At 40.7% G+C, this 271,368-nt stretch overlaps 1 protein-coding gene across 1 annotated transcript; it reads left to right on the forward strand.

Moving 5' to 3' along the window:
- The first annotated feature begins 55,768 nt into the window (after positions 1–55,768).
- ctnnbl1 (catenin, beta like 1) lies at positions 55,769–239,130 on the forward strand. Its single transcript, XM_072556958.1, has 16 exons — positions 55,769–55,876; positions 75,207–75,383; positions 101,089–101,195; positions 103,481–103,620; positions 104,554–104,651; positions 108,862–108,955; positions 115,711–115,802; positions 120,008–120,080; positions 130,465–130,523; positions 160,042–160,190; positions 163,533–163,714; positions 178,956–179,053; positions 195,735–195,815; positions 199,675–199,812; positions 201,937–202,009; positions 237,779–239,130. Exons 1-16 carry the CDS (start codon positions 55,847–55,849, stop codon positions 237,865–237,867), a joined length of 1,680 nt encoding a protein of 559 aa, XP_072413059.1. The 5' UTR covers positions 55,769–55,846; the 3' UTR covers positions 237,868–239,130.
- Positions 239,131–271,368: the final 32,238 nt, after the last annotated feature.

The following is a 271,368-nucleotide window of genomic DNA, read 5'->3' on the forward strand; positions in this document are numbered from 1 at the left end:
CAAATGGCCACACCCAGTGTACACATGGTCCACAGACTCCACAGCACCACAGAACATGCAGTTGGGCTGGGAGTCCATGAACCATCACAATCTGCGGTTGCAGGGGACTGCTGCGTGCAGCACCCTCCACCCCAGATCTGAGAGAAAAGGGGAGGACTCCCGCGTATAGAGACCTCCACTGGGGATCCCCACCGCCGGGTGGCAACTGAGCATGCCAGAGCATGTCCGGGCATTGGACAAGAGAAAAGAAGTGGATGGTATGTGGCAGCAGTCTGTACAGGGAACAGCACTAAAATTCTGGAGGTGGCTCAGGTTGTGGGACACAGGCTCCCGTAGGAAGTACGGAACCTTGGGGCCAATGTGAAATTCCGTCCGGGCTGGGGTAAGCGCGAATGGGATCCCACCGCACACTGAGCATCCTCCAACTGGTGCACTGTCGGGTCTGAGCACTGCCATTTTAAGGCATCGAATGGCAGTGGCCACGAACCACTGACCTATATCCTGCGGCAGCGTCCAGCCCAGACCCCTGCCATCCCAGCACAACCCCGACCCTGGTCACCCTTGCCACCACAGCTCTCCCCTCCGACAGCCGCTCTAACCCGATGAGTACGGAAGTGTGGGTTCCTGAGCAACAACTCCCTGACGACAGTCGCTATTCCTGTCAGAGGGTAGGCAAAGCACAATTCCACAACGTTCCAGACAGTGATCAGGTCCTGGTAAAAGACAGGCAGCCCCCTGAGAGCGACCTCCAAACTGTCACAGTCGATGAACAGGAGCTGCATGTCGTAACTGAAGTTACGCGCCTGGTGGAAATATACATCACCAGGGCACACCACCTAGGAGGAGGTTCAATGTAAAAGTATCGCTGCCAGGTCCAAAGGTGGAGAGTTGCCACCTAGGTGCGGACGCACACCAATGACTGACCGCCCTCCTCAATGGGGACACTCAGGTCCTCCTACAGAACTCTGCGAGCACCCTCACTGGACGGATCTGGAGAGAACAGAGCTGTGTGATAGGAACGGATTTGGGGTCTGACACCTTTGCGATCCAAGATGAAGGACCCATCATTGGCCAGCAGATCAAAGAGCTGGTGATGGGTGCCACACCTTTTTTCCAGCAAGTAGAAGGGGATGCTGCGGTCCAGGTCCTGAAGGAGCTGGATTCGCGACCTCACATACAGGCCCTGGGACCCGACAAGCTGCAGGTCTCTGAGCACAGCCTTCACTACATACACCCCCCGCAGAGCCGGGTCCACACCGGGCTGACCGAAACGTGACTACAGATTGAACATCTCCTTCCCCAACTCCTTGATCCTGGATTTTCGCTTCTTTGTCAATCCCCTCCCGTACTCCTGACAGAAAACCACGGACATGAGCTTTGTTAAAGTGCTAGCATGTGGACGTGAGCCGAGTGCCGAATGGAAGGAGTTCTGCCCACACCAGGTGATGGTCCGTGCATGACACCTGCTGCATGGAGGCCATCGGAAAACAGGAGGCGTACGCCCGCAAAACATACAGGCAGTCAATTCTGGACGCTCCAACTCCAGGCCTCGCAAAGATTAAGGCGATGGAGTCAGGATAGAGATTCTGCCAGATGCCCACCAGTTTCAAGGACTTGACCAAGTCCCCCAATTCCTCCCAGATGCCAAACCAGACCGGGGCACCACCATGGTCTCTGTAATCAAGGATGCAGTTAGAATCTCCCAAGGACAACACATTGGCCTCCTTTGATGAAGGTGAGATGAGTGGTCACTTCTCTGCAGAAGCGCGTTTGCCTCAGGCCGACTGTGGGAGTATAGAAGTTCAGAGTGAATCATGCCCCCCACCCAAACCATCAGGTGAAGCAAACAGCCTGGCAGAGGCTCCTGACGCCCAAGATCTCTGGCTGAAAATGCGGGGCCAATAAGATATCACCCTGCCAGATCTGCGGGTGAAGTGACTCAGGTAGGTGACAAAGGGTGAAGTGACCACCCTTTGCCACTCCAGGAGCCAGGTGACTTTGTCTCCTGGGGTGGTGTGGGTTTCTTGCAGGAAGCACATAACATAGTTCCAATCTTGAAGGACAAAGAGGGTCTGGAATCTGCGCTGTGACTCCCTGCTGCCGCTGATGTTAAGGCTGGCTATAGTTGTCTTCATGTCAGTAGTATTTTGCAATCACCACCAGTACAATTAAAACTATACACATTTACTGGAATGACAAGGAAGGGACACATAGGTCCCTCGCTCTCAACAGGAGTGCACATAAGAAGTTTAATGTGCTTTTGCTCGCTGGTGTCCAGCCCAGGTGCTCGGCGTGTAGTCTGGGCTGACCAGAAAACCAGCTGAAAAGGCACTCCAGCGGTCAAGTGCCATTTGGGCTCTATCCCTGCAACTTAGAGTTTCCTCGAGAAATTCCCGGAATTCTCTGAGGGGAAGCTTGGCAGGGGGGCAGCCAGGAATCAAAAACTTCGCTGGAGATAGACTCAGCATCATCCCCAACGTCCACCACCAAGCCTTCACCCTCTGTCGCCAGTCCCTCCCCCACAAAGTTGGGGCTGGTCTGGCAGCAAACCCCCAGTGACCCTACACTCTGGGTTGCAGGCAGTAACCACCTCAGTGCATCCCGTTCTGGAATGCACCAAGGTCAGGTTATTGGGCGGCGGAGGCTCAGGTCACACACTGGGATGCCCGGCTCCTCTGGGAGAAGGTCCTTCCCAGGGCCAAGATGCCCAGAAAAACAGAGTCTTGGGGGTAGGAGTGAGGATAACACTGTCCTCCCCTCCACCGCTCAATGACCCAGCAGTATTTAAGATACTACGGCCCATGCCCTGCCCACAGTGGTTTCTAGGTCATTCCCGGGGGCTGGTGGAAAAGCAGCTGCAGGCAACAACGGTCCAAATTCCAGGAGGGGCCCAAGGCAAGTTCCAGGCAGCAACAGTAGCTGTCCCCGGTGTAGGTGGGGCCCAGGCTGCAGTATTTGAGGTAGGCCCCAGGCCCCAGCAACACAGTGTTTAGTTGTGGGCAAGGCCCAGGCTGCTGCAGTGGGAGCAGGCCCAGGCTGCATTAGCAGCAGTGGTGGTAGCTGCTTGTGCAGTGGAACACAGTTCAAATTGAAAGGTTAAAATAAACAAACCAAACAAACACAAAACCAAAAAGAACAAGTATCCTCTCTGGAAAAGTTGGTTTGGGGGGGATGGGGGTGTTGGGGGGGGGAGATGGGGGTGGGTAGATAGAGATGGGGGGGGGGGGTGGGGGGAGAAGAGATGGGGGGGGGGGTGGGGGGAGAAGAGATGGGGGGGGGGGGGAGAAGAGATGGGGGGGGGGGGGGAGAAGAGATGGGGGGGGGGGGGGAGAAGAGATGGGGTGGGGGGGGGGGGGAGAAGAGATGGGGGGGGGGGGGGAGAAGAGATGGGGGGGGGGGGGAGGGAAAAGAGATGGGGGGGGGGGAGGGAAGAGGTTGGGGGGGGGAGAATGGGGGGGGGAGGGAGAATGGGGGGGGGAGGGAGAATGGGGGGGGGAGGGAGAATGGGGGGGGGGGGGGGAGAATGGGGGGGGGGGGGGGAGAATGGGGGGGGGGGGGAGAATGGGGGGGGGGGAGAATGGGGGGGGGGAGAATGGGGGGGGGGGAGGGAGAATGGGGGGGGGGGGGGGAGAATGGGGGGGGGGGGGAGAATGGGGGGGGGGGGAAAGGGGGGGGAGAAAGGGGGGGGGGAGAAGGGGGGGGGGAGAAGGGGGGGGGGAGAAGAGGGGGGGGAGAAAGGGGGGGGGAAATGGGGGGGGGAAATGGGGGGGGGAAATGGGGGGGGGAAATGGGGGGGGGAAATGGGGGGGGGGGAAATGGGGGGGGGGGGAGGAAATGGGGGGGGGGGGAGGAAATGGGGGGGGAAATGGGGGGGGAAATGGGGGGGGGGGTGGTGGAGGAGAATGGGCGGGGGGGGGGGGGCGGGGGGGGGGTGGGAGGGGTGGAGATGGTGGGGGAAAGGAGAGTGTAAGAAAGAAACTCTCCTCCTCCAGAACAGAGACCAGCACCACACTGACAGTGGCCCATCCAGCACAGAGGTCAGTCCCCTAGGCTGAGGTGATTCTAAATCGCCTGTTTTTTTTTTACTTTATTAAAGGAGGAGCACCAAAGTCAAGCCCCAAACCCTAATGTTCAACCAGTTTTCAGGAGAATAAACCTTAAATCCCATTTTCAATTACCATAAAACAGTAACAAATACATGAAACAGTCCAATTACACAAAAGACAGTGCACAGAATATAGACCCCCTGCCCCCACCTCCCCCAGCAACCCAACAAGCCACCATTCCCTTCCACCTTCCAGCACTTAAAGGCAGCAGGTCCCTAAGCCCCTTCCATCTCTTGATCCACCCCATGCCCCTTTCAGTTCACGGTCCACACTGACACACCTTCAAACCACCTCTTGGACAGCCAGTCCCAATTACCCCTTCTTGTAATGAAAGCACCCAGAATGACCTACCCACGTTCCGGTTCTCGGGGCAACCAGCATCAGGATGGCCTACACACACTCCGGCTTTCGGGACAGCCTACCAACCTTCAGGTTCACAGGATGGCCTACCCACCCTCTGGACCATAGGAGGACAGCTTTCAGGATGACCGATGAGCTCCCAGCTCATAGTGAGGCCTGCCAGACCCAGATAGTGCAAGTGATAGCCCCAACAGGCAACAAGACAGTCAATTACCAACAAGCAGAGTCCTTTCTGGTACACAGAGTCCATGACAGTAAACAGTTCTTTTCAAAATGCAGAGTCCATTTCCAGGAACACAGTCCACTCCAGTATACAAAGTGCATTGGCAGATTTGGAGTATATTCCAAACTGCAGAGTCCATTGCTAAAAACAGAGTCCACAACCAAGGACAGTGTCCACTCCTGAAGGCAGCAAATGCACACCCCACAGCACACAGGTGTTCAGTCTCCATAGCATCCTGACCCATCCATAGAGAACCAGACCCACTCACAGGAACACAGTACGTTGTAAAGGTGCAGTTAACTCACAGGGGTTTGGTCTGCTCTTGAAGGCAGGGTCCACTTCCGAACTCCAGGATGAGGCAAGTGCTCACCTCTCAGCGCACACACAGGTGTACAGTCTTTACAGAGGCCCAATCCCAGGGCCAGGCCTTCCCAAAAGAAACAGGTCATCTGATAAGATATATTTTCTCAGACACCAAATAGCAATGAAGACACATACAAAAACAAAGAAAACGAGCGCAAGGGCTAAGCCCTACCATAAAATCAATAAAGTTATTTTCTCAAAGAGAAAGAGAAAAGAGTAACATACAGCTGTAAGCAGCCAGTAAAACAACAAACCCCAAATGAGAACTGAGTTACACCTGAAACACATTGACTGTGTGGATCAGGCAGTTTAGAAATCAGTCCTTACTAAAAAAGGAATGCGAGTCCACAAACTGCCTATATAATTCAGCGAGTTCAGCTGTCAGGTTTCCCCCCCAAAAAAAGCAGAAACCAACAACAGCAGTAACACACTGACTGTTGGCCCAGCCAGCAGAGAGTCAGTCCACTAGACTGAGAGGATTCTAAATCTCCTGGTTAATCTCCTAGTCATATTTTATTAAACAGTACAAAATACAGTTGATAATAAACAGAAAGCAGTTCGCAAAAAACCCACTACATACAGGAGAAAAGGCAGCAAAGCCATACCGCAAATCCCACCATTCAACCAGTTTTCAGGGAGATGTGGGCAAACCTCAAATCCCACTTCCAGTCAAAGATAACAGTAACAAACACAGACAAGACAGTGCAATCAAGTGAGAAACAGTGCATAGAGCACAGGCCCAATATAGGTATAAAAGACACCTGACAACCATCCACACAACATACTGATCTGACCGTCCTTGGTTAGCCTTCCAGCAGGGCAGTCATCAGAGTTCTGGCCTCTGGCCACCCTGCGTACTGACTGACCCTCCCCAGGCCTGCTTTCCTTCAGACTGGCTGTCAACCACCCAGCTCCCAGTTGCCCCATATACTGACTGGGCTACACTGGGCAACTTTCCTACTAGCTGATTGTGTACTCTCCAGCCCACTTCCCTCTGAGACAGACATCAGCCACCAGCTCCTGGTCATTCCACATACTAAACAAACCACCCACGACCTGCTTTCCTACAGTCAGGCTGTTGGCCTTCCAGCACTCGCTGCCCTACATACTGATTGACACTTTCCTCCTGGCCAGTGTTCCTACGGACCAGCCACTGACTGTCCGACTCCCAGCCTCCCTACGTATGGACTGGTCCTCCATGGTCAGCCATCCTATGGGCTGCCATTGGCCGCCTGGCTCAGCCTCTCATGTACTGACCAACCGGCCCAATACCGGCTTTCCTACAAGGATGCTATCAGTTGCTTGGCCCTGCCTACTCCATGTACAGACAGGCTCCTCCAGGTCAGTCATCAACCCTCCAGCCCACAGCCAGGACATGTACTGGCTGCCCCTCCCTTGACCAGCTTTCCAACAGGCAAGTTGTCAGCTGCTAGCCCCCAGCCACCCTGCATACTAACAGTCCCACTCCAAGCCTGCTTCCCCCCAGGCTGATCATTAACCCTCCCGCTCCCAGCCACCCCAAGTACTGACTGGCCCACACAAACAATTAACCCACATAGACTAACTGAATTCACAAAATCCTCTATACAGTTTCCAGTACAAAGACAGAGTCTACACCCAAACTTCAGGAGATAGCATATGCTAACCTTCCAGCACACACACAGGTGTTCAATCTCAATAGAGGCCTGCCCCTTCCAGGGACAACTAGGCCCACTCTCAGGAACACAGAACATTGTGAAGCTGCAGTTAACTCACAGGGGTTTGTTCCAGTCCCAAAGGCAGAGTCCACACAACACATACAGGTGTTCAGTCTTCCTGAAGAAGGGTTTATGCCCAAAACATCGATTCTCCTGCTCCTTAAATGCTGCCTGACCTGCTGTGCTTTTCTAGCAACACATTTTTCAGCTTCAGTCTTCAGAGGCCTGGTCCACTCATAAGAACACAGTACATTGTAAAGATGCAGTTAACTCACAAGGGTTTGTTCCACTTCATGATGCAGAGTCCTTTTCAGAATGTCGTAAGTGCTCACCTGTCAGCACACACACAGGTGTTTCGTCTTTACAGAGGCCTAGTCCTCAGGTCAGGCCTACCCACAGTAACAGCTCATCTGGAAAGTTGTATTTTCTCTCAGTCCAAACACCAAAAAACAGTGAAGACACACAAAAAAACAAAAAAATAGAGTGCAAGGGCTAAGCCCTGCCACAAAATCATTATCCTTTTCTCAAAGAGAAAGGATAAAGTACAGGCTGTAACCAGCCAGTGAAACAGCAATCCCATAATGAAAATGGAGTTACACCTGAAACACATTGACTGTGTGGATCAAGCAGTTCATAAATCAGTCCTCACTAAAACAGGAATGCGAGTTAACAAAGTGGCTATATAATTCAGCTATCAGGTTTCCCCCAAAAAAGCAGAAACCAACAACAGCAGTAACACACTAACTGTGGGCCAGCCAGCACAGAGTCAGTCCTCTAGAATGAGAACATTCTAAATCTCCTGGTTATTTTTTTAAACTGAGGGGATTCTAAGTTCCCTGGTTAATCTCCAGGTCATATTTTCTATTTTATTAAACATACACAGTTTACAAAACAATTAACATTAACAGCTGTATACAGAGAAATAGCAATTTTACAAGGGAGAGGAATGGCAATGCCAGGCCCCAAACCCTACTATTCAGCCAGTTTTCAGGGTAATGAGGACAAACCTCAAATGCCAGTTTCAATCATTACAAAACAGTAAGTACATATTAGAGAGTCTAATTACATAAAAAAATGCATAAAATACAGACCCCAGCAAGCCCCCTCCCACCATCCAGCCAGTCTAAGGCAGCCTGCCCCTACGCCCCTTCCAGCTTTCGGTCCACCCCATGCCCCTTCCAGTTCTCAGTCTGCCTGGCACATCTTCCGACCACCTCTTGGACAGCCCATCCTGATTCCCCAACTTCCCCAGGACGACAGCGGTCAGGAAGGCCTACCCACGTTTCAACTTCCCTAACCAGCCTTCACACCTTCCGGCCACCTCTAGGACAGCCCGTCCCAATACCTGCCCGGGGTGACAGTGCTGAGGATGGCCTACCCCCCTCCCAGTTCTCAGTCTGGCCCAACGAACCATCGGGCTCTCACCCACCCTGATGCGCCATCCAGCCTGCGCACTGCCCTGACACACCTTCCAACCACCTCTAGGACAGCCGGTCCCCTTCCCTGGGATGACATTGTGCAGGGCAGCCCACAAGCCTTCTGGCTTTCAGCTGCTCTGACACACCTTCCGAATGGGACAGCCCATCCCATTCACCCCTTCTCAGGATGACAGCACTCAGAACGGTCTACCCATCTTACGGCTTTTGGGACAGCCTACCAACCTTCAGGTTCACAGGATGGCCTACCCACCCTCCAGCTCTCAGGGTGACAGTTTTCAGGATGACCTATAAGCCTCCCCCTCACAGTAAGGCCTGCTAGACTCAGGGACGCAAGACAGTGCAGGTGATAACCCAACAAGCATCAAGACAGTCAATTACCAACAAACAGAGTCCTTTCTGGTACACCGAGTCCATTACCATAAACAGTTCTCTTCAAAATGTAGAGTCCATTCCCAGGAATAGAGTCCACTCCAGTATACAAAGTGCACTGTCAGAAATAGAGTCCACTCTAAACTGCAGAGTCCGTTGGTAAAAACAGTGTTCACAACCAAGGGCAGAGTCCACTCCTGAAGACAGCAAACACACACCCAACAGCACACAGGTGTTCAGTCTCCATCGCGTCCTGGCTAATCCTTGGAGAACCAGGCCCACTCACAGGAACACAGTACATTATAAAGGTGCAGTTAACTCACTGGGTTTGGCCCACTCCCAAAGGCAGGGTCAACTTCCAAACTCCAGGATGCAGCAAGTACTCACCTCCCAGCACACACACAGATGTTCAGTCTTTGCAGAGGCTGAGTCCTAGGGTCAGGGCTACCCACAGGAACAGCTCATCTGGTAAGATGTATTTTCTCACGAGGGTACAGTACAAACACCAAAAAGACAATGAAGACACATACAAAAAAACAAAGAAAACCAGAGTGCAAGGGCTAAGCCCTGCCACAAGATCAGCATTGTCTTTTTCTCAAAGTAAAAGAGAAAAGAGTAACAAACTGGCCAAATCATGCAGCCAGTTCAGGAATCAGGTTTCCCCCAAAAAAGAAGCAGAAACCAATAGCAGCAGTAATGCACTGATTGTAGCACCAACCAGCAAAGAGTCAGTCCTCTGGACTGAGAGGATTCTAAATCTCCTGGTTTTTTTTTAATCTAAATCTCCTGGCTATATTTTCTTTTGTTTACTGAGGGGATTCTAAGTCCCCTGGTTAATTTCCTGGTCATACTGGTCAGCCAAGACGTTCCTGATTGTCCCACGTTAGCAACCCCAATCAAGAACCTCGTAATCAACAAGGTCCACCAGGTTCCAATCACTACATCACTCCACTGGCATTTTTCAGGGAATTATCCTCCTGCTTGCATCCGAACATGCCTCAGCAATTACAAGTTACAATTCTATCAGTCGACCTCAATCCTGTACATATCACCTCATTTAGATTTTTGACTATGTCCAAAATTCAGTCATATGCAGTATAACAATCCGATTGACAAGGTACAATCTCTGCACTGAATAAAAAGCTAATTTGTCACATCGAGTACAACACTCAGATGATAGTCATGAATAAAGTACAGTTATTTGGTAAATTATACCACGACTGCTAAAGATTTTGGAAAGACTGATTGCAAGTCTTTGGCATGTAAAAGCAATGTTACATTTACAGAAGAAGTTAATTAAACAGAGCAAGAAAAAATTATGGCTGACTTTTACCTATAGTTTTAAATGCTCTTTCAGCTTCTATTTTTCTTCAATTCTATAGCTAGTTTTTATTAAAATCTTTGTCCCTTGATTCATTCAGATGCAAATGACTAGAGAATTTAATTAAGAACATTAAGGTTATTTTTCACACACATTGAGATCATAATAGAAAAAGGACAACTCTTCTTGTTAATAAGGTCAAAACTTTGCTATATTTATTGAATAAAAAACTGAAATAATTAATCCCTACTTCTAAGTTATTTAATTTTTTAAAATCTCATTAGATCCACTGCTTAATGCAGTATTTCCTTCATGAAGTGTTCACTCAGCTCCACTTTCCATGATATGTTCATGATGTGCATCCATTCAGGGAGTGAGCTCAAAGATTCAGGAGCCTGCCGCACACCATTTTCTAACTTTATTTTTGAATGGTTTGAAAATTGTACACAGTGCATAGAAACTTTTTCCTGGTAGGTGCCTCAGCTGGGAAAAATATCTGCCCAGAACGAAATGCCAGGCAACTACCCATCCACTTTCCTTGCAGATTTTATATCTTCTGATGTTTGTTGTGCATTCTGAAGGGCTTTCCACCAAACTCACTTCTGAGTTAAGCCCTCTTTTAAATCAAGTCCCTTTGCCTGTCCCCATCAGCTACTTGCTAGTGTTATCCATTCAGAGTGTCTCGTTTGGTGATCCCGTCAGACTTCACCCTTTACATTATATGCATTTAGCAGCAACAAGCAAGACGCCATATGACTAAGATACCTCATCAACTGGTTGACTGGGTCAGGCTTCATCCTTTGCACTGTAAGTGCTTATTCAAAGAAACAGATTGGCTATGAAGAAGCTAATTCACGGAGGAGGTTTGGATATTAAACCACTGGAGGTAGGACAAAGTCTACCCCGCCAAGTGGACATTTGATATAAATACTGGATTAGTGGTGCTGGAAGAGCACAGCAGTTCAGGCAGCATCCAATGAGCAGCGAAATCGACGTTTCGGGCAAAAACCCTTCATCAGGAATAAAGGCAGTGAGCCTGAAGCGTGGAGAGATAAGCTAGAGGAGGGTGGGGGTGGGGAGAAAGTAGCATAGAGTACAATGGGTGAGTGGGGGAGGAGATGAAGGTGACAGGTCAAGGAGGAGAGGGTGGAGTGGATAGGTGGAAAAGAAGATAGGCAGGTCGGACAAGTCCGGACAAGTCAAGGAGATAGTTACTGAGCTGGAAGTTTGAAACTAGGATGAGGTGGGGGAAGGGGAAATGAGGAAGCTGTTGAAGTCCACATTGATGCTCTGGGGTTGAAGTGTTCCGAGGCGGAAGATGAGGCGTTCTTCCTCCAGGCGTCTGGTGGTGAGGGAGCGGCGGTGAAGGAGGCCCAGGACCTCCATGTCCTCGGCAGAGTGGGAGGGGGAGTTGAAATGTTGGGCCACGGGGCGGTTTGGTTGATTGGTGCGGGTGTCTCGGAGATGTTCCCTAAAGCACTCTGCTAGGAGGCGCCCAGTCTCCCCAATGTAGAGGAGACCACATCAGGAGCAATGGATACAATAAATGATATTAGTGGATGTGCAGGTGAAACTTTGATGGATGTGGAAGGCTCCTTTAGGGCCTTGGATAGAGGTGAGGGAGGAGGTGTGGGCACAGGTTTTACAGTTCCTGCGGTGGCAGGGGAAAGTGCCAGAATGGGAGGGTGGGTCGTAGGGGGGTGTGGACCTGACCAGGTAGTCACGGAGGGAACGGTCTTTGCGGAAGGCGGAAAGGGGTGGGGAGGGAAATATATCCCTGGTGGTGGGGTCTTTTTGGAGGTGGCGGAAATGTCGGCGGATGATTTGGTTGATGCGAAGGTTTGTAGGGTGGAAGGTGAGCACCAGGGGCGTTCTGTCCTTGTTACGGGTCGAGCTTATGAGCACATATTTCCCATCTTTGTCGAACAATATTGTATCCCTGAATATAATTCCAGCAGATGAGCTATTAAAGAGTATTCAGAGCATGCTAATGAAAGCAAACAGGTTTTAATATTCAGGAAAGCCAACCTGTCCGAAAGTTCTGACATCATAACAGTTAAAACTTTAACCTGCCATTGGGAAATAGAAATTTTTGCCTTCCACCAAATAAGTCCATTGCTGGAATGTTTCAATAATTTATTCTCACTTGTGGTTAGAATGTCAGAGAGCGGCGGGAGCTGGGCAGAGGTGAAGTCAGAGCGCAGAGCCTTTTGGGAAGGTAAGTGATTGTTATTTATTTATTTACCTCAACGCCAACGGTCTTTTTGCAGCAGAGAGCGGCGAGGACCTTAGGCTCATCCGAGAGAACGAGATCTTTCTGGACAGGACCTTCAGCGAGGTTATTACACCGACCATGCCAGAAGAGAGCAGAAGAGAGAAGATGATGAGGAAGGCAAAGAGGAGACAGGTGCAAGAGACCATGGGGGAAGTACCTGTCAGGAACAAATTTAATCTTTTGGAAACAGTAGAGACAGATGACACTGCCAGTCCGCGAGGCGGTCAGGTCTGTCAATCAAAAGTGGCGTGGAGGCAGAGCCGAGGAGTCAGACATTGCACAGAGTCGTGGTGATAGGGGACTCCATAGTGAGAGGAACTGAATGGGGTTTCTGCGGCAACAGGCGAGAGTTAAGGATGGTGTGTTGCCTTCCTGGTGCCAGGATTAAGGACATCGCAGACAGAATGCAGAAAATCCTCAAGGGCGAAGGTGAAGAGCCAGAGGTGGTGGCACATGTCGGCACAAATGATGTCGTGAAGAAGAGGAGGAACATATTACAGCGGGACTTCGGAGAACTAGGAAGAAAACTGAAAAGCAGGACGTCCAAGGTGGTTATCTCCGGTTTGCTTCCAGTTCCTCGGGCTGGTGTGGCCAGAAACAGGGAGATCATGGACTTGAACGTGTGGCTGGGGAACTGGTGCAGGAAGAAAGGATTGAAATTCTTGTATCATTGGGTATGTTGTGTGGTAAGCATAAATTATACAAAAGAGATGGTTTGCACCTTAATAGGTTGGGGACCAGCATTCTGGCAGGCAGGTTTGCTACTGCAACACAGCTACGTTTAAACTAAGTAGCGGGGGGGAGGACAAACTGGATGTTTAAGAAGGAAATTGAAGGGAAAGTTAGAACAAGGGAAGTCAAGAAAGACAATGGTTTCAATGAAGCAGAAAACTCAAAAAGGGATCATGCTGTAAGGTTGAGTGAAATAGGGGTTGATAGGAAGGGTGAGAGCAGTAACAAATTAAAAATACTATAAATGAATACAAGAAGTATTAGAAATAAGATGGATGAGCTTGAGGCTCTTTTGGAAATTGGCAGATATGATATTGTGGGGATAACTGAGACGTGCCTTCAAGTGGACAGGGCCTGGGAAATGAATATTCAAGGATACACGTGCTATCGTAAGGACAGACTGACGGGCAGAGGGGGTGTGGTGGCCTTGTTGGTAAGGAATGATATTCAGTTCCTTGCGTGGGGCGACCTAGAATCAGGGGATGAAGACTCAGTATGGATAGAGCTGAGAAATTCTAAGGGTAAAAAGACCCTATTGGGAGTTATCTACAGGCCCCCAAACAGTAGTCTGGATGTCGGATGTAAGTTGAATCAGGAGCTGAAATTGGCCTGTTGCAAAGATGTTACTACAGTTGTTATGGGGGATTTTAACATGCAGGTAGACTTGGAGAGTCAGGATGGTATTGGACCTCAAGAAAGAGACTTTGTGGAGTGCTTCCGAGATGGATTCTCAGAACAGCTGGTGCTGGAGCCTTCCAGGGAGAAGGCAATTCTGGATCTGGTATTGTGCAACGAACCAGAATTGATCAGGGACCTCGAAGTGAAGGAGCCATTAGGAAGTAGTGACCATAATACAATAAGCTTCAATCTGCAATTTGAGAGGGAGAGGGTGCAATCAATAGTGACAATATTTCTGTTGAATAAAGGGAACTATGGATCTATGAGGGAGGAGCTGGCCAAAGCTCAATGGTGCAATACCTTAGCAGGGATGACAGTGGAGGAACAATGCCAGATATTTCTGGGTATAATGCAGAAGATGCAGGATCAGTTCATTCCAAAAAGGAAGAAAGATCCTATGAGGAGGCATGGGTGGCCGTGGCTGACGAGGGAAGTTAAGAAATATATAAAATCAAAACAGAAAAAGTATAACATAGCAAAGATAAGTGGGACAACTGAGGACTGGGAAGCTTTTAAAGAACAACAGAGGATTACTAAGAAGGAAATACGCAAAGAAAAAGTGAGGTATGAAGGTAAACTGGCCAAAAATATAAAGGAGGATCGTAAAAGCTTTTTTAGGTATGTGAAAGGGAAAAAAATGGTTAAGACTAAGATTGGGCCCTTGAAGACAGAAACAGGGGAATATATTACAGGGAACAAAGAAATGGCAGAAGAGTTGAACTGGTACTTCAGATCTGTGTTCACTGGGGAAGACACAAGCAATCTCCCTGAGATAAAAGTGGCTGAAGGACCTGAACTGAAGGGAATTTATATTTGCCAGGAATTGCTGTTGGAGAGTCTGTTTGGTCTGAATGTTGATAAGTCCCTGGGGCCTGATGGTCTACATCCCAGGGTACTGAAGGAGGTGGCTCGAGAAATCGTGGATGCGTTGATGATTATTTTCCAGAGTTTGATAGATTCAGGATCAGTTCCTGTGGATTGGAGGGTGGCTAATGTTGTACCACTTTTTAAGAAAGGTTGGAGAGAGAAAGCAGGAAATTATAGACCTGTTGGTCTGACCTCAGTGGTGGGAAAGATGCTGGAGTCAATTATAAAGGATGAAATTACAACACATCTGGATAGCAGTAACAGCATAGGTCAGAGTCAGCATGGATTTATGAAGGGGAAATCATGCTTTACTAATCTTCTGGAATTTTTTTGAGGATGTAACTCTGAAGATGGACAAGGGAGATCCAGTGGATGTAGTGTACCTGGACTTTCAGAAAGCCTTTGATAAAGTCCCACATAGCAGGTTAGTGAGCAAAATTAGGGCACATGGTATTGGGGGCAAAGTACTGACTTGGATTGAAAATTGGTTGGCTGACAGGAAACAAAGAGTAGTGATAAATGGCTCCCTTTCAGAATGGCAGGTGGTGACCAGTGGGGTACCGCAGGGATCAGTGCTGGGACCGCAGCTTTTCACAATATATAAATGATATAGAAGATGGTATTAATAGTAACATTAGCAAATTTGCTGATGATACAAAGCTGGGTGGCAGGGTGAAATGTGAGGAGGATGTTAGGAGATTACAGGGTGACCTGGACAGGTTAGGTGAAGAAGGGCTTATGCCCGAAACATCCATTATCCTGCTCCTTTGATGCTGCCTGACCTGCTGCGCTTTTCTAGCAACACATTTTTCAGCTCTGATCTCCAGCATCTGCAGTCCTCACTTTCTCCAGGATAGGTGAGTGGTCAGATGCATGGCAGATGCAGTTTAATGTGGATAACTGTATGGTTATCCACTTTGGTGGCAAGAACAGGAAGGCAGATTACTACCTAAATGGAGTCAAGTTAGATAAAGGGGCAGTACAGAGAGATCTGGGTGTTATTGTACACCAGTCAATGAAGGTAAGCATGCAGGTACAGCAGGTAGTGAAGAAGGCTAATAGCATGCTGGCCCTCATAACAAGAGGGATTGAGTATAGAAGCAAAGAGGTTCTTCTGCAGCTATACAGGGCCCTGGTGAGACCGCACTAGGAATATTGTGTGTAGTTCTGGTCTCCAAATTTGAGGAAAGACATTCTGGCTATTGAGGGAGTGCAGCATAGGTTCACGAGGTCAATTCCTGGAATGACGGGACTATCTTATGTTGAAAGATTGGAGCGACTGGGCTTGTATACCCTTGAGTTTAGAAGACTGAGAGGGGATCTGATTGAGACATATAAGATTATTAAAGGATTGGACACTCTGGAGGCAGGAAACATGGTTCCGCTGATGGGTGAGGCCCGAACCAGAGGACACAGCTTAAAAATACACGGTAGGCCATTTAGGACAGAGATAAGGAGAAACGTCTTCACCCAGAGAGTGGTGGCTGTGTGGAATGCTCTGCCCCAGAAGGCAGTGGAGGCCCAGTCTCTGGATTTGTTTAAGAAAGAGTTGGATAGAGCTCTCGAGGATAGTGGAATCAAGGGTTATGGAGATAAGGCAGGAACAGGATACTGATTGAGGATGATCAGCCATGATCATATTGAATGGTGGTGCAGGCTCAAAGGGCAGAATAGCCTAATCCTGCACCTATTGTCTATTGTCTAAATGATGCCACAGTGCCCTTTGGCTATGTTGTCCATGACCGAGGTGAGTTTGATGCTGATAATAATGTGAAAACATATTCATTTCTCCTCACCAACTCCCCTATTTTTATAGGTTGTGGCCTTTCTTTGTTGCAATTATATCACATAGTCATAGAGATGTACAGCTCAGAAACAGACCCTTCAGTCCAACTCATCCACACCGACCAGATATCCCAACCTAATCTAGTCCCATTTGGCAGCACTTGACCCATATCCCTCTAAACCCTTCCTATTCATATACCCATCCAGATGCCTTTTAAATGTTGCAATTGTACTATCTCCACCACTTCCTTTGGCAGCTCATTCCATAAACGGACTACCCTCTGTGTGAAAAAGTTGACCCTTAGGTCCCTTTTATATGTTTTTCCTCTCATCCAAAACCTATGACCTCTAGTTCTGGACACCCCCATCCCAGGGAAAAGACTTTGTCTATTTATCGTATCCTTGCCCCTCAGGATTTTATAAACCTCTATAAGGTCACCCCTCAGCCTCCGAAGATTCAGGGAAAACAGCCCCAGCCTTTTCAGCCTCTCCCTATAGCTCAAATCCTCCAACCCTGGCAACATCCTTGTACATCTTTTCTGAACCCTTTCAAGTTTCACAACATTCTTCCGATAGGAAGGAAACCAGAATTGCACGCAATATTCCAAAAGTGGTTAACCAAAGTCTTGCACAGCTGCAACAAGATCTCGCAGCTCCTACACTAAGTGCTTTGATCAATAAAAGAAAGCATACCAAACACTTGCCTCACTATCCTATCAATCTGCAGCTCTACTTTCAAGGAGCAATGAACCTGCACTCCGAAGTCTCTTTTTTCAACAACACTCCCCAGGATCTCGTTACTATCATCTGAAATAAAGACACTTAGCAGCTATAAATTCTAGAGGTTAACCAGTAGTTTCTTTTCTTTTGAGTAAGATACAAGTTTATATTGATGTCATCTGTAAATATTCATTGCATTAGTTAAAATTTAGTTGATTACATCCTTCTGTTTTGAATCAATTAACTATTGCTACTATGAAGTCAGGCACCATATTGTGATTAATATTATCTTCTTAAACTGTTCAAACAGAAAGCTTGAGTTCAATTTTAAAACATCTTTAATAATTCAATACTTCTTTAATATGTAAAAGTACTTAATAATAAGCCATCTTATTAATTAAGGACAATATCATACCAGTGTTTACTTGTAACATATGTTGGCTAAGACAGATTATTGCCTTAGAGCACAAGGTACAAGCAACAGTTTATCTGGAACTTGAGTGAGTGTTTTTGGATAATTGAAGAACCAGGATGCTGCTGAGCATCACTAGGCCCATCCACCTGCTAGAAAGACAACACCAAACACACCTCCACTGGTTATTCAGATCCCTGACCCAAGTTTACATCCAGCAACCAATTAGCTGTGTGTGGTTGAGACTCTCATCCCTTTAGTTGATCTTGCTTGCAAGAGCTGTTAGGAAATTGGAGGGCTGGCAGTTCTTCAGTCCATACAGGTTCACTGACAGTGGTGACCACTGCTGGTTCTGCAACAAGACATCAGCGGTTTCAATGGACGAGGACCCAGAACATAGGTAAAGCTTGCCAGGGCCAATTAGTCGGATTACGGTGAGGCAAACGCAGGGTTGTTCGAGAAGTTAGGGGTGGTGCTACTGAGGTGACATTCTCAACATTTGGGGGCCTCTCTGGGCCACAGAGTACCCAATCTGGAGGGGCAAGCCACTGAGGCCAAAGTCCACAACAAGGTTGTTAGGTAACCCTGGTAGGACTCCAGGTGTGGCAATGTGGTCAAATACTCCAGGATACAAAATGACACATTAAAAAGCCTTCAGCTGGCCACTTAAAACCTCAGTTGGTCTAAAGGTGGATTGGTCATCTATACACTTGAACGCTAAAATCTTTCACTTCATCTACCCATTTCATTTATTGTGTATTCATTTTTAGTGTTTGACCTCCCGAAATGGATGTCCCCATACTTATCAGAGTTGAACTCCATCTGACACTTTCTTGCCCACTCCACCAACCCATTTATATCATTTAGACTAACAGTTACCTTCTGTGCTATCCATCACATGGCCAACTTTTACATCATCTGCAATTTTTCTAATTGTGTCCCTCACATTCAAGTCCAAACTGTTAACAAATAAAATAAATATCAGGGCTCCCAACACTGAGTCCTATGGAACACCATTTGAAACAGCCTTCCATTCACAAGGACAGCCATTGACTATTACCCTTTGTTTCCTGTTACGAAGCCAACTTTGAATCCAATTTAATAAATTACCCTGCCTCACATGGGCGATTACTTTGTTGACCATTCTGCCATGTGGGACCTTGTCAGGTTCCTTGCTAACATTTATTTCGACAATATTCACTGCACTATCCTCATCGATCCTCCTTGCCACTTCTTCAAAGAATTCAATCAAATTTGTAAGGCATTACCTTCCATTAAGAAAGCTATACTGACTATACCTGACTAGTCCATACCTTTCTAAGTGATAGTTTATCTAATTTCTTGGGATTGATTCTAATAATTTGCAAAACACAGAGTAAGACTATCTGTCCTTTTAGTTACCTGGCATTCCTTTGTACTTTTTCGACAGAATAGAATCACATACATTCTTTTGCATTCCTCCAGCACCTCATCTTCTCTGGTGAAGATTGGAAAATAAGCCCCAGAGCATCTATTATTTCCTCCCTTCAACATCCAAGCAACAATCCATTTAGCCCTGGCGATACATCCACTTTCAAAGATTCTAACTCCTCTAACACTTCCTCTCTCATAGAGTCATAGAGATGTACAGCATGGAAACAGACCCTTCGGTCCAACCCATGTCAACCAGATATCCCAATCCAATCTAGTTCCACCTGCCAGCACCCGGCCCATATCCATCCAAACCCTTCTTATTCATATATCCATCCAAATGCCTCTTAAATGTTGTACTTGTACCAGCCTCCACCACATCCTTTGGCAGCTCATTCCATACACGTACCACCCTCTGCATGAAAAAGTTGCCCCTTAGGTCTCTTTTATATCTTTCCCCTCTCACCCTAAACCTATTTCCTCTAGTTCTGGACTCACGCATCGCAGGGAAAAGACTTTGTCTATTTATCCTATCCATGCCCCTCATAATTTTGTAAACCTCTAAAAGGTCACCCCTCAGCCTCCAACGCTCCAGGGAAAACAGCCCCAGCCTGTTCAGCCTCTCCCTGTAGCTCAAATCCGCCAACCCTGGCAACATCCTTGTAAATCTTTTCTGAACCCTTTCAAGTTTCACAACATCTGTCCGATAGGAAGGAGACCAGAATTGCACGCAATATTCCAACAGTGGCCTAACCAATGTCCTGTACAGCCGCAACATGACCTCCCAACTCCTGTGCTCAATACTCTGACCAATATAGGAAAGCATACCGAACGCCTTCTTCACTATCCTATCTACCTGCAATTCCACTTTCAAGGAGCTATGAACTTGCACTCCAAGGTCTCTTTGTTCAGCAACACTCCCTAGGCCTTACCATTAAGTGCATAAGTCTCGCTCAGATTTGCTTTCCCAAAATGCAGCACCTCACACTTATTTGAATTAAACTCCATCTGCCACTTCTCAGCCATTGGCCCATCTGGTTAACATCCTGTTTAATCTGAGGTAACCCTCTTCTTCGCTGTCCACTACACCTCCAATTTTGGTGTCATCTGCAAACATACTAACTGTACCTCTTATGCTCGCATCCAAATCATTTATGTAAATGACAAAAAGTAGAGGGCCCAGCACCAATCCTTGTGGCACTCCACTGGTCACAGACCTCCAGTCTGAAAAACAACCCTCCACCACCACCCTCTGTCTTCTACTTTTGAGCCAGTTCTGTATCCAAATGGCTAGTTCTCCCTGTATTCCATGAGATCTAACCTTGCTAATTAGTCTCCCATGGGGAACCTTGTCGAACGCCTTACTGAAATCCATATCGATCACATCTACTGCTCTGCCCTCATCAATCTTCTTTGTTACTTCTTCAAAAAGCTCAAACAAGTTTGTGAGACATGATTTCCCATGCACAAAGCCATGTTGACTATCCCTAATCAGTCCTTGCCTTTCCAATACATGTACATCCTGTCCCTCAGGATTCCCTACAACAACATGCCCACAGCCGAGGTCAGGCTCACCAGTCTATAGTTCCCTGGCTTGTCTTTTCTGCCCTTCTTAAACAGTGGCACCACGTTTGCCAACCTCCAGTCTTCCGGCACCTCACCTGTGATTATCGATGATACAAATATCTCAGCAAGAGGCCAAGCAATCACTTCTCTAGCTTCCCACAGAGTTCTCGGGTATACCTGATCAGGTCCTGGGGATTTATCCACCTTTAACCATTTCAAGACATCCAGCACTTCCTCCTCTGTAATCTGGACATTTTGCAAGATGTCACCATCTATTTCCCTACAGTCTATATCTACCATATCCTTTTCCACAGTGAATAGTGATGCAAAATATTCATTCAGTATCTCCCCCATATTCTGAGGCTCCACACAAAGGCCACCTTGCTGATCTTTGAGGGGCCCTATTCTCTCCCTAGTTACCCTTTTGTCCTTAATATATTTGTAAAAACCCTTTGGATTCTCCTTAATTCTATTTGCCAAAGCTATCTCATGTCCCTGTTTTTCCCTCCTGATTTCCCTCTTAAGTATACTCCTACTTTCTTTATACTCTTCTAAGGATTCACTCGATCTCTCCTGTCTATACCTGACATATGCTTCCTTCTTTTTCTGAACCAAACCCTCAATTTCTTTAGTCATCCAGCATTCTCTATACCTACCAGACTTCCCTTTCACCCTGACAGGAATATACTTTCTCTGGATTCTTGTTATCTCATTTCTGAAGACTTCCCATTTTCCAGCCGTCCCTTTACCTGCGAACATCTGCCTCCAATCAGCTTTCGAAAGTTCTTGCCTAATACCGTCAAAATTGGCCTTTGTCCAATTTAGAATTTCAACTTTTAGATCTGGTCTATCCTTTTCCATCACAATTTTAAAATGAATAGATTTATGGTTACTGGCCCCAAAGTGCTCCTCCACTGACACATCAGTCACCTGTCCTGCTTTATTTCCCAAGAGTAGGTCAAGTTTTGCATCTTCTCTAGTCGGTACATCCACATACTGAATCAGAAAATTATCTTGTACACACTTAATAAATTCCTCTCCATCTAAACCTTTAACACTATGGCAGTCCCAGTCAATGTCTGGAAAGTTAAAATCCCCTACCATAACTACCCTATTATTTTTACAGATAGCCGAGATCTCCTGACAAGTTTGTTTCTCAATTTCCCTTTGACTATTGATAATTTTGTCCAGTGTTTCACATTTCTCCTTTTGGATTACTATATCCACATCATCCATTTCTTTGTGAGTATGGAGGCAAAAATTTCATTTAAAATTCTTCTCATCTCCTCATCATTTTCACATAACTTCCCTTCTCTGGTACGTCCAATGTTTTCCTTAACTATCCCTTTTCCCTTTATTTGCTGGTAAAGCATCTTTGGTTTTTCCTTTTTCATGCTTAATAATACTTTTCATGCCTTTTTTTTGTTTTTGTTTCCCTTGTTTTTGTTTTACTTGATCCCTGTAATTTGTTTGCTAGTAAAACATCTTTAGTTTTTCCTTTTGCATGCTTGACAATACTTTTCATGCTCATTCTTTTTTTTTTGTTTTTTTTTATTGTTTTACTTAATCACTGTAATTTCTACACTCATCCAAGCTATCTGCAGTTTGGAGTTTTTTGTGCCTATCATAAGCTTTCTTTTGTTGTTTAATTTTCTCCTGTATTTTTCTAGACAATCATGGGACTCCAGATTTGTCAGTACCATTCTTATGTTTAGAGGGACATGTCTGCTTTGTGTCCCAAGAATTTAACTTTTTAGGGCTTCTGTGACCACTGATTTATCCTTTAGCAGTCCTATCTTAGCCAAAGCACATCTCATTTTTGTAAAATTTGTCTTGACCCAGTTTAAAAATTGCACGCTTGATTTATCTTTATCCTTTTCCATAATAAAACTGAATCTAACTGAATTGTGGCTACTATCCCCGATATGGTCGCCCATTGTCAGCTTACCCATTTGCCCAGCTTCATTTCCCAAAACTATTTGCAGAATTGCATCTCCTTTCATTAGGCTTGTCATGTATTGTCCTTATTTCTCCAGGAAGAAATTTGTCTGCATAAAAGGTGATTTACTTTGGTCAGAGTAAGCGGAATGCAAAGTACTGGGCTAATGCTAAGGTTCTTGGTCGTGTAGATGAGCAGAGAAATCTCGATGTCCATGTACACAGATCCTTGAAAGTTGCTACCCAGGTTGACAGGGTTGTTAAGGAGGCATACAGTGTTTTAGCTTTTATTAATAGAGGAATCGAGTTCCAGAACCATGAGGTTACGCTGCAGCTGTACAAAACTCTGGTGCGGCCGCACTTGGAGTATTGTGTACAATTCTGGTCACCGCATTATAAGAAGGATGTGGAAGCTTTGGAAAGGGTGCAGAGGAGACTTACTAGGATGTTGCATGGTATGGAGGGAAGGTCTTACGAGGAAAGGCTGAGGGACTTGAGGCTGTTTTCGTTAGAGAGAAGAAGGTTGAAAGGTGACTTCATAGAGACATATACGATAATCAGAGGGTTAAATAGGGTGGACAGGGAGAGTCTTTTTCCAAGTATGGTGGACGGCGAGCTCGAGGGGGCATAGCTTTAAATTGAGGGGTGATAGATATAGGACTGATGTCAGACGTAGTTTCTTTACTCAGAGAGTAAGGGTATGGAATGCTTTGCCTGCAATGGTAGTAGATTTGCCATCTTTGAGTACATTTAAGTCATCATTGGACAAGCATATGGACGTACGTGGAATAGTGTAGGCTAGATGGGCTTCAGATTGGTATGAAAGATCGGCGCAACATCGAGGGCCGAAGGGCCTGTACTGTGCTGTAATGTTCTATATTCTAGATGTTCTTCTGTCTCCCTCCCACCACTTGGGGGTCTATTGTATACTCCAAGTACTGTCCCTTTTTTATTCCTAAGGTCAACCCATAAAGTTTCTTTTGTTAACCCACTTAGTATATCATCCCTTCTCACAACTGTAATTGAATCGCCAACCAATATCCCACCCCACATTTTTTTATCACTTACTCTATTCTGCTTGAAAACATATATTCTGCAATTTGAGCTGTCAATTCTGCCCCTCCTTTAGGTTTCTTGCCTTGTTTATAATACTCATTGCATTGAAGTATAAACATCTCAACCCCATCAATTTCCTTTGCTAGACACTTTTTAATCCTTAATTCTTTTGTCTTTCCAAGTCACTGACTGCATCATGAACTAATGTTCAACCTCCTGTTTCCTGATCTGAAGCTGACCCAGCTAAGCCTACACTTTGGTTCCCACCTCTCCATTATACTACTTTAAAACGTCACTAACATAACTAGCAAAAGCCTCCATGAAGAGATTGTCCCATTTTTACCCGGGTGCAACCCGTCAGTCTTGTACAGATCCCACCTTCCCCAGAAAGAATCCAAATAACTCAAGAATCTAAATCCCTCCCTAGTACACCATTTCTCCAGCCACTCGTTCACCTGATCTATCTTTTTATTCCTGCTCTGGTAGTAATACTGCGATTACTAACTTTAACGTCATGAATTTTAATATATCATCTAACTTCCTATATTCAGCTTTCAGGTCCTTATCCCTTTGTTTGCCTGTGTAATTGGTACTATGTGTAATATAAGTACTAGCTGTTCACCATCCACTCCAGAATGTCTTGCAGCCACTCTGTGACATCCCTGACCCCGACACCACACTTTGGATTCATAACAGAGAAGCGCCATCGGTACCCCTTACTATTGAATCCTGTGTCATTACAGCTCACTGCTTGTTTATCTCCCCTTCTGAGCAGTAGAGCCACCCATGGTACTATGAACTTGGCTTATGCTGCTTTCCCCTGAGAGGTTACCACTCACTAACAATATCCAAAGTGGTACATCTATTTGAGAGAGGGATGACCTTAGGGAATTCCTGCAATTCCTTCCTGAGCCTTTTATTTTGTCTGTCGGTCACTCACTCCCTTTCTGCCTGTGTAATCCTCACCTGTGGTGTCACCACCTTTTGCTAACCTTGCTGCACTGTGAGTTCCGCTTGACAAAACAAGAGTGCTTTAAAGTTGGGTGAAAACAGGAAGTTAGGTGAGACAGGGAGTAGGTGAAGTTAAAAGACTGAGCTCGGTGCTCAGTCTTAGTCCGGACAGTTCAGAAAGTGTCACTGCCCCACCGGAAAAAGCTAATCGGTGATACCTGCAGAGTTTTTTCATACAGTTTTAAAGCATAAAATATTAGCTTAATTAAAGGTTGGGAATTTTTTTGAAGTTTTTGAAACAAAGGAAGGTCCTGAGCTTAATTAACTTCTCTTATAGGAGTAAGTAGCTTAATCTAAGAGAAGTCATGACAGGAGACCTCAGACCTGTGGTGTGCTCTTCTTGTGCAGTGTGGGAAATAGGGTCGCTCCTAGTGTCCCTGAGGATTACATGTCCAAGAAGTGTGTCCAATTGCAGCTACTGGTTAACTGCCTTTCAGAGCTGGAGCTGTGGGTGGATTCACTGTGGAGCATCTGTGATACTGAGAATGTCATGGATCACACGTTTAGTATGCAGTTAGCTTTGTGAAAGTTTTCTTATCTACAGTTCTGCAATTATAATTAGAATTGTCATTGGATTGTAAAATAAAATACTTTATACTTTAATGAGCAAGTTAGTTATTTCTTTGGCATTCAATGCCTTTTTTCCTTCCTGGAAATGATAAAAATTCATTAATTCAGAATTAAGAGACCAATGTCAGGGCTAAATCTTTAAGGTAGAAACGTTAATTAAAAATCAACAATTTGCTTCAACATGGATTCAGACATAGTGGCAAATAGTCCTTCAGGTACAGTAGATTTAGCAAAGTTCCCTACCCAGCTCTAACTACAACCCAACTAGTTACAAGTACATCCAGGTGGATGAGAAGCACTTCCTCCTACTGTCAGAGCAGCAACTGAGAATCACCAAAGCTGATGTCTTACACAAATCCCGGTGTATGGTATTAACACAATAGGCTCTGGACTAGCTGGGTCACAGGTCAGAAAGGCGTCCCTCTCGGGGTTGTCTGCTGTCACTCCGCTGAGTCGTTCTGCGCATCGGGCAGAACCTTACCATATTTTGACTAAGTGTTAATTTTGTCAGATTTCACAGATGGTTTTTTCTGTGAGGCCTAGCATGATTTCTCACCTTATCATCGCAGACTCACCTCATTAACTATCTACCACACACCCATGGTGTTCCTCTCACCCTGATACTTGCCTATTTTAATCATCTCAGCAGCAACTCAACAGGTCAGCTCAAGATGAGTGAGTGCTAGGACAACAAGTCAGCAGCCCTGAAATGGAGTCTGGTCTGTGAGCTGAGTGTCTTCTCCTGCAAACAAAACATCCTGGCAGCAGCCTTTCAATATTAGGTGCCTGTGCACCCCAAAGTGGGTCTCGAAAGTACATAAGTGTCCTGCACGTGGATCAGTGAGGTGACATGAGGGTTCTGAGAAGCTGGCAGTTGTCAGATCCAGTGTCTGTGGATCAGAGGTCAGTGTGGCAGGGGCCCAGAAACAGGTCCTGAGATGTTGTTGGCAGGTATCCAAGATGGTGACCCAGAGAATCAAGTGGCAAGCTGCAGCCACCAGATACCCACTGAAACTTACATATTGGGAATCGTTGATGTCTAGTTTCCTCATGGCAGGTTATAGAATAAGAAGCTACACATCAATGAAGTGAAATTTGCAGTTAATGAGGCAGTTAAAAACCAAGATTCCTCAGTAATAGGTTTCTCGCCCCTGCCTAGAATGGCCTCCCCTAACCTCTCACACAATTCTCCCCATTTCCTGCCAAAGTCCACATCATTCAGGCCTCTGTAAAATTCCATCCGTGGGGTCCAGACATGTGCAGGATGAATTGATTGAGTTTTCCAGTTTCCCCCTTACAAACACAAACACAGATGGACTGATAAAACCTAGGAAGAAATCAATTTGTTGAGACATAGCAAACGTTTCCTACTTACTTAAACTAGTCAGTATTGCTGTGAAGGGTTGGTTAATAGCCTCTGGTCCTCAAGTGCCCATGTCTCTCTGTGGCCTGCTGTTAAAATCTACAGGAAACATATAAATACCAGCAATTTATAAGAGAGATCTTAAATCAGATTTTCTGTGTCTTTTACATTCACTGAGACAATCAATTAAACAGATACATTTTCTATATATCAGAATTCTTACTTGTCTTAAATAATGAAATAAAATAAAAGCACACTAAATTCTCCAGATTTCAAATAATTTCAGCCAGCGGCAAATGACATTATCATGAGATGGGAACAAAAGCTCCTAACGACCTCTCTCCACAGCAATCAATGGCTGTTCTGACCAACCAATTTGAAACTTGTTTCTACTGTGTAGATGGAGCGATAAAAATTAATCAGTGATCCTATTAGATACTGGAAGAGGTTTATGGTTTAACTAAAAATTGTGCAGTGCTCAGAATATCTCTTTAACTTATTTCAGGGCTCGGTTAGCTCAGTTAGCTCAATGATTGGAGTATGATGCAGAATAAATCCAACAGCACTGATTCAATTCCTATACTGACTATGATACTTTATGAAGACCTTACCTCCTCACTTTATCCGAGAGTTGTGGAGCGATTATACTCAGGTTATACAGAACCACTTAGATCACTAATAGGGAGACATGCCTACCGTCTTTTGTTGACTATACTTCTTACAATCCCTTATTTCTTCCTGATTTACCGTTTGACATGCCAAACATCACACCATTACATCACATGTCAAAAGTTAGAGCTGCATGCTCTCCATTAAAACTGAGTTGAGGCCAAACACTCAATGCATCCTCTCCGATAGAGGACCAAAAAATATTGGAACAGAGTTAGGCCATTTGGCCCATCATGTTTTCTCTGTCATTTGATGATGGCTGATTTGTTTATCAAACTCATTCTTCTGCCTTCTCCCTTTAAACTTTGATCCCTTTATTAATCAAGAACCTATCCATCTCTATCTTAAATACACTCAATGATTTGGCCCCCACAGCCATCTGTGACAGTGAATTCCACAGATTCACCACCCTCTGGCTGAAGAATTTTCGCCGTATCTCAGTTTTAAAGTGTCGTTCCTTCACTCTGAGGCTGTATCCTCAGGTTCTAGTCTCTCCTACTAGTGGAAACATCATCTCTACTCTATCCAGGCCTCTATGTCTGCTCTAATTTTCAATCAAATCCCTCTTCATCCTTCGAAACTCCATGAGTTTGGACCTCGAACCTTCAACTGCTCCACATGTGACAAGCCTTTCATCCCTGGGATCATTCTTGTAAACCTCCTCTGAACGTCTTCCAATATCTTTCTTAAATGCAGAGCCCAAAACTGCTTACAATATTCCAAATGCAGTCTGACCAGAGCCTCTGCTCTTCTTGAAATGAATGCTAGCATTACGTTTGCCTTCCAACAGAACCTGCATGTTAACCTTATGAGAATCCTGAATTAAAACTCCTCAGTCCCTTTGTGCTTCAGATTCTGAAGCCTTTACTCCGACTTAGAAAACAGTCTATACCTTTATTCCCCCGAGCAAAGTGCGTAATCTCACACTTTCCCACATTGTGTTCCATCTGCCACTTTTTTGCCCATGCGCGTAGCCTATCCACGTCCTTCTACAGACTCCTCGCTTCCTCAACTCTATCCATCCCTCCATCTATCTTTGTAACATCTACAAACAGCAACAATGCCCTCAGTTCCTTTGTCCAGATTGTTAATGTATAACGTAAATAGTTGTGGTCCCAACACTGACCCCTGCGGAACTTCACTATTTGCCAGCTGCCATCCTGAAAACATCCCTTTGTCTTCAGTCTCTGCTTTCTGCCAGTCAGCCAATCCTCTGTCCATGACAGTATCTTGCTCCCAGCACCATAGGCTCTTACCTCATTTAGCAGCCTCCTATATGGCACCTTCTGGAAATCGAAATACATCACAGCCATTGGCTCTCTTTTATTTACCTTGCTTGTTACCTCTTCAAAGAATTCTAACAGATCTGATAGGCCTCTTCTCCCCGTGACATTGCTATGCTAACTCAGTCTTATTTTACAATGTACCAGCCAAGTACTCTGCAATCTCATCCTTAATAATGGACTCTAAAATCTTACCAATGACCAAGGTTAGACTAAATGGCCTATAATTTCATGTCTTCTGCCTCCCTCCATCTTGAAACAGTGGTGTTACATTAGCCATTTTCCAGTCCTCTGGGACCCTCCCTGACTCCAGTGATTTCTGAAAGATCACCACTATAACTTCTACAATCTCCTCAGCTCTCTCCTTCAGAATCCTGGTATGTAGTCCATCTGGCCCAGGTTATTTATCCATCTTCAGAATTCAATTGTCTTGCAAAACAAATATGGGTGAGTAAATAAATTCATGCTTCAATAAAATCCTTTTCCCTTGTATACCTTTGTTTCTTCCCTCTTGCTCACCCTTCCTTGGTGTCCTTCGTTTCCCATCTTGTCTATTTCTTACTTGTTTATGATTTTGTTACATCTATCAACAAAAAAAGTTCCTTTTTTGTTATTACTATCAGAGAATGGTGTATGCACAGGACTGCAGATGCTGGAGAGTCAGAGTCAAAAAGTGTTGTGCTGGAAAAGCACAGGAGGTCAGGCAGCATGTGAGGAGAAGGAGAGCCCTTAGGGACTTATGCCAGAAACATCGACTTTCCTGCTCCTCGGATGCTGCCTGACCTGCTGTGTTTTTCCAGCATCACACTTTTCGACACTATTTTTATGCAAAGTCATCTTTGTTGAACCACCCTGCTTACTTTTTTCATGAACTCATGACATCTCAGAGCACAGACGGATTTATGAAGTGTAACCATCGCTTCCTGGAAGGAAATGCATCAAATACTTTATGAACAGTAAGATCCCAGAAACAATACTGAGGTAAATGATTAAGTGATATGTATTAGATACACAGATTGTGTGATAAATGTTGACCATAAAGATTTTTGACTTTTCAGAGAATTAAAGAATCTTCTAGCATAGAAGATAATTATTTAGCCACTCATGCAGAGGCCAATTCTTTTAAAGGGCTATTCAATCAGTCCCAACCGCTTGCAATTTTCTTGTCAGATATTTATCCAATTCCCTTTCAACAAGCACTATTGAATCTGCTTTCACCATCCTTTCAGGCAGTGTATTTATACCATAAGTACTCATTGGCTAAAATAATTTACTCTCATATTCCCTTAATGTCCTCTGCCGTGAGAAGAACAAACTCATCTTCTCTTGTCTCTTCATGCAACTGATTCTTCATCCTTGTACCGCCACAATCAAATTTCCTCTAAACTCTTTGATATTTCTCCTGAAGAGCAATGCCTTCAACCAGGAAACAAATTTCTTGCCTATTAACAATATTCGCTATGTCCTCCATGCGTCTGTACTTCATTCCTTTATTTATATATTCAAGAATACCATTTAATTTTCTTTCATTACTTTCTCAATTTGTCCTGCCTCCTTCTAAGTTTTCTGATTCTAAAGCCATAGGTTCTTACATTCTTGAACACCTTTAAAATTATACTATTTATATTGCCTTCATCATTCTTCCTTTCACATGTCATTTCTCTTCAGTAAGCTTCCTCTTTTGAATTGATTTGATTTATTACTGTCGTGTGTACTGAGGTACAGTGAAAAATGTTGTCTTATGTGCTTTACTGATAGATTATACTGCACGAGTACATCAGGGTAATAGAACAGAGTGGAGGATACAGCGTTACAGCTGGTGAGGTGTGGAGATCAACATTAACATTTAAGAGAACCAGTCAAATGTCTGATAACAGTGGTGAAGAAGCTGTTCTTGAATCTGTTCGTATGTGTATTCAAACTTTTATATCTTCAACTAATGGAAGAGGTTTGGAGAGAGACTAACCAAGGTGGGAAGGGTCTTTAATTATGTGCTTTGCTTTCCCAATGTTGCAGGAAGTATTGATGGAATCAATGGATGAGAGGCTGGTTTGCATGATGGACTGTAGTGAATAAAGCATTTGGTACCCTTGCCTTTATCGGTCAAGAATAATGAGTATAAGAGGTGGGATGTCAAGTTGTGGCTGTACAGAACATTAGTTAGGACACTTTTAGAATACTGTGTTCAATTCTGATCTCCCTGCTACAGAAAAGATGTTGTTAAACTTGATAGGGTTCAAAGAAGATTTGGAAAGTTTGAGCTGTATGGAAAAGCAGAATAGGCTGGCACTATTTTCCTGGATCATCAAAGGCTGAGGGATGACCTTATAGAAGTTTATAAAATCATGAAGAGCATAGATAGGGTGAATAGCCAAAGTTTTTTTTCCAGGGTAGCAGAGTCCAGACTAGAGAAGATTGGTTTAAGGTCAGAGGGGAAAGATTTAAAAGGCACCTAAGGGGTAACTTTTTCAAGTAAAGGATGGTGCATGTATGGAATGAGCTACCATAGGAAGTGGTGGAGGCTAGTACAATTGCAATATTTGAAAGGCATCTTGATAAGTACATGAACAGGAAGGGTTTCGAGGGATATGGACTCAATGCTCACAAATCGGACTAGATTCATTTAGGATATCTGGCAAGCATGGATGAGTTGTCCAACTGTGTACAACTCTATGACTGAGCTACGTTTACGATTCTCTGTAGTTTCTTGTAGTCTTGGAAAGAGTATTTGACCTATCATGCTGTGATGCACCCAGATCAATACTTTTAATGGTGCAACTATAAAAAATTGTTTGAGTTTTTATGGACATACTGAATTTCCTTAGCCTCCTAAAGAAGTAGAGGTCTTCTTGTGCTTTCTTGACCAATTGTAAACGTGGCTGGTGCAGGACAGATGGTTGGTGATCATCACACCGAGGAACTTGACGCTCTCGACCATCTCCATCTCAGCACCATTGATGCAGATAGGGGCGTGAAGTCAATGACTAGCTCTTTCGTTTTGCTAACGTTGATGGAGAGATTTTTGTCATTACACCATGCTGCCATGCACTCTATCTCCTTTCTGTAATCCATGTTATCATTGTTTGAGATCCAACCTACAATGGTGGTGTTGGCAGCAAACTTGTAAATGGAGTTGGGCAAAATTTGGCGACACGATCAGGAGTATAGTAGGGGCCTAAGTATGCAGTCTTGTGGAGCATCAATGTTGAGGATTATCGTAGAGGAGGTGTTGTTGTCTGTCCTTACTGACTGCAGTCTGTTGGTCAGGAAGTTGAAAATCCAGTTACAGAGGAAGGAGCAGCGATCTAGGTCCTGGAGTTTGGAGGTCAGTTTGTTTGCAAACTCTGCCACACCCTTATTAGTCTATGTCCTCTGAAAATCTGCTGGTTTTTCTGGGATTTATCATCTGCAAACCTTGTCATTATGTACCAAAATCCAGATCATTCGTATGTATCAAAAAAAGCAATGCCTTTGTAACTAAACATGAAGGCACCACTGTAAATGTCCCTGCATCTGAAAATGAATAGTTCTCCAATACTCTCTGTATATTGTCCTTTCTTAATTTAGTATCCAGGCTGCCACTGCCTATTTAATCCCATAAGTTTTTAACGAACAAACCTATTATGTTGTACTTTACTAATGATTAATCATAACATCAATTGTATTACCTTCAATTTATTACTTCACAAAGAACCTAAGTGAAAGGAAATAGGAAAGGAAAGAAAGGCACCACACAAATACAATCCTTCTGATATTCTAATATACACTGTGCCAAATTTAGTGAATTGGATGTCTGGTAGTGTAAAATGTTTCATAGAGTATGTCAACTTGTTGGCATCTCCATGAACTCAATTTTCTATCATCAATACCAATATCATCAATATTCATCAATTGTATTCCACCTAGTTGAAACTAGTATTCTGAAAATCACCTCTCTGTGACCTGCTGTGCTCTGATGTCTTTAAGGTCTCAATTAATCATCCAGTTCATGAGATTGCCGCATGAGATCTCAGCTCTTCCATTACTCTCCTGGTCCTCACCATGTAAAATGATTAGTATTCTTACCAATCTGATTCAAGGATTTTGGCGATTACTCAAACATTTAGATTTTTACATTGTCTGAAACAGTTCAACAATGTACATTATTGAATACTTCCTCAAAATTGATGAAGGCATTCTTCTTCCCCTTTCAATTGCATGTGCCGACAATGGGTGAGCCAATCTCCCCTGATTAGTTATTAGATCTAACTGAGAAACTAGACAGGAACCTCGCAACTCTTGCTTCCTACATTAAAAGCCACTACCCTTACAGGGTGATTCTGAAACACTTAAATAAAGGTGGCACGGTGGCTCAGTGTTTAGCACTACTGCCTGACCACACCAGGAACCTGGGTTCAATTCCAGCCTCGGGTGACTGTGTAGAGTTTGCACACTTTCCCTGTGTCTGTGTGGGTTTCCTCTGGGTGCTCTGGTTTCCTCCCAGAGCCCAAAGGTGTGCAGTTTAGATGGATTGGCCATGCTAAATTGCCCATAGTGTCCAGCAATGTGCAGGCTAATTGAATTAGCCATGGGAAATGCAGGGTTGCAGGGGGGGTTGGGTTTGGGTGGGATGCTCCTTAGAAGGTTAGCATGGGCTGAATGGCTTACTTCCACACTGTAGGGATTCTATGATTCTCGTAGACTTATGATGTAAGTCTGCCAGGCTGAGGGTAGATTTTCAAAGACCAAGAACAAGAACCTAAACTCATTTTTGTCCCTCAGTAGAATAGCATGCTGTATCATTTTAGGATTATGTACCTTAGAACAAGGATCTTATATTTTTATTTGAATTGTAATATCATTATGATATTAGATCTAGCCTATAAAGGGTTAACTTCCAGATTTATGCAAACCATTTAGAATGTTGATGAGGACGGTTCCCATGTGGTTGTGCCAGATTGCTATCATAGTCTGTTTACTTTCGCATATTGCATTTGCTTTGAGATAATAAGCTTCATTATGGTTCCCTCTTCAGTATTTCTTGCCTTTCTGAGCTTTATGCATTATAGCTGACAGGCGATTTGATTGAACAAGGCATCATGGAGGAACGACACCCCCTCACCGCAACCCCCCACTGGTAGATCAGTGTCGGGAATATTTTATTTAAGCATTAACTTTGCTCAGCAGACCAATTCTCGAAAGAGTTGAGGGAGAACTCAAGAGACCATCACTGTTCTTTCTCCAGAGTACCAGTGTGAGAGGAAGAAACTAGAATGAGGTATGTGTAGCCGTTTAACAAAGGAAGTCATGAGCAACCAAAGCTATTTTGAAAATCAATTTTGCCCGGCATAATAGGAAAAATGTGCCAGTGGTGCTTGCAGAAGACAAGAGACAGAGTGAGTTGTAAAACAGCAGGAGAAGTTTGGGCATGGTAAGAATACATTCACAGTGGCAGTAAAGGGAGAGCAGCACAGCATTTGACAATGATTCTTACTTGGTAGCTGGGACATGAGATCTTTGGCATGACCACTTGTGTGGTCATGTTCTCCATCAGTAATGCAAGGATTCTGTCTTCATAGAGAGTGAAGACATGGATGTCACCTACCCTTTCACCCTCACTGTGGAATGGTTTCTCCTGGGAAAAGGCAAAGAAAAGGATTCATTCAATGAGATGAAAGTGGCTGGACTCGTTGTCAGTGCAGGTAAGGAAAGGGTGGTGAGGTGTTCCAAGTGAGTGAATGGACAGTGCAGAAAGCCTGTATGTTTAGTAGTCTGGGATTTTGGAATGGGTGATAATGAGTGAGAGAAGATGCTGTGTGTAGTAGTGAGAATGGTAGATCAGGAGCCCTGCTGGGAGATCGATGCAGTAGCGGAGATAGAATGAGAGTGAGGTAGCACTTCCTCCTGTGGAGGACAGAAGATCAGTAACCTTCTTCCTGCACTGCTGGGCATTCCTTTGGACCATGACCCACTAGCAGTTTTGAACCTGTCTGGCAGGGCTTGGTGTCATGGTCTTCCTGACAGTTCTGAGGTAAGAGCCCTTCTCTCTATATTGTCCACTAGGACCCTCTCAGCAAATTGAGACACCAATTTATCTCTGGCAGCCAGCTTTCGGATAATTTTTCCAACACTGCAATTGTGATGGCCAACCCTGGTCTGACAGTGATTGACCTGAGGCATAGCTGTGCTTTAAATATTGCACTGGTGATGGAAGTCCCAGGAAGTCCTGAATCGTTCTGCTGCTGCTGAGTGTATGACAGCATAAGCATGACATCGTGGAGAAACAGAGGATATATAATGAGGTGAACAGTGTAAAATTGTGCGAGAAAACTCAAAAGAGTCACACAGAAACTTTCCATGAAACTGAAACTTAGCTGATTTTTTTGTACAATTTCTGACTCTGAGTTAAATGTGCAGATTTTATGCATCCACATGGTGCATCTTGATATTTACCCAGGAAATATTAAGCAGTTTAAAACACCGTCTGACAGCTGGATAACTGTAAAAGCAGATCTTGCCCATTCAGTTCCCTCAGCCCTTCCCCAATTATACAACAATCTACTGACCAAACCTAGCCACCCATGTAATCCTCAACTACTATTCAACTACTCTTCCAATCCAGCGACATCGCCAACTGAACCTGACTGGCCTCCCAACAAAAGCCAACTACCACCCCTTGTACAAGATCCAAATAACTCACTCATTACCCACCTGACCCATACACTCACTTCCTTCACATACCACCTAAGCATCTACAAACTGACCCATCCACATCACCAACTATTAATTCATCCATTGAAATATTCATTCAACAACACAGTCATTCATTCACACACTCATTCACTAATACACTGTAAAACTTTGGGACTTTATTTTATTCATTTCTAGGGTGTTGGCATCACTGGCTGGTCAGCATTTATTGTCAATCTCTACTTGCCCTTGAGAAAGTAATGGTGAGCTGCCTTCTTGAACCGCTGCAGTCAATAGACAATAGGTGCAGGAGTAGGCCATTCTGCCCTTCGAGCCTGCACCAACATTCAATATGATTTTGGCTGATCATCCTTAATCAGTATCCTGTTCCTGCCTCATCTCCATAACCTTTGATTCCACTATCCTTGAGAGCTCTATCCAACTCTTTCTTAAATAAATCCAGAGACTGGGCCTCCACTGCTCTCCGGGGCAGAGCATTCCACACAGTCACCACTGTCTGGGTGAAGAAGTTTCTCCTCATCTCTGTCCTAAATGGTCTACCCCGTATTTTTAAGCTGTGTCTTCTGGTTCGGCATTAACCTTCAGTGGAAACATGTTTCCTGCCTCCAGAGTGTCCAATCATTTAATAATCTAATATGTCTCAATCAGATCCCCTCTCAGTCTTCTAAACTCAAGGGTATACAAGCCCAGTCACTCCAGTCTTTCAGCATAAGGTAGTCCCGCCATACCAGGAATTGACCTCGTGAACCTTCGCTGCACTCTCTCAATAGCCAGAATGTCTTTCCTCAAGTTTGGAGACCAGAACTGCACACAATACTCCAGGTGTGGTCTCACCAGGGCCCTGTACAGCTGCAGAAGAACCTCTTTGCTTCTATACTCAATCCCTCTTGTTTTGAGGGCCAGCATGCCATTAGCTTTCTTCACCACCTGCTGCACCTGCATGCTTACCTTCATTGACTGGTGTACAAGAACACCCAGATCTCTGCCCCTTTGTACTGCCCCTTTACCTAAATTGATTCCATTTAGGTAGTAATTTGCCTTCCTGTTCTTGCCACCAAATTGGATAACCATACATTTATCCACATTAAACTGCATCTGCCATGCATCTGACCACTCACCTAACCTGTCCAGGTCACCCTGTAATCTCCTAATATCCTCCTCACATTTCACCCTGCCACCCAGCTTCGTATCATCAGCGAATTTGCTAATGTTATTACTAATACCATCTTCTATATCATTAATATATATTGTAAAAAGTTGTGGTCCCAGCACTGATCCCTGCGGTACCCCACTGGTCACTGCCTGCCATTCCAAAATGGAGCCGTTTATCACTACTTTTTGTTTCCCATCAGCCAACCAATTTTCAATCCAATACCTTGCATCGTAATTTTGCTCACTAACCTCCTATGTGGGACTTTACCAAAAGCTTTCTGAAAGTCCAGGTACACTACAACTACTGGATCTCCCTCATCCATCTTCAGAGCTACATCCTCAAAAAATTCCAGAAGATTAGTCAAGCATGGTTTCCCCTTCATAAATCCATGCTGACTCTGACCTATGCTGTTACTACTATCCAGATGTGTCGTAATTTCATCCTTTATAATTGACTCCAGCATCTTTCCCACCACTGAGGTCAGACCAACTGGTCTATAATTTCCTGCTTTCTCTCTCGCTCCTTTCTTAAAAAGTGGTACAACATTAGCCACCCTCCAATCCGCAGGAACTGATCCCGAATCTATCGAACTCTGGAAAATAATCACCAACGCATCCACGATTTCTCGAGCCACCTCCTTCAGTACCCTGGGATGTAGACCATCAGGCCCCAGGGACTTATCAACCTTCAGACCTAACAGTCTCTCCAACTCCAATTCCTGGCAAATATAAATTCCCTTCATTTCAGGTCCTTCAGCCACTGTTACCTCAGGGAGATTGCTTGTGTCTTCCCCAGTGAACACAGATCTGAAGTACCAAATCAATTCTTCTGCCATTTCTTTGTTCCCCATAATATATTCCCCTGTTTCTGTCTTCATGGGCCCAATTTTAGTCTTAACCATTTTTTTCCCTTTCACATACCTAAAAAAGCTTTTACTATCCTCCTTTATATTTTTGGCCAGTTTACCTTCGTACCTCATTTTTTTCTCTGCGTATTTCCTTCTTAGTAATCCTCTGTTGTTCTTTAAAAGCTTCCCAATCCTCCACTTTCCCACTTAACTTTGCTGTGTTATACTTTTTCTCTTTTAACTTTATGTGTTTCTTAACTTCCCTCGTCAGCCACGGCCACCCATGCCTCTTCATAGGATCTTTCTTCTCTTTTGGAATGAACTGATCCTGCATCTTCTGCATTATATCCAGAAATATTTGCCATTGTTCCTCCACTATCATCCCTGCTAAGGTATTGCACCATTGAACATTGGCCAGCTCCTCCCTCATAGCTCCATAGTTCCCTTTATTCAACAGAAATATTGTCACTTCCGATTGTACCCTCTCCCTCTCAAATTGCAGATTGAAGCTTATTGTATTATGGTCACTACTTCCTAATGGCTCCTTCACTTCGAGGTCCCTGATCAATTCTGTTCGTTGTACAATACCAGATCCAGAATTGCCTTCTCCCTGGTAGGCTCCAGCACCAGTTGTTCTGAGAATCCATCTCGGAAGCACTCCACAAAGTCTCTTTCTTAAGGTCCAATACCTTCCTGACTCTCCAAGTTCACCTGCATGTTGAAATCCCCCATAACAACTGTAGTAACATCTTTGCAACAGGCCAATTTCAGCTCCTGATTCAACTTACATCCGACATCCAGACTACTGTTTGGGGGCCTGTAGATAACTCCCAATAGGGTCTTTTTACCCTTAGAATTTCTCAGCTCTATCCATACTGAGTCTTCATCCCCTGATTCTAGGTCGCCCCACGCAAGGAACTGAATATCATCCCTTACCAACATGGCCACCCCACCCCCTCTCTGCCCGTCAGTCTGTCCTTACGATAGCACGTGTAGCCTTGAATATTCATTTCCCAGGCCCTGTCCACTTGAAGGCACGTCTCAGTTGTCCCCACAATATCGTATCTGCCAATTTCCAAAAGAGCCTCAAGCTCACCCATCTTATTTCTAATGCTTCGTGCATTCATATATAGTATTTTTAATTTGTTAGTGCCCTCACCCTTCCCATCATCTCCTATTTCACTCAACCTTCCAGCATGATCCTTTTTTGAGTTTTCTGCTTCATTGATACAGTTGTCTTTCTTGACTTCCCTTGTTCTAACTTTCCCTTCAATTTCCTTCTTAAACATCCAGTTTGTCCCCTCCCACCTGCTGTGGGTTGAAACACAATGCCATTAGGGGTTGAATTTCAGGATTTTGACCCAGCAACAGTGACAGGACAGTTATATATTTCGAAGTCAGGATGGTGAGTGATTTGGAGGGGAACTTGAAAATGATGGTCTTCCCATGCATCTGCTGTCCTTGTCCTTCTAGTTGAAAGCAGTCGTGAGTTTGGAAGTGCTATCTAAGGGTCTTTGGTGAATTTCTGCAGTGTATCCTGTTGACAATACACTGTGCTGCTACTGAGCATCAGTATTGGAGGGAGTAGATGCTTGTGGATGCGTATGGATATGGTGCCAATCAAGTAGCTTTGTCCTGGATGGTGCCAAGCTTCTTGAGCGTTGTTGGTGCTGCACTCATCCACCCGAAAATGCTTAAGTGAATAAATATGTGTTTAAATATGTAAAAATGAACTGTGTTCTGTACTGACTCTCTTGATTTGTTTCTCCATGGAGGGATTTATTTTTCATTATGGTACATCATAAATTTAGCCACAGATAAAAAATTCAGCAAAGTGAATGGTTTTTTTGTTTGAATCAGCACCAACAATGTAGTTTCCGATGCTATCAAGAGATTTGAGCCAATTTGATTTTATGATACCTGACAGGTCTGCTGCTGGAATAGGACCTTTTGAAATCTAAAGAGAAAAGTTGAGAAAAACAATCCATGCACCGATTTGGGAAAGACAATTAAGTAATGTGGGACAGGAAGGAACAGAGAATTTAAAAGTAATAGTTCATCTCTGAATAAGGTCCATGCAAAAAGAAGTGTTTTTAAAAAAAAGTTGAAGTCTCTTTACCTGAATGCAAAAAGCATTTGAAACAACATGGATGAAATTAGTGGCACAAATCAAGACAAATGAGTTTGATCAAATTGCAATTGGACAGACACGATTGTAAGATGATGAAGGCTGGATAATAATAATCCAGAGTTCTTAACATTTTAAAAAGACAGGTGGATGAAAAAGAAAAAGGTGAGTTTCTTGATAAAAATATAACATTATGAGAGTAAATAAGAAAGTCTCTTTGGTTCAGAGGATCAGAGGTATAATTTGTATGGCAAAGATAAGAATAACAAGTGTCAGTAAACACCATGGGAGTAGTTTATAAGTCCCTTAACAGTAGTTATGTATTGTCCTTTGTAGTCAAAGATGATTATGATATCACAGCAAGAATTCTTCAAATAAAGTTGTTGGGGCATTTGTTCAAAGGTGATGAAGTGGTCTAATTTTGCACAAAACTGCAAATCAGCTGCATATTGGATACAGCGTTTTGTTGGTTTGGAAGAGATCCTTGTGGCTGTAAACGTTTGAAGCTCACTTTGGTCCTGGAATGAGTCATCCTATAAGAAGAGGCTGAATAAAATAGGTCTAAATCTTCTGCAGAGTAGAAAAATGAGAGGTAATCTTATTGAAACATACATTAGCGCAGGCAATAGAAGGTTGTTTCCCCCAACTGGGGAATCAAGACCACAGTGTAAAGGGATCGATAATTTCCAACCACAATGACAATAAATGGAGAATTATAAGTTTTCAAAGTTGTCTACCACAGAGAATGTTTGAGCTCCCTTATTGGGTGTATGCAAGAATGAAGTAATTTTGTGTCCTCCTAGAGAAATAACAGGTATAGGAAGAGGGCAGAGACAAAAGGCCAGTTATTATTCAATTAAATGGTAGAGTAGCCTTGAGTGGATGCATTCTGTCCTTTCCTATGTCATAGAGTTATATAGTCAGCATGGAAACAGACCCTTTGGTCCAACCAATCCTTGCTGACAATGTTCCCAAAACTAGCCCCAGTTGCCTACACTTGGCAACTACCTTATCAGGTCCATGCCCCCCAACAACCCACCCTCCCCTCCCAGCACCTTCCCCTGCCACCACAGAAATTGCAAAACCTGCGCCCACACCTCCCCCCTCACCTCCATCCAAGGCCCCAAAGGAGCCTTCCACATCCATCAAAGTTTCACCTGCACTTCCACACATGTCATTTACTGCATCCGTTGCATTCGATGCAGTCTCCTTTAAATTGGGGAGAGAGGATGCCTACTCGCAGACTGCATCAGAGAACATCTCTGGGACACCAGCACCAACCAACTCCACTGCCCCGTGGTCGAACACTTCAACTCTCTCTTCCACTCTGCTGAGGACATGTAGGTCCTGGGTCTCCTCCATCATCACTTCCTTATCACCCAACACCTGGAGGAAGAACGCCTCATCTTCCACACTGGGACCCTCCAACCCCAGGGCATCAATGTGGATTTCACCAGTTTCCAAATTTCCCCTCCTCCCACCTTATCCCAGTTCCAAACTTCCAGCTCAGCACCGCCCACATGACCTGTCCCTCCTGTCCATCTTCTTTCCCACCTATCCCCTCCATCCTCCCCTCTGATCTATCACCTTTACCCCCACCTCCATCCACCTATTGCACTCTCAGCTACCTTGCCCCTAGCCCCACCCCACCTCCCATTTAACTCTCCACCCCTGAGGCTCCCAGCCTCATTCCTGATAAAGGACTTTTGCTCGAAATGCCGATTTTCCTGCTTCTCGGATGCTGCCTGATCGACAGCACCACACTTTCGACTCTAATCTCCAGCATCTGCAGTCCTGACTTTCACCCATTTTTTTCCAAACTTTTCCTATCATGAACATTTCCAAATGTCTTTTAAACATTGTCTTATTTTTTGGAATTATTTGACGACAAGAGTTCCAAATTGATTCAAAATAAAAATCTTATGATTCTGAAATGTGAAAACCATAAAAATCTATACAAGAAAGCATGCAACTCAGAGGCAGCTGCAATATCCATGCTATGCTAAGTCATGTCTTATTTTCTTACGTGTTTCTCCAAAGATTACCTCTGGGTTGTTCATCCAACACCATAATGATTGCAATACAACCGTGCAAGTACTTGAAAATACTTTATTAGAAAATCCTTCATAGTATTATTCATGGTAAAATTGAAAACATATTGATATAATGTGAAAATAGTTTGTATATATAGTAGGGAGTCACATTGTCCCCGATTCTTTACAGCTACAGGCTATTCTTTTTATGGGTCTGGATGCTGAACCACACGGTAGCTATGTATTGGCTGTTTGTCAGGTCATGTAACCTTGCTGGCTTTGTATTGGCTGTTTGTCAGGTCATGTAACCTTGCTGGCTTTGGGATTGCAGAGTCATTTTGGCTGGAGTGTGTTGCTAGTAATTTGGGTATTCCAGTTCAGAATGGTTTTGGTCTGGAAGAGAACTCTCAGTATATTTAAATTTTTTGGTCATATTAAAATGTTTGATGTCAGAGGAGTAACGTATCACTGAACTGGGCTTTCATATGTTCAGCATGGTTTTGGTTTATAACATTTTTGTGTAGACAGAAGGATTTCACAGCATGCACACTAAACAGGTTTCCTTGTGGCCCACAGGATCCACAGCAGCTACTTCATCCTACGACATGACAGGTCACATCATCATACTTACAACGTCTGGTAACTTTCAGCACCACTAATCAAATCTGCAGAGATGGGAAAGCACCTGGGCAAAGATGGACAACATGGTATCGCGACTGAAATTGGTTATGTCAGCGAAGGAGGCTCTGGTGGAGTTACAGGCTTCGAAAGATAAAGTTGGCTATTAAATTTGAAAACAAGGAAAGGGCTCCCAATGTGTCCTCTCTTAACTCAGCAGAAAGAAAAAAAAACTAAGATAAAACATTCTATCTACCGATGGGATGGAAGTTGGGGAGATTTGGAGGAAGACTGGAGATGCCAAGAGATTCTTCAGCTGCAAGTGAGATCGGGAATGCACAGATATTCATTGCATCCTTCAGGTGCCTCAATAAAACAGGAGGTGGCAATCTTGATGGAGCATCCACTTGGAAAGGCCCATATCATGGAGAGATATTAGACCAACAAGTACGTCTCATAAAGGGGAATCCCAAAATTCTCTGTGGACATATAAATAGTAAAAGAATTGTTAAAGGAGTAATAAGGCCAATTGAAGACTAAGTAGGGATTTACATGCAGAGGCAGAGGGCATGGCAGAGATGTTAAATGAATACTTTGCCATCTCCCTTTACAAAAGAGGATGAAGCTGTCCAGGCCGTGGTAACTGAGAAGGAAACTTTGTCATGGAAAGGTTCAAAATGACATTAAAAAAAGCCTTGGATAACCTGTTGGTACTTATTTGATAAGGCACAGGACCGGATGAGATGCATCCAAGGATTTTGAAGGAAGTGAAGGCAGATATTGGAAGCACTGACCATAATCTTTCAGTCTTCCCTGGACTTGGAGAGGTGCCAGGAGAATGCAAACCCTCCAGCTTTCTTTAAAAAAGGTTGTAAGGATAATCCCAGCATTTTTAGACCAGTCAGTTTAATTTTGGTGGTGGAGAAGTTCCTAGAAACAATTATTTGGGATGGCATTTGTAATCAAATGAAGAAAGATTCAGAAGAATCAGCATGGCTTTATAAAGGGGAAATTTATTTAACTAACTTGTTCAACTAACTAAGGATTGATGAGGGTAATGCTGTTGGTGTTGTATACATAGATTTCCAGAAATTGCTTTATCCAGTATCACGCAATAAATTTGTGAGGAAGATTATAGTTCATGTATAAAAGGGATAGTAACAATGTGAAGACAAAATAGGCAGAGTGATAACAAATGGAGATTAGTAAATAGATATCTTTTGGGCTGGAGGCACGCTGGTAATGAAGTTCCTCAGAGGTCAGTATTGGGACTCTTGTTTTATCCTGATATCATCGAATCGCTAGAGTGCAGATAGAAGCCATTTGGCCTATCGGGTTTGCACCAACCCTCTGAACAGCATCCTACCCAGACCCATCTCCATGACCTCTAATAGCTCAATCAGTTGCCCTGCACGCTACAGATCAACTTTAGCATGGCCAATCCAGCTAACTTGCAAATCTTTGGATTGTGGGAGGAAACCGGAGCTCCACCAAAGATCCACACAGACACAGCAGAATGTGCAAACTCCACACAGACATTCACCCAAGACTGAAATTGATCTTGGGTCTCTGCCACTGTGAGGAAGCAGTGCTAACCACTGTGTCACCAAGCCTGATGTGTTAATGATCTGGATCTTGGTATGCAGGGGATAATTTCAAAGTTTACAGATGATACAAAACTTGAAAGAATTGTTAACATTGAGCAGGATAGTCTGGAACTCCAACAGGCCTTTGACAAGTTGGTGGAGTGGGTAAATAGGTGGTAGATGTGGTTCAATACAGAGAAGTATGAGGTGATGTACTTTCTTAGGAAGATTATTGAAAGACAATGTAAAATTGGGGTACAATTCTAGAAAGGGTACAGGAGTAGAGGGACATCTGTGTATATGAATACAAATCATTGAAATGATAGGACAATTGGAGAGAGCAGTAATAAACCATGCAATGCATTCAGCTTTATTAATGAAGGCATAGAGCATAAGAGCAAAGAGTTGATGTTGAACTTGTACAAGACACTTATTTTACATCAGCAGAAGTATTGTGTACAGGTGTAAATGTCACATTATGGGAAACATGTGAATGCATTGGAAAATATTCAGAAACAATTCACAAGGATGACTCCAGGAGTGAGGAATTTCAGTTATGAGGGTAGACTGAACAAGTTGAGACTATTTTCTTTGAAGAGAAGAAGGCTGAGAGGAAATTTAATAAAGGTTTTCAGCAGTATGACCAGACATAGAATCATAGAATCATACAGATGTACAGCATGGAAACCAACCTGTTCACGCCAACCAGATATCTTAAATCAATCTAGTCCCACTTGCCATCACTTGACCCATTTCCCACTTCAAACCCTTCCTATTCATATACCCATCCAGATATCTTTTAAATGCTGTAATTGTACCAGCCTCCACCACTTCCTCTGGGAGCTCATTCCATACATGCACCACCCTCTGCATGAAAAAGTTGCCCATTAGGTCCCTTTTAAATCTATCCTCTCTCACCCTAAACCTACACCTCTAGTTCCGGACTCAGCGAAGCTGTACCTGTTCGTAAATGGAACAAGAACAAGACAGCATAGACTTAAAGTGATGTGCAAAAGAAGTAAGGGTGATGTGAGGAAAAAAACACTTTTGCACTCAGCAGGTAGTTAGGACATGGAACAAAACAGAAATTGTGGGAAAAATTCAGCAGGTGTGGCAGTATTTGTGAAGAGAGATCAGAATTAGCGTTTCAGGTCCAGTGACCCTTCCTCAGAATGTTAACTCTGATTCGTCTTCATAGATGCTGCCAGACCTGCTGAGCTTTTGCAGCAATTTCTGCTTTTGTTTCTGATTTACAGCATTCATGGTTCTTTCGGTTTTTAGTTCGGATATAACAAAGAGCAAAGAACAAAGAAAATTTACAGCCCAGGAACAGGCCCTTCGGCCTTCCAAGCCTGAGCCGATCCAAATGTACTGTCTAAACCTGTCGGTCAATTCGTAAGCATTTGTATCCCTCTGCACCTCATCTACTCATGCATCTGCCCAGACGCATCTTAAATGAATCTACCGTGCCTGCCTCTACCACCTCTGCTGGCAACGCGTTCCAGACACCCACCACCCTCTGTGTGAAGTACTTGCCACATGTATCCCCCTTAAACTTTCCACCTCTCACCTTGAAAGCATGACCTCTCGTTATTGAATCCTTCACCCTGGGAAAAAGCTTGTCTCTATCCACTCTGTCTATACCCTTCATGATTTTGTAAACCTCAATCAGGTCCCCCTCAATCTCCTTTTCTCTAGTGAAAATAAATTTAACCTATTCAACCTCCATTCATAGCTAACACCTTCCATACCAGGCAACATCCTCGTAAACCTTCTCTGCACCCTCTCCAAAGCTTCCACATCCTTTTGGAAATCTGGTGACCAGAACTGTACACAGTATTCTAAGTGTAGCTGAACCAATGTCTTGTACAATTTTAACATGACTTGCCAGCTCTTATATTCAATACCCCATCCAATGACGGCAAGCATACTATATGCCTTCTTGACCACTCCAAGCCTGTGTGCAGCAACCTTCAGGGTACAATGGACCTGCACTCCCAGATCTCTCTGCCCATCAACTTTTCCCAAAGCTCTTCCGTTCATTGTATAATTTGCTCTCGAATTAGACTTGCCTAAATGCATCACTTCACATTTGTCTGGATTGAAAGCCATCTACCACTTTTCCGCCCAACTCTCCAGTCTATCTATATCCTCCTGTATTCTCTGACAGTCCCTTATGCTTTCTGCTACTCCACCAATCTTTGTGTCATCTGCAAACTTGCTGACCATACCAACAGTGTCCTCTTCTAGATAATTTATGTATATTACAAACAACAGTAGCCCCAACACTGACTCCTGTGGAACACTACTGGTCACCTTTCTCCATTTCAAGGAACTCACTTCAACTACTACTCTCTGTCTCCTGTTGCTCAACTAGTTCTTTATCCACCTAGCTAGAACACCCTGCACACCATGTGACTTCACTTTCTCCATTAGTCTACAATGGGGAACCTTATCAAATGCCTTACTAAAGTCCATGTATATGACATCAACAGTCCTTCCTTCATCTAACAACTTAGTCACTTCCTCGAAGAATTCTATCAAGTTGGTAAGGCACGATCTCCCCTGCACAAAACCATGTTGCCTATCACTGATAAGCTCATTCGTTTCTAAATATAAATAGACCTTATCTCACAGTACACTCTCCAGCAACTTCCCCACCATTGACGTCAGGGTCACTGGTCTGTACTTACCCAGAATATCCCTACTACCCTTCTTGTACAGGGGGACAACATGAGCAACCTTCCAGTCCTCCGGCACTTCACCTGTGTTTAAGGATGCCACAAAGATATCTGTCAGAGCCCCAGCTATTTCCTCTCTCACCTCCCTTAGCAACCTGGGATAGATCCCATCCGATCCTGGGGATTTGTCCACCTTAATAACCTCTAGCATACCCTACACATCTTCCCTACTTATGCCAATGTGATCCAGACTAATCAAGCTTCTATTTCTAATCTCAAGATTCATCATGTTCCTCTCCTCAGTGAATACTGATGCAAAGTAATCATTCAGAATCTCACCCATTCTCTCAGGTTTGGTACACAGCCTTCCTTCATTATCTTTTAGTGGACCAATCCTTTCTCTAGTTACCCTCTTGCTTCTTAGATAAGAATAAAATGCTTTGGGATTTTCCTTAATTCTGCTTGCTAAAGCTATTTCATGACCCCTTTTAGCCCGCTTGATTCCTTGTTTAAGACTTGTCCTACTCTTCCGATATTCCTCCAGGGTCCGTTCTGTTCTTAGCTGCCTAGACCCTAAGTACACTTCCCTTTTCCTCTTTATTAGTCGTACAATTTCTCCTCTCATCCACAGTTCACGAATCTTGCCCTTCCCGTCCTTTGTCTTCACCGGGACATGCCTATCCTGCACCATCGTTAACCTATCTTTGAAAGCCTCCCACATCTCAAATGTGGGCTTCCCTTCAAGTAGCTGTGTCCAATCCACATTTCCCAGCTCCTGCCTAATTTTGATATAATTGGCCTGGGCCCAGTTTATACTCTTCCCTTGGGACCACTCTCTTCTTTATTTACAAGTATTCTAAAACTTACAAAATTGTGGTCACTGTTCCCGAAGAAATTCCCAACTGCAACTTCTAACACCTGGCCTGGCTCGTTCCCCAGGACCAGGTCCAGTACGGCCCCTTCCCTTGTCGGACTATTGACATACTGCTCTAGAAAACTCTCCTGGACGCTTCGTACAAATTCTACTCCATCCAGACCTCTGATGCTAAGTGTATCCCAGTCAATGCTGGGAAAATTAAAATATCCCATTGCCACTACCCTATTGCCTCTACATCTATTCAATATAGAATGCAATGCCTGGAAATGCGGTGGAGGCAAATTCACTTGAGGCATTCAAGAGGGATTGGATGTTTATTTGGATAAAAATGGTGTGCAGGGATATGGGTAAAAGGCAAGATATTGGCATGAGGTAATGATGTTCATTTGAAGAGCCAGTGTAGGCATAATGAGCCAAATGGCCACCTTCTGCAACCGTAGCAATTCTGTGATTCTATATTAATATCAAAAAGAGCCTACAACTGCATCAGCAGATATTTTACAGATAAGACTATCTGAAGGAGAAGTTATGGTCTCGGTGTCCCTGGAGATTGTACATTTGTTTGACCGAATCGTCCTCCCTCCTTCAAACCAATCGTGACACTCAGTTGAAAAATCGTTTAACTGAAGCAGTCAGGAGTGAAGTGTCCAGATGGAGCTGAGAAGGCTTATCAGTGACAAATCCCAGCTGTCCTTCTTTGGGGCACGTGACCACATTATCAAGATCATGGGAAAAGACAGGATTACATCGAAATGAGAGAGGCTACTAGCGTACAAATATGAATTAGTGCTTTTGAAAATGAAAGTACCATGTTGAAGAAACAAGTGCAACAGATGCAATGTTTGATGTCCTACTTCCCAAAGCAGGCCTTAAGGCTGATCATACCCAAGAGATATATCAAAGTGGTGCTGAAATTGCAATAATAATCAGTCAATTTCAGTGAGATTGCCCTCAGCAACCACACATTTTACAGACTCTATAAGTGTGGCTCTGGAAAACCATAGCAGGTCAGGCAGCATATGAGGTGCAGGAGAGTTGACATTTTGGGCGTAAGCCCTCATCAGGAATGTTATGCCTGAAACTTTAACTCTCCTGCTTCTGATGACCAGCATGTGCAGTCCTCACTTTCTCCACATCCTACAGACGTCAAGCACAACTGCATTCCCCCTTCCCTGACCAGGTAAGGTACGGATCTGATCAAGGTGACCAATACGTTGATGCCCTGAACTGCAATTCTATCCAATGAAAGGAAGCCTATCTCTTTCAAGTGACAGAGGATTATGACTGATGACATCAATTGTAAAAAAATGTATAAAATTTATCTTACTATCATTTGGCAATAGGGATTTTATATAGAGGCAGATTTTGGTGCAGCTCTATGAAGATAGTCGTTTTAGGACGTCAGAAAGTTATTAGAATATGCAAAATTTCCAAGTAAGCTTATAATTCAGTTAAGTGCGCAGCAGGATATATCTGTAGTGTTAATTAATAAAATAGTCACACAGCCAAGTTTACAACCAAGAGAGAAAACAGACCAAGCAACATTAGTTTAGTTTGACTTCAGTTCAAAATGATCAGAAGTTTAGTTCGGATGACTAAGAAAGGTGAAAATGTGGAAGTTACAGGGCTGAATGGACCAATATAGATGCAGATAAAGAGAGGTTTAACATTCATGAGAGGGAAAATTAAATAGAGAACTATTCAGGGAAGTAAACAGCCAAGTGATATTATTGCTGGACTGTAATCCAGAGACCCAGATAATGTTCTGGGAACTTGTTTTCAAATTCTGTCACAGCAGCTAATGGAATTTGAAATTGATTCATAAACATCTAAACTAAGAGTCGAGTGATGACCATGAATCCATTGTTGAAGAAAAACCCATCTGGTTCACTAATGTCCTTTAGGGAAGGCGATTGCAATCCTTACCTGTCCTGGTGACTCCAGACCCACAGCAATATGGTTGACTCTTAACTGCCTCCTGGGCAATTAGGGATGATAATAAATGCTGGGCTTAGCCAGTCATGCCCTTATCCTCTGAATGAATTAAAGAAAAACTATAGAGAGCAATTTGGGGAAGCGATGGCCTAGTAGTATTATTGCAAGACTGTTGGTCCAGAGACCTGGGTTTGAATCCCATCATGACAGATGGTAGAATTTGAATTCAATAAAAAGCTGGAATTAAGAGTCTAACAATCACCGTGAATCCATTATTGATGTGAGGAAAAATGTATCTGGTTCACTAGGGAAGGGAAGGAATATGCAATCCTTATCTGGTCTGGTCTACATGTGACTCCAGACCCACAGCAATATGGTTGACTTTTAACTGCCTTTTGGGCAATTAGGGATGGGTAATGCATGCTCATCTAGCCACCTACGACCTCATCCTGTGAATGAATAAACAAAATCATAGATTTATATGATGGATGATGCAAAGGGTTTGAAGTGGAGTTTAATTGAAGGCTTCCTTCTGTGCCATATACATAATTCATCACATGTGTCTGTTTATGTCTTACTGCCATTCTTTTGCAACCTTTTGTTCCTTCCTCTCACAAAAGAGCTGGAAAATGTTTTGGAAAGGAGTCAATACTTGGATCAACAACAAGATATAAAATATATTGCTGCAGGAAAGTGGCAGCACTGAACAAAGCAGACAAACTATGAATGAGGATGGCTGTCAGATGAAAGAAATGGGCAGCATACCGTGGAGCATTTCATTATAATGAGCAGGTCATCTTACAAGAATAAGGTGCATACTTTATAGAAAGCGGTGGTCCTCAAATCCTGAAACTCTTCTGCACGTGAGGAAACAATTTCCCAACTTATTACGATAGCCAAGGTTAACCCTCTCCCCGCCCGTCTGTAGTGGGGAAGATGCTTGGGTGTATTATCAAGGAAAGAATAGCAAGGCATCTTGATAGAAATTGTCTCATTGGGCAAATGCAGCATGGGTTCATGAAGGACAGGCCATGCTTAACAAATCTTGGAATTCTATGAAGACATTACAAGCAAGATGGACAATGGGGGCCCACTAGATTTCCAAAAGGCCTTCAACAAGGTGCCGCAAAAGAGGCTGCTGCACAAGATAACGATGCATGGCGTTATGGGTAAAGTATTACCATGGATAGAGGATTAGTTGACTAGCAGGAAGCAAAGAGTGGGGATAAATGAGTACAATTCTGGCTGAATCAGAGAGTAGTGGCGTGCCTCAGGGATTGCAGTGTTAGGACCACAATTATTCACAATTTATGTCGATGATTTGGAGTTGGGGACCACGTGTAGTGTGCCAAAGTTTGCGGATGACACTAAGATGAATGGCAGAGCAAAGTGTACAGAGGACTGTGAAACTTTGCAGAGGAACATAGATACTTTGTATGAGCGGGCAAATATCTGGCAGATGGAATACAATGTTAATAAATGTGAAGTCATCCATTTTGGTAGGAGTAACACGACATGGTGGCTCAGTGGTTAGCACTGCTGCCTCACAGTGCCAGAGACCCAGGTTCAATTCCCACCTCAGGGGTCTGTGTGGAGTTTGCACATTCTCCCCGTGTCTGCGTGGGTTTCCTCCGGGTGCTCCGGTTTCCTCCCACAATCCAAAATTGTGCAGGTTAGGTGAATTGGCCATGCTAAATTGCCCGTAGTGTTAGGTGTAGGGGAATGGGTCTGGGTGGGTTGCGCTTCAACAGGTTGGTATGAACTTGTTGGGCTGAAGGGTCTGTTTCCACACTGTAAGTAATCTAATCTAATCTAAAAAGTATTGCTATTTGAATGGTAAAAAGTTGCAGCATGTTGCTATGCAAAGGGACCTGGGGGCCTTGTAAATGAATCACAGAAGGTTCGTCTGCAGGTACAACAAGTAATTAGGAAGGCAAATGGAATTTTGTCCTTTATTACAAATGGGATTGAGTTTAAAAGAAGGAGGGTTATGCTACAGCTGTATAGGGCGCTGGTGAGGCCATATCTGGAGTACTGTGTACAGTTTTGGTCTCTTCACTTGAGAAGGGGTATACTAGCACTGGAGGGGCTGCAGAGGAGGTTCACTAGGTTGATTCTGAAGTTGAGGTTGGCTTATGAGGAGAGGCTGAGTAGACTGGGATTATGGTTATTGGAATTCAGAAGAGTGAGGGAGGATCTTATAGAAACATATAAAATTATCAAGGGAATAGATAAGATAGAAGTAGAGAGGATGTTTCCACTGGTGGGTGAAACAAAGACAAGAAGGCATAGCCTTAAAATTAGCGGGAGCAGATTCAAAACTGAATTGAGAAGGAACTTCTTCACCCAGAGGGTTGTTAATCTATCGAATTCCCTGCTCAGTGAAGTGGTAGAGGCTTCCTCAGTAAATGTTTTTACAGCTAAGGAAGAAAATTTCATAATATATTTATTAATTGTAACATGAAATTTAAATACATGAAAGGCCCAAATATAATGAAAGGGGTAGTGGAAACAGGTAAATACATGAAGGGAAGTTAAGGTCAAACAAGGAAGTGTTTACAATATTTATATCAAATGAAGTCTGTGATTTAATTTGGGTTGAGAATTCCTTTGCTGTCAGTTCCTTATTGCCATCTGGATATGACCCAGAAACAAGCATCCCTCTTATAATTTGATTCCACATGCAAGTTAAAATAAAACAAAATAAATATTAAAAATAAAATATTGAGAAGTCTAAAATGCTCAGGAGGTTGAACTGCATTAATAGAAAGAAAAACAAAGTTATCATTTTAGATCAATGAATTTCATCAGAACTGAATTGTCCAGGAACTAATGTCCTTTAAGGGAAGGAAACTGCAATCCTTATCTGATCTGGCCAACATGTGATTCCAGACCCACAGCAATGTCATGGACTCTCAACTGCCTTCTGGACAATTAGGGATGGGCACTAAATGTTATCCTAGCCAGTGATGCTCGCATCCTGTGAATGAATAAAAGTTGAGAGAGTTAGTATTTATTAAGTAAGCTCAAAGATAACCTTCTTCCAAAGACGACTTTATTCCAGCTGCTGCTGCTCCAGCTGTCCTCTGCCACCATTGTCACTTGATGGTGGAGGTCCCAACACACTTTTCAAGCTCACTTGTTTGACGTCTTCACTCACCATTGTCACCTGCTGCCAGAGGTTGAATTACATAATAGTAATAATATTTTTATATGACTGCCCCAAATTATTAAGTAGCAAGCAATTAATACAGTCTGTTTCTCCTACAGAGTCAAACTGATTAAAGGTGCTTGATTTTGGAATATTGCAACAAACAGAGTTCCAAATGTGCCAAAAGTGTTCTAATTTTTTGAGGGAACGACTATATTCCAAATGTAGTTCAGTAACTCTGCATTGCACCCACACATTGCACTAGGAATAACACTGTCCTTTCATCACAACACTGTTTGCAGTAGAAAGAGTTGGTTACTCTTTAGTAAGAGAATTAAACAGCTGTATTAAAATAATGCTGTGCTGATCCAAAGTCATCAACCTGAAGCATTAACTCTATTTTTCTCTCTATCAATGTTGCTTGACCTGAGTGTTTCTTGAAATTTCTGCGTTTAAGTACTAACAGAGACCCAAGAAAAGTTTTAGTACAATTAATATTTTTATTGAAACAGTACTCACTTAAATACTCAACCTAGTCATTCCATCCTCAGAATATAGACAGTACGGCATTAGAACAGGCCCTTCAATCTACCGCATCCATGCTACCCATGATGCCATTCTAAACTAATTTCGTCTGCCTACATGTAGTCTATTCCACACGTGTTCATGTGCCTGTCTAAATGCCTCTTAAGTGTTGCTATCGTATCTGCTCCACCACCACCTCTGGCAGCACATTCCAGGCACCTACCATCCTTTGTGTAAAGAACTTGTCTCGCATATTTCCTTTAAACTTTCAACCCTTTCACCTTCAACCTAGGTCCCCTAGTATTTGACATTCCTACCTTGGGATAAAAGACTTTGAATTTCCACCCTGTCCATGCCTTTTATAATTTTATGTACTTTTATCAGGTCGCCCCTCAACCTCTGACATTTTAGCAAGAACAATCCAAGTTTTGCCAGCATCTCCTTGTAGCTAATACACTTCAAATCCAGGCAACAACCTAGTAAACCTCTTTGGCACTCTCCAAGGCTTCCACACTCTTCCTCCAGTGTGGTGAATAGAATTGCATATAATACTCCAAAAATAGCCGAACTGAAGTTATATATAGCTGCAACATGGCATGCCAACTTCTATACACAAATGTTTCCATTCAATAAGTGGAGCTGCAGGACATAAATTTAAAATTCAATCCAACAGTCATGAACAAGATGATGACTGATACTTTTTTTTCAGAAAAATCAGTTTCCTAATGCAATCTACAATAGGTGTCAAAGTTGGGAAGCTAGACCATCCAATCGAGTGAAACATGACAAAGTTTACAATGCACCTTTTACACCAGTGAAGGGAAGCATGCCATATGCCTTCTTTACCACCTTATCCATTTGTACTGCCACTTTCCAGGAGCTATTGACTTGTAACCGACTAACCTTTTGGTGGCACGGTGTCACAGTGGTTAGCACTGTTGTCTCACAGTGCCAGAGACCCTAGTTCAATTCCCATCTCGGGCAACTGTCTGTGTGGAGTTTGCACATCCTCTACGTGGGTTTCCTCTGGGTGCTCTGGTTTCCTCCCACAGTCCAAAAATGTGCAGGTTAGGTGAATTGGCCATGTTAAATTGCCCATAGTGTTAGGTGTAGGGGGATGGGTTGCTCTTCAGAGGGTTGGTGTGGACTTGTTGGGCCGAAGGGCCTATTTCCACACTGTAAGTAATCTGATCTATCAAAGATGAACATTTTGAATATCAATGCTCTCATGGATCCTGTCTTTGAGGCAGCATGGTGGTTTGGTGGTTAGCACCATTGCCTCATTGTGCCAGGGACCTGGGTTTGATCCCAGCCTTGGGTGACTCTGTGTGTGGAGTTTCACATTCTCCCTGTGTCTGTGTGGGTTTCTTTCAAGTGTTCTGGTTTCCTTCCCTAATCCATAGATGTGCAGGTTAGGTGAATTGGCCATGCTAAATTGCCCTTAGTGTTCAGGGGTGTGTAGACCAGGTTCATTAGTTAGGGGAAATATAGACTAATAGGTGTAGGAGAATGAGTCTAGGTGGGATACCCTTCAGAGAGTTGGTATGGACTTGTTAGGCCAAACGGCCTTTTTCCACACTGTAGGAATTCTCATTTAACTTTCCTCCTGCATTTGACCTTCCAAAATACATCAGCTCACACCTATGAATCCCTTTCCAGTAATTCCTATTATTCCTCTCATATCATCCCCAACACATTCCTGATCTTACTTCTACTTCCTAAGCCATATTTAAGCCCTAATCCATACATTCCCGATACCTCATCTCATGCTGTCCCCACTTTTTGTCCCACACACTCTCTCGTGCTGTCCTCTACTTTCCACCAAATGCTGTCCCTCATTCCTGGCTGAGTGCTTTTGTTCAGTGAGGTTTGTCTGCATAACTCAGTTGCTTTATGACTGTGGAAAGACAGTTGGAAAATTAGATATTTTAAAATTTTATTGTGATATTTAGGTACCTAGGCATTACCTAAGCAATAAATGCACCAACAGATGCAAGTTTTAAACTGATCAATAAATACAGTCTGGACAGATAAAGACTTATTAATATAGATTCTAACTTTGATAAGAGGTTATAATATTATGGTCCATCTTAGCTTCACCTCCAATCCATTAGTGCTCACTTTCAATGATGATTCTTTACTATTTCTACCACTCATATTGTTAATAGCACACCTTATTCCCTTCCTTTCCCTTTTCACTATTCTGAAGGAACTGTCTTCTCCTAGAACTACTGGTCCATCATTTCACATAGAAAAGTAGAAGCTGCAACACCAGCTCTCTTAATTCCTCAAGATCGAGGACCCAAAACACAACCTTACATTGAAGCAGTACTTGTACTTCTCTCAATTCCTAATATATGTTTGTTGTTTGTGAATATAGTATAATGCATATACAGCACATTGTCATTTGGCTGAACACATCTGCTCCCACTCTGCTTCTATTTCTCTGTCATGGACTCTTGCTTTTTTTGCACTAAGTTCACTGGAAATTTGAGGAACACCTCATCTTTTTCTTAGTCAATTACATCCTTTCAAACATTTGGGGCATATGGCAATATGTCTGTTCCTCTCCCTGTTTTAAGGTAATGTGGGTGCTACGGTGGCTCAGTGGTTAGCACTGCTGCCTCACAGAACCAGGGTCCTGGGATTCCAGCCTCAGGTGAACGTCTGTGTGGAGTTTGCACGTCCTCCCCGTGTTTGCGTGGGTTTCCTCCCACAATCCAAAACCGTGCAGGTTGGGTGAATTGGCCTGGCTAAATTGCCCATAGTGTTAGTTGCAGTAGTTGAGGTAAATATGGGGAATGGGTCTGGGTGGTTATTCTTCGGAGGGTTGGTGTAGACTTGTTGGGCCTAAGGGCCTGTTTCCATGATACGGAATCTAATCTAATGTGGCTGGGCCCTGAACAGTTCTGGTTTCTGATTAATAACTGTTTTATCATGTATTTCGATGCCACACTATGAGTTTTGATTCTCTAACCCTCACCTTTCCTTTTGTTTTTAACCTTCTTCCCTCAAATCTAACAAAAGTAATAACCTTTCCAGGTGTGATGAAAATCATCAGCTTGAAACATTAAATTTGTTTCACTCCAAAATAAAAGCTGCCCTGATTAGTTCAAAAATATTCTGCTTTTAAATCTATTTCCGGTTTTTATTTGTTGGAAGAGGTCACTAAAACCAATCCTAACTTTCCCTTCAGAAGTTTAATTACCTACCATGGTTTCAACTCAAAAATTTTAAAGTTCATTCCAGACCTGAATGTGGTGCCTTTACGACAACTGTCAGTCATTTACGACCGGTTGGTACATACGGCAGTGTGTCAGTTGCTGTTTTACGGCAGTGTGGCAGAGCCCTGAGCTGTGTGTGTGTGGGCTGGAGGCGGCTGCCAGCTTCTCCTGGTGACAGTGCTGTGATGGACGTGGGCGAGTTGCTCAACTACCAGGTGAGGCAGGACCTTTTCCTTCCCTCGGGCTTCCTGTCTATCCTCAGTCAGTCTGAGCCGCTTCATTCACCTAACCCCCCAACCGGCTCTGGGACAAGCGAGGCCGCAGGGCCTGGACCTCGAGTTGTGGCTGCATTTGCCAGTATAGTGACAGGGAAGCCTCTTTCTCTGACACTTTGGAGTTCACGTGGGGCCTCAGCGGTGATCATCTTTAAGTCCCACCGGCTCCAGAGGTGTGTAATGACATCTCTGAGCAGGTTGATTCGGAAATATCAATAGACCAGCTTCCCACAGCCACATTATTACCATCAGATCCAGCTTAGGAGTTTCATCTTTTATTTGAATCGCTTTAAACTCCTTTGTACAGAGAGGTGCGTTATAATATTATACATTATTGCCTAACAACAGATCACTCTGATTGACAGAATGATGAGAAATAATTTCATAATGTTAACTTTCAATACTAATCTAATATAGAAATATTAAATATAAAATAAAACATACACCACACTTATGCTATCTCCTGTGCCTTGATGTCCTTTTCATAAGATGGAAAACAGAATTGCTCCAGTACTGAAATATAACTTTAGTGGGAGAAAAGTTTCATATGATGGGAAATTTAGAAAGTTGATAAGAAAGGATGAAACAGTAATGTAGGATTGCAATATTAATAATGAGGATGAGAGTGTGTCAGGTGGAACAGAACACAAGCATAAGAATATACTAGCAAGTAATTCTTGAGATGCTTTTATCACTAAACTGCAGACAGATGCAAAGTACTTGTTCAAGGTTTATGTAATTCCCTTATTCCCAATTAATCCCACGTCTTGCCAAAAACACCAATGTACATTTTAGTTACTTTTCTATTTTCTATGCTTTTAGATATAGAGATGAATAGTGAAAAGGCAGACTGAAAATTCTTTCTCTGAATGTGCACAGCATACATAGCAGGATGGACAAGTTAATAATACGAATACAAATAAGTGTGTTATATGATTGCCATTGTAGAAATGTGGTTGCAAAAATGACCATGGCTGGGAACTAAATATTCAAGGATGTTCAGCATTTTGTAAAGACAAGAAGGAAGGAGAGGAAATTGAGGAACTCTTTTATTAAATTATGAAATCAGTCCAGTAATGAGCATTCAGATGATCAAGATGTAGAATCTGTTTCGATAGAGATAAGAAATGGTGAAGGGAAGAAGTCATCATTGGGAGTATAGTAGTACCCCTGCCCCTGCAGAGGATACGATCAAAGAGCCACCACAGAAGCCTGAAACCGCAGATAGGTATGAACCCATTCATTTAAATGGGAAATATATCTTCCCAGCAGCCTCCTGGGCCCTGGTTCTCTAACATTCCCTATAAAATGTCCAAGATGCAGTAAACTGCTGGTAATTGAATTTATTGTCACATGCACCGAGGCACAGTGAAAAGCTTTGTCTTGCAACCAATACAGGCAGATCAAATAGTTAAGTAGCATAGATAGCAAATAATAGGTAAACAGTGGAAAAAACAAAAATGCAGGTACAGGCCAATGTTAAAAGTTTGAGAGTCCATTCAGTATTCTAACAGGGTAGAAAATGTTACAAAACCAGTATTCCTGATGAAGGGCTTTTGCTTGAAATGTCAAGTTTCCTGCTGCTCGGATGCTGCCTGACCTGCTGTGCTTTTCCAACACCACTCTAATCTAAACTCTGCTGTGTGTGTTCAGGCATCTCTACTTTCTCCCGATGATAGAAGTTGTAGCAAAACATTGCCAGGGTGGGATGGATCTTTAAGAATGCTGGCGGCCTTACCTTGACAGCAGCCTGGTAGATGGATTCTGTAGTTGGGAGGTTGGCCTTTGTGATTGTCTGGGCTGAGTTCACCACTCTCTGTAGCCGTCTCTGATCTTGAATGGTACAGTTGCCACACCAGGTAGTGAAAACATAGAATCAGATTTGTCAATCCGGGGGTTGCTCTGTATATGTAGGCCAGTAGGTTTACTGTAGGGCACGATATAAATCAAGAAAAAATGGGGTTTATAACAAAGTTACTGCAAAACAAATGGGAGCCATGATTTGGAGGAACCAGTGTTGGACTGGGGTGGACAAAGTTAAAAATCACGCAACACCAGATTATAGTCCAACAGGTTTATTTGGAAGCACTAACTTTCGGAGCACTGCTCCTTCATCAGGTGGTCGTGAAGCACAGCCATAAGACACAGAATTTATGGCAAAAGATTACATTTTCATGCAGCTGAAACAATATATTGAACAAACTTAGATAGTTAAGTCTTTCATCTTTTAGAATAGGTTTGCTAGTTTTGCTTCTTTAATATGTAAATCCCAGAACTTCTTTTAAGTCACATTCTCGAGATAACTTAAGGTTTTATAACAAAAGGTGACATCTCAGCTCAGACATTCCCTTAAAGGTGTAAGGTTAGAGTCTGTATCCCAGTCTTGAATCAGATTGGTTCTATTGCTAAAGTGGAATTTACAAAATATGCCATGGATTGACTGCTTGCAAGTTCTGCATTTTTTGAGCAAAATAGAATGTATCTGCAAATATAATTCTGCAAATACAAATTCATCCTATAAACTTTTATGTGTGTGCGCGTGTGCAGGAGAGAGAGACAGAATGTGTGTGTGCATGACTACACATGAGTGTGTGTTTGCATGTGTGCAAGCTTAGTAAAGTGTGTGTCTGTGTGTGTGTGATTGGGTATAAGCTTGTGAAAGGGGGTGTGTCTGTGTGTGTGTGTGTGTGTGTGTGTGTGTGTGTGTGTGTGTGTGTGTGTGTGTGTGTGTGTGTGTGTGAGTGAGTGAGAGAAAAAAAGTGTATAGTGCAGTGAGGTCACCTGTAGTGTGACATGAACCCAAGGTCCCGGTTGAGGTCATCCTTATGGGTACCAAACTTGGCTATCAGCCTCTGCTCGGCCACTTTGCATTGTTGCCTTGGAGGATGGTCACCTGAAGTCCGAGGCCGAATGTCCGTGACTGTTGAATGTTCCTCCGACTGGGAGGGAATACCCCTGCCTGGTGATTGTTATGTAGTGTTGCAAAGGTGTAAGGGGTACTACACCTTTAAGGGAGTTGAAAGCTGGCTAGGACTTAGAGAGAGGCACACAGAGCACTGGAAAATTTACAATGTAACATTTGGTCCAGCAGCTAGCAGTACCTGGATGGCTTTGAGACAAGAAAACAAATTCAAATTCAGCCTATCAGTTTAAATTATGTCCCAAAATATTAAACTCCAATCAAGTCTGAATTTGGTATTTTGACAATATTAAAATCAATGAAACAATCCGATGCTTTGGGGTATAAATATTAAACAAATTGAACAGTTGGAGGAGAACTGCCAAGCCACCAACACATGCAGACTGCGTGGAGAATAGCTCTCTTAAAGGTACATTTATCTATCAATGACCTGTGAAACAGAAATCCCTAAGAAGAAAAGCAGACAGGAAGACAGAGAGAAGATTCAACAGCTGGCTGGTTTTTGAAATTTGAACTGTTTGATAAATCTCAATCGGGGTTTTATCGGACCAGTTTTGTAGAAGGGAAAGTGAAAGGTAGGTTAGAGAAAGGAGTTGTAAATAGTTGTTAGTTAATATTCTATGTTAGACCGAAAGAATAAAGTTCTTAAATTTTTTGTACTTTAAATAGTGACTTTTGGGATAGTTCTTGGCATCTCGAATTTAAACAGTTTACAGAACTGGGGGTTAAATCATTGCTGTGTTGCGGGTTTAAATTAGCAGGAGAGGTTCACCCCATGTCATAACAGCATGTCCATTCATCTGTTGTCATAGCGTATGCTTGGTCTCGCCAATGTACCATGCCTTGGGGCATCCTTGCCTGCAGCATTTGAGATAGACAACATAAGCCAAATCACACAAGTACCTGCTGCGTACATGGTCCCCATGTGTAATATGGGGACCATGTACGTGTCGACACTTTGACGCGTTTTGCAGTGGTTGCCATGACAGGGTCGTATGGTGTTGTGGTCAATGTTGTCCTGAAGACTGGGCAGTTTGCTGCAAACAATGATATGTTTAAGGTTTGGCGGTTGTTTAAAGGCGAGAAGTGGAGGCGTAGGGAAGATCTTGGTGAAGTGCTTAACCTCATCGATAAGAATGAGGATGAGCATCTTGTTAATGTACATTCTATTTTGCTCAAAAAATGCAGAACCTACCGGCAGTCAATCCATGTCATATTTTGTAAATTCCACTTTGGAATTAGAACCAATCTGATTCAAGATTGGGATACAGACAGATTCTAACCTCACACCTTTAAGTCATTGTCTGAGGTAAGATGTCATCTTTTGTTATAAAAGTTTGTTATCTTGAGAATGTGACTTGAAAGAAGTTCTGGAGTTTACATATTAAAGAACCAAAACCAGCAAAGCCATTCTAAAAGATGAAAGACTTAACAGTCTAGGTTTGTTCAATATATCATTTCAGCTGCATAACACTGTAATCGTTTGCTATAAATTCAATGTCTTATGGTCTTGCTTCACCCTCACTTGATGAAGAAACAGCGCTTCAGAAGCCAGTGACTCCAAATAAACCTGTTGGACTAAAATCTGCTGTTGTGTGACTTTTAGACAAAAATGGGGAGATTTTACTCTTCACATTGATTGAAAGCAATGGACAAAATTTGCATGGGGGATGAATTTGTACATTGTATTTTGAACAGTTTGTTAAAATTCCTTTTGGAACTAAACAGGGAACAGACTGAGGGCACAATAACTCTCGGTAATAGGCTATTTGAGACCTGGTATTGGGATCTGTAGGCTTACAAAACAAATGATTAGCAGCATTACAGTGCAGATGTTTGGATAATGATATCCAACAGGAAGGGGAAGTGTACAAACATAGAAAAATGTCAGCAAATAGGGTCAAAGAAGGGAAAAATGATTAGCAAAATGAATGACTGTTTACTTGAATGCATATAGTATTTTGAACAAAATAATGAGTTAATGGCACAAATAGAATTTAATGGTTACGATTTTGCAGCCGTCATGGAGATATGGTTACAAAGAAGTCAGTGTGGAGAACTGTGTATTGAGGAGTAAGTGACTTTTCAAATATATAGGCAGGAAGGAAGGGGTGATGGGGTAGCAGTGTTGGTACAGGATGGAATAGAAACGATAGCAAGAAATGATCTTCGATTAGACGATGCAGAATCCAAATGAGGGTGGAGGTCAAAAATATCAGTGGAGAGAAGACATCAACAGGAGTAATCTTTTTGGCCCCTTAACAGTAGCTATATCTGTGTGGAGTTTGCGCATCCTCTCTATGTCTGCATGGGTTTCCATGGGTGATCTGGTTTCCTAGGAGAAAGTGAGGACTGCAGATGCTGGAGACCAGAGTTGAAAAATGTGGTGCTGGAAAAACACAGCAGGCCAGGCAGCATCCGAGGAGCAGGAGAATCAACGTTTTTGGGCATAAGCCCTTCAGGAATGATCTGGTTTCCTCCCACAATCCAAAGATGTGCAGGTTAGGTGAATTGGCAATGCAAAATTGCCCATAGTGTTCAGAGGTGTAGAGGTTAGGTGCATTAGTCAGGAAGAGTAATAGAGTAGGGGAATAGGTCTGGGTGGGTTACTCTTCGGAGGGTTGGTGTGAATGGCCTGTTGCTTGTTGGGCTGAATGGTCTGTTTCCACCCTGTAGAGATTCTGGGATTCTATGATATGCTAGGATAGACAATAAATCAGAAGCTCATGATGCTATGTAACTAAGACAGTACGTTAATCACAGAATCCCTATTGTGCAGAAAGAGGCCGTGTGGCCCGTCAAGTCTGCACCAATCCTCTATACAGTATCCTACAAATCCCTACCATATGTCCAAAATTCTGCAATTACCATGACTAATCCATTTAGCCTCCATATTCCTGAACACCAAGATAATTTATAACCAATTAACCTCACCTGCATATATTTGGACTATGGGAGGAAACCAGACCACCCGATGGAAACGTACGCAGACACGGGGTGGGGGGAGTGTGGAGTTTGCAGTCACCTGAGGCTGGAATTAAACCTGGGTTCCTGGTGCTGTGAAGCAGCAGCACTGATCATCACTGAGCCACCGTGCCACTCTGGGTGTCTTTAATCTTCATGTCAGTTGTGTTGTTAGATTTGTAAGGTAACCACAAGGAAGAATGCGTAGTGTATTTGGACAGTTTCCCTGAACAATATGCTGTGGGTCCAACTATGGATCAGACTTGTCTGGATTTGGTAATGTATAATGACAGGTTGATTAAATGATCTCGAGGAGTTTCCATACATGGTAGAATTTAGCATTTAATTTGAAAAGGAGAACTTGGGTCAGAAACAGCTGTGGTAAACGTAAGGGTAATTGCAAATAAATAAGGGCAGAACTAGTTGTTATGGACTAGGAAAAGAATTTCGTAGTGAATACACTCGAGCAACAATAGTTTACTTTTAAGAATATAGTTCATCTCTTGAAAAACACACGTATTGCAGTGATGAAGAAGGATTCTAGGAAGGGAATAAGCCAACCACGGTTAATCAGGAATTTAAAGATTAACACCAAACTGAAAGAAGAAGTAGAACGTGGCAAAGATTGCTGGTAAGCCAGAGAACTGGGAAAGTTTAGAAAACAACAAAAAGTGACCAAAATAAAAATGAGGGATTAAATAAACCTGAAAGGTAAACTAGCAAGAAATATTGAGCTTGACATCAAGTGCTTTTTTAAATATACTAAAAGGAAGCGAAAGGCCAAAGTGAACATAGGTCTCTAAGGGCCAGTGTTGTTAATACTAATGCTGAACTGGGAAATAGTAAAGGAGTTGAACAAATACTTTGCACCAGTCTTCACAGTAGGAGACATTGATAATGTTCCAAAAGTACAAAATGATTGAGGAGAAAAAGGGGAAATAAAATGAACACAATAACTATCACGAAAGAAAATGTACTAACGAAGCTAATGGGGCTAAAGGCCAATAAGTCCTTGAGGCTTGATGGGAAGCACCAAGAGAGGGTCGTGTCTTTTTGTGGCTAGCTGGTGTTCGTGTATCCTGGTGGCTAACTTTCTTCCTATTTGTCCTAAATAGTGTTTGTGGCAGTCCTTGCATGGAATTTTGTAGATGACATTGGTTTTGTCCATGGGTTATACTGGGTCTTTTAAGTTTGTTAGTTTTTGTTTGAGAGTGTTGGTGGGTTTGTGTGCTACTAGGATTCTGAGGGGTCTTAGTAGTCTGGCTGTCACTTCTGAAACTTTGATGGTGGTAAGGTGGTTAGGGTTTCTGGCTATGTTTTGTCTGCTTGTCATGGTTTGTTCTTGAGGAATCTGCGGACTGTATATTTTGAGTATCCGTTCTTCTTGAATACGTTGTATAGGTGGTTCCATGCAAGGACTGTCACAAACACTACGTAGGACCAACAGGAAGAAAGTTAGCCACCAGGATACACGAACACCAGCTATCCACAAAAAGACACGACCCTCTCTCCCTCGTAGCCCTACACACGGATGAAAAAAAACACCATTTCGACTGGGACAACACATCTATTCTGGGACAGGCTAAGCAAAGACATGCCAGAGAATTCCTAGAGGCCTGGCACTTCAATTACAACGCCATAAACAAACACATAGATCTAGATACCATCTATCAACCCCTCAGAAAACGAACAGGAAATGACATCACCACAAACCCCGGGAACCCCATTCAGGAGAAAGATATAAATAGAAAGCAGGAGACAACAGCTTCGCTTCAATTGGAGGTCGCCACTGATGATGTTACTTAGCCAGGTAATGAAACATCTGGATATCAAACCTACAGCTCAGCGAGCAAACCAACACCCTAAAGATTACTAATGTGGAAAGGGAAAATAGATTAAAAGGAAAGTTGGTAGTAAAGCAGTTGAGAGATATTATTTAATGATTGTAAACAGTGATCGTTCATAGAGAAAAGAAGATTGTGTCAAGAGCGATGCATCATCGTGTTAAGATAGTATTGAATAAAAAAAGAAGTGCAATGCTGCAACGATTAGTGCTATGCCATAAGATTTTAGAAACCAGCAAAATATGATTTAAAAAGTAATAATGGAGAAATTGGTAGGTGGGAGAAAGCTAGCAAGAGATATAAAAACGATTAGACATTTTATAAGTGTATAGAAAAGAGTAGCAACAGGCATATTGGTTTTGGTAGTTGAGACTAATGGCATAGATCTCGGACAAGTAGTTTGTGTCTGACTTGGCATGGGAGGAAAGCATCCTGAGAACTGTTTAAAAAGTCGAGAAGCAAAAGGGAGGGATGAACTTAAAACAATCACATTGCTAGGGAAAAAGGTTCTAATAAAATTAATGGGTCTAAAGGCTGACAAGTCCTTTGGACTAATTGGCCAGCATCCTAGGGTCTTAAAATAAGTGGCTACAGAGATGCTAGGTTCATTTGTTGTAATCTTCCAAAATTCCATAGGTGCTGAACAGCTCCAAGTGAGTTAGAAAACTGCACATTCAAGAAAGGGAGATAGAAAGTAGGAAACTCTAGGTCAGTTTGCTTAGCGGTCATCATTGGGAAAATGTTAGGAGCGGGGCATCTAGGAAATCAGCTGGATGGCTGGTTTGCAATGCAGATTGATGCCAGCACTGTGAGTTGAATTCCCCCACCACCTGAGGTTACCATGAAGGGCTGTCCTTCTCAACCTCTTCCCCTCACCTAAGGCATGGTGACCGATGGGTTAACCCACCACCATAGCTGCCCTGTGATCTCATAGGATAAGGGTGACTTTCCTTTATTTAGACCTAATATGTGCAGATAATTTTATGAGGAAAGGCTCGACAGGCTGAGCTTGTTCCAGCTGATGAAGACAGAGTTGGCTAATGTCGGGTGGGAAAATAGGTTGAAAGCAAAGTTGGAAGCAAAGCAGTAGAAGAGTGAGGGAGTGACTTGATTGAAATTTATAAGATCCTGAATAACCTTGACAATGTGCACATGGAAAAGATGATTATTCTTGCACAAGAACTAGGGTGCACTGTTTATAAAGTTGGTGGTTGCCCTTTTCGGATAGAGTTGAAAATAATTGTCTTTATTGAGAGAGTTGTGTGCCTTTGGAATTTGAGTTCAGAAGGTGGTAGAGGTGGGATAATTTAAAAAGGTTTTAAGGCACAGATAGAAGAATCAAAGTATATCAGGGTTGTTGGGAAAGTGCAATCTAATTCCTACGTTCATATACACAGTGGGAAGAACAGAATTTAATTTGAGAGACTGCAGAATGCTGTGGTACAGAGTTATATGAATGTCCTTCTGCATGAATCTCAAAATGTTTCTGTATCAGCAAGTAATTAGGAAAACCAAATGAATTGTTGGCCTTTTGTTGCAAGGTGTGTAAAAATAAGGAAGTCTTCCTTCAATTGTATAGGACAATGGTGAGGCTGCACCAAGAGTACTTAGTCTTCTTACTTGAGAAACGATATACAATTCACACAAAGTTCATTTGGTTGATTCAAGGCCTGAAAGAGTTACATGGAAAAGTTGGGCCTGTACTCAAGTTTGGAAGACTGAGAGTTGATCCTTTTGGAAGATCAAAGACTGAGGGAACTTGATAGGATAGATGCTAAGAGAATGTTTCCTCTTCTGGAGAAATCTAATTCTAGGGTCACAGTTACACAGAAGTGGTATCCTCCTTTAGGATAGAGAAAAGGAGAAATTTCTCTGTTGTTAATCTTTGGAATTCTCTACTGAGAGGACTGAATAGAGAAATAAAGGCTGGGTCATTGAATATGTTCAGGTCTCTGATGGATAATTCTTTAATCCACAAGGGAATTTAGGTTATTGTGGTGGGTGTTTGGAGCAAGTAAAACGTGGAGTTGATTCTACATTCGGACCACCCATGATCTTATTGAATGGCATATTCCTGCTCTTGTTTCTTATGATCTTAAATCGTCATTACACAAAGAAGTTTTCCCCCTCGTTCTTTTACCAATCTCAATGTACATTTTTCTGTCTGGATACTAGCCTCCAACCTGACACTTCTCCAGGAGGTGCCACACTACATTAATTGTATGTTAAGTCCCATATATGCGTTTGGAGTATACTTCATGAACTGTGTAGGGAAAATGCTAATAACTGAATATTACTTGAACTGTCAGCTTAGATACTGTTTCGATGTGTGTAACAGTTATGTTTCAGCATGACTGCAGCAAAAGTAAGAGGTTTGATTTATTACAGTTCTGTGCAGTGAGAATGAGTTGACAATAACTTGATACACCAATTCATACGATGATTGAATAGATGTGTTCAGCTGCACTTCAAATTCAATGCATTTTTGGATTTTTTGATATTATCCATTTAAATTTGGGTTGAGCATTTTCAGACAGTTTTATGATATGAGGTTAACATTTTGATTCATTTAAAAATTGAGATACAATATTAGGGAGGCCAGCCATCTTATTATGTCTATGCTTTTTGCTGTTCATGCTTGTTCAATATGGAGACAAGCAAAGATATATGCAAGATCACAAATAGTTGAAACTCTCTAATATAACCTGAAAAGTGGAACTGAAAAATATGGAAGAAGAAAATTGGAAAAGATCCAGAAACGTAACAGGAGGGGTATAAGATGAGAGAGATTATCATTTTACATGTAGAGCCGAGAAGATTGTGTGGATAAGCCAGATTTTGTAAATATTAAAATCTTTAAGATTCTCTTGGAACACAAGTCATGCACGATTTTATAAATATATAGATAAATATTATTGATTTTATTTCTATGTGCTTCAGTTGATCATTGTCCTTATTTTAAATTATGTTTAGACATCACAATGTGATTATTATATAACAGTTTGTTATACTTATTGTGGTAATAGTTTTGTTTTGGTACTAAGAAATGGAAAGGAATGACAATGGCAATGGATCAGATACCAAAGAATATCGTGAATAGGGGAAAGTTTATGATGGAATTATGGACCATGCATTTACTTACTAGTATTATGTTTTTGAGTACATGTAAGGATATGAAATTACATTTTAAACAACACGCTAACATGTGAGTGGAAATTATTTACTTATAAATTATTGTGTTGTAATGTAGAAGTTCACAAAATTATGAGAGGTATGGATAGTGGGAACCTTTATCCCAGTGTAGAAATGTCAAATACAAAGGGATGTTGGTTTATGGTAAAAGGGGGCAAGTTTAAAGGAGATACGAGAGGCAGGTTTTTTACAGAGCGGGCGACAAGTGCCCTGGATTGTGCTGCCAGAGGAGGTGGCAGAAGAAAACATGTTGTCAATAATTGAGGCATTTTGACAGATACATAAATCAGCAGGAACAAACAATATGAATCTCATAGAAGCAAAATGTTTTTAGTTTAGAAAGGAGCCATGTGTCACTGCAGGGTTGGTGGACCAAAGGGCCTGTTCTTCTGCTGTTCGGCTAGTTGTTCTTTTTAGTTTATCAGGGAGATGGGTAAGTGAAATGTTGGAACTAATTACAAATAGAATCAAAACAGGAGAGTAACAAAGATAGTATCTTGAAATAGGGTTTAGAAATGCGGCAGAAGAGTGTCAAGAAACCAAGTATTTGAAACATTGGAGCAGATGATTTTACTCTTCAAATTTGTGCGAGTGACTTTATCCACATGCATCAAATAATTTAATTTTGGTCTTTTTGCTCACCATTCTCTTTCATGTTCCTTTGCAAACTAATGTAAAGTTGTCTATTTAAACAATAAGCAAATTCTGCTCCAGTATTCTATTAATGCAATTCCAAGTTGTGATCTAGGTTGACGTTACTAGTGAACAAGTCACATTGAGATTGGTACATCATATTTTTCTAATTTACTGTGGTAGTGTTTCACTGAAGCATAATGCAATGCTGCAAATCTGGTTTTAAGAAGAAAATTGAATTTATTACCCCAAAGAAGTGAAGCTAAATAGGACAAACTGAGCTAGTTACATGTAACATAATTTGAAAGATTTCTAAACATGAAACGGCATCATTTTAAAAAGAATGATACAGCACAGGAACAGGCCCTTTGACCGATCAAGCCTGTGCTGATTCCTCGTTCTTATTTAGCCCCACTTCTCATTTTCTCTACGTGGTTTCAGTCCCTCTGTTTGCCTCCCATTTATGTCTCTATCAAGATATGTCATAAACATTGCTAACCTGCGTGCTTCCACCACCGCCCCTGGCAGTGTGTTCCAGGCATCCACCACCTTCTGTGTGAAATATTTTCCCTTCACTTCTCCCCTAAACTTTACCTGTCTGACCTTGAACCATCCTAGGAAAAAGCCTCTGACTACCCACCCTATCTTTCTTCTCATAAGTTAGGAGACCTCTATCAGGTCGCTTCTCAGCCTCAGTCTTTCCAGTGAATATAATTCAGTTTATCTAGTCTCTCGTATCTAAAACCCTCCAGAACAAGGTAACATCCTAGTAAACCTTCTCTGCAGCCTCTCAAAAGCATCTGTGTTCTCCTGGTAGCGTGGTGACCAGAACTACACACAGTATTCCAAGTGTGGCTTAACTAAAGTTTTTTACAGCTGTAACGTAACTTGCCAACTTTTTATGTTTAGTGCCCTAGCTGATGAAGGCAAATTTGCTGTATGCCTTCTTGACCAACCTGTCCATCTGTTTTGCCACTTTGAGGGATCTGTGGACCTGTATGCCCAGATCCTTCTGTATGGCAGCTCTTAAGGCTTCTGCCACTTATTGTATAAATCGCACTTGCATTTGATCCTCCAAAATGCATCACCTTGTATTTGCTTGGATCAAACTCCATCTGTCAATATTCTGTCCAAATCTGCAATCTATGTATATCCCACTGTCTCCTTTGACAATCTTCCTCACTATCTGTAACTCCGCAAATTTATTAATCAAACCACTTATATTTTCCTCCAGGACATTTATTTATATATACAAACAACAAAAGTCCCAGCACTGATCCCCGTGGAATGCCACTAGTTACTGATTTCCATTTCACAAAGCATCCTTCCACTGCTACTCTTTCTTCTCTGACAAAGCCAATTCTGTATCCAAATAGCCAGCACACCCTGGGTCCCATGAGACTCTTATCTTTTGTACCAGTCTGCCATGTGCTTTATCAAATACCTTATTATAGTCCATTTGGGACCCTGTATTGTCCTTCCCTTGTCAATCATTTTTGTCACCTCAAAAAACTCGATCAAGTTGATGAGACCATGACCTTCCCCGTACAAACCCATGCTATCTATCATTAACTAATACATTCATTTCTAAATGTGGATAAATCCTGTCTCTCAGTATTCTCCCCAACACTTTCCCACTTTCAAACAGCCAATCCATTTTTTCCAGTTCTTGCCTAATGTAGTTATTGTTGGCCTTTCCCCAATTTAACACATTTATCTCAGATCCACTCTTGTCCTTATCCAAAAGTATCTGAAAACCTATTGTCAGTATTCCCAAAGTGATCCTCTAATGAATGTTTGATCACCTGGCCAGCTTCAGTTCCCTTTGCTAGGTCCAGTATGACCCCCTCCCTCATTGGTCTATCCACATATTGTTTAAAAAAAACCCTCCTGGATAAACCTAACAAACTGGTCACCAGCCAAGCCCCTGGCACTAAAGTCCCAGTCTGTATGGGGTAAGTTAAAATCATCCACCATAACAATCCTGTTATTTTCACATCTTTCCAGAATCTGACTATGTATCTCTCCCTCTATCTCTGGCTAGTAGCTGGGAAGCCTATCGTACAATCGCAGCATTGTAACTGCACCTTTTCTATTCCTGAGCTCTACCCATAATGCCTTGCTACAAGATCCCTCCAGGGTGTCCTCCCTCAACACACCTCTTTTGCTTCGTTCTGTCTCTCTCTCACATCTAACATGTCAATATTCCAGAAAGTTAAGTCCCTCTTTCTAATATATCTCTGTGATAGCAACAAAATGATTGCATGCACTAATTCAGTCTTTAAGTTCATTCGTCTTACCTATTATGCTTCTTGCGTTGAAGCAAGTACGACTAAGCCTCCAGTTCTGCTGAGCTCAGCAACTGCTCTTCCTCTTAGCTGTATTTGTCTTAGTCTCAAGCTCTTCCCCAGTTTTTATATTTACTGACCTGTTGCTCCAGTTCCCATCCTCCACTAGTTTAACCCTTCTGAGTTACACATTCAAACCTCCCTACCAGGATATTGGTGCCCCTCCAGCTTAGGTGCAACCCATCCTCCTTAGTATAGGTCCCACCTTCCCTGGAAAATATCCCAATGATCCACGTCTTTGAAGCCCTCCCCCCAGGTACTTATTCTACATATAAATGTTTTGAGGTAATTTCTCCAGAAGAAACTATTTTTCCATCTGACCCAGGTTAAATCCAGCATGTCTTTTACAAACTTCTGAAAGCAGTTTTTGGTTATTTTAAACCAAAAACAAGCTAATGCCTCTCAATAATTACACCCTGATAGTAAAGCATTGCAAATGCAAACAAGTTCCCATTATCACTCCAGAAGGGCTATCAACTGCTCTTTGCCATAAAATCATGCCTTCAGTAAGACCAACAAGTTAATTATTAAACCGCTTCATATATTGACCAAAATCTACATGCCATTAACTTAAAATCCAAAATAGTTTAAAACAAATGATGTTAAAATATGTAAATCATGTACCTTACTTCATAACATTCTGCCCATCCTCTTTGTAACATCACTTTTCTAACCTTGAGATTTTGTTTGTGACTTTTGTCACCTGCTTATCTCAGCATCTCTATCCCAGAATGTAATTTTTTTTTCTGGCTGGACTCCCTTCCTCACCCCTCAGTAAACTGCATCACATAAATGTCGTGTTTCACTAAATTCTATTTACTTGACATTATTGTTATCATTGTGTATGGGTGTCTCATTCAATTCGAATTAGTAACAGATTCAATTCGAAATCATCTTCTAGTCTATGAATACTTACTCCCATAACATTTTCCTGTTCTGTAAGTACAGGTGCTTGCAATGTTCTTTCCCCTCCCAGAGGTTCCCTTTCCTGACACATCTTTTTTGAATTCCTTCTTATGCACAACCAAAGGTACTAAAGCCTTCAACTGCCTCAGCTCTTCTGAAATCTCTTATTTTTTTTGTTCTTGCACGGGATGTATTAATTGCTGGCAAGAGGTAGATTTATTGCTATTCCCTTGAACTGAGTGGCTTGCTAGGCCATTTCTGAGGGCAGTAAAGAGTCAGTTACATTGTGGATCAGACAGGTCAGGACGGCAGATTTTCTTCCCTAAAGGATATTTGTAAACCAGATGGGCTTTTACCACAATCAACAATGGCTACAAGGTCACCATAAATCTCATTGCTTTAAAAGCTCTTCCTTAAAACTCATCCTATTAACCTTCCTGTAGGCTGCTACACTTAATTTTCCTCCTCTTGGCTTACTATCCTATTTTCTTATGCTTTTTTTTTGATGCATAGATGACAGATAAATGTGTATTGTTACATAAAGTTGTGGACCACAATGCAATTGTGAATCATCTGTGTATTTGCAAATTATAAATTGTCTACTGTAAAAATTATATGTTGAATAAATAGCATGCAATTAAACTAATTAGATAAACATAAATCTGTCACTCGGCATATTTTCTATATTGGCAATGCTGAGATAATGGAAAATAGTATTTGAGCTAAATATATCCTTCAGTTTTGCTCTCTGCTTTACTATTATCAATATATTAGAAGAGAAACACATCTTGAACCAATGTGTTTAATTGTTCTATAGAATACAGTGCTTATTTAATGTTCTTTAATTCATCATATCAAACTCCACACTGTTCTATCCACCACCCTGTATTATGCTGATAGTCATAACCACAAAAAAGCTTCTGGAAATTGTTCACTGATCAAGCCACATACTATGAATATTTCAAACCCACAATTATTCTTTGTAGGAATCAAACTGACAGTAATGTACAATGACTTGAGTAATACTTTTAATCTGTCGCTTCACATTGCTCCTTCCTCCACCTCCTGTTGGGGACTACCAACCTCAGCCTCTTTTTAAACTGTTTCTACTGAAAAAGACAAAATGTAGTTCAGTTTGCATATGGTTCAAAGCTGTTCCATTTTGCTGAAATGTTAATGGTAGTGGTGATCAGACAGTATTTTGAAAACAAATCACGAGTGGAACCATACTAGATTTAAACAGTTGCCATTTTTGCCATCAGAAATTAGGGAAGTAAGATGTAGTAAAAAAAAACTTGCATTTTGCTGTCAAATCTGTATAAATTTCAGTGTGCGACCATTAACGGTGTGAAAATTGATCAGTCAGTGATGTGCATGACCTTTTAAGTGCAATGTTTTGTGATAAGATCAGTGGGTAGCATCTGGTTTTGAACATGCAGTCCCTTTACCTCTAATTTATTTGGAATGATTTGTTTATTCTTGTGGTTCTGTTCGCTGAGCTGGGAATTTGTGTTGCAGACGTTTCGTCCCCTGTCTAGGTGACATCCTCAGTGTTTGGGAGCCTCCTGTGAAGCACTTCTGTGATGTTTCCTCCAGCATTTATAGTGATTTGTATCTGCCGCTTCCAGTTGTCAGTTCCAACTGTCCACTGCAGTGGCCGGTATATTGAGTCCAGGTCGATGTGCTTATTGATTGAATCTGTGGATGAGTGCCATGCCTCTAGGAATTCCCTGGCTGTTCTCTGTTTGGCTTGTCCTATAATAGTACTGTTGTCCCAATCGAACTCATGTTGCTTGTCATCTGAGTGTGTGGCTACTAAGGATAGCTAGTCATGTCGTTTTGTGGCTAGTTGGTGTTCATGAATGCGGATCGTTAGCTGTCTTCCTGTTTGTCCTATGTAGTGTTTTGTGCAGTCCTTGCATGGGATTTTGTACACTACATTGGTTTTGCTCATGTAGTGCAAACATAGGACAAACAGGAAGACAGCTAACGATCCGCATCCCTGTTTGACTTGTTTGAAAAGAGATGGAATAATTTAATGTGAAAATAGTGTTTGATGTTTCCCACAACTCATTGCTGCTGGTTTGCTTAAAATAAGTATTGGGAGTATTGCATGATTTAGTGTATCATTTTGAATTAATGTCTTTTGATGATCAAACAAAATATTGCACTATTTGACAGCTTGAATGTTGAATTCTTGAATGAGAAAATATAGCACAGTCCATTTAAAATCTGAAATTCTAATATATTGTTGGATGTACACAGCTAATGCAGCATTGTTTTGAAATAGTAGCATCATTGGCTTTCAAATGTTGAAAGCTACATTCTGTAAAGCATATTGAAGTTAAGCGGAGTTTTGTTTTATTATAAGTAACAAGGGATTATACATCAGGATGTAATGTATGTATCATTGCAGATAAAGGATTCCTTGATTAAAATGCATCAAATATCATCCTGAGTGAGCTTGAATGTTGTTGAATAAACATTGTATTTATATTTTAAAATATCCATCATCTATTCTACTAAAATTGTCTTGGAAATACTTAACTGAGCCAGTTTTACTTGGAAATACTTAACTGAGCCAATTTTACTCAGAAATACTTAACTGAGCCTGTTTTACTATGTGAAAGGCACATCATGCTACTATTTCAAAACAATGCTGCATTAGCTGTGTACATCCAGCAATATATTAGAATTTCAGATTTTAAATAGACTGTGCTATATTTTCTCATTCAAGAATTCGACGTTCAAGCTATTAGAACAGTGCAATATTTTGTTTTGAACATAGTATTCATCAGGTTTTTTTTCTGTCAATTTTCTGGTTCTATTCAGTTTAATGTGATAAGCTAATGAAAGATATGATACATCTCTCTAAACACTATTAATGCTAAGGTGGAAGAATTCTGCACAGGATGAGTTCACAATCTGGATTGTGGCACTCAGATTGGCAAAGGAGATTTTGAAAGAATAGATCAATAAATTGTTTTACAGGAAGTTGAGGATATAAATAAACTCAGTAATTGTAATACGTGGAGATTTATTTTAATCATTCAAAGAAAGTGGGCACCCCTGGAAAGTCAATATTTATTGTCCAGTCCTTAAAAAATGGCAAACCAGTTCCTTGAATTTCTGCAGTCCAGGTTCTCCCAGAATTATTGTTGGACAGAAAGTGCCAAGACATTAACACAGTGAGGATTTAGGTTAGATTACATTTCCTGTATGGAGATAATGACAAGAATTTACAGAGGCAGGAGATAAGAATATTCGGCCTCTGATCAATCTTAGTGTTTATGACTGGTGCAGCTAGATTTTTCGTGAATGCTGATATACAGAATTAAAAATTACACAACGCCAGGTTATAGTCCAGCAGGTTTATTTTGAAATAATAGTGGGATTTTAACCATGGAAATGTCTTTTGAATATTAAAGAATTGTTTTGTTGGAGACTTGATGGATGTGTCTTTGTCAGACTGGAGCTTTTACATGCACTTGACTGAGACATTTCAGAGGGCCGTTAACGTTGGTTTAGAGTCATGTAGTTACCAAAACGATAACTTGAACTTCAAAAGATTCAGCTGGTCAGTGCATATGTTATTCAGCTAGTAATCCAGAGGCGTTGTCTAATAATTTGGAGAACACAGTTGAAGTCGCTCCAATTTGAATTCAGTTGATAACCATAGATGTGAAAACCTGGTATCAGTAAAAGTGACTGTGTAGGTGTTTATTGTAAGAACATAACAATAGAACCTTGAGGAAGGAAACATGCCACTCCTTCATATCTGACTCCTAACTGCTGTCTACGATGGCCTGATGGATTATTCAGTTGAGTCAAATTGCGCAGCAAGAATATCTGTCTGAACAGTTGCAGGAGAAGACATACCATCACTTTCTCAGGTCACCTAGACCTGGGTAATGATATAGATAGTAACATCTACATCCCAAAAAATAATTAATTACAGCAGGGCACATTTCAGTATGATTTTTGAATTAAGAGATACAATTGAGCCTTGCAGATTGTAGAGATGTAGCAATGTTGTCATCAGGTATTTCATGAATCCAGAAACCTTGATATCTGAGTTAAACTGCACAGATGTCTGAAAACTTAAGAGTGACTGCATCTTTTTGAATATCTTTGATAAGTAGACTTTGTCCTTTGATTAAGTTTTCTTCCCTATAGCTTTGTTTTTTAATCATTAGGGATAAGCTCTCTTAACACATATAGTCCTGACAAATCTTGAGTTATTGCTTGATTGGATGGATGGAACTTTTATACATGAGATATCATTTGTGTTTCTTCTGTAATTGCAGTGTTGTCTGTTGTGGGAATACTAAGTCTTTGGCAGACTGATCTTGTGTGACATTTTAAAAGATCAAGTATTCAAAAATCATAAATAAAAGCAAAACATCTAGCCATTTTGGCATAGCTTACAAAGGTCTCTTGGTAATTATTCATATATTTTAAAGCCTGACAGGGGTGCAAAACGTCCCCGTGGTGTTGATGATGATGAAGAAGAGTTAAAAGTGTCGCATAAATATGGATCAGCCAGAAGAAGCTATTATGAAGAGAGTGGAACTGTGGCCAATGAAGATGAGGAAGAAGCAGGCAAGAAGAAAATTCTTGAGTTAATGGAAAATGATGAGGTAATATTTCTGAAGTCTCTTTTACATCTTTCATTCTAAAGTAATAATTTCTGTTTTGTTATAATATTGTTCAGTAAACTTTGCAAATTCTGATCATTCTTATTTGTCACTCGTATATTATGTAAAAATTACTGGTTTTTGATCATGTTTAATGTGTTTTTTGACTATAGGCAGTTATTTAAGATCTGTTCTTTTGTATTCTTAAATAAAAAGTTTGACTTGTTCTCTTTAGGTAATACCAAAGAAAATCCAGAATGTGTATTGCTGGAGCTGTTCCTTCTTTTAATGTAAAAATATTGCCAACTCAAATTGTGAACAGTTGAGTTGCTTCTTTGTGGCATCTGCTGTTGCATTTTCATAGTTCTCTAACTTATTCATTCATGGCCCATCTACTAGTTTTACGCTGGTCATGATTGCTTGCTAGGATGAAAAAAATCAGAATTAATGGGAACTTATTGAAACTTTTAATGCTTTGTTGATTTTTTTTTATCAACTACAATGAATGTATACGCTTTAATCTTTTTTTCATAATTACCATTTGCTAATTAATGGCAGAACAAAGGCATAGACATTCACATTTATAAGTGAATGCTACAGTACATAATAGGAGAACTTGTTTATTTGAAATCCTATGAAGTGTTGTGCAATCATCATCTGACAAACTAATTCCATCTTGACTTGCATATTAAATTGTATTGTTGTGCTAATGATGACTTAGACCGTGCACATGGAGTAAGTTTGGTTGTGTGACCTCTAACAAGGCATTTGCTGTAATGCTGTGCATCATTAACTTGCATTTTTGACAAACACAGACAATAGACAATAGGTGCAGGAGTAGGCCATTCTGCCCTTCGAGCCTGCACCACCATTCAATATGATCATGGCTGGTCATCCTTAATCAGTATCCTGTTCCTGCCTTATCTCCATAACCTTTGATTCCCCCACAATCCTCGAGAGCTCTATCCAACTCTTTCTTAAATGAATCCAGAGACTGGGCCTCCACTGCCCTTCGGGGCAGAGCATTCCACACAGCCACCACTCTCTGGGTGAAGACGTTTCTCCTCAACTCTGTCCTAAATGGTCTACCCCATATTTTTAAGCTGTGTCCTCTGGTTCGGCACTCACCCATCAGCGGAAACATGTTTCCTGCCTCCAGAGTGTCCAATCCTTTAGTAATCTTATACGTCTCAATCAGATCCCCTCTCAGTCTTCTAAACTCAAGGGTATACAAGCCCAGTTGTTCCAATCTTTCAGCGTAAGGTAGTCCCGCCATTCCAGGAATTGACCTCGTGAACCTACGCTGCACTCCCTCAATAGCCAGAATGTCTTTCCTCAAATTTGGAGACCAGAACAGCACACAATACTGCAGGTGTGGTCTCACCAGGGCCCTGTACAGCTGCAGAAGAACCTCTTTGCTTCTATACTCAATCCCTCTTGTTATGAGGGCCAGAATGCTATTAACCTTCTTCACTACCTGCTGTACCTGCATGCTTGCCTTCATTGTCTGGTGTACAAGAACACCCAGATCTCTCTGTACTGCCCCTTTACCTAAATTGATTCCATTTAGGTAGTAATCTGCCTTCCTGTTCTTGCCACCAAAGTGGATAACCATACAGTTATCCATATTAAACCTCATCTGCCATGCATCTGACCACTCACCTAACTTGTCCAGGTCACCCTGTAATCTCCTAACATCCTCATCACATTTCAGCCTGCCACCCAGCTTAGTATCATCAACAAATTTGCTAATGTTATTACTAATACCATCTTCTATATCATTAATATATATTGTAAAAAGCTGCGGTCCCAGTACTGATCCCTGCGGTACCCCACTGGTCACTGCCTGCCATTCCGAAATGGAGCCATTTATCACTACTCTTTGTTTCCTGTCAGCCAACCAACTTTCAACCCAAGTCAGTACTTTGCCCCCAATACCATGCGCCCTAACTTTACTCACTAACCTCCTATGTGGGACTTTACCAAAAGCTTTCTGAAAGTCCAGGTACACTACATCCGCTGGATCTCCCTTATCCATCTTCAGAGTTACATCCTCAAGAAATTCCAGAAGATTAGTCGAGCATGATTTCCCCTTCATAAATCCATGCTGACTCTGACCTATCTTGTTACTACTTTCCAGATGTGTCGTAATTTCATCCTTTATAATAGACTCCAGCATCTTTCCCACCACTGAGGTCAGACTAACTGGTCTATAATTTCCTGCTCTCTCTCTGCCACCTTTCTTAAAAAGTGGTAAGACATTAGCCACCCTCCAATCCACAGGAACTATCGAACTCTGGAAAATAATCACCAACGCATCCACGACTTCTCGAGCCATCTCCTTCAGTACCCTGGGATGTAGACCATCAGGCCCCGGAGACTTATCAACCTTCAGACTTAACAGTCTCTCCAACACCAATTCCTGGCAAATATAAATTCCCTTAAGTTGTGGTCCTTCAACCACTGTTACCTCTGGGAGATTGCTTGTGTATTCCCCAGTGAACACAGATCTGAAGTACCCATTCAATTCTTCTGCCATTTCTTTGTTCCCCGTAATATATTCCCCTGTTTCTGTCTTCAAGGGCCCAATTTTAGTCCTAACCATTTTTTTGCCTTTCACATACCTAAAAAACATTTACTATCCTCCTTTTATATTATTGGCCAGTTTACCTTCGTACCTCATTTTTTTCTCTGTGTATTTCCTTCTTAGTAATCCTCTGTTGTTCTTTAAAAGCTTCCCAGTCCTCTGTTTTCCCACCTATCTTTACTATGTTATACTTTTTCTCTTTTATTTTTATATGTTTCTTAACTTGCCTCATCAGCCACGGCCACCCATGCCTCCTCCTAGGACCTTTCTTCCTTTTTGGAATGAACTGATCCTGCTTCTTCATTATACACAGAAATATCTGCCATTGTTCCTCCACTGTCATCCCTGCTAAGGTATTGCACCATTGAACTTTGGCCAGCTCCTCCCTCATAGCTCCATAGTTCCCTTTATTCAACAGAAATATTGTCACTTCCGATTGTACCCTCTCCCTCTCAAATTGCAGACCTTTGAAAAAGAAAGAATACATATATATAGCAACTCCAAGATATCCTCAAGCATCATACAACTAATTATATACTTTTCAAAGTGTAGTCACTGCTGTGAAGTCAGCCAACTTGAGCATCGTGGTTACTGACCACAATATCTGTTTTATGTGATGTTTATATAGGAGGGTTGATTGTGAATTTAAATATTGATCACAATGTTGGACATGACTCATTTCCAATCTAAAGAGGACGATGAATCTTTGTCCCATTGAGAGTTTATTTGAATCTCACTTTAACATTTCGTCCAAAAAATCAGAAATGCGAAACCTATAACTTGAAGGTATATTTCTCACATCTTTCCTGTGTTTGACCCTGATGCAGTAGAACCCCAGTTATTGCCAAATATGTTTCTCATCTAAGTTTCTCTCTGTCAGTAAGAAGTTTTAGAGCAGAGTTTTTAAATTCATTCACAGTGTGGGCATTAGTTGCTAGGCCAGCATTTAGTGCCATTCATAATTGCCCTTCAATGGTTGGTGGTGAGCTGCCTTCTTGAATGCTGCAATCTGAATGGTACAAATGCACCCACAATGCTATTAGCAAGGAAGTTCCAGGACTTTACGCTAGTGACAATGAAGGAATGGTGATAAAACACCAAGTCAGGATACCTGTGGCTTGAAGGGAAACTTGCAGTTTGAAGATTTGAAACGTTAACTCTGCTTTCTTCTCACAGATGCTATCAGACCTATTGATCTTTTTCCAGCAATTTTTGTTTTTCTTTCAGATCTTCATCCATAATTCTTTTATTTCATTTATCTACTTGTACTGCTGCCTTAAGGGAATATGGACATATACACCAAGGTCCCTCTGATTCTTTATACTATAATTTTGTTGGTCCTTCCATAATTGCATAACTTCTCACTTTTCAGGATTAAATTGCATTTGTCCCTGTTAAACCCATCTGCCCACCCCATCTTTATTGTCTTGGAATCTTTGGCGTTCTTCCTAATAACATCCCATATCACCCATTTTCATGTCGTCTGCGAACATACGTTCAATATTCATTCCCATTTTTTTATTTCCTGTATCAAATTCAGTACATTCCTTGACATCCAGGATTCACCTTTACCACCGTTCACTTTTTACAGAAATAGTTTGCCCCTGTAATCTCAGTATTTACTTTCTATCTGGCTCCCACTATTTTGATGTGGATTTTTCAGCAAGTAGCTGTTCCCAGTCCACTTGGGCCAAATCCTGTCATCTTAAAATCATTCAGAATCTTTATTTTCCGTTCATCTTTGTCGTTATTCATAATTACCTTAATCTTATTGTGTTTGTTTTCATCCAGTTGGTTCTAACAACCTTAATTTGGAAAGGAACCCTTTGCTTGTGGATGCCTTTGTCACAGACCAAATAGATTTATGTTTTAAAGGGCTCTGATTGAATCAGACTTCCTTGAGTAATGTAAAGAGTGAGTTTATTAATTACAAACGCTGAAAAGAAACAATAGTGAAACACACACAGAGCTTAGAAATAAGAGGTGACTCTGAAAAAAGATAAAAGCTAATAAACATGCTGATCACTGAGTTCTGCGAAGACTAGACACTGGATATTGCGATTTTTAAACTGAGGATTATTGGGGTGGGATGGCGAACCATTGATTTCAAGATGTTTCATTTTGCAAATTAGCTGAAATGTCTTTGCTTTAGAGTCATAGAGATGTACAACGTGGAAACAGACCCTTCGGTCCAACCCGTCCATGCCGACCAGATATCCCAACCCAATCTAGTCCCACCTGCCAGCACCCGGCCCATATCCCTCCAGGCCCTTCCTATTCATATACCCAAGTGCATCTTAAATGTTGCAATTGCACCAGCCTCCATCACTTCCTCTGGCAGCTCATTCATACATGTACCACCCTCTGCATGAAAAAGTTGCCCTTCAGGTCTCTTTTATTTGTGACCAGATGGGCCAATGGGCTGAGAAGCGGCAGATGGAGTTCAGTTCAGATAAATGCGAGGTGCTACATTTTGGGAAAGGAAATCTTAGCAGGACTCATACACTTAATGTTAAGGTCCAAGGGTGTGTTGCTGAACAAAGAGACCTTGGAGTGCAGGTTCATAGCTCCTTGAAAGTGGAGTCGCAGGTTGATAGGATAGTGAAGAAGACATTTGGTATGCTTTCCTTTATTGGTCAGAGTATTGAGCACAGGAGTTGGGAGGTCATGTTGCAGCTGTACAGGGCATTGGTTAGGCCACTGTTGGAATATTGCATGCAGTTCTAGTCTCCTTCCTATCGGAAAGATGTTGTGAAGCTTGAAAGGGTCCAGAAAGAATTTACAAGGAAGTTGCCAGGGTTGGAGGATTTGAGCTATAGGGAGAGGTTGAATAGGCTGGGGCTGTTTTTCCTGGAGCATCGGAGGCTGAAAGGTGACCTTATAGAGGTTTACAAAATTATGAGGGGCATGGACAGGATAAAGAAACAAAGTCTTTTCCCTGGGAATGGGGGGTCCAGAATTAGACTGCATAGGTTTAGAGTGAGAGGGGAAAGATATATAAGTGACCTAAGGGGTAACTTTTTCATGCGGAGGGAGGTACGTGTATGGAATGAGCTGCCAGAGCAAGTGGTGGAGGCTGGTACAATTGCTGCATTTTAAAGGCATCTGGATAGACATATGAATAGGAAGGGTTTGGAGTAATATGGACCAAGTGCCAGCAAATGGGACTAGCTTAGTTTAAAATATCTTAGGTTAAGGCATCGACAGGTTAGACTGAATGGTCTGTTTCCATGCTGTACATGTCTATGACTCTGTGATACCAATCTAGTCATTAGCTGTGATGTCAGCCTGCATTAACTCCCTTTAATTGAAGGCAAGAATATTCATACTGAAAATGGCTCCTGCCAAATATGTTCACTCATGGTAATTTATAGTGCAGAAGTTCCCCAGAACGCTTCAATCTTCTTTCCCACCCATCAATGAGGACTTATATTTCTTTTGTATCAATTAGGAAATTAAGAACATAAATTTTAGAATCTACCTTGGCCACTTATTCATAGATAACCGACATTAGACAAGGTATTGACGAATCACTTAAATGATTAGACAATGATAAATCACCTAAGTGTTTCATTATTATGTTGAAATACTTCAATTTCTAAGAGGGTCACACTGCAATGTAGAATAAAAAATATACCTGATGTCACCTCCTTGCTTTTATACTCGATGCCCCTGTTGAGAATACAGAGAACACCGTTCACTATATTTAGTCTTCTCTCCAGGTCTGCTGCCATCTTCAGTATTCTGTATACTAAGTCCCACTGTTCCTGTACTCTATTTTGTATTGACTTTCACTGTTCTTCGAATGAAAGTGCATGACTTCATACTCCTCTGCATTGGTCCTCATCTACTACCTATTCATCTACAAACTTGTCAATGTCTTCTTGGAGTTCATGTCTATCCTCTTCACCGTTTACAATTCTTCTAAGTTTAGTATCATCTGGAAACTTATTGTCTCCTGCACACCAAGATACAGATTGTTAACATATGGAAAAAGTAAGAATACCGACCCTTGGGCAACTTCACCATCAGTCTTTCTTGATCCTGCAAAATTTTGTTTCCAGGTTGCTCCTGTCCATTTCATTTCATGACCTACAACTTTGTTTCCAGGTCTGTGGTGAGACACTGTATCAGATATCTTCGAGAAATCCATGTATACTACATCATGAGTGCTACCGTCATCAGTCTTTTCTGTTACTCCTTTAAAATAAACTCCCAAGTTTGTTAGACTTGATTTCCCCTTTTGAAAACCAAGCTGACTCTTTGTAATCAACCTACCTTTTTCCACGTGACTACTGATTCTGTGCTACAGTGGCATAGCAGTTGGGGCGGCACTGTGGCTCAGTGGTTAGCATTGCCGCCTTACAGCACCAGGGACCCGGGTTTGATTTCAGCCTTGAATGACTGTTTGTCTGGCGTTTGTAGATTCTTCCCATGTCTGCATGTGTTTCCTCCCACAGTCAAAAGTTAGGTGATTTAGCTGTGCTAAATTGCCCATTCTGTCTCGGGATGTGCAGGCTAGGTAGGTTAGCCATAGGAAATGAGCTGAAAATGTGTTGCTGGAAAAGCGCAGCAGGTCAGGCAGCATCCAAGGAGCAGGAGAATCAACGTTTCTGGCATGAGCCCTTCTTCAGGAATGAGGAAAGTGTGTCCAGCAGCTAAGATAAAAGGTAGGGAGCAGGGACTTGGGGAAGGGGCGTTGGAAATGCGATAGGTGGAAGGAGGTCAAGGTGAGAGTGATAGGCCGGAGTGGGGGTGGGGGCGGGGGCGGAGAGGTCAGGAAGAAGATTGCAGGTTAGGAAGGCGGTGCTGAGTTAGAGGGTTGGAACTAAGACAAGGTGGGGGGAGGGGAAATTGGAGAAATCTGAGTTCATCCCTTGTGGTTGGAGGGTTCCCAGGCGGAAGATGAGGCGCTGTTTCTCTAGCCGTCGTGTTGCATGTTCTTGCTGGAGTGGGAGAGGGAGTTGAAGTGTTGAGCCACGAGGTGGTTCAGTTGGTTGGTCCGGGTGTCCCAGAGATGTTCTCTGAAATGTTCTGCAAGTACGCGGCCTGTCTCCCCAATATAGAGGAGGCCACATCGGGTGCAGTGGATGCAGTAAATGATGTGTGTGGATTTGTGGTGGATATGGAAGGACCCCTTGGGGTCTTGGACGGAAGTAAGGGAAGAGGTGTGGGCGCAAGTTTTGCATTTCTTGCGATTGCAGGGAAGGTGCCGGGAGTGGAGGTTGGGTTGGTGGGGGGTGTGGACCTGACAAGAGAGTCACAGAGGGAGTGGTCTTTTCGGAATGCTGATAGGGGAGGGGAGGGAAATATATCCCTGGTGGTGGGGTCCGTTTGGAGGTGGCGGAAATGACAACGGATGATACGATGTAAATTGAGGTTGGTGGGGTGGTAGGTGAGGACCAATGGGGTTCTGTCCTGGTGGCGATTGGAGGGGCGGGGCTCAAGGACGGAGGAGCAGGAAGTGGAGGAGATGCGGTGAAGGGCATCGTCGATCATGTCTGGGGGGAAATTGCGGTCTTTGAAGAATGAGGCCATCTGGGTTGTACGGTATTGGAATTGGTCCTCCTGGGAGCAGATGCAGCAGAGACGAAGGAATTGGGAATATGGGATGGCGTTTTTACAGGGGGAATCGGGGGGAGGAGGTGTAGTCTAGGTAGCTGTGGGAGTTGGTCGGTTTATAGTAAATGTCCGTGTTGATTCGGTCGCCCGAGATAGAAATGAAAAGGTCTAGGAAGGGGAGGGAGGAGTCTGAGACGGTCCAGGTAAATTTGAGGTCGGGGTGGAAGGTGTTGGTAAAGTGGATGAACTGTTCAACCTCCTCGTGGGAGCACGAGGCAGCGCTGATACAGTCATCGGTGTCACAGAGGAAAAGGTGGGGGGTGGTGCCAGTGTAGCTGCGGAAGATGGGCTGTTCCACATATCCTACGAAGAGGCAGGCATAGCTGGGGCCCATGCGGGTGCCCATGGCTACTCCTTTGGTTTGGAGCAAGTGGGAGGATTGGAAAGAGAAGTTGTTCAGGGTGAGGACCAGTTCTGTCAGTCGAAGGAGGGGGTCAGTGGAAGGGTACTGGTTGGGTCGGCGGGAGAGGAAGAAGCGGAGGGCTTGGAGGCCTTCGTGATGGGGGATGGAGGTGTACAGGGACTGGATGTCCATGGTGAAGATAAGGCGTTGGGGACCGGGGGAGCGAAAATCATGGAGGAGGTGGAGGGTGTGGGTGGTGTCCCGAACGTAGATGGGGAGTTTTTGGACTAAGGGGGACAGGACCATGTCGAGGTATGCAGAGATGGGTTCGGTGCGGCAGGAGCAGGCTGAGTCATAGGAAATGCAGGGTTGTGGAGTTGGGGTGGGTTTGGGTGAGATGCTTTTCAGAGGGTGCATTTGATGGGCCAAAATGGCCTGCTTCCACACTCTGGAAGCATTTTGGAAGAACAAATAAGAATGCGGAATACAGGGTTAATGGTAGGGTTCTTGGTCAGGTGGAGGAACAGAGGGATCTTGGGGTCTATGTACATAGATCTTTGAAGGTTGCCACTCAGGTGGATAGAGTTTGTAAGAAGGCCTATGGAGTATTATCGTTCATTAGCAGAGGGATTGAATTCAAGAGTCGTGAGGTGATGTTGCAGCTGTACAGGACTTTGGTTAGGCCACATTTGGAGTACTGTGTGCAGTTCTGGTCGCCTCACTTTAGGAAAGATGTGGAAGCTTTGGAGAGGGTGCAGAGAAGATTTACCAGGATGTTGCCTGGAATGGAGAGTAGGTCGTACGAGGATAGGTTGAGAGTTCTCGGCCTTTTCTCGTTGGAACGGCGAAGGATGAGGGGTGACTTGATCGAGGTTTATAAGATGATCAGAGGAATAGATAGAGTAGACGGTCAGAAACTTTTTCCCCGGGTACAACAGAGTGTTACAAGGGGACATAAATTTAAGGTGAAGGGTATAGGGGAGATGTCAGGGGTGGGTTCTTTACCCAGAGAGTGGTGGGGGCATGGAATGCGCTGCCCGAGGGAGTGGTAGAGTCAGATTCATTGGCGACCTTTAAGCGGCATTTGGATAGGTACATGGATGGGTGCTTAATCTAGGATAGAAGTTCGGCACAACATCGTGGGCCGAAGGGCCTGTTCTGTGCTGTATTGTTCTATGTTCTATGTTCTATGTTCTATGGTGATTCTATTTAACTTTATCCAAAAGCTTCTGCACAACCAAAGTTAAATTAACTAATCTGTAATTGCTGGGATTAACCTTACAACCATTTTTGGGGAAGGCTATAAAGCGAAGAAAGAATTCTGGCCATTGCCTCCACAATTTTTAGCCTGAGTTACTTCAAAACCCTTGGATGCATTTCATCTGCTCCTGGTGCTAACATTCTATCCAACAATATTTCCTTATTAATTTGGATCCTTTGTCACTGGAAAGGATCCAAAATATTAGAGATTCTTCCTTTATCACCATGACATTGCCAGCAGCATCCTCTTTTATAAAAACTGATGCACAGTATTCACTTACCATTTCAGTCATTCCCAATGCCTCCTTTTGTGAATCTAGTTTTTTGGTCTCTGATCAGCTCTCTTCCTCCTCTTCACTCCTTCCTTATTGTTTAAATGCCTATAGAAAATGTTGTGATTTCCCTTTATGTTAGCCGCTAGTCATTTCACATAGTTACCTTTGGCTTTTCATATTTGCTTTTTCACCTCTCTCTAAACTTCTGCTATTTCTGTTGATTCTCCATGTATTTTCTGCCTTACATCTATCACAGGCATACCTTTCTAATGTTAATTTATATCTTCTTTACGTCCAGACAGCTCTGGATTTGTTTGTGTTATCTTTTGCCTTGGACAGAATATACCCCACTATACCTAAAGCATATGTCCTTGAGGGCATGCATTGTTTAGCTACTGATCTTCCTGCCAACCTTTTATTCCAGTCAATACTGCCCAGCTGTAGGGTGTAGGTTTGCGCGCTGAGCTGTAGGTTTGATATCCAGACATTTCATTACCTGGCTAGGTAACATCATCAGTGACGACCTCCAAGTGAAGCGAAGCTGTTGTCTCCTGCTTTCTATTTATATGTTTGTCCTGGATGGGGTTCCTGGGGTTTGTGGTAATGTCATTTCCTGGTTATTTTCTGAGGGGTTGATAAATGGCATCTAGATCTATGTGTTTGTTTATGGCGTTGTGGTTGGAGTGCCAGGCCTCTAGGAATTCTCTGGCGTGTCATTGCTTAGCCTGTCCCAGGATAGATGTGTTGTCCAGATAGATGACAGCCAGACTACTAAAACCCCTCGGAATCCTACTACACACAAACCCACGAACACTCTCAAACAAAAAACTAACAAATTTAAAAGATCCGGTACAACCCATGGACAAAACCAATGCTATCTACAAAATTCCATGCAAGGACTGCCACAAACACTATGTAGGACAAACAGGAAGAAAGTTAGCCACCAGGATACATGAACACCAGCTAGCCACAAAAAGACACGACCCTCTCTCCCTCGTAGCCCTACACACGGATGAAAAAAACCACCATTTCGACTGGGACAACACATCTATCCTGGGACAGGCTAAGCAAAGACATGCCAGAGAATAAACAAACACATAGATCTCGATACCATTTAGCAACCCCTCAGAAAACGAACAGGAAATGACATCACCACAAGTCCCAGGAACCCCATCCAGGACAAACATATAAATAGAAAGCAGGAGACAACAGCTTCACTTCACTTGGAGGTCGTCACTGATGATGTTACCTAGCCAGGTAATGAAACATCTGGGTATCAAACCTACAGCTCAGCGAGCAAACCTACACCCTAAATCTAAACCTGAGCTACAAACCTTGCACTGCTCAGCTCTGTTCTAGTTCTATTGAAGTCAGCTCTTCACCAATTGATTTGTTTTTTGTGCTCTGGATTGTATCAAATGTATCATTCATTCTTCCAACACCAGCCTGAATCTTTAAGATACAGTCATCACTGTTGCCTAAATGTTCTCCCACTGATACTCAGTCCATCTGACCCATCTCCACTCCAGGGTCCTGTTACAAAAATGTGTTCTTGTCGGACTGGCACATACTGCTGAGTACATACTCCCTAACACAATCCAGGAACACTTGCTCTTTGCTGCCCGTTAAGCTGCTAGTATCCCAGTCTAAGTTTGTGTAATTGAAGTCCCCCATTTCAACTGTTCTGTAATGCTGGCATCTCTAATTTTCCTGGAGATTTGTTCCTCAATATCCTTTCCACTGTTTGATGGTATATAAACTATACTGAGCAATGTAATTTTATTCTGTAGCTCTAGCCAAAGTTGACTTCATTCTTGAACCTTTGGAGACATCCTTCTTCTCTGGTCCTACAAGCCTCCTTAACTGACACTGCCATCTCTTCTCCTTCCCTTTCTTTTCTACCTTTCGTGAACAAACTAGATCCAGAAATATTTAACACCTAGTCTTGTACTTCTTTCAGCCAGTTTTCCAACACTGCTGCAACATCATAATTTCGTAATGCAATCTGTGCCTGTAATTCTCAATCTTCCTTACTGTACTCTGATTTTCATACATGCGCATTAATTCCGTTTTGGACTCCCTTTCTTTCTTCCCTATTATGATCGTTAATTATCTTGCGATTTTCTACACTAGTCCCAACTGTATCCTTAAATATTTTGCAAGCCCTGCTATTCAACTCTAATATTCAGTCTCAGCTCCAACACCCCTGCCAAGTTAGTTTAAAATTCTCACAATAGTACTAGCAAAAGAAATGACGAGCAGAACCTGTACAATTTTGCTATTACAGTTCAAACTGTTTGCATCTCTAGCTATCTTCTTTATTAAAATCCTTTCCGTTGGTGTAGCCTGCATTTTGTTGAGTTGAGAATTGGAATTTTGTGCAATATGAGCTGGAGTGAATTTTAGATTGATCATTGTTACGGTATGGCAATCTTGGACACTGGAGATTGTGTATGCATTGCCTGTTCAACACCTGTATTCTAAAATGCACAACCAACCCATAGTTCCACATGAAATCAATCAGCATAAAACAAATAGTCAATCTTAATAATTATGCAGAAGCAAACTAATACATCAAATAGCCAGCTTTGCTTCACACTTTTTTTTATATATTGCTTTGGAAGTTTGAAGAATCTTGAAAAATCAGCTGAGTTTGACAAATGTAATGAGCCCCTCAATGATCAGTGAAGCCCTCCACAGTTGTCCAAATTTAGACGGAGGCAACTATCCGAGGAAGTGAACAGAATATCCTGGAAAGCAGTAACAATTATAATATCGCAAAGCATGCTCTCACACGATCACGGAGGCTTTCTCCCATGGCCATGTAAACATGCTAAATAAAATTACCATTTATATAGCAAACGGCAGATTTCTTGTTTCTCTTTGAAGTGGAGATCCACTTAGAAGAATCAGTTTTCAGATACTGGTAACCAGACTTAAGTTATTTCTGAAGATCAAATGGACAGTCTGTACAGAAATCAAAGAAGGCAGATTCTGTTTTCTCTCTTAGTTTCTCTCTTGGGTATATTAATTCTCAAAACTGAGTATTTAGCAAAACAGCCTAATATGTTCTAAATATGAGCAGCCTTCCACCAAAACTATTATATATTTCTCAAGATTGTAACTCTTTAACCACTTTCATAAAAATGACAATCTATGTATAAGAGAGAGTTCTCCAAAGTCATGCAAGTTTACTCTCCTTACAGTTTAGTTCATTATATATTGTCAAATGTTGCAAGAAACCTCACAGGAACAGGTTAAAATAAAGTATGTCAGTGGCATAAGATGTTATTGTGTCAAATAGCCAAAGGCTTGGCCAACAAGAAGTGCCTTAAAAGAAAGAAAATGAATCACTAAAGTGGGGCAATGTAGAAGGTAGTTCCAGAGCTTTGGCCTATGCAATTGAAGGCACCAATATCCATGGTAAGACAATCATTGAGAAGGCATCAGAGTTTTAAGTCGAGGGAGCGCAACTGTTTGAGAGTTGAGTTTGAAGGAAATCAGAGGCTTAGAAGAGAAATGAAAGCAAGAATAAGATCTTTAATGATCAAGATATTGACCGGGAATCAGTGTAAGTCAGCAAGCACAAAGGTAATAGGCAAACAGGACTAGTTTGTTACATAAATGAACCAGAGAGGTCCAGTTTCGACAGATGCTGCTGAACTATCAGCCGGTTGGGCTCAGTGATAGAATTTCAGAGAGGCTTTTAATGATCCATTGGCTTCAGATACACGTCTTCTGTGATTGTTGATCCATATTTTGGAAATCTGCACCAGTCACCATGGGAACTGCCGTGATTCCTGTATCCTTAAGAACTCTTACATTCCTAGTTTCTCTCAAGGGCTGGATGCTTCGCAAGATTATATTCTGGGTGCTGAGGGTTACACTGTGCAATGAGAGTTGATAAATGCATTACATAATTCCCTGACTGAGGCTGAGCATAGATACCATGCAATCCATTCTTAGACCAGAGCCTTCATTGAGCAGATAATAAGCCTCCTGACAATGAGATTCAGATGCTTAGATTGATTGCAGTGGCTTTGCAGTACATCCCAGATTGTCTGCCTTACTATCCTAACCTGCTGCATTCTACACAATTGGAGCAGGCAACGAAGGATATGGTGGACTCCATAGAGTTAGGAGAGCAGCTTCTGTCTTCTGAGGAGAAAGATGGTGACTTTCTGGAACAGAATAATGCAGTGCATCGTTGAGTGCAATAAGCCAAATAGGACTGAATTAACGACTGGTTTTGAACTGGGTACAGTCATCACTCATTGACTGTAAATTTGTTGTTGGCTGAAAAGCAAGCAGTTCCTACCTGTTCCCAGCAGTATATGCCGATTTTGTTTGTTTGTTTCTTCACTTTTACTGCTGCTGAATAAAATTTGAAGGTTGTCAACTGTGATATATGAGACTTCGTGTGTGTGTGTGTCAAATTTGACCATAGTGTGAAAAATCCTCGCTAGGGCTCATGAAGAGACCTCTCCGTGGAATTCAACAAAATTAGACTTTACTGATTTCTGGTAAAATTCACTCCATTGTTTAATAGATTGGGGGCGAGAATATATGAAGTAGAAAAACATTGAGCATTTCATAAGATTTAGGAGAAGAATTAGCCTATTTCGCCCATTGAGTCTGCTTCGTCATTTGATCTTGGCTAATATGCTCTTCACCCTCATTTTCCTGCCTGTTCCCCATAGCCCTTCAACACATTATCAATAAAAAATCTGTCTAACTCCTCTTAAATTTACTCACTGTCCCAGCATGCACTGCACTTTGAGATGGCAAATTCCACAGATGCACAACCCTTTGGGAGAAGTAGTTGCTTCTTGAGAATGTGTACAGGGTATAAGCAGGCAGGGAAAGAGTTAAGTTCTGAGTTTTGTGAAGCAAGAGGTTCAGCTGAGCATGACTCGGGTTAGATAAAAAGTTAACAATAGGCTGCTGCAGGGAAAGGTAATGGGTTAACAAGGTGGAAAAACATTCTTTATGTAGAGCCTTTTAACAATATTGGAAGCATTCAGTATGCAAGGTCAACTAACAAGGGGAAAAGTATCCATTGTATGAATCCATTTAGCAAGGTTAAGAACATTCGTTGTATAAAAGTAAAGGGCTTGGTCTCTGTTGTTGATACGAGTTGATTGTAACGGTCATCCAATTAATATGTAGGTTGCCTTATCTTAAGGCGAATCCCTGTAAAATTACTATATAGTTCATTGAGAAACTGCTGTTCCAGAGAAGACTATGACCTCATGTTCCTGTGCGCATAGAGTCATAGAAATGTACAGCACGGAAACAGACCATTCCATCCAAATCGTCCATGCTGACCAGATATCCCAACCTAATCTTGACCCGCTTGCCAGCATACGGCCCAAATCCTTCCTATTCAAATACCCATCAAGATGTCTTTTAAATGTTCCAGTTGTACTAACCTCCACCACTTCCTCTGGCAGATCATTCCATACACGTTACCCCTTCAGTCTCTTTTATATCTTTCCCCTCTCACCCTAAACCTATGCCCTCTAGTTCTAGACTCCCACACCTCAGGGAAAAGACTGTGTCTATTTATCCTATCCATGTCCCACATGATTTTCTCAACCTCTAGGGTCACCCCTCACCCTCCAACACTCCAGGGAAAACAGCCCTAGCCTATTCAACCTCCCCCTATAGCTCAAATCTTCTAACCCTGGTAACATCTTTGTAAATCTTTTCTGAACCCTTTCAAGTTTCACATCTTTCTGATAGGAAGGAGACTAGAATTGCATGTAGTATTCCAAAAGTGGCCTAACCAATGTCCTGTATAGCTGCAACATGATCTCCCAACTCTTGCACTCAATACTCTGACCAATAAAGGAAGGCATACGAAACGCCTTTTTCATTATCCTATCTACCTGTGACTTTACTTTCAAGGAGCTATGAACCTGCAGTTCAAGGTCTCTTTGTTCAGCAACACTCCCTAGGACCTTACCGTTAAGTGTATAAGTTCTGCTAAGACTTGTTTTCCCAAAATGCAGCACCTCTCATTTATCTGAATTAAACTCCATCTGCCACTTCTCAGCCCATTAGCCCATCTAGTCAAGATTCCATTGTAATCTGTGGTAACCCTCTTCGTTATCCACTACACCTCCAATTTTGGTGTCATCTGCAAACTTACTAACTATACCTCCTATGTTCACATCCAAATAATTTATAAAAATGACAAAAAGCAGTCTATCCAGCACCGATCCTTGTGGCATTCCACTGTTCACAGGTCTCCAGTCTGAAAAACAACCCTCCACCACCACACTCTGTCTGCTACGTTTGAGCCAGTTCAGTATCCAAATGGCTAGTTCTCCCTGTATTCCGTGAGATCTAACCTTGCTAATCAGTCTCTCATGGACACCTTACTAAAGTCCATATAAATCATGTCTGCCGCTCTGACCTCATCAATTCTCTTTGTTACTTTCTTCAAAAAACTCAATCAAGTTTGTGAGACTTGATTTCCCATGCACATAGGCGTGTTGACTATCCCTAATCAGTCCTTGCCTTTCCAAGTACATGTACATCATGTCCCTCAGGATTCCCTCCAACAACTTGCTCACCACCAACGTCAGGCTCACCGGTCTATAGTTCCATGGCTTGTCCTTACACCTTTCTTAAATAGTTGGCACCATGTTAACCAACTTCCGGTCTTCCGACACCTCACTTGTAATGATCAATGATACAAATATCTCAGCAAGCGGCCCAGCAATTACCTGTCTAGCTTCTCAGAGTTCTAGGGTACATCTGATCAGGTCCTGGGGATTTATCCACTTTTATGCATTTCAAGACATCCAGCACCACCACTTCTGTAATATGGGCATTTTTCAAGATGTCACCATCTATTTCGCTACATTCTACATCTTCTATGTCCTTCTCCACAGTAAACGCTGATGCAAAAGACTCCTTTAATATAGGCCATTCTGGCGATCGTTCTGTCTTTCTCCAGGGCCCGGAATATAGATAAAGGAGGTTAAATTATAATGTGTCTCTGAGCGGTTTGCTTCAACTGATAGGGTGGAGAAAAGGGGGCAACATTTTCAACTCTTTTAAATTTGCTCCCTCTTATCCTAAGATTATGACCTCTGTGCTATGCATTGCCCTCTTGACCTGTCCATCATCTTTCCCACCTATCCACACCACCATCCTCTCCAATCCATCATCTTCTCCCCCACCGTCATCTACCTATCGCATTCTCAGCTACCTTCTCCCAGCCCCATCACCTCCCACTCTCTCCCATTTATCTCTCAACCCCTCTGGCCTCACTCCTGAGGGAGGGCTAATGCTCGAAAAGTTGATTTTCCCACTCCTCAGATGCTGCTTGACCTGCTGTGCTTTTCCAGCACCACACTCTCAAGTTTAAGAAAACCAAGCAGGTAGTCAAGGAGCCCTGAATGTCTTGGAAACTAGTGAAGGCACTGGTTCTTCAGGCCGTGAGCCAGAGAAAAGTCCATGGGACCAATGCTACCTCAGCTGTACAAGGGGGAAAAAGAAGAATAGAAGGACAATATTCATAGAAGATTCCATAGTTTGGAGATCAGGCAGCCGTTTCTGCGGCTCTAAGTGTGATTCCAGAATGACATGTTGTCTCCCTTGTGCACGAAGGAAGCAAATGGGGTAGCAGACATTGGTGTGTATAGGCCATCAAATAGCATGGGACATGAGTGTCTTAGGGATGGTTTTCTGAAGCAACATGTAAAGGAGCAGGTTAGAGGGCAAGTTATTTTTAATCTAGTATTTTGTAATGAAAAATGAAGGAGTAACAAAGAGGATTGATGAGGGCAGAGCATTCGATGTAATTTATATGGACTTCAGTAAGGCGTTCGACAAGGTTCCCCATGGGAGACTGATTAGCAAGGTTAGATCTCACGGAATACAGGGAGAACTAGCCATTTGGATACAGAATTGGCTCACAGGTAGAAGACAGAGGGTGGTGGTGGACGGTTGTTTTTCAGACTGGAGGCCTGTGACCAGTGGAGTGCCACAAGGATCGGTGCTGGGCCCTCTACTTTTTGTCATTTACATAAATGATTCGGATGCGAGCATAAGAGGTACAGTTCGTAAGTTTGTAGATGACACCAAAATTGGAGGTGTAGTGGACAGCGAAGAGGGTTACCTCAGTTTACAACAGGATCTGGACCAGATGGGCTAATGGGCTGAGAAGTGGCAGATGGAGTCTAATTCAGATAAATGCGAGGTGCTGCATTTTGGAAAAGCAAATCTAAGCAGAACTTATCCACTTAATGGTAAGGTCCTAGGGAGTGTTGCTGGGCAAAGACACCTTGGACTGCAGGTTCATAGCTCTTTGAAAATGGAGTTGCAGGTAGATAGGATAGTGAAGAAGGCGTTTGGTATGCTTTCCTATATTGGTCAGAGGAGAAAGTGAGGACTGCAGATTCCTGAAGAAGGGCTCATGCCCAAAACGTCGATTCTCCTGCTCCTTGGATGCTGCCTGACCTGCTGTGCTTTTCCAGCAACACATTTTCAGCTCTATATTGGTCAGAGTATTGAGTACAGGAGTTGGGAGGTCATGTTGCGGCTGTACAGGGCATTGGTTAGGCCATTGTTGGAATATTGCGTGCAATTCTGGTCTCCTTCCTATCGGAACGATGTTGTGAAACTTGAAAGGGTTCAGAAAAGATTTACAAGGATGTTGCCAGGGTTGGAGGATTTGAGCTATAGGGAGAGGCTGAACAGGCTGAGGCTGTTTTCCCTGGAGCATCAGAGGCTGAAGGGTGACCTTGTAGAGGTTTACAAAATTATGAGGGGCATGGATAGGATAAATAGGCAAAGTCTGGGAGTCCAGAACGAGAGGGCATAGGTTCAGGGTGAGAGGGCAAAGATGTAAAAGAGACCTAAGGGCAACTTTTTCACGCAGCGGGTGGTACGTTATGGAATGAACTGCCAGAGGAAGTGGTGGAGGCTAGTACAATTGCAACATTTAAGAGGCATTTAGATGGGTATATGAATAGGAAGGGTTTGGAGGGATATGGGCCGGGGTTCCATTCACTTGGGACTAGATTGGGTTGGGATATCTGGTCAGCATGGACAGGTTGGACCGAAGGGTCTGTTTCCATGCTGTACATCTCTATGACTCTATGTGCTAATTATTAATCTTGTTGGAAAAGACCCTTTTGCATTGAATGATCGCAGTAGGACAGAATTTTACATTATTTGAAAGTAAGGTAGTTCAACCTGAAGCTAAGGTTTGAATTTGAAGAAGGGAAGTTATGAAATTGAGATGCACATGCCTTGAGATGAATTGGGAAAATACATTAAATAGCAGACTGTAAATGAGTAGTGAATAGCCTTTAAATAACATTTGCATGGCTTACAGGAGCTTATATATCCCCTCAATGTGTAAAGGCTCTAAAAAGATCAGTCGACTGTGGCTGACAAGATTGCGTCAGATAAAAAAAGGCCTACAAAGTGTCCAGAAATAGTAATAAATCTGGGGGTTTGAATTTAACACAGGCAGATGCAAAAATGCATAAGGAAAGGAGAACAGAATATGAATTCAACCTAGAAGGAAAGGCCAAAATTGACTGTGAAAGCATCTACAGGTACGTGAAAAGGAAACATTTTTGGCTGAGATGATCATGGGAGAATGTGAGGATACAGGTGCCAGATATCAGAATTGAAAAGTGTGGTGCTGGAAAAGCACAGCAGGTTAGTCAGTATTTCCTTCTCCTCAGATGCTGCCTGACCTGCTGTGCTTTTCCAGTGCCACATTTTTTGATGAAGATGAATATAGGTCCATTGCAGGCAGCTCAGGTGGATTTATCTTGGGGGATAGAGAACTAGCAGAGAAGTTAATTGCTTACTTTGTTTTCACTGAGGATGATAAATAAATCTCTCAGCCTTAGAGATCCAAATGACTAGGAAAAATGACTTTTGAAGGAGATTAGTATTAGTAATTAAGTAACTGGAGAAATTAATGAGGTTGGCAGTGAGTTCCCGGGTCCAGATTATAGTGGTGCTGGAAAAGCACAGCAGTTCAGGCAGCATCCGAGGAGCAGGAAAATCAGCGTTTCGGGCAAAAGCCCTTCATCAGGAATGCAGGCAGAGAGCCTGAAGGGTGGAGAGATAAGTGAGAGGAGGGTGGGGAGAAATAACAGAGTACAATAGGTGAGTGGGGGAGGGGATGAAGGTGATAGATCGGGGGCGGGGGGAGGGTGGAGTGGATAGGTAGAAAAGAAGTTAGGCAGGTAGGACAAGTCATGGGGACAGTGCTGAGCTGAAGTTTGGAACTGGGGTGAAGTGGGGAAAGGGGAAATGAGGAAACTGTCAAAGTCCACATTGATGCCCTGGGGTTGAAGTGTTCCGAGGCGGGAGATGAGGCGTTCTTCCTCCAGGCGTCTGGTGGTGAGGGAACGGCGGTGAAGGAGGCCCAGGACCTGATTCTTGGCTGTGGAGGATAGTTGATGCATTGGTGGTAATCTTCTAAAATGCCATAGATTCTGGAATGATTCCTATAGGTTGGAAGCTTAAAAAAAAATCTCCCCAGTGAGATGCCCCCTCATCCTTCTAACCTCCGTCGAGTACAGGCCCAGAGTCCTCAACCACTCCTTGTGTCCAACCCTGCATCTCTGGGTTTGTTGTTGTGACCCTCCTTTGGATCCCCTTCAAGGCGTGGACATCCTTCCTTAGATATGCTGCCCACAACTGCTCACGATATTCCATACGTCTGACCAAAACCCTACTACGGTGGCTCCCAACCCGAGCTCTTATTAGTTCATCTGCCTGTTCTTTCAGTAGGACATGTATCCTTGGATATTTAGTTCCCAACCCTGATCCCCTTACAGTCTTATCTCTGTGATGTCCACAACCTCGAACCAGCCACTTTCAATTAATATTGAAGGCTTAGAGTGCTTTTGGATTCCAACTTGTTTGGAGAGTACAGTGTTAAAGAAGTTAACTTCTGCCACATGTTTGTTCTCTTTTTAATGCTTCCCGGTGAGCAATATTTCTCCATTCATTGAAGTATTAAATTTGGCAATTGTAAATCTTTGAAGCCATCTGACAGTTTGGCAATTTGTAAATCATGATGCTTTCTGAGATTTCTTTTTGATTTGTAAAATATGTTTTTTGTAATATTCTCCACCAAAGCACAACATTAAATCAATAAGGAAACTCCAGCACATTCAACAAAATTAGACTAGAAGATCAAATCCTTGCATGTTAAAGTATTGTGTTCATAACTTCTCCCACTCTTTTTTTAAAAGAGCATTTTGAAGCTTTTGAATGTAGGTCAGTGCCCTGTTCATTTTGAACAACTCAGATAATTCTACAGATTCTGTCAAATGTCACTAATACTATAATGAGTTGTTAACTGGTACTCAGCTTGGATGCTGCTTGGGCTACTCTGCTATGGACCTCCTTTTAGCCTTTGACCAAACACTGACAAAAAAAGCTGAACTTGAGAGAAAGTAAGAGTGACTGCCTTATGACACATCAGAAACTGACCAAGTGTGGCACCACGGAGTATTCATATAACTGAAATAAATGGAGAGTGGGTGGAAGCTTTGCACTGACTGGAATATTAGCACAGAGTTTATGGTGGTTAGAGATATCAATCATCATAGTCCCAGGGTACCTCTGAAGAAGTTAGTCAGTGCAGTGACCCAGACCCAGCTATTTTCCGCTGCTTTTCAATAACTGACCTTCCATTACGGGGGTCAGAAATGGGGGTGTTCATTGTGCAAATATCAGTGTTGAGCACTACTCTTGTTTCCTTAGCTATTGAAGCAGTGTTTCATTTGTTATGAGCAGCTGAGGAGGGAGAAATTGACTCCCCTCTTTGTTGCTATCACATTTGTGTTAAAATATAGTTTGCTTGAAATTGAAAAAAGCCAATTATAGTATCAAGGCTTTCTTGGGTGAAAAGAGAAACCTCATGTCCCACTAACTCCGAGAAAGAAAAAAAAGCCATGACATTAAACTCCCAAACACAGGTAATAAGTTTAAAAGAGGGTTTGTTTGGTGCTGATGGGAATAAAGGTTACACAGGTTAAACATTCTTAGAACCCTTAACATGTTGGATTTTTAACTTTAATACCACAGTTGTTTAATGGTTGACTTGCATCCTCAACAGTAGCAGGATTTCTTTGTATCCTGAGTGAATGGCTATTTTCCTAATGCGTTTTTTCACTGGGAGCTGTATTCTGAGATGATGACCGAAACGGTTGAGTGGAACTCAGAGTCTTCTAGTTCTTGTTTACAAATCCATTTTTACATTTCTGTGCTGTGGCTTGAAAGTAGTTGTTAAAGTTTGGTTCATTATGTCTTCCTGAGTCTCTCTGCATTGTCTTTCCAAGCTGCCTAACCAGCAATGTTTTTTCATTCCCAATTATCATACAAATGTGAATTAAAGCAGGAGATGCAAATTGCAACACACTGATTCAGTTGCCTGGTTTCAGTGTCTTTTGGTTTTAAATTTTGGTGAAAATGACTTAATTTATTCCTCATGGTTCCCATTTAATTTGCCTTCATGTATGTTGATGTTACCACTGCAGCCATTTTAGATCCGTGTTCCTTTCTTTGTTTTGTTTTAGAAAGGTTTTAGTTCATGAAGAGCGTCAGACATAACAATCAGGCAACAGAAGTTAAAATTCAATAGTCTGTGTTTACCATTTTCCAAATTAAATGTAGCAAGAGCTGGATAACATTCAGACTTGAACTGGTAAGTGGCAAATTACACTTACAACTACACAGGTACCAGGCAGTGATCATCTCTGCCAAGAGAGAATCCAATCTTTATCCCTTGACATTTAATGGCATTATTATCATTGATCCCCACTACTAATAACCTGGGAGATTCCATTGACCAGGAACTGAACTGGCCCAGCTATCTAAGTCCTGTGGCTACAAGAGCAGTGAGTAATTGTAAAAACATCTTATTTTTCTTTTTGTGCATTAAAATGAGGAAGGATTATTTTAAAACCAAGGGTTGCTGAAGGAATTACTGCACTTTTGAAATCATGTTACTGGTATTCGTTGCATTTTTGCTGTGTAAGCAATGGGGAAGGTGAGATAAAATGGCACATGTAACTGGGTGTGCATGGAGAATTTTGGTGAGCATCAGGTAGCTGATTGGTTTGTATAATTGTGGATGCCAAAGATTGTCAACTTGGTGATGACCATTCTGGTACTGGGTAGCTGAAAAGCTTGTGTGTATGAACGATACATTGACAGAGGCAGGGTCTATCTTTATAACTCACGACAGTAAGCTAGCTGTAGACTGAAGACCATCCATTATTTTCTCCCACCGTTTGCTTGCAAACTGTTGGCTCTAACCAAGACTGAACTGAACAATTAACGTGTAAATCATCTGTGCCTTTGTCAATGAACTGAAATTCTGCAAGGAAGGACTTCAGAGACCTAAGTCTTGGTAAGGAAAATGAACATCTCATCCAAGTCTATAGACAGGTACCATTGAACAGCATGACTCCCCAGTATTGTTTCTTCTACCTAGGAGACCCACTTTTTTTGACCATCTGTGTCTGTCTGTATGTGTGTAGGAATTTTCAAAGGTGTTATTTTTATAGGTCTAAGAATTGTTAGGGCACAGAAGGAGATCAATTGACCTATTATGCCTGTGTCAGTTCTGTTACTTAGTGTCAATCTCCTGTCTTTTCCCCGTATCCTTGCACACAATTTTTATCCAAATAATCACCTCATGCCACCTTGAATGATTTAATGGAATCTACCTCCACATTTCTAGGCAATGCATTCGATACCCTAACCACTTGCTTCGTGAAAAACTTTTTCTCAAATCTAGCCTGTATCAAATTTATGAACTGGTGGAGCTATATTTTGCTGGTTCATAGATGTTTACTTGTAGTTAGAATTTGCTTATTTGTAATAAATAGTAGTGTTAACATGTTAAGTACAGGAACCTGGTCCGTGTTTTCTGCTACCTGCTTCCATCAAAGAGGTAAATTGGACATTTTTCATACTTTCATCAGACCTTTAACTTTGTGATGACCCCAGGAGTCGTGGGGCTGAAACATCAGTGCTGTTTCTCAAGAAGTTGTAACACTGACATCTGACTCAGTGAAGTCTGTCGACCATCTGCATGGAACAAATCAAGAGTGCAAAAGAATATTTTCTAATTACTTGAACAGTTGCAGCTCCAATACTCTTGAACAATTTGACACCATCCAGAAGAAAGCAAACCTCTAAATTGGCATCCCATTCCACTACCTCAATGTGTACTCTTTCCACCACTGAGACATGCAATGCAGGAATTCATTATCTTGAGGGCACATAGGGATGGGCAATACATGGTGAGGTAAAAACAATGACTGCAGATGCTGGAAACCAGATTTTGGATTCGTGGTGCTGGAAGAGCACAGCAGTTCAGGCAGCATCCAAGTAGCTTCGAAATCGACGTTTCAGGCAAAAGCCCTTCATCCTGATGAAGGGCTTTTGCCTAAAACGTCGATTTCGAAGCTACTTGGATGCTGCCTGAACTGCTGTGCTCTTCCAGCACCACTAATCCAATACATGGTGACCTGACCACTGATGCCCAAATCCCAGGCAATTTTAAAAATAACTTGGTCTCTCTTCACATAACTTTTATGGAAGTCAATACTTTGAATTGAATTATGGCTGTCAGTTTTTCTTTGATTAAATCCAGTCATGGTCTCTCTCTATTGGTCAACTACTTTTGGTATGAAGTTATTTTTTATTTTGCTTCCAGTTCTTTCTTTCTCTCTCCCTCTCTCTCTTTTTTTTCTCTCTCTCTCTGTCCCTTCCTCTTCTTCCCCCCCCCCCCCCCCCCCAACACACATGCACATGTACGCAAACGTTGCTCTGCATTGTGAATTTGTGCTAATAGGTATGAATCTGCTTTCTCTTTCTACGCTCCCCAAAGACTTTGGTTCCCAAGTAGTTTTTGTACCCATCTAAACTAAGCTAAGCTTTCAAGACAGGATTAGGTGACTGTTCCAGAAAGTTCATTTTCTATATCTCCGAGTTCTGCTTTATAATTTAAAACTAAACTGATAACGTATTTTCTCAGACTGTTTAATCTGCTAAATAAAACAGAGATGAGAACTAAATTTCCCGTGCTATCTAGATTTATGATCTGAACTACCTCAATTGTGATGTAGCTACTATCAACTGTGCAAAGTTAAGACTTGGCCATAAATATAGATTCTGGGAATTTGACAGTCATGTGTTTACACTTTTTTAAAAATTCCATCTATTTTATATATTCCATATATATTCCACATTTTTTTTCAGCCCAATCATTGTACAATCATCAAAGCCTCTCTGGCCATTCCAATAATTAAGATAGTAGTGGGGAGGTTTAAGAAAACAGAGTTAAGTCAACCTTCTCTACACATTTGGGAAGTTTTATTCATTGTGATAATACTTTTCACTTGACCTCAGCTAGTGACTGGATGCACTAAAGAACAAGGTAGATACAAAAATGTTTATAATGTCGAGCAAGAGAGCTACAATGTCGCCACCTTGTATTCTTGAGTGTCAGGAATAGAAGAATACTGAAGGATTCAACTTGTATGCGATAACTAAATTTAGTATATAAAGGTGAAAGATGTTCCTTTAATGATTAAAAAGGTTCCTTTCTTTCAGGCAGAACCATTAGATGAAAGCTCAGTGAAGAAGATGATTTTAACATTTGAAAAGAGAGCCTACAAAAACCAGGAACTGCGCATCAAATTCCCAGAGAATCCAGAGAAGTAAACAACTATATCTGTTGATTAATCCTTGTAATAACTTGTGCTGTTTCATAAATATTGCATTTATTTGAGCCAATAGAGGCACTTGAGCATGTTTTATTTTTGCATTCAGAATGTATTTTCTACTTGCCCTTTTCATTCTGTACATGTGGATAATTTCTTGATTGTTAATATTGATGACTCTGTTCAAGTTACTATCTGTTACTTGACTTGTATATGACTTTTATGAAAGAATGGTTTTAATTGCCTTATTAGTCTTTGATGGAACACATGCAAAGGAAATTCACTGTGTGAGATTTTCCTGTTGAGAATAATGAGGAATAGAAATAACCAAGGCACCTAACTCAATTTTTCATCTAATAGTGCCAGTATAATTGGACTGCTGGCAGGTTTCTTTTCAAGAGTGAGAAGAGAGAATTGCCGCATGTCAACACTGGTATAAGTGTGAGCTGCCCTAGTCTATACTGTTTGGTGGTTCTCATTATGAGTTCGAGTTTTCTTTGGCAGCAGTGTATTGCATATCTTTTATGCTGAAGATTCTTCTAAATAATTATGTGCAGTAAGGCAAGCACATCCAAATCCCGCCCCCACCCACCCCCCCAAAAAATGTAGTGATACTGCAAGTGTCTTACATTATAATGGATGCTTTCAGTGTTTCCAAGTTTGCAGATGACAATACTAGATGGGAATATGTAACACAAGTATAAAATGTCAGGGAAACACAGCGCATCCTGTACCATTTGTGGAGGGAGAAAAAATTGTGAATGTTTTAAGTTAAATGTTTACAAATATTTGGGAATTTTCAAATTTAACATTTACAATTTTGAATGTTGCAATGGAAAATGTACTCCATTCAAAATCAATCCACTACTTTTCATTTACATAAATGATTTGGATATGAACATTGGAGATACATTTAGAAAGTTTGCAGATGACACCAAAACTGCAAGTGTATTGGACAGCGAAGGAGGTTATCTCAAAGTACAACGGGATCTTGATTAGCTGGGCCAATGGACTGAGAAGTGGCAGATGGAGTGTAATATATATAAATGTGAGGTGCTGCATTTTGGAAAATCAAATCTTAACAGGACTTACACACTTAATGGTAAGCTCTTAAGGAGTGTTGCTGATCAAAGAGACCTTGGAGTACAGGTTCATAGCTACTTGAAAGTGGAGTCACAGGTAGATAGGATAGTGAAGAAGGCGTTTGGTGTGCTTTCCTTTATTGGTCAGAGTATTGAGTACAGAAGTTGGGAGATCATGTTGCAGCTCTACAGGACATTGGTTAGGCCACTTTTGCATGCAATCCTGGTTTCCTTCCTATTGGAAGGATGTTGTGAAACTTGAAAAGGTTCAGAAAAGATTTACAAGGATGTTGCCAGGGCTGGAGGATTATAGGGAGACTCTGAATAGGTGGGAGATGTTTTCCCTGGAGCTTCAGAGGCTGACCTTAGAGCTTGAGGAAATCATGAGGGGCATGAATAGGATAAATAGACAAAGTTTTTTCCCTGGGGTGGGGGAGTCCAGAACTGGAGGGCATAGGTCTAGGGTGAGAGGAGAAAGATATAAGAGGGACTTAAGGCAAGGTTTTCACACGGAGGGTGGCACATGTATGGAATGAGCTGCCAGAGAAAGTGGTGAAGGTTGGTAATATTGCAACTTTTAAAAGGCAATTGCATGGGTATATGAATAAGAAGGGTTTGGAAGGATATGGGCTTAGTGCTAGCAAATGGGACTAGATTAGGTTGGGATATCTGGTCAGCATGGACAAATTGGAATGAAGGGTCTGTTTCTGTGCTATACATCTCTATGACTATTTATTCTCGCTTGTTTCATTTTACCCTAGATAATTTTCATTTTATCACGATGGACATTTTATATAAGTTTCCATCTAGTGCGTAAGTCAAATAAAGATTGAGTTTTCTTTTCAATTAAGTGCAAGTTTGAAATATGATTAAAAGGATATGATGCTTTCTAAGTTGAACAACTTATACAGTAATGCAAGCTTTAAGAATATTGTTGCATATATTTCCTTTTACTTGTCACCTTTTCTTTGTTTCTTAAGTCTTATGTGCATGTTTCAAACGCAAGCAAACTGCAATCAAAAAACTGATCTCATGTTGTCTGTCTATCTTCTCTCTTGGATGTTATAATGGAAAAACCTGGCAAAAGACCAGTTTTATTTGTATGATTGAAGTTGTCATTAAGGCAAAGTTCAGCTGGCTATTAATTAGAATTATGGAGTCTTGTATAATATTACTCAGTATCATCTGGTTTACTTGCAGGTTTATGGAATCGGAGTTGGATTTAAATGATATTATACAGGAGATGCATGTGATTGCCACCATGCCTGATCTATATCATTTGCTCGTGGAACTGAATGCTGTGCAGTCTCTGATTGGTCTACTTGGTCACGAAAATACTGATATCCTTTTGACGTCAGAAAACTGAAATAAATTCTCTTCACAATCTCGTGTTATTTAGCAGTCATCTAAAATCTTTGTACAGATGCAAAGTGCTTTATATAGTGGAACAATGCTGATTTAGTTGGACTATTTTATCACACAGCATTGCAGACACCAGTTCCATGTAGCTATCCGAGCTGCTCAATAGATTTGCTTTTGGTGTGTTAGTGTTACTAACGCATCAGTTGTATTTTTATATGATTAAACAACAATCGGTGCAGCTTTGGCAGCATCTGTAGAGAGAGAAGCAGAGTTAGTATTTCCAGTCTAATATTTTTTTCAGAACAGGTCCGATGAAGTATTTGCAGTATTTTACTTGCATTTTCTTGGTCCAAATGAAAGTGACCTGCTTCAATTTTTGTTTGGTTCATTGAAACTCCTAGCTTACTTAAAGGCTTATATGCTGAAAAAAGCTAGGATAATGTGAAATATTTTCCTCTGTATTTAAACAGTTTGTATGCTAATTAAGAGTACAATAGCCAGTAGAATAAAGGATCATTTTTGTTTTTAAAAAAAGCCTTCATTCTTTTGGTATGCAGGTTAAAAGCACTCTCAATGTTTTATCATAGTACTTTCTTAGAGAATTTAGTGTTAAATGTTGACAGCAGTGTTGAATGTTAAATGAAGATCTGAAATTGATCTGTCATGTTTTGTAGTATTTATTAAGGTAAACCTTATGCATCAAAGAATGGAGTTCTGAATACAAGTCTATGCCAATCTTATCCTAGACTAATTCAAAGTTAAAGCTAGTGTTCTGATTTTTCCCCATGTTCCATTATCCTATATGTATTCCTGCTTGACTTAGTGAAAACTAAAAGTAGTTATTATCAGCATGTGATAGCATTGTTTGCAGATTTCTTTCATGTGTTATTTGATATTTGACAAACTACTACATGTATCCATTGCAGTGGTAGATCTGCTGCAAGAACTGACAGATATAGACACCCTGCATGAGAGTGAAGAAGGAGCAGAGGTTCTCATAGATGCTTTAGTGAGTGCAATGCTTTGGTTACTCCTTTGGGATGACTTTTCTGTAGTCTAATGGTTACATGTGATTTTGACTGTTGCTGACAATTATCTCTCTATCTCATAAATATTTTCAGTTTATATGAACTTATTGACTAGCTTTGTAAAGTTTTGCAATTATTCCATTGTTCCCTATGGGATTGTGATCTCCATTTACTTTTAAAAATGATGCCTGTCCTTCTGATTAAAACTGCAACATAATTTGAGACCATCAGTTTTCACCTATCATTCAAAGCCCACACAAGAACATTTGTTAATCTGTAATAGTTTGGAGTCCTGTACAAGGATGAACAGATGCTTCTCATCACCTGGGAGAGGCCATGTATTCAACTTAGACCAACATGAGCTGATTTAAATGAGCTTTCCGATCATTTATGATTGTGATCAATTTAATTTTGCCAGATAGTACTGAATTATCAACCACACAATTTCCACTTCACCCTTTTTTGCAGACAATTCAAGGAAATTCACAGTTTTTAAAAAATAATTCAGAGTAGCATATTAAAATTTGTCACAACCGGATCGTATTTTATGGCTTCACAAGGGTAAAGAAGAATGGCCAGTTAGGGAGTATGATGATCCAGCATTTAATTCTCTATTTCACTGGATTGGGCCGTGTTCACAAAAGAAGTTTAACTTTTCCCACCCACTGCACCCTGCTCAATGGAAAACCTAGGAACTAATGTGTATTTTAAATAAATTGACCGACAACAGGTAGAAATCTCTGAAGTATAACCAATTACCCTGAAGCCATTGATGGAAGGGGTATTCAAATGCTTGGTTAACAAGATGGATTTTAAGGAGGAGAGTTGGCTAAGTTTAGGAATGAAGGTCCTGAATGGATGAAGCTACGAATACTCAGCCTGAAAGTCCCTTGGGATCCATTGACCAACTTCTGGGTAATAAACTAAAATGTTTTGACATCCAACCAGGATGAGTGTTGTGCTAGAGCTTAAGAGAATGAACTTCGAGGGAGCATGCATGTGCACATAAAATTGCAAAATAAAGTTAAGGGACAGACCACATCCCAGCAGGAGTAAACCCGAGATGCGGGTCCCCGAAAATCCAAGATGATTGGACGCCACCTCTCCATCATGTCCAATACTAGGACAGGTGACAAATAGGAATGACAAAATGGTAATTTGTTTTTCAGATGTTTTTATAGATTTAAATCTCATTAGCTTGTCATGCCCAGTAACTATATCAAATGACCATGCAAATCAGGAGCAGGGGTGAGCTGTTCACTTCCTTGAGTCTGCTATGTTGTTCAGTAAGATGGTAGCTGATCGGATTGTAACTTCAAAGCCACATTCTGTCTAGTTCTGGTAAGTTTCACCTCCTTGCTTAACAAGAATCTCATCTTCATCTGATTAAAAGGCATTCAACTACTCTGCCTCCATATTTTCAGAAAGAATGTCCCAAAGACACACTGCCCTCAGAGAAAGAGACACACACTCCAGATCTAGAAAAAGAAATGATTGAATGGAAAATGGCTGCTAATGCTGGTGAAGTGGAAGAAAGGTGGTGAGGTGTCCCAAGTCAGTCAACAGACAGCATAGATGACTCAAATAATTAGTGGTTTGCATTGGATGAGAATGAATGGTAGAAGATGCTGATGTAATTGTGAAGAGTTAAAGGTCATGAGTCTAGTTGGAATGTGGATGTACTAGCAGAGTTTGAGCAAGTGTGATAGGTAGCAAGGCGATAATACTGGCACTTATCCAGCTGACTGCAGAAGACTAATCATCTTTTTGTGGCGTTGCTGCAAATTCTTCCAGATAGTGATTAGTGTCGGTTTCGGATTTGTGGGTGACGTTCTCGTCTGCCGATCCTACGTGAAGAGGATGGCCCTCCTCTGCACTACCCCATTCACCAGGACTTCCATGTTCATGTTGAGAAATTGATTGCCAGCTTGCCTCTGTTTGCCATTTCTGGGGCAATTTTTCAGATGAAGGAATCATTTAGAGTAACTCTGGACTCGAGAAAACTCACTAGGACTCATTGACAAAGCCCTCTATAAAGCCTGCTAAAATTGACTGTAAGCTTCACTATGCTGTGTCCTCTTAAGGTGCTTGTAAGCTCTCAGTTCAAAACAGCATGCACTCTCTTAAAAGGTACAGTTACACACCTTCAACTTCATAACACTATATCTCTCATAATTTCATACATTTCAATCACATTTCCCTCACTCTCCTTTGTTCCAAGGAAAACGACCCCTTCTGTCCAATCTGTCTTCATAACTGAAACTCTTCAGTCCAGGCAACATCCTGGTAAATCTCCTCTGCATCATCTCCAGTGCTATCACATCTGTCCTATATAACATATTCCAGAACAGCTTACAAGCACCTGAAGAGGGCACAGCATAAAGTGAAGCAGGTGGCAGATAAAAACTCTGAAATGTGGACATTTTCAGTATCAGTATTGTTACCAGTGGTAGGTGATCCTCAGCCAGCAGAAGAAAATTATAGGCTGGTGCCTGTTTAATTTCCCCAGGGCCAGTGGGAGAGCAGCAGGAGGCAATTCAGGAGGTTAAGGCAAGGTTGAGGAAGGTGATAATGTTTGGGGCCACGCGGGGGTCTCTGCCCAGGAGCCAGGCCCAGTATTGCTGCAGGGGCGGCTTGAGCAGGGATCGACCCACCATCCCATACTGGTGATCCGCCAACTGCTTCAATTGCGCCTCCCTCAGGTGCGGTTGCTGCAGCCACATCACCTGACCCCAGCCCCACTACCAAGTAGGCACCAGCCTATGTCTGTCACCTTCCAGCTGAGGATCTCCTACCACTGGTAACAATACTAATATGTAATCCTCACAGCAAAATGTCTGAAGTTTAGAGTTTTTATCTATCTGAAAATGTGTTGCTGGAAAAGCGCAGCAGGTCAGGCAGCATCCAAGGAACAGGAGAATCGACGTTTTGGGCATAAGCTCTTCTTCAGGAATGAGGAAAGTGTGTCTAGCAGGCTAAGATAAAAGGTATGGAGGAGGGACTTGGGGGAGGGGCGTTGGAAATGCGATTGGTGGAAGGAGGTCAAGGTGAGGGTGATAGGCTGGAGTGGGGTGGGGCGGAGAGGTCAGGAAGAAGATTGCAGGTTAGGAAGGCGGTGTTGAGTTCGAGGGATTTGACTGAGACAAGGTGGGGGGAGGAACCCTCCCACCACAAGGGATGAACTCAGATTTCTCCAGTTTCCTCATTTCCCCTCCCCCCATCTTGTCTCAGTCAAATCCCTCGAACTCAGCACTGCCTTCCTAACCTGCAATCTTCTTCCTGACCTCTCCGCCCCCCCCACCCCACTCAGGCCTATCACCCTCACCTTGACCTCCTTCCACCAATCGCATTTCCAATGCCCCTCCCCCAAGTCCCTCCTCCCTACCTTTTATTTTAGCCTGCTGGACACACTTTTTCCTCATTCCTGAAGAAGGGCTTATGCCTGAAATGTCGATTCTCCTGTTCCTTGGATGCTGCCTGACCTGCTGCGCTTTTCCAGCAACACATTTTCAGCTCTGATCTCCAGCATCTGCAGTCCTCACTTTCTCCTCGAAGTTTGTATCTGCCACCTGCGTCATTCTATACTGTGCCCTCTTCAGATGTTTGTAAGGTCTCAGTTCAGAAAGCATTTTCTCTTTCTTAAAGGTACAGCTCACTGCTTCAACTTCATAACAGGGTAGTTAGGAAGGAACCTTTCCCCTTGATAGACGGATCAGTGGCCGAGGGGCATAAATTTAAAGAAAGCGGCAGAAGGTTTAGAGGCGATGTGAAGAAAAACCTTGCTCTCAGAGGATAGTGGGAATCTGAAACTCATTGCCTGTAAGGGTGATAGAGGCCGAATCCCTCATAAATGTTAAGTATTTAGGTCTGCACTTGCGATGCCAAGACGTAAATGGCTATAGGCCAAGTGCTGGAAAATAGGATTAAGATAGTTAGGTGGTTGCTTTTGACTGGCGTGCATGCCAGGGGCCTATGAACCTTTCTCTGTGCATTAGATCACTATGACTCTGACACTATGACTCTGACAGATGGAGCTGATGGGAAGGAGTTGCGGGGTTTCTTTGTAAGTCAATCATGTCTATTAGCAAATATGTATACAATTTGTAATATGTTACTCATTCAATTTTAAAAGGATTAGTAATCATGCTGAAGTGGCTTGTTATAATGTTGTCTGTTTTTGCTTTAATTTAGTTGGAAGGACAAGTGGTAGCACTCCTAGTCCAGAACCTGGAACGATTAGATGAGACTGTGAAAGAGGAGGCAGATGGTGTTCACAACACATTAGGTAAGTTATGCCTGAAATTTACTTTCCCCTGTGAAGCCTCTTGAAATGAATACAATACGAAGGGGTGATCTGATTTTCCTGAAGTTAGATTTCAGTTGTGTGCTTTTCCTACTTTAAATCAAAAGCACACAGAAAATAATTCTAGAGAAGATGAATTTCAGTTACACAGATGAACTAATCAGCAAATCTGAAGCAGTAATTTCTTGTGGAAATGGCTATGCCTTTTATCTTGAGCATTTAAAGTGCAGTCAATATTTACAAAATTGTATTGAAATGCTTTCTCAATTATAAGATTACTGAATATCAGTTCTAAAACATTCCTTTTACGTTGCCACCTAGTTTCTTTAAATAACAGTGGAAGTATATCAGAGCAGAAATTTGTATTTTATCCAACACACTTTTTCTAACCCTTAAGCATTTCCCTTAAACCCCTTCAGGAACTGTCTCTTAAATTTGGATGCATTTAGTTTGTAGGTTTGTTCGTTCAGCAATGCTAATGGTAAATTTTTTTTGGTGTTTATAGAAATATAAGGAAAACGCCGATCATCTGGATTTGATCTCTGTTTCATTCCCACTCTGTGTTCTCATGTGTAACTGTTGTCGGTGTGTCTGTTTTTATGGTTCCCAAACAATTTTGCAATCTCCGTTTTCTAACTTTTTTTGTCCCTATTTCTCACTGTTTTCTGTGAAGATAGCCCCTACTACCATTTGTTGCTTCATTAATTTGCTCAATTTGTCACTGATTTATTAGCTGTCTTGATTCAAGTTTGATACTAGCAGCAATTGAGCAGAGCATATCCTTAAAAACGTATGAGAATCAGAGGAAGGCTGGAATAGCAAGATGGCAAGGGCTCCTTTTGGGATTGGAAAGTGACTTGTGGCATGTGTGCAGGCTGGTCAGGTCGAAATTTCAAATCAAAGTGGACTATTGAAGAAAATGCTGGAGCACCTCAACCTGTCTAGCAGTATCTCTAGAGAGAGAGGAACAGAGTTGACATTTCGAGGCTGATATGACTTTTTTTTTCTTCAGAATGTTATTTCTTTGCTATTCAATATCTGCTATTACTCTTTCGTAGACTGTGTATGTGCACACCATTCTAATATCCCCATATTTGACACTCAAATAGTGAAATACTTTGCAAGCATTTTACTTTGTTCAAGCTGCTGTATAAATGAAAGTTGTAAAAATATGTATCACCTGATCTGATCATAATGTAATTGAATTCCTAATTGTGGTGATACTGCAGCTTTAAAATCCTTCATTACATGAGTGAGCTTTCAGTTCTTGAGCCAATAATTCATAAACTCGGCACTGACCAAGCAATGATTTGAAATTGTGGTCCCTGTGCAGCAGATAATTCTAAGATTTTTGATCATGACTGCTCCATTGAGTTGATGCTCAAGAAGTCGGTGCAAAATCACTGCCAGTGAAAACGAGAACCAATCAGGAGGAACCAGTCAATCTGTGGATTTAATTGGTTTTTCTAAAATCCCATTAGTTTCAATCGGAAGTGTGCTACCGAGTGTGTTTACTTGTTTTATGTTGCCGTGGCTTATATCAGGAAAGAAGCAAAGCAATGTGCTTGTCAAGCCCAGTTAATCTTTTAGGATAGAAGACCCAGTTGTATTATAAAATGAACTCACCAGTGGGAATACTAATGGGGATACAACCTGGGGATGCTAATTGTCTGTGACACCAGTTCAGCTGTTTGCGCACTTCTATTATTTTTTTAATTTATTTCACTCTTAATACTTTACATCAAAATGCTTTACCTTCTTTGGCCTCATTTCAGTGAAGTGTGAGAAGCCTGCCCTTGCAGCATTTGTAATGAAAGCAATTCAGGCTGAAAGTAGCAACTGTTAGAAATTTCAAAAAAGCAAATACTTTGCAAACAAGACTTTGAAAATCCACTTGTAACTTATCATTTTGCCAATCTTTTGTTGTTTGTTTGAAGTAAGTCTTTCATCTGTTTGATATCTTCATATTCCCGTCTCGCTCTTTTGTCTGTCACTTTCTTTCCTTAAACATGTTCGTTTGTCTCTTTATCTGTTCTCACTCATTTCTGTATTTCTTTCCCTTCGTATGCTGGGTGGTATGGTACAACATAATGAAGAAGGGAACTGCTGTCAGCTGCAGACTGCATTTAGAATGAGGGTTGTAGGGGAAAATGTGACCATCTTCCACTTGTGCCTTTGCCATTTTATGTTTTCTCTTCCTATCCTTTGCTCTATATCTGCCGCACTTTTGATTGCTGATTCCTCTTCTTTCAATAAATCACTCAATGTCTGTAACCTCCTGACACCCATGTTTCACAGTCGCTTATCTTGTCTTAACGTGTCTGTTTCCAAATGTGGTTATTGAGATGCTAGAGGCCCTCAATCTTTAAGCAGTATTCTTTGTCCTTCCTTGCCTTTTCAAAGTTAATTGAAATAAACAAAATATTCCATCAATATAATTGACTGGATGGTACTGATGCATCCTAAGAAATTAGATACATTGCTCATGCTTAGACTGCTGATGTATTCAAAATCAGAACTCTGGGCAAAACATTCAAATCCATTACCAGGCTTTTGGAAAAGGTTGAAGCCTTCAGTAAATAGTTTAATCATATCATTAATGGACAATTGAAGTTTAACCATGATAATGTGAAATATATAAGGTTTTTCATTTCCTTGAACATCTTGAAAGATTGCATTGACTGAGAAAAAAGTGAGAACAAAAGGTAGACTTGTGGGTAATTTGTAATTGTATCCAGGTGGTAAGAATTATGGGTAAAATGTTTTATGCATTAAACTTGCAGCAATTGCTGCATATTATGCTGTGTGACATTCTTAACATTAAAAGTTCCTGCCTTCATGTAATCTAAAGAAAGCTGAGACAAGCACTAATGGTGCAGATTGATTTGTCAGTGTATGTTTTTTTTCCTCTTTTTCAGACAGCCAAGCTGATATTCAGAGATCAGACGTGAATGTATGAACTGTCAGTGTATATGTAGCACAGTGAATTATCTATGAATATAAATGTATCTTGCTTTCATTTGATTTATAGATTTTTGGAAGTTTTTTTATGGATAGTAAATGTGGAAGCTATATTGCCTTTATACTGAAGAATAACAATTTATTTTTCACGAGAGTCTTCCAAATTATCATTAATTATATAAATTTTATATTTTGTCATTCATGTTTCATATTGAGAACATGAATCTGACCTTGTCTGGTTTCTTGGTGAATTGTGTTCAGTTACTCTCAACAATGTATTAATAATAAATTTAAAAGGCTTTTAATAAACAATACATTTATGCATCCTTGTGATTCAGTAAATAAACATATATGTCAGTGTTCAGCAAGTAAATGTTAGGCATGACTCAAGTCTCTTATTAATGGAGAAGAGTATTGCCAGTTTTGTACAGGAAAAGCCAGAACACTTTTTTAATAGTTTTGGTCCACTCAACATATTCATTACTTGTTTGCACAATCTCTGTTAATTGTGTAGATGAGAAGTTGCAATAGGTTAATTCTATTCTAACTTTCGCTATCTATTTTAGATACACGGACTTGTAAAAGTTTGTAAAATTCAAAAGTGCATCCAGACTGATTTACTTTTGGAGACAGATGTAAGAAGAAAGTATAGAACTATAGACACTACAGTGTCTACAATTGAGATTGCTTAAAATGTATAAATCCTTCATACATTCAAAATAGGGAATATATTTAATGATACTCTGCTCGTCACCAATGTTTAAATTTGATACCTCAGTTTATTGCTAAAATTAATTTCTTTCTTTACACAGCTGGTAAGACTGGATCATTCTTTGCATTTTGCCAGCTTTCTATGTCATAAGTGCATAGTGCATTAATGAAAAATCAATAGCCTAAAACTTGCCTAATTAAAATAATTTCTTATGTGCCAGTCCTTCCCTGTCAGTCTGCACAGATGCAAGCCCATCTGTGTGCACATTTAGCACAGGGAATGAAGCGTGGATTCTATATCGCACACTCTCTTATAATACATTAAATTGATCCAAATAGCTTGGCATGGATGTTTGTGATGTTGGTTCTTTAGTTTTTTTAAAGCTTATTGCTGTGATGTGAGAGTGATGGTGATGTTTTTGATGCTAAAGATAAACAATTAAATGTTTATGGAGGTTTGAGAAATAGACCAGACAAATGGCCTGGTGAGTATAAAAGCATGTTGAGGAAAAAAAATCTAGATCAGGATAAAACTGCTTGGGGATGAAGTGTGCTGCATATCTGGATTTTGAAAAGAAATTTGAAGTATTTTGCAAACGTACTTACAACAAGATTTACTTGAGGGGCAGGAAAGAATGGGCTATGATTAGTGAGTATTGCCCAGATTGGAGAATGGTTTGGAATATTGTAGTCTAGGGACAGCGCTGACCAAAATTTTGCTTTAAATATGGTTAGTTTGGATTTGGAATGAATGAAAATGTATTGATAACAGAAAAGCAAAAGTTTGTAAAAGTAAAATATTCTGTTAGAAATGGAGTTTAGCAACATCAAGATGAAGGTAGCAGATATAGTTTAATGTAAAATATAAAGATTGTGAATATTAGGAGGAGCATTTAATTTATGTAGATGTTTAGATTGTATTTTTTAAGATGTCTTTGGATTGTTTATAAAAAGCATTCAGGTGACTGGTTCAAGAAAAGAAATGTTGAAGAATGGCAGGACTTAGTAGAGAGATCAAAGTTTGGGAGAAGATTTGTAGCTCGGGTGCTCGTTGTTGTGGTTCTGTTCGCTGAGCTGGGAATTTGTCTTGCAAACGTTTCGTCCCCTGTCTAGGTGACATCCTCAGTGTTTGGGAGCCTCCTGTGAAGCGCTTCTGTGCTGTTTCCTCCGGCATTTATAGTGGCCTGTCTCTGCCGCTTCCGGTTGTCAGTTCGAGCTGTCCGCTGTAGTGGCCGGTATATTGGGTCCAAGTCGATGTGTTTGTTGATAGAGTCTGTGGATGAGTGGTCCACTAGACAGGGGACGAAACGTTAGTAGAGAGATGTCAAAGACAAAGAGATATTAGGGTTCAAATACATAAATCCATGAAAGTCTGAACGGAGATTAACAAAGGTGAAAGAAGGCACCTACATGGTATAATCAAGGATGCGTGAGCATGAAATTGTTAAAAGTTATTCATTTTTGGCCTTTAGATGTCATGAAGCGACCAATTTCATACGTGCTTATGAAGTCATTAGATAGACCAGTGGCACTTTGAGTTTTTAGTAGAACACAAAGCACAGCAAGGCTGAGATTTTAGTAAACTTGTATGAGGCTATACATGTTTTGGATGCCCCTTTGTGGAAAGAACTTGACTATGTGTGCTTGATATCATGATCTCAGAATTGTTACAGCACAGAAGGAATTCATTCAGCCCATCTTTTTGAGCTGACTCTTCCAGTGAGAAATTCACCCAGTGCTTTTTCCATGTAAACATGCACTTCCTTGTTCTTCAAATAATCCAATTCCCTCTGAATACCTCAATTGATCCTGCCTTCACCACACCCTTGGAGTACATTCCAAATCTTAACTGTTTGCTGTGAGAACCAGTCCTTCCTCATATTTCCTTTGATGTTTTTGCCAATTACCTTAAATCTATGCCCTCTCGTTTTTGATCCTTCCATGAGTGGGAATAGTTTCGTCCTATGAATACCTATACAAAATCTCCTCTCAACCTTCTCTGAGGAAAGCAGCCCCATCTTATTCAATTTATATATCTCAAATTCTTTATCGATGGATCCATTCTATTAAGCCTTTCTGTACTGCCTCTAATATCTTCACATCTTTCCCTAAATTAAGGCATCAACAACTGGACCTCATACTTCAGTTGAGGATGAGCCAGTTTTTTTTTTAAATTCACCAGGGATGATAAAATAGAATCATAAGGAAAAGCTTGAACTCTGAATGCTCATTCTGTGTGATCCATCTGGCTAACAGGATATTGAGTAAATGGTCTTAATCTATCATCATCCATCAAGATTTTGTTTTGAACAAAACTACTTTCTCTTGGTAGAGAGTCAGTGAAGCTGAAGGTTTGGAGAATATTTATTGAAACGGACCCATTGAATATGGTTCTTTTGCTATAGGAAATAGTTGTGACAGAGCCCATTGCACCTTTTTCAAGGATAATACAGATACATGTTTGAATCAAAGAAGGATGCAATACAGTGATTTAGGTTTGAAATTTCTGAAGCTTGAGTCAAGACAGACACAGTAAGGTATTTACATATTTTTGATTCCAAAGTTGTGTTACAGGGCTCCCTCACCTCTTCCTGCTTGTACCCTGCAATCCTGTTACTGCACCTCGTATTGGTGAAAAGCAATAATTTTTAATTTGGGAACAGGGAGGTGGCTAGGAATTGAAATACAGTTCAATCACCAGATTTAGGTTTATAGAATTTTTGATTCTCTTATATTTGATGGATGTTAAACTTGGGTCGTTGTCAGCTGTCATGTTGACATGACTGTAAAACCGTAGATTTGTGAAGAAATTGCTTCTGATCAACTGAACCCTCATCTGGAGGTTTCCTGGATTTGCTATAAAAAAGTGGACACTATTCAAGTGTTGGCAAGTAATGTTTTAAAACAAAGAGTGGAGGGATGCATCATTTCAATGTTCTGCATGAAAGCTGTAGACTCATTTCCCCAAGAGCTCAGCTATTTGCAGTAGGTCAGCAAAAGGTTTGTTGTCAGTTTTAATTTACTTCTGAATTATGCATTCACTATGCCTTCTCTTTCTCTTTCAGCTATTATTGAGAACTTGGCAGAATTTCGTCCTGAAATGTGTACAGAAGCAGCTCAGCAAGGTCTTTTGCAGTGGATGCTGAAGCGGATAAAGGTAGTACTTGATTAGAACCCAATTTCCCTTCCTTCCCCTCATTTTAACCAATAGTGTTAACAGTTGTCTTTCTCAGTGTTCTCTCTTCTTTGAATTGTTGTCTCTCTTTGAATCGTGCTCTCTCTGTCTCTTTGAATCTCTGTCACTTCTAAATCTGTTGTCATCACCACATCCTGTTCTCACTAAAAACCTTTGACCCTCCTGCCCTATTAGCAATCTTCCTTTCTTCTCCAAAGCTCTTGTCACCTCCCAAATCTGTTCCCTCCTTTCCTTTTGACTCCATGTATGAATCACACAAATCTACCCTGAAACCCTGTGCATCGAATTCACAAGTTGCATGAGACTGATAACAGTAAGTGTTCTCCTCAAATCCTTCTTAACAAATCCTCCTGTCTTCAGCTTTTGTCATAGTTAACCACGCTGCCATCTTCCAACACCCTTTCACTGTCAATCCAATTGTCTTAATGAGAGATTTATTCATGCAATGCAACACTAACATGTCTGTTTCCTCCATTGAGTCTTGCACCAACCCTCCGAACAACATCCCATGCACATTTAAAATTCCACTATTTGCCATGGAAGCATTCTAATATGGGTCCCCAGAATATGTACTGAGTCTCTTAATTAATAATGTGACAATAATACCACTAGGCCATCAACTCCCCATGTTAAGGATGCTGCTTACTCTTATGAATCTGCATGGAATCACCACTTTTTCAGTGAGCTCAGTGTTTTGTTGTTCCCAAACCTGAAACCAGTAGTAATTTCATTTCTCTGCCTATACTTTGATCCTTATAACTGAGTGATTCTAAATAGTTTTTTTTAACCAACATATTCCACCTTCTTTTGAAGTATAACCACTGTCCAGTATGCCACAATTAAATGAAGTCTCATCCAGTACACTTATCACTGGTCTGAAAGCTCCTTGTGAACAGCACAAAGTCCCTCAGCCTGATCAATCTCATCACTTGCAACTTAGGAACTTTCCATGTGTTACTTCAGAATCCCTGTTGTTACACTTTGGACACATCACTATATTCTTAATCACATCTGAAACGCATGTTAACTTTCCCTGGGCATTCCTAGGGTTAATGTGTCTATTATTATTAGACCAGTTCAGATCTAAAGTGATTGTCTTATCCTCATTTGCTTTGCCTGGAATTCCTCTGCTGTTCTGACATCTGTATTCCTTATCCAATTGTGAAAGATGGTGATCATTGATCCTCCAACTACTGTGCAATCACTGAAGTCTCCTTACTGCTTCTAACGCTGCTGGTGATGATTACTTCTCCAGGATTTTTGAAGTCTGAAGAGGTCTGATCCAAAAGCGTGTTTCTTTTTCAGAATTTTACTCCAGCTAAGACTGGGCCGATCCATATGCGACATGGATTAGGGTACTTCCAAATTGAAGGTTGCAATCTTGTTCACAATCAGTTAAAGGCCATGATGATGTATTTCTGTATGAAACAGTGGTTTGTATTTCTAAATTATCAAAGCCTGAATCTGCCTTTTAGGCATTTATACGTTGCTTAAAAAGTTGATCTATGAGAAGCAATGAGATTTCCAAACCAACATCATTGTTCAGCTGATGGGCATCAAATTTTTAAAAACTTTTGTCAGATATGACCTTGGCATTGTCACTTTGTGGTTTTTCTTTTCAGTAATATCCATGTATCCACTTTTTAGTTTTCCACTGATCTGAGAATGTTGGTGGTTAATCATATTTTGACATTTTATATTGGTCTTCAGCGATTTTTTTCCCATTAAATTAACAAAATTTTGATCTGTCTGGGGAAATACTCTTTACTCATCTGAAGATGAGATTAGAAACTTTCTCTGCAACCAATTTATTAAGGTAGCTAGCTATCAGTTAAAGAATGAAACTAGACTTTTTGTGATAATATGTAATGCTGAATTCTGCAAATAAACAGATGTCTGTTTCCTACCATCTACAGTATTTAGCAGTAAACCCTTTTCACAAATGCTTTAGGTACATTAGTCCACCCCCCAAATCCACAGGGGCTGTATTTCAAGACCTACTGCAGATGCCCGAAACCACAGATAGTAGCAAACCCATTCATTTAAATGGGAAATTTACTTCCTTGGCAGCTTTCTGGTTCTTGGTTCTGGAATGTTCCATGTAATTTTTTAGGCCATGGCAAACCACGGAAACCGATTCCGCAGATATAGCAGTCACCCGTACTTAAATAATCAATGCTTTTCATTTTGCATCGTAGCAAAATAGTCAATATGTCATGAACATATTTCTTCCTTCTTGCAAAAAGCATAATTTATTTTCTTAAGTCAACTGTTGTTTCCTATTTCTGGTTTGTTTTCACTTAATTTAAGTAGCAAAGTGAAAGATGATTTAACATTGACCTATGTTCATAATTTGGTCAGTGATTTGTAAAGTTATTTAATAAGTATCAAGTTTTAAGAAAGAGCTGAAGGAAATACATTGATCCCTTTAAGTAACACATTTTGGGTGATTGTCTGTAATTATTCACATTGATGAACATTTCCCTTGAGTTGAGGGAGAGCAATTTCAAAGGTATGTCACATTGTGTGACTGCTCAAAGGCAGAAGTTGGTCCTTTACTTATAAGGGAACGGAAAGCAGCTCACAAACTGAAGGCAAAAAATGAAATCAGTGTCTGTGGAACATGTTATCCAGCAGTGCTATTTTCTAAAGATAATTCTTTTTCAAAACATCATAAATGCTGCTTGGTAACTGCTATAGCCAGACTGTATAAAAACTAACAAGCAAGCCCTTTGAATTGGCCATTTTAGTATTAACTGATATGCAACAAATATTTACGTTGTCTACTAATTTATGCATGTTCGATTAAGAGTAGGTTTAGGATCTGTAAAACCTTGTGCAGACTTCAGAAGGATAGTAAAGTGGTTAAACATGAGGTTCAGTTTCTGTTAGAAGAAAAAGTTACATAACTCGTTGATCTGTACATTTATGAAATGTTTTGCAGGCATCTTTTCCAAGTTGCACTGAAAATTGTTAGGTTCCTATTGCGATTACAAGAGTAAAGTAAAAGCAGAAAATGCTGTAAATACTCATGTAGAAAACAAGCCACCAGGATACATGAACATCAACTAGCCACAAAACAGTGTGACCCTCTCTCACTAGTATCCTTACATACAGATAAGGAAGGACACCACTTTAACTGGGACAACACATTCATCCTCGGACAAGCCAAACAGAGACATGCACAAGAATTCCTAGAAGTATGGCATTCCAACTGGAACTCTATCAACAAACACATCGGGTTAGACCCAATGTACTACCCCCTGAGAAAAAGAACCGGAAGTGACATCAGCACAGGAAATTACATCACCGACCCAAAGAATGCCAAGCATATAAAAAGAAAGCAGGAATTATCAGCAGTGCTTCGCCAGGAGGCCCACTGAAGATGTTACCTGGTAGGGTGACGAAACGGCTGGAAATGAACCTTCTAGCTCAGCGAGCAAACCTACATCCAGAACCTCAACTTGTGCTACAAATCTTCTCAAAACTTGTTTTCCTTTTGCTCTTCAACTGTTAAGCTTTTAGATTTGCCTTTGCTGTCCACTCCCATTGCAATTTGAACTGAGATGTTCTTGATTTCATGCAATTTGATTTGAATCTTGCTGTTAAACTAAGTCCAGAATGCCACTCTGCGGAAATCTTTAGGTATTTGACTTTTTCAAAGAAAAGATCAAAACCATCCAATTATTTGGGTTAAATTGGCATCTAACAATAGAGAGAGAGAAGGCTGTTTTTATTTGAACTTTTAAATGTGCACAGTTGGAATCCTAGTATCAATTAAGATGGCATGGTGCTCCAGTCGTTAGCTCTGCTGCCTCACAGGACCAGTGATCTGATTTCAATTCCAGGTTTGGGTGGTTGTATGGTGTTTGCAATACACCCAGTGTCTGCATGGTTTCCCCAGGTGCTCCAGATTCCTTCTGCAGTCCAAAGATGTACAGGTTAGCTGGATTAGCCATGGTGAGTACAAGGTTATAAGATAGGGTGAAGAAGCTGAATCTGGGTGGAATGCTTTTCAGCGGATTGGTGCAGACTCCATCTTTCCACACTGTGGGGATTTTAAGATTGATGTTTTTTGGAATCTGTGCTCATTTGAATATGATAATTTGCTGTTGTAATTCTTGCAGTGTTCTGACCTATTGTAACCAGTTCAATTTTTAAAACAGGCCAAGATACCTTTTGATGCCAACAAGCTTTACTGTAGTGAAATTCTCGCCATTTTACTCCAGAATAATGACGGTGGGTTTATTTTCTGTGATTATTTTTGAGATTGAAGAACATGAAATTGGTAAAAATGAACAGATTGTGAATATTTTCCTCATCCAAACCCCATAATGGTTCTGTCCATCTGGTCGCTTTATCTTTACATCTGTTAGTCTGTTTATGATTCTGCTGTCAGTGTTTCTCAAGGACTAGCTTTCATTTAATGTTGCTTGATAAACTGGAGCATCATCTGTGTTACATTTAAATAATATGTGTAGTAGGAATCCTGGTGTCGATTGAGAGTTATTTTTTCAGATCTGTGCTTGCAGATAGTCATCAGAATCACATGCTGTCATTGTTCTGTTTCCCAGTGGTTTTTGGCTTAATAATCGTGAAGATGGCTTGCAACTGACAAAGTTTAAAATTACCTCCACCTTTCGCTCCTCAGGTGGACATCAGTCAGCCGTGTATTTATAGATAGAGATTGGTACACATTATGGCTAATGCTATTTTCAAATGCATCCAAAAACTGACCACCATCCAAGAACCACATACATGTAGTTTCTGCTCCCTGTTACATGATGTTTTGCCCATTCCCATTGCCATAGATCATGCTTACATCTCGCTTGGTCACACTTTACACTTTGTTAAAAATGTGATTATAGCAAGGGAAGGGTCCAGGTGGTTGACCTCACTCAACTGCTTTTGCATGTACCCAGAGATGAGGAGGATCTGAGATATCGCGGCTGTTTGACAGATGCACCAGGTGGCTGGTCCAGGCTGTTTCTCTGTTTTCACGTTTTTTGCTGCATAATGCATTACTGTGGTGCCATTTTCACCAGAAATACTAAAATATGGTAACTCTCATCTTCATTGCCACAATGGACTTTGTTTTACCTTTCCAACATCTGTTCCTCCACTGTTGAGTCGTCATGCAAAGGAATGGATCAGGCTTGAAGATGAGCAGCTTTTGATCTAATGAAGGATTTAGACTGGAGATCTGTCTCCTTTTTGTTAAAGAGGCATTGGTAGGATTATTGTGATAAATGAGGTGAAAGTTGGCTCTTGAATGTAAACCTTTGCCATCACCTTTGAGTAAGGTTATGAAAAGTGAATAGGAATTTGTAGCTGTGCTCAGTTCATAACCAGGAGAAAGTGAGGACTGCAGATGCTGGAGATCAGAGCTGAAAATGTGTTGCTGGAAAAGCGCAGCAGGCCAGGCAGCATCCAAGGAGCAGGAGAATTGACGTTTTGGCATGAGCCCTTTTTCAGGAATGAGGAAAGTGTGTCAAGCAAGCTAAGATAAAAGGTAGGGAGGAGGGACTTGGGAGAGGGGCGTTGGAAATGTGATAGGTGGAAGGAGGTCAAGGTGAGGGTGATAGTCCGATATGGCTAGAAAGAACTGTTTGTTTAGTGTATAGATTCTTCTGTGGATGAAGAACAGTAAAGGTCCTTTGCAGGTCTCCGATATGGCTAAGAAGAACTGTTTGTTTAGTTCCGATATGGCTAAATCGTATCATCCATCGTCATTTCCGCCACCTCCAAATGGACCCCACCACCAAGGATGTATTTCCCTCCCCTCCCCATCAGCATTCCAAAAAGACCACTCCCTCTGTGACTCCCTCGTCAGGTCCACACACCCCACCAACCCAACCTCCACTCCTGGCACCTTCCCCTGCAACCGCAAGAAATGCAAAACTTGCACCCACACCTCCCCCCTTACTTCCCTCCAAGGCCCCAAGGGATCCTTCCATATCCACCACAAATTCACCTGCACCTCCACACACATCATTTATTGCATCTGCTGCACCCGATGTGGCCTCCTCTATATTAGGGAGACAAGCCGCCTACTTGCGGAACATTTCAGAGAACACCTCTGGGACACCCAGACCAACCAACCCAACCACCCCGTGGCTCAACACTTCAACTTCCCCTCCCTCCCACTCCATCAAGGACATGCAGGTCCTTGGACTCCTCCATCGCCAGACCATAGCAACATGATGGCTGGAGGAAGAGCGCCTCATCTTCCGCCTAGGAACCCTCCAACCACAAGGGATGAACTCAGATTTCTTCAGTTTCCTCATTTCCCCTCCCCCCACCTTGTCTCAGTCCCAACCCTTGAACTTAGCACTGCCTTCGTAACCTGCAATCTTCTTCCTGACCTCTCCGCCCCCACTCCCACTCCGGCTTATCACTCTCACCTTAACCTCCTTCCACCTATTGCATTTCCAACGCCCCTCCCCCAAGTCCCTCCTCCCTACCTTTTATCTTAGCCTGCTGGACACACTTTCCTCATTCCTGAAGAAGGGCTCATGCCCGAAACGTTGAATCTCCTGCTCTTTGGATGCTGCCTGACCTGCTGCGCTTTTCCAGCAACACATTTTCAGCTCAATTCATAACCATTCAGCTACACAGATGGTTGATCCTAGGTTGATATCAAATCTCATTAAGGGTAAGACGATGCTGAAAAGCCTAATTTTGTAAAACATTATATAAAGTTTCATGGTTATTCTGAATTTCTGCATTTTTCACTTATTTGACTTCTCAGTTGGTATCCCCCCAAATGTGTGGTTATCTGTTTTAAAATCTGATGTCAGTAGGTGTTAACTTGACCCTTTATAAATTCACATTCTGAGATAGTTTTTCCTCACTTGCTGTAATTGACCCATACTGATCTATAATGTGCAATGTGCATGGTTAATATTTTGCCTGCCAAGAAGAGAAATTTTGAAAAGATTTTATCTATTTTTTGCTTTAGTTGCTTGGAGAACAATGTCTGTAACTTTTGGATGATCATCCAGCTGACTCATTCAATCAAATCACTTATATTCATTTCCCCTCTGTAGAATTGAGAGGGAGAATATAGAATCTCAGTGCAGAATGAAGGCACTTGACATGGCTAGTTCTTTTGTAAAGCTGCACAAATAGTAATATTATTCAGCTAAGGTAAGGCACATATGCCTTAACTTGGAAGAAATCTTCAGTTTTGAGAGACAGCATTATTTCAAATTTCAGCAAGTTGCGTGGATGCTGGAAATTGAATCTGGGATCATGTTTATTGTCACTTAATGACTATAAGGCATGGGAGAATAAGTAAGCCTTTCAACTCGGTGAGTTTGCGCCACAATTCCATGAGAACATGGCTGATCTGATAACCCTCAAATTCCATTTTCCTCTATTTTCTCTATAACTCTCTATTCTCTTGCTGATTAAAAATCTACTTCAGCCAAGAATAGACTTAATGAATTAGCCTCTACAGTGCTGTGTAGTAAAGAATTATACAAATTCTTACCCTCTGAAAGAAGAAATTCCTCATCTGTGTCTTAAATGGTCGACCCCTGATTCTGAAAATATGCCCTTTGATTCTAAATGCTTCCTATTACCCGAACTTGTAAACTAGCTTTTTGTGATTTGTGCACTAGGACCCCCAAATCCCTGTGGTGCAAATTTGTGCAGTTTTTCTCTCCATTTGAATAATATTCAGCTCACCATTCTTCCTGCCTCACATTTACCACAATCTGCTAAATTAATCTGCTAATTTTTTGCCATTCTCTTAATCAGTCTCTTTCCCTCTTCTGAACGTATATGTCATCCTCACAAGTCATTTCCCAAATGTTTTGTATGACACTTGCAAACGTAGCAATTGTACATTCGCTTCTGTCATTCAAGACATGAATATATTTTGTAAATATTTGCGGCCCCAGCACTCCACTAATTATTCCACTGGAAATGCCCCTTGCAGCCCAGTGTTCTCTCTGATAAATTCATCAACGCTGCTATACCACCCCCCAACACCATAAGTCCTTATCTTTTTAAGATGCCTATGTGCAGTGCGTTATCAATTCCTTTTTTGAAATTAAAATATAATAGATTTACTGGTTCCATTTTATCTGTTCTGCTTTTACCTCAAAGAATCCTATCAAATCGAATGGATCAGTTGGAGAGACAGTTAGAGGCAATGAGGAATTTACAAGAGCAGGGGATGTGATGGATGGCAGCTCGAGGAAGGGGAAAAAGTTGCAGACATAGATGGGTTAATTCCAGGAAAGGTAAGAGAGGTAGGCAGATAGTGTAGGAGTCTTCTGTGGCTATCCCCATTTCAAACAAGTATGCTGTTTTCAAAAGTGTAGGGGGTGATGGATTCTCAGGGGAACATAGCGCGAACAGCCAAGTTTCTGGTATTGAGACTGGCTCCAATACAATGAGGGGTACGTCGGGTTCCAAGTGATCGATTGTGTTCGGGGACTCTCTAGTCCGAGGTACAGACAAAAGTTTCTGTGGCCAGCAGCGAAAAATCAGAATGGTGTGTTGCTTCCCTGGTGCTAGGGTCAAGGATGTCTCAGAGAGGGTGCAGAATGTTCTCAAGGGCGAGAGGGGCCAGCAGGAAGTCATTGTACACATTGGAACCAACAACATAGGAAAGGAAAGTGTTGAGATTCTGAAGGGAGATTTCAAAGAGTTAATTAGGAATTTAAAAAGTGGGTCCTCGAGAGTAGTAATATCTGGATTACTCGCGGTGCTGTGAGCTAGTGAGGGCACGAATAGGAGGATAGAGCAGATGAATACATGATTGAAGAGCTGGTGTACTGGAGAAGGATTCACATTTTTGAATCATTGGTAGCTCTTTTGGGGTACAAGTGACCTGTGCAAGAATCTAAATTGAAAGGGGACTAATATACTGGCAGTGAAATATGCTAGAGCTGTTTGGGAGGATTTAAACTAGTAAGGTGGCGTGGGGTGGTACCCAGGGAGAGAGTGAGGAAAGAGATCAATCTGAGACTGGTACAGTTGAGAACAAAGGTGAGTCAAACAGTCAGGGCAGGCAGGGACAAAGCAGAGAACAAGGTTGGACTGATAAATTAAACTGCATTTATTTCAATGCAAGGGGCCCAACAGGGAAGGCAGATGAACTCAGGGCATGGTTCGGAACATGGGACTGGGATATCATAGCAGTTGCAGAAATGTGGCTCAAGGATGGACAGGACTGGCAGCTTAATGCTCCAGGGTACAAATGCTACAGGAAGGACAGAAAGGGAGGCAAGAGAGGAGGGGGAGTGGCGTTTTAGATAAGGGATAGCATTACAGCTGTACTGAGGGAGGATATTCCCGGAAATACATGCAGGGAAGTTATTTGGGTGGAATTGAGAAATAAGAAAGGGATGATCACCTGATTGGGATTGTATTATAGACCCCGAAATACTCAGAGGAAAATTGAGAAACAAATTTGTAAGGAGATCTCAGTTATTGGCAAGAATAATAGGGTGGTTATTGTAGGGGATTTTAACTTTCCAAAAATAGATTGGGGCTGCCATAGTGTTAAGGGTTTAGATAGAGAGGAATTTGTTAAGTGTGTACAAGAAAATTGTCTGATTCAGTATGTGAATGTACCTACTATGGAAGGTGCAAAACTTGACCTACTCTTGGGAAATAAGGCAGGGCAGGTGATTGAGATGTCAGTGGGGGAGCACTTTGGGGCCAGTGACCATAATTCTATTAGATTTAAAACAGAGATGGAAAAGGATAGACCAGATCTAAAGTTGAAGTTCTAAGTTGGAGAAAGGCCAATTTTGACGGTATAGGGAAAAACTTTCAAAAGCTGATTGGGGGCAGATGTTTACAGGTAAAGGGAAAGCTGAAAAATGGAAAGCCTTCAGAAATGAGATAATGCGAGTCAGTATATTCTTGTTAGGGTGAAAAGAAGGCTGGTAGGTATAGGGAATGCTGCATGTCTAAATAAATTGAAAGTTTGGTTAAGAAAAAGAAGGAAGCATATATCAGGTTGGACAGGATAGAGTGAGTGAACGCTTGGAAGAGTATAAAGGCAGTAGGAGTATGCTTAAGAGAGAAATCAGGAGAGCAAAAAGGGGACATGAGATAGCTTTGGCAAATAGAGTTAAGGAGAGTCCAAAACGTTTTTACAAACACATTAAGGAGAAAAGAGTAACCACAGAGAGAATAAGGCCCCTCAAAGATCAGCAAGACAGCCTTTGTGTGGAGCCGCAGGAGATGGGGGAGATACCAAGATTATTTTGTGTCAGTATTTACTGTGGAAAAGGATATGGAAGATATAGACTCTAGGGAAATAGATGGTGACTTCTTGAAAAATGTCCAGATTACAGAGGAGGAAGTGTTGGATATCTTGAAATGCATAAAAGTGAATAAATCCCCAGGACCTGATCAGGTGTACCCTAGAACTCTGGGAAGCTAGGTAAATGATTGCTGGGCCTTTTGCTGAGATATTTGTATCATTGATCGTCACAAGTGAGGTGCCGGAAGACTGGAGGTTGGCTAACGTGGTGCCACTGTTTAAGAAGGATGGTAAGGACAAGCCAGGGAACTATCAACCAGTGAGCCTGACATCGGTGGTGGGCAAGTTGTTGGAGGTAATCCTGGGGGACACGATATACATGTGTTTGGAAAGGCAAGGACTCATTTGGGATGGTCAACATGGCTTTGTGTGTGGAAAATCATTTCTCACAAACTTGATTGAGTTTTTTGAAGAAGTAATAAAGAGTATTGATGAGGGCAGGGCGGTAGATGTGATCTGTATGGACTTCAGCAAGGCGTTCAAGGTTCCCCATGGGAGACTGGTTAGCAAGGTTAGATCTCACGGAAAACAGGAAGAACTAGCCATTTAAATGCAGGACTGGCTCAAAGGTAGAAGACAGAGGGTGGTGGTGGAGGGTTGTTTTTCAGACTGGAGGCCTGTGACCAGTGGAGTGCCACAAGGGTTGGTGCTGGCTCCACTACTTTTCATCATTTAAATAATGATTTGAATGTGAATATAGGGGGTATTGTGGATGACACCAAAATTGGAGATGTCGTGGACAGCGAAGAAGGTTACCTCAGATTACAACAGGATCTTGATCAGATTGGCCAGTGGGCTGAGGAGTGGCAGATGGAGTTTAATTTAGATAAATGTGAGGTGCTGCATTTTGGAAAAGCAAATCAGAGTAGGACTTGTATACCTTAATGGTAAGGTCCGAGGGAGTGTTGCTGAACAAAGAGACCTTGGAGTGCAGGTTCAAAGCTCCTTGAAAGTGAAGTCGCAGGTGGATGCGATTGTGAAGAAGGTCTTTGGTAAGTTTTCATTTATTGGTCAGAATATTGAGTATAGCAGTTGGGAGGGCATGTTGCGACTGTACAGGACATCTGTTAGACCACTGTTGGAATATTGCGTGCAATTCTGGTTGGTGTTGTGAAACTTGAAAGGGTTCAGAAAAGATTCACAATGATGTTGCCAGGGTTGGAGGGTTTGAGCTATAGGGAGGGGTTGAATAGGCTGGGGCTATTTTCCCTGAAGCGTCAGAGGCTGAAGGATGACCTTTATAGAAGTTTATAAAATCATGAGGGACATGGATAGGATAAATAGACAAAGTCTTTTCCCTGGGGTGGGGAAGTCCAGAATTAGAGGGCATAGGTTTACAGTGAGAGGGGAAAGATATAAACGAGACCTAAGAGGCAACTTTTTCATGCAGAGGGTGATATGTGTATGGAATCAGCTGCCAGAGGATGTGGTGGAGGCTGGTACAATTGCAACATTTAAGAGGCATTTGGATGGGTATATGAATAGGAAGGGTTTGGAGGGATATGGGCCAGATGCTGGCAGGTGGGACTAGATTGTGTTGGGATATCTGGTTGGCATGGACGAGTTGGACCAAAGGGTCGGTTTCTGTGCTGTATATTTCTATGACTCTATAATTCTAATAAATTGTCAGGTATGATTTCCCCTGCATGAAGCTGTGCAGACTGTGCTTGATTACATTAGATATTTCAAATTACAAGTAGCTCTGCATAACATGCACTTCGGCGGCGAGATTTGGCTATAATGTCTCTGAAGAATTAGGGAATGGTATTTTGGAGAGTGTTTGCCTCCATTTGAAATAGTGCGGTTTCAGCAGGGATCAGTTTGTGTGCTCCGTTCTGTGCATACAGAGATGTCCGTGCCGAAATCTTCGTGCCTATCTGCATTTGTATCAGTGTCATTTGCCAATACAGCAGCTTTTTGTGATAAGTACTGTAAGGAGAGCAGCTTCCTTAAATTTTTTTAAATGTACTGTGTTAAATTTACTTTTATTCATTAATAAATAGATTTCAACCTTCAGTCAGGCTGTGCGATACTTTGCATTCGACCTTTGGGTGATTTCTGAGTGATCGTGAGTGATTCCTTTTGCTGGTCTGCCCCAACTCAACTTTTCCCTTGGCCCCATTATTTATAATAAACAATTTTCTGTCAAGCGAGGTTTCGCTGGAATGCATTACGGTGTTTTAGGCGAACCACCTGTTTCTGCCATTATATCCTCTATAATAGACTCTATTGAGCAAACTGGTCTGCAGTTACCTTTTTTGCTTGCTTCCTTGCCTTTTTGAATAAATGTGGTACATCAGTTTTCCAATCCTCTGGGACTTGGAGAATTCAGGGATTTTGGAGATTACTCAAAGTGCATCCTCTAATCTCTTTCGGCACTTCCCTAAAGGTTGCAACCCATCAAGTTCAGGGGCTTATTGGCCTTTAGCCCTGTTAGTTTCCCTAGTACTTTTTTCCTAGTACTGGTTATTACAATTATTTCCTCTCCATTTTGCCTCTTATGTAGTATTTATGGAATGCTGTTAGTGTCTTCTAACATGATGTCTAACACAAAGTATTTATTCAACTCCTGGACCATTTCCTGATTTCCCATTATGATTTCCCCAGCCTCATTGGCTAAAGCTCCGACATTGTTCTTTGCATATTTGAAGAAGCCTTTACTGTCAATTTTTATATTAATTGTTAGTATTTTCTCCCTCTTTATTTTCCTTGGGACGTATTTTCATGGGATTTAAAACTTCCCAATCCTCTAGCTTACTGCTAATCTTTACATATAGTGTGTATTTTTTTTCTTTCAAATTGATACTATCCTTAACTTTCTCAGTTGAATAGCATTGGTTTATCCTTTTCCTAAAATCTCCCTCTTCAATGGGATATATCTTTGTGGTGTATCGTTAATTATTTTCTTAAATATCTGCCATTGCTCATTAACCTTCTTAACTCACCAGCCCAGCCCAGCCCATCTCTGCACTCATTCCTTTCTAATTGCTCTGATTTAAGATGTGCAGTTCTTTCTGTCCCAAGTTCCTCACTCAAGTTGAATGCTTAATTCCACCAAGTTATAATACCTATTTTCCAGGGGATTGTTTACCCTGCGAGCATTTATTAAAACCTGCCTCTTACACTTTGAGGTCCAAATATCCTGATCCATGGTTTGATTTACATTTTACTTTCTAGGAAGCTGTCTTAAGTGTACTGTATGAACTTTTTCTCATGACTACCTTTGCCAAGTTGATTTTTGAAAACTGTGTGAAAAATGAAGTCAACCATAATTAATGTTCTGCCTATTTTTACATTCTCTCATTATTTCCTGATTTATTCTGCAACCAACAGTATAGCTGTTGTGCGGGCATCTATAAACAACTTCCATCAGCCTTCATCCCCGTGTCATTTCTTACGGCACGGTGGCACAGTGGTTAGCACTGCTGCCTCACAGCGCCAGAGACCCGGGTTCAATTCCTGGGCGACTGACTGTGTGGAGTTTGCACATTCTCCCCGTGTCTGCGTGGGTTTCCTCCGGGTGCTCCGGTTTCCTCCCACAGTCCAAAGATGTGCCAGTCAGGTGAATTGGCCATGCTAAATTGCCCGTAGTGTTAGGTAAGGGGTAGATGTAGGGGTGTGGGTGGGTTGCGCTTCGGTGGGGCGGTGTGGACTTGTTGGGCCGAAGGGCCTGTTTCCACACTGTAAGTAATCTAATCTAATCTAATCTAACCTCCACCCAAATGGATTTTTCCCGTTCAAGATAATTGTTGTCGCTATTTACTTATTCCATCTTGCACTTACAAAGCTATCTCATCACCCTTTTCTTCCTGCCTATCCTTTTGGAAAGTAACATGCCCATGAATTGTTTTTGCCCTACTTTTGATGTCTTTGTAGCTGTTTCTCTGTAATTATTATAAGACTATGCCCATTAGCTTATGATGCCATTCTGTGACACCTGCACAAATGTTTTCCTGATAAATTTGAAATAGTTCTCCCATTATGAAGAATTAAACAGTTTGTTTTTACATGTCATTAAATTATTTGGACTTATTTAGTATTTCTGTGAATACTTGAGGACTGCATTGCTTTTATTTAATTTGTCCATTGTATTAAATGTTGAATACCTTGATTGTCTGGTTACTTATATAACAGGTATGTTGGTTATATTAAAAAACAACTTATTTACATACAATATTATGGCAACGCATTACTATGGTGAAGCGTTTCTGGTTTTCTAACACATTTATCTGTCTTCTGATTGTTCCTATAATATATTGTGCAGTATTTATTACACAGAGTGTATCCATGTTTAATGCTGTAATATCTGACCAGCAGTTCTACTGTTTTCAGTCAATAGGGAATTACTTGGTGACCAGGAAGGAATTGATGTGTTGCTGCAGCAGCTATCAGTGAGTATCCGTATTCTCTAGTCCCTGACTCGGTCAGTATACTTAACATTTTTTTTGAAAAATGCATCAGAAGTCTTCTCCCATTATCAGTCAGATATAAATTGTATCTGAATTCTCAGTAACACACACTGCTATTTCGCATATGGATGTGAACATAAAGTTTTTCCATCTCCAGCTGTGGATGGATTATAGCAGAAATTTGAAAAGAAGAACTTCAATGTAATGCCTCTCATTTACATAGGATGTCCCAAACTATGGTAGATCTAATTAATAACGTTTTTTTAATGAAGTCACTTGTATCGTAGGCATGTTTTGAAGCTGTTTGTGCACAGTCCATTTCCATGAGCAGCATTCAGATGCATGACCACTTGATCTGTCTTACTGATATTGGTTGAAAGAGTTTGTTGGAGACCTTCTGATTCTAAAAGTCATGAAAATGGGATTTTGTGCGTTGTAAGCAAGATTCTTCAATATTGCATTGTCTAACTTACATTGCTTAAGTAATAAAGTGGACTTGAACCCACTGTCTAAGGTGACTTATTACCATCTAAATCAATGTGCCACAAGTGGGATCCAGTTGATTTTACATTAGACTTCAAATTTATTGCGACACTTGCTTTTTCAGGATGTTGCACAGTTTAGGACATTGGCACAAGATTAGACAGGCCATTTGGCCCTTTATGTCTGCTCAAGGCACTATTTGTAGCAAATATTTCACATTCTGAAAGATTTATTATTTCCATTGCCTTGACCCAAGGTTTAATCCAGAAAAGAATGGCACCAATGTTTTGGTACCTAACTGAATTTTACATTGTTATTTCACTGATGTGTTTCACATATTTCCCTCTTGTTCCAAATTATTAAATTGTCAATAGCTGTAATTGAGTCTGCAGGAATGATACAAGAATGAAACTTCTCGACCTTGTACTTGCTGATACTGAAATGACAGGATATAGTTACATGAAACAATAAGTAGTATTAGACCATTCAGACCCTTGAGCCTGGTCCACTATTGAATAAGAGCATGGTTGGTCTGTTTGATTTTAATTCCATGTTCCATTTACCCCGATAATATGTGATTCCCTTGCCTAATTAGAATCTATCTGCCTCTACCTTAAAAATATTTAATGGTACTTATCTCCACCATCTTCTGAGGCAAAGTTCCACAGTCTCTCAATCCTCCAAGAGAAGAATTTTCTCCTAACCTTTGTCCTAAATGTCTGATCCCTAATTTTAAAGCAGTGCTCCTCATTTGGATTTGCTCACGCGAGGGAACATCCTTTCCAGGTTCACCTTGTCAAGACCATTGGGGATCTTGCGCACTTCAGTCAACTGCACTGCCCCCTCCGAAAAAAAAACCTCTAGTGGAGACAAACCCCTTCTGTCACACGACAACCCATTCATTTCATAAATTCAGTAAATCTCTGAACCTGCTTTTTGTCTCTTAAATTGAAAATGTTAGACCAGCAAAAAGGACCTTTGCATTGCTCAGTTGCTTTGTTAACTTTATTTTGAAATAATCATTTGTGCATCACATCATCCATAAGTGTTGTGACCAGGTGAGAATGAAGAACATTTAATAGATCACTGCAGCATTGGCAGTGCACTGTGCTATGTTTTATGACATACCAGATAACCTTTCCCCAACAAAGGTGCGAGGTCTAGCCATGCTTTGGCATTTTACCAGTGCCCTTTCCTCCATCAGAAGATCAAAATGGGGGATTTTTACTAATGATGGCAAATGGTCAGATCCATTTGCAAATCCACAGATAATAGAGAAGGCAGAGGACAAGGAAATTGATAGATTTTTAAAAGGAATAGGTTGAAAGGTTGTGGGGAGCCAGCAGGAAAGTAGAAAATGACATTGTAATGAGACCAGCAATGAACACATTGAATAGCAGTACAGGCTTGAGAGGCTGAGTTACCTACTCCTGCCATTTTGGGAATTACCATCTCCAAAAAAAGAGAAATTAGCTGCCTCCAGTTTATATTCAACAGCATAACCATGATAAGAGGCATAACTATGATAAAACCTCTGTCAATAACATCTGTGGCAGGGCTTTTAGGAGTGGGAAACTTAACTGGACCAACCACACATGTACTGTGGCTACTGTGGCAGCTCAGAGGCTCTATGTTCTGTGATAGAGATTAATTACTAGTCCAATAGAGTTCACAGCACATTACTGCATTAAAAGTCCTGAAGAGTCTTCCTGTTCAAAAATGGGCCTTATCTATCTTTTCTAACATATTTCTCTTTGGTTGCTCTTTTTAATACTTTTATGAAATTCCAAAGTTAAAATGGATTTTAGACAAAAGTTTGAGTTTGACATTATTTTATCATCAATGAAATACAGTAGTCATTGGTTCTGTTACTGTGCTACTCGTCTGCTGTTGAAGACAGATAAGAATAAAATCAGTGGCACAATTTTTAAGTATTGAATGATGGATATTCTTTTTAAAAATGGATCTGTTATCTGTCACAAAACACATGCAAAATGATTTCTGTGAATTTCTAATTCTGGAAGCCAGCCTTTATTCAAAGGTTTATAATGGCTACAAATTCTACTTTTGCTGAGATATAAGTACAGCCTAAGATCAGTGCACACATGTAGAATGGGCTTTTGTTGAATTCTTTGTTCTTGCTATGCCTTTCTCAGGAGAATAAGGTGAAGTGAAATAAAAAAACGGAAAGATGTGTGACATTTTATTTAGGGTGAAGTAATCAAATAGAATTTATTTCGCAACATGAAGGTCCATCTATTTAATTGAATTGAGACTTTTAATTCTTCCATGCCACCATTTAAATAGCTTTCTAGGCAGTTATCCTTGTTATTAATAGTGCAATAGAAAAGTGCTGAACAATTACTTGCTATAACTATCTTTAGATGGAATATTCTGATAACTAAATTGCATCAGTTGCAAAATAGAAAAGATATACAATCTGTTCAGTCTTATAAAATGCGTAGCAGTAATGTTTGTGTTGCAAACTTAAAGTTTGCTGTAGGATATGATTTCTGCAAAACCAGACAAAAGGAAGGTATATATCAGGATTCCCTCAAGATCGTCCTCTGCTTTTCTTAACCTATATTAGTACAGGGTTGAATTCCAAAATTTTCATATAACAGAGCGCTTTAAATTATTGCAACAGGATTGTGATAAATTTCAAGAGAACTTAGACTGGTTTAATGGGCAGAAGAATGGCAGGTGAAATTTAACACAAAGCATTGCACAGTGATTTATTTTGGCAGTAAGAATGAGGAGAAATAAGAGTCAATTCTACAGCGGCTGCAGGAACAGAGGGATCCATGGCTATATCTGCAGAAGTCATTGAAAGTCAGCAAGGCAATTAATAAAATGGAATGTTAAGCTTTATAAATAGAGGCAAAACAAAAGCAAGAAAGTTATAAGAAACCCATATAAGGCCTGGTTTGGTTACAATGGAATATTATGTTCCATTTTGGGCAACACACTTTTTAGGAAAGGTAAGAAGGTATGAGAGGAAGTGCAGATGGGATTCATAAAGGTTCCAGCAATGAGAAATCAGTTCTGTGGGTAGTTTAAAGATCTGAGGTTTCTTGGAGAATAATAGATAAACATAGGAGCAGGTGGAGGCCATTCAGCCCTTTGAGCCTGCTCCATCATTCATCACGATCCTGGCTGATCATCCAACTCAATAGCCTAATCCTGCTTTCTCCCCAAAACCTTTGATCCCTTTCGTCCCATGTGCTATATCTAGCTGCCTCTTAAATACATTCAATGCTTTGCATCAACTACATCCTGTGGTAATGAATTCCACAGGGTCACCACTCTTTGGATGAAGAAATGTTTCCTCATCTCAGTCCTAAATGGTCTACCCCGAATCTTCTGATTGTGACCCCTGGTTCTGGACCTACCCACCATCGGAAACATCGTCCCTGTGTCTACCCTGTCCCGTCTTGTTAGAATTTTATAGGTCTCTATGAGATCCCCAGCCTCTTCATTCAGCGAAAACAATCCATCTCTCCTCATATGTCAGTCCCATCATCCCTGGAATCAACCTGATAAACCTTAGCTGCACTCCTCGAGAGCAAGAGCATCTTTCTTCAGAAAAGGAGACCAAACAATATTTGAGATGTGGCCTCACCAGGGCCCTGATTAATTGCAACCACACATCCCTGCTCCTGTACTCTAAATCTCTCGCAATGAAGGGCAACATATCATTGTCCTTCTTTATCTCCTACTGCACCTGCATTCTTATCTTCAGCCCCTAGTACACCAGAACATCCAAGCCCCGCTGCAAACTCCCCTCCTCCATTTTATAGCCATTCAGTTTGTAATCTGCCTCCTTGTTTTTGTTTCCAAAGTGAATAACCTTGCATTTATCCAAATTATACTGCATCTGCCATTGATTTGCCCACACACCCAACCTGTCCAGTTCATGCTGAAGGATCTCTGCACCCTCATCACAGTTCAGCCTCCCACCCAACTCGGTATCATCTGCAAACTTTGAGATGTTACATTTTGTTCTTTCATCCAAATCATTAGTATATATATTGTGAATAGCTGGGGTTCTAGCATTGATCCCTGTGCCATTCCACTGATTGCCAAATTGAAAATTACCCATTACTTCCTACTGTGTCTCCTCTCTGCCAACCGGTTTTCTGTCCATCTCAATACACTCCCCCCCCCCCCCCCCCCCCATCCCCTGCACTTCAGTCTTTGACAATAATCTTTTATGTGGCACTTTGTAAAATGCTTTCTGAAAGTCCAAATATACCACATTGTCTGACTCCCCCTCGTCAAATCTACTGGTTACATCTTCATAGAATTCTAACAGATTTATCAAGCATGATTTCACTTTCATAAATTCATGCTGATTCTGGCACTGTTTTCTAAACGGTCTGCTGTGAAGCCCTTAATAATGGGTTTGAGAATTTTCTCCACTACCAATATTAAGCTTACTGGTCTGTAATTCCCTGGTTTCTCTCTATCTTCCTTTTTGAATATTGAAGGAACATTTGCTACCCTCCAATCTGCAGGGATTCTTCGAGAATCTATAGAATCCTGGAAGCCCTGGTGATTTATCTGACTTCAATCCCCTCCGTTTTCCCGGCATCATTTCTCTGCTAATATTGATTATCGTCAGTTCTTCCCTCTCACTAAATCTTGCATTCTTCAACACTTCTGGTACCTGATTTGTGTCCTCTTTTGTCAAGACAGAACCAAAGTATGTATTCAGTTGCTCAGCCATTTCTTTGTCCCCTATTATACATTCCTGTTTCTGTCTGTAGGTGACCTATATTTGTCTTCACTAATCTCTTTTTCTTCACATACCTGTAGAAACTCTTAGTACCAGTCTTTATGCTCCTTGCAAGCTTACTTTTGTACTGTACTTTTCCCTTCCTAATCAGTCCGTTGGTCCTCCTTTGCTGAATTCTGAACTGCTCCCAATCCTCAGGCCTATTATTTTTCTTGGCCAATCTGTATGTTTCTTCTTGGATCAAATACTATCTCTAATTTCCTTTGTAATCCATTTGGCTTTTGTGCAAGACAGGAATAAACAGTTGATGCAGTTCTCCCATGCATTCCTTGAATGTTTGTCACTGGCCTGTCCATTATCACCCCTTTAAGTAACTTTCCCCAATCTGTCAAGGCCACCTCGTGCTGCACATCTTGATAGTTTCCTTTATTCAGGTTCAGCATTCTAGTCTCTAAGTGAACTGTCTCACTCTCTATCTTGATTAAAAAATTCTATCATGTTATGCTCACTCATCCCCAAGGGGTCTCGCACACCAAGATTGGTAATGATTCCCTTCTCATTACACAGTACTCAGTCTAAGATGGCTTGCTCTCTAATTGATTCCTCCACATATTGATCAAGAAAACTATCTTGTATACACTCCAGGAATTCCTCTTCTGTGGCATTGTGGCTAATTTGATTTGCCTAATCTATTTGCAGTTTAAAATCACCCAGATCACAAAGCATTTCTCCCAATATTTTAATCATACTCTTGAATGTGTGTTACCTGGAACCCATATCTATTTTAAGAATTCCTAATCTATCCAGATGGTACTAGTATCTTTCAATATTCATAATGCTATTCCATTCTGGGCATCCCTCTTACCTGGAACAAAAGCATTCTCCAAAGAAGCCTGTACTAATGTGAAATAGTCTTTCAACGGCTCTGCCTTAAACTGAGAATCACTATGAATTATTATACAGTGTCTTTTACTTGCCCTGTATAAAAGTTTTGTGAGCTTCTGATACAGTTTTAAAAAATAATGCTGCCATTGACACAATTGTCTTGGATGGTTTGATCGCAGTGGAATATTGGCTAGTTTTCTTTTCGTTAATTTCTCGTGGTACTTTTCCCTATTCTTCTCTGAGACAAATACTTGAATCTGTAGATTTGGTCAGAAGCAATAAAGCTTGCTTCCACATTCTTATTCGCCTATTATGATTTTGTTTCATTTTTGAGTTCTGAATTCTTGATATGAAAATAGCACAACGACATTGCTGTTGCACTTTATTGTGAAGCTATTCAAGTACTGTACCCACATTGTGAAGGTTTGTAGCTCAGCTTGAGGTTTATGGTATAGGTTTGCTCGCTGAGCTGTAGGTTTGATATCCAGACATTTCATATCCTGGTTAGGTAACATCTTCAGTGGCGACCTCCAAGTGAAGCGAAGCTGTTGTCTCCTGCTTTATGTTTATATGTTTGTCCTGAATGGGGTTCCTAGGGTTTGTGGTGATGTCATTTCCTTTTCATTTTCTGAGGGGTTGATAGATGGTATCTAGATCTATGTGTTTGTTTATAGCGTTGTGGTTGGAGTGCCAGGCCTCTAGGAATCCTCTGGCATGTCTTTGCTTAGCCTGTCCCAGGATAGATGTGTTGTCCCAGTCGAAATGGTGGGTTTCTTTCCTCCATGTATAGGGCTACGAGGGAGAGAGGGTTGTGTCTTTTTGTGGCTAGCTGGTGTGACAAAAAGACACAACCCTCTCTCCCTCGTAGCCCTATACACGGAGGAAGAAAAACCCACCATTTCGACTGGGACAACACATCTATCCTGGGACAGGCTAAGCAAAGACATGCCAGAGAATTCCTAGAGGCCTGGCACTCCAACCACAACGCCATAAACAAACACATAGATCTAGATACCATCTATCAACCCCTCAGAAAACGAACAGGAAATGAAATCACCACAAACCCCAGCAACCCCATCCAGGAGAAAGATATAAATAGAAAGCAGGAGACAACAGCTTCGCTTCACTTGGAGGTCGCCACTGATGATGTTACCTAGCCAGGTAATGAAACGTCTGGATATCAAACCTACACCCTGTACCCACATTACAATGACTAAGATTTTCACCATCTCCTTTGTGATGTGACCTCAAGTGTGTAGGAGACAGCAGGTGTCTTCCAATAAACTACTAATTGTACAGGGATTTAAACACGGAGGGACACGTCCTGGCAGTTCCTCCCAAAGGCAACAACGCAGTGAGTAATTTTACCTTGTGTGCAACCATTCCTGCAGCTAGACCTTTTGAGCAGCTGACCATCTAGTTCATATTCCCTCTCATGATAGGAAGAATCCTATGTTTTGCACCTCACTTTTCTGCATTAAATTTCATCTGGATGCAATGTTTTCTTTGAGGACCTCTAAGAATTTTTTTGATGGCTACTTTTTGATTTTCAGGAGCTATACTTGGTTTTCAGGGGCTCCCTTACCTATATGTAAGTTTGCTCGCTGAGCTGAAAGGTTCGGTTTCAGATGATACGTTGCCATACTAGGTAACATCATCATTGAGCCACTGGTGAAGCGCTGGGTTATGTCCCACTTTGTATTTATGTGTTTAGGTTTCTTTGGGTTGGTGATGTTATTTCCAGTTCTTTTCCTCAGAGGATGGTAGTTGGGGTCCAAATCAATATTAGAAAATAAAGAAACTGACTACTGCTGTATGATATAAAGTTGGCTTAAGGACAGAACGCTGGATTAGTGGTGCTGGAAGAGCACAGCAGCATCTGCAGTCATTGTTTTTACCTTAAGGACAGAATGCCCCTGGTGCTCACCTTCCACCCTACCAACCTTCGCATAAACCAAACCATCCATCGACATTTCTGCCACCTCCAAACAGACCCCACCACCAGGGATATATTTCCCTTCCCACCCCTTTTCCGTCTTCCGCAAAGACCGTTACCTCTGTGACTACCTGGTCAGGTCCACACCCCCAAACAACCCACCCTCCTATCCTGGCACTTTCCCCTGCCACCGCAGGAACTGTAAAACCTGTGCCCAGACCTCCTCCCTCACCTCTATCCAAGGCCTTAAAGGAGCCTTCTACATCCATCAAAGTTTTACCTGCACATCCACTAATATCATTTATTGTATCCGTTGCTCCCGATGCGGTCTCCTCTACATTGGGGAGACTGGGCGCCTCCTAGCAGAGCGCTTTAGGGAACATCTCCGGGACACCCGCACCAATCAACCACACCGCCCCGTGGCCCAACATTTCAACTCCCCCTCCCACTCTGCCAAGGACATGGAGGTCCTGGGCCACCTCCACCGCCGCTCCCTCACCACCAGATGCCTGGAGGAAGAACGTCTCATCTTCCGCCTCGGAACAATTCAACCCCAGAGCATCAATGTGGACTTCAACAGTTTCCTCATTTCCCCTTCCCCCACCTCACCCTAGTTCTAAACTTCCAGCTCAGTAACTGTCCCCATGACTTGTCTGGACTTGTCCGACCTGCCTATCTCCTTTTCCACCTATCCACTCCACCCTCTCCTCCCTGACCTATCACCTTCATCCCCTCCCCCACTCACCCATTGTACTCTATGCTACTTTCTCCCACCCCCACCCTCCTCTAGCTTATCTCTCCACACTTCAGGCTCCCTGCCTTTATTCCTGATGAAGGGCTTTTGCCCGAAACTTCGATTTCGAAGCTCCTTGGATGCTGCCTGAACTGCTGTGCTCTTCCAGCACCACTAATCCAGAGTCTGGTTTCCAGCATCTGCAGTCATTGTTTTTCCCTTCAGGATGAGGTTTCACTTTCTATTTTGGGAAACTGGCCAGAAGTATTGCTTATTAACGTGAAGGTTTGCCTGATGAGACTGAAATGCTGTGCTGATTCTGGTTTATAGAGCAAAGTATTCAAATCTAATTTGCCTACAGTTCCATCTGCAGGCATGAACGCCATGAAATATTTTGCAATATCAGCTAAAAATTATTCTTTGGGGAAAAATGAAACATGAATTGCAAATAGTGGGATAAATAAGGACTTGTGCTACCATCTCAAAATGCAGTAAATGGGCTGTAAACTTGTATGTAAATTATGTGTCTTACACAAGCTTTGCTGTTCTCCGGTTTAGCCGAATAACCATGGAAACTGTAAAAGTAGGTGTGATGGGTACTCTGGATTCCATGGTAGCTTATTTTGTCTGCCTGAGGAGTGTGGTGTTATTGAAAATCTCAGGGCTTTAAGTATTAGTTGTAGCATTTGGTGCAACAAATCTGACAGTTGTTTAATGCTGTAGCCTATTTTTAAACAATGGTAGATGTCTGCGAATTACGCACTAAGAAGAAGTGATACTGGTGTTTAATATGAAGATTAATATGCATTGATAATATTGGCTACTCTTCAGCAATTATTGCCACAGCCAACATTTAAAGGAATCAAGGCTGCAATATTATCTAGTGTTTCTTCAGCTATCATTAAACACTTGAGCTTCAAATGATGTGTTTTACCTCCATGTCACAACATCCTGAATTTCTGGCTTTAAATCACTCAATTTTTATGATTGCTCTGTACTATACTTGATATCTCAGCTGCATAATGAGTAAACGCTAATGACTGTTAGGTTTTCAATCTTGATTAGATACAAACCTGAATCTACCAGCTTAAATGTTGTTTTACTCCACTCTTTCTACTCAAATATTTCATTTGGAATGGTTGATTATAAAACTGGCCTCAATTCAACCATTCCATTCAACTAAATTGATTTTTACTTAAGCAAAACTTTGAATTGATATATTTATGCTGCTGGCTAAATGCAGGTTGAAAAGTGTTGAACGTTTTCATCTCAAAGAAAGAATGCTATCTTTGCTCCTCTCCCATTCCATTACCATGTCATTATGATTTGACAATTGTCGAGATACCATTCTTGTAAGGAATTCACACCCTGATGGTTAAATGATCATCTATCTTGCTGTCAAAATGTTTTTTTCCCTGGGGTCAGTCACAATTCTATATTTTTTTTCATTAGCAGATTGCTTCCTCTTACCTCAGAAAAGGTTTATTGCTGTGATTACTGACACAAGTTTGAATCTGTCTTAGTTTCTATTTATAGGAAATATGTATTTAAAATGTATTATGTAACTTGTTAGTTGACATATTTCTCTTGGATGCTAACTTAGAATTTACACTCAGACTCTTGTACAGAGCAACATGGACTCTTCACAAAGCAAAACACAGTCTTCAAGGCTATTGAACTTTGGATGTCTGCACAATAATACCCAAATCACTTTGATCATACATGATGTATATTGATTAAATGCATGCTCATGGTATCTGCATGATTATTCATGAGTGAGTGAGATCCTGTGTATCTGTCAACTGACTGTCATTGGGCCAACTGACACCTTTGGAGCATCCACTCATACAAAGGAAGGGAATTACTGCGACTTGTGCAAGGAATCGGACAGGTGTGAGTTCTCCTCCATTGATCCTTGGAGTTTCTGAAGGATTGTTATTGCATGCTGTACCCTAAACAATCATGTCATTGTGGAAGTTTTGAATTTTATTGCATCATGGAGGAGGCAACTTTAAGTGCAAATTGCTAAAAATAATATCCAAATACCCTGAGGACTGTTTCATCATTATAAACCATTTTTTATGGCATTGTTTTATTTTTAGAAAGTCGAGCAACTGCTCATGAATAAAACTTAAATGAGCACCAATAGATAATGTCTTTTGGTTTGGAAATCTCCATGTTGCTCCTGAACTTAAGGTGATCTTGCTTTTCATGCTTTCTTTTGATTAATTCTCTTAACATTTTCTTAATTTAGAATATGTTCATCTGACTCTACTTTGAATGAAGGGTTAATAATTTAGCACTTCTTGGAGATTTAAGTTACAGAATTCCACTCGATTTTCCTGACTCAGCTTTTAATGCTTAAAATATAAAACTGTGGCATTATGGTGCTTGAACAACAGACAACTTTAATCAAATGTGATTGTTGAACTTGCCCATGAAAATACAAAGGCTTGAAAATTCCTTCAGAATTAATAGCCTTGGGTTAGTAAAATGTCAGCAGTAGCCAACAGTAAGCTTGATGTTGCAAATCCAGTATACTGCAGGCACCTTTTCTGAGTTAAGTGGCATTAACCATAGAATTGTAATGTTGCAGAAGGAGACGATTGAGTCCAAGACAGCCCTCTGGAGAGCAATTAAGTCAGTCCCAGTCTCCTGTATCTGCTAGACACCTTAAGAGCTTTTGAAACATCTCTTAAAATCATTGATCATCTCCACTTACAGCATCCTCATAGTTAATGTTGAAAGCAGGATTTCCGGGATCTATTCCCAAAAATAGATTTATTTCTTGCCTCATCCACATAAACTTCGTGTTAACTATTTTTGCACAACATATCTGGAGCTGTTGTAATTGTGGTTCCTGTGACTCCAATCAGATGTTTATGTTCCAAATCTGGATTTTCGATACATTGTGGGTGAATAGAGCACAGACCTTTTGAGACAATACAGTGATCCCCCTGTACCCGCAGGGGATACATTCCAAACACTATCGCGGAAGCCTGGAACCGCAGATAGGAGCGATCCCGTTCATTTAAATGGGAAATTTACCTTCCCGGCAGCCCCCTGGCCCCTGGTTCTGGAATGTTCCATGTAGTATGTTCAGGCTGCAGTAAGCCCATGGGTAAGTGAAACTACAGAAACCGACTCCATGGATACAGCATTTACCCTGTACTTAAAATTCACAACTGCAGTTTTGATTGGTCTTATTCAATTTGTGCAAAATATCTTCACATAATACAAACAGCATGATGTGTAATGCCCCCTACATCATTGGGTCACCTTATTTGCTTTAACCAAAATGACTTCTAACTGTCTTTCAACATCTGTATTCTTAGTCTTGCACTCTTGCAACTTTTTGTTCTAAAAACTTGGCTGCATGGATCCATGTTCCTCCCATGTGACTCCCTTTGTTCATAGAGATTTAAAACTTCTTCACAATATGACGGCTGTTTTCTGATTGGAGAAACATGCCAATGAATTGCTTATTGGCTTTGAGTCTTTTGGGGAAGAAACTTTGGTTAACATAGCTACTTTTTGTATAGAAGTTTTTTTTATATAACTCTGATTCTTTGATTTAAAAATGGAAAAGTGAATTGACCGTCCTTACATATGCTTTATGAAAAATAACCTTTTAAATCGTTACAGTCCTTACTTAGACAATCCAGTTTATGTTAGATTCGATGAGATTATCTACAATATGGAATCAGGCCCTTCAGTCCAAGAAGTCCATACCGACCCACCGAAGAGTAACCCATCCAGACCCCATTCCCCCTACCCTGACTAATGCACCTAACACTATGGACAATTCAGCATGGCCAATTCACCTGACCTGCACATCTTTGGACTGTGGGAGGAAACCGGAGCACCCGGTGGAAACCCACGCAGACTGGGAGAACGTGCAAACTCCACACAGATAGTCGCATGAGGCTGGAATCGAACCCAGGTCCCTGGTGCTGTGAGTCAGCAGTGCTAACCACTGAGCCACCGTACTGCCCCAATGTTCTGCATCAAAGATATTCAAAAGCAAACCTGTTTAGAACGTACATTTTGTAGCACAACATTTTCATTTCTCTATGCCTTCAACAACCTGCAGTTACATTTATGGGGAAAAGATATAAGGTTTGGGCCTTTTCTCTATAATTTTGTGACCCAGCTGGATGTGGGAAAATGACTGAACAGAAAGACTTTAAGTGCATTACATGAATTGTAATTTCATTGACTGATTATGCAGCACAAACTTCAGTTGTACATGCTTGCTTGTTGTAGCATAGCAACGCTGATGAATTCTACATATGGTGGTGAATATGAAAGGTAAAAATGTGATTGACCAGGAATGTACAATTACCACTTAAATGTTTAGAGGATCATTCATGATTTTATTAATTTGCCATTAATTGTTTATTTTGCTGTGCTTAAAAATGGGAGAAAGAGAAAATGATGTCTTGAAAACTTTGCTATTATGTGAATTTAAAAGTGATGAGCCATTTAGAGTGAAGATACTGCAATGTTAGTCTTTAACACCTTGTGATATTAGTAGTGCTGCTTCTGTATCCGTCATTGTAATTAGGCGTGTAAAAAGACAGTGTTCCTGATGACCATTACTGCTAAATTAAATGTCAAGTTGGAAGCATGACATGTTAAAGGAATTTTGAAAATAAGTACATCGAAATAAATCATAGTACATTTAATCAATAGGGAAATTAAGTGATTTTCATGTCTGGAGGAGGCAACACAATCATAATTCTGTGAAAAAAAAACTAAAACCAAACGCTTTGTGTGGTGATATTGACGTGCATTTCAAAGTGAGTTTTTTTACCTGATGCTTACTGTAATTTAGCCACACATTCAGCCTTTGCTTTTTTTTTACAATCGTTAATAATCCAGAAACAAATGCATATTTGGATGCATTTTTAAAATAAAATACGCAAGTCATTTGGGTAATTTAAAATTATTTTATGTTAATGCAGTGCCAAATTTTTCCATCTGTCTCAGCAAATGGTGGTTGGTTGAGGGGTGAGTTGCTAATGCTAGTAAATTTCTTTGGCTTAAAACTATATTTATAGATATTTTTAATTAACCTGTTCAAACATGTTATGATAACTTTTTAGTAGGTGGGTCTTGAACTCAGGCCTTCTGGCCCAGAGGAAGTGACACTACCACAGCACCAAAAGAGCTTTTATTTATATAATGTATAAGACCAGAAGACATTGGAGCAGAAATTAGGCCATTTAGCCCATCGAGTCTGCTCTGCCATTCAATTCCAGCTGATACATTTCTCAACCCAGTGCTCCTGCTTTCTCCCCATAAACCTCGATCCCCTTGATAATTAAGAACCTATCTTTCTCTGTCTTAAATGTACTCTGTGACCTGGTCTCCATAGCCTTCTGTGGCAATGAATTCCATAGATTCACCTCTCTCTGGCTGAAGAAGTTTCTCCTTATCTCTTTTCTAAAAGATCTTCCTTTTACTCTAAAGCTGTACCCTCGGGTCCTAGTCTCTCCTACCAGTGGCAGCATCTTGCCAACATCTACTCAGTCCAGGCCATTCAGTATTCCCTACACTTGAATTAGATCCTCCTTCATTCATCTAAACTCCATCGCGTATAGACCCAGAGTCTGCAAACATTCCTCATATGTTAAGCTTTTCATTCCTGGGACCATTCTCGTGAACCTCCTCTGAACATGCTCCAGGGCCAGAGCATCCTTCCTGAGATATGGGGCACAAAACTGAACACCAGACTCCAAATGTGTCCTGACCAGTTCCTTATAGAGCCTCAGAAGGCTGCGTTTAAATTCAAGTCCTCTCAAAATAAATGCCACCATTGCATTTGCCTTCTTCACGACTGACTAAACCTTCATGTTTAACTTGAGAGAATCCTGGACTGGAGCTCCCAAGTCTCTTTACACTTCAGACTTCTGAATTTTCTCCCCATTTAGAAAATAGTCCATGCCTGTATTATTCCCATCAAGATGCATGACTTCACACTTTCCCACAATGTACACTATCTGTCACTTCTTTGCCCACTCTCCTAACCTGTCCAAATTTTTCTACAGCCTCCCCGCCACCTCAATGCTGCCTGACCCTCTATCTTTGTATCGACTGCAAGTCAGCCAGAATGCCCTCAGTTTCTTCATCTAGATCATTAATGTATAAAGTGAAATGTTGTGGTCCCAACACTGAGCCTTGTGGAACACCACTTGTCACCAGATGCCATCCTGAGAAGGACCCTTTTATCCGTACTTTCTGCTTTCTGTCAGACAGCCAAGCTTCTTTCCATGCTAGCACCTTGCCCCTCACACCATGTGCCCTTACCTCACTCAGTCACCTCCTGTGCGTCACCTTATCAAAGGCCTTCTTGAAGCCTAGCTAGATAACATACACTGGTTCTCCTTAGTCTAACCTGCTCATTGCTTCCTCAAGGAATTCTAGCAGCATGGACTTCAAAAAGTGCTTTGACAAACTGCTGCACAGGAGGCTACTGAGTGAGGTAAGGGTACGAGGTGTTAGAGGCAAGGTATTAGCATGGATAGAAGCTTGGCTGTCTGGCAGAAAGCAGAGAATAAGCATATCTACCAGCTATATATCCCAATGTGTGATATGAAGCAATTGGAAATTATTGCTCCTTCAACAGTACCTGTTGGCATCCCCAACTGCCAGGTAATAGCAAAGAAATTGTGAACATGTGGAGGAGCATTGCACTTGAGGAAATATTAGGGCTACCAAAACTTGAAGAAATTGATGCGAAGGGCCATGGTGAGATTTTCAGATTAGAACAATAATATTAAAGTGTACTAAAGCACTTAAGTCTGAGACACAAGTCTGACTTGATGTGGGATGAGACACAAGCAGCAGTGTTAGACCAAGTTACATTTTCTGAAAATAGCAGGAAATGACTCCTTTTAAGGGCATTGTATTACTCAAATTTGGAAATAGCAACGACACGCAGGTTTTTAGTGAGCCGAGAGCAAGCGTTGTTCTGAAGGTTATACATTCTTGGCAAATGCTTTCGCTTTTGTTTGTCTTGCACCGGTCCATGAATTTCACCTGTAGCAGCATAATGCGAATGCCCCCGGCCGTCCCTCTTAATCATGGCCCCAGTTCCGAAAACCAGCAAAATAGAACCGGGGTCCTATTCCATTATTCCTAGCTGGAGTATTCAGGCGTCCAGTCTGCTTTATTTTTCAAAGTAAACCCTTCGGACCCCCCAGGACACTCAGCTAAGAGCATCAAGGGAGCGCCAAGTGGCAGGGGCTGGGGCAGGCGGTAGCTCACCTTGCGGCGGACCACCAGCCCGATCCCAAGATCCAACCACCAGCTTTTTAACTGCAGCAGCTTTAGTATACGCTACTGGAGCTGGAATTACCGCGGCTGCTGGCACCAGACTTGCCCTCCAATAGATCCTCGTTAAAGGATTTAAAGTGTACTCATTCCAAATTCAGGGCCTCGTAAGAGTCCTGTATTGTTGTTTTTCGTCACTACCTCCCCGAGTCAGGAGTGGGTAATTTGTGCGTCTGCTGCCTTCCTTGGATTTGGTAGCCGTTTCTCAGGCTCCCTCTCCGGAATCGAACCCTGATTTCCCCGTTACCCGTGGTCACCATGGTAGGCACAGAAAGTATCGTTGAAAGTTGATAGGGCAGACATTCGAATGAGTCGTCACTGTCATGAGGTCCTGCTATCTGCCCGATGTTATCTAGAGTCACCAAAGCTGCCGGGTGAACCCGGATTGGTTTCGGTCTGATAAATGCACGCATCCCCGCATGGGTCAGTGCTCGTTTGCATGTATTAGCTCTAGAATTACCATAGTGATCGTTCCAAACGTTACTTGGATAAAAGGAACCATAACTGATTTAATGAGCCATTCGCAGTTTCACTGTACCGTCTGTGAGTACTTAGACATGCATGGCTTAATCTTTGAGACAAGCATATGCTACTGGCAGGATCAACCAGGTAGCCGGACCCAAAGACTGTCCACCGGCTGACTGGCGCCCGTGCCTCGCCTTCCATAGGTCAACCTGGCGCCAGGTTCAACTCTTACAAAATTTAGCCTCTCATCTGACACCAAAGCAAGACACCCCGGTCCCGATGGATCAGACGGATAGTCACCCTCGTGGAAGAAAGGGTGAGCACCCGCCAGCCGAAACCAGTCGTGTGCACAAGCTCAGGAGAGAGTGGGAGCTCCACCTCCTTGGCTCCTCTAGCTGGCTTCTGTCCAGCACAGTGCTGAGAGAAATGGAGTTCCGAGGATCGACATGCAAGGGAAACAGAGAGACGCCAAGAGCCCCCCACACAAAGCCTCACTCGATGACCAAGGGCAGTGTGCGGGCAAGCATGTTCCTGGGACCCACTCAAAACGCTCGATTTTGGACCACTGGCTCTGCAAAGCTGCAGCTTCTCGGCCTCACCAGAGCAACGTGTGAGAGTCCTTTTCAGAGGCAGAGGGGTGCCAGCTCTCCCGACCCTGCCGTGGTATTGTGACCCTTGACAAACGAGAGCACGCGTCCAGAAGCATCGGGAAGGAACCACTCGGCCTGGAGCACCGGCCCCTAACAGGAAAGTCAGCCCACCAAGGGACCTCCCACACCGGACGGGCAGTGCCAGATCAATCGAGTTGTAGACCGCAGCGAAGTCGTCCCTTGCACCACGCTTGCAGGTCTGGGAGGAAACCTGGATGACGAGCACCGCAGGGCGGCAGAGCCATCACACAGCCGCGTGGCAAGGGTGTCCATGCCACTTTCCAGCATTTTTATTTTTGCGGCCACCCACTACCAGAGCCGGTTCTGCAGCGCACGAGGCCTGCACTAAGCATTCGAGGGTTTGGGAATGCGCAGGCAAAGGTCAGCCCACATCCTTCCTGGCAACACCCAAGGGAACCAGGCAACTTGCAATACTCGCTTTTATTTTTAAACAAGTGCCTGTGGAGGGATGGCCGGAGTCAATATGGAGTTTGCCCGCCCTCCAAAAGTGTCAATTGACCTTGCCACAGGCCTCTGACTTACTCTTGGAACAGATGGAAAGAGTTGGGTAAGTCTCAAAAATATGACAAAGTGTCAACAATTAGACTTCCGAGAGCTCTTCAGCATGCACCCAGACCTGCCATTCATGTACTCTGCCCGTGGAACCGCTTTTTGGTTGCCTTTCAAAGTGGTCCCGCGCCGCCATTTTGTTCTAAAAATCATGTTCCCAGAAATCTCTGGGTACCCCGCCAACCTGGGAGCTGGCTAATGCCCAGTACCTCTGAATGGGCCTGGATTCCAAATTCCAGTGCTTCAGTCTCTGACTCCGCAAAACTGTTTGGATTTTACCGTGGCCGGACTTCCGCAACAGAGAAAGTTTAAGTTTTCGGGCTGCAGACCCTTAATGACGGCCGGATAACAGCAGAGCTGAATTCCCCCAGGTCCTGCGACAACTCGGAACACATTTTCATTGAGTTTTCGAATGTTTTCTGATGGCTTGGCATATTCCTCTGCTGACGCTTAGAGTATTTTTCACACTTCTCAGAAAATGTTTCTAAGTCCTTTTTTTTCCTGGTTACTGACTTGTCCTTTTCAGGACGATTTTCAAAACTCCCAACCCGCTTTCGGGCGCACATGTTTGGGCATTCTTTCTAGGTTTGCCAGGCTTGGTCCTCAGACATTTTTCTAAGTGTTGCTGGTTACTCGTTTTACCCTTTCAAACATTTTTCTAAGTTTTTCTGGTTACTGGTTTCTCATTTTCAGACACTCTTCTAAGTTTTCCTGGTTGCTCACTTCACACTTTTAAATATTTTCGGGCATTTTTCTAAGTTTTTCAGGTTACAGATTTGGCACTCTCAGACACTTTTCTAAGCTTTCTGGTAACTTATTTCACACATTTGAGAACTTTCGAACTCTTTCCTAAGCTGTGCTGGTTACTCACTTCACCTCTTCAGACCCATGTCCCTTTTATGTAAGAGACCAATTCCCATGTTTGGAAATACCTGAAACTCTGCCAGAATACCAGAGACACTCCGCCGTTGAAAGCAAGACCTTCGGCAGAACCACCGGATCAAATCTGACTGAGCTACCTGGCCTGGAAGTCTCAAAGTCAGTATGAGCGGTCTCATTCACTCCCATTCCCATTTGGAGCACTTCCCACGATTGGAAATGGCTGAAACTCGGCCAGAACACTGAGGACACACCGCCCCCGAAGGCGAGACTGTTGGCAAAACCGCCAGATCTAAATCCGGCTGAGCTACCCAGCCCTGAAGTGTGAAAGTCTGTATGAAAAGTCTCATTTGCTCCCATCCCACAGACCACTTCCCATGGTTGGAAATAGCTGAAACTCAACCAGAACCTGGAGAACACTTCTCCTTTGAAAGCAAGACCATCAGCAGAACCACAGGATCAAATCCGGCTGAGCTACCCAGCCTGAAAGTCTCAAAGTCAGTATGAGCAGTCCCTTTCGCTCCCATCCCCATTTGGAGCACTTCCCACGATTGGAAATCATTGAAACCCGGCTACAACTCGGAGGACACTCTTCCCTCGAAGGCAAGACTGTCGGCAGAATCGCCGGATCTATTCCGGCTGATCTACCCAGCCCTGAATTGTTAAAAGTCGGTATGAGCGGTCTCATTCGCTCCCATCCCCATTTGGAGCACCTTCCCACAATTGGAAATTTCTGAAACTCGGCCGGAACATGGAGGGCAGTCCGCCCTCGAAGGCCAGGCCGTCGGCAGAACCGCTGGATCAAATCCGGTGGAGCTACCCAGCCTGGAAGTCTCAAAGTTCATCTGAAGATATGGATTTGCTCCCTTGCAAAATGCACCCTAAACAATACCAAAACAGGAACCCTATCACTAACCCTAAGCCTAATCCTAACCCTATCCCTAACCAAGAACCGAACATTCACCCTAAGCCTGACCCCCATTGCCGGTGTCACTCCCCCCAACACACATTCAGAGCCGCCGCTCTCGGCTCGGCACATCCCACTTTAAGAAAGATTTGGATAGAGCTCTTAAAGATAGTGGAGTCAAGGGTTATGGAGATAAGGCTGGAACAGGATACTGATTGGGAATGATCAGCCATGATCATATTGAATGGCGGTGCAGGCTCGAAGGGCTGAATGGCCTACTCCTGCATCTATTGTCTATTGTCTATTGTCTGACTGCCATTGCCGCCATCCCCAGGCAGGCGCACGCACGAACACCCCTGGGGAGTGATGGTGCGCCTGTAGGTGTGGAACGGTCGGCAAGGCATCGGGTTCAATGTGGGCCCGAGCAAAAGCCGATGTAACGGACGAGTGTGTACGAACGTGCGTGGGAGTAAATGTTCGTGCACACGGTTACCAACAAAAGGTTGGCTCGAGGGATGACTTTCAATAGATTGCAGCGAGGTAGCTGCTCTGCTACTTACGAAATCCTGAGCCAGAATCTGGTCGTCTACGAATGATTTAGCACCAGGTTCCCCACGAACATGAGGTGTGATTAAAGGAGAGAGGCAGTGCCCATGCGGCCGCACTCCAAACCAGAATCGAATGGCTCTATGCACCGACTGGAGTCGGTTATCCTAGGCCAGCCAGTGATCCATGGCGCTAGGGTATCGTTACATTTAGGTGGGATTCTGATTTAGAGGCGTTTGGTCATAATCCCACAGATGGTAGCTTCGCACCATTGGCTCCTCAGCTAAGCACATACACCAAATGTCTTAATCTGTGGTTTGTCTCGACTGAGCAGGATTACTATTGCAACAACACAACGTCAGTAGGGTAAAACTAACCTGTCTCACGACAGTCTAAACCCAGCTCACATTCCCTATTAGTGGGTGAACAGTCCAACGCTTGGTGAATTCTGCTTCACAATGATAGGAAAAACTGACATCGAAGGATCAAACAACGACGTCGCTGTGAACGCTTGGCTGCCACAAGCCTGTGGAACTTTTCTGACACCTCCTGCTCAAAACCCAAAAGGTCAGAAGGATTGTGAGGCCCCACTTTCACAGTCTGTACTCGTACTGAAAATCAAGATCATGCAAGCTTTTGCCTTTCTGCTCCACGGGGCACGAGGTGTGACAGGTGTACCACCCCCCCAGTCAAACTCCCCACCTGCCACTGTCCCCGGAGCAGCTCACGCCCAGCCGCCCAGGCACTTCCGACCAAAAACAAGAGCCTCTCAGGGCTCGCCTCACCAGGTAAGTAAAAAAAACCGATAAGAGTAGTGGTATTTCACCGGCGGTACTTCACAGTGCCAGACTAGAGTCAAGCTCAACAGGGTCGTCTTTCCCTGCTAATTTTGCCAAGCCCGTTCCCTTGGCTGTGGTTTTGCTAGATAGTAGGTAGGGACAGTGGGAATCCTGTTCATCCATTCATGCGCATCACTAATTAGATGACGAGGCATTTGGCTATTATGAGCACTCGCCATCATGAATGGGTTGTGCCTATTTCGAGTTTTAATTTGTCGCTCGTCAACGTATAAGGCAACCCCTATCTAGCTCAACCGCAGCCAGATGATGTTACAGGGACGGGATAATTACTATCGTTAACACCGAACCACCAAGCGGGGAGTGAGCCAGACTTATAAAACCAACAGGTTAAAACCCTAAGCTGGCAGCATTTGTTGTATTGTTGAAATGAAGTTTATTATTAACACCCTATTTGTTACCCACCACCATTACAGTGATTGTTTTAAATCGACTTTATTAATAAAACATTATTTAAAAACTAACTAAAATTTAAAATTAAGATCATTAAAATGTAAAATCTAAAAAGAGAATTTTAAGATGGCAATTAACAACTAACACTATAAAATTTCTATAAAAAAGAGAGAGCATAAATTATAATGTTACGGGTCCATAAAAGTACTTAAGAGCTCCAAAGTTAGGGAGGTAGTAAGACCACTCATTTCTTGAGCAAAGGCTTTGAAATGTTTAACTCCAATTAGCTTCATAATTTCGCTATTTTTATCAACTCATTTCCCCCTTGTACCCATGACGAATCCGTGGAATGTGATATTATTTCCTTTTGTCATATCCAAAATGTCATCCTTCAAGTGCTGGTATTTGGTGGTCTTCTCCTCTCTTGCCTGTTCTAATGATTTTTTGTCGTTCTCAAATCTCTGTGATGTCTGTTACTATAACTGGTAAGTCCTTTTTAATTATTCGGTCTGGGATCCACAGTTTATTTTCTTTAACCTTTATACGCGGTTCTAAATAACAAGTCCAGCCCTTTTTAACATATTCCGCTAATGATTTAACGATTTTATTGTGCCTTTTAATTCTGAAGTTTTCCATAGCTGGACGCCACCCAGGGATGTGCGCAATCGTCTCAGTTGTTAATCCACAGCGTCTACAGCTTTTGTTCTGATTTGGGTCTTCGTATGCCAATGTCGATTTTGTTGGATAAAGATTTTTTTTCGATGTTTTAATTTTTGTCCAAATTTTCGTCCAATTGTTTAAATATTTATTGTTTTTAAAGTACTGGCTGCCCGTCCCCTAGCGGGGCATTGCCATCCATTTCCTCAGTTCCAAACCTCGCCATTTATTGTAATTATCACTGATTCTACTTCTAATATCCTCTTCCTCGATTATATTGGTTGACATACTGGTTTCACATGCTGAAGTTCTTCCTGTAGGATTCCAAATTTCTGATAATACTTTTAAATTACTTATTTCTCTAATTTTATCCACTATTTTATATCCACTAAACTGGAACGATTCTTGAAGCACATTATCTATTGATCTCTCATACGCCTCATATTTCCTAATAATTGCAATAGGGATTGTGACCTCCAATTTATTTATGGCCATTGCCCCATCTCTATTTCGAGAATAAAGTAGACTGTGGTATATGCAGGACTTCCTTTATAAAGACACTTATCATCGCATCCAATTTGACAAGGTAATTCTGTGACACTTCGGCAAGAGTTAAATAAAAGTTCATTCTGAGAATAAAATAAGTTTTAAACAGTTCTATTTTTTGGATGGGTTTTAAGTATGATTTTTTAAGATTTTCCATCCACTGTTTTAGAATTTCATCCCATTTTTTGGGCCCTATTCCAATCCATGGATCTATTTTGGCTCCCAGATATTTTTCATTTTCACCAGGCTCAACATATCGAATGTCATTCCCATTATGTTTCCAATTCTCCCTACTATTATATATAAACAATTTATTTTTATATATGAAATGGAATCCTTTAGTTTTGTTTACATTTACTTCCAGTTCCATATTTCTACAGAATTTCTCTATAATTTTTAGCATATTTGACATGCCCTCGTAAGTTTCACTTACGAGGGCAACGTCATCTACAAATGCAAGTGACGAACAGTGACGTGTCACCGTTGAATCTAAAAAAATTTCTTTCCTTTTTTTTCCCAGAGTGCTAATTAAAGGGTCCAGTGCTATATTGAATAAGATGGGTGACAGAGTCACCCTGTTTGACTCCTTTTAAAATTGGAATTTTTTCCGTTTTACCTTTGTATCCCTCAACTATTGTTTAATTATTAGAATATAGACTTGTGATAATTTTTATAAGTTCTGCTGGAACTGGCACTCTCTATTTAGGGCCTTAATTATATGTTTATGTCCAAGTGAGTCAAATGCTTTTGCTAAGTCAATAAATACTACCAATAATTCTCGTTTCCTCTTTTTAGCTCCTTTAATAATGTTTTCTAGGATCTTAGTGTTTTGATTACACCTGGCTACACACTCCAGAAATCCTTTCTGTCTTTTGTTTAAATTAATACTATTACTTAATCTTTTAGTCATTATCTTTGTAAATAATCTCAGTAATATTGGGCCAATGGTGATGGGCCTCCAATTATCTATTTGTTTTAATTCCTCTTTTTTTTTAAATTGGATTTAGGGATAAGAAGCGTTCTACCTATTTTGAGACAATCTAGAATAGTACAGGTCTTAGTACAAACAGGAAAAATCCTCGGGATGATATTAGTATCTTTATTGAATATTAAAATAATATCTTTAACTCCCATTCCATCTGGACCAGCTGCAGATTTTGTGTCAATCACTATATACCATGATTGACCTCATCTACAGTGACTGGGTGGACTAGGGAGGGACTATTTAAATTAATATTCTCATATTTGGCGAAGCTTCCAATGTTGCACTTATCGTTGCTCATAGCCAATCTGCTGATATAATGCATTTCTAGTTCATTTTTATTCAGGGGACAATTGCACTTCAATGGTGCACCCATTATTTCCCTCGTTAAATATTGCCTTTTATGCTTGAATAGTGTCTGAACTTCTCTATATTTGCTTTTCCTTTTTATAAATCTTCTTCTAGCGTTATTAATTTCTAGATCATATCTACGCCTGGTTGTGTCTCTTTTTTAACTTTAGTTATTATTTTCTTTCTATTCCTACTATTATCAGTTTTCAATGTTCTATTAAGTGTCTCTTCCATAACGTCACTATTAAACCTAGTATTATTACATTTTGATTTATTATTTATCTCATTCTCAATTAATTCAAGAAGATCATTAATTGACTCTTTATTCTTATAATTACTATCCTCACTTACTCCTTCTAATTCTACATTCTCACATTCCTCTCTATCTATCTTAATATCTGTATGATCATCATCTGCTATATCTTCATCCCTATAACTATTTATAGATTTATCTATTACATTTCTTCCTATTATATTATCTTTATCTTTATTAATTTGCTTATTATTTAATCTTCTTTTATCTGAAATTTTTTTGGGGGTTTTACATTTAAATGTTCAGTGATTGCTTTATTAATAAATCTATGGCCGATGAACTGTTTTTCCACTTCAATTAATCTATTGATCTCTTCGCCGGTCCAGATTCCCTTATTAGTTTTACTTCCACTTCGTGGTTTACCTGATTATCCTGTTTATTTTTATTAGTCTTTTTATTCTGTTTTCTCTTTTCATTCCTGAGGGCAGCATGCTGCCCTAGTCCAATTGCTGAACTAAATTTTAGGGGACAAAGATCACACTGATAAATCTTGTCAACTTCATCCTGTTTAGTTCCTCTGCACTTAGGATAATGACATGCTATTGTTTGATATCCTGCTACGTGGTCACATTTACTACATTTAACTTTTACAGAATTTACTCCTTTACAAGTTTTTATATATTTCCTTAACTGTGCTACTGTATTATAGTAGTTTAAGCAAGATTCACATTTAAAATTATCAATTGGATACTTGATGTAACGTCTATTTTACGATTAGTGCTTGGTGTTGGTTCTATAAGTACAGGTTCATCGGGGGTACCTACCTCCCCAGCTCTGTGCTCTCTGCAGTTAATAAAATCCATAGACCCTTTAACATTTGTGTTATAAAATATCGTTGTGTCTAACATTTCTGCTCCTAGAGGGGCCTTCTCACAGGAGTATATGATTTTGTCATGATCCCTCTCTGTCACTAACTTGGCTGTTTCGTGCCTGCCCGAACACAACCTAACAGGGAGTACTGTTAAGGTCTCTTCCGTTTGGGTTCAAACAGACAACATATTCCTTATCTGGCTAATGCTGCCAATAGCAACCATGTGGGGCGGTTATTTTCCTGGTTTCCCACCCAACCAGAGATTAAGGAGTTTAGCATAATCGCCTCAAAGCTAACAGGATTTTAACGCAAAAATGACCGAAGGTCAACAGCCGTCTCGTATTTCTTCTCAAGGTCATATTTGCCGGCCTGATAAGAGTAATACTGTAGCAACCGGAAGAATTAGTTAAAATTGCCCTGCCCATCGCAGTTAAAATCAGCACTGGATAAAATCAATGATAAAATCAGCACCGACAAAACTGCTCTGAATTAACAAAAACAACTCACCCGTTATTGAGTTTCCTCAGCCAGGCCATTACCAGGGGGGATCCACGTGACGGTTCAATCAACTTCATAGTAGATAAAAATACGTAAAAACAACTGTGAAGGTGACTACTCAGGCACAGTTGGGAGACCAACCAAAATCTTTGTAGTCACATCCCCCAAGATCCCCTAAGAGAGTCATAGTTACTCCTGCCATTTACCCACGCTTCATTGAATTTCTTCACTGTCACTCAGAGCACTGGGCAGAAATCACATCGCATCAACACCACCCTGCGGCCTTCGCGATGCTTTGTTTTAATTAAACAGTCGGATTCCCCTGGTCCACACCAGTTCTAAGGTCAGCTGCTAAACAGGCACCGCAGCTGGGCGATCCACAGGAAGGGCTCGACGCGCGACCAGAGTCGCCAATGGTCCCCAGGAGGGGCGGCGCCTCATCCAGCCGTGGCACGTGCCCAGCCCCGCTTAGCACCCCAGCCCGACCGACCCAGCCCTTCGAGTCAATCCTTATCCCAAAGTTACGGATCTGACTTGCTGACTTCCCTTACCTACGTTGTTCTAATATGCCAGAGGCTGTTCACCTTGGAGACCTGCTACGGATATGGGTGCGGCCCAGCGTGAGATTTACACCATCTCTCCCAGATTTTCAAGGGCCAACGAGAGCTCACTGGACGTTGCTGGAACCGTGACATTTTCCAAGTCACGGGTCCCTCTCTCGGGTCAAACCATACCAGGGTGCCCTGCCCTTCACAAAGAAAAGAGAACTCTCTCGGGGCTCCTCTCGGCTTCTCCGGGATCGTTTGCATTATTGCACTGGACGCTGTGAGGCGCCCATCTCTGCCACTCTGGATTCGGGGATCTGAACCCGACTCCCTTTCCATCGGCTGAGGGCAACAGAGGCCATTGCCCGTCCCTTCGGAATGGCAGTCACCTATCTCTTAGGACCGATTGACCCATGTTCAACTGCTGTTCACGTGGAACCCTTCACTTCGGCCTACAAAGTTCTCGTTTGAATATTTGCTACTACCACCAAGTTGTGCACCTGCGGCAGCTCCACCCAGGCCCACGGGCTCACCGCAGCGGCCCTCCTACTCGTCACAGCTTAGCCCCCGTGGGCTCTACATTGTCAGCGACGGCCGGGTATGGGTCCAAAGCTCCAGCGCCATCCGTTTTCAAGGCTAGTTGATTGTTACACACTCCTTAGTGGATTGCGACTTCCATGACCACCGTCCTGCTGTCTATATCAACCAACACCTTTTTGGGGTCTGATGAGCATCTGCACCAGCCTTAACCCAGCGTTCGGTTCATCTCACAGCGCCAGTTCTGCTTACCAAAAGTGGCCCACTGGGTGTACTCATTCCACACCCGGCTCCAAGCCAGCAAGTCGGGCTTCTTACACATTTAAAATTTGAGAATAAGTTGAGATCGTTTTGGCCCCAAGACCTCTAACCATTCACTTTACCAAGTTAAACTGCAGGTGAAACGAGCACCAGCTATCCTGAGGGAAACTTTGGAGTGAACCAGCTACTAGATGGTTCAATTAGTCTTTTGCCCCTATACCTAGGTCAGACGACCAATTTGCACGTCAGGACCGCTACGGACCTGCACCAGAGTTTCCGCTGGCTTCGCCCTACCCAGGCATAGTTCACCATCTTTCGGGTCCTAACACACGCGCTCATGCTCCACCTCCCCGACGGTGCGGGTGAGATGGGCCGGTGGTGCGCCCACCGCACGGGGGGCAGGATCCCACCTCGACCGATCCTTGTCGACCTTCAACTTCATTTCGCCATGGGGTTTCGTTACAGCCCTTTGACTCATGCACGTGTTAGACTCCTTGGTCCGCGTTTCAAGATGGGTAGGGTGGGTTACCGACATTGCCGCAGACCTCTGGCGCCAGCTCGGCGTGGCACGGTCCGACTCGGTGGCAGACGCGGTTAGGGTGCACTGTGGGCAGTACATCCCGGTCAACAGTCCCACCGGGAGCACGGCGAGCCCGCTCGCCACACGCGGTTCCGCGCACACCCTGAGGAGGGTGGCGGGAGGGCGGGGCAGCGATCGCTTCTCTCGACTCCGGGGGTACAGCGAAGGATGGTACCAGGGAACTATAACACGGAGCGGTGAGCCACCTTCCAAGGTCACCGGCTTTCCCAGCCGACCCAAAGCTGGTCGTGGCGCACCACCAGTGGAGGAAATACGCACGGCGACAGCCATGCCTGCGCGGGGAGCAGTCCCAGCAAAGGAGATCCGCCAGACCCCCAACGTGACCGACTAGAGCCGCCAAGTTGAACCCTCCGGACGGAGTGCACAAACCCCACCCATTTACCTGTTAACAGTTTCACGCCCTCTTGAACTCTCTCTTCAAAGTTCTTTTCAACTTTTCCTTATGGTACTTGTTGACTATCGGTCTCGTGCCAGTATTTAGCCTTAGATGGAGTTTACCACCCGCTTTGGGCTGCATTCACAAGCAACCCGACTCCAAGAAGACCCAATCCCGACGAGCCGTGCGCCACCATCGGCCTCAGGCTAGGCCTCGATCAGGAGGACTTGGGTGTCTTGGCATCGTCAGAGAAAGGACTTCTATACCCACATTTCCCTCACTTGTCAGGTGAGCGGGGATTCGGCGCTGGGCTCTTCCCTGTTCACTCGCAGTTACTAAGGGAATCATAGTTAGTTTCCTTTCCACCACTTAATAATATGCTTAAATTCAGCGGGTTGTCGAAGTTCAGTTCAGAATCTTCCAAAATACTAATATTGCAAAAATTAATTAGTCTGTGAAAATATTCAGGGAAAATTATCAAATTGATAACCAAAGTTGAACTGGTAGAAGTTGAAGCTAATTGAGAATTTGAAGTCATGTAAGTACACTAATTGAAAGGAGCCGATAAAGAGCTCAAGAAGAATGGTGAATAAATTGAGGTAGTCAGTAAGAATGGAGCATTTAAGGATCTTGGATAGAAAAAGAAGTTAAAGAGTTGACAACGTTAACCAGGATGACTGGATTATTCTTTTGTTGGTTAGAGTGGTTTAAATGATGTGGAAATAATGTCAGAAGTAAAGGAACCATTGTCAAGGCAATTGGACATGTACCTGAAGAGGACTAATTTGCAGGGCCTAGTCATAGATTCCACTCCTGTACAGGTTTGGAAAGCATTTTGCCTTCTGCAGGCTTGAACTTCGAAAAATAGCATACCAAGCAAAATGTCAGCCCCTCCTCCATCACTATTCTTAAAATCAGAGTTTTGCTCTTTCAGCGAGAATTTTGTGCAACTATGTCTTTGGTGTTAATAATGTTGATGTGGTGTACAGCAGACAGAATATTTGACATTGTTCTACCTGACAAACCGGTGACCTCACCACATGAGATTTCTGCACTTCAAGTTTTTTTTCACTCCAGTTTAATCTAAGTGTCCAGTTTTGCTTACTGCAAGATTTTTGTAGCATGCAACATATCTGTAGTGTCAGATCATAAAAAGTTCCATTGCAAGATTTCAACAGATTGGCTATCTGACAATACTGTACCTGACTGAATGGTACTACATCCTGGAAGCAGTGTCTTTCACTTGATGCTGTGCCTTCAACACCCAGGTTGATATAAAAGAATCAATTGTGCTCCTTAAAGAAAAGATGGGTTCTCTCATCTCCAACAGTCACTTACCACTGAGAGTCATCTAGTTGTTTAGGTCATTGTTCATTATAGAATCATACTGTTTCTAAAGTTCAGCTGTTGCGATTGCCTACAAAACAAGTGACTGCAATTCAGCAATAATTATTTGGCTGCCAAGTTCTTTGCAACTCTGAAGATGTGAACTCTGTATAAATATATGCCTTTTATTCCTATAATGTACATTTTCTATTTCCACATTGCCGGTTTTTGGATTTTTTCAATTGAATATCATTGGCTTTATTGGTCAACACTAATATGAAAAGTAAAAGTTCTGTTTCAAACCTTTTGTTTTTAGTTATTCAAACGTCATAACCCCAGCACAAATGAGGAGCTTGAGATGATGGAGAACCTGTTTGATAGCCTTTGCTCATGTCTGATGTTGAGCTCAAATAGGGATCGATTTCTGAAGGGGGAGGGACTACAACTCATGAATCTGATGCTCAGGTAAGGATATTGTTTCATATATCTCTCCAAAAGGAAAAATGTATGCCTGTGTTTCGTTCCTGTGCAGAGTCAGGACAATTCTCAGCTCCCAGATGCCTTGGAACTTTGAATTTTCATTCCAATGAGGCATGGTTCATAGAGCAGCATCGAGGGCTAAATGGAAAAAGTTGGCTAAGAAGACAGCTGTTGGAAGGGCTGAGTTGAAAAGGGTGGAGCTGGAAAAGCACAGCAGGTCAGGGAGCATCAGAGGAGCGGGAGAGTCTACGTTTTGGGTGTAAACTCTTCAGGTTATGCCAAACCATCGACTCTCCTCAGATGCTGTCTGACCTGTGGTGCTTTTCCAGGGCCACACTCAACTCTGACTGCTCCAACATCTGCAGTCCTGACTTTCTCCTAGTTGTTGGAAGAGCTGCCTCAATGAAATGGTGCTTATTAAAACAACATTGCAAAAACAGCTCTCCCATCCCTCATGCCTCATGTCCCCCTTCCTTCCCCTTTCCCAAAAACTCGTATATCCATTCATGCCACCTCAGGCTCTGCTCCCACCTCCCTTGGCCTTCATACTCCATGCCAACATCCTCTCCAGTTCCCATTTCCATACATATCTATCCACCCCCATGGTCCTTTATAGCCCTGTTACAACTCACTGACCGATACCCCCACCAACTGCTATAATCAAAGAGTAGTGCATTTAAACAGAGTTCAAGTCCACACTTCCATGTGAAAGCCTTATTTCAGTTTGCCACATTCCACGAAACATTCAGCTCACTGAGTACTATCTCCTCATACTTATATAACTAATTTCTAATCATCATCTTCAGAGACATACTCATCTCTGGAGCAGGGCGATCCTGACAAGAGAAGTATTAGCCCAGCAGCAGGGAAACTTCCACTGAACCACTACAGTCTGCACAAACCTTCCTTGCTTAGTTGAACCCACCACCCTTTGCCAGAATCTGCTGTACCAGCCACATCTCCTTCCTCAGTGCCTGGCTCCTCATTTCCCCTCCCCTACCTTGTCCCAGTTCCAACCTTCCAACTTGACACCGCCTCATGGCCTGTCCTATCTGTCCATCTTCTTTCCCACCTATCTGCTCCACCCTCCTCTCCGCCCTATCGATATAACACCCACCTCCAGCTACCTATCACACACTCAGCTACCTTCCCACCCCCCTTTCCAGCCCCACTCCCCCTCCCATTTATTTCTCCACCCTCTAGGCTCACAGCCTCATTCCTGGTGAAGGGCCTTTGCCTGAAAAGTCGATTCTCCTGCTCCTCTGATGTTGCCTGACCTGCTGTGCTTTTCCAGCACCACACATGTGACTCTAATCTCCAGCATCTGTAGTCTTCACTTTTGCCAGGTAGCCATTTTGGGAAATTAAATAAATTTTTAAGTACTTACTGAAAAGTTCACCATTTGAAAATATCACACTTGCTGATGAGAATTTATTCATGACCTTTAACTTCCTTTAATCCCTTTTAGAATTAGAATCAGAATTGGCTTTATTGTCATGTGCACTCGAGTGCAATGAAAAGTTTTGTAATGTCGTCACTTATGATGCCATCTTTTGTACAGGATATCTAGGTACAGATACTTAAGTATTGTTGCATAATTGAAAGAATAATAAAAGTCCAGCGTAGGAATACAACATTTTTTAAAAATGTACTCAAATTACAGTCCTTTTCACTAAGTCTGTGCCAGTACTGAGCCTCCAGATTGCACTGTTCCTAGTCTCAGATCATGTCAAGCTTCAAAACTCGAGGCCTCGCTTGCAGTCGCAAGGGCTTCACCTCCTCTCAACAGCCTCCACTCTGGGACCCACCTCCCACACACTCCAGGAATTGGCCCCAGGGCACCTCCACACGTGCTGACATCTGATATGGACTTGCCTGAGTCTCTCCAGTCTGAGAGTCACCACCTCCATTCCCACCAGTGAAGTTCAAGAATTAAAAGTTTGAAAAAAAAAACTGCAGAAAAGAGGGAAAAAAGGCAGAGAAAACAAGAAAAAGAACAGGCGAAGCAGAGGAGCTCCGGCTGCAGCTCCTACTCTGCCGCCATCTTGCAAAATAACCATTAGTATTCACAGTTCAATCAAGCTGAATTGACCAGCGTCCCTTATCGTAGAATCCCTATAGTGTAGAAGCAGGCCATTCAGTCTATTGAGTCCACACTGACCTGCCAAAGAGCATTCCACCCAGACAAAATTGGCCAGCCGCAGCTTTGATTGACTTAGAGTTGACAAGACATCTTAATTTTCCTGGAAGTTACAAGCAATTGAAACAAGCTACTAAAATGGAGGAATTAGTTCACGATTGAAAAAAATATTTCTAAAGTTGTTTGTTGACAGTGTATTTAATACATTGATTTCCAAAAGTCTGAATGTTAGTTGAGTAAATGCATTTGCTATCAGATAAGAGTGGTCGTGTAGAGCTCAACTGACCAGTATATTGAAGGTAATAAAGTAAATATTTCTACAAGTTTTCAACAGCACAGAAGATATATTTCTGCTTTTCTTTGACTTTTAAATCTTTTCTTTATTTAATAAGTAGAATATGTAGAATCCAGAAATTATTATTTTTAGCTGAAAGTAATCTAGTATTAAAAAAAATCTAGTGCCACAATACCACTTCATGTGGGCTCTAGTGCTCAAGGATATTCAGAAGAAATATTCTTTCATTAATGTTTAATATAATGGGCTGAATGTAACCATACAATTTGTGTAACAAAAAAATTAATAAGCATTAGTCATTACTGTCGGGACATTACCCATTGATTTTAGTATACCGGAAATATTGGAGTGCTAGCAACTCCAAAATTTTGATATATTACCATTTGTAACATAGTTTAACGCTCTGACATTGCTCTTAATGAGATTTTTGTGTAAACATGGATTATCTGTACAGTCTTTATTTGTAAAGATTATTATGTTCCATACATTGCTGGTGTTTGTATGACTCGTCATTTAATGAACAAATAGATCCTGTACCATTTTGCTTTAACAAAAGTAGGATGGATGAAGAAATTCTCAGATCTAGCACATTTTATGCAAAAGGATGGTGATTAGAATATGTATTGTTTGATTTTTGTTGTGGTTTACTGACTTAGAGTTTTAAATAGCAGCTCTTGTGCTTCAGTTCCACTTCAGGGCTTGAACGTAAAAATCCAGGCTAACACTGCTGTACTGAGGTGTCTTTCGGGTAATGTGTTATTAAACTGAGGACCTTGATTAAGATTTATATCATGTTTTCAAATACTGTACTTCAAAAATATTTATGCACAGTGCGTGTGATGAGAGTTGTTCACTTGTTTTAATCAATGTTACATAATTGATACATTTATAGAGAAAAGAAAATGTCACGTGCCAGTGCTCTAAAGGTGTTGGATCATGCTGTGATTGGTCCTGAAGGATCTGACAACTGTCACAAGTTTGTTGACATTCTTGGACTAAGGACAATATTCCCCCTTTTCATGAAAACGCCAAAGAAAATGAAGAAGGCTGGAATGACAGAAAAGGAACATGAAGGTGAGCTATATGGTCATAATCTTTTAACCTTCCATCCGCTCCAGTTGATATATTTAAAAATTTCTTCCACGCGTTGTGGGCATCGCTTGAAGGCCAACATTTGTCGCTCATCCCTAATTTCCCTTCACTTGTTTATCAACAGCATCCTTGAACGGCTGTAAACTGGTCATTGAGTCCACAATAGAAATTAGCTGACCAGTGACAGGTATGCCCACAGAGTACAGTTGAGGGGTGAAGGGGTGATAGGGTAGTTTCAGGAATACAATCCACTGAAAGAATGGTGATGTAGCTCCAAGTTAAGTGGTGTGGCTTGCAGGGGGAGCAGGCGGCAAACTTGCAGGTGATAGTGTTCACATGCGACTGCTATCATCATCTTCTAAGTTGTAGAGGTCATTAGTTTTGAAGATGCTGTAAAGAGGAGTTTTTGTGAGTTATTATAGTGCATTGTTTAGATGGTGTGCACTGCTACCATTGTGCAATACAAGAGCGGGGGGAGTGAATGTTTATTGTGGTTCACAGTGGAACAATCAAGCAGGCTGCTTTGTCCTGGATGGTGTTCTGTTTTGAGTGTCATTGGATGTAAATTTATTCAAAATTCAAAATAAAATAAGAGGATGATCACAGAAGTTTATCTGCTAACATTAATCACTTGTACATAGATCTAGCTTCTTGTCACACAAGCATGATTCTGAATTCTCTAAGGATAAATTACATGAAAAAAAAGTCCTTTACTGTTTTTATTTCCTGCATTGCAAAGCTTGATAACTAGAGTCATATCTTGGGATACTCATGAAGAATGTTTGAAATTTAAAATAGGAAAATTTCAATACACCTAAATTTAATTTTATATTTTATTTAAGCAGATGTATTCAATATAATTTGGTTTTATTTGTTAAAATGTAACAATCTGTGTATTGTAACACTCTGGTGTGTTCTCCTCAGTGGCTGCATTGCTGTCATGCTAGTAGCAAAAACATCTGTATTCTTGGAGTTAGCTTGAAAAGTTGAGACAAATCTAATTAGAGTTTGTTAAACAGAGCTGAAAATCGATCAGTCTTTCCCCTTTGGAAAAAGAAATAGATGTTTTCAAATAATCTTATCTGGTTTAAAGAATATGCACAGCCTTAATCAGAAAAAAACTTATGAGCAGAATGCTCAAATAGAATTCTCATTATCTTTTAATTGTGGCTTTAAAATCCCATAGCTTATAATTAACAATACATTCAAGCCAGTAGTGAACAGTGAATGCTTTATTGTTGTAAACCTAAGTTTTCTAATAATGTTGAGTTCATAAAATCCCTACAATGTGGAAGCAGGTCATTTGACCCTTCAAGTCCACACTAATCCTCCAAAGAACTTCTCATGCAGAACCACCCTCCACAATCCACTTAACCTGCACACCTGTGGACTGTGGAAGACACCCGGAGGAAACCCATGCAGACACTGGTAGAATGTGCAAACTGCACATAGACAGTTATCCGAGGCTGGAACTGAACCTGGGCCCCTGGTGCTGTGAGGCAGCAGTGCTATCTACTGAGCCACCCCTAAGGTTTGTAACATTACAAAATAAAAACCAAAAGAACTGCAGATGCTGTAAATCAGAAACAAAAACAGAAGTTGCTGGAAAGGCTCAGCAGGTCTGGCATCATCTGTGAAGAGAAATCAAAATTAGTCCCTTTCTCTATGGAAGGGTCACTGGACCCAAAATGTTAACTCTGATTTCTCATCACAGATGCTGCCAGACCTGCTGAGCTTTTTGAGCAAGTTCTGGTTTTGTTTTTAACATTCCAGTTGTATTATCAAACTCTGTCATCTGGTATAAATGGTAAATGAGACATATTGTGCACTTCGATATTTTGTCTAGGTTTTCTTGCTGCTGTGCAGCAGTAGCTTCTGGAAGTAGAAGCTAAGTGTCAGCACACCAATTGATGTGCATGGAACTTCCCGGAGGTCATGAAGCTTTGAGGGAACATGGTGCCTCATTTCTACCCTACTTATCAAACTAAGAATTTAAGGTAGAACAAATTGCCTCATTTTGTCAGAACAGCTGTTGTGGGAGGCAAGGACAATTGCAGGGGTTCTGACAATTTTCAAATCCTCTTTACATTGGAGAGGTGTCAGAGAACTGGAGGGTTGTTAATATGCTACTATTACTCAAGAAGGATAGTAGGGAGAAACCAGGAGTCTCCAGGCTAGTCAGATTTAACATCAGTGGTAGGGAAACTGTTGGACAATATTTGAGGGCCAGAATTAATCTCTCTTGGAGAGGTAAGGATTAATTGAGGAATGTCAGCATGACCTTTTGCAGGAGAACATATCTGACAAATTTGATTGAATTAATCTTAAAGTAATTAAGCTTATGGGTGACAATGGTGCAGTTGCCATAATCTGCATGGACTTCAATAAGACTTTTGATAAGACCTCGCATGGCAGACCAGTGAAGAAGCTTAACAGTCCATTTAAGTAAAAGTTATGTGAAATACAAGGCTACAGGCCATGTACTAGGAAATGGGATGTTTAATGATTGGCATGTATAAAATATGCCAAAGAGCCGCCTTCTGTGTTGTAAATACCATACCACTCCAAGAAACCCAATTCCACGCATTTTGATTGAAGACTGATTCATGCTATGTAGGTTGTTGTCACAATCTACTGCCATTCAGATTGCTTGATTTTTTTTTATGCAGAGTTGAAGTTGGTTTCAGCCCTTGTTGTGTTGGTCATATAGTACTTGCATTTATTAAAGGGGAGACAGTAACAATATCACTGAACTAGTAATCCAGAGGTCTAAGCTAATATTCTAGAGTCACAGTTTGAAAATCTGCCATGGATGCTGATGAAATTTGAATTCACTTGATAAATCTGGACTATAGAGTTTGTTTCTGTAATGGTGACCGTGGCAGCTCTGATCAATTATTTTAAAAACCCATTGGATTCCCTAATGTCCTTTCGGCAAAGATATCTAGCATTCTTACCTTGTCTGTGTAATGAAGTTTCATTTCTGATCCAAAAGACACCAATTCAAGTGCACGTTTCTGTGTTGCACTGAAATATCAGCATATGTTATATGCTGTGACAGTATTTTCTCATTCTAGTTAGGCTTTGCATCAGTTCCAATGCCTTTATTAATCTTGCTTTTTCCTTGCCTAGTTTCAAACCTAGACTTTGCTAATTTCTTGCCATATTGAACTGAATTTGATACCACTGCTCTTTTTATTCCCCTAGATGCAGTGTGAACATCCCCTCTGCTACCATCCCTTTTATGTCTCCTTTTAAAAGTGCAGGTAGTATTAGCCTCAGTTCCCACTAGCACCAAATTCTCGAGAACCCAAACTCCATACTTGCTTTACAAACAAGTGCATTTTAGAAACTACAAAATAAAGTTATACCACATAGCACTTTGAGTCTAATTTGCACTTTTCTCCTCTTTTGTAGTCATTATTTATTTTAAGACATGTATTACTGCCTCAGTACAGCAGGCTCCCCACCCCGGTCAAGTATTCCTTCTCTGCTGTTCAGTCAAACTTGGTAAGAAAAGTTTCAGGCTGGCAATTTAAAGTTGTATATGAGTAAACCTTCTTGGTTAATGGAGCATTGAGCATAGATTTTCCAAGCTTATTTGAAACTCAGGTTATAATATGAATGCTGCTGATTAGTGAATTCTTGTACAAGTTATACTATATCAGTGGCATATCCTTCAACCATAGCTACTAACTAACATCTATCTCAACAATAAATTCACTTTCTCAGACTTGTAATCAATTAACGTTACCACTCACTACCATTAGTAAATAACTATTAATTTGTATCATAATTAGATTAAGTAACTGCTACATATACAAGAAGGAACAATTATTTAGCCTCAGCTTATTTAGGTGAATCTTTTCCCTTCTGTAGTTTTTACAGTGTATCATGTTGAGATATCCAAAAATGCCAGTATCTCTTTTCATTCAATGTCTCAAATCAATCATTAAAGCTAAACCAGAGAGCACAATTTGTTGCATTTTCTGTGGCAGACCTCCTATTAATATTAATTGTATCTACACTTAAAGCCCACACAGTATACTATATATTCTGTCATCAAGATTCCAGAGTCCAGACTCTCAGCAATTGATTGACTCTCAACTGCCCCCTGGGCAATTTGGGACGGAGAATAAATGCTACCTGACCAGTGATGCCCTCATCCCATGAATAAATAAAGTAAAAGTTTGAAGATTAAATAACATGACAGCTGTGCAAATTCAACTTAAGAAAAATAATTCCTTTTATGTTTCTAAACCTCCTTCCAAAACGAGGATCAACACGTACTGCATATAAGATCTGAACTATTGTATGCATGATCATTTTGAAATGTGGAAAAAAGCACAACACTGGCAATTCATATTAAATTGATATGGCACTTGTTTTTTCATGAACTCATTGTACAAAGTACCTTCAACCACAAATGAAGTATTTTAAATCGAAATTAATTGCCTCTGGCACCAACTCAGAGCTCATTGAATCCCTTTGCTTTGGCATTCCTAAACATCCTAAAGGTCCCATTCTGGATCTTTTATGGGTGTACTTTGCTTTCAGAATTATCTGTCTATACCAAATCATCATGCTCTACGTTTAAACTGAATATAGAGGGAAGGTAATGGCTGAGTGGTATTATCACTCAACAATTAATGCAAAAACTTAGCCAGTGTTCTGGGGACCAGATTTGAGTCCTACGACAACAGATAGTGGAATTTGAATTCAGTAAAAAAAAAATCTGGAATTAAGAATCCACTGCTGACCGTGAAACCATTGTTAATTGTCAGAGAAACCCATCAGCCTCACTAATGTCCTTCAGGATAGGAAATCCTGGTTTGGCTGACATGTGACTCCAGCATCACAGCAAAGTGGTTGAATCTTAACTCCCCTCTGAAATGGCTGAGCATGTAACTCAGTCACTACAAAGTCTCAACAAAGAAATGAAGCCGGACCTAGGCACCAGAAAAACAGCCCTGTCAAACACTGCAAAGTCCTCCTTAGTAACATCTGGGGACTAGTGCAAAAATTGGGAGAGCTGTTCTGAAGAAGGACCTGGAACATTAACTCTGCTTTCTCTCCATAGTTGCTGGCAGACTTAGTGAGCTTTTACAAAATTTCTGATTTTGTTCCAGAATTCCCAGCATCTGCAGTTCTTCAGTTTTTTTTTGTTTTGATATAGCTTACTTAAGTGTGTGTATATATACACACCTCACAATTCTTGCCAATGTAACCATTTGAATGATTTTCTGGAGCCCATTTGGATGTGTGCTTCTCAAAATTAGCCCAGTGGTTGTATCCTGTTCTGATTGCAGAAGTAATCATTGGTAACTTCATGGTGGATTTTGTATGTGCTTCACTTTGTGCTTCACTTGTTTTGCTGAAGAAGTCATTTCTGTTTGTTATTTGGCACGCTGTGTGTGGTCTGTTCTCCGTGGTTGTATCATAAATTGAATCACAATTCCCATGCATTACCTCTACATCACAGCCCATGTTGCCTGCTTAATCCCATGTACCAACTGACAAGAGAAAGAAGGCAAAACATGCATTTCTAAGGTGAAAAATTGAGGCTAGTTATTAATATCATATACTGTGTATGGATTGTCATAGTTGGAAAGAGATGTAGACTTGTATGTTGAATGTATGAGGGGAAATTGATATAGTGGTCATGTCACTAGACTAATAATCCAGCAGGTCAGGCTAATGACCTGTGGATATGGGTTCATATCCCACCATGGTAAATGGTGAAATTTGAACTCTATAAAATCTGCAATAAGATGCTAGACTAAAGGCAACCATGTAATCACTATTAATTGTTGTGAAAACCCAGATGAGTTTTAGGGATGGAAATCTGCCTTACAAAACCTGTTGTCCTTCTCTAATCTGGCCAACATGTGACCCAGAGCAATATGGCTGACCTTTCTCTGCCCTCTGGGCAACAAGAGATGAGCAATAAATGTTGGCCCAGCCAGCGACATCTATAACCTGTGAGTGAAGAAGAAAAAAGTGTTTTTTTGGCTCTAGTTCATCACGATTTACAGTTCTATGCAGAATATCTCTGTGAAAAATGTGTCCATGCTGGCATCTTCATTATGCATCATGTATGGGTCCAAAGAAGTAGTGAAAATCTTTACTGAACATAGTTATATATGCCATGTATGCTTATACCTTGCAGCACATTGAACTGAGTGAAGAGCTAAAGAATTAGTCAATGAAGTATATAATTTTGAGTTAGGCCAATTAGTTTAAATTATATCTCAAAAAATACCAAATTCCAATCAAGTTTGAATTGAATCATGTCAGTCTTAAAAAGCCAATGACACAATCCGATGCTTTGAGGTTTAAGACTGGGGAAAATTGAGCAGTTGGGAGGAGGACTGCCCCCAGACCAACAGATGTAGACTGCTAATCAGAACTCTCTGAAAGGTACTTGTCTAGAGAAGAAGTTTGCACAGAGAAAAATCTCAACACTGACCTGGGAAGCAAATCTACTGATGATGATAAAGAGAAGATTTGACCATTGGCTGGTTTTAAAATCTAAATTTTTCTGTAAATCTTAGTTGGGAGTTTTATTGGGCTAGTATTATAGAAGGGAAGGTAAAAGATAGGTTAGAGGAAGGAATTGTAAATAATTGTTAGTTGATTGTTCACTGTATACTTTAAGAAATAAAGTTGTTAATTTTTACTTTAAATAGTTCATGGCCACTCAAATTTTTACAGATTACTGCACGGGATAAATCTTTTCTGTGTTGCTGGTTTTAAATTAAGCTGGAGGGTTTGACCCATGTCGTAACACTACCCATGAGGGCAATACATGAATTTTCAATTTAAAACTAATTCCCATGCTCTATCAGTTTCAGGAAAGGAAATCCTGATCTTTATTGTGTTCCTTGACTGATGCTGTTTTGTATCACCAAATGCAAGCTAAAATACTTCAACAATAGAGTACTGTGATTGAAAGTAAAAATCAAGAAGTTGAACCTGACTGTAAAACCTCTTTTTTTTTAAAAAAACAAAATTCTGACGATAACCAGCATTGGTAAGAAACCACCGGGAAAGCCCACTGACAGATTACAGTTGGCAGCAATATTTTTTATACTTAAAGCTTCTTTTTAAAAATTGAATTAAAGTCAGCAATTAATTATTAATGCTGTAGCTCTACTTTGCGCATGGCAACCTTCATCAGTTTAGAAATTAAGAGTATAGTATTATAATATGGTGCTGTCAGTACTATATGTGTATAATCTGCATTGTCCTGCATTGGAAATGCACCAATAGTTAACCCAGATCTGTCAGTTCTGTGGTGGTGTTCTGGAATGAACTCATTTAGAATCAGCACTGCCTCTCACTCGTCTGGCTGACGTTCCATTGAGAAAAGACTTTGGGCCTCCTGCACTTCCAGCGTATCCTTAAGGGATGCTTTTCCACAAACTCTGTTTGGTGGCTGCTCTGCATCACTTGGAGTTGCACATATTCCTCATCAGTTTCTGCAGATATTTGTTGAATTGTGGCCATGGAGATGGTAGCACCTGCTTGACCTGGGTCCATTGGTGATGTTTCCAGTGAGTGTATCTGAGGAAATCAGAAGCAAAGCAGTTCGTTCAGAATGTGATCAGACTGCTGTCACAGCACACACGTGACATTTTACCATAATCCTCTTTACATTGTGATATGGACCTCTCCAATAAGAAGGGCACTGTGATCACAGTACTCTATTGTTGAAGTATTTTAGCTTGCATTTGGTGGTTCCCTTGACCTTGATCACTGCAAACAACTGGCTAACCATATCCAAGCCATGGACTAAGATCAGAAAGTGCCGTTAACTGATCGTGGGAATGCACAGTAACCGACCACAGTCTTCCTTGACTGAACTAAGGTTTAGTCATCTCACACTTTCAGAAATGCCATTTGGTTGAATCACATGCAGTGTGTATGTCAGATAAGCTGCTGGCATATAGTGCAGCAATGATATGCATATAGCAAAGTTCTGTGAGTAACATGTCTACCCACTTGACTAATTGTTACAGACAAACTATCTGGGTTTTTGTCTGCACTAAAAAGCAAAGCAGTTCTGAACTTGAGCATGTAAGTTCTGAAAGTGCCAGAGATTCACCTTGTTCCATCGCCTGAGATGAGTTTATGATCCTGTGTGCAAAATTATCCAGCAGAAGCTTTGCAATGAGAGGTGTTACTGAGCTCCAAAGTGCTGCACTGAAGTGAAGAACTATATTGTGTGTGAGATCAAGATGTGCCATGATAATATGGTTCGGCTGATACTTTACCAATATCCATCTCCGTGGATGGAGGATGCAAATGGTTGCTATCCATGGAGTACATCCTGAAATGTTTGGGAACGCTTGCCAGTGTGAGGGCAAATGCTGGCAAAATACAGCTCCAGTCAGTCACTCTGACCTTCATGTCAGGAATTGGAATTAAACAGTGAGGCACTGGAAAAGCACAGCAGGTCAGGCAGCATCCGAGGAGCAGGAGAGTCAACGTTTCAGGCTTAAGTCCTTCATCAGAAGAATTGGTACAGTCCAATTTCTTTCCACTACCTGAGAAAATAGCAACCAACATATAAATTAGGTCTGATGAGGCAAGAATGGGATGTTAAGAAATGCAGACTCCTTGCTGCTCTGTAAGCGAGATTCTCATCTGTTAAAAACCTTATTATTGTTTTTATTCATGCTGTTTTTTTCCCCCAACCATCTTACCATTACCATCATTGCTCAAAGGCTGGGAAGATTCAGCGGATAGTTTCTAGAGAGTTGTGGCACACTTGTAGTTACTCCAAAATAAATAAATTAGTTGAAAATAATATAATTTATGAGAAAGTGTTTGGTTGAAATGAGAATAAATCTTAAGGGTATATGTGAATGTAAATGTAGGTCCTGTACAATCACAAACAAGCAAAGTTTATAGGGTAAGATTGATGGCAGACCAATTAAATGCATATTTTGATTCCATCTTCACAAAGGAGGAACAAATAATGCCCCAGGATGTTAGGGATCACATGGTCTAATGAGCGGGAGGAACTGAAGGAAGTCAGTATTAGTAGGGAGATTGTGTTGGAGAAACTGACAGGATGAAAGGCTAAAAGATCCCCACAACCTGATTATTTACATCCCATAATACATAAGGAAATGACCACAGAAATAGTGGATCCATTGGTAGCCATTTAGGATTCTATGAGCTCTAGATTGTTCTATAGATTGGACAGTAGTAATCTCACAATTTTAAAAACGAGGTAGTGAAAAAATGATCTGTTAGTCTGACGTCAGTAGGAGGAAAATGCTCATGTCCTTTATAAATGTTTAATAGCAAAACACTTGGATTGGACACTCAGTGTGGATTTAGGAGAGGGACATTATTCTCGACAAATTTATTAGAATTTTTCAAGGATGTAACAAGTAGATTTGATTCAGGGGAACCAGTGATGTGGTTTACTTAGACGTGCAAAACACGTATGATAAGGTCCTGCATAAGAAATTAGCATGTAGAATTAATCCACATTGAATCATGGGTAGTGTACTGAAATGCATAAAGAACTGGGTAACACAAGAAAGAAAGAGTAGGAATAAACAAGTCAATTTCTGAGTGGCAGCCAGTGAGCAGTGTGGTAAAGCGGATATCAGTGATTGAAGCCTAGCTATTCACAAACATACATGAATAATTTTGAAGGCATAAATATTATCTATGCAAGTTGCAGAAGACACAAAGCTAGGTCGGAGAATGACTTGTGTGGAGGATACAGAGATGTTTGCGAGATTTGGACAAGTTGTTAGTGAACAAATACATGACAGATGAAGTATAATGTGGATAAATGTGAGCTTACCTACTTCAGTAGCAAAAACAGGAAGGTGGACTATTATAGATTGGAAAAGGTGGAGGTGCAACAAGGCATGGAAGTCCTTGTATACAAGTCAGTGAAAGTAAGCATTCTTATGCAACAGCTAGTAAAGAAGGCAAATGATATTTTGTACTTCATAGTGAGATGATTCAAGGTCTAGAGCAGGAACGTCTTGCTGAAATTGTACAGCTTCTTGGAAATACCACATCTAGAGTATTACGAGCAGTTTTGGTCTCCTTATCTGAGGATGGATACCGTAGTCATAGAGTGCAACAAAGGTTTATCAGACTGGGGTGGCAACACTGATATGTGGATCAATTAGAACGATATTCACTGGAGTTTAGAAGAATGAATGGTTATCAAAGAAGTCTATAATATTCCAACAAGACTAGACATGTTAAATACAGGAAGAATGTTCCCGCTGACCAGGGAGTCAAGAACCAGCAATCATGCCCTATTGATTTGTGGTAAGCAGGTTGGGAACTGAGACAAGGAGAGATTTCTTTCAGAGTGATGAGCCTGAGGTGTTATTTGCCACAGAAAGTGGTTGAGGTAAAAACATTGAATGTTTCCAAGAAGGAGTTAGATGTAGTTCTTGGGTTTAAAGCAGTGAATAGGTAAGAGACAAATGTGGGAACATGATACTGAGTAGAATGATGAACTATGATCATATCGAATGGTGGGGTAAACTCAAAGATCTGAATGTTCCTACTTTATATGTTTCTAAATTGTAATGTTAATTTAATCATGTTTGCTTCATTTAATTAATTCTATGTACAGTCAATTTTTTTCAAGTAAGTGAAAATTTTTTGCAGTATGTTGGCTAAAACAATGTATTTTAGCTTTCTCTTTTAAAATATGTTAATAGTTCCCAACTGGATCATAACATCATGTTTAAGCATTTGCAATATTACAGAATATTATAATTCAAATACTTATAGAAATACTGCCATCACTGATGTAATACTGTTGCAATTTCAGCTTTGAGAATGTGCATATTGATCTTTATTGAGTGGAAAACTTATGTTTGAAAAGCAGCAAATAACTAGTTAATACTATCCTGTTTGTGATCTAAATCAAAGAATTAATTTGCTAAATTATCCATAAATGATTAAGAATTCATTTTTGTACCTTTTGTTTTAATATGTCTGAATCAACATAAATTGTCCAACAAATCACAGTAGGTACAAACTATAAATTATAGATGAAATACCCTGTACAAACAAGTTAGACCTCGCAGACTCCACCTGCTTGGCTCCACTTTCACCTGTATAATTCTTCCCAACCCCTTCTTGGCCAAATTCGCAGCAAATTGGTTGATCTGTCACACCCAACAGCTTATGCATAAAACATTTGCACCTTCCACCTCCAACTTACATATTAATATTCTCTTCAGAATAGCATGTTTTTTTCTTGAATCTTCTGGAGTCCCAGTTCTAGTAGCTTGAAACTAAATCCTCATTTCAGCTTGCTGCCTGCCATCTCTTTTCAGCTTTCCCCCTTTCTCTTTAGCTTTTTGCCAAGGTCTCTGTATTTTAACTTCCTGTTGGTACTGATTTCCACTCAAGGGTCACCAGATTGCCAGTATCTCTCATTCAAAAAAATTAAGTAATCCCCTTACACAGTCTTAAAAGTCTTTTCCAGACACCTTTTTCTGTTGAAAAAAAAAGCAATTGTACATTTGCCAAGTATTTTGAAGTAATTATAAATGTTCCATAGTATTACAGCTTCTGGATCAAAGGCCATCACATGGTATTCAGTTTTTTTTTAAATAAGTGGACTCACGAACTGCATGAAGTATTAAACTTTAATTAGTTTTAATTATTCATGAAACTTCTCTGCTCTACAGCTTTGCGAATTGACTCTTCTTAACGTGACTGTCAATGTAAGAAAGAACACAAATCCAGGATAATGGTTCACATTCAGATTTTGTTCTTCATGGGATGTGTGATATTAATGTAGTGATCTTGTTTATTTGAGGTAACCTATTTAAAATAAAATATGTGAGCATCATAAATTTTTCATGGAATTATTAAATATTTAAAGTTTAAAATATAAAGGAATTGTTATTATTCCCCTAGAAAATAGTGACCTTTGAATTTGGAATTTGTGTTTTTTTTAAATAACTGTGATAAAGAGTGACACATCTATTTGTAGTTACAGCTTTTTACAATAAGCATGGAGTTGAGTCAAAAAGAAAAGGGAAGCATATGTAAGGTTCAGGAAACTGAAATCAGACAAAGCGCTTGAGTGATGTAAAGGAAGCAGGAAATAAGTTAAAGAAGGAATTATGAGGGCTGAAAGGAAGATTAAGGTGAATTCCAAAGCATTTTATATGTATGTTAGGAGCAAGAGGGTAGCTAGGGAATTGAGGGAAGTTATGCCTAAAGCCAGAGAAGGTGGGGAAGTCCTTAATGAATACTTTTCATCGGCATTAACCAAGGAGATGGACATGGATAATGGTAAGAACATTCCAGGGAGGGATATATTGATATTTTAAATCATGTCGACATTAAGGAGGACATTTGGCTGTGTTGAAAAACATTTTATGTAGATAAGTCCCCAGTCCCTAATGGGATTTATGCCAAAGTACTGAAGAGGCAAGAAGGAGATTTCTGGAAGCTTGCCAGAAGTCTTTATATTCTCTTTAGTCATAGGAAATATCTCAGAAGACTGGAGAATAACTAATGTTTTTTTTTTGTTTGAGAAGGGCATCAGCAATAATCCAGGAAATTATAGTGGTAGGGAAATAATTGGAGAACATTCTTAGGAAAATTCACATTTAGAAAAGAATGGATTTTCTTGGGATAGTCAACATGGCTTTGTGTAGGGGAGGTCTTATCTCTCAAATTTGTTTGTGATTTTGAGAAAGTGAAGATCATGATTGAGGTTAGGACAGGGGATGTTGTCTACGTGGACTTTCGGAAAGTATTTGACAAGGTTCCTCATTGTAGGCTAGTCCAGAAGATTAAGTCAAATGGGATGCATCGGAGTTGGTAAGTTGGATACACAGTTGGCTTGGTCGTGGTAGACAGACTGGTGTGAAGGGGTGGTTTTCTGACTGGAGGTCTGTGCTGAGTGTTATTCTGCAAGAATTGGTGCTGGACCATCAGCTGTTTGTAATATATATATTTGGATAGAAGTGTAGGTGGTTTGATTTAGTAAATTTGCAAAAAACATGACAATCAGTGAAATCGTAGAGACTGAGAAAGGTTGTTAAAGGATACAGATAAATTGCAAAGTTGGGCAGAGAAATAACAGTTGGAGTTTAACCTGGACAGCTGTGAGATAATACATTTTGAGAGGTCAAATGCAAGAGGAAGGTATACAGTAAATGGCATGATCCATAGGAGGATATACAGAGGGATCTTGGGGTAAAGGTCCAGAGCTCCCTGAAAATGGCGGCGCAGGTGGATATGATGCCAAAGAAAACATTTGGCATGCATTATCAGTCAGGGCAATGAATATAAAGGGTGGTAAGTCATGTTGCAGCTGTATAAAATGTTAGTTTGTAGTAGTATATGCAGTTCTGGTTGCCTCACAGCAATAAGGATGTGAAGGCTTTGGAAAAGGTGCAAAAGAGATTTAACCAGGACGTTGCCTGGAGTGTATTGGCTATAAGGAGAGGTTGGACAAACATAGATAGTTCAAAGTTTGTGAGAAGATTTGTAGCTCAGGTGCTTGTTGTTGTGGTTCTGTTCGCCGACCTGGGGATTTGTGTTGCAGACGTTTCCTCCCCTGTCTAGGTGACATCCTCAGTGCTTGGGAGCCTCCTGTGAAGCGCTTCTGTGATCTTTCCTCCAGCATTTATAGTGGTTTGAATCTGCCGCTTCTGGTTGTCAGTTCCAGCTGTCGGTTGCAGTGGTCGGTATATTGGGTCCAGGTCAATGTGCTTATTGATTGAATCTGTGGATGAGTGCCATGCCTCAAGGAATTCCCTGGCTGTTCTCTGTTTGGCTTGTCCTATAATAGTAGTGTTGTCCCAGTCAAACTCATGTTGCTTGTCTTCTGATACTAAGCATGAGCAAAACCAATGTAGTGTACAAAATCCCATGCAAGGACTGCACAAAACACTACATAGGACAAACAAGAAGACAGCTAACGATCTGCATCCATGAACACCAACTAGCCATGAAACGACACGACCAGCTATACTTAGTAGCCACACACGCAGATGACAAGCAACATGAATTCAACTGGGACAACACTACTATTATAGGACAAGCCAAACAGAGAACAGCCAGGGAATTCCTAGAGGCATGGCACTCATCCACAGATTCAATCAATAAGCACATCGACCTGGACCCAATATACCGACCACTGCAACAGACAACTGGAACTGACAATCAGAAGCAACAGATTCAAACCACTATAAATGCCGGAGGAAACATCACAGAAGCGCTTCATAGGAGGCTCCCAAGCACTGAGGATGTCACCTCAACAGAGGACGAAATGTCTGCAACACAAATTCCCAGCTCGGCGAACAGAACCACAACAAACATAGATAGTTTTCACTGGAACATTGGAGGTTGAGTGTGACCTGATAGAAGTAACAAAATTATATAGGGTTGATAGTTACAGCCATGGGAAAAAGACTATCAAATGCCTGGGGTCATAGGTTTAAGGTGAGAGGAGAAAAGTTTAATGGAGATGTGGAAGGCAAGTTTTTTTTTCCCGCAGAGGTTGGTAGGTACTTGCTGCCAGGGGAGGCAGTAGAAGCATTTAGACATGTGAATGGGCAGAGAACAGAGGGAAGCTGTGAGTCTGATTTTTCATTCTCCAAGCAAAACTGTTTCAGGCATTTCCCAGCAAAAGTTGTCATTTCATTCCAGGGTCGTTATGATTTATATCACTAACCATGAATAGTATATACTGATATTATGGTTATAATGACACAGTACGAGGCCATTTTCACTGTTGAACTCATGCCTAGCTCTCTGTTGAACAATCTAGGGAGGCCCATTTTCCTGCTTTGTCTCTGTCGACGTGCAAATGCCCATCCAATTTCCATTAGCAATCACTAATTGTCTGCACTTGCACTACCTTCATATGCAGCAAGATTCAGGTCATTTCCACTTACTTCAAAGTTCCCAGTGCATGTCTTGCTGAAGACCTTAACTCAGTGTCATCAGTCCTTGACGTATCTTAGAAAAATGAAGAGACTTCCAGAGTGAAGTGCTTCACTGAACATACAGGGCATAAGCCCACAAGCTTGGCATTTAGTATCTGTGCTAACCATCCAACAAGAAAGGAAAGTTGAGAGTTCCACGTTTAAAATGTTCCAATTGTTTGTATACCTAATCATAAATAGTTCTCTCATTTCATCATACCTAAGTTTAACTCGCAAAGTATTAATGTTGCCTTTGTTTTATTTTGTAGAACATGTTTGTTCAATTCTGTCTTCCATGCTGAGAAACCTGAAGGGTCAGCAACGAACACGTCTTCTTAACAAATTCACTGAAAATGATTGTGAAAAGGTACTCTTGTATTTTCCTCATTACTAATAATTTGGTGGCATTTTGACTGATGCTGACTGTATCTATTTTTAACACGTAAAACCACAGATTTATAGCATGGAAAGAAGTCTTTGCCCCATCGTATCCACGTTAGTCATCAAACACATATCTACTCTAGTCCCAGTTCCAGCAGTTTGCCTGTAACATTGTATGCTTTGGTGCTTCATGGCTTGTAATTGTACTTTTTTTTAAACCTAGTTAAATAACTTGGTTAACTTCATGAATAGATATAGACTTCATATATGCTTCTATTTGCTTCAAGTCATAAAGACTGCATCTTACTGTTTACTTTAGTTTTGGACTGTGGAATAAAAAAAGCAATTACGCTGCTTTAAATGGCGGGCACTATGCACCGTTTAAAATCATGTTTACTGGAGCACATTCAGCTTTATACAATGCTGCATTTTTCTACAGGGCAGACACAACAAAACCAGTGGGTAATGAACTGAGGTATAGTTATTTGGTAACAACATTTTACCTGGCTCGTAATCAGGTGATTACGGTTGTGTGGGGGCAGTGCAACAGAGAACCAGGCTGCAAAGAATAAACATCAAAATAAATCTCTTTTCTTTTTGATACACAGGATCCAGAAACTGTATTGTTAATTGTTTAACAGTATAACTGTATTCTGCTCACTTTTTTGCAAACCTCCTGTTAAACATCTAGAACGTAGAACAGCACAGGAATAGACCCTTCAGCCCACTATGTCAACGTTGCCTGTGAAGACAGTGAAAGTCGAATTCTCAGTCAGTGAATCAAGGAGAGCATCAGTGTGCAAGCTATCTTGTCAATAGCAAAGAACCAAAAGAATTGGAAAGAAACTGAGCAAAACAGCTCATCACTATCTGGTGTTATTGCTAGGTTTCACTGTTCCATTTTCAATTTGTTATTCCTTTATATCCTGTCACGGCTGTCTTTTTGTGACTATCTTTGATGGATGAATTTTAAAAAAGCGTAGCGTTTAGCTTATAGGGTTAATAGTTAGCAATTGCTACTCCCTAATTGCCACTGATTAAAGGCAATTTGTTCATGATGATAGTGACTTCACATTAAGTACAGAAATCTGGTGAAACTTTAAATGTTTTAACTTCAGTTCATTCCCCAGGCAAACTGGGGATTTTGAATTATAAAAGAATCCAAAGAACTGGAGATCAGAAGTGAAAACAATCATTGCTGGAAAACTTAGCAGCTTTGGAGAGAAAGTAAGCATTTTGTTAACTTTGAAGATGTTCTAAAGAAGGGTAATTGGACCTGAAATGTTAACTCTGCTTTTTCTCCAAAGATAGTGCAAGATCTGAGTTTTTTCCCGAAATTTCTGTCTTTGTTGTGGGTCTTTGGATAGTTTGTCTAAACCTTTTCACATTTGTGACCAATCCAGGAACGGTGGGGCTTGATTCCCAGTGCACTACCCCATTGAGTTATGGCAAAGCTTTGGGGTGCATGGCCAGGAATACATAACATTGGATGTTAGAAGTTGGTAAGGGATAAAAGGGAACACCACATTTCATACCAAGTAAAAATAAGATGGACCAGAAACTGCAAAAGACTACTTGCTAATAGAGGACTCAGGTAAATTTACAAGAGATCAGAAAAATCAGGTGGGCAAATAGGTTATCAGTAGAATTGCCTGGCAGGGCTAAGAAGGCAGAAGCATTGAAGAACTAGAATAACATTTGGACTTCATTGGAAAAGTAGAAATCACATGACACCAGGTTACAGTTCCAACATGTTTATTTGGAAGTACATGTTTTCAGAGCACTGCACCTTTGTCGGGTAGCTCGTCACCTGATGAAGGATCAGCACTCCAAAAAGTTGTACTTCCAATTAAACCTGTTGGACTATAACCTGGTGTTGTGTGATTTTTAACTTTGTCCACCCCAGTCCAACACCGGCACCTCCACATCTTGGAGAAAGTGAGGACTGCAGATGCTGGAGATCAGAGCTGAAAATGTATTGCTGGAAAAGCACAGCAGGTCAGGCAGCATCCAAGGAGCAGGAGAATCGATGTCTCATGCCCGAAACATTGATTCTCATAATCTAAACTGCAGTAAGGAAATGCTTAAGATTGTACAGGCCCAATCAAAATTTGAGGAAAAGGCTGTGGGGGTCTCATTTCATGTGAGAAAATAACAAGAAAAATAAATTGAAGGAATTTGCCAGTGCAGAGCAAGTTGATAGGTTAAGCACAGAGCATTTGTTTTACTTTCAGAGTATATTTATAGGGATTATGGCACTGTTTCTTAAAAACAAAATCTTTTATACTGGTTATGTGAGAGGTAATCCCTGAAACATACAGATAAAACTTTCAAATTTTAAGCAAACAGCCCAGACTAATCTAAATTGCATTTGAAAGGTTTAAACAAAGTAATTTTTATAGGTGGATGTGGGCTTTAGGAATGAATATCACATACAAGCCTCTCAGCGAAAAGGAAGAATTTAAAGATTCACAACCTTTTGTAATAAGAATCCAAAATGGTGCAACTGCTAAACAATGAGCAGGAATTAGGAAATGATCCGTAAAAGTAATTTTTTTTTGTCCATTATCCTCATAAATAGGGTGGCACTGTGGCTCAGTGGTTAGCACTGTTGCCTCACAACGCCCAGGGTTCCAGCCTTGGGCGACGGTCTGTGTGGACTTTGCGTATCCTCCCCGTGCCTGCGTGGGTTTCCTTCAGGTGCTCCGGTTTCTTCCCAGAGCCCAAAGATGTGCACGTTAGATTAATTGACCATGCTAAATAGCCCATTGTGTTCGGGGATGTGTACGTCAGGTGCATTAGTCAGGCGTAAATGTAGGATAATAGGATAGGGAAATGGGTCTGGGTGGATTACCTGCCGGAGGGTCGCTGTGGACTTATTGGACCAAAGGGCATGTTTCAACACTGTAGGGATTTGTTTTGTTTTGATTTGATTCGATTTGATTTGATTCTATTAACCCAAGAACAATAGAGGATGGGAGAATGAAAGGAAGGTAAGGAGCCAGGATAAAGAAAATGGCAAATACCACTAATATCAAAAGCTGAAGAAGTATCTGTCTTTGTCACACCAAAACAGTTTTATTAGATTAGATTAGATTAGATTAGATTAGATTAGATTAGATTAGATTACTTACAGTGTGGAAACAGGCCCTTCGGCCCAACAAGTCCACACCGCCCCGCCGAAGCGTAACCCACCCATACCCCTACATCTACATCTACATCTACCCCTTACCTTACACTACGGGCAATTAATGTCAGCACAATAGCTATACCTTCAAGAAATTTATTATGGAGATGGACAGAAGTGGTTTTCTCAGCAGAATACCAAGTAGCCCTTGGTCAGCTGAAGGCAGTCCCAGTAAATGGATTTGTGTTGGTCATTCCTGACTTTGAACTGTTAAAATGACAATTGATGTGAGTGACACTTGGGTGAAGTCTTATGATGAGTTAGGAGAAGAGAAGCCAGTGCAGAAGTTTCCATGAAATTAAACAAATGTCAAAGGAAGGACTCTCGCATGGATAGGAATTATTTTTAGCTCTTCAGCAGTTTGAAGTACGCGGTCCAACATGGTTACATTGAAGCATTAATCTGCAGTAGCCATAATCTGTGAATGGTCATTGAAAAGTTTAAAACTTGAAATGCAAGACAGCACAAATAGAGTTTATTGATTCACCCATTCAATTAAAGCTTGTTCGCATTGCTGGTATAGATAATTTAATAGCAATTGCCATGTCCCAATATAAAATGATGAAGTAAAAAATTAAAAGATTAGGACAGGTTCTGTAAGGCATTTATAAGTGTGAGTAACGATGAATGAATATAGGTTTGTGTTGTTGTCTTTGTATTACATACTTTGTAATGAAATGCATTTTTGAAATTTTTAATGCATGTAAGGAGTGGCTTTTAGTTTTCCTTATTTTTGGACCGTGGACTGCTATAACCAATGGGACTGTGCAAATCAATGGCTGTTATTTTAAAAACTCAAGTTTATTGGAGCAAATCATGAGTTGTATGCTGTGTTGCATTTTTATGGAACCAGGGACAGCAAAAGCAGAACTGAGGCACAGTCACTCAACAAGAAAGTTTTGATTGGCTCCTGACCAGGTGACCACGGGGCTATTTGGGGTAATGCAACAGAGAACCACTCATTGTGCGATGAGGAAACAACAAAATAAATCTATTTCTGTCTGTAACTCCTCTGTGAAAGTGTCAGAAAGTCTACATTAACAGCTAGCTGTATTCTAGTGAATTGAATTTATTGTCACGTGTACTGAGGCACAGTGAAAAGCTTTGTCTTGCAAGCAATGCAGGCAGATCACATAGTTAAGTGGCATAGATAGCAAATAATAGGTAAACAGCAGCAAAAACAAAAACACCGATATAAATCAATGTTAAGAGTTTGTGAGTCCATTCAGTATTCTAACAACAGTAGTGTAGACACTGTTGCAAAACCAGCTGGTGCGTATGTTCAGGATTCTGTACCTTCTCCCCAATGCTAGAGGTCGTAGAAAAACATTGCCAGGGTGGGATGGATCTTTAAGAATGCTATGGCGGCCTTTCCTTGACAGTGGGCCTGATAGATGGATTCTATAGATGGGAGGGTGGCCTTTGTGATTGTCCAGGCTGAGTTCACCACACTCTGTAACGGTCTCCGATCTTGAATGGTACAGTTGCCATACATCCAGACAGAATGCTCTCGATGGCGCACCTATAAAAGTTGGCAAGGGTATTTGCTGTCATACCAAATTTCCTCGGCTGCCTCAGAAAGGAGACTTTGTTGGGCCTTTGTAGCTAGTGCATCCACATGAAGAGTCCAAGAAAGCTTGTTGTGGATGACCACTCCCAGGAGCTTGGCACACTTCATTCATTCCACCTCTGTGCTGTTAATGTGCAGGGGATCATGAGTAACATCCTGCCGAAAGTCAATAATGAATTCCTTGGTTTTGCTGGCATTGAGAGCTATGTTGTTCTCAGTGCACCATTTTTCCAGGTCTTCAACCTCCCATCTGTAGTCTGTTTCGTTGCCATCTGAGATTTGACCGACTATGGTGGTGTCATCAGCGATCTTGTAAATGGCATTAGTCTGGTATTTGGCAACGCAGTTATGGGTATACGCATCCCTGGGGGGTTCCAATGTTGAGTGTTAGTGAGAATGAAATATTGTCCTCAGTCTTCACTGATTGTGGCCTGTAGGTCAGGAAACTAAGGAACCAGCTGCAGAGAATGGGGCTTAGTCCTAGATCACTAAGTTTAGTAATCAGTTTCGAGGGGATAATAGTGTTGAAGGCTGAACTGTAGTCAATGAGTAGAATTCTTACATAGTTGCTCTTGGTGTCAAGATGTTCTCGGACGCAGTGAAGGGCAACTGGTATGGTGTTCGATGTGGATCTGTTGGTCCAATAAGCAAATTGGATGGGGTCAAGAGTAGTGGGGAGGCTGGAGTTTATTAATGCCTTAACCAGCCTTTCAAAGCACTTCATGACCATCGAAGTTAGGGCCACTGGGTGATAGTCATAGAGACATGCTGCATGAGCCTTCTTAGACACAAGGATGATGTTGGCCCTCTTGAAACAGGCAGGGACAGTGGCCTACTGCAAGGAGAGGTTGAAGATGACCGAGAAGGCCTCTGCCAGTTGATCTGTGCGTGCTCTGAGTGCGCGGACTGATACTCCTGTCTGGTCCCATTGCTTTCCTTGGATTCACACGAAGGAAAACTGGTCAGACCTCTGATGCAGTGACTGTTGGGATAGGTTTGTCAGGACTTGTTGGAATGGGCGTTACCTCTCCGCTGAAATTCTGCTCAAAGTGAGCAAAGAAGGCGATCTGGGAAAGATATGTCATTGTTTGCTATCTTGCACTGTCTCTTTTTAGAACCTGTGATGTCATTCAGTCCTTGCCATAGTCGCCAGGTGTCTGTCTGGGTCTCTAGTTTGGATCGGTATTGGTCCTTGGCTGTCATAACGATTCTGCGAAGGTCATACTTGGATTCCTTACATTTGAGTGGGTCTGCTGATCTGAAGGCCTCACGCCTGATTTTTTAGCAGGTTCTGTATGTCCTGATTCATCCAGGATTTCCTGTTGGGGAACACCCGGAATGAGTTTGCTTTGTAAATCCTGTGTTACATGAGGAATACAATGCCTTTTAAAAATAGTGGAAGCATTCCCAATCGGTGAATCAAATAGATTGTCTCTGCAACCAACCTTGTGACTAACAAAGAATTAAAAGGAAAATACATCAGTATAATAAAACAAAGTAGTGCAGATGCTGGAGATCTGAAAAAAATCAGAAACTGGTGGAGAAACCTAGCAGGTGTGACAGCATCTGTGAGAGAAAACAGATCTTGGAGTCCATTGGCCCTTCTTCAGAACTAGAAGTATCTAGGAAAAAAATTATATTTATGGTTGATGGTGGGGATGAGGGATGTGAGGTGATTGATGGCAGTAGAGCCCAGAGAGAGGGGATAAAAGGGAAGGCAGGCCAAGGGATTGTTGAGTGTAAGCCAGGGATGAAGAGAAGCTAGATAAAAACATAACGACAATTCCTGGGTCCCAACTGTATTTCAAACTGTATTTTCCTATTTTTATTTTTCCACCTTTAATATTTGTGCCATCACTATCTTTCTGTGTCTTTCTATTTCTTGTGAAGGAGTAATTTAAGAAAGGGTAAAGATTTATGTTTTGGTCAGTAGTTAGCAATTCCTATTTTCTAATTATCATTAATTAAAGATATGATGTTCGATTGAATAGTTATTTTTCTTGTTAAATCCAAAAAATCTGGTGAGTGTTTTCTTTTAATTCAAATTCATCAGTCAAATAAATTGGGGACTTTGGATAGGTTGACTAAGTCTTTGTGTGTTGTGATGCCTTTGTTGCAGCACACTAACACCACCCCCCTGCCCCCCGCCCCAAGTGAGTACCAAGTCCAACACAATGAATTGCTGTTGTCTTCGTTTCCATAAGTGTACACAGACAAAACTAACTTGTTGTGGACAAGACCAAATGCCCTCAAACCAGTACAAGGAGATAGCCTTGTTTAAAGGCAAGTGTAAGGCACTAATCCAGATGTGATTCAATTGGTCAAACTACTGGACTTTAAACTACACTTTATTCTTACAACATTTTACTACACTTTATTCTTATACCACAGTTCAAGTACAAACAAAAAACAAAGAATTGGCATAATTTTAACTCTAACAAAACAGTTAACAAAATAATGTATAACTTAACTGCTACTCATCAAATATTCTAATCAAGCATGTTATGGACCAGGCCTGACCACCTCAAAACACTTCAAGAAGATAACCCAGACTCTAACATTTCCAGTTGTTTTAAGCAGGTGTCGAGCGGATATTCCAGGAGTGATGCAGCTGGCCCAACCACCGTTTCAAACAAACCAGAATTTATTTTACTCGTCAACAAGAGAAAACAGAATTTAGAATAATGTAACTATTTGAAAATGCAATTGACTCTATCGCAACTTAACAATGCTGTTCCAAATACTTGCAACATCCCCATTATTGGCCCCTTGGCAAAAAAAAAGGTAAGATCAAACACAGGTTCCTACAGGAGAGAGAGAGATGGCAGAGCGATTCAGCTTGGACCACCACTCTATAGCTGTTTCTCTGACCAGCAGCTTCAAAAAACTGACTGCTTGCTAAAACCAAACCAAACCAGAGATGAAGTAAGCTCGGACAGCTGGCCACTTCCCTTTCATTATACAAGTATTTGTTTAAAAATTTAAAAGCTGCTTCAAGTAGGTAAACCCAGACATTTCAGAATCTGTGTGTTTACGGCCCCTCTGGGGAAATAAAAAAGCAAGGACAACCTAACCTTGTTAAAGGAACAACATTGTCACAAGCAGTGTCCCATAAGCACTCTTGGCAAAAGCAAATTCAGCAAAACAGATTTCCTTCACTTGTTATCTCCTCTAGTCTAGGAGAAGACACACCGATAGATTTAATCTAGCAGCGGAGAGAGACCTCAAGCTTTTTGCAGTAGCAGAGAGACCATTGTATTTAGCAACTTCAACAAGTGAAAATAAAATCTAAAACCCGGGTCTACTTTTATTATCTAAATTTTTAAAAACACCAAAGCTGTTTACTATGCTTGCCATGGTGTAGACACCTCGGCACAAGGTTTACAATGCCCCTCTTCAAGAGAAACTGGATAGGACAGAACAAATCCCTCTTAAAGGCACATCTCATCACACACTGAATAGGGTAATTATTTCCATTTAACTTTTGTGCTTCGAGCCAAGAAAACCATGCATGCTAATTAATTTTACACACTGGGCAAAATTGACCCTTCTAGTACTAAAGGAACTAGTATATTGAACTTATATATGTATATCAGTCATGTTCATTTATTCACAGAATATCATCATCACTCGCAAAGCAGCATTTCTTGCTCCTCTGTAATTTCCTGCAAGAAGATGATGAGTAACTGCTACGTTGAACCACTGCAGTACATGCGGTGGAGTTATAACACCTCCATTAGAGAGTGAGGTGCAGGATTTTAGTCTAATGACATTGAAATAATGATGGTCATATACCTAAGTCAGGATGTATTTTAACTTGAAAGGAGTCATTGGTGATGGTGTTGCAATGTGTTTGTTGCCATTTTCTTCTAGTGGTAGAGGTTGGACAATGCTGTTGAAGGAGCTAATTTAACTTCTGCAGGGTCTCATTTATATGATCAACTCTGCTAGCATTGATCTCTACTGTATGTAGTTCTTCCCAATACAAGAATGCTTCCACCACCCGTTTTATTATTACATTGCCATATAGATGATTTAACTCATTTCGAATAGGATTAACCCTTGCATTACCTTGATGATAAGACTGCCTTCAAGAAAGGAGACAGAATGTAATGTGGGAACTACTGAAGAATCTTCCCACTTTCCATTGCCAGGAAGGTCATTGTCCAAATCCTTGCTAGGTGCCTTCTCCCAGTCTCTGAGAAAATCCTTCCTGAAAGCCATTGTAGCTTCCAACAAAACCATGAAATAATGGTGATGGAATTGCCAAGCAGTTAAAATCAAGAGAAATGCCAGGAACAATACCAATTACTCCATGTGGCCTTCATCGACCTGGCCAAGGTTTTTGATTCAATCAGTCAGGAAGTGCTAAGAAAGAACATGTCAAAAGGCAACTGTCCACTGAAATTTATCAATATCTTCTGTCTTCTCCATGACAAGATGTTATTGACAGTCTTCTTCAAAGGTGGTATGATCATTTTCTTTGAGGTCAAGCAGGGTCCTCTCCCTCTCCCTCGCCCTCGCCCTTTTCTCCATCTTTGCCATCTTTTTTCATCTTGTCAAGGACAAGCTTCCCAGTGATATGGACATTGTATCCAGGGTGGATGGAAAACTTCAACCTCAAGTGGTTGAAATTGAGAAGGAAATGATGCCAACCTCGCTCTTGGTACACTATGTGGATGACAATGTCATCTCTGCTAAATGCCTTTGCAGAAGCACACAAAGAATTGATCTCAGTCTCAACTTCAATCTCAAAAGAACTCAAATCCTTTACCAGTCCTTCCCAGGTCAAACTCTGGTCCATCCCTCCATTGAGATCAACGTGCAAGTACTCCAAAATATGGAACATTTCCCTTACCTAGGAAGCTATCTCCCATCCAAGGCTGATATCAATGTGGAGATTCAACATCACATCCAATCTGCGAGTGCTACCTTCAAATGCCCCTCTATGACTCTAAGGATGAGAGTCCTTGCAGACCATGCTGATACAAAGATCGTTGTGTATAACGCAGTAAACTTTTCCAATCCTTCTCATGCCCCTGAAACTTGCACTACGTATGGATGCCCTTAATGCCCTTGAGAACTACTATCAGTGCTGTTTTGAGATGGGTTGTCCGCATCACCTGGGTGGACAGGCAGCCTCAAAGCAGCTAGTGGCACCAGCTTCGAGGCCAATTCCCCTGAACCGGTCACATTCTTAGGATGCCTGAGATCCCGACTGTCAAAGCAAATCCTCTTTGCCCAACTCAAAGAAGGACCAAGGAAACGTTTCAAAAATTCCCAGAAGGCTTCCCTCAAGAAATGTAGCATAGATGTTAATGCATAGGAGACTCATTTGGAAGAAACTGACTTGGACGACACCTGTTGGCAAGAGGAAGTATGGAAAAGAAACCAGAGAAAAGAATGCCAGTAGTCTCAAGGACCACTCTCAATTCCTGCCAAATGTGTGCTGGACATAGAGTCATAGAGATGTACAGCATGGAAGCCATTCTAAGATTGAACTCACCAGTCACACAAGAAGCCAGAGAATCCATAACCAGTGGTGTAGAACTTCCTCGATGGACAATCATATTCATTAGTGAGTGATTGCCATCGACGACCTCTTGCATTACAATTGACCACGTTTTATAGACCTCTGTTAATAATTTTAATAATCTTACTCATTTAGAGCTTTTGTCTACTTCCTCTCCCAGAACCAGTGTCAGTATCTTATGCAAAGTTACCTCTCTGTGCCTCAGCAGCCTTTTAGTTATGTATTAATTGTACCAATTTGTTTGTTTCTCTGTCACTATTCACAAGGCTCAGGAAACAATCCAAAAATTATATCCTCTAGGTCTTGCTTATCAATTTAGGTCCTAACTTCTCCTTCAGTAGGTTTTTAGATTAGATTCCCTACAGTATGGAAACAGGTCCTTCGGCCCAACAAGTCCAGTCAACTCTCCGAAGATGAACCCACCCAGAGTTCCTATCCACATGATGTGCCACCCATGTAATGTTCCACCAAAGGCTGCAAAAACTGAATTTATATTCCTTTCAAAGTTCACTTCCAGCCACTATGATCCATATACATTTTTCTGTTGCACTAGGTGTCACTCTTTATTGACTGGAGGATAGTTCTCAGTAATGATATAGCTTCATATGAGTGCCTATTTCTGTGCTTTTGTTTGCCCCACCACCACCACTCACCATCATCCCCTTGAAGACCATTTTGAGCTGCAGTGTTTTGTCCTGCACTGCAATGTACCAAATGGTCATGTGGATGACACAAAACCTTTCCAGTAGCCAAAGACTTTGGAATGAACAGATGATCATTCGAATTTAACTATGTCAATAAGTGAGGCAATGGATTTGACTAATTGTTGCAGTTTGGGTGGAGGAAAGCTGGTTGTTGTAGAGAATTGAGAGTTTTGGTTTGCAAGAAAGCAAAATAGCACATCAAATGGATAAAGCCATGAACATCTGACTTACATATTAATTTTCACATAGATGCTTACAAGTGCAACATGTTAGAGCTTTTTAGCATACACTGGCTGGATTAAACAATCTTCCATCTGTCCTAACATGTTCCTCTCTATACTATGTGCATCTACTTTCTGCAATAACTTTTTATATGGCACCTTGTCAAATTCTTTCTAGAAATCGAAGTACAGTACATCAATGGGCTAACCCCTATCTAGAGCATATACTACTCTTTTGAGAATTCCAATAAATAGGTTAAGTGTGATTTTCTTTTCACAAACCCATGCTAATTCTTGTCTGTGTTGATCTATAGTGTCCTGTTGCTCTTATTGATTTGAGGGGTTCAATTTGTCACTTTCCAGTCAGATGGAAGCTTTCAGAAATACAGTGAATGTTGAGAAATTAGCACCTCATTAACTATCTTTTTTACGACTGTAGGTCTGAAGTCCATCAGCACCCCAGAACTTGTCAGACTACAGCTCAATCAGTTTGCTCAGTACTACATCCCTGATACTTATAATTCCAGCATATTCCTCCTTTTCTGCTTTACAGCTATTACTGTTCTTTTTTTGTCTTTTTATAATGTAGATAGTTGCAAGTTATTTGTTCATATCCAACTCCTTATTTGCTGTTAACTTTACATTTTAACTCTGGATGTCCAATACTCACTTTATTTACCTATTCTATGTTAGTTACTACAAAACCTTTTGCAGTCCATTTTTCATTTCCAACTGGATTCCTCATCTGTTCAAATTCCTTTCTCCTGATTAGCCTTTTAGTCATTCTCTGCCGTTCTGTCCATCTGCCCTGCCACCCTTTTTTTTTTGCTATTATATGCTTTTTCCTCAAGTTTGAATTTTTTTTATACTGCTTTACCTTACTCACATGTGGTGGATCCTCCCCTTGGATTTTTTCTTCTCATAGGAATATATATTCGTTCTGAAGTATCCTCTTAAGTGTCTGCCAAAATGATCCATCTCCCAGCCTATATGTCTGTTCATTTAAGTTAGGTCAGCTTTCACGACTATTTAATTGCCCTTATTTCAATTGAAAATACTAGACTTGAACCCAATCATCTCCCTTTCATACAGGATAGAGAATTAAAACATGGTGATCCGTTCTGCCAAGACAAGCCTTACCCTGAGATCATTAATCTTGACGTATTGCATAATACCAAGCCTAATAATATGCTATCTGGTTGGATCCACAACATGCTGCTCTGAACTATACATCTTATGAACTCTTCATCCATGTCATAAGTGCCTATTGCTTTTATTCCATTTTGTATAGGATAAAATCGCTCATGATTATTGTTGTTCGGGCTGAACTGGAGCACTCATTGACTTTCCCCACAACTTCCACCCCACCCTCAAATTCACTTGATCATCTCCCTCCCCTTTCTTGATCTCTCCATTTCCATCTCTGATGACAGTCTTCAGATGGACGTTTACTGTAAACCCACAGGCTCCCAAAGCTATCTTCTCCCACTCAGTATCCTGCAAGAACTCCATCCTGTTCTCCCAATTCCTCCGCTTCTGCCACATCTACTCGGAAGAGGAGACATTCCATTCCCAAGCATCCCAAATGTCCACCTATTTTGAACAACATGCTTTTCCCCCCTTTGTCATCAAGACAGCCCTCCACTGCACCTCCTCCATTCCCCATTAGTGTTTTAAACCCTCCACTCTCTAAATGCAATAAAGAAGGGGTGTCCCTTGTCCTCACCTACCACCCCACCAGTCCCTGCATTCAACACATCATTCTTAAACACTTCCATCAAATCCAATTAGACCCTGCCACCAAAAACATCTTCCCCTCCCCAACCCTTTCTGCCTTCCGCAAGGACTTTCCCTTCGCTACTCCTTGGTTCGTGCTACTCTTCCCCCCAACCCCCCACCAAAACCACCAAGTGCCTTCCCCTGCAATCTAAAAGATGCAATGCAGTCACATCACACCCTTCACCTCCATCGAGCGCCTCAAACAGTCCTTCCAGGTGAGATAGAAGTTCACCTGCCTCTCTCCTAATGTAGTTTACTGTATCCGGTGCTCCAGATGTGGTTTTCTGTACATTGGGAAGACCAAACTAAACCCAGGGCACGTTTCTCCAAGCATCTCAGCTGGACCCGCGTGGGTCAACCTGACCTCCCAGTCACTGCCCATTTTAATTCCCTCTCCCACTCCCTTTCTGACGTGACCATCCTCGGCCTCTTCCATTAGCAAAACAAACCAACTGCAAATTGGAGGAACAACAGCTCATCCTCCACCTGGGCAGCCAAAGCCTGGAAGACTCAACATTGAGTTCTCCAGTTTCAAATAATCCCTTTCCAGCCCCTCCCCTCTCTTCCATTCCTCTGACCGGCCCTTCCTTCCAGCCATCAACTGGATTCATTCCTCCCATCAACCAGCCAGGACATATCCTCTACTTGTGTTCACCTATCCCCACCTTAACACCCTCCAACCCCCTCCCCCCACCCCCGCTTAATCTGCAGCCCCAGTTACACCCACCCACTCACCTTCCACCCTGAAGAAGGGTTCCACCTGAAACATTGACTTCTCCACCCCTTGATGCTGCCTGACTTGCTGTGTTCTTCCAGCCTCCTGCATGTCCCTTTGTAACAAGCACCCAATATTTCGTATTGTAAGCTTCATCCTCCATTATAGTTACTGTCTGGAGTCTACAGACCACTCCCACTAATGACTTGGTTCCCTTTTGCTCCTCATCTCCACCCAAACTGATTCTACATCCTGATCACCTGAATCCAAGGTCATCTGTAAATATTGTATCAAAAACATCTTTCTGACTGTCATATACTCCTCAATGCTCAGGATCCAATCCTTGCCATCCTGCAGCCATACCTCCATAATTTACTTCAGTGATTGCTATTATTTAGTTTGATGTATGACTGTTGTGTGCATTCAGGTGCTGAACCTTTAATTTTAACTTTTTCTTGTCTTTGTAATATCTAGTCTTGATTATTGATCCATCTCTGTCATTTCCCACCATTCTTTGATCTTTGTTGCCCAGATTACGTTTTGTTCTACCTAGACTTCACACCATGATTTGTGACGTTTACCCAAGCTGGATCCCTTGTCCCCCATATCTAATTCAAAGTTTTCTCTAATTCCTAGTTATGTAGATCATTAGAATACCAGTTTCAGCATGACTTAGGTATAACATGTCCTGATAACGCAAATCTCGCTTTTATTAGTACTGGTATGAGTGCTCCATGAAACAGAACCCAGTTCTCCCACATCGATCATTGAGTCATGTATTTCTTTCCATAATCATATTCACTTTATGCTAATTCATTTGAGGCTAAAGTAGTAATCCAGAGATTAAAACCTTTGAGTTGCTTTTGATTTTTAGTGCCTGGCACCAGATACTGCCTGAAAACCTGTTTCTTAGTTCTGCCAGTCATTGGTGCCTCCCCATCCTGCAGTAATTAAACTGTATCTTGCTGTTGTGTTGAAGTTAGTGATGTGCCCTGAGCCTCGACCTTAATTTATGTCTAGTACATGCAAAAATATTCTCACATTTACATGTTGTAGCTGAGTTTGCTGTACAGTTTGTTTTCTGAGTGTGTTGTTTCTTCTTGTACTTAAAGATGGGTCACAATCTATCAACTGTAATTCAAATGATGGATTATGAACACCTTGTGCTATTCAAAGCAGTATAGTATGTTGACTATTTTCTTTGAAATCGATAAAGTCTTGCGGCCTTAAAAATAGGTCTCCTTAATTAAATGAAGTAGGAATATCGTAAGGTACACTGTTAAATGGAAGATCAAAGGAACAGAATGTTCAATTAAAAGGTAGAAGGAACATTTGGCTTATTGCTACAGAACCTGTGTTCAGGAGGGTGAGAATTGACCACAGCTAGCCTTTCAGATGTTGAAAAGTTTGCATTGTGTTCATAGTAAATAGAAGTCGACTGCTTTTTTAAAAAGTGGTGATCCTTCCCCAGACCCCTCGTGCATTAACAAAAAATAACGTTCTCATCAACTGGGAAGTTTTAATTTTGGTGAATTACAAGTAACTCTAATCAATGTTTTTAGACACGTCTCTGGGGCACTTGGAATTTGAATGTCAAAAAAAGATAATCTCTGTTTCTGTCCCTCTGCTCTGTGTCCTTGAACAATTTATTTCTTCCTAACAAAAATCATATTGTTAACTGAAGTGAAAGATACATTGAGCAAGCTGAGAGTTGTGTGGAAACCAAAGGACAAAGCCTTTAACTGTCTTTGTCAGATTCATATGCACACGGATACACTGCATTTTCAAATATATTTGAAATATTTATGCTTCTGTAATTGGACTAACCATATGTTGTAACAATTCTATGAAAACATATTTGCACAGGTATGAATAAAATTAATGTTTTAAAGTGTTTTCTGTAACACTCAAGGACTTGATTAATTCAATGCCCAGTCACAGTATTTATGCAACATTATTGACTAAGGTTTCCAAAAAGCATTTATTTCCAATAATGACTCCATTTTTAAAAAGTATATTAGCTTGAGCATGGTGTTGCTAATGAGTTTTTCATTTCCACATTTATATGTAAGTTTTGCATCATCATTGTGCAGCACAATACCAATAGAATTACGGAAATACACATGCTTTATATAGCCAATGTGTATTTATATTTTCAATTGAATATTATGCATTATTTCAAATAAATGCACCTGGTATTGAACCAGACATGAACGGACTGTCATGGTGGAAGACGTTCATGGGACAATCCATTTACTCCATAGTCATTCAATCTGCAGTGCCCCACCTTCTCTTCCCTGTCCCAAGTTATTCATTCAAAGACTGCAGGTTAGTAAAACCATTGAGAATTTCAAGACCTATTTTTTATATTTCAAGTGATTGTTTTAATTAGTAATGACGCGTTGTCACTACCATGCATCCTAGATAATTTTCATACGCTCGAGTAGGTTCCAGATGACTTAATTACCACCACCAGCATTGTCACAACATGTCTAAACAGGTTAAATAAAAGTTCTGACTGTGTTCAGTAGAGAAAGCTAAAAATGGCCTGTGATTTGAACACTACTATCTAATTTTTCCAGCCAGGGTGTGCTACTACTGCAGTCTTACCACACTAAGATATGGTAGTTTAATGTAATACTGGCTTTGTTTAAGGGTCAAAAAGCGTAGGGCTGGAAAAGTACAGGTCAGGCAGCATCCGAGGAGAAGGAGTGTTGACGTTTCGGATATAAGCCCTTCATCAGCACTACCTGACAAAGGGCTTATGCACGAAGCGTAGACTTTCCTGATCCTCAGATGCTGCCTGACCTGCAGTGCTTTTCCAGCGCCACGCTTTTTGATTCTGACCTCCAGCGTCTGTAGTCCTCACTTTCTCCCACTGGCTTTAAATCATGTATGTTTCAAAAAGCTAGCTGGTTTATGTAGTCCATAATTGATGGCTATTTGTCTTTCTTGCAGGTTGACCGACTGATGGAGTTGCATTTTAAATACCTGGAAGCTGTGCAGGTGGCTGACAAGAAGATTGAAGGAGAAAAACATGTATGCATTAGTTAGTCTGCCTACAATCGTGGTTTATGTTTCTTATGAGCTATCATGTTATCTCTGGCATCGTGGCCTGCTAATTAAATTGATACTATGGACATACAACCCCATGGAATTTGGGAGAAAAATTGGGTTAGTGGGTTGTAGGTGACCATTCATTTAAGTCTATATTGATTTTTGTTTTAGGTGACCTGCTGTGTGCTGAATATGTTAACTGTGGGAAGGTATCATACAAAGTTAGTTCATCATAACCAATGTTCAGGGTTACATGTTCACTCCTGCCTTCTGAATTACTCCCAAGAATTGAGTATTCATTGCCTGTGACAAGGGCTGTTCTTTGTGCTTTCATACTGAAGGTAAACAAAGTTAAATCAAGTAAAATGCACAGTCTACTGGAGAAGCAAAATCTCTGGAAAGCACGTTGAGCAAAAAGTACTCTGCCAAATGTGTCCTTAGCTCTGATGAAGCATCAAATTACTGAGGCATGAACCACACTGGTCTCAATTGCCTAAAATGCAAAACAGGAATTTGAATTCACCTATTAACCTATAATCAAAACAGGGAACATAAGGTTCATAGGGCTTTGCAACATGGAAGAAGGCCCGTAGGCCAGTGTTGTATGTGCTCGTCATCAATTATCTGTTACTGCAGACTCATTTTCCAGCACTTGGCCCATAGCCTTGATTCATTCATGACATAATGGCATCACTGACTGGGCTAGCATTTATTGCCCATCCCTAATTACCCAGAGGGGTCAAGAAGGAGAAAGTGAGGACTGCGGATGCTGGAGATCAGAGTTGAAAAGTGTGGTGCTGAGGGCTCCACATTGCTGTGGGTATGGAATCACATATCGGCCAGACCAGGTAATGATGGCCAATTTCCTTCCCTGAATAATATCAGTGAACCAGATTAGTTTTTGTTTTCCCTGACAATTGGTGAAGGATTCATTGACGTCATTGTACTCTCAATTCCAGATTTTTATTGAATTCAAATTCCACCATCTGCTGTGGCTGGATTTGACCCTGCATTCCCAGATCATTACCTGGGTCTCTGGATTAACAATCCAGTGATAATATCACTAGGCCATCACCTCAGCCTTGTATGCTGTGGTGTTTCATTTTCAACTAAATGTTACTTAAGTGTCTTGAGGGTTCCAACTTCTTCCATCCTTTTAGGTAGTGTGTTCTGAACAACCCACTATCCTCTGGGTTAAAAAGATTCTTCCATAAATCTTCTCCAAACCCCTACCCCTTACTCTGAATCTATGCCCCCAGGTTATTGACCCATGGACTCAGTGAAATGTATCTTCCTATCTACCCCAATATATGTCCTTTGAATTTTATATACCTCAGGTTGTGGTTGCTTTCCTTAGAGAAGGCTGAGCAGTGGGACCTATCTTATTCCTCCATAGTTAAGATGTTGCAGCCCAGGCTTGGTGATTCACTCTTCTCTGGAGCAATCATACCCTCCTTATGGTGTGGTGACCAGAGTTGTACACAGTATTCCGAAGGTCACCTAACTACTATCCTGTGCAGCTCCACCATAAGATCCTTACTCTTTTATTCAGCGCCTCAGCTGATAAACGCAAGTATCCCATAAATATTCTCAACCACTTTATTCACCTGTCCTGCCTTCAAGGATCAGCGGACATAGACCTCAAGCTACCTCCGATCCTCTGTACTTCTTGACGTTTTAATCTTTCCATAATATATCATTTCTCGCTTTTCACAATAAAATTCCATTTGCCACTGTTCTGAGCATTTAACCAGCCCATCCACATTGTTCTGTAGTCAGAGGCTTTCCCCCTTGCTATTTACTACAGCACCAGGGGTATTTATTAAGAATACCATAGAACCAAGCCAGCAGTAATTTTTCCAGATTATTATGGTTTAAAATTCAGTGGTGTGCATAATGTCCAAACTAATGACTAAACCTGCTCAAAAAATCTACTTTGGAAGAGTAAGTGTGTTTTAAAAAAAAAGACCCAAGGTAGAAAATGTGCACAAGAAGCAAAATTAATAAAGTGAAGATAACATTAGATGAGATGTGTTAACCTTGAATGGGACCATATCAGTTGAGAGTGTGCTTGATGCATAACAAATATGACTTTACTGGCAGTAATATGTTTGTAAATCAGCTCTGGCTGTTTTGTTCGTTTGTCCTTTCTGTTGCTAGTTTGTCTGGTGTGGTAAGTATTAATTGGCTTTTAAAAGTGAGGACTAAGATATACTATAGCTCCAGAATTGAAGAATAATAGTTTCTTTAAGTGCTGTACTTAGAAGTAGAATTTGATATGAAACCTCCAATATGAGACTTGGGGTAAGTTGCAAATTAGATTTGGCATAAATATAACTGTTCTGATCTCTTTCCATTGGATAAAATGAAAGCGCACTGAGGACAAAATAATGGATACACTGCAGCAAGTTTGAATATTAGAATTTCTGATTACCATCAAATTATATTCACATAGCCCACTTGAGAACAGCTAATTTGTCAATATTTGAGTATCTTTCTGATCTGCATGGTTCGGTAAGGGACTACATGATGGTTTCAGATGTTGTCAGAATGTTTTCTTATGGAAGTCTGCTTATTGCTTTCAAAATATTCCTTACAAGATAAGATTATTAACCTTGAAATCACTAAATATATGATATTCTAATTGCAACATTACTTAAAAATCTTGAGCAATGTTCACCGTGAGGATAGTGTTTCTTGAAAGCTTAAAGGATCCATCTCTTGAATTTAAAGCAAAAAATGTCCCACCACAATGCTTATTTTCCTTGGGTCAGATGTTTTGAACCGCAAATTTTCAATATGATAACCTATGGGTTTCATGTCAACTGGTAGTAATTCTGCTTAGAGTATAATGGATCTATCTCCAAGGTTACATTGAAAAAGTCTGTGAGCTTTGTTATTAAATTTTAAATATATCTGTTAGACTAGTGATTTTATTGCCTGCCAAGTTTATACCTTTATGATTCACTTCTAGAAGATGTAGTATCACAGATCTTTTTATTAAGTAGAGAGCAGTCTGTTGATCATAGCAATTAACCAGTTGTCTTAAAGAGAAGAATGTACAATTGCAGCCTGACTTCGTAATGCAATCTACTTCATTTAAGTGTACATGAAGATGAACTTAAATTTTAAAAGTTCTGACATGCTCATCCCAACTTGATTGTAAGGTGTTTCTATCTTGTCAAGTGTGTTCCTTTTTAATCAAAGAATATAATAAGTTCTTAAGTTAATAACTTGTATTAGAGCTCACATTAATTTAGATACATTAATAGTTCATACATGTATATCTGTTAAAATGATCAATTCAAAATAACTGTTAACTCATTGTTCACTTTGTACAATTCATTCAAATTCTTGAAAGTCTTATTAGCTATAAAATTGTCACAAATGAAGAATGTAATTGAAAATTCAGTCAAAGCCCCAGCATGTTCTACAACCAAGAATTACTTTTGAATTGCTTTAATTATTTCTGTGGAAGCAAGCTAAAGTAATGCAATTTAGCTTTTTATGTTGGATTCCAGAGTTATTTAAATTTCCTTTTTTTAAGTAAAAAAAAATGAAGAAGAATGTTTCAAAATAATTTCATGTTTGCAGCCTACCACGTATTCTCAAACATAACTCGTATTGTGAATTGATGCCTTTTCACTTGAACCTTGAAATCGTCTACATGTTGTAAATCATTTATTTTGATCCTTCCCTTGCTATCTTGTCACCATTTTAAGTAGATTACTTGGTCAAGACCATAAAGAAGAATAAAGCCAATAATTAAATTATGATAGATGCAAATGATCTTGTTTAACAGTATTTCTCCTATGTTTTTGTGCTATTTTGTTCTTTTTAGGATATGGTCCGTCAAGGGGAAATAATTGATGATGATATGGAAGATGAATTTTATCTGAGGCGATTGGATGCAGGCCTCTTTGTCCTTCAGCTGGTTTGCTACATTATGGTAGAGAGCTGCAATGCAAATATCCCTCAGGTGATTTAAGAATCCACTCATTAAGAATGCTACTTGTTCAAATATATCTATCTGTGTGATGTGTGCATTCTATGTTACCATCTGACAGAACGTTGAGGCGAACTTTTTAAAATATCAGTTATGATTAATTTGAGTGAGCTATGTTGAGTGGGCTACCTTCATGGCACAAACAAAAGTTAGATTGTGGGCATTATTTTCTTTTTCATCACACAAAATTGTGGTTCTGGTTTTGATATTTGTTCATCCTAAAATTGCTTGTAATACAGCTTATGTCTGTTTGAGAACTGAGCCTTAAGGAGGATAAATATAACAATTCATTCATCCCTCCATTAGTAAGTGCAGTTTATAGATTTTGCAACATTATAGGCACCTAGAAGCACCAGTAAGGCTGCAATTATCTCTCCAATTTCCATTTTCTCTTGGAAACAGCAGTCAAATGGCACAACCACAAATCTGTTTCTTGCCTATTTTGTTACGTACCTAACCTTCAGTTGGAAATAAAGCCATGCTTAAGGCATAGCGTTTTTGTTGGGAAGGAATTCAGTGACTTTAATTTTGCTGGTATTGAGTTGAATGCAGTTCTTACTGATCAGTTCATGTCAGCTAAGCAGTTAAAATGTACATTGGCCTACAAGACGTAAAGATATAAAAGATTGGGCTGAAATTTATTATACCGTCAGTTTATGTCTGACATATTTGGCCCTTAAGATGTCCTCCTGCCATCCTAAGATTGTAGACTTCCATTATTATAGGTATTTCTGACATCTTAAGTTTGAGCATCTCAAGTCAGAACATTGGGAGTTGTAACATTCTTGAATTATGAAGACTGTCTCACTTCATTGTCTGTCCCTCACTCTTTCTCTCTGTCCCTTTTTGTGTATGTGCCTCACTCTACCTTTCTCTCTCTCTCTTTCTTCCTGTCATTCTCCCTCTCACTGTCTGTCTCTCAATTTATTGTTCACCCACTCTGTCTCTGTATTTCTGTTTCTTTCTGTGTGTCTTTCTTTTCTCACATTGTGTTTCTCTCTGTCTGTCTGTCTCTCCCTCCCTCTCCTATACTCTTACTTTACTATATCAGAATTTCAACTCATTGTCAACTATAGTTAACAAAAGTTGCAACTTAATTAGCCACTACACAGAATTTCAACCAAATTCTGCTCAAGAGTTGTTTCCTTCACTTGAACTGTACTAAACTGTCAAATTACACCGATTGAACAGAAAACTAGCCCTAGGGACGTTCTCACACCTGTAATTAACTTGTTGACCGTTTTTCTTCCTTATTTTTCATTCCTAGGAAGCCTGATCCTTTGATTATTTACCAGAGTCCAGCTGTTTTTAACTAGAAAGTAACTCCTAATTCTTAAAAGGACCATCTGTCCACAAAGAAAGCTTCTTCCTGCAAAATTGCATAGGCCATTACAAGTTTACAATTTTATAACTCCAAACACACATCCCCACAGCCTATGAAATTTAATATTAGTATGCTAATGCATTGTTTCTTTAATTTATTTCACTTTGTTCATAAGCAGAAGAAACTGATGCAAATAAGTGGGAAAATAAAATCAATGGAACCCCGGATGAATAGTTTCTACAGTTGCCCAGGGATAGTACTGCATATTGTCTGGCTCGTAACTTGACCTTGAGAAGATTATTATGACAGCATGTTTAAATGGAGACAAGCATCATTGTTATTATAAATGTTGTACACTGTAACCAGACTGCAGGAAAAAGTGTTCCATGTATTGCAGTGCGAGTAGTATTCTTTCAAGGTGTAGTCCTTAGCTTTAGTCAAATAGGCTGGATGCATGGTACCCACTCTTCTCTCCTCCAATCCACCAACACTGTGCGCTTGATATCCTCTCTCCTTTCCACCCCACAGCACTCTCTTCCTTTTTACCTGAGCCCGCATTCTCCTGACTTCCTTTATCCCAACTCTCTGCCTACCCTCTCCTTCGTTGATTTGAAGTTGTATTATTTACTTTGGTGCTCATGTATGACAGTTCCTTCCAAAGCAAATATGAAAAAGCTGTGTGACAGACACTTGAAAAATAGCGAAAGAAATTCTAGCTTTGTTTTGGTTTGACATTGGTGTTGTGTTGAGACTGTATTCATGTTTATTTTCAGATAAGACAGCGTGTACACCAGATCTTGAATATGCGAGGTGGCTCAACCAAAGTGGTTAGACATATAATGAGAGGTATGAGCACAATGTTTTGAGTGATAGCAATATCCAATAATTTCAAATGCATCTCTTCTCCTTTGTTAACTCTGCACTCAGCTACCTTTTTTTTCAATAAATAAAATTAGCCTTATTCAGATATGCATCCAGTTGTCCCCTGAATTCACCTGTGCTATCTATTTCAGAGGTATGCTCAAAATGATGTTCAAATATCTATTATTATCATTGGACAAAAATGTTCTATTTTACTTCTCTTGTTCATAATCTTCAACCTGAGTCCTCGACATTAGTTTTGTCAGTTCATTTGGAGCTGTGAGCTTCCAGTGTTATTTGACTAACAGTGAAGGTGCAGGTTAGGTCTTCAATGCCAACCTAAGTTGTTGAACTTTTTTCAGTGTGCATTCTTATTTATTATCTCTTTATCTGGTTGTTCTGATTTCATGCCCCTTCTGTACTATGTTACAGTAATCCTACAAAACTCACAGAAGTTAAAATGTGTGTTATGCTGTACAAATGATGGAATCACGGAATTTGATGTTTTACCTTCGTTTAGAGTTACCTGTACTAATAATAAACAAACAACATATCTGTTAGCTCTGTCAGAGCCATAAGTTTTTTTTTCTATTAGACAGAAACCTCTTTCATAATTAATTTGTACTTGTGAATATCGCATTGGAAGAATATAGAAAAATGATATTTCTTAAATGAGTTTAACTGTGTATGTGGTGTGGATCAGAACCCTGCCAAGCTCTCACACCACTTGGCTTTAAGGAGATCAATTTGTTCTGTGAATACAGCTGTGGTTTGAAAATCCATACAAGCCAATGCATATGTTCTGTCATGGTCACCAAACTGAAATCACCAGATCCCCTCTTCTGTAGAAATTTTGAAATTTGCAGTGAAATTCAATAATAAGAGTCTATTCAAATTTTTAATCTACTCATTGAGAGCTAAATGTTGTACATGCAAACTCTCTACTCTTCCCTATTATGTGAAGTTTAATTGTAACAGCCAACAACTTGTGTCATACCCGATATATAATAAAGCCTCCCAAGATAATCATGAAGAGGAGGTTTCCAAGACATCTCTATTCTCAATGATCACTGCAAAAGAGAAGGAGGAAACATTTACAAACAATTCCAGGAAAACAACAACTTGTATTTCGATAGCACCATCAATGAGATGAACTATTTGAAGGCACTTCATAGGAACTGTCAAAGTGTGACACAGCCACATGAAATATTGAGTTAGATGACTAAAGACTTGGTCAGAAAGGTAGGTTTTACATAATAATTTAAATAAGTCAAACGAACTGGAGAGGAGGAGAGATCTAGGAAAGGTAGTCCTGATCTTGCAAGCTTGTTAAGACATAGGTAGCAGACTATTCAATGATCTAAACTTTGCAGAGGCTAGAATGTGGGAGACCAGGTAAGAATGTATTGGGATAGTCAAATCTATAAGTAAAAGCATGGATGGGGCTTTCAGCAGCAGATGATAAACTGAGTCAGTGCTAAGTCAGATGATGTTGCAGAGATAGAAATAGACTTTATGATATGCTTATGAGAGTAGAAACTCATCTGTGGTTCAAATCTGATGTCAATCTTGAAAATAGAGTGACTTAATCTAAAACTGTTGTCATGGAGAGGAATAGAGTTGGTAGTTAGGGAGCGCAGTTTGGAGCAGGGATCAAAAATTATGGCTTCAGTCTTTCTGATCAGAACATAGGAGCAGGAATAGGCTATTCAGCCTGTCAAGCCTGTTCCACCATTTAATATAATCATACCTGATTGATTGATTACTTCAATCCCTTTTACCCACACTGTCCTCAAGAGAACTCGTACGCCATTGGTAATCAGAAGACTATCAATTTTTAAAGAAACTCAAAGACTAAGCTCCCTGAGCCCTCAGGGTAGAGAGTTTCAAAGATTCACAACCCTCTGAGTAAAACAAATTATCCTTATTTAGTGCTAAATGGCATCCCCTTACTCTTAAAATGTGTTCCCTTGTTGTAGGCTCTACAATCAAAGGAAGCATCTTACTTGCATTGATCTCATTAAGTATTTTGTAGGCTTCAATAACATCACCTCCTTATTCAAACTTCCGGAGAGTTTAGTGCAGTTTGCTTACTCTGTCTTCAAAGGACAGATCTGTCACCCTAAGAATAAGTATGATGAACCTTTGTTGCACTCCCTCCAAGATCATAATATCCTTCCTAAGGTCAGGAGACCAAATCTACGCACAGTAGTTTAGGTGCAGTCCAACCAAGCTTCTGTACAATTGAAGGTAGTCTTTCACTACTCCTGTTCTCAAATCCAATTTTTGATTGAGGAAGTATTTGTTCATGCACTACTGGAAATCAGTGAAGTAGTCTGATAACTTGCCAACATTCACTTCTCTGTCATGAACTTTATGTAACCTATACAAATCAGCAAATATTAATTGAATCAAGGACCTCAGTGCATTGTTATTCATTTGTGATGTGGTACCATGCACACAGAAAGCTATTATTGAACATTTTGGTATTGGCTTAACATATCTGGTTTGTAAGTAAAATGGGTGGAATTTATATTTTTGAATATTCTGACATTGAGTAAATTGAATTGACTTGAATATAAATTACTTTTAATTACAACAATTTATGTGATGTCTCCAAAGTATATTTTCGACACTTTCTAATTAATTTGTTTTTCTCTTGGGATCTGTTCCAGTTTCTTTAACCATCCGTGGTTGCCTAACGGAATGGCACAAGTGTTATGCAATACAGCTATTATGGATGTAAGTTTGCTCACTGAGCTGTAAGGTTCATTTCCAGATGTTTCATTACCATACTAAGTAACATCATGAGTGAGCCTCAGGTGAAGCATTGGTGGTATAGCCCACTTCTTATTTTTGTGTTTTGATTTCCTTGGGTTGGTGATGTCATTTTCTGCGGTGATGTCATTTCCTGTTTTTTTTCTCTCAGGGGTTGGTAAATCTCAGGGTGAATCCAAGTCATTGCATTTGTTGATAGCTACCACCCACTGAGGGGAAAACAAACCAGGAAATGACAACATCAACCCAAGGAAACCTAAGCATATAAAGAAAAAGCGGGCCGTACCATCAGCGCTTCACCGGAGGCTCGCTGATGATGTTACCTAATATGGTGATGAAATGTCTGAAAACAAGCCTTCCAGCTCAACAAGCAAACTTACATTCTTCAAGCTGAGCTACAAATCTTCTCAAAACTCGTTAACAACAATTATTTTAAAATGTGTTTCTGGAACTAAATTCACATCTTTTTAATGGGTTGTAATCTTTCCTGTCAAAGTATTCCAGAATTCAATGGATGCAATGACATAGCACGACACTGGTTAAATTTTCAATCTGTGCATATTCCATTATATATCCGACAATTAAATGATTCTAAGAAGTCTATAATACTGGATCTTTACAACAGAATTGGCTTATTCCCCTAACGTAACATGTTATTTCAGGGAAGGTCTCTTTTGGTTTGTCAAATACAGCATAACTCATACATTAACAATCCACAGTGGGACAGTATACCATTCTGTAAACTTATTTACTGAAATATTTGGACTATTATTGCATGCAGATAGATACTTGTGGCTTTATATTACACACATTTAGGCTAATTTGCCTGTGACTGTGACAGTCGTTAGGCCCAGAGGGAGTACATAATGTTTCAGACGCAGCTGAAGAATAATGGATTGTGAGTTCATTAACTGCACATTCACAGCCTAATAAGTTTGTATTTGTTTTATTACTTCCCCCAGCTATATGTGAAGTGCAGTCCCATGACAAATGTGTTGAAATCAGCTGTAAAGCAGACCCAATTCAGCTCTTAAAGTAAAGAAATGGTTCAATTTTTAGTAGAAGGTCTGCACTTCAAGGATCATTGCCAAAAACCATATTTACAGGAAGCCAAGGATTCCTGAATGTCAGTTCTGAAAATTACTGCTAAATAGTGGCTTTTTGAAGATCATAATAAGTTGGATACGAACAGTTTAACAAAAGGTCTTTGTTTTCTGTGCCCTTGCTTTTGCCTCCAAATATTGACTGGAAATACGATAGTTTAGGTACTTTAGATGGGTCAGATAAATGCTCATCCTGGAGTTCGGTTACTGGTGGTTTACCTCAAGGATCTGTTTTGAGTCCACTGCTGTTTGTCATTTTTATAAATGACCTAGACGAGAGCTTAGAAGGATGGGTTAATAAATTTGTGGATGACACTAAGGTCTGTGGAGTTGTGGAAAGCTGTTGCATGTTACAGAGGGACATAGATAAGCTCCAGAGCTGGGCTGAGAGGTGGCAAGTGGAGTTTAATGCGGAAAAGTGTGAGGTGGTTCACTTTGGAAGGAGCAATAGGAATAAAGGGTACTGGACTAATGGTAAGAATCTTGATAGTGTAGATAAGCAGAAAGATCTCGGTGTCCAGGTATATGGATCCCAAAATGTTGCCACCCAGGTTGATAGGGTTGTTAAGCTTTTAATGGTAGCTTTTAATGGTAGACGGATTGAGTTTCAGAGCCATGACGTCATGTTGCAGCTGTACAAAACTGGTGTGGCCGCACGTGGAGTATTGCGTGCACTTCTGGTCACCGCAGTGTAGGAAGGATGTGAAAGCTTTGGAAAGGGTTCAGAGGTGATTTTCTAGGATGTTGCCTAGTATGGAGGGAAGGTCTTATGAGGAAAGGCTGAGGGACTTGAGGCTGTTTTCGATAGAGAGAAGAAGTTTGAAAGGTGACTTACTTGAGACATATAAGATAATCAGAGGGTTAGATAGGGTGGACAGGGAGAGCCTTTTTTCTCAGATGGTGATGGCTAGCATGAGGGGACATAGCTTTAAATTGAGGGGTGATAGATATAGGACAGATGTCAGAGGTAGTTTCTTTACTCAGAGTAGTAGGGGCGTGGACTGAACTACCTGAAACAGGAGTAGACTTGCCAAATTTAAGGGAATTTGAATGGTCATTGGATAAACATATGGATGACAATGGAATAGTGTAGTTCAGATGGGCTTCAGATTGGTTCCACATCTCGGCACAGCATCGAGGGCCGAAGGGCCTGTACACACTGTCATGTTATTTGTTTTAAGGATTTTTAATAGGTTCATGAAAGAGCAGTGGATATCCAAGATTTTATAAAATATCTGAAATCTGTAGTCTATCATGCAAGCAGTGAAATCGCCCCCTTCAAGAGAAATCATATGTCCAGACATATTGCTTTAATCCATATGCAAGAATTAACTGTTCTCTCATTAATTTTGGAGCAGTGTTTCAGCAAGAGTAATAAAATCTTGTATTGTCAGTTCAATACACTTGGGGCTCTAAGCTGACACTAATGTAAGATCACTCAAATGATGCTGCAAACCATAAACTGGAACTTCAGATATTTTTGGACAAACTCAAAATATGGATCTCGGTTTTCAATTCTTTGACAATCTGATCTATTTGATTTTTTAAAATCAGGAAGACCTCTGGAAGTTAATTATTAAGTTGGTTGCTGACTTGAGTTATACAATGCAAAGGAAGAACAGGTTTTTAGTAGTATGAATGCTATGAGTAACAATTTAATGCAGTCGAGGCAGGGCTGGGAAGAAAGCCTCAGTTTCTTAAAAGAGAACTTAAGGGGGCTGTTGTGGCACAGTGGTAGTGTCCCAACCCCTGGACCAAGAAGTCTGGGTTCAATTTCCACCTGCTTTGGAGGTGAGTAAGATATACTGAACTGAATGATTAGAAAAATAGGTTCATAAGAAAATTGATAATAAAAGAATTCCCAGAAGGAGTATGGAGATCTCAGAGAGAAAGACATCCTTGCAAGGCTGTTCAAGACATAAGTTTAATGAACCCATGCTTGATGATAGTGAGATAAGTAAGCAGATTGTTGAAAGATTTTAAGAGATGCATTACTTGAAAGCATATATGTGCAGTAAGCAGTTACAGGATTAAGTATCATGTTGGTCTTCATTATAAAATGTCCAGATTACAGAGGAGGAAGTGCTGGATGTCTTGAAACGCATAAAGGTGGATAAATCCCCAGGACATGATCAGGTGTACCCTAGAACTCTGTGGGAAGCTAGAGAAGTGATTGCTGGGCCTTTTGCTGAGATATTTGTATCATCGATAGTCACAGGTGAGGTGCCAGAAGACTGGAGGTTGGCGAAAGTGGTGCCACATTTTAAGGAGGGTGGTAAGGACAAGCCAGGGAACTATAGACCAGTGAACCTGACGTTGGTGATGGGCAAGTTGTTGGAGGGAATCCTGAGAGACAGGATGTACATGTATTTGGATAGGCAAGGACTGATTAGGGATAGCCAACATGGCTTTGTGAGTGGGAAATCATGTCTCACAAACTTGATTGAGTTTTTTGAAGAAGTAACAAAGAGGGTTGATGAGTGCAGAGCAGTAGATGTGATCTATATGTACTTCAGTAAGGCGTTCAACAAGGTTCCCCATGGGAGACTGGTTAGCAAGGTTAGGTCTCACGGAATACAGGGAGAACTAGCCATTTGGATACAGAACTGGCTCAAAGGTAGAAGACAGAATGTGGTGGTGGAGGGTTGTTTTTCAGACTGGAGGCCTGTGATCAGTGGAGTGCCACAAGGATCGGTGCTGGGTCCTTTACTTTTGTTCATTTACATAAATAATTTGGATGCGAGCATAAGAGGTACAGTTAATAAGTTTGCAGATGACACCAAAATTGGAGGTGTATGGACAGTGAAGAAGATTACATCAGATTACAACAGGATCTTGATCAGATAGACCAGATGGCTGAGAAGTGGCAGATGAAGTTTAATTCAGATAAATGTGAGGTGCTGCATTTTGGGAAAGCAAATCTTAGCAGGACTTATACACTTAATGGTAAGGTCCCAGGGAGTGTTGCTGAACAAAGAGATCTTGGAGTGCAGGTTTATAGCTCCTTGAAAGTGGAGTCGCAGGTAGATAGGATAGTGAAGAAGGCGTTTGGTATGCTTTCCTTTATTAGTCAGAGTATTGAGCACAGGAGTTGGGAGGTCATGTAGTGGCTGTACAGGACATTGGTTAGGCCACTGTTGGAATATTGCGTGCAATTCTGGTCTTCTTCCTATCGGAAAAATGTTGTGAAACTTGAAAGGGTTCAGAAAAGATTTACAAGGATGTTGCTGGGGTTGGAGGATTTGAACTATAGGGAGAGGCTGAACAGGCTGGGGCTGTTTTCCCTGGAACATCAGAGGCTGAGGGGTGATCTTATAGAGGTTTACAAAATTATGAGGGGCATGAATAGGATAAATAGACAAAGTCTTTTCCCTGGGGTTGGGAGTCCAGAACTCGAGGGCAAAGGTTTAATGTGAGAGGGGAAAGATATAAAAGACACCTAAGGGGCAACTTTTTCACACACAGGGTGGCACATGTATGGAATGAGCTGCCAGAGGAAGTGGTGGAGGCTGGTACAATTGCAACATTTAAGAGGCATTTGGATGGGTATATGAATAGCAAGGGTTTGGAGGGATATGGGCCGAGTGCTGGCAGGTGGGACGAGATTGGTTGGGATACCTGGTCGGCATAGACGTGTTGGACCGAAGGGCTGCTTCCATGCTGTATATCTCTATGACTCTATAAGAGGTCTGAGTACAGGAAAAAGGATATCTTCAGCTGTACAGGGCTTAGGTGACATCAAACCTGGCATATTGTGTGTAGCTTTGGTCTCTTTACCAAAGAAAATATACACTTGCCAAAGAAGGTGTGCAGCGATGGTTTAACAGATTAATTCCTGGGATGGTAAGGCTGTTGTATGAGGAGAGATTGAATTGCCTGAGCTTATATTCACTCAAGTTTAAAAGGGCAAGAGAAGATCTCATTGAAACGTACAAAATTCTAACAGGGCTGAACAGACTGGATGCAGAAATTATGTTTCACCAGATCCATGGGGTTGGTTGTCGAGAACAAAGTGTCATAGTCATGGTAGGTAATTTTGGATTGAGTTGATGAGAAATTCAACTGTGCTGAACCTGTGGTACTCTGTACCTCAGAAGACTATGGTGGTGAATTTACTCAATACATTTCAGAAATGGGTTTGTTTCTTGAAGCTAAAGATGTTGACCAACATTGCGAGAGATTGTAAATGTGGCATTGAGATAGAGGCTCAGCCGTGATCATGTTAAAGGGTATTGTGAATGCAGTCAGCCGAATGGCCCACTTGTTGCTCCTGTTTTCTACATTTCTTTGTTTCATTTTGAAAAGCAAAAGCAACCAGTTATGAATTTGTTCAGTGAGTGATCTCCACAGTGAACAAAAAGACTAATAATACTTAAGGGCTGTCAAACCTGGTCTTACTCTGGGATCTCACTTTCCAGTACTACCTTCAGCTAGAACGATGATAACAAGCACATCAGGTTTCGAGCTTCAGCAGTCAGCTAAATGACTAGTTTGTCTGTTATTTAGTGCTGTTGGGTAAAGGATAAATATTTTGTTGAGGACAGCTGGAAAGATCCTCATTTCTCATCAAATTGTGCCTTGATTGACAGGAGTGTTTTCTTTCATCTTACAGAACATTTTATATAAAAAAAACACACCTAACAATGTCGTACTCTCTCAATCATGCAGCTTTGATACATGTTCAAATCTTGAAATGTGAAAATTACATTCTACTGCAGGTATGTTTTTGAGGTGGATCTGTTTTGGCAAGTTGCCTGTTGAGTACAAGAAAACATCATGAAATGAGAATAAATTGTAATTGACATTCCTTTGTCAGTTTTGTTACATCCTAAAGTTGGTTGTCATTGATCTTGGCTGTCTTCACTGGCAGGTTGTTTTTGCTCTTTCTTAGCTAACATGCTAAGTAATGTAGGAGATGGTAATTAAATTCCTGCTCCCCGCCCCCCCCCCCCCAACCCACCCCCCTCAGCTCTGACAAAAACAAACTCAAACAGAAAAGAGAAATGTAGTTGAAATCTGGAATGGTACAGTCCATTCTGCTATAATGCATGTTTCTTCACCATGAGGAGGCTATAACGCAATTCTGACCTCATTCGTTTAAATGGGCGGCTTTTGCACGATTTCTTTATAATGTGTGATTGCATAAGGACGGAAACCATTACATTATATCAAAACCAACTGTACAGTCATGGAAATCTTCTCTGTGGCCTGGATCAAGAGTCCTAAAGGCTGCTTGGTGTCCAGCTTCAGATATCTCCTCTGGGCTGCAGAGGAACTTGGAGTGGGAGGGGAAAGATCCAGTTGTTGTGGTCCACATTATACCACTGATACAGGGAAAAGAGAAAAGGTCTGCTGAGAGAGTTTGAGCAGCTAGGGACTAAATTTAGAAGGAGAACCAAAAAGGTAATAATCTCCAGATTATTACTTGAGCCACGAGCTAACAAGATTAAACAGATAAACACGTGGCTCAAAGATTGGTGTGGGAGAAATGGGTTTAAGTTCATGAAACATTGGCACCAGGATTGGGGAAGGAGGAACTGTTCCAATGGAACAGGCTCCACTTGACTCATGCTACTGATCAAATTGGAAAGGGTAGCTGGGACAATAAATTCGTAGAGCGCATTAGGGATAGTTTTCTGCAGCAATATGCCAAGGAGTCAAACAGGGAACAGGTCATCCTGATCTGGTAATGAGGCAGGTTTACTAAATGCTCTCTTCATAAAACATCCGCCAGGAAGTAGTGATCATAACGTAATTGAATTTAATATTTGCTTCAAGAGGGAGAAACGCGGATCAGAGACAACTGGATTTAACTTAAATAAAGGGAATTACAATGAAATGAGGATAAAGTTAGTTCAAAGGAATTGGGCAAAGAGATTAGCAGGAAAGACTGGAAACAAGCAGTGGCAGGTATTAAAGGCGATAATTCATGACACTGGGCTAAAGTGTATCCCAGTAAGGAGAAAAGATTTGAAGACTGATAAACCAACTATGGTTAACCAAGGAAGTTTGGAGGGTATTAACTTGAAAGAAAAGCCTTTCAGCAGATTAAAGTCAGTTATAACCTGAAAGACTGGGGAAAAATTCTGGATCCAGCAAAGGAAGACTAAGAAGATTTTCTTCAGATTTATTATTAACTCTAACAACAAACTAGGAAAGAATATGAAAATTGACAATAAGGTCTTTAGACATATAAAAGGAAGAGGTCAAAGTGAACATAAGCTCCTTGGAAAATGCATCTGGAGAGATGATTTTGGGAAATGAGGAAATGGTAGAGGAGTTAAGCAGATATTTTGCATCAGTTTTTATGGTGGAAGACACTTCAAACATTCCATTCATATAAAAGATTTCAGGGGAGGAATCATGTACTGTCACTATCATAAAAGTAGTAGTATTAGACAAACTAATGGGGCTGAAGCAGATAGCTGACATCCCAACATCCTAAAAGAGGCCATTACAGAGATAGTGGATGCATTGGTTGGTAATTTTCCAAAAGTTGTTGGATTCTGGAGAACTAAGAGGATTGGAATCTGCCAATGTGACACCCTATTCAGAAAGGTGGTGTGGGGTTGGGGGACAAAATGCAGGTGACTAGTGGCTAGTTAGCCTAACATCTATTGTTGGAAAAGTCCTGGAATTAATTATAAAGGAATTAATGGCAGAACATTTGGAAAATCATAATCAATTACGAAGAGTCAGTATGGCTTGATGAAAGAGAAATTGTGTCTGGTTAACTTATTAGTTTGTTGAAGAAGTTTCAACCAGAATATATAGTGGGGGGACCAGTAGATGTGTTTTTGGGCTTCCAGATGATATTTGACAAGATAGTTGACAAAATGTTAAGTCATAAGATGAGAGCTATGGTGTTGGAGTCGGTATATTGGTATGGTTAGAGAATTCGGTAAAAACAATGACTGCAGATGCTGGAAAACAGATTCTGGATTAGTGGTGCTGGAAGAGCACAGCAGTTCAGGGAGCATCCAAGTAGCTTCGAAATCGACGTTTCGGACAAAAGCCCTTCATCAGGAATAAAGGCAGTGAGCCTGAAGCGTGGAGAGATAAGCTAGAGGAGGGTGGGGGTGGGGAGAAAGTAGCATAGAGTACAATGGGTGAGTGGGGGAGGGGATGAAGGTGATAGGTCAAGGAGGAGAGGGTGGAGTGGATAGGTGGAAAAGAAGATAGGCAGGTAGGACAAGTCCGGACAAGTCATGGGGACAGTTACTGAGCTGGAAGTTTAGAACTAGGGTGAGGTGGGGAAGGGGAAATGAGGAAACTGTTGAAGTCCACATTGATGCCCTGGGGTTGAAGTGTTCTGAGGCGGAAGATGAGGCGTTCTTCTTCCAGGCATCTGGTGGTGAGGGAGCGGTGGTGAAGGAGGCCCAGGACCTCCATGTCCTCGGCAGAGTGGGAGGGGGAGTTGAAATGTTGGGCCACGGGGCGGTGTGGTTGATTGGTGCGGGTCTCCCGGAGATGTTCCCTAAAGCGCTGTGCTAGGAGGCACCCAGTCTCCCCAATGTAGAGGAGACCGCATTGGGAGCAACGGATACAATAAATGATATGAGTGGATGTGCAAGTAAAACTTTGGATGTGGAAGGCTCCTTTAGGGCCTTGGATAGAGGTGAGGGAGGAGGAGCTAGCAAAATAAAACATTTTCAATAAGGACACACTGTACTTGTTTAAATTACCTATCAGAAAGAGGAAGGCATTAATGGACAAAAGTAGAGCAGCTTTTTATAAAAGTTGATACTTGGAAAATGCTTTACCTTCACAACAGACTTCTAGCAATTTTTATTACAAAACCATTAGCTGCAGCATTTATTGTGTGTAGGCGGTGGCAGGGGAAAGTGCCAGAATTGATGGGTGGGTTGTTTGGGGGCGTGGACCTGACCAGGTAGTCGCAGAGGGAACGGTCTTTGCGGAAGGCGGAAAGGTATGGGGAGGGAAATATATCCCTGGTAGTGGGGTCTGTTTGGAGGTGGCAGAAATGTCGGCGGATGATTTGGTTTATGCGAAGGTTGGTAGGCTGGAAGGTGAGCACCAGGGGCGTTCTGTCCTTGTTACGGTTGGAGGGGTGGGGTCTGAGGGCAGAAGTGCGGGATGTAGACGAGATGCGTTGGAGGGCATCTTTAACCACGTGGGAAGGGAAATTGTGGTCTCTAAAGAAGGAGGCCATCCGGTGTGTTCTGTGGTGGAACTGGTCCTCCTGGGAGCAGATCCGGCGGAGGCGAAGGAATTGGGAATATGGGATGGCATTTTTGCAAGAGGTAGGGTGGGAAGAGGTGTAATCCAGGTAGCTGTGGGAGTCGGTGGGTTTGTAAAAAATGTCAGTGTCAAGTCGGTCGTCATTAATGGTGATGGAGAGGTCCAGGAAGGGGAGGGAGATGTCAGAGATGGTCCAGGTAAATTTAAGGTCAGGGTGGAATGTGTTGGTGAAGTTGATGAATTGCTCAACCTCCTCGCGGAAGCACGAGGTGGCGCCAATGCAGTCATCAATGTAGCGGAGGAAGAGGTGGGGAGTGGTGCTGGTGTAATTACGGAAGATCAACTGCTCTACGTAGCCAACAAAGAGACAGGCATAGCTGGGGCCCATACGTGTGCCCATGGTTACCCCTTTGGTCTGGAGGAAGTGGGAGGATTCAAAGGAGAAATTCTTAAGGGTGAGGGCCAGTTCGGCCAAACGAATGAGTGTGTCGGTGGAAGGGTACTGTTGGGGACGTCTGAAGAGGAAAAAAACAGAGGGCTTGGAGGCCCTGGTCATGGCGGACGGAGGTGTAGAGGGATTGGATATCCATGGTGAGATGGTTAGAGAATTGGCTGATGAGCAGGGAGCAGTGTGAGGATAAGAGATTCTTTCTCCGTTTGGCAACCTGTAACCAGTGAGATTCCAAAGGAGTAAGTGCTGGAATTGTAACTGTTAGAATATGTATTAATGACTTCGAGGAAGAAAACAAATGTAGCCAAATTTGAGACAACATAAAAACAGGCATAAAGGCAGGCTGTAAAAGGGATGCCAACAGGTTACAGAAAGTCAAAAATCTCACAACACCAGGTTATAGTCCAACAGGTTTAATTGGAAGCACTAGCTTTCGGAGTACTGCTGCTCCATCCGAAAGCTAGCGCTTCCAATTAAACCTGTTGGATTATAACTGGTGTTGAGATTTTTAACTTTATACATCCCAGTCCAACACCGGCATCTCCAAATCAAGGTTACGTAAAGATATTGGTCAGTTAAGTAAGTGGACAGAAAGTTGGCAAATGGAGTACAATGTGAGAAAATGTCAAGTCATTTTGGAAGGGAGAACAAAAGAATAGAATATTATTTAAATGGAGAACACTGCAGAGAACTTCAATACAGAAGCACTTGAGGATATTTGTGCACCAAACACAGAAAGCTAGCGCACAGGTAATCAGGAACGATAATGGAATGTTGGCCCTTAATTTAAGAGGTTAGAGTATGAGAGTCCTTCTGCAACTTACTAAGTACTGGTGAGACCATATCTGAAGTACTATGAGGAAATTTGGTCTTTCTTTAAGGAAAGATATTTCATTGGAGGCATTTCAGAGAAGGTTCACTGGGATGATCTCTGGTACGGAGTGATTGTTTATGAACAAAGGCTAAACAGATCCAACTTTAATGGAGTTTAGATGAATTAGAGGTGATCTCATTGAGGCACACAAGATCCTTAAGGGGCTTTACAAGGATTGGCACCGCATCCACTCCCTCAACGCTGATGCTCACAAGTTGCATTGTGTACTATCTACAAGATGCACTACAGAAATTCACCAAAGATCCTTAGACAATATCTTCCAAACCCATGACCACTTCCAACTAGAAAGACAAAGGCAGCAGATACATGGGAATACCAGCACCGTAAAATTTCCCTCCAAGTCACTCACCATCTTGACTTGAAAATTTATCATCATTCCTTCATGTTGCTGGGTGAAAATCCTGACATTCGCTCCCTAAGGGAATTGTGGGTCAACATACAGCACATGGATTGCAGCACTTCAAGAAGGCAGCTCCACCACCACCTTATCAAGGGTAACTAGGGACAGGCCACATCTCATGAATAAATATTTTAAAAGTGCTGAAACGATATTTCCCCTCATGGGTAAGTCTAAGACCAGACGGCACAGCATCAGAAATAAAGGACCACTAATTTAAGACTGAGAATAGGAAGAATTTCATCTCTGAGAATTGAATGTCTTTGGAACTCGTTGTCACAGTGAACTGTAAGGGCAGAGTCCTTGTGTAAATTTAAGGCTGAGAAAGATTCTTGTTCCACAGGGGATGAAGGGAAAGGGCAGGAAAGTGGACATGAGGAATGTTGGATCAGCCATGATCCTGTTGAATGACAGAACAGGTTCGAAGGGCTGAAAAGCATACTGCTGTTCTTATTTTTTACAGACATACAAATATTACATTTCTTACCAGCCCACTCCTGGATATTGGCCAGATCTTCATGGACGTAGGTTATTTCAGTGCCTGAGAAATAATGAGCAGTGTTGAACATTGTGCGGTCATCAGCAAACATCCTCACTTCTGACCTTATGGAGGAAGAATCACTGATGAAGCAGCCAAGATCATTGACCATGGACAATGCTCAATAGAACTCATGCAGTGATGCCCCAGCACTGAAATGATATCCCTTCAGAAGCCAAAAGTATTTTCCTTTTGCTAGTTGTTACTCCAACCATAAAATAGAATTATCGAACCCCTACAGAAAGAGGCCATTTGGTCCAGTTTGCACGTTCTCCCCGTGTCTGCGTGGGTTTCCTCCGGGTGTTCCGGTTTCCTCCCACAGTCCAAAGATGTGCAAGTCAGGTGAATTGGCCACTGCTAAATTACCCATAGTAATAGGTGCATTAGTCAGAGGGGAAATGGGTCTGGGTGGACTGGTTGGGCCGAAGGGCCTGTTTCCACACTGTAGGGAATCTAATCTAATCAAATCTGCATCAACCCTCTGAAGAGCATCCCGCCCAGAAAGACCCCACGCCCTGTCCCCATAATTGCACATTTCCCATGGCTAATCCACTTAGCCTACATATCCTGGACACTACCGAGCAATTTATTTTGGCCAGTCTACCCAACCTGCTCATCTTTGTACTGTGGGAGGAAACCAGAACATCTGGTGGAAACCCACACAGACGCAGGGAGAACATGTGAACTTCTCATAAATAGTCACCCAAGGCAGTAATCAAATCTGGATCTCTGATGCTGTGAGGCAGACATGCTAACCGTGAGCCAGTGTGCCATCCCGATTGTAGTGTTTTTGTCCTAATTCCCATTGACTAATTTTGTTAGGGCTCCTTGATGCTAACTCAGTCAAATGCAATTTTGATGTCAAGAGCAGTCACTCACCTCATATCTGGAGGTTGATTCCTTTGTCCATGTTAGGACCAAGATTGATGAGGTCAGCAACTCTGTGCCCCTGGCAGAACTCAAACTGAGTGTCAGTAAGCAGTTTCCTGCTGAACAAGAAACTCCATCACTTCACAGATTGAGTGTAACTCGATACAGCTTAATTGGGCAGGTTAGAATTCTTTTGCCTTTTGTGCACATGGCATATCTGGTCAATTCCTTTCCCATAACTGCAGACATCTCAGTGGTGTTGCAAAGGGCATGACTAGTTTTGGAGCACAAGTCTTCAGTACTATTTCCAGAATGTCATTATGGCCCATAGCCTTTGCAGTGTAGTATCACATGGAGTAAATTGAGTTGATGAAAGAGTGATCTGTGATACTAGGAAACTCAAGAGGAGATAAAGGTGGATCATCCACTTAGCACTTCTCGCTGAATATAGCTGCAAAAGCTTCAGCTTTATCTTTCGCACTCAGGTACAGTACTTCATCATTATTGAAGATGGGGGATCTAAAAGGATTGAGTTTAAAGGCAAGGAGGTTATGTTGCAGCTGTACAGGGTTCTATTGAGCCCAAACCTGGATGCAGTTTTGGTCTCCTTACTTGTGAAAGGATATAATGACAATAGTGGGGGGACAGAGGAGGTTCAAGAGGTTGATTTGGAGTTGAAGGGGTTGGCTTATTAGGAGAGACTGAGTAGAGTGGGATTATAATCATTGGAATTTAGAAGAATGAGTGGGGGGGATCTTCTAGAAACATATAAAATTATGAAGGAAATAGATAAAATAGAAGTCGAGAGGATGTTTCTGCTGGCAGGTGAAACTAAGACAAGAGGGCATAGCCTCAAAATTAGGGGCAGCAGATTTAGGTTGGAACTGCGAAGGAACTTTCACCCAGACAGTTGTGAATCTATGGCATTCCCTGCCTCATGAAGTAATTGAGACTTCCTCAGTAAATGTTTTTAAAGCTAAGGTTTTTTGAACAGTAAAGGAATTAAGCATTATGGTGAGAGGGCGGATAAGTGGAACTGAGGCCATGATTAGCCATGATCTAATTGAATGGCAGAACGGGCTAGAAGGGCCAAATGGACTACTCCTGCTCCCATTTCTTATGTTCTTATGATATTTGTTGAGCTTCTTTCTCCTGCTAGTTGTTTATCTGATCATTATGATTCATGATTGGTTGCAGCCAGGCTGCACATCTTAAATTTGATCAGGGATCACTTAGGCAAGTAGTTCTGTTTTGTAACTTCATCAGGTTGATACCTTATTTTTAGGTATTAATGCTTGGTGTTGCTTCTGCCATGGCTCCTGCACTCTTCTTGATATCAGGGTTGGTTCTCCAGCTTGATGGTAGAATGGGGAATATACCAAACTTTGAAGTTCCAGATTATGGTTGAATGCAGTCCTGCTGCAGATGCCCGCGGAGCCTCGTGGATATCCGTTTTTGAGTTACTAGATCTACTTGATGTCTGTCCTTTGTAGCATGGTGATAGTGCCACGCAACTGAATGGAAGGTACCTTGATGTGAAGTCAGAACTTCACTGGTCACTGCTACCAATGCTATCAAAGACAGATGCATCTATGAGTGGTAAAGTGAAGAAGATTAAGATAAGTTGGCTTTTCTGTCTTATTGGTTCTCTCAGCATTTCCCATAGACACACACTAACAGCTGTGTCCTTTAGGACTAGGCCAGCTCAATCAGTTGTGATGCTGCAAGCCACTGTTTGTGATAGATGTTGAAGCCCCCACCCAGACTATATTCTGTGCACTTCCCACCCTTGAATGCATTCTCCAAGTGGTGTTCACAGTAGCGGTATACTGATCTATAAGCCAATCAGCATAACAGTATCCTGGTCCCTCTTTACTAGTCCAGTAACATATTGCCTCCTTTCTGAAATATACATGAAAATTGTTCCAATATTCTGCTTCTTACAATATTGAATTTTTCCAAACACATAATGGCCACTTAGTTTTATACATGAGAGGAGTGCATCCAAGTCATGATATTAATCATTTTGGTCTGGTATTTTAAAAAATATTTATTTAATCCTTTCCTTCAATATATGAACGCTGCTTCAGTTAGGCCCCATTTTTGAACAGATCTGCAGCCATGTTAAAAGTTGCAACATCTAATTTTTGGCTCTTACTTTTCACCATGTTAATTCATTAAAAACTACTTCCATCCAGTGGTTAGCACAAAACCAAGTTCAATACACTGATAAATACATTGCTGAGATAACTATGTGAAATTGTAAGCATTCATGATTTCGCAGTTGGCTTAAAGAAGTAGACCTAAATCATTTTATTTTCCCTGCATTGGGCACAGTTTCAAAAATAAGGATGTAAACCAGGTTAAGACCTTGGCATGTATCAAGCTCCTTTCAGCACAAACCTTTGTCTAAAATTACTATCCTATTTTTCTGCTTTTTTTTTGGCTTGGTCAAATTTAACATTGGACTGCTGAGCTTCCTAGAATTTAATTAAATTTAATGGCCTATTGCTCAAATTTTAGTTAACTGGAAATTCTTTATTTAAGAAGAAACTTTATGCAGGTGTGCTCTGAACATGCATTTACTTTTAATTGCTCACCATAAAATTAGGTATTCAAAAATTAGTCCAACTGCATTTTTAGGTTCCCTGACTACCCCATAAAAACGATTGTCTGCAGCACTACGTTTTGAAATTCAATTTAATAAATTTAAGTGCATAAAATCAATATTGGTAGATGATGGCTTGGCAAATGTCCAGCAGTCTCTGAAATACATACAGTTTCACAGAGATTTTTGGAATAGCATATCAACTTTGAAATACCTTAAAAATCCTTAAATGGAAAGCATCCAGACAAATCTAAGGGCTGTTTCTGTACAACAGAACTGTTTTCTCCATTGAAGCGAATGGTGAAAGTCAAACAAGAACCAACATCAATTTTGATTGTAGTGTGCATAAGTTGAAATATCTTGCCAACATTGACTATTCAGGTTCTTGGCCAACATTTTGGAAGTGGGTTATGATCCAAGATGCATTATCTTAGATGTGTCAGTGTTTGCTTAAAAGTTTATAGAGATGTACAGTACAGAAACCGATCCTTCGGTCCAACCTATCCATGCCAACCAGATATCCTAAGCTAATCTAGGCCATTTGCCAACATTTGGCCCATATCCATGTAAACTCTTCCTATTAATATACCCATCCAGATGCCTTTTAAATATTGTCACAGCCTCCACCACAGCTCATTCTCTGGCAGCTCATTCCATACATGCACCACCCTTTGCGTGAAAAACTTGCCCTATAAATACTTTTAAATTTTTTGCCTCTCACCCTAAACCTATACTCCTCAACCCTAGGGACAAGACCTTGTTGATTTATCCTATCCATGCCCCTCATGATTTTGTAAACCTCTATGAAGTCACCCCTCAGCCTCCGACGCTCCAAGGCAAACAGCCCCAGCCTATTCAGCCTCTCCCTATAGATCAAACCCTCCAACCTTGGCAACATCCTTGTAAGTCTTTTCTGAACCCTTGCAAGTTTCATAACATCCTTCCGATAGGAAGGAGACCAGAATTGCATGCGGTATTCCAAAAGTGGCCTAATCAGTGTCCAGTATAGCCGCAACATGACTTCCAATTCATATACTTGATGCTCTGACCAAATGCCCCCTTCGATATCCTATGTACCTGAGACTCCACTTTCAAGGAACTATGAACCTGCACCCGAAGATCTTTGTTCATCAACACTCCCCAAATCCTTAGCATTAAGTGTTTAAGTCCTGCCCTTCCAAAATTTGCCTTTCCAAAATGCAGCACCTCACATTTATCTAAATTAAACTCCATCTGCCACTCCTCAGTCCATTGGCCATCTGATCAAGATCCTGTTGTACTCTGAGGTAACAGTGTAGGGCAAGAGAAAGAAATTGGAGAGGTGAGCAAAATAAAGAATAACTATTAATTACCATTATCCATTTCTTGCGATGTATAGGGATCAACACAAATCTGTTCTAAACTAGTGTTGAAGTTTTGTGCTCAAGGACTAATTTCCAAACTATTCACAAGTTTTTAAGGCCATAAGACAATAGAAAATAGACAATAGAACATAGAACATAGAACAATACAGCACAGAACAGGCCCTTCGGCCCACGATGTTGTGCCGAACTTCTATCCTAGATTAAGCACCCATCCATGTACCTATCCAAATGCCGGAGTAGGCCATTCTGCCCTTCGAGCCTGCACCACCATTCATTATGATCATGGCTGATCATCCTCAATCAGTATGCTGTTCCTGCCTTATCTCTATAACCCTTGATTCCACTATCCTTGAGAACTCTATACAACTCTTTCTTAAATGAATTCAGAGACTGGGCCTCCATTGCCATCTGGGGCAGAACATTCCACACTCCCACCACTCTCTGGGTGAAGAAGTTTCTCCTCATCTCTGTCCTAAATGGCCTACTCCTTATTTTTAAGCTGTGTCCTCTGGTTCGGGACTCACCCATCAGTGGAAACATGTTTCCTGCCTCCAGAGTGACTAGTCCTTTAATAATCTTATACGTCTCAATCAGATCCCCTCTCAGTCTTCTAAACTCAAGGGTATACAAGCCCAGTCGCTCCAATCTTTCAACATAAAATAGTCCCGCTATTCCAGGAATTGACTTCGTGAACCTACGCTGCGCTCTCTCAATAGCCAAAATGTCTTTCCTCAAATTTGGAGACCAGAACTGCGCACAATATTCCAGGTGCGGTCTCACTAGGGCCCTGTTCAGCTGCAGAAGAACCTCTTTGCTTCTATACTCAATCCCTCTTGTTATGAGGGCCAGCATGCTATTAGCTTTCTTCACTACCTGCTGTACCTGCATGCTTGCCTTCATTGATTAGTGTACAAGAACACCCAAATCTCTTTGTACTGCCCCTTTACCTAACTTGACTCCATTTAGGTAGTAATCTGCCTTCCTGTTCTTGCCACCAAAATGGATAACCATACAGTTATCCACATTAAACTGCATCTGCCATCCAGCGGTCCACTCACCTAACCTGTCTAGGTCACCCTGTAGTCTCCTAACGTCCTCCTCACATTTCACCCTGCCACCCAGCTTTGTATCAACAGCAAACTTGCTAATGTTACTATTAATACCATCTTCTTTATCATTAATATATATTGTAAAAAGCTGCGGTCCCAGCACTGATCCCTGTGGTACCCCACTGGTATTCCTGCCATTCCGAAAGGGAGCCATTTATCACTACTCTTTGTTTCCTGTCAGCCAACCAACTTTCAATCCAAGTCAGTATTTTGCCCCCAATACCATGCACCCTAATTTTGCTCACTAACCTCCTATATGGGACTTTATCAAAGGCTTTCTGAAAGTCCAGGTATATTGGATCTCCCTTGTCCATCTTCAGAGTTACATCCTCAAAAACTTCCAGAAGATTAGTCGAGCATGATTTCCCCTTCATAAATCCATAGGCGCAGAAATTAGGCCATTCGGTCCATTGAGTCTGCTCTGCCATTCAATCATGGCTGATAAGCTTCTCACTCTATTCTCCCACCTCCTCCCCATAGTCTTTGATCCCCTTAACATCAAGCTCCATCTATCTCTGTCTTAAATATACTCAATGACCTGGCCTCCACAGCCTTCTGTGGCAATAAATTCTAAAGATTCACCAATCTCTGGCTAAAGAGGTTTCCCCTCATCTTTGTTCTTCCCTTTACTCTAAGGGTGTGCCCATGGGCCCTAGTCTCTCCTGCTAACAGAAACATCTTCCCAATGTCCTCAGAAGTACATGCCTGCTTTTATATTCTAGATCTCTTGAAATAAATGCCATTGTTGTATTTGCCTTCCAAGCCACTGACTCAAAACCTGCAAGTTAACCTTAAGAGAATCCTGGACTCAGACTCCCAAGTTTTGCACCTCAAACTCCTGAATTTTCTCCCCATTTAGAAAACAGTCTATGCCTGTAGTATTCCTACCAAAGTGTAAGACCTCATGCATTCCATCTGCCACTTCTTTGCCTTAATTTGTCTAAATCCTTCTGCATACTCCCTCCCTCCTCAATGCTACCTTACCCACCACTTATCTGTGCATCTTATGAAACTTAGCGAGAATGCCCTCAGGTCTTTCATCTAGATCATTAATGTATAGAGTGAAAAGTTGTGGTCCCAACGCTGACCCTTGCAAAACACCACTAATCATTGGCTGCCATCCTGAGAAGGACCCTTTTATCCCCACTCTCTGCTTTCTGCCAGACATTCAATCTTCTATCCATGCTAGTACCTTGCCTCTGACACCTTATCTTACACAGCAGTTCCCACACTCATCTTGTCAAAGAACTTCAGGAAGTCCAAGTAGATAATATCAGTTGGTCTCCTTTGTCTAACCTGCTCATTACCCTATCAAAGAATCCTAACAGATTTGTCAGGCATGACCTCCCTTGATGAAACCATGCTGCCTTTGTCATAATTTATTATGCAATTCCAAGTATTCAGAAATCTCATCCTTCACTATGGATTCCAAGATCTTACCAAGACCAAGGTCACACCTGTAATTTCCCATCTTTTGCCTTACTCACTTCTTAAAGGGGGGTGGGTGGAGGGTGGAGGATTGCATTCAGGATATTCCAGTCCTCTGGGACCCTCCCTGACTCCAGTGATTCCTGAAAGATTACCACTAACACTTCCACTATTTCTTCAGCTATCTCCTTCAGAACTCTGGGGTGTACACCATCTGGTCCAGGTGGTTTATCCACCTTCAAACCTTTCAGTTTTTCTAGCACCTTCTCCTTGGTGATAGCCACCATACTCACCTCTGCCCCCAACTCTCTAAAATTTTTCAGATGTTACTCATGTCTTCCACTGGCTTTGGAATGTGGTCAATAATTGTAAGAACCCAAATGACAGGTGATCGAGAGTCTGGCCAAACATCATGAGATGATGGGAGGACCTAAGGGGGACTATGAAGTTATCCATCATTGATCATGTGTTCACAGAGAATGTGGCAAGCAATACTGTCAGTGTTGCAATTAACCATTTTAACACGATATACAGTGGTACCTCGGAATCCGATTTTAATTCGTTCCGGGAGGCTGTTCGGATTGTGAAAAGTTCAGATTCTGAAACTCTTTTCCCCATAAGAAATAATGGAAAGTGCATTAATCTATTTCTGGACCCAAAAATACATTTTTAAGACACTTTTAACGGCAAATACACATGGTTAAGGTAAAATAAGATGAGTAAATGACCTAAATATCAAGTAATAATAATAAAAGCAAGAAATAAATGTACTAACATGAAAATAACTTCACTTACCTTAGTGAGGAGTGCTAATGGTGAACGCACTTATTTGCTTCACTGCTCTTCTTGGGTGCCATGGTGAATGCACAAGGGTGATAATTTTAAAAAAACAGCACAAATCAAGGTGAAAATACGAGGTAACCTAATGATGCTCACACGAGAGATGCTTTCACGACTACTTCCCGAACTGAACAAACAATGTGCCACCTGAACGGTATGTGGTTTTCGGATTCTGAAAATGTGTTTGCATTTTAGGGCAAGATTTTCTCAAAATAATTGTTCGCATTCCAATTTGTTCAAACAGTAGAGCATTCGGATTCCGGGGTCACCACTGTATATATAAATATTCTGTACTTTACTGGGAAAAGTGGAGTGCCACTGACCTCCAATCTCTGCTGTAATTAAGGGCAACTGGACCCCCACATACAAGCATATCCCTTACTGAACTGAGTACAGAAGATAAGGAAGTTCATTTCTACCAATTATTACAATATTTGTAATATCAGCTCTAATATAAAGTTACGTATAAAGTTATACATTGTTAAATCTAGTATGATTTTTTGACCAAGCTAACAATTTATGGAACAACTTCACTCTTACCTAACTTGCAAAGTGGCGATTGTTTCTTCTCTCGAGCCATAGTGACCCTGTTTCAAAATTGTTCCTATCCCCTTTTGCTACGTTATTTGTGTCTCAGTACTCTGATGAGGTTATCTTGTTTAGACCTTTTTGTTGCTCTAATCTTCTTGCTGATAGAGAAAAATGTTTCTTCAAGGATGTCTCTGCATCCCAGGCTAACTGCCTTCTGAATTTTAATTTCCCAATATCTAATAAATTTAAACTTTTTTGTACGAATATGTGTCTAATTAGTTATTTTAAAAGCCTCAGCACAGGTAGGTCAAGCTTTCCCTGGCTATTTCATATAAAAATCAGAAATTTCAAATCGGATTGTTTTCATCAGCTAAAATTTCCTTCGATTGTCTAGCAATTTTATTATATTCAACCATGGGCAATTAATACAGTTCTTCACTTTTGGCGCTCGGCCCAAGCGTCAATTAGGTTAGATTCCCTACAGTGTGGAAACAGACCCTTTGGCCCAACAAGTCCACACCGACCCTCCAAAGAGTACCATTTCCTTAACCTATATTTATCCCTGGCTAATGTACCAAACACTATGGGCAATTTAGTATGGCCAATTCACCTGACCTGCACATCTTTGATTTGTGGGAGGAAACCGGAGCACCGGGAGGAAACCCATGCAGACACGGGGAGAATGTGCAAACTCCACACTGACGATCACCCAGAGGCGGGAATCGCTTGAGGCAGCAGTGCTAACCACTGAGCCACCCTGCTGCCCCACTTAAGCTGGACTATATCTTACTGACCTAGGCAATAATACCTATTTTCCTGACTCTTTGCTGCCTACTTCACCACCTTTTTTTAAATTGCTCATTGTCATATCCAATTAACCTTTATTGATTAACCCTTGATGGTATGTTTTGAAGATATTATTGTTGAACCTACCAGTACATCCACCCCTTAATCAAGGTCTCTCATAAGCACGTACATGTTTATCGATCACAAGCTGATTTATACCTACTTATGTTTAACTAGCGACAGATTGTGCATGGAGTTAAAAGATTCTCTAGCTCTTCCTTTACTCTTAAATCTTATGGGTATTGCTTCAGTATATTTCCTTTCTGTCTTCGATTGCAATTTTAGCTTTTTCTCACCCATACCTAAAGTGAGTTCCTCTATGAATTATGTGTCAGTGTTTTATCATTTAAATATGTTTTTGTGCTCTTCCAGGCCACACTAATCACTTCCTCAAGCAGATGTACATGTCTGAGGCGCATGCTTCAGTGCATTTTCACCATGCATTCCTGCAAGTTAAGATGTAACAACCATCACTGCATCAGTTTCCAAAGATCATGCCCCACACTCTTGACCTTCAGGTAATCTTTTCGAAAGGTCAAATGTGGCTGGAAGGTGTCTATGTATCCTTCTCACCTGATCCAGTGTTCCAAGTGGTGGCTAAAACTGTTACGGTAATTCTCTGTGATACCAATTCAGTTTTCAGAAAGGACTTCTTTACTGGAGGAAAGAAACTTGTTGATTTTTTTTCTCTCACTGTACCCTTCGGTCCTACTCCTTTGTCCACAATTTCTGGCTCATTGGTAACTCCAACTTTCTCTTGGTACACAGACATAAAATAGTGGAGGAAACGCTGCTGACAATATTCGCAAGGTCTTGCAAGATAAGTCTCTGCTGCTGTTTGTTCACAAATTTTTATCAGCCATATTTTGAATTCTTTCCTGTATCAGAAGCTCATTTCATCATCACTTTCCACAACAATATCCAATTTTTCCACACTCAATCTTGGGTTTACTCACAGTCATTCTCGTTCTGGGTACAGTGCTTTCATTAATATTAATTCCTGGGCAGGTTTACTGCTTCCACTAAATCTTTAACCTGGACGAGGTGATATACCCTCACAGAGCCCAGGCCATCATATAATCATGGGCTATGCTAGAAGTTTACCTGCTATCTATGTATATGGTAACTCTCTCAACCCTGGCTAACTTCAGTGCACTTGTCAGTGCTATTAATACTGCTGCTTGACCTGAATATATTCCAAGGATTTGCTCTCCTACTTTCAAGTCTCCTTCAATGCCTACTACAGCCCATGCAGTGCGGAGCGGTCCCTCACAATATTTTCTCAATCCATCTATAAATAACTCCCTATCTCCATCTCCTTACAATAGTTCCTTAGCAATCCCACCACTCAATAAGATCATAAGACATAGGAGCAGAAATTAGACCGTTCAGCTGATTGAGTCTGCTCCACCACTCAATTATGGCTGATAAGTTTCTCAACCCTATTCTCCCACTTTCTCTCTGTAACCCTTGGTACTCAGGAACCTGTCTATCTCAGACTTAAATGTACTCAATGACCTTGTCTTCACAGCCTTCTGTGGCAGTGAACTCCATAGATTTACCACTCTCTGGCTGAACATGTTTCTCCTTACCTCCATTCTAAAAGGTTTTCCTTTTACTCTAAGGCTGTGCCCTCTGGTCCTAGTCTCTCCTGCCAATGGAAACATCTTGCCAACATTTACTCTGTCCAGGCCATTCAGTAATCTATAAGTTTCAATTAGTTCCCCCCTCCTCCTCCTAAGTTCCAAGTATAAACCCAGAGTCCTCAAATGTTCCTCATAAATTAAGCTTTTCATTCCTGGGACCATTCTCATGAACCTCCTCTGAACATGCTCCAGGACTAGTTTATCCGTCCTGAGATATGGGGCCCAAAACTGCACACAGTACTCCAAATATGGTCTGACCAGGGCCTCATAGAACCTCAGAAGTATATCCTTGCTTTTATATTCAAGTCCTCTCAAAATAGTTGCCGTCATTGCACTTGCCTTCCTAACTACTGACTCAACTTGCAAGTTTAACTTGAAAGAATCCTGGACTAGAACTCCCAAGTCTCTTTACACTTAAGACATCTGAATTTTCTCCCCATTTAGAAAATGGTCCATGTCTCTATTCTTCCTACCAAAGTGCATGACCTCTCACTGTCCTGCGGTGTACTCCACCTGTCACTTCTTTGCTCGCTCTCCTAATCTGTCCAATCCTTCTGCAGCCTCCCTGCCTCCTCGATGCTACCTGTCCCTCTCCATATCTTTATCTCATCTGCAACCTTAACCAGAATGCCTTCAGTTCCTTCATCTAGATTGTTAATGTATAAAGTAAGAAGTTGTAGTCCCAACACTGAGCCTTGCAGAATATCACTTGTCACCGGCTGCCATCCTGAGAAGGACCCTTTTATTCTCACTCTCTGCTTTCTTTCAGACAACCAAGTTTCTATCCATGCTAATACCTTGCTTCTGACACCATGGGCCCTTATCTTACTTAGAAGCCTCCTGTGTGGCTCCTTGTCCAAGGCCTTCTTGAAGTCCAGGTAGATAATATCCATTTGCGCTCCTTGGTCTAACCTGCTCGTTACTTCCTCAAAGAATCTCCCAAAGAATTCTCTCCATCAACTTCACTCAAGCACACTGTTCCTCTCCTCTTGATGTTTGTGTGATGATCTGCTCAAATTGTTTTTATTTGTATTTTCATTCTGTTAACCTGTTTCCATAACTTGTTCTGAAATTCACTATATTCTATCATACCCTCTGAATGTTATAAATTCTGATCTATGATCCTTAATTTGGTTTGTTACCTTCCTGTTATCCATCCACAGATCACCTTCCTTAATAACAGTAAAATAACATCATACATAGACTTAAAATTCTACAGTTCTCTTTTACCTTTATCTGTCTTGAGGTTACTTAGTGTTCCAATCTCAAAGTCCTTGATTGTTTTAAATCTAAATTCTGCTTGCTCCTTGCAATTCCACTCTTTATCCCAATTGTTTTACAGTCATTTTCTCTAGGGAGTAGGTGTTATTGTCTCGTAAATAAAGATGTTTTCTCACTTTACTGGACAAATTAACCATTTCATGCCATACTATTTCTCAAATAGGTGCACATGATTGAAACTAATTTTTCAATGCATTTTCCCTTTCGTAGAACCAATTTATTTTGGACTCGTCTCAGAATATCTGAAAAACCACGCATTATCTAAATGTCATGCCATATATTTTTGATTCTCATGATTTTCTCAAAAGATCTGTGGAGTTTTACTTATCTCTCCACATATGGACCCTGTGCCTCAGGTTAATGGCTCGATCATCAAATTCAGTTCTCTTAAAGGGAAAGACAAGGACACAAACATCATCAAGCGAACGTTATCAGTTTAATGCTCTCATCTGAACTTTTCTTTCACTAGAATGCATGTTAACCTCAATTGCTGTGACAACCATTATTCTAATTTTGTTTGGCTTCTTCTGTCACCACCCTACCCCTTCGTCACTTGCTATCTTCAAATTTTGCTATTCAACGAGTCACCATCTTATTTCATTCCTGAGCTCTGAAAAGATCTGCATTCCAATGAAACATATTGTGTGATGCTATATCACTGCTAAATGGCATAGACTTGGAACAGATCTAACAACTCAAGACTGGACGTCTACGAGTAGATTAGGCAATCAACAGCAGCAGATTGCAGTCCAACCTAAGCTGCAGCCTCATGGCCTGGCATATCCCCTACTGTACAATTAACAAGAGCCAGCAGGTCAACCCTTGTTCATTGAAGAATGCAAGAAGTCATGCCAGGGCGTATCTAAGTATGAAGTGTCCAGCAAAATAAGACTATTTGTGAGCCAAGCAGCAAGTGATAGAGCTAAGCAATCCTACAACCAACTGATCAGATCTAAGCTCTGTAGTCCTGTCACATCCAGCTGTGAATGGTGGACAATTAAACAACTCGTTGGAGGAGGCAGCACCATAAATATCCCCATCCACAGTGATGGGGAAGCACAGTCCATCAGTGCAAAAGATATAGCTGGAGCATTTACAACAGTCTTTTACAACAAGTGGATGATCTATCTTGGCCTCCTCCAGAGATCCCCAGTGTCATACAGGCCAATCTCTCAGCCACTTCAACTCACTCCATGTGATATCAAGAAGCAGCTGAAGGCGCTCCCAAGCAATTGACAATTACTAGGTGTAACACCGATATTCAAGAAATTAGGAAGAGAGAAAACAGGAAACAACAAACCAATTGACTTGACATAAAATCTCTGAACAATATTGGAATAGGTATTATTAAGGACATGTTAACAATGGACTTTGCTCAGGACTTCTATACCAGGGCAGTAATGTTTGACAGATTGACTAGAGCTTTTTGAGGGGACTTTACTTCTTGGGTAGATAAAGGAGAGTCTGCTGAATGTGTTGATTTGGTTTTCCAAAACGCATTTGATAATTAGCCACAAAAGCATGTGAGCAGGAATAGGAGTGAGGAAGCTAATGATAATGTTATAAAATCAATTAAAGCTCTAGATGTATCCTGTAGTTTCATATGCAAAGATTTCCATAAAAAGATTACATCTGAGAGTTGGCTTTTCAAATGGGTAGGCTGTAACCTCTTGAACCTAAATTAAAAATTAATCTGTTCCTCTTCAGGTCGCCCTCACACATCTTTCTCTCTCCGCACCTCCTTCCCCATGTGAAACTCCCTGTGTCTCTATAACACTTGGTGTATCTCTCTAGACTGCACAAATCCCCCAAAATTACCAACCTGTAAAACTGATGTTTCTGTCTGCATGTACTACCTACTTTTGAGCTGGAGATTGTGCATATTTCATCAATGATAGCAGTGGGTAAATTTAATTCCAATTTATGTTCAATCATTTATTTCAGGTATTTGATTGCCATGAGCAAAGTTTTAGTTAATGATTAGATTAGATTAGATTAGATTCCCTACAGTGTGGAAACAGGCTCTTCAGCTCAACAAGTCCACACTGACCCTCCGAAGAGTAACCCACCCATGACCCATTCCCCTCCTAATGGACCTATCACTATGAACAATTGAGCATGGCCAATTCACCTGACCTGCACATCTTTGGATTGTGGGAGGAAACCGGAGCACCCAGAAGAAACCAACACAGACACGGGGAGAATGTGCAAACTTCACACAGACAGACACCCAAGCCTGGATGTTTTTTGATACAACACTTGAATAACTTAGTATGAGAAAAATGTTCTTAAGGCCTGTTAAGACATAAGAACCAGTAAAAAGCAAAAATGACACCAAGGTACCGTTGTGCTCCTCAATAAAAAATTTTTGTTTCCAAACTTACTTTAATATTTATGAATTATGTTAGACTTCAATAATTTAACTTAAACCTTGTAATAGTATGTGACAGTAATGCTGGTCCCAAACATTGTTTACTTTCCCTACTCTAACCTACAGGGCAAGACTATCGCAGGGTATTAAAATTGTGACTATTTTCTGCAGAACCATATTTCAAGTTGAATTGCAATTAAGGTTCCCTCATTTACTCGTTAGCAGCATTAAGTACCAAAGGTCAATGAGCTACATGATTTTCTGTCACTATTTTTACAGGTGTTAACCCCATTTAAGTTAAACTAGTTAATGTTGCAAACAGAAATGTATAGAAATAATGTGATTTAATTTACTATTTTAGGTCACTGCCTCTTCAATCACTCAGGAAAATTTATATAGTATTGTGAGTAACCAATACAGATACATGCCTGTCTGATCAATTATTGGTTTTCCAGCAGATTCCTTTAATCTTCCCTCCAAATCAGAAATGTTCCCATTTGAAATAACATCTCGTAGAATCTGTTACTTTAAAAGTCAAGTATAAGAAGACAGCCAATGATGTTAGGCAGCCATAAATCAAGGCCTGAAGATCCTTCAAAATGTATGTCCTTGAAATTATTCCAGCTGCTGTTCTATAAAAGTGTGTGCAGGTGTGGGAAGTGACTTTATTCTGTCTTTTTTTTTCCATGTAGGCAGTGATGGATGGCCACTTTCAGTAATTGTGTCACGTGGTTTGAACTCAAGTTCTGCTGCACCAGTGTCTTGAATTGCAGTAATATTTGATTTTTATTTCAGCAGATCTTAAAGATTTACAGCAGAACACATTTTATACATATAAAATCACCATCCCATGCGGAGACCTATTTTATATGATATGATTGGTTTAATGGCTTGATTTTAATGACCTTCTCAGTATTTTAATCTTGCCCTGTCTCTGCAATCCATCATACACTGTTGCACAGTAACGTAGAACAGTGCAGCACAAAAGCAGCCACTTCGGCCCACCTTGTCTGCACCAACCATAATGCCATTCTTAATTAATCACATCTCCAGTGACTACTTCACCCCTGTTTGTAAAACTAATCCAAGATGTTTCTAATTTGGCCTTATTACTTATGGTATTGTTCACTTACTTACACAGTGACATTTATCCCAATGCTTCTGTTGACATCACAGGCGTCACACTTAGAAGTATAAATTCAAATTCCCAATTTAATTCCTTACATGAATGGATTATTTACAGTTGTGAATTATTAAATATAAATACCACTGCAATTAGGTTTTCTTTAAAATCTGGATATTGTGTGGGTATGAGAATGCAGCTGCACAGTCAACTGAATGCCATAGCGAATTAGATTTTTTGTGTTCTGTCACTTATATAAAATACAATCATCGATTATTCATTCATTCAGTATTCAGAACTTAGTGATCTTTCATGCCTTTGAATGAACAGCAGCAGCTCAAGTCACCAGTGAGATATTGTCATTCTTTCAGTCATTTTAAAGAGAACTCCTTTTATTAATGAAGTTAGTTTGATCTCCTTGGATCCTTTCTGCCAAGTTTGTTTTTAATGAGGTTTTATGCTCATTCATGGGAAGGCTGCCAGACTTGGGGAGCTAAATAGTTTCTGTTCATGCAAGTCTCAAGAAGAACATGGTAGATTTGTAGATTTTACTGTCTCAATTTTTCCCATGAGTTTGTTTGTGCCTTACAAGTCAATATCAACAAAGTAGAGGCAACGTCCCTGTTTAAATTGGTTTCTCTTTTGAGTTAATAATGATGAAAGGTTGCTGAAATGAATCAAGGTCTATATTTTCAGTTCTGTGCTGCTTTTCTGTCTGTCGATCAATCAGTTACCTTGTCACTGGTCAAATATTCTGCACTAAAATTGAACGAAAACGTTAGACGTAAGCTTCCACTGTGAAAAGTGGTGGTTGAGTGACTGAGGAAATCTGTGTTAAAGGAGCCTAGGCACTGATGGGCTGTTTTGTTATTATTTCCCAAGCTGGTTAGTAGAGGCATAGTAGAATTAAGTTTGTTATCTGTTTCTAATATGTTTAAGGACTAGGAAGCATTGCAATACCTGTTTAATGAATCAGATGAGTGAGATAATAAACAGTCCTTTTGTATATAATACATATGGAATCTTATGCTATATTGTATACATCATGTCCCACCATTCATGATTCCCTACAGTTTCAATGAACTGTTCAATATGAATACTTTGGCTGCTGCATATACAGTAACCATTTTCAAAAAGCGCACTTATATTACAATAAAGATGCAATACTTGAGGAAAGGATGGAACAGAGTGGCTCAAATTTATGGCTGCTCATAGCAGTTCTGTCAGAGAGTGCATTTCTATAGCAATGTGAGTCCAAACAAGCATGATATCTGAGCCTTAATTTTGGTTATTCTGCTTTGTAGAGCAAAATTATGTCCATCAAATTGGATGTGTGAGGAAGGACAACTGAGTTAGGAGGAATATACAGGGCAAAAAATTTAAAATTCTGAATCCGGAGCTCAATTGAGACCAATTCCCTCCACAAGTTGGCTCATTTAAATGCATTTTTAAATTTTATTTCATGCATATTAGGTTTCCTCAGGCTTGAGAATCCCAGCAGGTAGAATAATGCAGGAGGAACCAAATCCCTGAAGAAAATGTATTTACAGTATTGCTTTCAAGTCTGTAGTTGGGGGGGGGGGGGGGGGAGGTTCCTGACCATCCAAAAATCTGACTTCTGTATATCCAGCAATCACATTCCACAGTGTCCAATTCCACCCTCTTTGTTATCTCGTACTTACCCATGGCTGCTTTGTTAGCCAACAGGTACTCAGTCTTTTGATCTGTCATATGTTTGGTTTAGAAATCTATTGAGAAAATGTAAGAAGTCTTGCAATTGTTTGCTAAAAACAAACTCTGTATTTCGGGGCCTTTGTCCAGAAATCCAGTCCACTGCCTTGGAGTTTACTTTTGAATGCATTTGTCCTTGTTGAACACTTTTTGTGGTCCAATTAAATTGTATTTGACTTTTATTTTAAGCTCCTAGAGTTTTGACTTTTTCTCATTAGCAGTAGTTCTGTTGCAAATTGATATGTTTTCATACATTGTCTTCCACAAATAGTGCCATTCCATTCCCTGATTTGGATTCACCACTTATTTCAATCTGTTTCATTTGGCACGTGTTAAATTTATCATTGGATTTTTTTACCCTGGTGATACATTTATTATTGTCAAATTGAACTTAGTATTGGTTCCTCAAGACAGTGTGCTTTGTCATTCTGGGAGATGTAATGAAATCACAGTCACCATTTTGATTTAGGCTCTTAGCACAAATGCAAACAGGCGAAAGTGAGGGCTACAGATGCTGCAGGTTAGAATCGAGAGTGTGCTGCTGAAAAAGCACAGCAGGTCAAGCAGCATCTGAGGAGCAGGAAAATCAACGTTTCGGGCATAAGCCCTTCATCAGGAATTCTTGATGAAGGGCTTATGCCCAAAACGTTGATTTTCCTGCTCCTCAGATGCTACCTGACCTGCTGTCCAACAATTGATTCCAAAACATCTGTTCTTTTCCACCACTAATAACTGGAGATGTAACCATAGCACCTCCAAGATACCCTCCACACTGTCCCACTCATCCCCATCTTTCCCCAGAGGCTTTTTTTCTCCATTAGGGTAGAAGTAAAATCGTCAAAAAACGCACAAAATAAGGAACCTTTGGAACTCTCCGCTCTAGTGGTATTCCCCCAGGAATCACGGTATCTGGAGAGTCGGTAAGAAAATGGAGTTAAAACTCAAGATCAGATTTAAAGGTGCAGCATGTTTCACAGGCCATTAGTGATCTCTTGGCCCATACGTTTTTAACAAAATTCAAAGATGATATAAAAGCAAATTGCTATTATTCATCTTGAGGAGCCAGGTCTTATGGTTGGGAAAATTGTCTGTAAGATTGTTAGGTTTCTCTCCATTTATTAGCAGACTTCTGGAAGACTTTATTTACTATTACCTACATGCTAATTGTTTTCCTTTGAGAGACTGAGTTAGCAAACAGGACTTGAGAGTATTAATGTTTATAGAGATGTATCACGTTGAACTTCAAATTAATTAAATTAATTATTTCCTGTTTAAATAGACCTCTCAGACCTAAAGCCCATTTTCTTCCAAAATTGGATTGTTCTGATTTATCGTAGCTCTGACTCCATTTCAGCACCACCAGCTTTTTGTTTAAAATCTGTTTTTCTACACCATCCACCCTCAACTTTGAACAGATTGAGTTGATGGATTTATTTGTCACAAAGCTAAAGGTCTGTGTTTGTGTTAGCTTTTTCTCACTCTTACTAATGTATCCGCCTCCTTTATCTCTGGATCCATTTCTTTTTATATTTGCAAAAAATATGATATTTTTAAATTTAGTCACTGTATACCAATAATGCAGTTCATAAAGCAATAAGATGGAAAATTAGTGCTACATTAAGCAGAATATTGGGTTAGTAATTCATGTTTTACAAGAATGTGTGTTGCCATAATGGTTAACACATATAGTATATGACTGTTCTGATCCTAGCTGATGTTATTACTGGCAAATCAGATCCCAGACCTAAAGCTGCATAATAAAATCAAATTTTGTTTTAAATTTACTGAGGTGTTCTGTCACCAAAACGCAAGTACAGAATGCTACATATCCAGTTTTAAGAATGAAAGGATTTGTTACCCAAAGTAAAAGATGAAATAGAATAAAACAGTCATAGAATAGAATAAATGTTACATAAAGTACAGTTTGATATTTCAAAACACAGTAAAATTGCAATTCCATCTGTCCTAATACTATCACTTTATAGTACTCAATTACCAGCGAGCATTTGTGTCTCTGTCATACTTAACTTATCCATTTCTTTCAATCACCAATCTTGAGAGTTTTGTAGCTTTTTTCTCGATTAGTCTCACACCTGAGCTTAAAATTCCTCTGCTTCCAGTAATTCTTCAGGATTCTAACTAAATGTTTCTGGTCTGCTGTTTTCAATTAATGTCCTCACACTGAGGTAACCTATTTCCTAAATTTTCTGAACCCCACTCTGTCCTCGAGGGAAAACTGTTTTATATGTCTAACTTCAATCTGGATTTCTGTAACTTGACAAATGAAAGCTCCTTCTAAACAGCAAGTAAGCTCATGTTCCTTAATGTTTACTTGGTCCACTCATTGATACTCTCCCAATGAAAGCAAATTCTCATCATTGCCCAGAGACTTCTCCATCATTACTGTGTTTTTTAAAACAAAATCATCACTGATAAGAGTGCTAACAAAGTTAATGGTTAAACTTCTTGTACACATTGACCAAAACTTTAATGCCATTAATCCTAAATCCAAACTCTAAAATAAATTAGATTAAAATACATGTTAATCTCTCACCTTAAACCACCAGCTATTCATTAGATTATTTCCACTATATTTGAATAAATATTAAGATGGGTATTTTTAGTCTTTCTCATTGTTTGTGAGGCGATGGTTGCTGCTGCATACAAACTGACTGACTGACTGTTTTTCCTACGTTATAACTGAGTGAACTTTAGACAAAATGTTGCATCATTTAAATAGATGTCCAAAGGGTGGAAAAGCTATTATATAAGTTATTTCATAAATCAAACATGCTGTACAGTAGACTCACCACTAACATTTTGAGAAAGGGGTAGCCCATTCAATGTGCCAAGCTCATTCGTCCATCCAAAGAAATTCAGTTTCATCCCAGCATTTAATATTAAATGAAAATTATGCAGTTTATCAGATTTGTACCTCAAGGCGCTCTACCTGGTTGAGGGACTTGACACGTGGAAAAGAGACCTACTGAAAGACATCTTGTGCCTCTCAAAGCCAATCTCAAAGATGCAAAACCTTCTCAGCATTACTTACAAATCGTCTGGACCATCGTGTTATTCGGGATCCTGTCATTTAAACAGCAGAAAACACCTCCTCTAAGAGCTACTAACTACAAAAGCTATCCACCTCTGGGAGACCTCAAACAGCAAGAGTTTTACCCATGGAGTCTTGATTCCAAGGGATGCTCCAGTGCTGGCTCACTGCTGCCTAATTGGCTCATGATTTAGAGGACCTTCCTGAAAAGAGAGAGCGCCGATCTCAATCTCCCTATCTCTCTAACTATCAAGAGAGATCCCCGACACCATGACAAGATCCTGCCCATTGTTTTAATTTAACACTGGCAGGAATCTGATTATGATGTTTTCCAATTATTATTTGAATTCAAACAGAACAAAAGTTACTTGAATCATACAGAAAAGTATATTGCAGGTTGAAGCATGTCCTGAATTCTTTTTTTCCCATTATGGAACTTCGGGATTTTGCATATTTAAGTATTCTTCATTTGTGTTATAATGGTACACGATTTGCAGGGAAAGTGCATTTGAATCATGAAATGAATGTGGTATTTAAACTGAAACATAACTGTCTCTGCATCCTTCATTTTTTAAAAACCTGTTTTCCAGAATATGCAGAAAATATTGGCGATGGGAAGAATGATGAGTTTAAAGAAAGTGAACAGAAAAGAATCTTGGCTCTACTTGAAAATTTTTAAGAACACAATGTTGTTAATCTGTAAATGTTGAATATGTCTTGTGAGATACTATAGTGAGCTTACAGTCTGAGGTAGACCTACAAAACCTTCCCTGAATTTTATTAGACTGGGGACACAACAGTGATGTTGATTTTAATCGACTGAGCAACATGTTTGAATAATTTGCTTACCTCTCAGTTAAGAACGACAATGCTGATGAAGCACCACAACATTAATCAGTTAAAAATTGCCACTCCTCCAACAGACATCTTCACACATTCTAATAAAAAACTATTGTGTAATGATTTCCTTTCAAAACCAAACTTATTTTTTCTAAGCTTTAACCAATATTGCAATATGCAGAACACAACACACAATCTGTGGAAACAGCCATTGATACTTTGTACTGAAATCGGTGCACTATTCAACTAAAGTGTCAGACTTGCATTTTTTCTGAAGACAATGTGTTTGTTTTGATATAAATATACCTGTTACAAACTGTTCACCTCAAATATATTTAAAATTGAACCATATTATGAAGCTTGCTTTCCATCTTGTATACCAGATGAACTTACTGTAATAACATTGTGCTCTGCTGATCAGAAGTTGAGGTGTATGTATGTCTTAACGTATGGTTTGAATGACATTTCCCTGGAATTTTACATTTTCTAACCAGAAATAAAACCAGGGAAAAATGGACATTTGCACCAAACATGTCAGAAACTGAAAAGAGAAAATTTCCAGTGAAGGATCCTCACCCACAATCTGTTTGCCTTTTCTTTTGTCTGTTTCCAAATGCTGATTAATTCCAGAGATAATTTTGTTATTTTCAATTTTCTTTGAATTTTCATTATTCCGTGTTTATCTATATCACCAGTATCATTTGTGATGATCTATAGAATTCAGTCACTAATTAGCTAACTTCACTGGGCACCAGTAGAAAGACAAGTCAACATCACTGAACTAAGGTATTGAGGAAATTGGTCTCCACAGACAAACACATTTGTTTATTTTTTAAATGAATGAGTTGTTTATTTCCTTTCTGGATGAATGTAGGTTTCTACATTAACTGCAAACTAAATCCTCTATCTTCCACGTGTTCAATTTATTGCTTACAATAAGTTTTGAGTAATTGTTAACCTTAATGAAACTTTAGAGGGACCCTGTTTTAATTGTGACAAATATCGAAATGCATTTCCACTGCAGTTTAATTCATGATGGGACTACCTTTAAGACAAAAGTTTGTAAACCTGCGTTTCTATAAATAAAGTATTTAAAACTCTAGCCATCAGTATCTTTTTTATTAATGTGCTGAGACAGTTCTCAATAGATGTGAAGATTTGAATTTGTCTGTTTAACAGAAGTGCAGGATTGTTGACCATTCTAAAGTACCCAGAGATTTTGCAAAGTATATACATATTGTGGTATTACTAAAATAGAGATGGTGCTTAGATCTAGATAAGGTGTCTGTTAAGAATCAAACAATTGAGAACTAGCAAAATAGAATGGACAAATAAACAGGACATACCTTAGAGTCAGGGAGAAATGAGACCTGCAGATACAGGAGAGTCAAGAGTCAAAAAGTGTGGTGCTGGAAAAACACAGCAGGCCAGGCAGCATCCGAGGAGCAGGGCAGTCTATGTTTCTGACAAAAGCCCTTCATCAGCAATGATGAAGGGCTTATGCCCAAGACATTGATTCTCCTGCTCCCCGAATGCTGCCTGACCTGCTGTATCGTCCCTGTGCCTCATTTTTTTTCAACTATGTTAGAGTCAATTAAGTTCCTACTTCAGCATTCTGGCTACAAAGTAACACTGGAAAGAATAAATAATAACATCAGGCCTTCGTCAAAATAATTTAGTTGTGGCAATCGAGTTTTGATATATACTAGTCTAGTTGAAGGACATCTTGGACAGAACATGCATAATAAAATAAATTAATCATTTTAATAGTGATTGTAAGGATAGTAGTTTTTTGTCTAACTGCAACTGAAATGTGAAACAGTCTATTTAAATCAATGTTTGAAAGTATGGATGAATCTTTTGAAAACAAATAACCTGACCTCCATGTCAAGCATCCTGTAAACAAATGTTTGACCTAACGAACCAACAGTTATTGAGGTTTCAGTTGGAGCTAAGGAGGTGTACTCATACAGCACTAGTTTGCAACAAGAGGTTGATTGGTCTATGGGCTAGTGACCAATTATCAATGATACAGACATTTTGCCTGCCAATAACTGTGTGTGATTGGTTCTCCGGAAACTAAACAGCTTAGAGCTGGGAACAAATTACTAAGAAAAGTGTTCAGTTCTTCCCCAGCTGAGGAGCAGTCTCTCTATTCTCTGATGTGAAAACTCATTAAGCTTGAAGCAAGCCAGTTAATCTTGCCTGAAACAGTTGTTGTAATCTGTGACTAATAAGTCAGATATCTTTTATCAGTGAACCAGCCAGCTGATATCTTACCAAATGATGGAAGCTTGCGAAGAAAAATGGCTACAAAGCATTGTGCTGTTTAGCAGAAGAATCATATGGATCACCTCAGCCAAACCTGGTACAAAGGCTACTGAAGTTTCTTTTAAATTTATTTCCGTCTTCCAAAGCTTATTCTTATCCTGTTTGCTTGTCTGTGTTATAAGGATGTTAGTATTTTAATTAGTGGTGTTATATGCTGACTGTTTATAACTCTACCTGTAGCTAGAGTCTCATTATTTCTAATAAATTATTATTCTTGTTTAATATAGCAACCTGGTTCTTGCTTTCTATCTCTGTGTGTGTGAAAATCAGATAAAGTTGTGAATTTTTTAAACCTTTAAGTTCTGTGGTGACTCTGGAAATAGCAGAGCTTAATTTCCAATTTGCTACCCGAGTGAGTTGTAAGATGATTTACAAATATTTTATTACTGTGAGTTATGAGAATTTAAGGAATGAAACCATTCTTTCAGCACCTCTTGAAAGAATATAAAACAGAAATTGATTCCAAAACAAAATTGCCAAGAGGACTGAAAGCCAAAATGAAGTTCATAAAGCTTTTGAAGCAGCCTGCAACAAAGCAGAGGTTACATGACGAATTGAATGTAAATAAAACTGGTAAATTAACACAGCTATGAGTTAAAATAAAGTAACAGCTGATGTGTAGAGAAATTAAATAGTTGCAAGTTTCTTTAGGATGAGAACTGCATCAAAGATGGTGGATAATGGCCACATTGGCACATGAAGACCACTTCCAGACAAGATGATGAGCATCTGAAAAGAAGGCAGTGCTACAGCAGCTAACCCTACACAGAGGTTTATATTTTATATCCTTGTTTAAGAGAAATAGTTTAAATATAACACCAGAGGGTGAATTCTGGTGGGTCCGAGCAGCAGTGAGTACTTCTAACACTGGCACCACATGGCAGTGCTTTAGAGGTGTCATGTACACTTAAGGTGAGCAGCAGAGAATAGGATTTGACTTGCTCACTCATAAAGAGGGGCCTTCCGTGAAACACCTAACTTGAGATTCAGCTGATTTTTAATAAAAATTCATCCCATTATCTTTTTTAATCATATTAATGTCCTTGCTGCCATCTGTTTTCAGAAGGGTTGAGATCATTTATATAAAATAGAGAGGTACCATAAGGAACACATTCTATTTAACACATTTACTGCCCCATCATATTTTTGTTAAACTATTGGTAATGTTATTTAAAATAGTGTGTTCCCTAATTAACTAAATTTGTTACTTGCATTTGACCTACTCCTCACAAAACTGTTGCAGATGCGTTTGTCCATGACAGGCTCATCAATTAATACTGTTAGATGGTCAAGGTGGAGATGAAGACCTTTTGTCTGGTACAGAGGACACCCTTCATCATGTTGTGTGGCTCTACCATGAGGCTAAATAAGATAGGTTCAGATTAGAGCTAACATTTCAAACTTGAGCATTTATGAAGCATTGTGGGCCATCAACAGCAGAATTTTATTCAGTCAAAATCTGTAGCCTGTGGCCTGGTACATCCCTCACTTTATCATTACAATCAAGCAAGATGAATAGCATTTGTTAAATGAGTAGTGCAGGGGAGCATGCCAGGATCAACATAAAGTATGCTGAAAAACACAATGCCAACCTAGTAAAGCTACAATATAGTATTTCTTTTATTTTAAAACAACAGAGGCAGCACCCTGTCGATCCTGGAACTAATGGATCTGATAAATTACAGTCATGATGTTGCATATAATTGTGAATGGTGAAAGATAATTAAAGAAGTAATTGGAGGAGGACAAGGCTCCATACATGACCCCACCCTCAATGATGGGGAACCCCCAGGATATCAGTGTAAAAGACGAGGCTGAAGTACCCATTCCTGTCTTCAGTGAGAAGTGCAGAGTGGATGATCCAGCTCCTGAGGTCTGTAACATTACAGATGCCAGCCTTCAGCTCATTTGTTTCACAAGACCTGGCTCTATACATTGGATATAGCAAAGGCTTTGGATGTCAACATTTATTTGTAGAATTTCATGGAAGGTGAGCATTGTTGACAAGGCCAACATTGTTACCCATCTTTAACTGCCATCAAGAAAGAGCAGTTACAATCTATCTGGTATAGGTACACCACCTGTATCTGCATGCACATCCTGGATCTCTATTCCTAACAGGCCTCACTACGTGGACTGCAGCTGTTCATTTCCGCAAGGGCATTTAAAGATGGACAATAAATACCAGCCTTGCTAGTAATGTCCATATCCCATGAAGAGTGAAAAACAAATGCAGTTTCAGTGATTGTGTTGTCATTTGTAACACATGAATATTTTAGTGTAATGTTTGTACTAGCCCATTTGAGACATGTAAGTCATAAAACAGTACACCATGGGCCCTTCAGCCCACATTGTTGTGCCGAATGTGATGCCAAATGAAACTAATCTTTTCTGCCTGTCCTTGGTCTATATCCCTCCATTCCTTGCATATTCTTGTGTTTATCTAAAAGTCCCTTTAAGTGACCTTATCATATCTGCCTCCACCACCACCCACCAGTGCTTTACAGACTCCTACTACTTTCTATTAAAAGAAAACTTGCCCCTCACATCTCCTTTGAACTTTTCCCCCTCTCACCTTAAATGCATGCTCTTAGTATTAGACATTGCAACTCTTGGGAAAAACATTCTGACCGTCAACCCTATCTATGTATCTCATAATTTTATGGACTTCTTTCAGGTCTCCCCTCAGTCTCCGCCACTCAAGAAAACAACGCATGTTTCCTAGCCTCTCATACATAGAGTCATAGAGATGTACAGCATGGAAACAGACCCTTTGGTCCAACCTGTCCCACAACAACCACAAAAACACTTTGTGAACCCTGTTCTGAGATTGTTAGTTAGGTATAAGTTGTTGACAATATGGTGTAAAGAAATTATTCACCAAAAGATAATGCTGAGGCTGCTCAAAGCTGCGCATGTTCAGAGAGAAGTGGTTTAACTTTGAATTTCAGCTACATTTGAGTTATATTGTCCCCATAGCTGGAGACAGTTCTGATTGCAGGCTATGGCCTGATCTTCATGTAGTGATTGGTTATAGCCTGCATTGTAATAGAAACTCAGTGAGCTGCACAGACCCATGGCAGGTACGTCTGTACAAACTATCAGAACACAGTTATGGTAAATTTGCACTAAACTTAAAATCATCTGACAGGGTATAGTGCATTACAATAAAAGTTCATTTGGGCTTTCTGTACTTCACATTGCTATCTTACTGCTTGGGCAACCTCGACAGCATTTTCTGAATCAAGCAGAGTGCACTGATAAAATTAATATCATTATTATGGTCATTAAAAATGAACAAAACTTTGCAGTTCTCTTGTGATAACATTTTAGTCTATCCAATTGGCCACTGAAGTGATTTGAAAACTAGTGGTTGTAAAATGTAACCTTGTATTTAATGAGGATGTTGCACTATAGATGAGACACTTTTCTCCAATACTAATTCAAGATTACGCGTACAAAATAATTGAAGGGACTTCTCTGAAATGTGAAATTAAAGTGGTAATGAAATCATCTGATTGTATTTGGGATCTGGCCAGTAGGATTCATGCACAGTATATCCACATTTTGTTTTTCTTTCACCATTAAGTGTTTTGTTGATGTGAAATGTGTACAATTCTAACTCCTCAGTCAGAATATTGGACCAGGTTTTACCATGAAAGTAACTGGGTTTCACTATGGTTTATGATTGCAGTACAGAATCATCAGGCAAGGGGCTGATGTGTGGTTAAACACAAATTGAAAACTTGCGCTGCTTCAGTGCAGCTTACTACAAATAGCAAGAGCTTCCGTAGCTATTTAAAAAGGAAAAGAGTAAGTGAAGTGAGTCCTCTAGGAAGCAAGTCTTAGGAATTAATGGAAATAGGGAAATGACAGGTGAGTAACACAGAAATTTTCATTGTTGAAGACGAAAGTAACATTCCAGAAATGATTATGATTCAGAATGTGAAAGGGAGCAAGAGGCTTTAATCAATGATAATGACCAGGGAAAGGGAGCTAAGAAAATTGTTAGAACTAAGACCTGACCACGTCCCTCATTGTGGTAGACTTCAAACTTGGTGTGAAAATAAGGGGGCTGTTGAGATAGTTGATGCATTCATTTTCCAAAGTTCTTAAGGTTCAGAAAGATCCCATCAGGTCAGAAAATTGCTAACGTGACTCCTGTATTCAAGAAAGGAGGGAGACCATAAACAGGAAACTACAAGCTGGTTATCCTAACATCCAGCATGGGGAAGATGCTGGGATCTATTACTAAGGAAATTGCAGCAGGGCACTTAGAAACTATCAATGCAATCAAACAGAGTCACCATGGAAAAGGGAAACTATGATTGACTAATTTAGTAGAAGTATTTGAGAAAGTGTCAAGCAATGTATTAAAAAAGGAATCAGTGGATATACTATACTAAAATTTATAGAAGGCATTTGAGAAGGTGTCACATCAAAAGATTATGCATACAATAAGATCCTTTGGGCTGCCAGTATGTTAGAAGGGGTGTGTCACAGGAATCCAATGTTTCATTTGATTTCATTTCATTTCATTGATTTATTGTCACATATATCAAACGCTTTATTTATAAGCAGTACAAGCAGATCATAGTAAGCAAAAATGTACAGATCAAAAAGACTTAGATGGAGGCAAAAGGGTTACATTGCACAGGGTGTGCGCTAGGGGAGATTAACATTTGCAAGGTCAGCATTATTTGAGGTGGGACAGTCCATTCATCAATCTAATAAAGGCCAGGAAGACATTGTTCTTGAACCTGCTGGTGCATGTGTTCAGCCTTCTGGATCTTTTGCCTGATGGAAGAAATTGTACAAAATCGTTACCCCCAGGGTGCAATGAGTACTTTGATGATGTTGGCAGCCTTTCTTCAGCAGCAAGCCATGTAAATGGAGTCCGTGGATGGAAGTTTGGCTCCCGTGGTGGCCTGGGCTGTGTACACCACCTTCTGTGGTTTCTTACGGTCACACCAGGCCACACAGATAGTATGCTTTGAGGTTCATCTATAGACATTGGTGAGGATCCTTATGGACAAGCCACATTTTCTGTGCCACCTGAGGAAGAAGTCGTTATTGTACCTTCTTGACCACTGCATCTACTTTGGAAGTCCAGGGTACAGGACATTTGTTAGGCCACTTTTGGAATACTGCATGTAGTTCTGGTCTCCCTCCCATCGGAAGGATGTTGTGAAACTTGAAAGGGTTCAGAAAAGATTGACAAGGATGTTGCTACAGTTGGAGTACTTGAGCTATAGGGAGAGGCTGAATAGGTTGGGGCTGTTTTCCCTGGAGCATCAGAGGCTGAGGGGTGACCTTATAGAGGGTTATAAAATCATGACGGGAATGGATAGGATAAACAGACAAGATATTTTCCCTTAGGTGGGGAAGTTCAGAACTAGAGGATGTAGGTTTAGAGTGAGAGAGAAAATATTTAAAAGGGACCTAAGGGGCAAAATTTTCACATAGTAGTTGGTGCGTGTATGGAATGACCTGCCAGAGGAAGTGGTGGAGGCTGGTACAATTGCAACATTTAAGAGGCATCTGGATAGGTATATGAATAGGAAGGGGTTAGAGGGATATGGGCCAAGTGATGCCAATTGGCATTGGATTAGATTGGGATATCTGGTTGACATGGACGAGTTGGACCGAAAGGTCTGTTTCCATGCAGTACATCTCTATGAATATATGACTCTCTGACAGGCTGTCGCGAGCTCAGTTATTTACAATCTGCATAAATGACTTGGATGAAGTGACCAGTCCAATGATTTTCAAATTTGCTGATGTTACAAGAATAGGTGGCTTAGTTGTGAAGGTACCTGCAAAGGAATACAGATAAATTAAGTAAGTGTTCAAAAATATTGGCAGATGGAGCAAAGTGTAGGAAAATGAGAACTTGTCTACTTTGGCAGAAAGAATAGACAAGCAACACATGATTTAAATCGAAGCAAATTGCCAAACCCCAGGGTACAGCTAGACTTAAATATGCTGATACATTAATCACACAAAGTTAATATGCAGATTCTGCAATTATTTAGTGGGATTGATGGGGAAATGACATATAACAGTGAGGATATTTTGCTGCAGTTGTATAGAGTGCTGATAGAGATCTGGATTATTTAAGAAATGGTGTATATGTGTAAAATGCAGCTCATAGAATATTTGCGTGACTGATAACCAGGATGAGGAAGTTACATTATGTAGTAAGATTGAACAGGTGTGGTGTGTATCCATTTGAGTTTAAAAGGCCAAGAGGTTATCTTATTAAAATATATGAAATAGTAAGGAGTCTTGACAGGGTGGATACTAAAACATGTTTTCCCTTAGGAGAGACTAGAATTAGGGATTCTGGATTAGTGGTGCTGGAAGAGCACAGCAGTTCAGGCAGCATCCAAGGAGCTTTGAAATCAACGTTTTGGGCAAAAGGCCTTCATCAGGAATCAGGGAATTAGGGAACAGAGTGTAAAAGTATGGGGTCTTGGATGGAGGGACTGGACACAGGGTTTCCACATTTTCCAAAAATATATATAAAAAGATGGAAATTAGGCTTTTTTTAAACTTGAGAGTCATTTGAAACTCTGTTCTCCAGACTGTGTGGGAAATTGAGTTTGTTGAATACTTTTAAGGCAGAGTTGCATAGATGTTTGACTAGCAAGTAAGTAAAAGGTTATCAGGAGTAGGTAGGGAAATGAATTTGAGGCCAGAGTGAGCCAAATGGCAGAGCAGGCTAAAGGCGGTAAATGGTCTACTCTTGCTCCTAATTTATATGTTCATTGTTAACTTTGTGAAGTTGACACTTCAATGTCTCCTACACCATTGAAATCTATTGAATGATGTGAAATTGTTGTATATACATGGGAGATACAAACTGAACTCGCCAAAAGTGACTCTAAGCATCCTTTTAAAGATGTGACTTGTTAATTATTGCCAATCAACCACTCCAGTTCTGTAAATTAACTATTACATGAATGAAGTCTCATTTTTCTTTCAATTTTTAATTGTTAGAGATTTTCAAAATATAAAATGTTAAATTAAAATTGTTTTAAAGCCTTTCAGCCTTTGCTCTTTCTCTTAATCCACTCTTCTTTCATTCTATTTATTTCTCTTTCTCTAATGTTGATGTTGAAATCATACGTTCAAACTTGCACTTGCTGCACAGTTCTGGTGCTTGTATTCCACAAACCTTCAATCTGATTGGGTAAGGAGTTACACTTGATTGGCATGTTCATGTTGTCACTCTGAATATGGTGGTTAACTTCACACTTTCATTAACATGTCACACAAATATTTTTAGAGCTTAAATGTGAAAAGATCCCTTTGAATGTCATGATTCAACAAGATTTGGTGCTGTGTGTGTAAGTTTGGCACACTTTACCTGAAAAAAATCTGATTGAAGCAGGCTTAGTATTGATAATGATTGGTGAACAAAAGAATTCTTAAGTATATAAAATGGTCATGAACTATCCAGTAGTATATGACCACATCGAAACTGCTGGATCTCTGAAACTATCAAATTTGAGATGCAAGGTTGACTAATTGTCATATAACCACGGTATGAATCGCCTGAGATCTTTGTTTCACTGTTTAGGGAGTTAGGGAGAAATTAAGATCTTTTAGAATTTGTTTGTTAATTATTAATGTTTCACTAAATTGGGTAATTAGTGTAAAAGAATGTAGGCAATCTCTCAAACAAAAAGGAATCAGTGAACCAACTTGTGTTGCCTTATTCCCTACTTCATTCTAATAAAGAAAAGTTATTTTGCATTCTGCTTACAGCATTCTCTATGAACAATAATAGCTAATGGCATGATAATTTGTGTTTAATAGAGATTTGAACAAGAGAATTGCACAAAGTATTCAGGTTTCAGTAACTGATTGTAAGGTCTTTGAAAATGAAAATGGAATTGTAACTTTGTGTTTCATTAAACCTTTCATTACTAACTACAACTGGACAAAAGGCATTTTGTTTTGTACTCACATTGACCAGTTTCCCTTTTTACTTGCTCTTTCTCTTGAAGTTATCCACCAGTATTGTATAATCTGAGAGAGTTTACAAGAGCTAAAATTGAACAGTATAGATTTTTGCTCTCAAATCCTCTACCACAACAACCTGTGAAATGATGTCCCAGTTGCTCTCTCTTCACATCCTGCATTTACTAATATTTACCTTCCTCTACAAAAGCAAAACACTTTATCCATCTCAAAACCGAAGACAATCCTGGAGCTGCTCCCTCAAATAACACTGAGTATATGTCTGCACTTTTCCCCTCACAAAAATATTTTCATCAGCATACCTGAACCCAAGACTACTTTTAAAATAAATCTTAGTAGAAGATAATAAAATGGATTTTAAAAAGTTGAAAATACATGTTTCCCCATTTTGGGTGTGGGTCCCCTATTCAGAATTTTTATCTTTCTCCCAAATACCCTTACTTCATTCTGTGTTTGTGTCTGATGTCTCTGTCAATGAATGAGTTACTTCACAGATTCTAAGAGGCTGTGTGGAGGTGGTGTGAAGGGGTCAGTATAATAACAAGTTCCGTATCCCTGTATCGACTGCACACTGTCTGAAATAAAATTTAAGTCCCAATCCAATTGTAGAACAAAAGAAAATGATAACTTCATCAGATAAATAAATTTGTAGGCTTATGCTTTGTGATGATAGCATATAGATTTTTGGAATTTAGATTTCAAATAGAGACAGATATCGGTTACTACTGTAAAGGATTTTCTTTAAAGAGAAAGCAAAAATAGTGGGTCTGTCCAGAGTAATGACCTTAATCCAGCATTTGTCAGAAATCAGGTAACTACATATCTTTGTGGTAGTAAGGACAAAGTGTTTATACTATTTTGTTTAAAGCTGGTAGAGTGAACACTTAAGGCATTAACTTTGTTTCTCAGTTTAAAAGAGCCTAGGATTGGGCAGGTTAAATTCAGTTCACACAACAAAGTTTGAACTCAGAAGCAAGTTAAGCTTATCTCCTGGAAGGATTTCAGAACAGTTCAGGAATCCAGTCACTTCAGTAGGAGGGTTTAGTTCGTGAAGTTTTCAAGTTGGGAGATTTTGATAACTCTGTGAGCTATTAGAATTGAGAAAATTAGACTTGCGGATTTGTGAAAAATTAATGTCATCAGACTTAAAAAAAAAACTCATTGGACTGTCTCAGCTGGCCTTTAGCAATTAAACTATAAGGGTCACTTGATAGATGTGCAGTTGCTCTGGGCTTGAATCCCTGTATGAATAGTATTGAGAAAAATGTTGAAACATTGTCTTGTTGTACTTTTTGAGATCTTAATAACTGTGTTCTACAACTAGTTGTTTTTATCAAAACCTTTTAATTTTTGACGCAGTTATTAAATAAAACCTTCTGCTTCATGAATATGTTTCAGTGATTAATCACCATGTCAATGACTAAAGAAGAAAAGATGCGACAAGTCAGGTTTCATGCTGGGATCTTACTTGTGCATTAGTGCCATCAGCTGAGAGCATGACACTTGAAAAGGCAACACTAACTGTTTAAAGAATGCACAAGCAACTACTTGTTTGTATCATTTGAAGAGATAGAAACATAAATTGCCAGAAAATTTCAGTAGGTCAGACAGCATCTGTTGAGAGAAAGCAGAGCTAAGGTTTTGGATTCAGTGATCCTTCGGAACATTTGAAGAGATTGTTTTCTATGAATGTATGTTTCTAAGCATTTACTTTCATTAGGTGCTTTACCTAAGTAATATATAATTGATGAACTTGTTAGATTAGGGTTAAGAGTGAGCAAAGCAAAGATATCACCTTAATGGAGAGAGTAAATGTCATGATGTGACTGAGGTGTGATTAGGTAACTGGTACATTGACAGATTGCAATCATAAAATGCTGTACTGATTTTCAGTCATTACATCACAGAAAGATGCCATTTGACTTGTTAATTCTTTCTAGAGCAATTCAGTGAGTCGTATTCCTTATTTCATCCACATGACCTGACAGGATTACTTCCTTCAGGAGGATGTCTAATTTCCTTTTGTAAGCATTAACCATCTCATTTTCCATTGTTGTTCTTCTCACTGCATAAAAAAAAGTTCTTTTTTCACATTCCATTAAAATCTGTGTCCCCGTGTCTTTGGATGATCTGCTAATGGGAAGAGCTTTTCCTTGTCTACATTATCCATGCCTGTCATCGTCATGAGGCAGGGAGAGTAATGGGAATGTTAAACCTGGGATATTAGAATTATAGTAACTTCAATGTACAAGGAAGCCTTTAAATTACATCCAAGTATCAATCTTGTCTAGTAGCAACCATTGTTGATCTAAAATTAATCAATAGAAAAGGTTTAATTAAGATCATGAAACATTTTACAAATATCTTCCATATCAACATAAGAAACTCCATGTAAGAGTTTTAAGGAACAGGATCAGATCTTTTAGCCTAGATTACCCATCTTCCTTTTCAATGATTTAAAGCCCATCTTAAATTTGCCCTTCAAAATCATCTAATTTCTTCTTTCTTGAAACTAAGTTGCCTTTTGAATGCATACTAATCAAAATGAATGAGAACAAAAGATTTAACTCTTCAACTGATTTACATAATCTCCCAAAAGAAAATGTGATGTGCGGTTGATATGCAGTGTGAAACACATTGCTAGTTTTTAGAAGAGCACAATCTGTCACTGAAGTGAATTTGTAATTCTCCAGTCAACTGAAGTAAAAGCCCAACTGACATTACTGCATTAAAAGTATAAGGTGGTTTTAGCTACATTACCCCTCATGTTAAATTATGGGGTAGACTGCCATCTACTGTTGTGAATGCAGACCCAGTTGAAGTTTGTAAAACAATTGGACAGAATTCATAAGAAGCAGACAGGTGTAGGCTGAGAATCAAGCAGGATAAACATTAAAGATATTGCCAAACAGCCTCTGCAAGGAGCAAAGCAACACAATGACTTAGATAGACTGAATGAAGTTTTTTTTGTGTATACCCATTTTATAGGCACTCATCAGTAACTGGTTGCTTTAATGAACTAGCTACAGTCAGGGTTAAGAAAATTAGCATGGGAAAGAAAGAGAGCTTATTATTTAATTCTCTGAATTTCAGTAAAACTTCACTCTTTTAGTTCTCTAAATCCTCACCGTCTAGATCACATTAGTCAAAATGTGCTAACTTAGGCAAAGATAAGTGCAACCTCCCCAAGGAATTGTGGAACATGAAGAGCAGGAACAGCTCTCTAGGAAAGAGCTGATGAAAGCTGCTTTAAATGTTGCATTGTCTTAATTCTGAAGTAGGAAATTTAAGATATATGTAATTCTAGAATAGATTGGGTCAAATATGGCAAGATAGTTTCCTATCCAATGTATCTCTATACAATTTTATAATATCTTTTCAGTAATAGTATTACGTTAGTGTATTGTAGTACTTTTTCGCTGAAGCCCTTTAGTTTGCTACATCCTCAGTTTAATCTTTCCACTCCAAAGATGAAACATAATCTTTTATACTTACGCCATGGGTCATTCTGTTGGCTGTCTTAATCACATTGACACACTTACTGCTTCGTTAATTTCTAATCCCTCAACAGCTTATCATATTTTTATAACCTTACTGTGTTTATGAATGCTTAGTTTTAAAATCTAATGTTGAGAATCTATGATGATGCTTTGTCTATAACCATATAAAATGCCAACCAATCTCGCAGTTCTGATTTTGTGCAGAATTTTACTTGAATCAATATGTTTTCTTTGTTGGATTCAACATTTCCAGAATATCAGCCTGCATACAGATTTTGAAAGTAACCATGGCAATGTGATACTTAAGTGACATACCTTTACAGTTTTCTGTTTTAAGGTGTTACAGTTGTGAATTTGACAAATCTCAATGAAAATATTCACAGAAATTTAAAGCCTTCATTCTTTTTACTTCAGTTAGAAATGACCTATTGAATTCTGGATTTCAGTCTTTGAAAGTAAGAACCAAATCCATAACTGGATGGAACAGTCCTCAATTACAGTCAATGTCTTATTGTGTTCAGTGCACTCAACTAACATGGGTTTGATTCCCGAATACAGATGCCTTTCACCTGCTTCATGTTAGGCAACAAAAATTCACACTAGCCCCAGGCTCCCAATATATTACTTGTGCTGTTACATTGCTCATGTTTAGAACCCATGACGGAGGAGGGGAATTCTGCCAATTCAACATATTTTTGAAAACATTTTTCACTGTGTTTAAATTATCACAACACTGAACAGCATCTGATGATAGATGGAAGCAATTGAGGTTCACAAAATCACAAAGATGTCATATTTTTCATCAAGATTGATAGATTATTTGATATAATACTGATGGCAAATTAGGAAGTCTTGCATATTCAGTCAATAAATATAGAATATGCTTTTGAAAGATTTATTTCATGTAACGCACTGCTTTTCATGCTTGCTATATCATTAGTTATTCATCATTTAGTTCTGGAATCAGTTCAATTCATAGTGTGGGGATTTCAAACCCAAATTCCAAATTGCAGGCAACAACATAACTCCAGTCTCTCAATGTGGTTACACAGAAAGGTATCTATTGCAAGTGATATGCAGGCATGATGGCTATCAAAAACAACACCTCCCTTTGTCAGCCTCCCTGTATAACTGTTGATCTGTTGGTTATCTTCACACATTGCAAGTCAATGGAACACTTACATTCTGGGATTTCAACAAAACAAGTCAGATTTAACTCTGGTTTGTGTAACCACTGCACGCTCAAAGATCATCTCCTTCAAATTACTTTGTGCAGCATTAAGGCACCATTAATCATCCTCCTCCATCGAAATTACTTATGCTTTCTTTCAGCTTGTATCTTCTTATGAATTTAAACTGATTAGGATGCATTTGGACTCTAAGTCATTTGTTGCAAAGCAATTGTTCTCTTTGTCATCTCTAACCTGGCTGTGTCAATTCAGAATCAGGACCAGATGTAACCTAATTCGAGGGTCTTGAGAAGTGAGATGTTTTGTAGCACCCTCATACTGCTTTGTTTTGATATTATATAGATTTTAAATCCATGATGACGCCACAACTGTTTTTCAGGATGCTATTTGGGTACATTGAAGCCGACTTGCCCTCAATTTAATTGCTTCATGAGACAGGAATATTCCCTTATCTGGTTGCTAAACCTTTATGTTTGTAACTGTGAAGAGGAAGCTCCATATCATTGTATTTAGCTTAGTACAGAGGTTGCTACTGAGAGAGTAGAAAGATTTCGAGACAAGCTATGTTAAATAAAGGCAGTTCGACCTGGCTATCTCACCATAGTATGGGCTCACTGTTACATTTGAAACAGTCAAATTATTAACTAAAGCATATTAATTCACTGGTTTTCCACTTCCTAAATAATCTATTATCATTATTTGGCACTGTGACTCCTCATTCAGAAGCTGTCATTCTTTTTGTGAGTCCTGCCTCTCCCCTATATTTTACTGTCCTCAAATTCTTTCTGCCACATTCCCTTCAGATATCAAACCAAGAGCTACTGTGAAGTTGACTTTAAACTGTGAAACATTCAGATGTTGCATTCATGAGCAATTATTTTTCAATCACCATTTTATGGAAAGTTAATTTATTTTATAAATTGTAATTTATGTGTCCATAAGTAATGCCATTTCATATTGTAGTTGCACAGTGCTTTAGAACCTATCCAATTTATTTTGAAGGATGGAATTTAAAACATTACTGGCACCAACTGTTTATAAATAGACATAGGGGCCTAGATTAGAGTGGTGCTGGAAAAACACAGCAGGTCAGGCAGCATCCGAGGAGCAGGAAAATCGACGTTTCGGGCAAAAGCCCTTCATCAGAAACCCGAAACGTCGATTTTCCTGCTCCTCCAATGCTGCCTGACCTGCTGTGCTTTTCCAGCACCACTCTAATCTAGACTCTGGTTTCCAGCATCTGCAGTCCTTGTTTTTACCTATAAATAAACATAGCTGGTACAATTGTGCAAAAGATACTTTTGAAAATTTGAAATTCCTCATAATGGGGAAAGTATCTGGGGAAGGTCTTGTGTTATTCCTATAGGTAGATTATGTTTTTAGTCTGCCTGTAATTAGAGAAATTGCAACTTCTGTTGACATTTGCCATCTTCTCAAAACATAGCTCAAAATGAAACTAGCATGACCTTACTTTCATAATGTTAAACACCATATACCCATCATCATTCCATTCAAATAATGCAAATGCTGTATCCACACATGTTAAAACCTATATTCTCTGTCATGTGAGAGCCTGTGATGGTGTAATTATATGCTCTAGCCACAGGGTGGCTTTGTGAAAAGCTCTGGTGGCCCCTGCAGTTAGCCGTCTTCGGAAAGGTAAATCATTGGGCCAATGAATGTTTGGTGAACTCATATCATTCTTTCTAAGTTCTGAGCTTTCTCTACATTTGCCCTCTTACTCCTCCCTGTTTTCCCTATTCCTTTGCCCTTACAGTTTTCATTCTCTACTCCCCTCATCTTCCCTTTGATTCCCCCTCCTGTGCACTCCCACATTTCTATTCTTTCCCAGTTTTGACCTCAACCTTTACACTCTTCACAACATCCAAGTGGGTCATGGAGATTCATAAGATTAGAAGATTAAGATCACATGGGGACAAATGAGGAATTAGAGGATACTAAGCAGCAAAGTACAATGTTAGTGAAGAAGGAATGATATAAGGAACAGTAAGGAAATGGAACAATTATGTGATGCTGTGAGATGGCGATCAGTGATAAAAACCAAAAAGGAGGACAAATTGTTCCTGCCATCTGCTCACTCTCAATCTCTGAAGAGGAATAACTAAGACATAAGAAGGGAATGGGAAGGAGAAATGGTTAGAAGGCAAAAAAAGGGCGAATGCATATTAAGTAGTCTGACAATGAAGAACTAGGTGAAAATTAGAGGGAATAATTGAAAAACAAAGAGAGAAGAATACATGAGAATGAGGGGGAAGTAAATAACAGTAGATGTTATGAGGTAAAATGTCTGGTTACAATTACTCCACCTTTGATTGCACACTAATCAAAACTATTCTTAACTCCTCAGATACTGAATCAGACCATATGCAGCAAGATCAGGACAACATACAGGCTTGAACAGATAAGTAGCAAGAAACATTTGCGCTACAAAAGTAACAGGAAATCGCCGTCACCTTGAAGAAAGAAGTTAACTATTAATCAATCAATCAGCGGCATTCAATGGCAATTTGCTGAGGCTTACCATCGACTGGAAACCCAACTGGGCAGGCCATACTCTGCCAACCAACACTATGACTCCAAAAGGAGGTCAGAAGCTGGGCATTTTGTGGTGTGTAACTCACCTGATGATTCACGGAAGTCCATCCATTATCTACAAAACCCATGGCAAGAATGTTTTCATTTAATGGAATTAGGGTGTCACTGACCAGGTTAGCATTCATTTTCCATCCCTAACAGTTAAGAGTCAACCACACAGTCACATGTTGGCCAGACCAGGTAGGGAAGGCAGTTTCTTCCCCTAAAGGATATTAGTGAACCAGATGGGGTTTTCCTTTACAATTGATTCCAGATTTTTATTGAATTATCAGAATTACTAGAACATTATCAAGGTCTCTGGATTAACAGTCCAGTGGTAATACTGCTAGGCCATCACCCCCATGATGAAACATTTTCCATTTAACAAAATGTGTGCAGCTCTAACACTGAAGGGGCTTCATACCATTCAGGATGGATTCCATCACTCCACAAATTAAATATGTATTCCCTCTACCACTGGTGCAGCATAGCAGTGACATGTACAAGATACACTGCATTAAGTTATCAGGGCTCCTTGGGCAGCACCTTCTGACTCTGCCATAGGGGTAACTAAGCACAGAAACACCATCTCCTGAAAGTTTCCCTCTCAGCCATGCATCATCACCTGAAACTGTAGCATTGTGCCTTCTCAGTTACTGAGTTAAAGTCATTAACTCCCTTCCTCACAGCACTAAAGGAGTACCTTCATCACTTGGAATGCAATGCTTCAAGAAGGCTGTTTGCCATCAGCTTCTTAAGGCTAATTAGTGATGGGAAATAAACACTGGTCTTGCCAATGACACTTGCGTCCTGTGAACAGATTTTTAAAAACCTTCCAAATTCCAAGGTTATGCTTTTTCCCTGAGGAACACTGCTGATATATGTGGCAATTCTTTTATTGCTAAAAAACATGAATGTTTCATTGTATTTCAGAGCTGCTATCAACTGCAGCCCAGTGGAATATAAACACCACTAGTGGCCCAGAGAACAACTGCAGGGCAGAATAGAAGTAGATATATCTCTATAGCACTCTCTCACATCTCTCATGATGCATAGCAGCAAATAACTTTAAAATGCAGTTTCTTTTGTCTATAGTCAGATGTGGCATTCAAATTTCAGAGCAAAATCCCACAAACTGCTTTCAGGTGAATGACCAGTGAAGGTATCTTTCGGTAAGGAAGAAATGTGAACCAGGAGACCTCATAGTTCTTCCTTAAAAGATGAAATGGACAGGAAATGCCTACTTGAGCCAGAGGAACATCTAAGCAAAGCTATATTTAATATTTAACCTGGAGAAAGACACCATCAATGTCCATTATCACGCTGCTTGAAGGTTGGACCTACATTTCATCATTACATTTGAACTTCGCTTGAACCCATAGCCTTCACATTCAAAGTAGACTGTGTCATCGAATGAGCAGAAGCTGAAATCAAAATAGAGAATATCACACAACTTGTAGAATTGTGTGGGTTGTTAGTCTGAGGTGTACATGGTCCTGGCAGATAGTGTTGGAGATGTTTTATTCTTTGTAATATGATGATTATGTTCTTTTTGACTATTCATTCTTTCATGGAATGTGGATGTTGCTGACAAGCCCAGAATTTCTTGTCCCCTTCAAATTGCCCTTGACCTGAATGACTTGCAAGGCTATTTCAGAAGGCAGTTAAGAGTCAGCTACGTTATTCTGGCTCCTTTTTTCAGGTATGTAAGACCAGGTGACGGCAAATTTCTTTTCATAATGGGCATTAATGAACCAGATTGGAAGTGTAGTGCAAGATGAATAACAGGTTGTGAAAGCTTCCTGTATTTGAAAAACATTTGGTTGGATCTATGTTACCGAGCTGCTGTCACTGTGAAGTGATTTTAGCTTTGTACTGACACTAAAGTAGCCATGCAAATCCAGAATCAGTGCCTATCCAAAATCTGTAAGGAGTCAAAATGGGATTTCTTAGAGGTTATAATTGCACACTTGCTCCAACTTGCTGCACGATGGAGTGTAAACACAGTGTGTTGTCAACACTCTGTCTGAAGAGGACAAATCTCCTGAGAGCAGTATTTCTGTCAATCCAGCTCTTTAAATATTTAAAACTGCTATTTCTGGCATTCAGTTTTGTCCATGTGTTAATTTTTGAACTCTCTCCTAAATAGGACATTTCAAGTTCCAGCCTAATAATATAAAAGGCATAGAGGCTGGTGGGATATGGAAAAGCAGTTCTTTGACTAAGATTAATAGATGCAATATCAGTTCACATTTTTAACTTAAGTTGATATTTTTAATGAAGTTTGGCATTGACTTAAGTAGGTACATTTTGTTCTGTATAGTATCTAAAGCATTACAGTTCACAAGTGAAAAGAAAACATTTAATTTAGAAATGCAAGTTTGATCTGGCAAATGTTTGAATCTTACAGCAGCACTTGTCTGTGATATGATTTTAAAAATTGAAACAAAGAATTTTCCAGCTGATTAATTTATCTTCAATACTCCATGAACATGTGGATTTTTAATCACTTATATTTTTAACAGCAATGGAACATTTAAGTGATGCATTTTCAGCCCTCCCATTATAGTCACGATGTTCTTGAGTCAATAAACTCTGGAACAGTTGCCATTGGAAATAAACATTGTGCAATCTAATTCTATCATGCCACCAACAGGCTATGTCACTTACAATAAACTGGAAACTTTCATCAAGAAAAGATATGGATTTATTTGATTACATTCAACAAAATCTATACAGCACTACAGCATCATACAACTGTATTTAGTATCTGCCAATCAACCACTGAAGGTAGCAATAAATTACTGCGGCAGCTTTTCATTCCTGGCTCTACATTTGGGCAATGCTGACAAGGTCACAATTATTACCCATCCTTATTTGTCCTGAGTCCATAAATAAATATTTTTATGGTTCTATCAAACCCAAAGTATGGCAAGCTTGTTATGGCTTTCCAGGATAATGATATATAGAGAATTCTGACACTTGTTTCCACGATATCATAGCCTCCTCACCATCCTACAGCCTCAGTAAAAGTGTGCCTTCTCAGCAAGTTGATTGCTGTAGATTTTATTATTGTAGGCGCTACCTGAATTCGATTCCAGTATTGCAATCAGATTTATATGCTGGGCCATGAAATTGATAACCCAATAGTTAGCATGGTCTAAAACGAAGCCAAGGCCAGCATTCTTCTCTTTTCAAATTCCCATCATTGGAATCAGATGTTACGATTTGATATATTCTTGGCATTCTTTCTCAGTGCTTTTACTTTTGAGGATCAACACTGAGAAGGAGAAAGGATAATTCTAGTCTATAGTGTTGGTCATAATGAAAGGCATTCAGACATTTAAATAATACGCTGTGGATTCCCAGTTCCAAGAGCTGCCAGATTGCAGTCTATCTATTCTATTGTGTCCTAGTGCCGTTGTTTAATTCATTTATCTCCTATCTACTGCAAAAATTGGCTGTTGGACCATTTCTCTGGCAACCTAGATGTAAAGTAATTCAATCATGACTTTCTTGTCTGACTGGTATGATAAGCAGGAAAAAATAGCTGTCTTTTTCATTTTTTTTAAACAAATTATTCTACCACCTTAGCATGCAGCTGGGACCTTTGTTTCATTAGAATAAGTCACAGATGCAAAGATGGTTTAGTTTTACCTATGAGAACACCACATTTGGAAATGTATTCTAGGGTATTTTAAAAATGTAAAATAAAATCAATGTGCAAATACACATATGTAGTACTGTAGCCTAGCTGCAAAAAAGTCAATGCATATTTTTATCAGATTTATTTTTCCTTGTAAATTAATGATTTGTAGTACTTGCATATAATGTGAAGTAACGTTTACAAAACATGTAATCTTTGTCTTTTGATTGTCTGCTAACTTGTCTTGCTGCTCTGGAATATTTCACAATGTATAGTTGCTTGAAATATATAATGAGTTACTAATTCCACTTTTGTTCCACACAATCTGTGGGTTTTACAGAATCAGAAGGGAAGAAAAAGTCAGACTTTTTGTCATATTGTTTTAAATCACCCAGGCTTCCAAACATTTCACACATGGTTTCCTAAATTGTAATGCCTTTCACCGCTACTGACAATGGAGATAGTGACTGCTTTCCAAATCGTCACTTGTTTCACCACTCCCATAGAACCTGTGCATGTTAATGGGAAATCAGTGGCAATGTAGATAGAAATATGAAATTGCGATCTGAAGCAAAAACACATATGAGAGTTAAAACTCTATCTGGTACAAGCATGATGGGGTTAACAGCCTTATCCTATGATTGTAATAGTGAGATTCTTCCAGTCTCTGAATGATGTAGGCAGTACTGAGTCGGTTGGGAGTATATGGTGTGATTGATTAAAGACTAGATTGTCAACACCACAAAAACTGAAGCCCAACGTTTCATCCAACATTTTATTGGCGAGATGAGAAGTTTGCTGATGAGTGGCCAGTTCGTTTTGATTGCATTAACATCTCATTATTGCCTAACCTCTAACTCATCAGGAATGCAACACATTATATCGTAATGTTGCTGGTGGACTGCCATGCATATGGGGACTGGCACCCATCTCAGATGTTGGAATTGAGTTCCTCACAGTGCTCTTAGCTTGTTCTTTTAGCATTCACTCACTTTGCACCAACTTGGGTACTCACAGCATCTCGGTCATGCATTCCTGCTTCCTTCAGAACTTGTAGGCTCATGGCATTTCTGTTATACCTTCCCTTTTAGAAGGAGTGTGTTCATTGAATGTCAAAGGGAGTTATTGTGAGCCACTGCTGTGGTGGACAAATTTGAAAGTCAGATGTGGGAATTGTAGGCAGCAAATGGGGTAATACTTGGAAATTATTCCCTGTGAAGAACCTTGGAGGACTTGGGTTACTTTGGGGGGTGGGGGGGCGGGATTCATCATCAGCCACCCTGGCTTTGATTGGAATGGGAAGGGGGGATTTGGAACAATACGTAATGACTGTTTGATATATGTCAGTTTTAGGCCTGTGGCTCAGGTGATAAACTGTAGGTATGAAGAGTTTGGTGGAAACATGTGGGTGCTCAAGTGGGGTTTGGTCAACGGAGAGTGCAAGGAGAAAAGGGATCTGAAAATTGAGAGTGATCACCTAGACTGAGAGACTGAGCCTGTGCACTCTCTCTGGGAAGTGCTGTCTTCTTCTGGTGAATCACAAGTGTGCTATGGAAATGGCAAATGGCTGTGACAACACTGCAATGGGAGGATTATGTGTTTCATTTTACTCTGAGGAAATGGGCTCTATTTGTGAACAATTTTCAAGAGGAAATCGAGGCATTGACATAGTTCAGGTTAAAGACATCTCTAATCACAGGAATCTGCATGTGAACCAGATTCAGTGACCAACATGTTGATTTCAAATCCTGGTCACAAACAATCTTGACCATGTCATTGGACGTTGCACATTGATCATAGTCATCTCTGTGAAGCAGAAGTGATCAACAGGCGAATTTCAAAGAGTCAACCATTCAAACCATTCACAAGTATAATTCAAGAATGCTTTTGGCTGCATAAGGCTGCACAGGAGCTGCTCTCCTCTCACCTTCAACAGTAAGCATTTGCCAATATCCTTGTTGACATAATGTTGGTGGAAGCAAAGGTCACAGTCAACCTATCAGCATTACAATCACCGAGCTGTACTTGCGTGGAATTGGTTCTGCTGCATTCATTGAATCAAGTCTTTTATTATAGAGGCATCCCATATTGGAGAGTTCCATATCCCATGTATAAACTGTTACTTGTGTGAGTGATGTTAGTGATGACTGCTCGGATTGCTGAGAAGTCTGGTTTGCTCCTGCACAGATTCATGCAAATATCACCCATGATTCCAGCCACAGTTGTGGCTGCCTTACAACAAAGCTGTACAGAAGTTACCTCACAGCGCTAGGGTCCCAGGTTCGATTCCAGCCTCGGGCCACTGTCTCTATGGAGCTTGCACAATCTCCCCATGTCTGTGTGGGTTTCCTCCAGGTTTCCTCCCACAATTCAAAGATGTGCAGGTCAGGTAAATTGACCGTGCTAAATTGCCGATAGTGTCAGGGATGTGTTAGTTCGGGGTAAATGTGGAGTGATAGGGTAGGGGAATGGATTTGTGTGGAATACTCTTCAGAGGGTCGGTGTGGACTTGTTGGACTGAAGGCCTGTTTCCACACTGTAGAGATTCTATGATCTTCTACAACCTATGATCTAAGCTGAAGAAGAACAAATGAGCCAGCAATTGCAGGACATCCAGTGGCTGCTAAAAAGCCTCCACATGAAGGTGTCACAGCTATAGATTCCCTTAGGATCAGAGGCGGTACAGGATGCCTGGGGTCTATTGTCTTCGATGTCACTTCCTCTGGATGAGCGAGGCAGTATGTTACAGCAGAACATGGCCGCAGAAGTGGTGGAGCAGGACCCGAAACCTGAAGGAGTGGGTAGCCATCCTACACAAAGTGTCAGCTACACTCAGCTTTTATGCCACTTGCAGCTCTCAGGAATCCTCTGGGGTCCTGTGTGGGGTCTCTCAGTCCTCAACCCTGAAATGTGATGAGGTCAAAGCTGCAGACCAGGCTGTAGGCTTTACCAGCACAGCTGCCTATTGCACCAAATATGTTGACAGTGCCATATCAGAATGTGACTGAACTTAGTAGAAAATGGGTTCATGTGGTTAATGTGGTCAACTGAATCATGGAATCACTACAGTATGGAAGCAGGCTAAATCAGCCCATCAATCCACATTGAACTTCCAAAGAGCATCCCACCTAGACACACTCCTCAATCCTATAACCAACCTAGCTTGGACATCCCTGGACACTATGGTTAATTTAGCATGGCCAATCCACCTAACCTGCACATCTTTGGAAACAAGAGCACCTGGAAGAGACCCACATGGACACGGAGAGAATGTGCAAACTCCATATACCCACTCAGCCAAAGGTGGAATTGAATCTGGTCCCTGGCGCTGTGAGGCAGCAGTGCTAACCACATGCCGCCCCTGTGCAGCCATGATCATTGGTACCACATCTTCGAGTTTTGACCCTTAATGCTTGTATCCTTGATTACTTTGAGGTTTCTGCTACATTTCAAGGGCTTGCTATCTTACAAGGATGCCTGCTGCAAAACAAGGTCTGCAACTATGGCTGGTGACTTTATAATGCATCCCACTGATGGAGGTCAAGGGTCATGCAATGTAGCCCATTCTTGCACTAGGACCCTCAGGAGCAGACTGTAGGTCTCCGGATGATGATGTTCTGATACATAGATCAATCTGGGTGATTACGCAATACAGTTCTGACAGAGTATGCGCATACTCTTTGTTGCGGTGCCCTATGAAACTGGAGCAGGCATGCATACCAAAAACCTGGGAGGGCAGCAACAAAGAGGTAGATGAGAACATTAAGGAGGATGAACATCACCTTCTCCATGGCAGAGCATAGCCACATCAGACCCAATAATCCAGACAGCACTTCATTGACACTTGCTTCCAATAGATCTGAGTTTGGATGTAGTTATCAATCATTGATAGTAAATTTTTTGCTGCTTTAAATGCAAACGGCCTATTTTTATGTTGTAGGTTTGCTCGCTGGAAGCTAAAAGGAACCAGAGGCTCACTGATGATGCTACCTAGTATGATGACAAAACATTTGAAAACAAACCTTCCAGCTCAATTAGCAAACTTACAACCTGAAGCTCAACCCAAGCTACAAATTTTCTCAAAAATCACAAAAGTTCCCAGAAGCAAAATATGTTGTTCCTGTTTGCATTTTCTTCACTTTCCTGTTGTTTAACATTAACAACTGTTTCAAGGCTTTCCAACATGTGATGCTCTCACACTGAACAATGACAGGATGTTATGCAATGTAGAATGTAATGAAAGAATAGTTCTCCCACAGTCAGGAATCTAACAGAGTGTAATGCTAAGCATCTATGGCTTCAGACCTGTAGGTGCAGCTACATCGGACAGGTGATGACTTAAAGTGCCAATGTTTTTATGAATGTGACAATCTATTTACAATGAAGTGTCACCCATCTCCAATCAGGAATTGCTGGAACAGAAATAACTGTTCTGATGAAGGCTTACCGGACCCAAAATGTTAACTCTGCTTTCTCTCCACAGATGCTGCCAGATCTGCTGAGTTTTTTTCCAGCAATTTCCTGTTTTGTTTATGATTTCCAGCATCTGCAGTTCTTTCTGTTTTTGTGAAATGTCACTTTTGTGTCCTCAGAAGCTTACCTTTATTATATTTCCCTTCTATTCAATCTACTGTAAAGGACTATTCTTGCCTGGCAGTCTTTAAGCTGGTGCACATGATAAATGTGAGACTGATGGAAGGAATCGTGGAAGGTCTTTGTCACTGCAAATACGTCTGTCGCTGGTGAGTGCAAGTCATCACAGTGCTGGTCCCAGGCTTTCTGGTGCACTTGCTCCTCCTCAATTTCACTGCACCTTTGTTGTACAGCTGCTGCTGAAATCATTGATGACATTTACAATGAACCTGTGTAGGGACTGTTAGGAACAGGACAGGTCTTTCATAATGGAGAAACCCTCAATGTAACACCCTGAAATTGACACTTCATCACTCTGATTTGCTTTAGACCCAATTCAAAAAAATGGCACTTGAAATTGTGCTGATTACTGGTAAGGGTTTCAACCAACATGGATTTGCATAATGACCAATAAAAAAAACTCTTACACAAAGCAGTACAGTTAACACAATCACCAATATATTTCTTTTTGCATTTGAAAATTTCATTGAAGTAGTTGAGATTAAAATTCTATTGCAGTTTTATTATCACAATTGAAATGAGCTTATCGCATAAAAAGGATTTTCAAGAAGATCATCCACTTCTCCAACTGCAGGTAACCTACTTTTAAATCACCATAAATGATTTAAACAAACAATTTATTAGTGTCTGTGGTGTTCACTTGTCAGATTTTTAGTAACCTGAATATTCATAAGTATGTAAAAACTTTCAAAATGCATCTAAAAGAAAAACTCAGTTTGCTGCTCATCCTCCAATGACCAATAATAGACACAATCCTCAGTAACCCACTATGCTCATTACTTCAACTGGGGACCGCGGTTAGTTTTATGTGCAGATCTGGCTTCAGAGTAAATCATTTATAAACCAGCATTAAAGACTGTGGAAACTCAATTTTTTCATTTAAATTACCAGCTCTTGTGTTCCAGTCCAGCTAATGCTGCTGATGAAATAAATTAAACCAATGAAAATTCTACTCTTTTTCAAGACATAAATGTAATTACCCACTATTTAACACAAAATGTTCAGTGTATCAAATACTCCTACATTAAAAGGCAAAAAGTTGTAATTTTAGTATTGTGTCATCAAACTGTTGTACCTACATAAAGGTGTAATTTTACTCTCAAACATTAGTCATCACTTGTATAATTATAGGTGTGGTATCCAAGCTGCAACAGAATCATTAGTGTTGTTTTGCCTAATTTTCTGACACATTCATGTATAAAGAAGATTTCTTATAAAAACCACCAACCAATATTAGATCATTGATGATGGATTAATAATATACAAACAAATATTAAAATATTTGTAAATATTGTTTGTTACTTCTCAAATTTAACTCTCTAAAGAGTTGTTTCTCACTGCAAGTTTATTCTCTTTTTGAATCATTTTCATACTTTCCCCAACTGCAGCCATCCTATTTACCAGCAAACAAATCAGAAACCACTCAGTTTAAATCTGTGACTTTAATACCGGTTTTCCCCCTTTTTGTTAATTCTTGGGATGAGAGGTTGCCAGGAGTAGCAGCATTTATTGCAAATCTCCAGTTACCCTTGAGAAGGCGTTGGTGAGCTGCCTTCTTGAACCACTGCAGTCTATTTGGTGTAGTTGGACCAAAAGTTTCATTAGGAAGAGAATTCCAAGATTTTGACCCAGTGATATTGAAGAAATGGCAATATATTTCCAGGTCCGGATGGTGTGAGGCTTGGAGGAGAACTTGCAGGTGGTGGTACCTGTTGTACTTGTACTTCTAGATGGTAATGGTAATAGGTTTTGAAGGTGCTGTCTAAGGAACCTTGATAAATTTCTGTAGTGCATCATGTAGATAGTAGGCACTGCTGTTACTGAGTGACAATGGTGGACAGTGTGAATGTTTGTGGGATTTATGATAATCAGATAGGCTGTTTTATCCTGGATGGTATTGTTGGAACTGTACTCAGCCAGGCCACTGGGGAGTATTTCATCACACCCCTGACTTGAGCTTTGTAGATCATAGATAGGCTTTGGGGAGACAGGGGTGGAGAATGTGGTGATGGAAAAGCACAACCGGTCAGGCAGCATCCGAGGAGTGGGAGAGTTGACGTTTCGAGCCTAAGCTCTTCCTGGTGAAGAACTTATGCTCGACACATCAATTTTCCTGCTCCTTAGATGCTCCCTGGCAGGTTGTGCTTTTCCAGCACCACACTCTCCACTCTGATCTCCAGCATCTGCAGTCCTCACTTTCTCCTTTGGGGAGACAGGAGCTGAGTTACTTGTTGCATGATTCCTAGCCTGTATCTGCTCTTTTTTCCACTGTATTAATATGGTGAGTGCAGTGCGGTGTCTGGTCAATGGTAACCTGCAGGACTGATAGCAATTCAGCAATGATAATGCCACTAATTGTGGAAAGGGCAGTGGTTAGATTTTCTCTTAGAGATGGTCATTTACTGGCATTTGTGAAGCATAATTGTTATTTGCCACTCTCAGCCCAAAACTGGATATTGTCCGGATCTTGCTGTATTTACATAGACTCTTTGTGCAGAATGTGGTGTGTGCCTGGAATGCATTGCCAGCGGAGGTGGTAGGGGTGGGAACGATAGTGTCATTTAAGATGTATCTAGACAGATACATGAATGGGCAAGGACCAAAGGGATACCGATCCTTAGGAAATAGGCAGCATGTTTAGATAGAAGATCTGGATTGGCGCAGGCTTGGAGGGCCGAAGGGCCTGTTACTGTGCTGTAAGGTTCTTTATTCTTTATTAGTATGTGAGGAGTTGTGAATGTTACTGGACATTGTACAATTGTCAGCGAACATCCCTCATCTGAAATTATGATGAAGGCAAGGTCTTTAATCAAGCAGCTGAAGACGATTAAGCCAAGGAAACTAACCTGTGGAAATCCTCCAGGGATACCCTAAAGCTGAACTGATTGTCCTCCAACAACTACAACCACCTTTTGTGTCAGGTACAACTCTAACCACTATGAAATTAGCATAGAATATACTGTAATAAGATTATACTCCTTTAGGATAAGTGAAGTTACGATTATTTTGAACATGTCTCTTTGTCTATATTTCTTTGAATTATCACTGTTTTTCTTCTGCATCATCAGGGGAACCTTTAGTGACCACAGTAACATACTGTTCAGTTTGGCCATATATGAAGACAAAGAGTATTCTGGAATAAAAGTAATTAATTGGAAGAGAGCCAGTCTCAGTGGAAGTGAAAATGGATCTAGCCCAGAGAAACTGGAATCAAACATTAGCAGACAAAAAAATGACATTGAGTAAAGTCTGCCTTAAGATAGTTAGATTTTATCCTTAAGATATGTTCCCATGTCGGGTAAAATGTAGGACAAGGTCAGAAAGTCAAGAGGTCCCTGGATGATGACAGAAATAAAGAATAAGATGAAACTCAGAAAAGTATTGTATGTAATAGAGATCATGTTAATAATACAGTGAGAACTGGGCTGATTGGAGACAGATGAGAGGGACAGTGAAAAAAAGAGACAGTGTATGAGAAGAGACTGGCCACCCAAATAAAAAGGACACCAAAATTCTTCTATTGATCTATGAATGGTAAAGTGGCAATAAAAGGAAGAATTCAGCCAATGAGGGTGAACCAGAGGGATAACCTCTAAAGACAGAGGACTTACCTGAGAAATTAGGTTAATACTTCACATATGGCTTTACTAACAAAGAAAATGCTGCCCTGTTCAGGACGTTGGTGAGGCCTCTTTTAGAGTACTATGTCCAGTTCTGGTTGCTCTGCCATAGGAAGGATATTATTAAGCTGGAGATCATTCAGAAGAGATTTACCAGGATGTTGCCAGGAGATTGGAGGGTTTGAGTTATGGGGAGAGGCTGGATAGGCTAGGACATTTTTTACTGGAGTGTAGGAAGTTGAGGGGTGACCTAATAGAGGTTTATTAAATCATGAGGGGCATAGATAAGGTGAATGGCAGGTGTCTTTTCCCTAGGGTGGGGGATTTGAAGACCATGGAGCATATTTTTAAGATGAGAGGAGAAAGATTTAAAAAAGACTTAAGGGCAATTTTTTTACACAGAGAGTGGTTTGTGTATGGAATGAACTTCCTGAGCAAGTGGTGGATGTGGGTACGATTATAATGTTTAAAAGACATTTAGATAAGTACATCAATAAGGAATGTTTTGAGAGATATGGGCCAAGCACAGGCAGGAAGGATTAGTTTAGTTTGGGATTATTTTCAGCATGGACTGGTTGGACCGAAGGGTCAGCTTTTGTGCTGTATCACTCTGTGACTCTAAATCATAGTTAAAGAGGAGGTACTTAAGGCATTGGATAGGTATTATTTTTATTAAAGAGATATTAGAAAGGCTGATTACACACACATTTTGAAGTAAAGATACCTTTGAATCAACATGTTAGGAGATGTTATTACACACCTCTGGAGCACGTGAAACTTGACACGACTACTGTTTCACAAGACTGTTAAAATTCAACTTAAAAATCACAACGGCAGATCAGATATATCTGACAGTACTAAGCAAATTGAGGGTTGAAAGTACATAGCCACTAACCTTAATCTTCCGATCACTTTTAGATACAGGGATGATGCCAGATAACTAGAGAACTGCAAATATTTCGCTCTTGTTCAAAATGAGGTTTAAGGATAAACCGAGCAACGACTTTTGGAAATGATAATCATTTACAAAATTAAAAGTCACTTGGACAAATATGGACTAACTAATGAAAGTCAACATGGATTTGTTAAGGGCAAATCATGTTTAATTAATTTGATTGAATTTTTCAATGAGGAAATAGGGAGCACTGATGAGGCTAATACATTTGACGTGGTTTACATGGAAATTTAAAAAGTTTTTGCTGCAAGTGCCACATTTAAACACACAAAATAAAAGTAGGAATACACCTTTGACAGCACTACTCTTTTTAAAGAGATCGTGGGTAATCTGACTGTGACTTCAGCTCCACGTTTCTGCCTACTCCTGATAACCTTTGTCTCCCTTGCTCTTCAAGAATCTATTGCTCTGCCTTAACAATAACCAGCTTGTAGCCGTGTCGAAGCCAACAGAATAAGAGGGACAGTGATGGATTTAGCATCCAACATGGATATCTGGGTGACAGGGAAGAGAGATTAGTGGTAAACATTTTATTTTGGACCAGAAAAGGATAAACAATGGAATGCCCAAACTATCAGTATAAGGACTACTGTTTACATTGATAAATTAACTTAGGTGTGTAATGTATAACTTTGGCATTTGCAAATTACTCAAAACTTGACAGACATGAGTTAGAATAATAATCGACTTCAAGAGGATAGGGACAGGGCAGGCCATGCGGCAAATTGAATTTAATGCAGGGAAGTATGAATTAATAGGATGAATGAGGCTTGGCAGCAGAAGACTTAGGCTATGATTCTTAATGGGGTGCAGAGCCCACATGCATGTGTACAAATGGTTGAAGATGGCAGGGTAGGTTCAGTAAGTAGTAAATAAGGTACACAGTAACTAGATTTCATAATTAGGCATAGAATACTGAAATATGGAAAATATAGTGAACTATATGAAGCACTAGTTTCGCCTCAACTGGAGCATTGTGTCCAATTCTGAGCACAGAACTTTTGAAATTATGTGGCATCATTATGGAGGGTACAGCAATAAAAAACTGAAGGCAGATTGATCAAGACCGGGGCATCAATTTAAGCTGAATGGTTAAAAAAATCAGTGGCAAAATAAGGAAAAATAATTTGAGTGGTTAGCATATGGAATGTACTGCCTGACAGTATGATGGCAGTATATTCATTGTGGATTTCAAAAGAGTTATGGATTATTTTCTGAAGAGAAAATATGGAGGGCTACACACAGTAGAAAAGACAAGGGAATGAGACTCATTGAGTATCTCTTAAAAGACCTAGCATGGACAGACTGAATGGTCTCATTCCATACTGTAAACATTCAATTGTTTAATTGTAATTGAATTTCTTTAGAAAAATGTACTAGTACTGTTGAACTCATTGCCAGGACATTGGATAGAAACAGTTTTGCTTCTGTTGCCTTCTGATGCTAGTCAAATTACACTTTGGCATCACCAAGATTAATTAGCTCGAACAAGCAACAGTTATTTATAGCAATAGCTGCTTTCCCATGAATCATTTTTAATAAATGGAATTCCTCAGTGATGTTCCATATTACCACAAATTGATCTCCAGGAATCATAGATCAAAGGTTTTCTTCACAGGTACAACAATAGCCATCTTGAGATGGAAAGATCTTTTCATGGAGTGTTCACTCCAACGTAATCAAATAACCTCGTAACAAAAACAACATTAGAAATGAGAAAATTAATTATTCAACTTTCAAACATTAAAGTGCAAGACCTCATTACAAACATGCTAATACTTGATTGAATGCAGACCAGATTAAGGGCTCCGTAAATTCTCTCCAAATCCTGTTTGCATAGGTTAACTAAATTTGTCTCATGCACTAAGTCAATTTTAGTGCACATCTAATAAATTAGATGTAGACACCCAAGTTTGGTCATTGTTTGGTAATAAATCAGCTGATCTCAGCTGGAACAGTTTTTAACCTGTTACAGTTTCCCACAATGCCTCAGTATCAGGGAATGGAGAAATTGGCAAATTTATTTACTTCAGATTACTGATGACTGACCCCTACTGGAAAATGTGTGCATATCTACTTCAGATTAGGATGGAATACGTCTCGGTTGCAATGTTGTCTGTGTTGAATCACTGACCATATTCCATGTCTCAGCTCACATATAAAGAACTAACTTTTAAGTGAATCAGCAAAGGCTTGGTAACACCTGGGAAACTGCATTTCAGCAAGAGTCAGTGTTTGAAGGAACCAGCAGAGAAAATTGGAGAAAATAATCTTGCAGGATGAACTGTTCCATATTAATTTACTTCTGCTCCACAAATTAGGTCAGAGTACTGTAATGGCTTGCAAAGCTATATATTTTTAAATTCTGTGCCTGGTTCTAGACAAATTTATTATTGCTAGTTTATTTACATATACAGGCATAAATTATGTCAAAATATTAATCAACTATAAATTTGTTCAGAAAAATATGATTCTCATAACGCTGATGTATACCATCAATTTATTTTCAGAACCTCATTACCTAATTTCAATGTTTGGCTTGTTCAACCTTGCTGGATGAGATTATACCTATAATGATTACCAACAATTTATTAACTTTTATTCTTCAGATAGTAAATAATTAATTGATCCTCACATTCAGTATTTTAGATCTATGCTTGAAAACTGTATACATGTTGTTATGATCTTTTATTGGTTTAAACATAAACTGATTTTCATATCCTCAGGTACGTTTTACAGCCATCATACTTTCTGATGGCATCAATACTTTAATATTATTATAAGTATTCTAGCCTCTCAAAACAACAAGAAGCTGATCTTGGTGTTTAGCTGTTTCAAATCAATAAAAATAATACAAGACC

This window comes from Chiloscyllium punctatum, chromosome 37, assembly GCF_047496795.1.
Source record: "Chiloscyllium punctatum isolate Juve2018m chromosome 37, sChiPun1.3, whole genome shotgun sequence".
NCBI lineage: Eukaryota > Metazoa > Chordata > Chondrichthyes > Orectolobiformes > Hemiscylliidae > Chiloscyllium > Chiloscyllium punctatum.

Excerpts from the sequence above, each read along its gene's own strand:
- ctnnbl1 (XM_072556958.1), top strand. The coding sequence starts at position 55,847 with ATGGACGTGGGCGAGTTGCTCAACTACCAG. Across the intron at positions 104,652-108,861 it reads AGGTTCTCATAGATGCTTTA|TTGGAAGGACAAGTGGTAGC; the intron begins GTGAGTGCAATG and ends GCTTTAATTTAG. Across the intron at positions 202,010-237,778 it reads GGTTAGACATATAATGAGAG|AATATGCAGAAAATATTGGC; the intron begins GTATGAGCACAA and ends CCTGTTTTCCAG.